The 288,358-nt window shown below is 41.4% G+C and overlaps 1 protein-coding gene and 1 long non-coding RNA gene across 2 annotated transcripts; one reads left to right on the top strand and one right to left on the bottom strand.

Annotated features, from left to right (window-relative positions):
• Positions 1–76,746: 76,746 nt before the first annotated feature.
• LOC125134324 (uncharacterized) lies at positions 76,747–90,732 on the bottom strand. Its single transcript, XR_007136606.1, has 3 exons — positions 90,641–90,732; positions 86,041–86,120; positions 76,747–77,645 (listed from the first exon to the last, which is right to left on the bottom strand). It is a non-coding gene; the product is annotated as an uncharacterized LOC125134324 (long non-coding RNA).
• Positions 90,733–94,717: 3,985 nt separating this feature from the next.
• ST6GALNAC5 (ST6 N-acetylgalactosaminide alpha-2,6-sialyltransferase 5) lies at positions 94,718–277,799 on the top strand. The gene is made up of 5 exons (XM_047794364.1): positions 94,718–94,992; positions 95,802–96,032; positions 253,882–254,291; positions 261,792–261,899; positions 275,055–277,799. Exons 1-5 carry the CDS (start codon positions 94,978–94,980, stop codon positions 275,284–275,286), a joined length of 996 nt encoding a protein of 331 aa, XP_047650320.1. The 5' UTR covers positions 94,718–94,977; the 3' UTR covers positions 275,287–277,799.
• Positions 277,800–288,358: the final 10,559 nt, after the last annotated feature.

Raw genomic sequence — 288,358 nt, 5'->3', positions numbered from 1 at the left:
CATTTGTTGTTGTTGTTTCCACTATATAAATCATTCTAGCAACAGTACAGAAGTCCCTGAGATGGGCATTTCTATTCAAATACACTTTATCATCATTGAAACTAAAGGTAAGACAGGTGTGCCCTTCAGTGCCTTTTGGAAAGGCATCCTCTACTTCAATATCCTTGTTCTTGGCTAAATATTGGTATCACCCGGGAAACAGTTAAGACTGATACCTAGATCCTCCCTCCCTAGAGGTTCTGATTTATAACTCATCTGGGGTACAGCATAGTGTGGGAATTTTTAAAAACTGTGTAGGTGTATATGGATAATTTAAGGTTCCAGATGATTTAGTAGAACAGGAGGGTCTACTGAATTGGCCTTTCCTGAGCCTCACCAGGAAGGTATTCCTCACCCATAGTCCCCCCGCTATTCACCAGGGCTCTGTGCCATCATGCCAACAAGCTCCTCTGGCAAAGTCCTTCTTTGCAAAGTCTCTCAGTAGAAATCTCAATCTTCTTCAGGAAAACTCTCGTCCATTCTGAGGGTGGTGAGAATCTGTTCCATGCCTCCCTCCCAGCATCTGACTCTGCTAACATTCGTCTCTACAAGCCAGCGTTCCTTAGCTTGTAGATGCATCATCCCCATCTCTGCCTTCATCTTCCCACAGCATCCTCCCTGTGTGCTGGTCTGTCTCTGTGTCTAAAGCTGCCCTTGTTATAAGAACCCAAGCAGATGGGGGTAGGGCCCACCCGAATCTTCTCGTCTTGGTAATTTACAGACTCTATTTCCAAATAAGGTTGAGTTCACAGGGACTAAGGGTTAGGACTTAAACATATTTGAGGAGGGGACACATAATTCAACCCATAACATAAATATACAACGAAATACATGATAATGAAATATGCTAAATTAAAGAAAGTGGTTATGTCAGGGGAAAAGGAGGACTATACGTACTCAGGAAGAAGTTAACAGGGACTTCAACTGCCAAGGGAATATTTTATTCCTTAAGCTGATTATGAATCCACAAAGCGTTCACACTATCCTTTATAATTTACAGATGTCTATGTTGTGATAACTGTAAAAAAAAGTATAAATCCGCAACAATTAAAATAGTTTTTTTTCTTGTTAATGTAAGTCTTCCAATTATCCTGGGAAATATATGAGGGCGGAACCTCTGTATTATAAGTCTAGCACAATGTTTGGCACATAGCGGGTATTTAATAAATCCCTGAATTAGTAAGTGAGGGACATAATTTCACTACTTGGAGATGAGGAATTTGAGTTACAGAAGAGGAAACGGAGGCTCTACTAGCAGTATTGTGTGAATGTTTGGCACAGTTAGGGCTTTCAGTCAGTATTCTCATCTTTTTTTTGGCCAAGCCTGTGGCATGTGGAAGTTCCTGGACCAGGGATCAACCTCAGCCACGGTAGGGACACTGAGTCCTTAACTGCAAGGCCACAGCAGACTCCCAGTATTCTAATCTCATCAATATCACTATCCCCCTTTCTTGGTGAATAAGGGAGAACCTGGGACCCCAAGGGAAATCCAGACAGTGATTGTTTCTATATTTCTGTCACTGGGTCCTCAACAGTCAATTGGGCCAAGACACGCAGATGCTAACAGGCCTCAGCATCTTTAATGAATTTAGAGACCAAGTTGTTAACATGTGGAGATCCATAGCCCGCCACTATCTGAATCTGGCCTGGATGTGGGTGGGTAGCCCTGAAGAATTACAATAATCATCTCTTCCTTCTGCCAAAAGCATATAATGAGCTGGAAGGCTCTAGAGAGAAAATGTGTAACATACAGCATGTCTCAGAGGATTATGAATAACTGGTAAGTCTGCCCATCATATTCCCAACTGTCTCCCTTTCTTTGGGAATTCTCTTCTGGTCCACAAAAGTGGATCTTCTCCTCACGTCCCCACCCCTCTCATCATGGCTGATTATAGACCAAGGATATAAGCACTAGACCAAAGCCCACCAGTCAGATGTGGATGTGGGATTGGACCTGAGAGGCAGTGGTCAGTCTCTGTAGCTGAAAGGAACAGTAACATCTGAATGTGAGTGCTGGTCCACATTCCACCTGCTGGAGCAGGAGTCTGGAAGAAGGATCTCCAGAGAAAGAGAGAGGGAGACAGACAGCGAGAGGGGCAGAGAGACAGCATGAGACACAGAGACAAGAGAGAAAAGAGAGAGAGCACCAAAGACTTTCCAGGCGCTCAATTCCAGATCCTTCCTGAGGTCCACTTATCCTTGGATTCTGTGTAAGATCCTATAGACTTAAAAGAGATGTCCACTTTATTTAAGTGAGGTTAACTGAGTTCCTGTGACTTGTAACCAAAGAGACCAGACTAATATAGCTTGGCAGATGGTGCGGACAAAGCACGAGAGAAAAAGGAATGAATTTCTCAGCCTAACAGGCGGCAGGAATGAGACACCCAGTCCTGTTCCCTTTGCCTCGCCCACCTGCTACCTTTCCATCCCACTCAGCAGGCAGATTTCCATTTATTTTTTTCAATCCAGAATGGGAAACAAATGAAAAGAAACAAAACCTTCTAAATTATCATCATAAGCCAAATGGAGCTGGACCGCCTCCAACTACCCACTCAGCCACCCTCAAGCAGCTGTCTCTAGGAGCTAAATGGAAACAATGGAGCCAATAAGAATTCAGCTTTGGGAGCACACAGGAGCCTATCCCAGAGCCGGGTGGTGGGACCCTGGGGCAGCCTTGGGAGTGGGAAGAGGTTCCAGGGCTGAGCGGTTGGAGGGACAAAGGTAAGAACTGGTAAAAAGAGAAGGTGGAGTAGGCAGAGCGACACCATACCTTCTTTAACTTCTTGAAGGGCCACATGAGTCACGATTGGATGAGTCAGGAATAGTTTGCAGCCAAAAGAAAAAAGAAAAAAACTGAACTCATGTATTGGAATGTTTCCATGTCTACCAGTTGCCCCTACACTGGCAAGAGGCATATATATTATGAACAGAGTCATCATTAAGGAGTTACACAGAACTCAGCTGTTTCCAAATGAAGAGCGCCAGAAACCACGTCCTAATCAACTCCGTGTCACCAAGAAGCAGACTGGTGCCTGATGTAGAGCTGGCACTCAAAACCTGGCTTGGGGAAACTGATTAAACTGAGTTGAATGTGCTGTCAGGAATATCAGTGTTGATACTGCAAGTTGGAAATATCCCCTTGATGATGGCAACCGGAGGTGAATGCCTAATACTAATATCTAGACCCCATGTTTCTGCCCCAAATGGAGAAAAATCAGAAAGTTGCTTTTCTCCCCAAAACGTTCAAAACAAGGTCTCCCTTTTAGCAACATGGATGGACCTAGAAATTATCATGCTAAGTGAAGTCAGCCATATAATGAGACACCAACATCAAATGCTTTCACTGACATGTGGAATCTGAAAAATGGACAGACTGAACTTCTTTGCAAGACAGACGCTGACTCACAGACATTGAAAAACTTATGGTCTCTGGAGGAGGAGATAGTTTGCAGGGTGGAGGTATGTGCTTGGGTTATGGGATGGAAATCCTGTGAAATTGGATTGTGATGATCATTATACAACTACAGATGTGATAAATTTAAAAAAAAAACAACAAACAAACAAACAAAACAAAACAAGGTCTCCTACAAGGTAGCATAACTGGGAAGACAAAACATAGAAAGAGGCCCTAAGATATCCAAGTTATAAAGACAGAGCTTTGGCCCTAAGCAAAGCAAGACAATGAAGTGCTCCCTGCACAGCTAGTGTGGGTTTCTCTACTGTGCAGCCCACCCACATCCCATCGCTCACTGTCAATATGCCCAGCAGCATCCAACAGTTTTATCATTGAATTATGGAGGCTTGTGAGTATCCCAGAAAGGTTGAAAATTGGAGGAATGTCCACTTGGGGTTGTTCAGATGGGGCCGAGTAAAGCCTCATTTCTTCTGGAGGACAACCCACGAAGGATAGGTATGCCGGAGGCCCTTATGGAAAGGGTCCCGCCAGGCTTCAGGGGCAACGTGAAGGTTAATGGGCATTCCTGACTCGATGGGCAGTCCCTCCCAGAATGCTGGTGGATGGCCTGGCGTCCTCAAGGCCCCATTGCATCAGGGCTCAGCAATCTTCTGTTGCTGACTCCTTGCCCTTCCCTGTGATCCCCTTGGGTGGGGCCCCTGCCCTTGCTCTTTCTCTAAGCCCATGCCCCCACTCTACTATCCACTTCCCTTCAGGTCTCAAACACGGAAAGCTTAGCATCTATTACTTTAGCATCTGTATAATTTCAAAGCCATGGAGGCAAGATCATCTGGATCTTCTTGTTTCCCTTTTGAGGATGATATTCTGGCATAATCTTTAGGTTTTGCCGGCTTGAGGGCAGTCTTTGTGATCCTCAAAGCCTCTCCTTTCTTAATGAATCTCTTCCAACTCAAAGGTTTCACCTTTCAAAACTCATTTCTGCTGGGGACTCCAATAGCCTATAATGAAAGTCGAAAAGCTTCCACTTGAGGCTTTTTCCCCTTTCATTTCTGCTGCACCAATTCTCATTCTTTTCAAGGCAGAGTGGAGGCCTCCAACAGTCTAAGGAACATATCAATCACCTTCAAAGAAGTTTTGAGGACCAATGTGCACATTTCTTGCCATTATTTTCATGTATCTTCTTAACAAGAATCAGGTGGCTAGCATTTTTGTCTTTGGGAGGAAGAGACAGCTTGGTAATATTATTTCTAAAGATTGTTCCTAAGAGGAGCTAAGATCAGGGCTCCAAAAGGAATTTTAAAAGCTGATAGTTCTTTCTAAAGTTTTATAGCAAAGAACTGAAGTCCCTGAATTCTGACCCCTCGCTAAGCTTCTCATGGTAGAGGCCTCAGAAAAATGCATACTCCTTGTTACTAGCTAGGCTTTTGCTCCACTTTTCTTTCAGGTCTTACCCTGGTGAACTGAGCTGGTTTGCGGGAGACCTGTAAGAAGGCTTTGACCCTTCAGGCTAAAGTCAAGGCTAGGGGTGACCTCCCTTCCACCTTCCCCTTGGGGCCCACCTTTGACTCCTCACATGATGATGAGGCTGATAATGCAGGGATCCACTAAGGTCAATGCTATATGAGATGGAAGGAAAAGAAAAAATGAGGGACAGAGAATCAAGAAAAAGAGGAAGAAGCTAAATGTTTATTTAACCCTCTTATCTCCTCCAATTCAGCTACATTGTCAGAGAAATCCCATTGTATGTAACTCAAAGATTCTATGTCACCATTTATCCAACCAGAGCTCCTTTTTCTGGGCTTGTACTGAGCAACATGGTAGTCACCAGCCACATGTGACTATTTCATTTTAAATTTTAACTCATTAAGATGACAAAAAAATTAAAAATCTAATCCCTCAGTCACACTATCCACATTTCAAAAGACCAAGAGCCATGTGTGACTAAAGGCTATTCTTTGGGTCGTACAGATATAGAATTTGTCCATCACTGCAGAAAATGGACAGCACTGTAAATCCAGACCATGGAGAGAAAGGGGCGGGGTTAGCATTCCTTAGGGCTTGTGATGTGACCCATAAAGGTGACATTGCCAAAGTAGGATCAGATAGTGGTGGTGGTGATAGTGGTGGTAGTATTAATAGCCCAGCATTTATCAAGCACCTACCCAGGTAGGTACAGGGATTATTTCCATTTCTCAGAAGGGAATAGGAAGATTATGTAATATGCTCAAGCTTACACAGCTCTGAGTGGGGGAGCCAACTTTGAATACAGACAGTTGGGTTTCAAGAGCTCATGCTCTCCATTGCTATGTAAGATATAGAAGGGGATTCCTAGGACCTGAAAGAAGACTTACCTATCCCAGGAAGATGGGGCCTAATATAGAGATGTTTGGAAAGTTAATAAGACTGTGTTTTTGTAGACACTGGCTATGGCTCTGCATCAGCTACTCAGAGAGAATAACTGGGATATCAGTATCAGAACTCAACTATGCATCCTTTGTGTGTATATCTGCTGATGTTGGTGTCATGTAAAATGATTATAATTCCACAATCTCTAGCAATCCTTTGGCTGTCATCCCAATCTTCCTAGATTATAAGCTCCATGGAGGCCAGGATCATTGTCTGTCTTTCATATGATTGCATCACCAATCTTTAACACAAAGATTTTAGTAGTCTCTCAATATATATTTTTCTCATGAAAATGAAAGAATAAATAAAAGTAATCTCATATGTAGATATGTGGACTGCTGGGAGTTACGTGACTATTAAAATCGGGACTTCATTCATATACACTGGTGGTACAGATGCTCAGTACACTTTTCAGAATGTCTTGCTTCTGTGATGGGCATTTATTGATTCTGCACTTGGCTTACATGCTCCCTTCCTACAGTGCAACACCCTGGTTTCAAACTGGGAAATGACTTCTTCCCCATCCCGTGCAGAGTTGGAGCACTGTCAGTCAAGGTTACTCTTTCTCTAACCTCATGGCAAGCCAAGGTGGACCCACCCAACTCCCCCAGACAGGGGCTGCAGAGATGAGCTGCACAGGCAGAGACAACCAGTTGGAAGGATTCACCCCAGCTACAATATGTGTAAGATTGTCCTTTGTTCCTGAACCTGAATCCTGGCAACTTTCCTGATTCTTTCCTGCTCTGAACCTATTTTTTTTTTTAATTTTATTGAAGTAGAGTTGACTTATAATGTATTAGTTTCAGGTCTACAGCAAAGTGAATCACACACACACACCAAAATGAAACACACACACACACACACACACACACACACACACACCTATTATCTTCTATCATATAGGTTATTACAGAATATTGAGCAGATTTCCCTGTGTTATACAGCAGGTCCTTATCTATTCTATACATAGTACTGTGTATATGCCAATTCTATTCCCCATCCTATTCCTCCCCATGGTTTCCCCTTTGGTAACCATAAGTTTGATTTCTGAAAACTGATTTGATTTTAACTTTTTTTGGCTGTTTACCTTTTCTAATGCCACTCCCATGGCATACAGAGGTTCCAGGCTAGGGGTCTAATTGGAGCTGTAGCCACCAGCCTACGCCAGAGCCACAACAACACCAGATCGAGCTGCATCTGTGACCTACACCACAGCTCACAGCAACGCTAGATCCTTAACCCACTGAGCAAGGCCAGGGATTGAACCCACAACCTCATGGTGCCTAGTCAGATTCGTTAATCACTGAGTCATGATGGGAACTCCCAGTTTTTAATTTTGTATTAGAGTATAATACAATGTTATGCCAATTTCTTCTGAATCTGTTTATTAACTTCTTCTGTGAGTATCCCACACCCTTCCCAAACAAAACAAACACAAAAATGTTTTTGATTAAGGCAGCCAATTTGGTTTTACTTTCTTTAAACCAAAGCATTCAACCAGTGCATCTGACGAGGCATCTCCCTATCTGCCTGTGCTCAGTATTTCATGACTATCATACCACCCAGTCCTGACCAGGTCATCTGTGAACCTCATGCAAAATGAAAATGTGGGGCTCTGTATGCAAAACAGCTGGAAGTGTCTTTAAAGGTACTAAAATATAAAGCTTTCCTTTCTTCTCTGGTCTGTCTCTCAACTCATCATGGAGTTTACTGTTTTAATATAATGTTCTAAGTAAAAAAGAAATTAAAGTTTGAAAATTATTATGATGAATTTTACTGCTTATATTTATATGGTGCCATGTCTGTTTTAAATGCAACTATCAGAGCATTTAACTGATGATGCAAAATCACCAAAGTTGTACAATTCATATTTTGTAGCTTATGTATGTCTTTAGTTCTTTCCAGAAAAGTGGGAACACTGCACAAAACTAGCCCAGCTGCTCTTAGGTCACTTCTCAGTACATGCAATTCCACCTTTGACTTACTGATGAGTGAGGAAGTACCTGAAGGAATAAAAATTACAGGAACCTTCCCTTTATTCATCATTTTCTGCATCTATTTCAGGGAAGCAACCTAAGTGAGAAAGGATCTGATCATCTTCCTTGGTCATTCATGTTTCTTAGAAATCACTGCCCTCTTCCTTCATGCTAAGCAAGTTTTGGTTAGAATGGAAAGCATGGCCTCTTGGGGCTGTTAGCACCGAGTCATAGACATACCGCAGTTACCTTACATGGCCATTGAGTCTCCGTGAGCTCTCACATCATGTATCCACCAGAATTCTGTGCTCATGGAGCATTAGAAAGGCTATATGCAAAGAGGGTGACGAAGCACAGCAGTGAACATGCACATTGCTTGTACCTCCTCCGCTCACACACCTGCTCCATTCTGCCATTGGATTTTACTTGAAAAATGTAAGTTAAAGGATAAAATGATTCAGAATTTCAGGACAGTAACAGAAGACACACCCCTTCGGGGCAAGAACCCCTGTATAATTGCATAGGGCAGACACCATGTAACTAGCTCTGAGACCATGTGAACTTACATCTGGAGCAAGAGTGGTCAAACAGCCTACCCTCCCATCAGCTTCAGCCCTGAAGTCTGCTCAGCCTGCAGATTCCGAATTACAAGGAAGTGTCTGTATAACACTCACCCCAGTGTCCTTTCTGTAGGCTTCAGGAAGAATAAGAGGAGGTGGAGCTTCAAATAAGGATTTTATGTTTTCCCTATTTAGGTGCATTTCAAAGAAGTCTCTGTAATTCTATGCAGTGAAAGGGCGGGGGGAAAAATCCCTGAATCTTCTACTGCCTCCCATAACTGCACATGAAAGGAGATTTCCATGGAGGGCAGTATCCCATAGGGACCCCTGCAAGAAAAGATGAGAGCACTGCAGGAAACATCCTCAAAGAGAACCCTGAAGTGTGACCTTCCTTGTTCCCAAAGCCTCAGCTCTGCCCTCCTATTGTTTCCATTCCCATCTGGAGCCATGGAATGATGACCGTTTTGAATTGGAAGGGACTTTTGAAATCATTACGCCCAACTCACATTACAGATGAGATTAAATGACTTTCCAAGGCCATAGCACTAGTGGCTATAGTACTAGGCAGGGGCCTTAATTTTTATCTCCAACTTAGGCCACAGTATTTTTTCTCCTACAGATAAAAATAAAGGACATACCATATGATTCTAGTTATACAATCTTCTTTCAATAACAAAATATAGAAATGGAGAGCAGGTTATTGATTGCCAGCGGTCAGAGAGATAGGAGAGGAGGAAGAGGGTGTGGCTATAACAAGAAAGTATGGGATCCTTATGGTGGGTTCCTGTCTTGACTGAATCAATATCAACATCCTGGTTATGATATTGTGCTAAGGTTTTTAAAGGTGCTCATTGGAGGAAACTGCGTAAAAGATACACAGGGTCTCCGTATTATTTCTTAAAATTGCATGTGAGTCATTATTATTATTATCATTATTATAATGATATAATTAAATCATTTAATTAAATCAACATTAATTTGATTAAAAAGTTCATTAAATGATTTAATTATTGATTAAAAATCAATAAAGGAATAAAATAACATCAATAAAGGAATAAAAATCAATTATAATTATGTGTCATTATTATTATCATTATTATGATTAAGTCATTTAATTAATTTAATAATTAAATGATTTAATTATTGATTAAAAATCAATAAAGGATATATTTGAAGTTTAACTTCAATCATTTAAGATAAATAATAAAGGAGCCAAACACCAAATTGATAATCATTTAAATATTGACATGAACCCTCTTTTTTTACCGAGCCCGGAGCAGGCCCTTGCCTTGTCCTGGATCCTGGCTATCTTCAGTATAATGCAGGTGGAAACCTGTTCTCCAGAAGAAAAATCATTTCTGGTCCATGGTAAAGAGCAAGGCTGTGCTGGCAGTCAGGTGTCAAGTTCCTAGCTGCGTTTTGCAGGCATTTTTTTTTTAAAAGCTTGCTATTAGTGTTTTTTGTTTCTTGCTGCTGTGATTTCCATTGAAAATGATTTTATTAATGTGAGGATTCAAAAGGACAACGTGAAAGGAAAATTAAGTAATTTTTCCTGATTACAAAAACCTTCGTGTGGGAACCGATGGCAAGAGCTCCAGCTTCTCTGGGGCCCAAAAGCCTAATTAACACTGGCTCGCAATCAAGGCTATTATTCTAGTGGCTACTTCCTCCGCGGGCCTGCCACCACGGCACTTCTGACCCTACTTCTTGTTTTCAAGTTCACACAATAGATCTTGTCTAAAATGTCCCTTTTTCCTTTAAGGAGAATGAAACTAGTGGTATTAGCTTTCTTCCCTGCTGCTTTTCTTTGTTGATTCCTCCTCTTTCTTTTTCTTTTTCTTTTCTTTTTTTTTTTATTCCTGGGGCTCTTTTTCTGTTTTGCAAAGCCTTCCTTTCACACTGGAAAAATTGGAGTTTGGTACTAGGTAAAGTGGAGGCCCTCTGACAGTAAAATGATTAGAAAGCACTTTGTTCCAAATTCTAATCCCCTGCCCCACTGTGAGCTCAGGATTACTCCCCAGAACACGTGGGCGAGGTCCTGCAGGGAAGTGGACGGACCCGGGCTACAGAGACAGCTGGATTGAATTTAAAACCCTAACTCCATAACTTTCTGACTGTGTGACGTTGGGCAAGTTAGTGGAAGCCTCCAAGCCTCAGTTTCCTCATCTGTAAACCAAAGACGGTAACATTGACTTTGCACAGTTGCTTTGAAGATTTGGTAAGAACAGACCACTGCCTCTGGCAAAAGTGTTTCTTTTTCCTCCTTTCTTTCTTGGGGGAGAAGAAGCAAGGTGTTGGAGCATCACAGAGAGAGTTAAAGGTGGACAGGAGAGTCTCTATAAAGAGCCAGGTCTGAGACTAGGCGACCTCGAGGAAAGCCGGCCAGTACGGGGAGCGCTCAGTGAGTTCTTGAATGTAGGGTTCAGGACGAAAACCACAGGTGAGATCAGACAGACCTGGGTTCAGTTCAGTCCTCACCACTTACAAGTTGTGTGGTTCTTTCCTTCTCCTGTGGTAGGGGGAATTAATACTTGTTTCCAGGAGTTCCCGTCGTGGCACAGTGGTTAATGAATCCGACTAGGAACCATGAGGTTGCGGGTTCGGTCCCTGCCCTTGCTCAGTGGGTTAACGATGCGGTGTTGCCGTGAGCTGTGGCGAAGTTTGCAGACGCGGCTCGGATCCCGCGTTGCTGTGGCTCTGGCCTAGGCCGGTGGCTACAGCTCCGATTGGACCCCTAGCCTGGGAACCTCCATATGCCGGGGGAGCGGCCCAAGAAATAGCAAAAAGACAAAAACAAATTAAAAAAAAAAACAAAAACTTGTTTCGAAAGATAATCACGAAGATGAAACTGGCTAATATTTGCAAAGTGCTTAGCCTGACAAGGTAAGTTCTCAATAAGTGATAACTGTTTTTATTCATCTTCATAGCCAGTAGTTGTTAGTTTTACTTGAAGAAAATTTCTATATCTTTCCTGGCCTTAATGGTCTCATCTGTAAAATAGGTGTAGTAGGAACCTCATGCGGCTATTGTGGTCCTACTGCATAGCACAGTACATCAATACTGATGTCGCATATCAACATTCTGTGATAAACCATCATGGAAAAGATATGAAAAAGTATATATACATGCATACATACATATTTATACACACACACACGTAACTGAGTTACTTTGCTGTACAGCAGAAATTAATTCAATATTGTAAACCAACTATACTCCAGTGATATTAAAAAAACAGATGGCAGCATCCCTGGCAGCTAGGGGGGGATCCTACGTGTTTCCTCCCTTGTCTGCTCTGGTGATTACAATGCTAGCTTGACTGCTCTCTCAACTTTCTGAAAATGCACCTCTGTGAATGAATATTCTGGTGCTTATACTTAAACCTCATAGCTTCTCTCTTAGGACTTCTCTCCAGCTCTTTGAAATCTTGGGCTTTTTCCTGTCCATTTCAGGACTGCCCTTGATGCAGGATCGTTGGTGGTTCCCTGGCAGATGTGTATGACGTTTCGCGGGAAGGCCCTCTTTCAAAAACACGTCTCTCCTATGGATCCCACATTTCTACTCTCAGCAACTTATTTTACCATGTTTTCCGAAAAACAGACCTTCAAGCTGACGCTTCAGCGGGAGTAAATGAAAACTTTCCTTCTTGACAGGAAAACTAAATATCCTAGAAAGGACTGGGTGGCAAAGTAAATGACACAGAAGGAAAAGCTTTAAGAAGACAGGTGGAGGAGAAGCCCCTCCAAGGACGCGATCTCCCTATTCCACCGCTTTGAGGAACCGACCCTGGCCTTTGTGAATTAGCTGCTGTGCTTTCTCGCTTCCTCCCTACTCCTCTCTCTCTGCCTCCTTCCTTCTACCCCCCCTGCTATTTCTTGCTTTTCTGATTCACAGTTATTTTGGTCCACTTCAACAACTGCCCCTGCTTTCTCTTTTTCTCCTTGGAGTGTTTTAAACTGTTTCCCATTTCCTTTTCTTCATTTCAGATACCATTTTTACTGCATTTGCACTCCATATGCTGACACAGCACCATTCCCCTCCCTCCCTTTTCCCATTTATATCAAATACTGTGCAGAAAAATTCATCCTGCTCAGTGTCAAATGCCAGATCCACTTTGGATATGCATTATTTTTGGTCAAGGTACATTTTATTCCCACTGTCTTTCCCATAACCCTCACGATACACACACTCACACACACTCTCTCTCTCTCTCTCTCTCTCTCACACACACACACACACACACACACACACACACACACACACACACACACACGCTCGCGCTCCCCATTATTACCTGATCAGTAAATCAAGAAACTGCTTACTCTTTATAGCCTTTAGAGATGTGTGGAAATATTAGCTGGTGGAAGATGGACCAATTCCAAGTGAATTAGTATCCCAAAGCTAGGAAGCATGGAAACTTATCTGATCAGATGTCTTCCCTTTTTTCCCTGAAACTTATCCCAGCTTGAATTTGTGAAAGTGGATGAATAATTTGGTGAGAAACAGATTTCTCAGAAGATTTGCATAGTCTCCAGGTTCTCTTTACGGATAGATTTCCCTAAGGATATTCTTTCTTTTTGGCAGTTAGAGACATTCAGATCCAGGGAAATAGACTGGACACACATGAGCTCCTAGAAATAGTAAGCGGATCTGGAGTCAGCGACATGCGAGTCTCACGTACGCCTAATACAGAGATCAGTATTTATCCTGGTACTAACTTTTGGTGGCTTGAAAATCTAACATATAACCTATGACCAAAACTGTTGGAGAAATGCACCTGAAACAATATCCCCACATTCAGACTCAAAACAAGCATTTTTTTTAGGGCTGCATCCATGGCATATGGAAGTTCCCAGGATAGGGATCTAATCAGAGCTGCAGCTGCTGGCCTACACCACAGCTCATGGCAACACCAGATCCTTAACCCACTGAGCAAGGCCAGGGATCAAACCCACATCTTCATGGATGCTAGTTGGGCTTGTTACCACTAAGCCACAATGGAAACAAGCAATTCTTTAGGAGTACCAATAGCAAAGTGCTTTGAGATATAATTGTGGTCCTGTGTCTGTTTATACACACTGTAGTCTCTCTGAAGGAAGTTTGTATGTGTCTAATGTTCCTGAACACTGACCCCCTAAAACAGTACACGTGGCATGCCCTCTGTAAAGATTTTCTGAGGCAAACTGAACTGAGTGGACGTTAGCTAAGCCATGCTTAGTAAACCAAGTGTGAGATGAATAAATTAATGTTTCAAGCTAAAACAAGCTTATCACATTCCACTGTGTCATCCTGACCAGATTCAACACAGACCTAGGCTCAATCTAAAGACAAAGAGTATGGCCAAAGAAAAATAGCCTTTTCTTGTCTTTTTTTTTTTCCTTTTGTAACAGTGCTATTCATGTTCCATTTATTTGGTTTGTTGCTTCACTGGATTGTGCATGCAATACAATATCACCAGACTGTGAGTTGAGACCATTGATTTATGTGCAACCACGGAGATCCTGGGAAGCAGTCATGTAGCACGGGAACAGTTTTGTCTTGACAAGGAGCCGTTAGCAGGGATGATGCTCCATCACTTCTGGGAAGATTTACATGTCTAAGACCACTACAGTCACTCGCTGGAGCATCATTTCTCATAGAGCCCTGGAGTGGGAATCAGCAATTCTGGTCTCCACTTCTGCCTCTTCCCACACTTGGCTTGGGGACCTTGGACAGGTCACCAGACTTCTCTGGACCCATCCAACTGCACTGAGTTTGTTTTTTACGTGTGCTGTCTCATTTTTATGTTAAAATGTTACTTTAGGTTAGATATTGCTACCCTTGTTCTACACGTTCCCTCAATAGCAAGCACTTGCTGAGCACTAAACCTGTGCCCTGCACTGTTCTAGGAGCTGGTGATGGTCACACTTAAGACTCAAAGAACTTTAGTAGTGAAGCCACAACCAAGAAATTTCTTCTAATGATGTCTATTAGGTACTTTTAATTACCCTCTATCATAAGACAAAACAAGAAGAGATAAGATATAAAAAGTGGGGGAGTTCCCGTCGTGGCTCAGTGGTTAATCAATCTGACTAGGAACCATGCAGTTGCGGGTTCAATCCCTGGCCTTGCTCAGTGGGTTAAGAATCCAGCATTGCCATGAGCTGTGGTGTAGGTCACAGAAACGGCTCAGATCCTGTGTTGCTCTAGCTCTAGAGTAGGCCGGCGGCTAACAGCTCCTATTAGACCCCTAGCCTGGGAACCTCCATATGCCACAGGTGTGGCCCTAGAAAAGACAAAAAAAAAAAAAAAAAAAGGCGTCTTCTCAAAAGAACTTAAGAACTAACAAGACCCCAAGAACGACCGGGCCACAATCTAAGAGAAGCTGAGGATCCAGAAAAGCAAGCCCAGCATCCGAAGCTGCTTTGACCTGGGCTCACTTGCCTACTTGGAAGAAACAGCTACAAAACCAAGTTGTGGTTCTGATGGCTTTGAAAGAAGAGGGAAAAATGCCTCCAGGACCTGCCGCATCTGGAAAGTCTGACAATCCCTGCAAATTAAAGCGGGACCCCAAAGGGGTACAGTCTCAAGAAAGAACCAGAAATAAAAAAAAACTCTTGCTGGACTTACAGCCCAGGTTTATAGAAACTAGCAGGTCCAGGGAACTTCAAACTTAAATTTTTTTTTTCTTCTTACGGCTGCACCTGTGGCAAATGTAAGTTCCCAGGCTAGGGGTTGAATTGGAGATGCAGCTGCAGGCCTACACCACAGCCACAGCAATGCCAGATCTGAGCCACATCTGTGACCTACAGACCTACATGGCAGCTTGCAGCAACACCGGATCCTTAACCCACAGAGCAAGGTCAAGGATCGAACCCACATCCTCAAGGACACTATGTTGTGTTCTTAACCTGTTGAGCCACGATGGGAACTCCTCAAGCTTAAACTTTGATTAATGTTTTCTGAGATTAGTATTACCTCAAGCCCCTGGTAGAGGCCAATTAAAATCCTCTTGGAGAAAAGTGTCATTATCCTAGGTCTCCAATTTTTTAAAATATAATATCATGTACAGAAATATAACTGGTCAACAAGGAGACAAGAGTCAACAAGAATATCCTCAAAGACGTATACTTGAATTATCAGACATTGACAATAAAACATTTTGCTTTCCATGTTTAAAGAAACAAAAAGCATGGTATAAATTACCTACAAAATGTGAAATATAAAAAGTTATACACCGGATTCAAAGAAGAACCAAGTACAACTTCTACAAATTACAATAACAAATGAAAAATGGATTTGTTGTATTTAAACTACATTAAATTCTGATAAGAGTGAATTGGTGAACTAGAAGACAGGTCAGAAGATATTGTACAGAATATAGTACAAAGAAACAAAATATGGAATATAGGAGCGAAAAAGTAAAATACATAGAAGATACTGTGAGAATGTCTAACACACCTTTAAACCAGATTCCCAGAAGGAGAGGAGAGAGAGAATGGGATTGGAGCAATACCTGAAGAGACATAATTTTCCAGAAATGGGGAATTAAATTTGAGGCTTATAACTCCAAACGGTATCCTCTTGCCTTGTGTTTGAAAGAATCTTGGATCCCTTTTATCCCAGCCTTCTTTATTATTGGATACTTACCCTTTTTCTTCATTTACTCTTATCATCTGGAAAAGTCTGTGATATCTCTGGTCCTTAGAAGAATGGCGATGATGCAGCTCCCCATTTCTCATGGAATAAAAGACCTAGTGAATGACTCACAAAGAGCTCATTAAAATGTCAAGGAATCAGTGCCAAAGTGATGTGTTTTTTAAAACAGTGCTGTAGGAAGCATAGAGCAGAAGCAACCAACTCAGCCACAAGGAGCTTGAAATGCCTTGACCAAGGAGATGACACTTTCACTGGGTCACAAAAGAGTCTTGACGGGTGAGTGGGAGTTTGTCAGCTAAGATGGAACATCCATTCAAGGCAGAAGGAAGGAAATGTGTTTATGCATCAAGACATTATTATTCATGGAGCATTTAAGAGAGAAATTGTTGATGTGACTGGCAGATAGAGGATATAAGAGAAGAGGAAAAGTCTGTTGAACAATTAAGATGGCACTAACATGGAATGAACACCCCACTTAATGTATTTGGTCTTGTCCTACAGGCCAGTATTTCTCAAACTGAAATTCATGGACCCCCGGGGTAGAGGAACTAAGGACATACTCTTGAGATGCAAAAGTTCTCCCAGAAAAACGTTCTTTTTTCCCATTTTGATGAGAATGTAAACAAAACAACAAAAGCCCTAAAATGAATGCAGATATAGTCTTGATCCTTTGCATTACCTCCATATTTGTTGCCCATGGTTACACTGTCAACTTGGATCCAATGTGGGAGTTGAAAAGTGAATAGATTCCATTGTGCAAATAAATGATCACACTGGCTATAAACAGTCAAGAGTAGTGGGGCCCATGGTATATTAGAGATTACATTCTTCATTTTCAGAAGTAGTCTAATTTGAGGTTAAAAAAAATGATTCTGTGCAGTTCAAACAAAACAGAACTACCAGTTTGCAACCCTGACCTAAAGTGACAGTTTTCAACTTTTAACAGGTTAATAAGTGCATTTGATTGTGTGGGGTTACATCAACACATCCTAATGGCAAAATGGCGATTGTCCTACACTGAATTCATCGTATTTATGTTGAATTATTTCATCAGTTATTATCAAAAGTGTTTTTTTCTCATTGACAATTGAAATAAGACACTTTTTTTTTGTTTCTTAAGTTAAACAATAAATCAAGACTCTGATGTGAGATCATGAAAACAACATTGCAAGGGGAATGATGGCCCCTTCAAGTGTTTCTGGTTTATAACAAATGATCAGAGACAGATTTATTAAGTAAATGTTTTGTTTAAGCCAAATAAAGGCCAAATAATGTCACTGGGCACCATGCAAAGGAGGATTCGTTTGGTTTGAATAGATCTTCTTCCAAATTTTAGACAACAATGACAAAAAACTTGATTTATGGTCAAGTCATTTCAAAACAGTCTGAATGAATCACTTCCAGTATTTACTGACATTTTTTCACTGGCTCTGTGCTACAGCCATGAATATTTCTTCAACAACTACAAGAACTAAAAAATAATTTTAAATGTTATTTTCCCATTCACAACTCTGGTAATAACTGGATTAGGTAATCATTTAATGAAAACTTATGTAATAACAATAACAACCTTATCTTCAAGTTACCAAGACAGCCTCATAGGGATCATGAGACAACTCACTACAATTGACACTTGATTATTTTTATTTTTACTTTTTTTTGTCTTTCTGCTATTTCTTGGGCCGCTCCCACGGCATATGTAAGTTCCCAGGCTAGGGGTTGAATCTGCCTATGCCAGAGCCACAGCAACGCGGGATCCAAGCCACATCTGCGACCTACACCACAGCTCACAGCAACGCCGGGTCGTCAACCCACTGAGCAAGGGCAGGGACCGAACCGCAACCTCATGGTTCCTAGTCAGATTTGTTAACCACTGCGCCACTACGGGAACTCTGACACTTGATTATTACTCCACAGAATAACCTAGGCAGAATTAGGATAAGTAGATTGTCTGAATATCTTAAAATAGTAAACAAAACTGTAATGTTACTTAATACCATTATGGACAACACTCTTAAGTAAACAGTATTGCCCTCCGTAGAATTTATAAACTTAAGATGCAGAAACAGATTAAAGACAGAACATAGACATATAGAAAGATTAAGCTTTATCTTTCTACTATGAATCTTTCACATTAAATTAATGTTGTTAATTAGAATTGCATTGGTTTTACAGTTTTGTTTATATTAATTGTATATTTATTGGGGATTTAAATTTGTACCAGAACTCTGAGGAAAAAAAAAAAAAGAGGTGTTATATGTAGATTTGTGTGTTTATAGATTTGGTTAATATTATAATAAGTAAAATTTAGGTCTGCACTGAGAGTCTGAAAGATTGTCTTACCTTTTAAAAAAACTGACCATTATAGGCTCTATGTTGCTGCAGAAAGATTTTAGTGAGGAAACAGGTAATCAGATTTTCATTTTAAATTTACCCTCAGATGGTGTGTGAAGGTTCAAATGAAAAGGGGCAACACCCAAGGCAGTGATCTACTTGAGAGGTAATGAAGGTTTTAGCAGAAGGTGGTGCCTCAGGAGGGAGAGAAACTGTGCTGTGCCAAGTGGGTCTATCGTGGCTTTTCTCTTGTTACGGACCAAGGCTTAGAATATACTTTACAAGGGCACATGGCAAGGGATTTAGGAATATGCCTTTGGTGGGGAAAGGATAACTTACAACCTGGATCAAAAGTCAAGAAAATGTGAGGGTCTCTAGAGCTTTGCATTATTACCGAAGGCATGCTAGGGCCTAGGCTCTGCTGGACATTCATTTGTGATCTATGTTCCAGAGGAAAGATTCCTCTCTACCCCCCACACACTTAGCCATAGGTCTGTCTCTTTGTAGGACGAACTTGAGAAAACAGCCAAGATACTGCCTGAACACACAGGCTGCCTAGTACAGGACTATCTGAATTGGAGGTGTCAGCAGTTTAGCTGACCAGGAATGCTAGCTCTTCAAGACCTAGAAAGTTTGGGTCCATGATATGATGAGACAGACCTTGCTGAAAGGAGGGAACTTGTTGACTCATGGGAAGTAGAGCTTGGTGCAGCCCTTCCCGCTGGGAGAAGTAAAATCTCTAGGTCCAGCTAGTTCATCGTTCAGGCAATGAGAGTGGGCTTCTAGGATCACTTCCGGATAATTCTGCTCATTACACCACAATATAAAAGTTACTTTATAGAGAGGATTAATCAGACTTAGTGATTAATTGGATGTGGGACATGTATAAGACAGGGAAAGAGGAGTCCAAAATTACTCTGAGGTTTACACCTTGGCTGAGCACATGATGAGTCCACTAACTGAGATAAAGGACACAGGAGAAGAAAAGGCTTTACAGGAAGAAGAAGAAGATGCATTCGCATGTGGATATATTGAGTTTGAAGTATCTCTGATACATTCCTTTGAAAGAAATGGAGGCTAGGAACATTGATTTGACAGTCAGATGCACTGGTTATTCTTGAAACTTGGAAAGTGAATGACAATGACAGTGTTCTATGTAGACTGGGACATAGAAGCCAAGGGAATTTTAACATTTAAAAAGCAGCTCACGATAGGAGATAATTGTTGAGTGGAGATGAAGCTGAGGGCAGGAAGAGAAAAAAAAACACACATATTTTAGAAGCCCAAGAGCTGTCAACATAATGAACCATTCAGAAAATGTGAGACTTTTAAGGAAAGTAGTGAAAGCACATTTTGTTGTTGTTTAAGAAATGGTTAAGTTTAGGAAGCAGATGACTTTTTTCCAAGAAGTTTGCTGATAAAGAGAAAAGAAAGAGGAGACATGGACTAGAAATCAAAAGGGAAACTATAGGAGAAGGCGCTATTATTTATTATACTATAATATCATGTTAAAGAAATACATATGAAGCTTTGGGATGATAATATATAAGATGTACAGGAAAAAGTTGGGTTGCCTTTGCCTACTTCAAGTTTGGGTTTGTTTTGGTTTGGTTTGGTTTTGGTTTTTTTTTTTTTTTTTTGGCCATGTCTACGGCATGCAGAAGTTCCAAGGCCAAGGAGCAAACCCATGTCACGGCAACAACCTGAGCCACAGCAATGACCATACAAGATCCTTAACCTACTGAACCACCAGGGAACTCCTCAAGTTTTTTTAATAGTTATTATTAGTATTTTTTTTTGTCTTTTTGCTATTTCTTTGGGCCGCTCCCGCAGCATATGGAGGTTCCCAGGCTAGGGGTCCAATCAGAGCTGTAGCCACTGGCCTACACCAGAGCCACAGCAATGCAGGATCCGAGCCCTGTCTGCAACCTACACCACAACTCATGGCAACGCCGGATCGTTAACCCATTGAGCAAGGCCAGGGATCGAACCCGCAACCTCATGGTTCCTAGTCAGATTTGTTAACCACTGCGCCACGATGGGAACTGCAATAGTTATTATTTTTTAAGGTATTTCCCAGAAAATACTTTTAAGTTTAAAGCCATTTGCAAAATAGTTTCTCTATTTCAATACTCTTCTATCACTCACTCTGCCTTCTTTTAGCCCTTCTGAATCAGCCCTTCCCCTAATTCATAAGACCGTGGGAATCTATTGAAAATAAAATTCCAGCCTTATCACTCATTTTCTCATGCCTTCCATAAGCTGGTCCTTGCCTCAATTTAAATACCCTCTTAGTTCATATTCATTACGTACTTCTATGTGCAGTCTGGGTCAGAAGACAGACAAGAAAATGAGCAATGATAATACGGCATGGTCCATTCTATAATAGGAGGGCCTGGCAAACCAGATCTAGAGGGTTCGCCAGCTTGGTGATGGTTCAGTTGAGTCCTGAGGGAAACTCAGGCACTCACTAAATCTCCCATAAATGCCCCCACTCTGCTCTGGCCTTTTTGTTTCGATTTCCATGCTTTGGTACATGCTGTTTCTTCCAGCTAAAATACCCACTTCCATGCCCATCAGCCTATGGAATTCCTATTCATCCTCACGACTCCACATACAGGTCATCTTTCCTTGAAGCTTTCTTCCTCTTCTTCTTTTCTTTTCTTTTCTTCTTCTTCTTCTTTTTTTTTTTTTGCCACACCCATGGCATATGGAAACTCCTGGGTCAGGGATTGAACCTGAGCCACAGCAACAATTCCAGCTGCTACAGTGACAAAGCCAGATCCTTAACCTGCTGCACCACAAGGTAAGTTCACCAAAGCCTTCTTTTGCACCCCTCAGCTGGGTTAGGAGCCTCAGTTCTCAGTCCCAGATGACATTACACTTTTTTCTGCAGAAACACCTGTCTTCACAGCTACCTATGTACCTGCTCTTCCAGGACAGGATGCGCCTGTCATCTCTAATACTTCCCTCCTGGTATAATGTCTGGCACATAGTAAGGGCTCAATAAATGTTTGTCACATGCCTGAATGAATAAAAGTTACACGACAAGTGAATTATCTAATTCCAGAACTTTTTCAGATTTAGGGCAATGGAGTTCCCGTCATGGTGCAGCGGAAATGAATCCGACTAGGAACCATGAGGCTGCGGGTTTGATCCCTGGTCTCGCTCAGTGGGTTAAGGATATGGAGTTACTGTGAGCTGCAGTGTAGGGCACAGACACAGTTCAGAACTGGAGTTGCTGTGGCTGTGGTGTAGGCCGGCGGCAACAGTTCTGATTGGACCCCTAGCCTGGGAACCTCCACATGCTGTGTGGGTGGGGCCCTAAAAAGACAAAAAGACAAAAAAAAAAAAGATTTAGGGCAAGAGGGTACTGCGACCTTTGAAAAACTCATTTAATCTCTCTGAACTTTTCCAGCTCTGTGTTTGACTATTGATAATTAAAGTCCTTTATCACAAAAAAATCCTGTAACTTTTTTTGTCCACCTCTTTTCATCTCTTGCAGGGGCAGTGGGCGTGGTTTGCTTTTATGTGGGAAGGCCATGTCCAGAGCCTGGTGAAGGAAAGCCTAAGTCCCTGGAGATGGGGTTGGAGAGGTAAGCAGAGGCCAGATCATGCTAAAGATTATAGGAGTATTTCTGTAATCACTGAGAAACCACTGAAGAGTTTTGATTAAGAAAACTATATAATCATTTTTATTTTAAAAGATCACTTGTCTGTGGTGTAGAAAATAGATTTGAAGGGGTAAGAAGAAATGTGAGAGCCCAATTAAAAGACCTTTCATTTAGAAACTTGGATTTCATTGTTTTGTAACAGAAAACCCCTGGGGAACAATGACCTACAGGCTAGGATCTGACTCTCCTCTGATGTAAGAGGAAGAGCAACCCAGGGCTGGGGGAGAGGCTTCTATGATTATCTGGGCTTTTCCCTCAGGGGGTGTTCACACCATGGCCACTCAAGCATCTGCCAGCATATCCACACTTGAGGGAGAAAGAAAAAAGAAGATCTAAGTCAAAAAAAATGGGACACTTCAGCATCTGTCCTCACCCCTTTGAAAAGCTTTCCCAGAATCCACTCAATAGAATTTACTCACATTTCACTACACAGAACGGTGTCACATAGCCAACCCTATCTGCAAGAGAGCGGAGAATGTTGACTTTTTAAAAAATGGGTCTGTTCCCAGCTCAGAACACATCAGACTTAGAAAAGAAGAAGAGAGAAATGGGTATTTGATGGAAAAAAGCTGCTTCTGCCCCTATCCACCCCTTTTCAACTCTTGAAGGGAGAGTGGCTATGGTTAGCTTTTATGCAGGAGGGCTGTGCTATATTGCTATCTTAGGCTGAAGCATGCTGCTCTTTATTAAGTTTAATGAGGAGAAGGGAATTGCGCTTGAATGTAAAAGGACAGAAGAGGAAGATAAGGTAAGTCAGCTCACCCAAAACCCATCCAGCCCTCTTCTAACTTGCTTTCCTAAACTAGATTCCCAGACTCCTTTGCAGCTAGAAAGGTTCTATGTCTTCTAATACACACATCCTACAAAGGCTTCCAAATTTAGGATGCAGAAGTGAATGTGTGGTCGTGTATCAATATTTGTGGAGATAGCAGCTTTTCTGGCAAGCAGTTGACACAGATGTCTGCTGTTCTGGTGCTGCCAGAGTTCTGGGGTCTTGTCTTGTCTTTTTTTTTTTTTTGTCTTTTTAGGGCCGCACCCGTGGCATATGGAGGTTCCCAGGCTAAGGGTCGAATTGGAGCTATAGCAGCCAGCTTACACCAGTCATAGCAATGCTGGATCCGAGCCATATCTGTAACCTACACCATAGCTCACAGCAATGCCAGATCCTTAACCCACTGAGCTGGACCAGAAATGGAACCCACATCCTCACAGATACTAGTCTCATTCATTTCCACTAAGCCATGGCAGGAACTCCCACGACACTTTTTTTAAAAGTTGACTGGATACCAAATATTCACTTAACTCTCATTTTGGAGATCTCAAAGATATCCTAGACTCAACATGTCCAGATAAAGAACTCCTGATATTTGCTATTCAACCTCGTTCTTCCAGCTTTGGGTTATGTGGTATAGAAAATTAGTAGGCTTGATCAATCACTCCCCTCAGTGCCTACATTCATTCCATAACCAAGTTCTATTCTGCCTCCTAAATGTCTCTGGATTTTATCCACTTTTATATATTTCTACTATCACCATCCTGGTTGAGGCTGTGTGATCTCTCTCCTGAACTACTGAATTAGTCTCTTAACTCATTTAATTGCATACTATCTCTGATTCCCCCAATTTAGTTTTGACAATTTTGCCACAATTTTCAACATGAAATATTGTGGGTTAAGACAAACTCATTAACTCATCCCAAATCCCTGCCCAGTCTGATCTCTGTAGGTGCACCTGTCTGTCTTGCTCTCTATCTGTCTCACTGGCTTGCTTCACTCCCCAGCCGTTGCACATGCTAATTCTTCTTCCAGAACACTCTTCTTTCCTCTTCTCTCCCTGGGGAACTCTTAGACATCCTTTAGATCTCATCTTAAGCACTACTTTCTGCTTGAGTAGGATCAGGAAACTATCCTTTATAGCATTAATCACAGTGGCAATTTTTAATTTACCTGTTATGTTAGATTAATGCTTATCTAAAGCTACTAGACTGTCAGTTTCATGCAAAGAGGAACAATGTCTTATTTGGTTTCCTATATATGGCATATTATTTTAATTATATTTCTCTGATGACCGAGGTTGAATAAGCACAGTATCTTTTGAACTACCAATAAAAGAATGAACAAACCATATACTTGCATATGTAATGAATAACTTTTGTAACAAAACCACAAAGCAGGAAAGATTTCCAAATCTGTAGACAGTTCCACAAGCAGTAAGTAGCAGAGGCTGAACTTATGTCCAGGCCTGTCTGAATCCAAAGCCTGAATTCTTTCCCTTTCACCATGATGACTTCTTTTAAATGAGAGCATTTGTAAAAAGTATTACTGGGGGTTGGGTGTTTTTATCATTATCATCTAGGCTGGGAGAATGAACAAAAGGCAGTATTGCTGCCCATCCTTGATATGAGATACTGAATGATGAAGAGAAATATCTAGCACACCCTGCCTGCACAGCAGCACCACACTGTCAGCATCCTTGCATTGTGGCTTGGTTGGCAGTCTCAGTAATTTAGCGTTTTGTTAGGTGTCTTGTGATAGCCACCACTAAAAACACAATTCATCTTGATTATTAATGTTGCCTGCATATGCCTGTAATAAATATAACATTCTGATTGGAACCAGATAAAAATAAGACTTGATGTTCAACTCTCCCCATCTTAGAAACCCATAAGTTATCAAGAATTCAATGTTAGAGACAAAGAACAAAGGAGTGGGAAGATGAGAACAGACGAAACCAACTCATCATTGTCTTAGCTCTGAGGGATGTGCCCTCCCTGTATTTCTGACCAACTCCAGCCAATTACTTTGATTTGCAGCTGAAGCTGGTAGCCTCCAGGTAAAAAGCCTTGTCTACTCTTCCCACTCAGAAGAGGAGCAGGAAGAAAGGTACATAGTTCCTTAGAATCTCAAGAGGACCCCAGCCCTGAGGGCAATAACAAAAGCAGACTGGGACTAGGGGACCATTGCAAGAGCAGAAGGAGCAAAACCTCTGAGGACTATAAATGTCATGGCTTATTGATGGTCAGATACTCCAGTTCCTCTTCTCAGATGAGGACAGGAAGCAAACAAAAGCTGGACAGTTTTTCCAAGATATTCAACATGACCAAAATAAATTGTAAGTGGTGATAAATAGTATGAATAATTCTCTGGTATACTGCTTTTAAAAAAATAAGCTTTATGAATTTGCTATTGAGGATTTGAAAGAAAGGAGAAGGTAAGAAGGAGAAAGACATCAATGAAAAATCAGTCAATAATGATGCCACCGAGAAATAACCTCTGTTAGTTTTTGATCAGACATATTTACTTTCAGGATTTTATATTAATATTTTCATGCAGCCATTAACATCTAAATATATAATTTTGCATTATTTTTTATAAGATAGGATAGTGTCATTTTACCAAGTCATTAAAAATTCTTCATACATGTAATTTTAATAGCCATCATAGTCCTTCATTATAAAGATATACATATTTTAATTAAGCACAGTCCTTACTGAAGATTTTTTTCCTTTTATTATATAACACTCTAATGAATACTTTCATCACTAATTTTTTCTCTGTATGTGTCATTATTTCCATAGACTAGATTCTGGAGGGGAGTTTTATATTAGAGGGTATGAAGAATAAGGTTTTCAGTAATATTTCCAAATTGCTTTTCACTGCCAGCATGTGTTTGTTTCACCATTCATCAGCCTTAGAAATTTTAAAAATCCTTAATATTCCAATAAGTAATAATAGTCTTATTTTTATTTATATTTCTTGACTGCTAGTGAGAATCAATTAGAATGTTTTGTTATTTATCTTTCCTCTTTTATAAGATATGTCTCTATACTCATTTTCCTATTGAGTAGTGCTCATTTTCTTAAAGATTTATGTGAGTCCCTTATATAATAAGGGTGCCTACAGCTTCGTGAGACTAAGGTAAATGAATAGATTTTTTTCCTGGAATCAATAGCATTTGGCAATTCAACTGGCTTCCAATTCATGTAAGTTACTACTAACATTTTAGAAGAAAGCTAAAGAGATCACAAAGATGGAGAAGACTAACAAACAAGTTTAAAATGTTGATCTACAATCAGTGATCTTTATAGTAGGAGGAATCTAGTAAGGCAGGTATTTTTTGGAGCAGAGTCTCCCAAATTCTAATGACCTCAAGGGAATTGCAGTATATGCCTTCAATATAAGAATATTCTTTGACTTCTTATCAAGCTGATGACTGATTATGGGTGTTAAAGCCCAAACTGATCTGAAGGTATTCAATTAAGATGATAAGAGTTACAGAATGCCTTCTATGTTGCTATCTATTACTGAGATGATAGATTCCTAGATAAGATAATATACATAATCCAGGAGTTGAGCAATAGAAAAATATTACAGATGTGGAGAGAAAAATAAAAATCAAACATTAATAATGACCTGGAAGATGGAAAGTGAAGTGTTCTTTATTTCCATCCCTATGCTTTTTTGGTATTTTTTTTTTTTTAGTACATATGTACTACCTATAGTCAGATAAAATGACAAAACTATCCAGAAAATGGTCTGAACTCTTGGAAAGCTCAAAAATTTAACAAAATTAAAGTAAGGGTAAAATAAAGACATAAAATGCATCCAAATTGGAAGGAAAGAAGTAAAACTGTCACTATTGCAGATGACATGATACTTTATATAGAAAGCCCTAAAGTCACCCAAAAAACTATTAAAATTAATAAATGAATTCAGTAGAGGGATATAAGACTAATGCACAGAAATCTCTTGCTCTTCTAAACACTAACAGTGAACTATCAGAAAGATAACTCAATAAAATAATCCCATTAATAATTTCATCAAAAGAATAAAATACCAAGGAATAAATTTAACCAAGGAGGTTAAATTTTTAATATTTATTCTGAAAATTATAAGACATTGATGAAGGAAACTTAATACAAAACAAATAAATGAAAAGGTATCTCATGTTTAGGGACTGCAAGAACTAATACTGTTAAAAACTCCATACTACCCAGAGCAATGTACAGACTTAATGTAACCCCTACCAATTTTCACAGAACTAAAACAGATAATCCTGAAATTTATATGGAATCACACACACACACACACACACACACACACACACATGACAAAGAGCTAGAGAAATATTGAGAATAGAGAACAAAACTGAAGATATCATATGCCCTGGCTTCAGATTATACTACAAAGATAAAGTAATCAAAGCGGTATGGTACTGGTACAAAAACATACACAAAGATCAATCAGAATAAAGAGCCCACTAATAAACCCATGCATTTACAGTCAATTAATCTATGATAATGGAGGCAAGAATGTACATGGAGAAAAGACTTTCTTCAATAAGAAGTAATGGGAAAACTTGGCAAGTATTTCTCAAAGTGAAATTAGAACATTTACTCACACCATATACAAAAATAAACTCAAAATACATTAAAGACCTAAATGTAAGACTGGAAAACAGGGAGTTCCTGTCATGGCTCAGAGGTTAACAAACCCGACTAGCATCCATGAGGGCATGGGTTCAATCCCTGGCCTAGCTCAGTGGGTTAAGGATCCAGGCTTGCCATGAGCTATGGTATAGGCTACAGACACAGCTCAGATCCTGTGTTGCTGTGGCTGTGGCATAGGCCAGAAGCTGTAGCTCCAATTCGACCCCTAGCCTGGGAACCTCCATATGCCGTGGGTGTAGCCCTAAAAAGACAAAAGACAAAAAAAAAAAAAAGACTGGAAACCATAAAACTCCTAGAAGAAAAGCATAGGCAGAACATGCTTTGACATAATTGTAGCAATATTTTTTGGATCTGTCTCCTTAGACAAAGGAAATAAAAGCAAAAATAAACAAATGAGACCTAATTAAACTTAAAAGCTTTTACACAGCAAAGAAGACCACTGACAAAATCAAATGACAACCTATTGAATGGGAGAAAATATTTACAAATAATATAATCAATAAGGGGTTAATACCCAAAATATGTAAACAGTTCATATGACTTAATATCAAAAAACAACCAGATTTTAAAATGGATAGAAGACTTGAATAGAAATTTTTCCCAAAAAGACAGACAGATGGCTAGCAGGCACATGAAAAGATGCTCAATACTGCAAATGATAAGAGAAATGCAAATAAAAGCTACAATGAGATATCACCTCACACTGGTCAGAATGGCTCTCATTTAAAAGTCTACAAATAATAAATTCTGGAGAGGGTAAGGAGAAATGAGATTTCTCCTACACTGTTGGTGGGAATGTAAATTGGTGCAGCCACTATGGAACACAGTATTGACATTCCTCGAAAAAATATAATTGCCATATGATCCAACAAGTCCACTCCTGGGTAGATATACAAAGAAATTTAAAATTTGAAAAGATGCACGGACCCCAATGTTTATGGCAATATTATTGATAATAAATAGCCAAGATATGGAATCATCTTAAATGTCCATCAACAGATGAATGGATAAAGATGTTATATATATATAACATATATATATAATGGAATATTTCTCAACCATAAGAAAGAATGAAATTCTGCCATTTGCAATAACACAGATAGATCTGGAGGATATTATGCTTAGTAAAATAAGCAAGGCAGAAAGACAAACACTGTATATTATCATTTATAAGTGGAATCTAAAAAAAACAATAAATATAACAAAATAGAAGTAGACATAGGCATAGAAAACAAACAGGTGGTTACCAGTGGGGGGGGGGAGGGAAGGGGAAGTGGCAAGATAGAGGTAGGGGTCAAAGAGGGATAAACTACCATGCGTAAAATAAATAAGCTATGAGGATAAGTTGAGCAGCACAAGGAATATATCCAATATTTTATAATAGCTTTAAGTAGAGTATAATGTGTAAAAATGTTGAATCACCATGTTATATACCTGAAGATAATATAATATCGTAAATCAAACATACTATAAATAAATACTGTAAATCATTCCCAAAAAATGTGGAAAAGGGGATGAATAATACCACTGGAGTTGTAATAAGTATATGAGACTGTTTATGGAGTGAAAATTTAGAAGCAGCATCCCTACTAACGCCAGAGAAGAGAGACATGTATTAAGTGAGGAGATAAATTCTCTCCCAGTTGTCAAAGGACCAGCTAAGAGTTTGCCATTTGGAGTAACACAGACCTAGACCTGGACCACTTTCAGATGAGTGCTCTTATAAAAGTCCCTTAACCTCTAAGCCTCATCCTCCTCATCTGTAAAACATAAACTAATAATATCTATTTGCAGGACAACTGAAAATCTGTGATAAGATATACAATGCACTGAGCACAGGTTGGCACATATTAGGTACTCAGTAAGTGGATAAACTTTTTAAAAAATTTCATAGTTGATTTACAATGTTCTATCAATTTCTGTGGTAGAGCAAAGTGACCCAGTTATATATATATATATATATATATATATATATATATATATATATATATACAGTTATACAGATATATATATATATACAGATATATATATATATATATCTGTATATATATATATATATATATATATATATATATACAGATTCTCTTGCATGTATTATCTTCTATCATGTTCTATCACAGGAGATTGGATATACTTCCCTGTGCTATACAGCAGGACCTCATTGCTTATCCATTCTAAATGTAATAGATTGTATCTATAAACCTCAAACTCCTAGTCCATCCCACTCCTTCGCCCTCCCCCTTGGCAACCACAAGTCTGCTCTCCTTGTCTGTGTGTCTGTTTCTGTTCTGTAGATAGGTACATCTGTGCCATATTTTAGATTCCATATATAGGTGATATCATATGGTATTTGATTTCTCTTTCTGACTTACTTCATGTGGTATGAGAATCTCTAGTTCCATCCATATTGCTACAGATTTGTTCTCTTTTATGTCTGAGTAGTATTCCATTGTGTATATGTACCACATCTTCTTAATTCAGTCATCTGCCAATGGACATTTAAGTTGTTTCCATGCTTTGGCTATTCTGTGTAGTGCTGCAGTGAATATAGGGGTGCATGTATCTTTTTGAATGTTGGACAACCTTCTAAAGACATACAACCCACCAAAACTGAATCAAGAAGAAATAGATAATTTTAACAGACTAATCACTAGAAATGAAATTGAATACATAATAAAACCACTCCCTACAGACAAAATTGCAGGACCAGATGGCTTCACAGGAGAATTCTACCAAACATAAAAAGAAGAACTTATACCCTTCCTTCTTAAACTTTTCCAAAAGAGTGAAAAAGGAACACTCCCAATGCCACCATCACCCTAATACCAAAACCAGACAAAGATACTACCAAAAAAGAAAATTACAGGCCAATATCTTTAATGGATATAGACACAAAAATTCTCAACAAAATTTTTGCCAACTGAATCCAACAATACATAAAAACGATCATACACTACAATCAAGTGGGATTCATCCCAAGTCCACAAGGATGGTTCAACATACACAAATCACTCAACATCACACACCACATTAACAAAAGAAAACTCAAAAACCACGTGATCATCTCAATAGATGCAGAAAAAGCATTTGACAAAATTCAACATCCATTCATGATAAAAACTCTTACCAGAGTGAGTGTGAAGAGAACATACCTTAACATAACAAAAGCCATTTATGAAAAACCCACAGCCAATATAATACTCAACAGAGAAAAGCTAAACCCCTTCCCACTAAAATCTGGAATAAGACAGGGATGACCACTCTCACCACTGTTGTTCAACATAGTATTGGAAGTCCCAGCCATAGCAATCAGACAAATGAAAGAAATAAAAGGTATCCAAATTGGAATAGAAGAGGTAAAACTGTCACCCTATACAGATGACATGATACTATATACAGAAAACCCTAAGACCTCCACACAAAAACTACTTGAATTGATCAACAAAAACTACATTGAATTGATCAGCAATGTAGCAGGAGACAAGATTAACATTCAGAAATTGGTTGCATTTCTGTATACTAACAAAGAAATATTAGAAAAGGAATATTAAAAAAATTTTTTAAATAACTCCAAAAAATTAAATACCTAGGAATAAATATGACCAAGGAGGTGAAAGACTTATATGCTGAGAACTATAACATTAATCAAGGGAATTAAAGAGGATTCAAAGAAATGGAAAGATATCCCATGCTCCTGGATTGGAAGAATTAATATTATTAAAATGGCCATACTACCCAACACAATCTACAGATTTAAAGCAATCCCTATCAAATTACCCATGACATTTTTCACAGAACTAGAACAAACAATTCAAAAATTTATATCAAACTATAAAAGACCCAGAATGGTCAAAGCAATCCTGAGGAACAAAAACCAAGCAGGAGACATAACTCCCCCAGACTTCAGACAACATTCCAAAGCTACAGTAATCAAGACAATGTGGTACTGGTACAAAAACAAACATAATGACCAATGGAACATAATAGAGAGCTCAGAAATAAACCCAGACACCTATGCAATTAATTGACACCTTATCAATTAATCCTCAACAAAGGAGGCAAGAATATAAAATGGGAAAAAGGCAAGTCTCTTCAGCAAGTGATGCTGGGAAAAATGGACAGCTACATGTAAATCAATGAAACTAGAACACACCCTCACACCAAGCACAGAAATAAACTCAAAATGGCCTAAAGACTTAAACATAAAACACCATAAAACTCCTAGAAGAAAACATAGACAAAACATTCTCTGACATCAACCATACAAATGTCTTCGTTGGTTAGTCTTCCAAGGCAATAGAAATAAAAACAAAAATAAACCAACGGGACCTAATCAAACAAACAAGGATTTGCATAGCAAAGGAAACCATAAAAACAGAGACGACCTCGGAATAGGACAAAATAGTTGAACATGAAGCAACCTACAAGGGCTTAATCTCCAAAATATGCAAACAAATCATACAGCAGCAAAAAAACCAAAAAACCCAGTTGAAAAATGGGCAAAAGACCTAAATAGACATTTCTCAAAGGAAGACATATGGATGGCCAACAGGCACATGAAAAAATGCTCAACATCACTAATTATTAGAGAAGTGCAAATCAAAACTACAATGAAGTACCACCTCACATCGGTCAGAATGGCCATCATTAATAAGCTTACAAATAACAAGTGCTAGAGAGGGAACCCTCCTACACTGTCGGTGGGCATGTAAATTGGTACAACTACTATGGAAAACAATACAGAGGTTCCTCAGAAAACTAAATATAGAATTACCATGTGATCTGAAATCCCATTACTGGGCACGTATCCAGCCTAGTGTCATTTTTATTACTACCATTGTAGCATAAAAAATGATTTTTTATTCCCCCTTTCTAGATAAAGGCCCTGGTGATCAGTGAGTTTAAATAATGTTCTCAAGAGTTGGAGAGGGATTGGACCAATGTATGTTTGACCTCATAGATGTGCTCAGCACCACTAAGGTGTTCAATATATGACATTTGAATGAATTAATAAACACTGACTCTAATAGAAGATCCCAAAAGCCTGTGATGCATTCAAAAAATGTTTAGTTTTGTTTTTTTTTCCTCCTTTGGAGAGTTTAAAGATCTCGCTAGGAAATAGGAAGACTTGGAGGGTTCACACGGCATTTTTATTCCTTTTCCCAATAAAAATTTCTCTCTGTAAGAGAAAAGGGCACACCAAGCATTCCACAAGGTTCTACAGTGATAAGCGAGCGGGATTTAGCTGTTCGATGCAACTTCTGGCCATAAACGAAACACATATCACAAAAACTGGGAAGAATTTGTTTGAAAGAAGCATCAGTAACCCGACCAAGAGTGTTTGTTTTAAACTGGGATGTGGATAAGAGAAAAGGAAAGAAATAAAACCCCCAAGCCACCTTCTACAGAGGACAGTAAGGGTGGCATAGGAAGATGCCATCATGAGGGTACCACTGATAGTTCTCAAGGAGAGTGTGAGAAAGTGAGTCAGTCACAATCCTCCTGGCACTAGGCATGCTGTGCTCCTGGGGAGGTGATGCTGTGTTCCAGGAAAAACCTCCACACACCGAATGGAGGTAGGTGAGCTCATGACACAGTAAGAGAGTAAGTGATTCAGTGTGCTGCAAGGCAGGATGCATGAGTTATGGGAGGGAGAAGCAAGATCCAGGATAGGAATTTTTAATATCCCATACCAGAAAACGAGTTTGTTGAGTTTGGTTTGGGGGTTTTTTTTGGGGGGGGGTTGGCCACACCCATGGCATGGGGAAGGTCTTAAGCCATGGATCGAACCCATGCCACAGTTGCTGGCCTGCATCACAGCTGCAGCAACACTGTATTCTTCACAGACTGCACTGCAAAAGAACTTGCCAGAAAATGAGTTTTAGATTGAAGGAGAAGAGGAGCCTCAGTCAGACTCTAAAAAAGAGTCTAAAAATGGCCGCAACCCTGACACATGAAAGATCCTAGACCAGGGATTGAATCTGAGCCATAGTTGTGACCAATGTTGGATCCTTTAGCCCACTTGTGATGGGCCAGGGATCAAACCTGTGCCTCCACAGCCACCGGAGCCGCTGCAGTTGGATTCTCAACCTGCTGCCCCACAGTGGGAACTCCCTCGGTCAGATTTTCAGAAAGAAAATGACATGATTAAATTTTTATTTTTTACGGAAGCTGGAATGGAGAGAGATCAGGACAATGGCATGGCAGGAGTAATCAGGGGAAGAAAGCTCAATGTCCTAAATGCAAGAGTATGCAGTAGAACCTGAAGGGAGGAGGCCGGCTTATGAACTGGGTGGCAAATAAAAGACATAGATCCAGAAGTGAGGGATACGGGAGAGAGAAGCATTGCAAATGACTCATCACATTTCAAAGATCTGCACTTGCTTCTTTTCTCTTTCCCACGTCTCCGTTAAAATGTCATTTCTTCAAAGAAGTAGTCCCTGACCATCTTAATGAATATAAAGCCCTTTCCCAGTTTCTGTTCATCCCGCTAATGTTTTTTTCATGATAGCAATCTTAATTGGGAATTATTTTACCTGTTTGTTTACTAGCTTTTGTCTGTCCCATTACATCATAAACTTCACAAAGATAAAGACCTTGTTTGTCTTATTCATCAGCACAGGGCCAGACATACACACGGGGCATAATAAATGTTGAGTTCATGTTTCTAAACCTGGGCAATTGAGAGAAGGTGGTGCCAAGGACAAAGATAGAAGATACAGAAGAAATAACAGATTTTTGTGGGGATGGAGGAGGAAGAGAAGGCTTTTTGCTTTGAAAGTCTTTAAGTTTCAAGTATTCGTTTTTAGTTTTTGGGGAAATTGCAAATGTGAATATCCTGTGGCTCATTGATTAAACGCATATGAAGCTCAAGGCACTGATGTGGGCTGGAAATAGTGACTTAAGAGCCAGCTGTTTTTGACAGCAGCACTTAGAGGCATTTGTATGATAAGGTGCCATGCACACTGGTTCTGATCCAGGGGGTCAACTGAAATCCAGCCTGAGTCCATGCTCAGGCTTTGAGTCCTGGAGCAGAACTGAAATCTCTGGGAACAAAAGATGCATTTTTCACCCAAAGGTGCTATTTGTTGGGCAAGTCATGTGCCCACAGAACTGTCACACCCACCAAAGCTAGAGGAGAAACTCCTTCTAATTTGCACCAAGGTGTAATAGAGACAAATAGCATGCCTGAGTTTGAATGATGGGCACCCAGGAGAGAGGGTAGAATGTCTCATTCAACTGGGCTACATTTTGATGCATGGACGCCTTTCACTGAAAATACAAAGGAGTCTGGATGTTTCTAGGTGTGAGGGATTAAGTTCAAATTCCAGTTCATTTGCTTATTAGCTGTCACCCCAGAAAAGTCACTTAACCTCTCCGGGCTGCAGTTTTCTCATTTATAAACTAGGGTCAATAGTGGCATTTATTCCATAGGATTCTTGATAAGACGGGATGAGATAATGAAATACACATAGTACAGTGCTCGACATAGACCAAGCCCTGGGAAATGCTGAGTGTCATTATTAGGACCATAGTTTGACACTGATGCACCACCACCCAGATACTTCTTCAGGGAGAAAGGAGCCTCTTCCCCCAGTGGAGGGTGCTGCCAATAGAACGCTCTTAGCTGTCAACTTCAGCAGGGATAGCCTTGGGTTCAGACGGCCATCTTGCCCCAGTCACAAACCCTTCCTGGTGCAGCAAGCATCCAATGACTGGTCCATATGGGTTAAAAAGCCCCAGCCCCTTCACCCCAAGTCAGGACAATTTTAAAAGCTTATCCCAGCTTGAGAAATCCCCCCTATTGGCAGTTCAGCCTCCCTGGAGATTGTATCCCAGTTCAACTTCTCTCTCTGCCAAACTGAGTGTCCTTCTACAGTTGAAAATACTCCCCAATAAACATTGTGCCCATTAATCTCCACTCCAGAGTCTGCTTCCCTTGAACCAAACCTGAAACAGTTGTGCCAGGAGTGACTTGACGAATTACACGCCTGGGTGGGATCTCAGAGCTGAATTACCTGCTGGCAGCAAGAAGTTAACCAAATTCACCGGTGGCAGATAGAGCACACAGAATTCCTGACATACCGTGCAACTGTTAAAAATTTCACCGGCAATAAAAGGAGGAGATGCACCAGTGGAAGGTGGGCAAGCTTTTGAGGTATATGGGGAAAACAATACCTCTAAGTACCTGGGGTTGAGTGGCTATTCTTCAGTCCAACTGACCTCTGGAAAAAGATAATGAAAACTTAGGAATGCTTGACCATCAATTAAAAGCAAAGTGTGGAGTTCTTGACGTGGCTCAGCGGAAACCAATCTGACTAGTATCCATGAGGACACAGGTTTGATCCCTAGCCTCGCTCAGCGGGTTAAGGATCCGGAGTTGCCTTGAGCTGTGGTGTAGGTCAGAGATGTAGCCCAGATCCTGCATGGCTGTGGTTGTGGTACACAACAGCAGCTACAGCTCCGATTTGACCCCTAGTCTGGGAAACTCCATATGCCACAAGTGCAGCCCTAAAAATACAATCAATTAATCAATCAATCAATCAGTCAGTCAAAAGCTAAGAGTGAAAGCCAGAGGACTTCTTTGGAAATACATACAGATGCTCTAACCTCCTGTAGTAGGAAGGCAGGGAAAGCTCAGGACTCAGCCCAGGGCTTCATTGAAAGGGTATGAGAGCTCCAAAGAAAGTTAAACTTCAAACTAAGGAAGGTCTTCCTCTGTCAAGCTCAGGGGACTGGTTGATAAAGCATGTGACGCTGATACGTGGGATAGGGGCATGTGAGTTGATGCATCTGAAAATATTAAATTCCAGATTCTCCTGAATATGCCAAATCTACAGAGGCAACCTAGTCTGCTAAGAACTAGATCCCTCTCCTTTGCTTGAGGATGATGTGGAGGCCTCTCCCTGATGGGACAAACGTGTTCCCCTCCAGCTATGTCCCCACATCCCTTCCTGCTCACTAGGTGGAAAAAACTAGGGAAAGGTTACAATATAACTCAGCTACAGAGACATGCTGGTCTTGACAAAGAGGAAAGCGCATGCTCCAAAGGAGGTATTAGCATATGATGGCAGAGCTAGGAGGACACACATGGTACTGGATTAGGAGGACACCTGATTAAGGTGCCCGAACATAATGTTTGCTAAGGAAAAGCTTATGAATTTGAAACCACCTAACAGGATACAAGGCAAGAACTTTAGAAGATAATGTGAACATGCTACCCAGATAACACCAAAAAAAAAAAAAAAAGGGTGGTAGAAGTCCTTCTGTAGCGTAACAGGATGGATGGCATCTCTGCAGCACCAGGACACAAGTTTGATCCCCAGCCTGGCACAGTGGTTTAAAGGATCCAGCATTGCCTTAGCTGTGGCATAGGTTGCAACTGTGGCTCAGATATGATCCCTGGCCTGGGAACTCCATATGCTGCAGGGTGGCCAAAATAGAAAAAAAAAAAGCATACTAAAAATGATCTATACATGAAAGATGGTTAAAAGTTGAGGGGGGTAGATAGAAAACTCAGAGAAGGAAGTCATTTATCATACTATGGATATACTATGCAAGCTTGAAAAACCAAATAGAGGACCAGGTTCCATCAGAAAGCCCAATAAAACACCAATTACCAAAGTAATAAAGGATGCACTGGTGATCTGGGTGCCAGTATCACTAAGAAGTTCAATAGCACCTCTCTTCTGCAGGCCTGGTGATTCCATCATAGTACTGGTCTCACAAGTAGCAGGGGGAAGATAAGACTTGAAACATAAGGCCAGATGCCAGAAGCCTAATGGACTCAACCATGGTGAAAGACAGTCGGAAGTGCAGGTTGATGAAGTAAGTCAGAAAGAGAAAGACAAATACCATATGATGTCACTTATACCTGGAATCTAATATATGGCACAAATGAACCTATCTACAGAAAAGAAACAAACTTATGGACACTGAGAACAGACTTGTGCTTGCCAAGAGGAAGGGGGAGGGAGCGGGATGGACTGGGAGTTTGGGGTTAGTAAATGCAAACTATTGCATTTGGAGTGGATAAGCAATGAGATTCTGCTGTACAGCATAGGGAACTATATCTAATCACTTGTGATGGAACATGATGGAGGATAATGTGAGAAAAAGAAAAATATATATATGTGTGTGTATGTATGTATGTATAACTGAGTCACATTGCTGTACAGAAGAAATCAACAGAACACTGTAAAGCAACTATAATAGGAAGAAAAGTTCATGATAATATTTCTGAGATACCTGTAGCTTTTTACACATTTTCACTAGTAATTTGATGACAGTCTGTCCCTATTAAAAATTAAACTCCAAAAAATAAAATAAAATAAAATAAAGAAAATACAGTTACCATCGTGGCTCAGTGCAAACAAATCTGACTAGCATCATGAGAATGCAGATTTGATCCCTGGCCTCGCTCAGCAGGTTAAGGATCAGGCACTGCTGTGAGCTGTGGTATAGGCCAGTAGCCACAGCTCTGATTTGACCCCAAGTCTGGGAACTTCCATATGCCACGGGTGCAGCCCTAAAAAAGACAAAAACTAATTAATTAATTAATTAATTAAAAAAGAGGTGCAAGCGGGGGCCTGATCTACAGAGGATTATAATGATGGTTAATTATATTTGGACTCCCTGAATGGGGAGGTGGAGAATAAATAGGCAGCCAACAAAGGCATTAGTCAATAGACATAATCCAGCGATATCAAGAATAGATGAAGGAATATGTTGCAAAGATAAAATCAAGGAAGAGGGAAGTTACCCCAATTTAAGGTCACAATTCCTTGCATCCTGGCAGGCCTGAGCCAGGTTTCAGACGCAGAATCCATTGACTGAAAGAGAGGGCAGACCCAGGGAAGAAGGGCCTTCTGACCCCATGCAAGTGTTTGTGATAATGATTTCCCCAATATCTATTCCCCCATGACCTAGAGCCAGTTACTGGAACAGCTGGACTCTGAAGGAAGAAGGCTACCCAAACATCAAGAGGACTTTTGGACACAGAGCAGGAGCTGACATTGACACCTAGAGGAGACACCATGGTCACCCATTACTAAGAGGATACAGAAGGGCCAGGAAATAAATGTAGCTCTGACCAGGTTCAGGTCACAGTGGGTCTTACTGAATCCTTGGGCCCACCCAGTATTCATTTCCCAAGTCCCCGAATGCACAGTGAGTCTGAACACAATTAGCAGCTGACTCAATTGACACAGAGAGTGCTCGGCCTGTGTGGCCAGTGCTGTCATAGTGCAGAAGGCCAAGAGGAAGCCCCTGACATGGGCCCCCACTCTAAGATGGGAAATCAAAAGTAATGTCACATCTCAGAGAGAATGGCAGGGATTCGTGCTATGATTACACCTAAAAGACGTAGGGATGGTGGGTCTCATCATGACAGTAACTAATTCATAAGTGTGGCCCCTCTAAGGAAACAGATGGATCCTGGAGGATGACAAGATGCTACTGCAAGCTCGAAAAGTAGGATCCTCAATTGCAGCTGCTATGTCAGATATATTATATATGCCGGAGCAGATTAACACAATATCAGATACATGCTATGCAGCTATCGATCTGGCAAATGAATGATTTTCCATCTCTATCAGAATAGAGGACCAGAAATAGTTGCACTCACTTGAACAGACAGCCATATATATGTGCAGTCTTGCCCCAGGGCTTTGGGAAAAAGAGAGATCACGGGGCATCAAAGGACCATAGCAACCAGAACTGTCCATCATGTCCTGAGTTTTGTCAGCCTCTCCAAGTCATAAACTTGGATGAGCCCAGCAGCAATCCATCTTAAATTGGAAGCAGTACAGACAGGATGGAGCCCAAGCAGTTCTGGAGTGCTCACACAAGTTCCAGGAAGAGTGAGGACAGATCGCCAAGACATCGACCACTGTTTTTTCACTAGCAACTCTCTGTCGCCTGCACATCCACATGTAGGGGCCCCTGGGAGATTCTCACGATCCACTAGTGGGTGAGGAAAAGACCCCCAAGCTTGATTCATCGGGAGGTCAGTTTGGTACTGGAGTGAAAGCTAAAAGGGAACAGTGGCAGTAATACAACCTCACACAGGGGTGTCCTAGAAGGACACTCAGGAGAAGAAATCCTATCAATGGGCAGAGCTTTGGGCCTTTTGCCAGGTCATCCAATTTGTGGAGAAAGAGATGTGGCCCAAGGTACAAATGGACTCGTGGACAGTGGCAAACAACTTGGCTGGTTAGCCAACGGCCTGAGAGGAGAGGTACAGGAATCCCAGCACAGCAGCAAAGCGTTCCAGAGAAGATGGGTTGGGTAGCAGGCACAAAGCATTTATAACCCACCAAGATAGTGTGCAGCTCACTCCATCCCTGCCCAGTCCTGCTTCCTGCCCTTCCCTCCCCCTTGTGTTGAACCCAGAAATACAATCTAATAAACCTCCACCCCAGAGTCTGCTCCCCAGTAAAATGAGCCTGGAAACATTACTTAGAACACTGAAATCATTCCTTTTTTTCCTGCTCTATCCCCAGTGCTAGTTCTGCCTGACACAAATGAGCTTCTTAATAAATACTTGTTGACTAAATCACCAAACCCCAGCGATGCTGATTTGATCAGGCCCACAAGAGAACTGTTTCTGAGCTCTGTACCCTCATCTATATTCTGGCCTTCTCAGCTCTGAGGCAGGTTTTAGCAGCCTGAGGAGGACACAAAATGGTGAGGGTAAGAGGATCAGCCCTTCTATGTTTTGTCTGTCCCAAATTGTTATGGTGGCAAAACACACATACACACACACACACACACACACCCTAACTCAAACAGACACACCAAAACACACAATTTTCATCTGCATATCAGATGGCCAGATTGCATATTCATAATTTGCAACATCATCAATGACACAGTAACAACATTCTCATTGAGCAGGTATCGAACTCCTATCTTCAGTAAATCATCTTATAGACAAATTGTATTTTGTAAGAGAATTAGCATTTTACACACACACACACACACACACACACACACACACAAAATAGGTCACTTGTTATTCAGTATTCCTGCTTGAAATTTTCATGGGTGCTCAAATGCAACACAAGAGTAAAGTTAAAAATGTGATTCATATTGTAAGAATAATTTCTTTTCATATGTTCAAAAAAACAGAAATATAAATAAATTTTATATACGGGGTGTTAGCTGCAAGGTCACACACCAAAGGAAAAACTGGAAGAGAGCTTGAAAAAAGTTCTTGGTGAGACTGGACATCCTGCATGATAGCATCCTTCCTAAAATGTAAGGAATTTACCTACTTTTTGTCAAACTCTCTTTCTGATTTGCTCTCGGGTTCTACTTTATTAAAAAGAGAAATTTCTTTAAAAAAAAAGAAAGAAAGAAATTTCCGCTAGCCCCTTTGTGGAATCATGAAAATTTTATTTTTTATCACAATACTTTCCCAGGTAGTTGGGCCAAAACAAGTGGATCAAATATGAAGCTCGGGTTTTCACACAACTTAATAGAACTGTGTTGACCCAGTCTGGGTATAGGGTGCTAGTGACTTCCAACGTGTCCAAAACCTGAGGGGGCAGTAGCAGCAGCAGCAGCAGCCTAACTTGGCATCCTAATGTCCAACTTAGTTTCTGGGACATTGAGGTGACCGCATTTTAAGTCGATTGTAGATGATAGGTAGTAATTTACATATCCCAGTATTTTCTGGTACAAGCCACTGCTAACACTTCAAGCTAATCTCTATCACTGGTTCATCTTTCATGCATTTTTTTAATTGTTAAAGTATTATATGTACCAGGTTAAAAAAATGAATACTTATGTATGGTAAAAAAAAAAAAATTGCTAAAGCTAAAGTTATACTCCTCCCCTTCCCTGCCCATTTCAATCCATATGTCATCTTTATGAACAGGTCATGTGTATATGTGGGTAGAGATGTATACATTTTTTATATGCATTAATTTTTATATAAATGGAATCATAAAATCATCTGAGTTTTCATGCTTTTCGAGTCTTTACTAGATGGTCTAGATTTGGGGTATACATTGTTTCACAAATTTTCGTTTCTCCTCTGCTTCTAGCTCTTCTGATGTTACATTTGTTACTATATAAAATGTATATATATATCCCTGTTTCTTGGTTTAACAATGTTGTCTTGAATCTTGAGACTCCTATTATAAAGTTGAAGTTTTTTGGTTTTTTTTTTTTTTGGTCTTTTCTAGGGCATATGGATATGGAGGTTCCCAGACTAGGGGTCTAATCAGAGCTGTAGCCACTGGCCTACGCCAGAGCCACAGCAACACAGGATCCGAGCTGCGTCTGTGACCTACACCACAGCTCATGGCAACGCCGGATCCTTAACCCACCGAGCGAGGCCAGGGATCGAACCCGCAACCTCATGGTTCCTAGTCAGATTCGTTGACCACTGCGCCACGATGGGAACTCCAAAGTTGAAGATATCAATGTCTGTACCTCTCTCCTCATTTCTCACCAAACCCTCACTACCTCACATCTTGGGTTTTGCCAGCTGTGTTATTACTTTTACCTGGCCACATATATCAATGTTTACATTTTGGTCTGTGACCTTGATTCTCATAGTCTCTTCTTTCTTATTATGACTTTCTAATGTCAGAGCTCTTTATTTAATTCTCATCAACTACAGTGCAAATGTTTGAAAATACATTTCCCCCTGTCTTTATACAGCTTGGCATGATACAAATCCTTGGGTTACCCTTTATTCTTTCTTCTCAGACCACTATCGGTACTGCTCCAGTGTCTCCAAACTTTGAGGCCAATCTGACTTTTCCTTCCTGAATGGCATTTGCTTCTTTTACCTAGTTATCAATAGTGCTCTCATTATCCTTGAGTTTGGTTGCTTCAGCATACGAGGACTTAGGATTACTTATTTTTTATAACTTGGTTGTTTCTGGAACAAACTTATATGAAGAAACAATACACTCTCCTGGAGATCAGAAAACCTGGGTTTTAGAACTTGATAGGAATGGATGACTGGATCAGTCACTGAATCTCTCTGAAACTTAATCTCCTCACAGTAATATAAAGTTTACATCATTTCCAACAAATCTTCTTCCTCCCACAGTCAAAGATATCCATTCAGATGCATGGATTTATACAATATATTTTATCATATTAAGCCCCTGCAATCCTTGATAAACTGTGAATATGATTAGAAACATGATGATTATAATAAAGAAAAGAGAACAGATGTGAATATCTCTTTAGCTCTTCCTCCTTGATGCATATTCAGTGGGTTTTTTTAACATAAATAAATGTACATATATGTCATGTTATGAGGACATGGGAGAATTATTAGGAGGAAACGAGTAGTCAAAGCCTCAGGCTTCATTCTCAAGGTCCGGGTTCACCCTTGTTTGGAGGGATTATAGGGAGTTGGAAGAGCACTGGGCTATGAGTCAGAAAACCCAGGTTATGGTCTTATTAACATAATTGATTCACTGGTATGAGTTTGGCCAATCAATGCAGATAATACTCAGATCTGAATGCAAGCCTTGCCATTTTCTAGCTGTGTGATATTGGGCAAATTACAACACCTCTCTGAGCCCCTGTTTCCTTGGATGTAAAATGAAAATAATTAGTTCAACTTATGTCATAGGCCTGAAATGAAGCAACTTTATTTAAATAGATGTTTAGGTCTCTACCTCCCAACCACTTTCTCTCTGAGTTCTCTTCTTATGTTAACATTCTATGAGTCTAATTAAAATTGGGATAATATGATATATCATTCATTTCCTCCTATTTCTCCATGATATTTCTGTAAGGTATTTGCCATATACCTTATATGCCATATACCTTATAGTTTGGGTGTAATATTTTTCTATGACTTGGAAATTGCCTTCTTAATGAAATATTTGCTGAAGACCCATCTCTAGTCCCTAATCAGGCATGACAGATGGGTATCCCTGAGACCACCATTTAGTAACTGCAAAATAGATATCATAAAAATACCTAAAGAGGAAGAAAACTGCCTGAGAGCAGCCAGATTCTCCTCATTCCTCCGCCTAGTAGTTTCATTGGATTTGAGGAATTCTCTAAGGTCAAAAAGAAATGAGATGTGTGAACAAGAAATCTGACATTTTATTTCTAAACAATCCATCTGCAGAATCTGAATCTGGCATGAACTCTTCTTGCTCAATTAAAGAAAAGAACACGTTAAATATAGTAGTTTGCAAATAGCAAACAGGTGTTGGTGTATGTACTGTATTCTCATTCTGTTAAAAATGCAAAAGAGAAATAAAATATATGCTTAACTGCTTTAACTCTTTTAATTTTGTTTCCTGAAGCCATACATTATCTGTCTAGGTGATTGATGATATCATTTAAATTCAATTCCTCCCCCCCAAAATAGTCCATTGGGTTGCAAATAAAATCGTCATATTTTCCACTTACAAAAAGAAAAGGTAGGAGATGAATAAATTAGTAGTCTAACATCCCCCCTCAGGGAATGTTGTATTAATCTTTTTAAAGTAATGAGCAGTGTGATGGAATCAACATGGGAATCGGCACTATTTACTAGCAGCGTGATCTTGGGCAAATTGCTCAACCTCCTCCAGCCTCATTCTCTTCATCTACAAAGTAGAGGTAAAAAGAGCAACAACAATAACAACTCAAAGGGTTTTTTTAAAAAACCACGTTAAGACAGCCACCTTGAAATGGCATTGTAAACCAAACGACCTCACCAATAATAGTTAATAATTAAAAGTAAATCCTGGCATTCTTTTTGTTTTGTTTTTCATGCCATCTCCTCATAACCGCAAATGTCGAATATTTTTATTTCTCTTCTTTCTCTCAATGTAGGGGAAAGTATGAGTTTTGAGAAACGTGCATGTTCCTCTAAATTTTACCTCTAAATATAAATCATTAGTAAGTATCCATCTAATCAAATCAACACATCTTTGTGGAGCTTCTTAGGTGTGCAGTGCATTAGGTACTATAAGGAGAGTGGAAAGGCAGAGGCATGCTCATTAATGGAACTTTATGAAATAGAATCACATGAAACAAACCTGCTTGCAATATAGATGCTGCTGAACATTAGAGGCAGCCTCTTAAAAGGATAGAACCTTCTCTTTTTCTCCACGCAGCTGTGTTGGACTCTTCATTTTGCTTCTACAGATCCCTCTCCCTGCTTCGCCATCGTGTTCTCTGCCCCCTGGAGTGGGATCTGTCTGGTTCTATCACTGACTTCCTGGTGGAGTTCAGTGCACTTGCAGGAGGATAGAGATGGGAAGGAGGGTGAAGCTGGAGTATTGCCCCAGCCCCTCCTGTGGACTGGCTGTGTGTGTCAGCAGGAGGTCAAGCTTCTCTGTTTCTATTCTGGGGATTACTCCTTTTTCCACCCTTGCCAACCTAGGATGGTGTCTTGTGTCATGGTGTCTGGACGCTGTCGTTCCCTTTAAGGTTTTCCTGGACCCTGAGTAACCATAGACATTCCCTCTGCAGTAAATTCTCCTTAAATCACTCAATTTGAATGCCTTTCTATTTGCCGCCAAGACCCTGATGGATACACCCAACCTGCCACCCACCTCTACCTACCCTCCCTTCCACTTCTAGGTACTGTTAGGCTTGATGTCTCTATGCTACTGTTTCTCAGACTTAGGAACTTGCTGACCTCTGAAAATACATTTATGGACTCCAGGAGTCCTCAGCTAAGAGTGTGAAAGGCATTAGTTTATCCAGCATTCCAGTCCCACTCTCCAAACTAAGAATCCAACAGGCTAAATCTTTTGCTATTTAAAGGAATCTGATCTTGTTAGAAAAAGTCAAAATCATAATTATATATATATATAAAATTATGTATATGTATATATGTATTTTGTCCTTTTAGGGCCAAAGCTGCAGCATATGGAGGTTCCCAGGCTAGAAGTCTAATCAGAGCTACAGCTGCTGGCCTATGCCACAGCCACAGCAACACCAGATCTGAGCCGAGTCTGCGACCTACACCACAGCTCACAGCAATGCTGGATCCTTAACCCAGTGAGCAAGGGCAGGGATTGAACCTGCAACCTCATGGTCAGATTCATTTCCACTGTGCCATGACGGGAGCACCGGTTATTTATTTTTATAATTTTGCTAGATATCACAAAATCCCAATGGTCTACGAAACCTAAGTTATTAGGACTGAAAAAAATGTCATAGAGTTTAATCTCACACTTTAATTTTATAAATGAATGAACCCAGATTTAGAAAAGTTACATCAGGTACTCAAGGCCATACAGTATCCATTGGCCAAACCTGCAATTCGCTTCCTGAGTCCTAATCCAATGTTATTTTCTTCCCGAAAACTTACCCAACTTACACTATCTTATGGAGAAAATAATGAGAGATAAAATGTTGTACACCTGAACAGGAAGACTTTTCGAAGAATCTGTCCCTCAAAGCAGGCTGAAAATATAGACTTTTGAGATAGTAAGCCTTGAAGTTACATTCAGCCTCTCCCACATTCACAGGCAGGCAATCTGAGCCCCAGGGAATATCAATATCTTATGTCGCCCCTATTTCCTGAAGTATTTCCATAGCGTTTTCCCCATCACTTTCAGGTTCTCTAAGGAAATTTTGAATAATTTCACATCCAGAGTATCTCCATAAATCTATCATTTTTCCTGATGGCAAGATTTTAAGATTCAAAGAGGTAGTAAGACAGACAATACTGAAAAATGAATTATGCCATCTGATGGAGAAGATCTCGAGAGCTAACCGGTAAATTGCAATATGAGTTAGCAGTTTCCTTTATACTAGTTTGATGGCAACTAACAAAGGCTCTCTGAAAGGGGTCCCTCTTGACCAGTGAACCCGCAAAGTCAAGGTACCTGTGGTGATGCATCATTCCATCAGCGTGTGCTCTGGCGCTAACATCTGCCCTGGACGTAGTTACCAGTGCCAGCCTTCCAGGATGAAGTTTTCAATCTCTGTCTGAGGAAGGAGAGACTGCCATTCAATCCACTGGAGCACTTTCTCAGCGTCAAAGGATGCCATTAACTCTGAGCTGGCATCATTTTTCATCTTAAAGAGGATATTAAAGAAGCACAATAAATTCACACAGGTGAGCCAACATTGTACTAGCCATAAAACAGCACACTGTTCAGGTTGAATTCTTTTATTAAGGCTTATTCTGGGAGTCAATTGGCCAATAACTTTGCCAAATTGTTAATATCTATATTGAGGAAGGCCCCCACTAGGATAAAATCAGCTCCAATTTTCTGATTCTGCCATTATCACAGTACACTGGAACTTGGACAGAGACCCTTGAGTTTTGTCCCCCTATGTCGCTTTCGGACAGCTCAGGGCTACTCATCCCCCAGGGTCTGGTCATCACCCTTTGCTCTCTTCTAAAATAGCAGAACTTCTTTGAACACAGGCATTTTGTTCCATCAGGCTAGAATTTCTCCCTAATAATACAAGAGATGGGGGGGGGGGGGCTAGGCTCCTATTGAGGAAATTCATAGATTAGAGAGATGATTGGACTGGATGATGCCCAAAGTCCTTTTGAACTTTCTGATCCTCTGGTTTAGGACCATAACAAATGCCCCTGCCATGGTCTGCAGATTGATTACAGCTGAATGTGATCCACAGGGGTTTCCTGAAGAATAGTTTAGACTTCTGAGTCTCACTGCCAGACATTTCTGGCCGTTCTCCCTCCTTCCACCCTCCATTGCAAATGGCAGTGCTGTGACTTTCTGAGACGTAGCTGTCCAAGAGAGGGTCTTCTTGTGGGTCTTGAAGTGGCAACGGACTTCTCAGGCTTGTCCTTCTGTTTGAAGCCCCCCAAATTGGCTACACAGCTAGAGAGACCTGAAATACAGCCCATGGAGCCAGCTGGAGTATTTTTACCCAATTTAGTACAGAGTGAGGGCCTTGAATTCACAGTTCTGGGTCTGAATCTCAGGACTAGGTTAGCCCAGTTGACTAACCTCTCTGAGTGTCAGTGCTCATACCTAGAAAACTGTGTGCAGACATTTATCCCTTGGGAGGATAAAGGGTGAAAAGAGATAAGTTCTGAGGCTTGCAATGAAGTTTCGGCTTCATCCCTGGGGCTTAGCCAAAAATGTGTATCCATAGCTTGGACTTTGGTCCTGATCTTTGGCAGGTATTAATAGACAATTTACCTACTTCCTCATCACTTCTGGCACCCCCACCCCTACCTTGAGAATCACCAAAAATTGTGTGGTCTCATCAGTTACATGAGATCAATAGGACACACAGTAAGGCTGACAATAAGTGCAAGGGTTTCTGTACAGTCTCAGCATTAACGCATGAATATTCACGTTCTGGTAGAGGTAAGTTATCCCCAACCTGCTTTATTTCTCCTTCTGACTGGATAATACAACATTTATTTGTTTGTTATATATTGTATGTCTCCTTAACTAGTATGTAAGCTACACCAGAGCAGGAATTTCTTTAGTTTTGTTCATCGCAGCATCCCAAATATCTAAAACAGTGCCAGCCATTTCATAGGCACTAAATAAATTATTGTTGAATGAATGAATGAACATGCAACAGATCCTAATCTCTATCCTCATACTCAAGTCCACAAGAATAATCTTTTTTTTTTTTAAATTTTTCCGTAACTAAACTTAGCTGGTCTTCACCAGATTAACTCCATGTGGGGTTCAGCTCCATGTTTCTATGTCAGGGGCACCCATGCACTGAAGTTCTGGGGCCTTGTATAGTAACAAGAGGTTGGCGGGTGGGCAACACATTCTCAATCATCTTTCCAAGTTGATATTCGCAGAATCTTCCCCCCTGATTGCCTGCACCTCCTCCTCCCCCATATTTCTCTGGGTTCAGTGGTACTTGCTCTCTCTCTCTTTCTGCTATTTCTGGGCCACTCCAGGGCACACAGCCATCATTCTGCAGCTCCCAGGCCTTACTGGAATTCAGAGGAATTCTGAGTGTCTAACAGCATATCCATTCTGCCCAGACACAACACAGACATTTCTCTTCCTCAACCTTGTCACTTACCCAGGACTCCCCCTAGGACAGGGCTAGGAGATCCTCCTCTGCTTTCAGATCCTACAAATCCACCTGGATTTTCCAGTAGCATCCCACAGCCTGGCCTGGGGCTAGGTGCAGAGAGCAGGGCACACGGTACTTCTTTCTTAGGAGCTGATCCATACTTCTTGTCTGACTATCTTCTCTCTCCAGTGACCGATTTTGTTTCCAGTCTTAGTTGGGTAATCTGAGAACCTTCTCAGAATCTGTGCTTTTGAAACTCAAAAGCCAGGGGAAATTTTCCCTTCCTCTGCTCCATGTAGCCATTTTCTTTTTCTGAGCCAGTGAAAGCTGATGAGTTTAGCTGGTCAAAACAAAATGTAGGAGGAGCGTCAAGACATAAAAAGAAATATGAGGAGAAAACAGTTATTGGCATTTCCAAAGCATCATCACAAACACACACACAAAACACACACACATACACAGTGAGAAAATTTAAAAATAGCAGTCCAGTTTTTTTAAACCTCTCAATGAAAATCTCCAGCCCTCTCTTATTTGGGAAATGGCAGATCAATTTATATAAGAGCTCTCAAACCCTCCTTCTAATGAGTTTGTGTAGGTAATGCCTGTCTATAAATAGACACCATTCCAAACTCCTAATGTCTGGGTTCTGTATCAGGTGGCAGGCCCCCTGCTCACTCTCCCCAACCTGCCTAAGGAGCACCTCTTCTCAGAAGCCTTTCCTGGTCCAGTCCCCAACCTTTACCCTGATAAAAAGTCACCAGTCCCTTCTTAGTGGCTCTCACTGTATTCTATTGCATTAATTCAACTAAGTTAGGCTGGAATTGCAAAAGAACAGTGGCTGAAACAAAAGCATTTACTCTTCTCTCACGAAATTTGAAAGTAAGAAGCCCAAAGCTAGAGGCTGGCCTCATGATCACCAAGCATCTAGGTTCAGGGGTAAATCTGCTTTGCTGCTGCACCATCCTCTCCCTGCAAGACTTCCCTGTCAAGTCCAAGATGGCTTCTGAGGCTCCAGCTACCACCTTCCAGGTAGCAGACAAAGAAAGGCGGACAGTGAAGGAATATCCCTTAGCCTTAAGATGCACCCTAGATAATGCAGACAGAATTCCTGCTTGTCTCCTATTGGCTGTTACTTAGTTGGGAGTACATAACTAATGCATTTTGTAAAATAGTATTTTAACTTAAGGGCAATGTTCTCAACAAAATTTGGGGTTCTTATTTGTAAGAAAGAACAGATTGGGAGTGCTGGGCATAGCTCAGTGGGTTAAGAACCCAACTAGAATCCATGAGGATGTGGTTCAATCTCTGGCCTTGATCAGTGGGTTAAGGATCCAGCATTGCCATGAGCTGTGGTGTAGGGGTGTAGGCTGCAGACATGGCTGGGATCCCACATTGCTATAGTTTTGCTGTAGGCCAGCAGCTACAGCTCCCAATTCTATCCCTAGCCTGGGAACTTCCATACGCGGCAGGTGTAGCCCTAAACGCCAAAAAAAAAGACAGACGAAAACAAGACGGAAGGAAGGAAGGGAAGGCCGACAGATAGATTCGATAGAAAGAAAGAAAGCAAGAAGAAAAAAAAAAAAGCAAGGAGGAAGGAAAAAACAAACCCCGCCAGGAAATGTCAGGAGGAATAAGGCAAAATAACAACAAAAAGACAATGACTTAGGCAAGAGAAGGAAGGAGAAGGATCAGGTGATTTCTTTTGAGGAAGGAAAAGGCGCAATGGAAGGAAGGATCTGCACCATTTTAAAATAAAAAACAGAAGAAATGAATAAATACAAAAAAACACAGAAGGAAGCGAACGAATTGGAAAACAACCTATGAAAAAAAAATAGATTAGTGGCAAGGAGGCGAGTGAAGGAAATTACCTTTAGGGATTTAGCAACAGGAAAAGGAATGGGAAGGATAATCACCGCTTAATAAATCAAAAAAGAAGGAAGGAAGTGAACAGAGGAAAGGAGGCAAAAGGAAGGGAAGAGGAAGAGGACTGAAGGAGGACATCAGGAAGGATCAAGGCTGAAAGGTGCGAAGGAACGGAGATAGTTTAAGAAAAGGAAGAAGGGACAGGATTAGATGGCTAGCGATAGCGGAACCAATGGAAGGGAGGAGGAAGGTACCGGAAGGAAGGATATTTGGTTTAGAGGAGGAATCAGGAAGGACATAGGAAAGAGGGAGGAAAGTTAAGAAGGAAGGACCGACCTGTCCAGCAGGAAGGATCCATAAAAAAAAAAGCTAAAAAAAAAAACAAAAGAAAGGAAGAAGGATAGGAGAAAAACAAAAAAAAAAAAAGAAGAAGGAAAAGAGGACAGGAAGGATCTCTTCCTTTAAACAAAATGAAGGAAATGGAAGGATACAGGACAAGGAAGGAAGTAGAAATGGAAAGGATAGTCATAGGATAGGAACAAGGAAGGGGAAGGAAAGAAAGATGAGGAGAGAGAAAGAAAGAAGAAGAAAGAAAGAAAGAAAGAAAGGAGAAGAACAAAGAAGCGAAAGAAACAGAAGAAAAGGAATCATGAAAGAATAGAAAGAAAGAAAGCAAAGGAAAGAAAGAAGTAGATAAGAAAGAAAGTAAAGAAGACTTCTAAGAGAATAAGATAGAAAGAAGAAAAAGAAGTATGAGAAAGAAAGAAAAGAAAAGATTACAAAGAAGAACAAGAATTAAAGAAAGACAAATGAAAGCAAAGAGAAGACAGAATCTTTACAGAAGAAGATAAGAAAAGTAAAGAAAAGATCAAGAGAAAAAGAAAAAGAAAAGAGAAAAGAAGAAAAACACGAAACGCAAAGGAAAGCGCAAAGAAGAAGGAAGAGAAAGAAAGAAAGAAATTAAAGAAAGAAAAGAAAGAAAGAAAGAAGAAAGAAGAAAGAAAGAAAAGAGAAGAAGAAGAAGAAAGAAAGAAAGACAAGAAAGAAAGAAAAGAAGAAAAGAAAGAGAGAAAGAAAGAAGAAAGAGAAAGAAAGAAAGAAAAAAGAAGAACGGACAGGTACTAGAAAGCAACTAGCAGTTTCTTCCAACCCTTCTTGTGAAATGGTTACACATTGGTTTTTCCGTCTTCTCAAACACATGGTAAGTTCCTTGAAGAAAAAACCAAAAGTTCCTCATTCCTCTTTCTTCCCAGTTTCTAGCACAGGGCCTGACAGTTACATTCAATGCTTATTAGTAAAGGAGAATTTGAAGCCGCTGTGGTGGAAGGCACTTGATAGATGTAATCTCTAATTCTTAACGAAAATACAAAACAAAACCTGCTATTAGCATGTTGAAGGAGGACCTGTTTCCATCCCATTTTGTGAAAAATAGGAAACAAGCTCAGACATATTGAGTCACTTACACAAGATCTCGGGTCCTGTGAGTGGCAGAGGTTGGACTTAAAGAAAGCATTGCCAGGAGTTTCCTTTGTGGTGCACTGGAAATGAATCCAACTAGGAACCATGAGGTTGCGGGTTCGATCCCCGGCCTTGCTCAGTGGGTTGAGGATCTGGAGTTGCTGTGAGCTGTGGTGTAGGGCGCAGATGAAGCTCGGAACTGGCGTTGCTGTGGCTGTGGCATAGGCCGGCAACCACAGCTCCAATTCAACCCCTAGCCTGGGAACCTCCATATGCTGCGGGTGTGGCCCTAAAAAGGAGAAAGAAAGAAAGAAAGAGAAAAGAAAGAAAGAAAAAGAAAGGAAAGACAAAAGAAAAAAACGAAAGAAAAAAGAAAAAGAAAGAAGAAAGAAGAAAAGAAAAGAAAGAAAGAAAGAAAGAAAAGAAAGAAAGAAAGAAGAAAAAAGAAGAAAGAAAAGAAAGAAGAAAGAAGGAAGGAAGGAAGGAAGGAAGGAAGGAAGGAAGGAGGAAGGAAGGAAGGAAGGAAGGAAGGAAGATAGGAAGGAAGGAAGGAAGGAAGGAAGGAAAGAAAAGCAAGCATTGCCTGACTCTAAGGCCACATTCTTTGCATTATGTGGGGTCCCCTAGTTGCTACTTCTACGGTTTCCTTCCCTGCTACTCGCTAATGGGCTTATGAACCTTGGCTTGTTAACCTGGATCACGGTCACTTCTGGTGGACAAGATGGCTAGCACTTATGATGAAAACCCTTCCCCATTTGATCTCGCATTATACCATCTACTCCAATCATTCCTTCACTCCAAGCTCTATTTCAAAAGCCCACTTGGAAGACCACGTTCTGCTCTGCCTTGATGATGGCTTCCTTCCTTTGCATGGACTTTTGCTTAGCCTCGTTTCTCGAGATGAGCAGGGACACAGTGCCTGGACCACAAAGACAGATGCTTATAGAGTCCCTTCTTAGCCAAGATCTCAGCCCCACGTCATGAGATTCTTATGGCTGTCCTTGGCGCTCACCGTTGTTATGGTCACAAAGACAGAGATTCAGCCTCCTCCTCTCCATCTTAATAGTGCCTCAAAATACTTCGCTATCTAAAAAATCTATTCCTGCAAATCCACTGATTTAGTGCATTCTATTCATATAACACAAATTATTTCCAAGCATATGTAACCACATAATTATTTCTTTATAAACCCTCTAACCAAATACATTTTATATGCTTATTAATTACACTAATAAAATCCCAATAAAATTTCATACTGATCTTATTACACATCACATCACACTATTCTGCCTCTCTAACAGAGACTGTACAACTACCATTAGTCATAGATCAAGATTAGAATGTAAGCTCTTTAGAGGCGTGGACAGTCTTAAAAATCTTAAATGTCTTTACTCTTCAGCCCTCATCTGGCCATGCATCATATTAGCTCTCACTTACTTCTCAGATTGATCCATATAGAGTAATAAAGTCTAGATCCAGTGAATTAGGCTTCAGCTCTAAATGTCATTGGATTATATTCAGCAGAAGATTATATTCTTCAGTGAAAACAATATTATAGTCTTAAGATCAATAATACTGAGTTCAGAGTTCCTGCTGTGGTGTAGTGGGTTAAGGATCCGGCATTGCCGTAGTTGTGGTGCAGGTCACAGCTGTGGTTAGAATTTGATCCCAGGTATGGGAACTTCCAATGCCCTGGGTGTGGCCCCCCCCCCAAAAAAAAGCTGAGTTCTTTGTCTTCTTTTCAAAATAGACCTTTTCAAGAAACATATTTGACTTCAGAAAAGAGAGGGTTTTATTCATGTTTGGGTCCTACATGTTCTGACCCAGTCAGGTGGTGATGAATAGCATTTTTTTTTTTTACCAGATTAACAAACTGCCCAACCAAGGCACATTTTCCTCAGGATGTGCTTAGAGAGCCCTGCCATCACCTCACCAAACCTTGGAGTACAGCCAGCGAGGGACAAGCGCCGGCACCACTGGTAACCCCTGGGCAAAGCATGGAGGCACAGATCTCAGGGACCAGAACCTAGAGTAGCTCTGCAAATCCTTCATTTTAAAAGGAGAATCTTAAACCATAAACCAATTCTATTTTAACTAAAATCAACAAATATGATTGAATGCCTACTCCACACCAGGAACCATATCAGGCAGCAGAGACGCACAAGGGAGAAGACACTTCACTCTCAACAGGTTTACAGACGAAGGAGGGAGACAGAACTAGACATAACTGGTGCAGGCATGTCACACTGTGCCATGCGTTCCAGTAAAGCCCAAGGAATAAGAAGAAGAACAAAAACAAGAATATAAATATAAGCACAAATATGACTATAAGAATGACCAATATTTGCTGATGCCCACCGTGAGCTCCAAATACATTATCTCGTGTATTCCCCACAGCAACTTATAAGGTCTATGTCAGGACTCCCCATTTTGCAAACAAGGAAATGCTATTGGGATGAGCAGAGGGGAGTAAGAAATTCTGCCTTCAGGCATTGGGAAAGGCTTCACGGAGAAAGTAACATTTGTTGGAATCATCAACTCCAGTTTCTCGTATAGCCCCCAGCAGGCAGCAATGGAATTTCATAATAAAGTCACTAATAGAAATTACATACTGGGGGATTTCCAGTGCAAGCGCTAATGGGGAAAGTGCCTACACTAGATGACTAAATATGTTGTTCTGGGTCATTAAAATTGTATTATGCATATGCTGAGGTTGGGATTGGTTAAAACATTTATAGAGAGCTGCTAATCTGATCACTAGACCATGTTCGGTAAATTTGCTCAGGGATGAGCCAAAGTTAAAAGTATAAATCCAGCTGTAAATAAGGAAATAATTGGACTGCCTGCATCAGTGGATGAAAATCTGTGGCCAGCTGGAAACTTTTTAAAATTTTATTTTTCATGAAATATTTCTTACATTCAACAAATTATGCCTAGTGAATTGCTGAAGTACAAAGAATGATTGCGTGAACAGCCATGTGCCCAAGCCAGCTTAAGAAACAGAAAATTACTAATTCTGGCAAAGCCCCTGATATTCTTCCCCATTCGTGTTTCTTATTTCCCTCCCTCCTCACCAAGGATTATGGCTTTTTAAAATAGTGGTATTATATGTGCATGCAACCCAGAAATATATGATATTCATTTTTGTACATTTGAACTTTTAGGCGGACTCATGCTCTGTGTATCCTTTTGTGATCTTGCTTTCTACTCTCTGTATTATGCTTTTGATTTCCATCCATATCAGCTGTATTCTGTCATCTTCACTACTGTGTAGTATGCAGTGGACATGTTAGCAGACATCCATGTAAACACAGGATGAATATTCTTAGACACCATGCATGGAAGCAAGAATATCTCTACAGTGTATTAGGTTGGGGTTACGGTTAGGGTTAGGGTTAGGGTTAGGGTTAGTGTTAGAAGGAGAGAAGTTGCTAGGTAAGAGGATATGTTTTCTTCAAGTCAAAAAAATAAAGGCAAATAATTTTCCAAAGTGGCTGCACTGATTCGTACCCTCACAAGGTCTACATGTCTCACATTCTCATCACGCCTGGTATTGACCAGTCCTATGGGTATAAGACATTAATTCTTTGTAGTTTTAATTTGGATTTCTCTGGCTACTAATGAAGTCAAATATTGTCTTCTTGTATTTGCTAGTATCAGGGCTTTTGTTCCATGAAATGTGCTTTTCATGTCTTGTGCTCCTTTTCTTTTATGTTTTCTTTTTATTTATCTGTCTTCTGATAAACATAAAAAGTTATGTTAATATAATCAAATTTATTTCCTTTCCCTTTATGGTTTATATTTTCTGGGAAGTGCTTAAAAAAATGCTACTTCCCTACCTGAGGTGAAGATTTTATCCTATACTTTCTTTTAGAAGCTTTAAAGATTTCTTTCTGCTATTAAAATTTAGGTCACCTGGAGTTCCCTTTGTAGCGCAGCGGAAATGAATCTGTCTAGTATCCAAGAGGATGTGGATTTGATCCCTGGCCTCACTCAGTGGACTGGGGATCTGGCGTTGCCGTGAGCTATGGTGTAGGTTGCAGACAAGGCTCAGATCCCGTGTTGCTGTGGCTGTGGTGTAGGTTGGCTGCTGTAGCTCTGATTCGACCACTAGCCTGGGAACCTCCAAAAGCTGTGGGTGCGGCCCTAAAAAACAAAAAACAAAACAAAACAAAATTTAAGTCACTTAAACTCGTTTTGTTTAGGATATGAGGCAGGCATCCAATTGTACTTGTTCCCACAAAGAGAGCCAGTGGTCCCAACACTATCGATTGCACAGCCCCTTCTTCCCATTTGGTCTGCAAAATCAGTTCTGTATATGACAGGCTTCTATGTATGGGGGCGGGGGGGGGTGTCTCTGTTTCTTTGAACTCTGTTCTGTTAAGTGATCTCTTTATATACTCATACATCAAGCTAATATAAAACATTGTAATAAATCTTCCTAGCCCTAGGTCAAGTTTCCCTACATTTGTTCTTTCTTCAAGCTGTTCTTGCCTGTTTGTTTGCCCTTTCTCCCTTGATATACACGTTGAATGCTAGCCACCAAGTTTTATCAGCAATTCAATTGCTATTTTAACAGGTCAATCATGAGAGACTTGATCATCTGATCATCGTATGTAGCAACATGTCACATCTCCATTTATTTAGGTCTTCTCTTTCTACATAATATTCCTCAATATTTTGTTACAGTTTTTTTTTTTCTCTTTTGTCCACCCCTTGGCATATGGAGTTTCTGGGCCAGGGATCGGATTCCAGCCACAGTTGTGACCCATGCCACAGCTGCGGCAATGCAGATCCTTTAATCCACTGTGGCAGCCTAGGATCCAGCTGCTACAGAGACTTTGCTGATCCTGTTGTGCCACAGTAGGTACTCCTTTTGTTATGATTTCTAAACATTTTATGTAAAATCAACTCTTTATATCTATTGGTTGCTATTGTTTGGCTACGCCACTCACTTTTAAACATTGATCTTATATCTAGCAATCTTCCTAATGTGGGGTGGGTGTGCATGTATATGCATTAGGTCTTCTACTTGGACAATTTTCATGTCATCTCTGAATAATAAGTTTCATTCCTTTCTTTCCACTCATAGTAACTTTATTTCTTTTTCCTGCCCTACTCCAATGGCCAATGCCTCCAGAACAACATTGAATTATAAGTTGTAACGCGTGGCTTCCAAAAATTGGAATAAATCAATAACCTCTTGAACAGGAGTCACGCTAATGGTGTGGAACTCGTTCCATTGTTGGTACATGTGCTGCCAATTGAGACACAGCTAAACTCTGCTCTCCTGGGAGCAGCTGGCCCCTCCCAGGTAAACACGAAGGGATCTGAGATGACTCCCCAGGTGGACTCTGCTTTCTGAAGAGTGAGAGACTGTTTCCAGGGCAACAAGTTCCAGCCTTGGGACTAGAATCATCCCTTTGAGAACAGGTCCCTCTAGCTCATCTCCTTGAATAAAATCTCATAAGAAGCCATGGTATCTGTCTGTTTTCTCCTCAACTACCTTGAAAAGCGAGGCAACGCTTCTGCCACAAGGTGAGCAGTAGGAGATCCCAGGCAAAGCAAATCATCAATCCTCCAGAGGACCAAATTTGCATTAGGTACTAATACACTTGATTATCTTGCCAGCCCCAGATGTGTCATCTTTATTACCTCAGTAACCAAGTGAATGTGCTTAGGCTTTTCAGCATGCAATCTCTTGCCTTTCCTTCTAAATCCCTATTAGACAAATTGGAATTTTAGAAGCCAGTGACAGATTTTGGTCCACATTACTTTTTTCTCTGGCTTATGAAAATGAAATTGAGCATTCATTCTAAACTCTGGTGTACATTTAATCTAGAGCGTAAACTGGGACATTGAGAGTGAAGAGGGGTACTAAATAAATAAGATATCTGAGCACAGGTATCAACTGGAACTCTCCTGAAAAACCCAGTGTATATAGCCACTCCAGCTAAACTACTTTCATTAATGCCATTTCTTTCTCAAACATCCTCTCCACTGTGATATTTCTTCCTGTTATGTCTCATCCCTAATTCAAATGTTTCTCAGTTCTATTTTGTGAGGCAGTCTTCCAACCACCCTCCAGCCTACAGTCCACTGGAAACTGAGAAACTGCAAATGAGATGTAGTTGAAGTACCTCACGTGAAAAATGATCTGAAAGAAACTCTGATTGACCTCAAATGCTGTGTTTCACATCTTCTGTGGTGTTACAGATAAGACTCTAATCATCTCACCTGTCCTTTTCTTTCCAAATTACATTATCCAAATTTCCTGTTACAGTGGATGGCATGCATTATTTAACACATACATACGCACATAAAATATAACATAAATGATGTATTTGTCCTTGATCAGGGAAATTTGCTGTAAACAGCATCATATCAAGATGCTCTTTGGTATGATTTTTGTGCTTTACTGGGGACACTCAGAGGAAAGCATTTCCGTTGTTTTCAAAGTACATTTAAATGGGTTTCTACCTTTTCCTGCCAACCTGACAGCCCTCCTGGGCAGCTCCTCTCTGAATGCCTCTGCCACAAGCCAACCTTCTTCTGCACCAGAATCATCATTTATTAATTGCATTGTAATTAGTTCCAAGTATTGCCAGCTAACAAGAGGAGATTACCATCAAGTGTGGTTAGATATTAACTCGAAAGAGAATGGAGTAGAAACTACTCCAACTGAAAAACTGACTTATCTGACATAGATAAGTTCCACAAAACACATTTCTTAATACTCCAAACAGTCTCCTAAATGTTCTCCAGCTTATCTGCATAAGAAATGAAAAATGTGTGTCTATCAAGAAAGACGAATCTGAAGAGCTACCTTCCAGACCAGTACTGTGTCGAGTCTGACAGGTACTTGGAGAATGAGAAGCTGAAAAAATGGCAAATGATGATAATAATTAACTTTTGTTGAATTCCTGCTGTGTACCTAGTTCTTATCACATCAAGAGCTTAACAGGTATTATCTCATTTAATGTTCATGGCCTTGTGAGGTAGGTATTATTGTCATTTACCGATGAGAAAACTGAGTAACTTGTTTGAGGTCGTATACAGGGTCGACAAGATAGGATCTGGTGCTAGAGCAGTGCCCTTGAATACCCCAGGATACAATACAGCTTGTTATGTGTATGCATTTAGTGCCAAACCTCTGAGGCTTACCTGCAGAATCTCTCACCATTGGATTCTGCAAGACGCACCCTGCATGCCTAAGGGGTGCTTTACCCATGCCTCATGCAAATAGTAAGACACAAACTTATTTATCATCCTCACATGGACTCACTCACTAAAAATTCATCCTCACATGGACCACTCACCAAAAATTCATCCCCTCATCGATGCATTCACTAAAATTTATACTGCTCCATCTATACAAAGAAGAGAGTCTTGCTTTCAGACTGTGATAATAAGGGAGATTTCACAGGTGAGGCTACAGTTGACCTATTCTAAAAGGGAGAATGGGAATCTTTCCAACTTAGAAGAAATAGAAGACAAGATGCAGACTTTGGAAGGCAGAAGACAAGACAAGTCTGACAAGATGCAGACTTTGGAAGGCAGAAGGAGTGGTAGTAAACATGGTAGTTCAAGGTGGACACAGCATAATACATGAAGATAGGAAATTCATTTGGAAAGGTAGGCTGGGCCAGATCACAGAAGTTATCAGATTAATTCAGACAGCCACACATCCCAGAAAGACGGATGGCTCCTTAGGGTCAGAGACTGTGACATTCATCTTGGTGACCCTCTCTCCCACACGGGGCCTTGCAAGCTGTCTTGCTCATGCTAACACTTATCAATATGTTAAACATATGAGGACATAAAGTGCCAGTCTTCCCAAGGCAATCTGTTTTTTTCAAAAAACATGGATCAAAACCTTAAGTGAGAGGACGTACTTTCAAGCAGTGTAGCAGGGCTCCCTTAAGAAGATAGAAAAGAGTTTAAGGAGGTAGCAGCATCTCACTAGAATTCCTAAAACTGCATGAACTAATAATAACTAACACTTTCTGTGCTTGTGCTGTGTGCCAGCCAGAGTCCTTGGTGTCACATTTAGCATCTGATTTAATCTCCACAAACCCTGTTTTAGGGCTGCACTCGCGGCATATGGAGGTTCCCAGGCTAGGGGTCGAATCAGAGCTGTAGCCGCCAGTCTACGCCACAGCCACAGCAACATGGAATCCAAGCAATGCCTTTGACCTGCACCACAGCTCATGGCAACACGGGATCCTTAACCCACTGAGCAAGATCAGGGATCAAACCCGCATCCTAATGGATCCTAGCCGGGTTAGTTAACCACTGAGCCACGAAGGGAACTCCTAGAATCCTTCTTAACTCAGCAGTCCAGAGAGCATGTGGGCGGAGGAGTCAAACCCCATTTGCAATCTCTATTCTCTACCTATCCTCTAAACTTTGATTGGAAAAGAATCTATGATGTAATTACTGCTTATAAGTTATTGTCTTGGCTGGCACGCACAGAGCTGTCCATCACCGACAGCATCATGTTTAGGCATCATGCTAAGGGCTTTACAGCTTGTCTCATTTTGTCCTCACAATAACCATCTGAGGCAAGGTCAGCGGATCCTCACTCTGCGATAATTCTATAGTCTCAGAGGTGAATCATATTTCCAAGCTATTGAGTTGGTAGTTCTCCGATCCTAACGATTAATGGCATCTTAGTCTTTGGAGGAATCCCTAGAATATTGCTCCAGAAAAACTTCAAATAAGGAATATCTAAGTGATCCTGAAAATATGTGAATGCCAGTGCAACGAACAAAGTATATTCATGAAAGATAAGAAGGCTGTATAGCAGAAGGTTTTCAAGGAGAACAAGGTTAGAGCTGAAATTAAGCCTCTAGATAAAGCATAAAGAATATTCTGCGAGAGTATGCATTGTGTCAGGGAATGTGACAGCTATTTTCATCCTGCTTCATCTTCACAACTATCTGGGAGGTGAGTATTACTAGCCGGTTCTACAAAAGAGAAAAACAATATTCAGTGAGATCAAGTTACCTTTCAAAGTCTCACCTCCAGGAGCAGGGATGCAAACCACGTCGTCTGAATGCAAAGCCTGGAGCCCCCTTGATGATGTGACCTGAGAAACAAATCAGTGTCAGCCTTAAATGATGTTTGAGCTCAGAAAGCATTGATAATGAAATTCGAAGCCACTGGATCCCAGGTTTGGGGACTCACTGAGGACTGTGACAGACTCAAGAACCAGATCTAAGCAAGCTTTAGGGTCAGGTACTGAGGAGGAAAACAGAGTTATTCACACATTTGAACACTGTCTTTTCCAATAGCTTTTCATTTTAATCAAGTATTTCTTCTCTCCACTAGGGCAAACTTTTTCCCTTTCTCACCCAATGTGTAAGTCCCAAAGGCCATCATAACTCATTTTCCTCCATTGCAGTGTCATCAGACAAAGAACACTGTTGATTATTTCTCTTCACTTGCCAGAGAAAATGCATCAGGAAATGCCAACCTTCCATTTCTCATCTTAAAGACGACCGCATTAAACAAGAACTGAAATTCACACAGGTGAACCCATCTGTGCTAAGCATAAACGCCCACAGTCCTTAGGATGAATTATTTCAGCATTTAAGTCTTCGGCATCACATGCCAACTTTGCCGTATTCTCAGTGTGTTGGGTGTTTTTATTTTCTCTCAAGGAAAAAAAAAAAAGACAATTCAGAAGGACATTCTCATTCACGCCCCTTTAGAATCTTAAATTTATATCTCTGGTCTCAGTGCTCAGATTTTCCTGATATTCTGAAGGAAGTCAGGAGTCGGAAACTTTGCGTCCCTTTTCCTTCTTGTGCCTCATTAAGAACATGTGTCTCCTATTCATCCACCAACCACTGGACAGATCCTAAATCAAATATGCATCCCCGTTGTTCCCCATGCCCCTGGAATAACAACAGTGATCAAACTTCATGGACATCTTGCTGAGTTGATGTTACAGATATTGCAGAGAAGTGGAAGATGAGGGTCAGGATTAGGAAATTTACTTCTCCTATGGCTCGGTTTGCTTTCATCTGAAAAAAAAATGAGGGCCATATTCTTCCCTGCATAAAATATTTCTTTACGGAGTATGATTTATACACTAGCAAAAGTTTGTCAGTTCTCCTAGCAAGCAAATTAAAATTACTTTTATATGTATTTAAATTATTTTATATGGATCTTGCTCAATTTTTATTTTAGTATTATAGTCAATAATTAATACCGGTCTTTTCAGAATGATTTGTCATCTTCCATTTTATATCATGTATAATAAAGCTCAAAATTAGGAGCTTAGACATAAAAATGAGACTTAAACATAATTACCCAGCTTCTTATCCCCTAAATAAATATGGTCTTTAACTGTTTTTCTGATCACAAGAGTATTACTTGGAAAAGTTTCTCTAAAAACAAAATTAAATTTTAACCCACAGCCCACCTTCCCCAGTTAAGCTCTGCTAATATTTTAATGTGGATGTCCTTGACTTTCATCTCTCCCTGTGAATTAACATATAGATTATGTGTTTATTGTATGTGGGCAAAGGAAATTGGAGAGATTAATGCAAAGGGGTGGGGTTGCAATGAGCATCATAGGGTGCCTCCCTGAATTCACAAGAAGGAATGCAGCCAGGTCGTAGACCCAGACTGAAACACGGCAGGGAATTGGAAAAATCTGCTCTCTTCATCCTTCACTCTGTTTCCTCGTCCTATAGCCGAAAAGGACTTGTACCGACATCTTGTGGTTTTACATTTCCTCTATTCGAGCAGCCAGAGAGACACTGGACATTCTTAGCCACAATCCCAGCATTCCCTGGGAAGGGAATCAGGACTCTTTAAAAGCCCATCCTGATCCGAAGGGCATGTTTATGTTCTAGCAACATGGCTGCTTCCATTGCCACCACAGAGTTGGGTTGAAAAAGGGCAGTCACCAGAAGGGAGGAGTCATGGTGAGCCACAGATATCCACTAGCAAGAGTTTCATATTTTCATTTTGCAAAAGTGAAAATTAACAACACATATAGTGTTTTATAACGTGCCCCCTCTCTTACTGCATGTTGGCCAATGTGCAAATAGGTTTCCTTTATTCCCTCTTGATTTCTGTTATTGAAGAAAATGTCTTTGCATATTCATTTCCCTAAAATAGTGCTTCCCAAGCTTTCTTATAACATACACACACAGAAAACAATACATTTGTTGCACATTCAGGAAATGAGAGGAAATGTGGAAACACATATATAGGGCTTGATGCAAAACATATTTTATTTACATTATGAAATTAAAACTCTCCTATAAGGAGTTCCCATCGTGCCTCAGCGGTTAATGAATCTGACTAGCATCCATGAGGACACAGGTTCAAACCCTGGCCTTGCTCAGTGTGTTAAGGATCCGGTGTTGCCATGAGCTGTGGTATAGATCACAGATGTGGCTCAGATCTGGCATTTCTGAGGCTGTGGCGTGGGCGGGCAGCTGTAGCTCTGATTCAGCTCCTAGCCTGGGAACCCCCATATGCCTCGGGTGTAGACCCAAAAAAACAAAATAAACACATAAATAAAATAAAATAAAATAAAATCTGAAATTGTGTAAAGCTTCCAAATAAAATATTCTCAGAGTATTTAATAAAAACTAACTTGCTTCCATGCTCTTGTTTATATTAGATTTATGCTTAAAATACCTACACAAAATTCCTGAGGAAGAATTTTTCATGATGTTATTTTCAAATTCTCTTTAGGGACTATCAGTGGAAAACTTTGCACAGGTTGGTGACAAAAAAAAAAATTAAAGCACTTTTAGAATCATTCAAAAAATGTGCACATTTAGATAATATTTAAAGAAAACTAAGAGCTCTCTCTTTCCTTTTACCTGTTAGAGTAATATTGAAACTTCTCATGATAATGTGAATAATTTTGAATCCATTGAAAATTTGCATATGAAATACTTCAAAATAAGGTCAATGCTCTAATTTTCAGAAGGAGCATATTTTCTTGGAGAGGCCATCCTGAAACAGGTCAAGTTGCCACTCAAGAGGCCTCCTGCCACTACTGAGAAGTTTACGGATATACCTGAAAGCAGGCGATTGCTCCCACCCTACTGGGATGTGCCCACACTGGACCAGCCTCACCTGGAGCTGGTGTGACATTCCCCTGCCGCAACAGCTGGTTACTTGGCTGCTGACCAGGTATAGGAGGTCCAAGTATCTCCTCACCTGTGCTCTGCACTACGTGACAGAGCAGAGGGCAAATGAGGAAAGACAGAGCCAGCCTGGGGGGATCAGGCGGCACCATCTGACCACCTTCCCCTTCAAGAAGCCCTGAATGAGGCAGCTCCAGGTGAAAGGCGATGGGACTCCAGCAGCCCCAAGCCTGCGCAGGTATATGGACTCAGAGAGCACTATCTCCGGGCTTTCCTGTATTCTTGTTCACCACACCTTAACAAACGTTGTGATCTAACGACACGGGAGATTTATTCATTACCGTGATTTTCAGATTTTGTTCTGTAAGCTCCAGGATTTTGTTCCAAGGCCTGAGAGCCCTTGTGCAGGCAAAGGGGGAGCCGAGGGGTTAGAGTTTGGGGTTTGCTGCTCTGTGTCAACCAGAGCAAGCATCACTGGGATCTCCTTTATTACTTTATAGCTTGTTTTTTGGTTCTGGGGGTGTTTTGGCCCTGCCCACAGTACATGGAAATTCCTGAACAGGGATCCAACCTGCGACACAGCTGCAACTTGAGCTGACGCAGGGACAACGCCAGATCCTTAACCTGCTGCTCCATAAGAGGACTCCACTGAGACGTCTTTAATATTTAGGTATGTGGGGAGAGGGAAAGACGTCAACTGCTAAAAACAAATGGTTGGAACCTACCATATTGGTGTTCATCTTTAAAATTTGAAAAACATATGAAAACATATATTTCTATCGACATCAAACATGAAACAGTAATCTTCTTCCTCTAAAAGGCAAAATTTTACACCCCCTGTCCCCACCCCTTCACCAGTCAGTGTTTGTTGAAATGATCTAGGACTTTCAATCTCAATCTTTTTAATACATTTTGACATTACATATCTTCTCCTTCCCTTTATTTCTGACATTTGCAGGAAGTTTCCTAACTACATTAGCAATAGTAATCTAAATTTAATGCTATTTCACTGGTTCCGTCTTTACATTTTCTTTTATAAATCTTCCTGATTCCTAAATTCTTTCTTATGATTAATTTCTTGGTTCATTGGAGCACTGATTCAATAATTTTTGGGAAGCAAGGTACACTAACAGGATGTGTTTTGAAGCTTTGCACATTGGAGATTGTTTTCCTTCTACCTCCCCGTATGAAGGCTAACGTGTCTGGGGCTAGAATTCTGAGAACACAGTATTTGCTCCTGGAAATTGCATCAAAAAAAAAAAAAAAAAAAGAGAGAACGGAAATCTACACTCAAAGCTGAAACTTTTCACAGCAGTCGTTACATGGACAATGTTCCAATGTTTTCTTCCAATATTCATTTAAAGAAGAAATCTGAGGTCAATTGGATTATTTGCTTTTTAAAAAGATTTTCGTTAGAGCATAGTTGATTAACAGTGTTGTGCCAATTTCTGCTGTACTGCATACACATATATGTATATGTATGTACACATATGTATATATTCTTTTTCTCATACTCTCTTCCATCACATTCTATCCCAAGAGAGTGGATATAGTTCCCTGTGCTTTTGCATCATAAATGCAATGTGCTCTTACTGAAAACACGCATAAGAGGTTATCTGAGTCTTTTCCTTCTCTCCATGACTCCAGGGACAACCTCTGCCCTGATGCTTTAGCACGCCTACGGTCTTTTGAGCCACTGTTGCTTTTGATCACATATCCATTGAGTGTACTCTGTTTGCCCAATCTGCAGGGGGACGGCTATGTTGGCTCAGCACTGTTTGACATATTCTGCCTCAGGGAATCTGGGAATATGGGCCCCTGATCAAATATTTCTGACTACAGAAAAAAGACTTAGATTTACGTAGTTTTACCTTGTGAATTTTTGAAGTCTGCTCCCCACCCCACCACCCGGGGAAATCGAGGAGGGAGCTATAGCTCCAGGTCAGTCACTTCAAGGAACCTCATCTCTGGGCCAGTGGTTCCTTTCCACAGGTGTCCTGGCAGCCAGAAAGTTAGCTGGGGCTCTTGCTTCCCTCCTCTGACACAAGTACCTTTATTAGGAGCCTATACAACTTAACTCATCATCTGCACCATTTGCAAACTCTTAGTAAGAACCATAAGGGTGCTGATTTCCTCACATGTAAGGGGGTGCTAGGACTTACCCCATGGTGGTGTTGTGAGGATTGATGAAGACCACAACACATACACACACACACTGCTGCCACATCTCCCCAGGCTTTTCCTTTCCACACAGAGATTTCATTCTTTTTCTGTGTGTGTGTGCACTTTCTAGGGCCACATCCACAGCATATGGAAGTTCCCAAGCTGGTTTCCCAAGCTAGGGGTTGAATCAGAGTTTCAGCTGCCAGCCTACACCACGGCCACAGCAACCCGGGATGCAAGCTGGGTCTGTGACCTACACCACAGCTCATGGCAATACTGGATCCTTAACCCACTGAGAGAGGCCAGGGATCAAACTCACGTCCTCATGGATACTAGTCAGGTTTATAACCTGCTGAGCCACAATGGGAATTCCCACACACAGAGATTTCAAAGCTGGAAAGCATTTCCCTCAGCCCAGACTCACCATCTTTTCCATGTACAATAATTCATTTTCAGTGGGAATTTGGAGGAGGGAGTAAGTTCTTTCATTCCAACAGTATCTGGCACAAAGTCAGTTCTTAATTTAGATCTGTTGAATGGAAGACGATTCATAGCATCAACTCCCCTCTCAATTCTAAAACTTTCCTGTTTATAAGTATGAGAAAGTGACCTAATGTCACCTCCAGAATGTCAAGGCTTACTGAAAACAGTTTTATCACAGTTGGCAGCAGCTGACACCAATCAAAGTCCAATTAGTCGATGAGAATGTCAGAGAAATGATTTTAGAGTCCTTTAGGGCTGGGAGTTGGAAAGGCAATCGGTCAGCGGTGCTAGACAAGAGGCTTGGAAATTTACTGAAGAGTTTTTAAAGGAGTTGGAACACCTAAATGAACATATCCTAATCAAAGATAGACCGAGCAGCTGAAATCTGTTCAAAGGCTTTCAGAGCTTCAGCACTGAGCTAATTTTAATCACCGTCTTTAGATAAGAGAGAAATAAGCAGGTCACTTTGGAACATTCAGAAATTCTATGTGGGGTTTGAGATTGGGAACAAGACGGTGGACTACAGAGTCTAAACACCTCCCTCACACCAAGACAGCAGAGGCCCAAACAGCTCCCTACGTCATCAGACCAACATTCCTTTGCAGTTTCTGGAATAAGTTCCAAAAAATATTGGATTCGGAAAATAGAACGGAATTCATTTTGGAGCAACCAAATTAATCCTTCTTTAATGGTGAAGAACATGGTATATCAAGTTCAAAACAAACCTCAAAGTGGCAGGAGTCAAACTATATAAAAAAGCTAAGAGGTTTTGTAGTACAAGAAAATAAAAATAAGAAGTCAGACCTCCATGAGGCTCCCTCCCAGGGGATTTGGCCATACGTGGTACAAAGAGACTTTGGTCAGATAAGCCCAAAGCAATGGTTGTTCATGACAATCTGCCTAGTAATGCCTAAAAGCAGACTGCATCCTAAAGAAAATGGAGCTCTCCTCACTGTACCCGAAAGGAGAGTATTAAATTATTTTATGTTAAGCCACTAAGATTTGGGGATTTCTTTATTTCTGCCGTACAGTCTAGTTGTAATGTTAGTTATCACTAAAATATGCTCTGAAAACAACCAGAAAATACCGGTAGCTTAGAACACTGTTAGATGTTCTCACATTAGATGCGGTTGTGGATTGGCTGTGTGTCTGCTTTATGTGTCTTTATCTTGGCATTTGAGGTGAAGAAGTAGCCCTAACTGTCAGAGGCAAGAAAGCAAGAGGAACCACATGACTGCTTAAAACTCCTGCTCAAAAACGGCACACAACACTTCATTGCTCACAGCAAGTCACATGGCAAAGCCTCACAACAATGGAGCAGAGAACTATAAAGCCTCCACAGAAATGAGCAGTAAATGATTGGGAACAATAATGCAACCCACCAATGTACCTTATCCTGGCTAATACATACACTGAGAAATAAATGGTCACAGAATAATAAAGCAAAAACAAACCCCCAAAACTTCAACATGTGGCTTTGGTCTAGCAGTGAGCTATTGAGAAAACTGCTCTCTGAAGCTGGAGATACAGAGATCCATGTAGCATATTTGGTAAAACTATCTCCTGAGGTAAAGTGGGAGGTAGATCATATGCCTACTGAGCAGATATCTTTAGAGGAAAGGGTAGGAAAACTGAAATTTAATTTTATATGTTGTTATTGCTATCTTTGGCAGTATCATAAGACAAATAATACCTGGGGGGATGGCCATTTCAACCAGAAATGAAGTAAGTAGAGAGTCTAGAAATGTGGGGTCTTGCAAGACCAGAAAAACTGACTGCTTCCAGATGCTGAAGAGTAAGCTGCAAGATGTGAAAACAACCTTAAGAGAAAAACAAACTAAAAAGGGAACTTTGGATCAGAACTCACCCTGATCCATCTATCCATCTAACTCTGGACTGATACTTGAAAGATATCCTTCTGTCTTATTTGACCTAGTGTGTTTTGAGGTCTCTTTGTTATAGTATCTTATACCCTAATACATAACTGTAAAGTCTCCGAGTATCACTCCTTCCAAGATTCTATTGTATCGTCCATCTCTTGGAGATCATAACAATTGTCCAGGCTTGTCTGACATCTAACCTAAATTTGGATAACTTCTTGTTCATTTAGCTTTTAAAACTGCCAAAAGAGGGAGTTCCTATTGTGGCTTAGCAGGTTAAGGACCTGTTGTCTCTGTGAGGATTGGGTTCAAATCCAGTGTTGCTGTGGCTATGGTGTAGGCAAGTAGCTGCAACTCTGATTCAACCCCTAGCCTGGGAACTTCCATATGCTGCAGGTCTGGCAGTAAAAAAAATAAATAAATAAAAATAAAATAAAATAACCAAAAGAAAGAATCTCATATAATGCATTTCCCACCTCATATGAAATGTCACTCTTAGGGAACTATAAAAGAACTATAAAAGCACTGCAGACAATTATAATCTGGTATAGTCTTTATATTGAATTTAAAGTCCAGTGAAGATGCAAAGTCAAATCTAGGTATTGACATTCTCCCCAGTTCAGTTCAGTCATTCAGACATTTATTGCAAACCAGGGAGATTGAGGTATAGGCAATTTTTGCCCTCAAGAAGGTTACCATTGATCAAGGGAAATGTATCAGAATGCATAAACTTGTGCTACAGAGCAGCAGATGCTATTGCAGAAGAAAGGAGGCGTGGAGTGCTATAGGAACAGAGATGCACAACACCTATCTCAGTTGGAGGCAAGGGCTTAGGGCAGGGTTTGCAGAGAAGATGCCTTAGCAGAGTCTTAAGGGAAAAAGTGAAACATTTTCTTTGCAAAGATGAAGGGAATAAGTATTATAGGCAGAAAGAGCCATAGGAACTAAGTCAAGTATGTGAAGGGGACATATTAAGCCCTATTGCAGAGTCTCCAGCTGAGGGTTTTATGCAGGTCTGCCACGTTTTGTGAGCACATGGCCACTGGGACTCTGGAAGCTACCCCTTGTGCTTGCCTTTCTTTTAGGTGGGAATCATTTCAGATGGCCAGCCTCAGGGAATGTCCTTAAATACAACAAGTCATGTGTATAACGTTGCTAAAGTCTCTCCCATGTTGGTTGACAATTCTCCATAGGGTTTCTTGTATCAGCTTTTGTTCCACGTTCTCTTTTCAAGGTTGTTTGTATAACAGACAACCTTGGGTGATAGAGAGGGTATCTCTCTCCAGGACAGAAAGTACATTAGTTTCATGACCCAGGATAATAAAGATCATGTCTCCCTCCAGACATGATCCCAAGGCTGGGCAAGTTTACCAGCATCACTCTTTCAAAAACAGGGGTTTCCTCAACTGTGATGCAAACCCACTTTGGGCACGACTTCACTTAGGTTCCCTGCAGACTTGGGGGAAAGGAGGACCAATGTGAACATGAAGCTCATGCAGCCTGCTAAGCCATCAGTGATATAGTCCTTTGTCTCTGACCCAGGAGACTCGGGTCTCCTACCAGCATATGTGAAATTGTGGCAGGATAGCTTGTTAACTTGCAAGTAAATAAAATCTCAGACTCCTCAGAGTTCTTGGCATTTCAGGTATATTTTCATTTTTAATCAGAAAACGTTCCCTTAAACCAAGGGGGAGGGATTTCTAAGGAAGAATTTCAGGTATCAACCAACAGATAAAGAAATATTTTTAAAGCAATGAACTCTCCCTTTGTCACCATCTTACCCAGCTGTGTGTTAGGACAGCCCTGTCTGAGTGCTTTGACTGGCTCACCCTCTGAAATGAAGTGGAACAGTCAAGGTCAGCGGAACCTTTAGAAGGAGATTACTAATGCTTTTCAATGTACCTCAAAAAAAAAAATTCTTTGAAAGCCTGGCAATGATTCATGTGTATGCTAATAGCTTTTGTTATATTTCATTTCATTGTTGAAGGTATTGCATCATGTTCTAGAGTGTGAACCTGTAGTTAAATCAACTTTATGGGAAACCCTATATGTCCAACTCCCTGCCTTCTGAATTATAGGGGCTTTGTAAACTCCTAGGAAGTGTCCTGGTCATATAATCAAAGTCACCTCAGCAGCACAGTGTCCATTTTCAGTCTGGGATGAATTAGAAAGAGAGCATGTGGAATACCAGCAAATTTCTTTAGGGAAAATGGCATGGAAGTTGCATACTTCCCTTCTACTCATTCTACTTGGAGAGATCTTATTCACATGGCCATATCGAGCTGAGAGGAGCTGGGAGATGTTGCCATTGGCTAAGTTGCCTCTAGCTATGTTCCCTGATAAAAATCTGGCCTCGTTGAATGGGAACTCTATGACTGTAGAAAGGAGGCAAGCTGGTAGCTGGTAGCTGTCTTTTTCACAGACTGAAAATATGGTAATCCACTAACCTGTATATCCTTCACTTATGAAAGGTAATCTGGATGAGCCAGTTCCTTAAAAAGCCTGACGAAAACATGTCCAGGGCCTCAACAATGCTTCTTACTTAGCCTGGTGGGGTAAAGGAGTGCTTTCTCTTTACAGATGCAGAGTGACTACAACAGCACTTGTGAGTGCCCATGGCAGGTCCAGGATGAGGTCCAGAGCTGATGCTCACATAGAAATGAAAATCCCTTGTGTACCTGGCCAGCTGGAGTTACTCAGTGCATTGAAATTGATATTATTCATACTGAGGAATAGTAGACACTTCTCTGTTGCCATATTCCTATAAATTAAAAGCTCCTGGTGGTGGAGGTGATGGCAAAGATGGAGTTAATCCCTCTTTCCATCGGTTTAGGCTTGTTGGGGAAAGACACAGTGAAAACAGGAAAGAGAGGGGAAATCTACCTTGCCCGGACACAGGTTGTTTTAGAATAAGAGAAGCAATGTCCAGTTAGGGCCAGTCTATTTTCTTAGTGGATTATTTAAATAATTCAGCAACATATTTTGCTTGATGTAGAGGATGCAGTTAAAAAGGTGCCAACCAGCACTTTTTTGGATATTTATAAGAATTTGGAAATGAAGGACTAAATTGGCTCGGGCCCCAAGAGTGATTCAAAAACAAGTTGAAAAAAAAAAAGAAAGAAACAATCAACAAGCTCTCCATTAGTACTTACGTGTGTTAAGTGAAAACACACTCAACTAAATGAAAACTAAGCTGGGAGCCTAGTGTGATCAGCACAATCTCTGATTAGCAGCTCACAGCCTGAGGGAGACACCTCTAACGGCTTCACCCATCCACTGGCATCACTCTTGCTACTAGAATCTGAAACAAGCCACGTTCACAGTGTATTTTTACTCCTTTAGGTGGCTGACTGTCTTTGCTCTGGGCTGTTGATTCTAAAATGATTTTCTACCTTTCGCTCTCCTCTGTCACATGTTCTCTGCCTGTGTTTCTCTTTCCTCTGGATCTTCCATATTGTGGCTGGAGTAATCCTTCTAAAACATAAATCTCATGTCACCCTCCTACTTTATTTTCCCCAGTGACTTCTCATGGCCAAGGATAGTGGCTTTCAGTGGCTCTCCCACTACAACACACAGGACAAATATCATTTAGATGTAAGAACCCACCCCTTCCTGACCAGACCTCCAAGTCTCCACTTTTGTAGAGAAGCAAAGCCAATCCTATCACAATTCTTGGTCAGGGGAACCAGAGGTGCATGTAGCCAATGAAACATCTCATTCCATGTGGAAAAAATAGCCAAATACTGATGGTCTTTATTCTAAGGGGAGTTTTCACTTTTTCCACCAGAACGCTAAGGTTCTTCCTACTTCAGGGCCTTAGCAACCTCCCAGCTATTCACACTATTTGCTCTCACTTCTTCCAGGTTCTTCTCTGTGGCCACTTCCTTAGGGAGGCCTTCTCTGATGGTCCCCATTCAATGTTACCTATTTCCTTATGCTCTATGTTGCATTTTCTTAATTTATTCTTCATTGCATTTATCACTCTCTGAGATTTTATAATGTATTTAGTCATTTTTAACTTATTTTCTCTCTCCACTGGGAAACTAAAAGCTCTCCTTTCTTGTTTACTGCTATATTTCTGGTAACTACAAGAACAGTGCATAAACATATTTGTTGAAAGAATGAATAAACATTGATGTACTGCTCATTATTCTTAAGCTAGCAATTCTTAAGCTAGAATTATTTTTATATTCAAACTTTTTTTTAAATTTTAAAAATGTTTCTTGGCTGCACCCACAGCATGCGTAAGTTCCTGGTCCAGGGATTAAACCCAAGTCACAGCAGTGACAATACCAGGTCCTTAACTGCTAGGTCACCAGGGAGCTTCAGACTTCTTATTAAAGTATAATATACATTCAGAAGAGTATACTTAACATATCCACCAGGGAACTCCTATATTCAAATTTCTTACTAAAGTATTATACACATTCAGAAGAGTATACTTAAATGCACACAACATGTTAAGTTTCATGGATGGGACATGTTTGTATAACCAGCAACCAGATGAAAAATCACAACATGACCAACCACTCCAAAATCCCCTCATCCTCCCCAAGCATTCACTCTCTCCGCAGATAATTATTATCTTGACTTTTACAGCATAAATTAGTTTAATCTTTTTTCGAACTTCATCTAAATGAAATCATGATTTTATCATCTTTTGTGCCCAACTTCTTTTATACAACATGATGTTTGTAACAATCACAGAGTTTATGTGTAGTTGCAATTTTTTAAATTCTCATTGCTTTACAGCTTTTCACTATAGGAATATGCCATAATTAATTTCTCATTACAATGTACCATTGGCCATGTGAGAAGTTTCTAGTTCAGAGCTATTACCAATAGTGCCGCTTTGGGTATTCCAGGATATGTTTGTTTGTTTTTGTTTTTGGCTGCACCTGAAACATACAGAAATTCCTAGGCCAGGGATCGAACCCGTGCTACAGCAGTAGCCGGAGCAGCAGCATTGACAAAGGCGCATCCTTAACCCACTGGGAACTCCTCCAAGAGGTGTTTTTGGCGCACACATGCAAGCATTCCTGCTGGATGTGGACTTAGAAGTGGAACAGCCAGGTCATAGCATTGGCTATAGTTTCACTTTTAATAAACACAACCCCTTTTCCCAAGTATTTGTACCAATTACATTCCCATCAGTGGTTGTGAGAGTTCTGGATGCATTTGGGCTATTCATAATTATATATTTTTCCTAAACATTTCTGACAGTTTTTTATAGTCTCCTGGTCTTTGCATTTAAAATTTCATTTCTATTTCACACAGGTTTGTTATAGTCTGTATCAGATAATCCAAATACCTGAAGTTTATTGAGCCCAAATTGTTGATTAGTTGTTTCTGCTGCTTTTCAAACACTTGTTTTCTCATGTGTTTGAGGTTTGGGTTTTTTTCCTTAATCATGAGCTCCTATTTGCCTGAACTTAATTTTGGAAAATTTAAGTGGCCTAGGTTTAAAATGGTCTTCTCTAGAAAAGACTCACAAATGCTTGACTAAAGAGCCAGTTTAATTTAATCTCTTAGTTTGATATTTGCCTGGCCACAGAGGTGGTCTAAATTTAAACTCCAGATAACACACAAGAATAGGTCTAAGGTTGCAGATTCTCAGGAGATACTTCCATTTTTCCCCTTGGAAGAATTAGGCCAGTTTCAATGTCAATGTCTAGCCCACCTTTCAGTGAAGGTGTAGCTCCTTCTGGTGCCCACTCAGGCTTAGTATTTCCTATCCCTGTATGAGGCATCAATCCTCAAAGTTCTATTTTACTGGAAACTACATTTTTCTGCCCTTTCCTACTCAGGACAGCCCAGTTTTCTATGTTTACTTACCACTCGTTTCAGCTCTTAATCATTATAATTTTAAATTTATTTTAATGTATTATGTTGTTAGGGGTTACTGGCCTTTGAAAAGTTATTTACTTTCTTGCACATTTACTAATGCACTTAAAACTGGTGTTTGCCCTTTGATTTTTAATTTATCCATTGCTTAGGGGTTTGTCAGGGAGAGAGTTTTTAAAAATATTTAATCTGCCATGGTCCCCAAACCCTAAGTCTATGCTTGACTTCTTAATTTAAAAAAGGAGGATTTCTTCTTCATTTTCACTTTCCTCCCCTTCCCTTCCCTCTCTCTTAGAGAAGTAGCATGGCGGAGACTAAGAAAGGGAAGGGCTGAAGGGCAGCAGAGCCAAAAAAGTAGCTGTAAGGTAGTGGAGCCAGGGAGGCAGTGTATGAAGGAGATTGTGGGACTGAAAAGACAGCAACAAAGCCAAGAGGATTGCAAAAAGGTTGAGGATCAAAAATAATTGCCGACTCAATCTAGCAATTAGTGACTTGCAGTGAGAGTAAAGAAATAACTAAATCTATTCAAAAGAATGAGAGATAAGTTTCTTATTATCAGAAGAAGGATTAAAGGTATAGGAAAGGGAAAGTCTAAAAACAGCTCCAGGTTTTCAGCTGGAATTGGGGATATCAGTGTGAACTCATGGTTTTTGAATAGATATACAAATAAATATTAATGTCTGGGTATATAAATATATGCATATGTACGCATCTTAGCTCTGTCCACTGACCCAGTATAAACAAGCACATCATACCAAAATCTTGGTTTCTAAATTCCCTCCTACATTAGACAGAAACAGAACTCCCTGGGGAAATAACGAATGCCAAGGGCGAGACAGGGAAAATATGAGACAGACCTAGAATATCTCACTGGACCATAATTGAAGGGATGCTTGAAGAATGACAATGATACATCCAAGGGACAGAGGAGTCCACTTGACGCATCAAAATAAATACTGATAGTAATAGATTAAATCTATCATTGAGTCAAATAAATATGCATCGGTCCACACTGATATGAGTGAATGGAGGGGAAAGAAGGAAAAGCTTTTCTTTGCAATAGAAAGCCAACTAATAAATATAGAAAGAATGACGAAAATGGAAAATGCCATCTGGCAGTCAATAGATGGTCGCTGATTTAGACAGACGTTTTCCTGGAAGTAAAGGCTGGTGGATGATGGTTTGAAGAGGAACAGGATAAATACGTACCAATTACAAAAGGAAAAAAAATGGTGACTTTGTGGTATGGAAACCGGGACAGCCTTGTCATGATCCAGTGACCAAGATTAACATCAGCAGGGACGAGTCAGGTGAACACCTTGTGCCTCTGGATGTGACAAACCACAAAGAGCACAGCTGCATTTCTACAGAAATATACATGCCTCAGTCTGCTCATGCGCAAACAACAAGAGGATGCAGCAAAAAAAAAAAAATTTAAAAGGGAGGGGGTTCCCTTTGTGGCTCGGTGGTTAATAAACCTGGCTAGGAAACATGAGGATGCGGGTTTGATCCCTGGCCTCGCTCAGCGGGTTAGGGATCTGGCATTGCCTGAGCTGTGGTGTAGGTTTCAGACACAGCTCAGATCTGGTGTTGCAGTGGTTGTGGCTGGCAGCTGTAGCTCTGATTCAACCCTTAGCCTGGGAACTTCCATATGCTGCAGATGTGGTCCTAAATAGCAGAAGAAAAAAAAGAAAAAAAAAAAAAGATGAAGGCTGTAGGACACAGAAGCAGTACACTGTTCAGTATGCTAGCCACTAGCTGCACGCGGCTTTCAAGCACTTGAGATGTGCTATATTTACACCGGATTTCAAAATTTTTATATGAAAAAAAGTACGTAGACAGTTTTGTACTGACAAAATTTTTAAATGCTAACATTTTGAAAACAATGGGTTAAATAAGTAGATTATTGCTCTTAATTTCACCTGATTCTTTTTCCTTTTCCTAGCCAGGAAAAAAAATTCCTTTTTGCTTTTCCACTAGAAAATTTAAAAATATATACTTAATTCATGTATTAAGCAATGCGGTCTTATAGAATGAAAAGCCTGCACTGTTTAAAATGATCATGGATGTGAAAGACAAAGACTGAAGACCTATTCCAGATTGACGGAGACGAAGGAGACAGGATAATTAAATGCACGGTTTGGGTCCACCCAGTTTCCTCATGACTAGACTCAGACACACATTCTGTGCAAGAGTATCACAGAGATGAATGATTGCTTAATACATACATATACACAGATGTGCATCTCTCCTGCTATATACATATAAGAGATGAGAGGAGACAGAGTGAATGCAGTAACAGGCTAACAATTAGGAAATCACTGTGAAGGAAATATAGGAATTTTTTCGATGGTTCTGTTAACTTTTGTGTGGCTCAGATTTATTCAAAATAAAGAACAGAGGCACCCGTGGGTAAAATGAAAGATAAAAAAGAAGTAATGATGGAACTGCAACTGTCAAACACAAAGGTACATTTCTTTATAATCATCAGTGTCACACCAGTACCAGAGGCTCCCCGAGCTCCAAGATGGAGACAGAAAAGACAATGACTTGGGTACAATTCTTGGAGCAGCACTTAAAATCCCACTCCATTTTCTCCAATTTGAGAAAACAAATCAGAATGTGAATAGACAAGAAGAATTTACAGAAAGAACAGACTTGAGTCTGCTCTAATTTAAAACAGAAGCAATGCACCAATAACTGTTGACACATCAACTAATATTAACATAACTCCACAGTAGAGAACTGCTGGCTCAGGCCAGTTGTTCACTACCTTTTCAATGGTAAGACTTTGTGCATTTCAAATGTTTCCACGGAATATCACGTGACAGTAATTCCACAGATTTTCATTCAATCTACAGATGGGCTTCTTCTAGACTTTGTTTTTTCAGACTGTATAATACCCTGGAGATCCATAGCCCACATATTGAGAATCACCAGGCAAGGATAAAAACCCCCTTCAGGATTTATTTTGTATGACTTTCTGTCCTGACCTACTTGAGGTTATCCAGACTCCTCATGCTAAGACTGCCACCACTTGGCTCATGACTTCCGTAGGGCAGGCGTATCTATCTTTTCCCTTCCTGGCTGCTTTCAGAGCTTTTCTATGCTGACCTAGTTAAGGCTATCGGATACCAGTCTAATCTTGGAATCCGATGTAATCTCTGATAAAAACAAGACAAAATAAATTTGTTGGAGGACATGGGATGGTTCACAAGACAGAGGAATATTAGAAGAATTGGGCTCAGAAGAGGCAAGAATCATGACAGCTCCAGAGGTTCTCGAGGAAGGAGAAGTCCTGGGCGCTGTTATTGTGGAGATGAGTCCATTCAAACTGATTTCGTTTCCTTCTTTGCATCACTCTGCTCGAGCTCTTAATTCCTGGGAGAGAAAGTTCAATTAGCCTAGGATATATACGTGGGGTCATGAAATCACTCATTGGTTGGAGGAGGGCAGGGCACCTTGATGGATAGCTCCATCTAAATGACACGAATGGGGAGAAGGGATTTCCCAAAAGAAAGCAGCGGAGAATGGATTCTGGGAAGCATGAAAATTAACAAAACTTACCCCTATCATCTTTTTTATTTTATTTTATTTTATTTATTTTTGGCCTTTTCTAGGGCTGCTCCCGTGGCATATGGAGGTCCCCAGGCTGTAGCCACTGGCCTATGCCAGAGCCACAGCAACGCAGGATCCAAGCCGAATCTGCAACCTACACCACAGCTCACGGCAACGCTGGATCCTTAACCCACTGAGCAAGGCCAGGGATCGAACCTACAACCTCATGGTTCCTAGTCGGATTCGTTCAACCACTGCGCCACGATGGGAACTCCACCCCTATCATCTTTAAAACTCAATTCAAGCAACACATGTATCAGGTAAAAGAAGGAAACCAGATCAAAACAAAAACGTACTTTCCCTTTCCATCACAAAAGGAAGGCTCTGCCAAGGCAATGTGATGTGATTTGATTGACTGCTGTCCTCCACACAGCTCCTATTCCTAAACTGGGCTGAACGAAAGTTCTTATCTTCTTAAAAGGGGTTAGGAAAAAGGGTAAGTTTGAGAGTGACTGCCTTATAATCATTTGGGACTTTCCTAGTTTTGAATATAAAACGTATTCTGTTTGTAAGTTGGTCTATTTTCTGCATAACTAATCATTGCAAACATTTCCTTTTCTTTTACAAGGTGACTGAAAGACCAACTGTAAATATTGTTTTTTAAGAACATTATAAAAAACACTAATTTTGTATTAGTGTGGGCTCCAATTTTCATATTATGATGAGGTATTTACTATGTGTGTATGTATTTACATGTGTAGGTATCCATTCATCAAGTCAGCCAGCCAACCAACCAACCAACTTTCCATCCATCCATCTATCTGTCTGTCTGTCTGTCTGTCTATCTTTCTATCTATCTATCTATCTATCTATCTATCTATCTATCTATCTATCTATCTATCTATCTATCTATCTACCTACCTACCGTCTCTTTAGAATAGCCATGAAGGAAATACAGCAAGACTACATATTCTGGGTTTCTCTGCTTTTAATCATCAGTTCATTTGTTGGAGTTCTTTGCTCAGTTCACTCACACAGTCTTTCATTCTTGAGGGATTTGAGTCCTTGGAATACCTGCCACTGTGTGGTTGTGACAGTCTTCCATTAGGATTCCATGAAACATCTACTGTTTCTATCCTTGCTTCTCCCTATTTTCACTGTATATAGAGGTACAACCCTATTTCACTATTCAGGGTCAGCAAGCCCAAATGAAATACAGTCTCTTTGGGGGGGGGGCAGTTTCTTAGTGGCATTTAGAATCTGAAAGAACATGGCAGCATTGGTACCTTCCAATTCATGGGAATGAGTATTGTATCTCCTGGTAGAAATAGAACCCAGATGTATAAGAACAGGAGGCACAAGTGTTGCTGGCAGGCACTAGATGTAATCACACAGGCCACTACTCCCCTTAGCTTGTGGTTCTCCAGTGTCTGTATCTTGGTCTTAGAGAATAGGAGGAGGAAAATAGGCTGATACTGATCTCTGACTTATAATAACCTATAAGATAGCACACTAGCTTCCACCAAGAACAACAGTTTCAATACTCTATTCTTCCACTTTAGAAAAGGAGCCACTCTTGGGGACTGAGGAACATGATAGTGCCAGTGATTTCCTAAAGCATCAGCCCGTTGCCCTTGATTCTGCCATGATGTACATTCTTTGGTCCAACATTGCATAGACCATCATAATACTGCCCAAGGCACTAGTCTGCACAGAGATAATACTGGCAGAGGCAGGTATTCCTGGCAATACCCATGAATAGATAGTCTTTTTATTTCCATTTTACGTTTGCAGAAACTGAGACAAAAGTGAAGTAGCTTGTCCAAGGTCATGCACACAGTAAGTGGCAGAGACAGGAGCCACGCCAACTGACCAGCTCCAGTGGATGACCTTAATCATTGAGCCTCTCTTTGGAGAAGTTAGGTGACTCTACCAATGGAATACCCGAGACCCTGTCTTTTCACCCTGTACTCTGCTGTACTGCTCGGAGGGTGCTGGAAAGAGAACAGCAAGGATTTACAATCTGCAGAAGAAAGAGTAAATATTCTTTACATAACCATTGAATATACTACACATATCATGTTGTTTATCTTACAAAGATGAACTGTGAAACCTCATTAATTTTTAAGTAGCATAGATATAGGAGCATAGGTTTTCACCAAACAGAAAGAAACTGAATTCATTGTCATCCTCCTCTATAAAACCTTTCAGTTATTTCTCACTACCTTTCAAATAAAGTCCAAATTCCTTAGCCAGGCAAACTACCTGCATTGGCTCCTGCCCACAACCCCCACCCCCACCTCCCACAAGCCCTACTGCTCAGATTTTGTCCTAACTCCCAACTCCAAACATTAAAATATAAATAGGTTCTTCCATGTCCCTGGGAATTTGCATAAACTGAACCCTCTGCCCAGAAAGCTCTTTTTCTCTCAGTTTCTGGCTGCCCCAGCCGCATGGTTGTATTAACAATATTCTTCATTTTGTCTATTTTGATGCCTTGCTATTTGGAGCTTTGCTGATTCTGGAAAGACTGCTCCTCCAAGGGTTAATTAATTCCTACCTATAGACAGTAAACAACTAGCCCAGGAGTATACCTTTCACATACAAACTAAGCAATGCAGAGCCCATGCCCCCAGCTGCCTCCTTTACCAGCTCTCATCAACAGCCCTGATCACCCAGGACCAAACACCAGAAATTTAGGGCCAGCCCCTATGCCTCTGAATCCACTGAAGTTATTTAACTAGCCAGTCCTAAACATGCTTACCTTGCCTTGCTCAACCCCAGCAAAGGCTCTTTCACACATGCCTTCCTCCCCCTACCTTTTGACCAACACTGGAGCTTTCTCATGTGGCCCCCTGTGGGATAGCATGCCCCTCCTCTTGGGATCTCCAAGTATTACAAACTATTTTTTCAATGGCAATCATCTCCTGATCTGTTGGCCTCATCATATCAGATTTTAAAACTTAGCGAATTGATTGCTTCTGCTTTTTGCTACCACCATACCCTGGACACACTACTATTACTGTACTTGCTGCATACCACGCTGCAATCCTTTATGGAAATGTCCCTACTGATGGCCTATGAGCTTTCTGAGAAACTCTTTCACCTCTGTATTAACAGCACCCAGCATGCTACACCTTACAGTCCAGGTTCTCAATAAATGCTAGATCGGTGAAGCAATTAATTAGTCTTAGAAGACAGTGCACGCCAAGTTACTTAGATTTGAATCTCATCACTTTTCAATTAGCCTCCCCACCTATGATACATATAAATGCAGGCACCAAATTTATACATGGAACATTACAACTCAACTCCTTGGTACATATGAATAGTTAATGTAAGCATGAAACAATGCCAACCACCATAACAAGTGTCCAAGTTGAAAAGAAGTTTTATGGCAGCAAACTATTATTATTAGGTCCAAAAATGTGCGAAAGAAGTTCCGAGCCAATGTATAGAATGGAGCTTTATTGCCTCAATTTTATACCATTCATTGCAAGGCCATGTATCTGAGGGTGCATAAATTCTATTTGATGCTAACTTAGAAAAGGAAGAAATTTCCTCCATATTTTTAAGCCCTTGATGTATAACAATGCATAAATTGTAAATGATCTCACAATATGTAGTTTCAGCAACTGTGTTCTTAAAGAAGAGGGGAAATCACATGTAACTGAGGCCCTACTATGTGCCAGGGCCTGTGCCAGGTGTGGAATGCATTATCAGGATCACACTTCAACGATCATCTTGCAAGCTAGGGGCTGTGGCAGCCCTGCCCCTTCAGAGACATCATGCTGAAGAAAATCCCAGTCTTCCATCTGACTTGAAAAGGGAAATCAATTCACATGACACGTTAGCCCTGGATGGAAGGGAATGAAGGGAGGTTCTGAAAATAGAGAAGGAAATGATGCATGTCTCTGTGGGAAATGAAGACAGAATGAATACATAAGAACTCATGGGAAAAGATGCAAGTGTCTGGATTGAGATGCTGTAACAAAGAAATGGCCATCCAGACTACACAGCAGGGAGTAGGCAGCGAGTGGGCAGGGAATGGGCAGGGAGTGGGCAGGTGCCAGGTGAGGTGTAAGCATAGGTAGCTGGGTTTCTACTTCTGTATCTTGATCCCAACTAGCATACTGGAACCATGCATGATACGTATTTTGTTCTCTATGGCTATTTGCTGAATGAATGAATATTTCTCAAACAGTTTCAGTAATTAAGTCTAAGTTTTCATGCAAAATTATCTGATGGTGCCACCGACCTACCCTTGTTTGGATTGTATAAAAAACAGGTCCCCCCAAAACCTGTTGTCATCAGTCCTGCCTTGTCTGTCACATCAGGAGATGCGGCTGTTTATCTGGAACAACAGGACAGGTTACCTCTGAGGTATCCCAGGGGACATGGAAGGCATTCCGAACAGAGCATGTGTGGGGACGCAGCAGTCTGTTTTCCCTTTTTTTTCCTTTTCTGGTTGTTGTGTAAGTCCTTTTTTATTTTCTTTATTTTATTTCTTTTTTCTTTTTATAATTTTTTTTTCCACTGTACAGTAAGGGGACCAAATCACTCTTACATGTAAACATTTTTTTCCCGCCCTTTGTTCTGTTGCAATGTAAGTATCTAGACATAGTTCTCAATGCTACTCAGCAGGATCTCCTTGTAAATCCATTCCAAGTTGCATCCAATAACCCCAAGCTCCCGATCCCTCCCGCTCCCTCCCTCTCCTCCCGGGTGGCCACAAGTCTATTCTCCAAGTCCATGATTTATTTTATTTTTTTAAATTTTTTATTATAGTTGATTTATAATGTTGTACCAATTTCTGCTCTACAGCAAAGTGACCCAATTATATATATATATATATATATATATATATATATATATATATATACACATGCATATATATATGCATTCACTATCTTCTATCAGGTTCTATTACAAGTGATTGGATATAGTTCCCTGTGCTGTACAGTGGGGCCGCATTGCTTATCCATTCTACATGTAATAGTTTGCATCTACTAGACCCAAACTCTTCATCCATTCCACTCCCTCTTGCCTCCCCCTTGGCAACCAACAGTCTGTTCTCTCTATGTCTCGGAGTCTGTTTCTGAGTCACTATATGATCTTGAGCAAGAAACTTTGCTTCTCTATGCCTCAGTCTCCTTCTCTGGAAAAGGACACTTCTAACAGTAGCTGAGAGGGCTGTTGTGAGGACCAAGTACATAAAAATGCCATATACCTATTGGAAACTTTCATCCTTATCTCATTTCATCCTTAAAAGGGCCCCTCTGAGGAGGACCGTATTACCATTGCCCTTGCCTGGATGAGACATCTGGGCCTTAGAGAGACTTGGTGTCTTGCTCAAGGACACAGTCTATGAAAGGGTAGAGCTTAGGTTCAAACATAGATCTCATGGGCAGTGGTGCCCATACACTTAACTTTACGCAGAAGGGAAGTCTAGGTTCCACGGATAAAAAGAAATCCCAAAGTTACAAATTTAATGAGGAGGCGAGGTTCAAGTTGACTTCTTTAAAAGGTTGACTCTTTAAAAGTGTGACATTTCTATGCTGCCTAAATAAAATCAGCTGTTTTAAACGGCACATGCAATATTCCAAACAAAAGGAAGAAGTTATAAGCGGGATGTCAATTAGCATGAGAAGAGAAGCAGAAAGGTGTTTATAGATCAATCATGCCTTTTACATTAGCATTAATATTGCGAGGACACTCAATGCACTTTTAAACTCATTTTGAAAACTCTTTAACTGGCTTCCCTCCTTGCGGCTGCTACACCTTAGGTTGCAGGTTGCATGAAAGGAATAAAAAGGTCATGATGCAGGGCCCAGCAACATCCCTGATTTCCTGGGTTACGCAGGAGCACAGAGAACTTTACAGCTCCTGTGCTCATTCAGCTTTCAGGTTGTTGCATTGGGTCCTGCAGGGGATAGTCCTTTGTCGTTCACTTTTGGAAGAAAACTGTGTTTCATTTTATGGCATCTCCGTGTTTGACCCTATGGGTTTTTCCCCATTCTACTTTGAGATATTATAAATAATAAAAGGAAAATCAATCTCTAATGGGAAACACTCCCTCTCCTGAAGTTTCCAGGTCTTCCTTCCAAGTTGTTGGCCTGCCTTCAAATACTCCAAACCTCACAGGTCTGTGGGATTTACAAATCCCCAAGAAAGACTTGCCATGCCAACTTTCACTGAGCTGGGTTGTGGAAGCAAGATTTCTGGAGGAGCTGAGTTCCAATCCCATCTCTTTTCACTGTCGTGTGGTTTGGGGTACATTGCTTTAGCCGTCTCAGTCCCAATTTGAACCAAGTTAAAATGGCAATGATAATAATCAGTCATCCACCCACTCAATTACATTTACTAAGCACCTACTGTTTGGCAGGCTCTGAGAAAACAAGAGTGAATAATACAAAATCTCTCAATTCAACTGCTCACAATCTATATCTGGAGACAGACATCCCAATAAGTCAGCAAAAAGGAAAGGGACCTTGACAAGAGATGTTTGGAATAGCGGCTGTGAAGGCTGGAGAAACTGACCATGAATAGGAGCTGACCAGCCTCAGCTGGAAACCACGTTTTCCCATCTCACAAAGTTATTAGGAGGTTCGGAGTTCCCACTGTGGCTCAGTTGTAACAAACCCGACTAGTATCCATGAGGACAGGGGTTCGATCCCTGGCTTCGCTCAGTGGGTTAAGGATCTGGTGTGGCTGTGGCTGTGGAGCTGTAGCTCCGGTTCAACCCCTAGCCTGGGAACTTACATATGCTGCAAGAGCGGCCTTAAAAAGACAAAAGAAAAGTTGTTGGGAAGTTCATATGATCTAAGGAACTGGAATACTTTGAAAACTCTATGGAGCGATTTCCATGTGTGGCAGGTGTGGTAGGTCCTCTGCCTGTATCCCCTGCCTCTGCCACTTCAGTGCCACTGGGAACTTGAATTTCCAGCACCTGCCAGTCTCTGCCACAGGGATTGTTCCAGCCTCTGGAGCCTGCCTGCTTTGCCACCTGTGAGGCAGGCAGCACAGGCCAAAGAATCAGTGGCTACCGCCCCATGCCCAAAGCAGCCCTTGACCAAACACATACCACCTCCCCCTCAGCCTTCGGCGGAATAACCGAGGCCTGATTTCTACACTGGCTGCAGGAATTTCTCCAGCAGGACTGAGCCCCAGTTGTCCACAGTAGTAACTTACTTAATAATGCACCATTTTGGCTGCCTTCCCTCCCTATATTGCTTCCCTACTCCCCACCAAGGGTTTTCTTCATCTGCCAAAGAGATGTTTGCACGTGGATCTTTATCCCAGAGTGTGCTTCCAAGAGAATCCAAACTAAGACATCATGTAAGCCACTTTTTTATTATTATTCTATATCATTTTGAAATGTGGCCAGACTTATACACACTATTTTGCTGGGAAAAAGCACTGCTTTGTATTTATAAATCCCCTTCTGCATAGTTAGGAGCTGATCCACTTAAACCATTATGACATAATACCTGCCTAACAATATCTTGTGTCCATCCCAACCACTGCTGTCCTGGCTGAAGCCTTTTTCTCTCACCCAGATTTCTACAATTGGCTCCTGGCTGTTTTTTTCTGGCTCCAGTCTTTCCCCTTACAAAGCCATCCTTCTCCCTGTCTCCGGAGACATCCACCTACAAAGTAATTCTGAACACACCACTCTCAGCCCAAACAGCACTAGTGTACACATTTTAAAAGGCTTCTAGTACTCACGACACTTTACTTCTATCTAATGAAAAATTGTTATAATATTCTGATATGTGTAAAGCAAGATACTTCACAGCCATTTTTAAGGAAGTTGACAAAATAAATATACAAATATACAAATCTGCAGCATCTGTGATGGTGATCCCCACTTAGTTGTGTCCTTGCACACTATACAACCTACACAGCAGTACAGACCTGCCCTGGTTCTGATCACCCCCTGCCTAATCCACAAATGCCTTCTCTGTTTCCAGCACCTACCATGAGGTTCCATGCTTCCAGTGATTAGCTGTGTTCATGCTGCCTTGTCTCTGCCAAGCGACATTAGACTTCTCCTGACCTGTTCCCAGTGATCTTTTAAAACCCACTGAACATTTTTCTTTTGCCAGAAATCACATCCAAAACACCCTTCCAGAGCCATATGTCCCGTCTTCTGGGACCCCTCTCATTCTTCACTTATAACTCAAATTTTACGACTAACATATTAGGGTAGAATTACCTGCTCAGGAGTTTGTCTTCTACAGTGAGGGTTGAGTCTTCCTCCTCTTTGCATCTCCAGCATCTAGGGGGGAGCTGGCCCTAGAGTCAGAGCATTTAGAAAAAACAGCGGAATCAGAAAAAAAGGATATAAATGAACTTATTTGCAGAACAGAAACAGACTCACAGCCTTTGAAAAAACGTATGGCTACCAAAGGGGACAGGTGGCAGGGGTGGTGGCGGGGAGGGATGGGCTAGGGGTTTGGGACTGGTAAATGCACAGTGAGGTATATGGAATAACTGGCTAATGGGGACTTACCGTATCCCATAGAGAACTCTACCTCATGTTTTGTGATCATCTATATGGGAAAAGAATCTGAAAGACAATGGATGTGTGAACCAGTCTGTTGTACAGTAAGAATGTTCGCGACCTTGTAAATCAACTCTACTTCAATACAACTTTAAAAAGTGAAGAAAGAAAAGAGAAAACAGTGCAGTGTGCAACATGAAGACTGTGAGGGAAGACTCTGCAGTCAGACAGACCTGGTCAAATCTTGGTTCTGTCCCTTTCTAGCCAGGGGACCTTAAAGAAATGGCCTCAGGTCTCTACATTTCTGTTTCCTTGTTGGCAAAACAGAAAGGACATCACCCCCGATTTATTTAGTTTTTTTTAGGTCCCATGTGTTTATTTTTTTTTAATAGTTATTTCCCCAATACAATTTTTTTCTACTGTATCACTCCCAATTTAAAAAGCCACTGGCTACAATTAGCACAACACCTGACAGCAGGCACACAATACTTATTAACTATTATCTTTTTTTTTTTTGTCTTTTGTTGTTGTTGTTGTTGTTGTTGTTGCTATTTCTTGGGCCGCTCCCGCAGGCATATGGAGGTTCCCAGGCTAGGGGTTGAATCGGAGCTGTAGCCACCGGCCTACGCCAGAGCCACAGCAACGCAGGATCCGAGCCGTGTCTGCAACCTACACCACAGCTCACGGCAACACCGGATCCTTAACCCACTGAGCAAGGGCAGGGACCGAACCCGCAACCTCATGCTTCCTAGTCGGATTCGTTAACCACTGCGCCACGAGGGGAACTCTATATTAACTATTATCTTTATTATAAGCTCAATAAACATTGGCGGATGGATGTTCCTCCTTTTATACCAAACAGGCAGCTTCTTAAGAAAACATACTTTTTGTTTGATCCCTCTGTATAATCAGAATGCTGATGAACCTTTTACAGATGTTAGCCTTTTCCCTCTATACAAGCACTCTGCTCAGAAAAGTTTGACTAGCTGCCTGTTACAAATGAGGAAACCAAGAAGGGCAATCAGTGGCTTGTTCTCGGTCACTGCCAGCATTAGTGTCAAAGGTTGGGCCAAACTTGGCCTGTGTGATTCCAAGCCTGTGCTTTTAACTGAGCTGGGGAAGTGTTAAGGGGAGGCCTCACTGTCAGAGGGCAGGTTCAGAATGTGGGGTATGCTGGTGGACAGGGCGCAGGCTGAGATGTGAAGGAACAGGACAGAGAGAGGATTGTTGAAAGATTCAGCTGACTGACCATAAATACAGTAAGTTCAAAGAACAGTTTTTAATGGCTAATTCAAAGGGTTCCTGTGTAGAGAATCAGGAGAGGAGATTCAAAGGGAATGGTGGATGCCTAGTTAGGAAGGACCCAGGATGCCAAGCAGAGATGTCTAACTTTATCTGGAAAATTGTACAAAAGCACAAAGACATTGAAGAGCGGACCACACCATGTGCTGCCAGGATGCCAAACAACTGAAACTCTCATTTGTGGCTGGTGGGAATTAAAAAAATGGCCCAACCACTTTGGAAAACAGTTTCTTTGCAAGTGACACAGACACCGATCACATGCCCCAACCGTTCCACTCTAAGGTATTCGAGTAAGAAAAATGAAGCCATAGAAACAACCCAAATGTTCATTAACTGGAGAATGGATGAAAACAATTGTGCTGTTTCCACGCAATAGAATAGTATGTAGCAATAAAAAGGAAAAGACTCTTAGAACACCCAACAACATGAATAAACCTCAGAACAGGATGCTAAGTGACAGTAGTCAGACTAAAAGGCATAGACTACATGTTTTCATCTATATGAAGTTCTAGAATAGGCAAAGCTACTCTAACGTGATAAAAATCAGAGCAGTGTTTGCCTGTTTGCTTACTGGAAGAGGGAAGTCTAGAAGGAAGCCTAAAGGAAATCTTGGGGATGATGAAAATGATCTTCGGAGTTGCCATGGTGAACAGGGGTATCATTTTGTCAAAATTCATCAAACCGTATACCTAATTTATCATGTTTTACTGTATTTAAAATATATCTTGAAAAAAACAAACATAGCAAAAAGCTACAAGACAAAGAACTGTCTTTGGTTATATTATCTAACAACTGGGTATAGGCATTCCCATTGTGGTTCAGTGGAAACGAATCTGACTAGTATCCAGGAAGACGCAGGTTTGATCCCTGGCCTCACTCAGTGGGTTAGGGACTCAGCATTGCCGTGAACTGTGGTGGAGGCCAGTGGCTGTAGCTCCAATTCGACCTCTAGCCTGGGAAATTCCATATGCCACAGGTACAGCCCTACAAAAGACCAAAAAAAAAAAAAAAAAGAAAAAAAAGAAAAAGAAAAGAAAAGAAAAGGATTGGGTATAAACTATTTTCTTATAAATCAGACCAATTTAGAGTTCAGTAGAAGAACTTGGTTATGGGAACTCTCATGCAGCTTCTATTCATTTATTCTTTAATTTTTTTAATATTTATTTAGCCTAATGCTACCACATACCAGAGTCTGGGGGACTTTGGACAAATGACTCAGTGTCTCAGTTCACTTATTTGTGAAATGAAGATAATAATGGTACCTACATCCTGGGGTTGCTGAGGGGACGAAACTCTTAGATTAGCGCTAGCGCATAGTAAGGAGCTAGATAAATGTTAATGATTAATGCTATTATCCTCACTTACGTCAAAGGCTTGTAGGATATAAACAGTAATTGGACATAGCTCCAGTTCTGGAAAATTTATGATCCAGAAGGATGGTTGAACAATAAATACATAAATGAATCTACTTGGTACAATAACAGAATTCAAAGAGTGCTTTGAGGACAGAAATGACTAAGCGTCTTGGAACGGAAAACCCATTCAAAATGAAAATAATCAGCCACCTAAATCAAATCAAGTTCAGATAGTCATTTATTGTTTCTCAGTGTCATCCTTACTATAATGGTGCCTCTTGTTCTTGGCATCGGGAATGTGGAGCTCCCAAGGCTCAGACCAATGACTTCTTTTATTCTGTGACCCAGCTCATTTCTAGGTGACCTCAGACTTTCCTGAACTGTGATGCCCTGCCTATGTCTCCAACCCAACCCTATGCCTGCATTCCAGCTGTGACATGTCATATTGAGAACATCTAAGTCTAGATTCTCCATTCAGGCTCCTAACCCTGCTTTTCCCACAGCATTCCCCACCTTGGAAGTAGCAGCTTCGTTCTCCCAGCTGTCCAGTCCTAAAACCTTGCATTTGCTTGCTTCCTTGCCTTTTTTTTTTTTTTTTTTTCTTTTTTGGCCGCCCTGTGGCATATGGGCATGTGGAGTTCCCAGGCCAGGGTTCAGATCCGAGATGCTGCTGCAGCAACTTGGATCCTTAACCCACTGTGCTGGGTGGGGAATTGAACCTGCCTGCCAGGGCTCCCAAGACGTTCCCCTTGTGCCACAGCAAGGTCACCCTCCTTTCTTTTTCTTTCTTTTTTCTTTTTCTTTTTTTTTTTAAGTCTTAAGGGCCACACCCATGGCATATGGAAGTTCCCAGGCTAGGGTTGAATTGGAGCTGCAGCTGCCGGCCTACAGCACAGACACAGCAATGCCGGATCCAAGCTGCATCTGCAAACTACACCACAGCTTACAGCAATGCTGGATCCTTTAACTCACTGAGCGAGGCCAGGGATCAAACCCAAGTCCTCGTGAATACTAGCCGGATTCGTTACTGCTGAGCCACAGGGAGAACTCCTCCCCTCCTTTCTTTTTCTCATGTCTCATCCCCAATATCAGCAAATTCAGAAAGCAGTCACTTCTAAAATCGCCATGACCTTTTTCACTTCGACCTCTGCAAGGGCTTCCCCAGTGGTCTCTCTCCTTCCTTCCTTGTTCCCCAAAAGCTGTTCTTGGCACAGCAGCCAGGTGATCTTTCATCACATTAAGGACCCACAGCCTTCCTCTGCTCTAAGTCTGCCAATGAGTTTCCTTTACACTGTCCTTTTCATGGTCTTTGAGGCCCTAGACAATCTGGCCCTGCGATTGAACCCTCATGGACACTGTCAAGTTCTTAACCTGCTGAGCCACAAAGAGAACTCTGTGGGCTTAATATTTTAGAAGTCCTCTGCTCAAGGTCAAGCAAGTCTCGGCCACACAGGTTAAACCCTGGTCTTTCACCTTCAAACGCAGGTTATTAATCATAATCACAAGATATATTCGTAATGGTTAACACTGTGAGTTTTCCTCTTGAGCTGCACTCGTAGGATCTCATTTAACCTTCACAGCATGACTTTGGGGTAGGTGCTCTCATAGCTGCTATGTTACCGATCTGGAAATTAAGGTACAGCTAAGTAACTTACCCAAGGTCACAGAGCTAGGAAGTTGAAAAATCAGAAGGTGGGGTCCTGGCAGCCTGACTTCATGGACTTGTTCTCCAACCGGACCCACTAGACAGAGCCTGTGAAGTAGAATTAAGTAAATAGGAACACAAGTCACAGAATAACAGCTTTGTTCCAGGACTGTCTGCTATTATGAAGCTTTTGGCTTTTCTAGCATTTAACAGAACTTTTTTTTTTTTTTTTTTAAGGTCATAAGGTGAGAATCAGTTGCTTTGCAAATGCAATTTACATTATGTGATTTTGTGCTTTTCATCCATCTTTAGAAGGTTTGAAACATTTGTTTCTGATTTGAGAGGTCATTTAGGAGCCATGGCAGGGCTGCCTGGTTTCCAGTTATCTGTGTGTTGGCCCCCTGGCAGCTCTGTGGCGCCTCTGGGGCCCTGGGCACAGGCTGGCACTCCCTCCCAGCTCCAGACCCACCAGTGCCCTCAGTGCCCCATGACATGCCTTGTTTCATAAATCCTCGCCTTCGGTTTATCACATAACCTACATTGCGGAACACTCAATTTCTTTTCCTTTTTTTTTTTTTTTCAAAAGTAGGACTCTATTTGATTGGATATGATGGCACCAGAGGCAGATATGTGGCAGAATTTTAAATGGTGAGAAATCCATCTCAGCTGCGTGGATTTTGAGAAGCAAATTGTCATTCCCCGACTTACTTTCTATTGAACTGGACAAGTTAGATGAACTAAAAAAGCTTTATTGACTTATCTACTTGCCTCCAAGTCAATCAAGTGTCTGTGAATGCTCCTGATTTTCTACTTTTTTTCCTGGCTCTTCAAATTATTAACTTAAAAGTGTGCAAAAAATTCTGTAAACAGAGATGGAGATCCTTAAAATATCAGACCTTTCGGGTCTTAAATAAGCAGGCAGTCAGAAGGTGAAAAACAATTCAAATGTTTTGATTGTTTCCTAATTGTTCCTAGTATAAAGGTTCATAGTGAAACCAACAGTACTAACCGCCTGAACGTAGCCAAAACACAGATTGTGACTTGAAGCCACGTCCTGGCCTAAACCCAGATTGGAACTCGAACCCACGTTTTAAATTAGCACTCACCAGATATCTGGACTTACTGAGGTTCAGGTTCTTTATGCCTCTGTGCAGAAGGAATTCAGCGAGAGACAAAGTGATAGGCAAGAAATAGATTTATTAGGGAGTTCCCATCGTGGCTCAGGGGTTGGCAAATCCAACTAGGAGCCATGGGATTCAATCCCTGGCCTCTCTCAGTGGGTTGAGGATCCGGTGTTGCTGTGAGCTGTGGTTTAGGTCTCAGACACGGCTCAGATCTGGTGTTGCTGTGGCTACAGCTCCAATTGGACCCTTAGCCTGGGAACCTCCACATGCCGCAGATGTGGCCCTAGAAAAGGCAGAAAGACCAAAAAACAAACAAACAAAAAAGAAGATATAGATTTATCAGGATAGGACACTTGTGAGAGATGCAAGCAGGCTGGCAGACAAGGAAGCAGCCCTGCTCCTAGGATCCGGAGGGCTACAGTTTTACCCTCCAAGGGGAAGGGAGGCCTGAAAAGACCCCCTCTTCCTTTCTGGGAGTACTTTTGTAAGGTGTGTATTCACATCAGTAGAAGGACGGTCTGCAAACTCCTGCCCTTGGTCTGAATCTGAATGCAGGCCTCATCCCATTCCCCACCCAACGACCTGAGGCAATTCTCGCACCTCTACTGTCAAGCAAGCCTGCCTTGTTCTGATGGCTTTTTTGAGGAATTTATTAACTTAACAGTGATCGCCCAAAGTCCCCTGGATTTCCCTCTCTATAATCCTTTATTGGGACTTCTCCAACTACCTGTGCCTACTCCATCTCTATCATTAGCACTAACTGGGGAAGAGTAGATCGTAAATCACTTTAGGGCAGCATGTGATCTGTTTACCCAGGTATTCCAATGTCTGACACAGAGTAGGTGTGCACCAAAGGAGGGGCTTAACGTGGCAGGCACTTGACAAATAGATGTTGAATCTCTAGTACTCTGTCTTTTATTGCCAACTTGCAGACTTACCAAACACACACACATGCACGCACACACAATTTTGAGCTCTTTGACAAGAGGATCTGTGTCTTATTCCTCCCTGTATTCCTGAGCATAGAACCATCAGCTAGTAGGTGATCATTAACCTATCACTGTACTTAACAGCACAAGGATTTTAACTTCTCTTACTTCTCTCATCTGCCCTTCCCCTACTCCACTCGTTCTTTTGGCTCTGGGGCCAGAGTGCCTAAAACCACTGCATCAATCGAATCAAATATTTGAAAGCCAGAGACTGTGCAATGATTCAAATCATCTTCAGAATTACAGTCTTTAAATTCACCCTGGCCATTTCATAAGTAGATCTAGCAACTCGCTAACTGCTATCTCAGGAGAGAAAAAAAAAAAGGCATAAGCTTAATGAATTTGGTCAAACATACTGTGTAACAGATGTCCAACGTGCTGCCATGAGTTTAAATCATAAATATGATGGCTCTGTTTGGCATGGTAAAATATATTAGGAGTGTTTTATTGGTCACTGGGCAACTTACTAGATGGAAGGGGAATGACTCTGAAACATGCAGAAGCTACCTCTGGTAGCATCTCAAAAGGAGCCCTGGAGAAACACAGATAATCTGCTTGCAATGATTCATCAAGTTGGTCCTTTGTTTCCCTAATTTGAGTGTCAAGAGCAACCATGCAATAAAGAATTGCCAAGACCCGATAAGATTCTTCTCTGGCTGCTGCTTTTCCTGCCCTAACAACTGGTACTATTCATGCCTAAAGCACAAATTGAATAAACAGCTTCAAGGCTGGCAATGTTGGACAGTGTTTTGAATTTTCTGTTTTCCCTTGAAAGGCTAAATCCCATGTTCCTCACTCTCCCCCAAACACACTGCATTGATAGTCGTTGCAGCACCGATTAATTTTAACTTCCTTAATACTGAGCATAGAAGGATGCCTCCTAAGTTAAAAATAGTTCCTGTTGTATCATCAATCCAGCAATGGATTAGTGAAGATTAAAAAAGGATTGTAATGCCTTTTTTGGCCTTGAGAAAGCTCTTATTGTGCCTATGGTTCAGTTGGCCCGCTGATCATTTCCATCTTAATGTAATCTTTAACATTACACTGCTACAGGTGAGGTGTTAAGTAATACATTAAGGCAACTATTCTCACTGAGCAATTTCACAAGAAATATGTTTCCAACTAAATTAGACATTTAATAAATGTTGTTTATAATTCAATGAAGGGCTGGAGGTAGGGAGTGTATCCTTAAAACAAGCTATTGATGTGAATTCCCCTCCCCCCAATAATTATTTTTTAATTTTAATCGAAGTTCTGCATGTGAAATTATGTACTGTCAGTGCAGTAGACCAATACAAGGAGGGCACCAAAGGCATTAGATTTCTTTAAAAATAAGCAGTAAGCAGTTTTATCTCTAGCAGACAGAAATCTTTCATTTAAATTAAGAAGAATCTACAGGTCTAGTTAATCCTGGACCTGATGTGCTAACGACTTTGAACAGTTTTTAACCGTTTAGATGACCACCAGGAACTTCAAAATTTTGATCGAAAAATAAATTATAATATTTAAAACAAGTAATGAATGAAATAACTTAGATGAAAATTATGACATAAGATTGCATGAGAATAATCGGATTTTAAAAAGTAAAATTAAGGGGGAAGAGAATATCAGAAACCTTACAACTGGAAAACTGAAGTAATTTATTTGAAAAATTATTTCACGACCGACTCTTCATGCTATAAACATAAACGAAAATGCTATAAATGGGGCTATTGACATTTGGGCTGTTGGTTTGTTTTTATCAAAATCATCAAACTGAAATTCTCATTTGCAAATTTTCAAGTGGCTATCATATTCACAATCCAGTTGGGTTTTCCTTCCTTTTTACTTGATGACTTCATAAAAGATAAATAAGCCCTCGGACCAAGAGGTGGGTATACTTGCAGGGTTAACTCTCTCGTCCCAGAAATTCTACTCGGCTGAAAAGATTATTATTTGGGGGCGAGAAGGGGCGGGGGGAATACAGAGGTCTTTAGGACCCAGCAGGCGGCGGCAGGCGGCAGTTGTGTAGATCGCTGAGACACTACGAGGGTCCGGTTCAGTTTTAATTCTGTCTCTAATCTGCAACAGCAGTGCTTCCTGGGTCCCGCGGCTCCCCTGCCTACTCAGCCGCCGCTGGCCACCGGGCGAAAATCAGAGCCGCCTCCGCCCCATCAGCCACCATGGAAACCTTCCAAGAAAAAGTGACCCCGGACGCGTCTGCCTGAGGATTCCGCACAAAAGAGGTGCCCAAAATGAAGACCCTGGTGGTGAGTCATTTGTTGCAACTCCTCTGGGCAGCGGCGGGACCCCGGTGCGTGGCGTCCCTCGGGCGCACCAGAGAGCTCCAGGGTGCCTAACCCTGCGCTGCGAGGTCGCCGGTTACAAAGAAACAACTTTCTACCTGCTCCGAGTCCCCTCCCGATTCCGATTCCTTGGTTCTGCCTGGCTTGGAATCCCAGAGCCGGAATGGGAACTCGGGTTGCTGGGCTGCTGGAGCTCCCGCGGGCCAGCGGAGAGCTAGAGAAGCCGTGGAGTGGTGGGCGCTTCGCTTGGGGATGGGAATGCCCTAAAGCAACAGCCTGGCAAAAACTAAGAGGGGCGGGGAGGAGGAACCTTTGTAGACTTTCTTGGTTTCCTTGTTGGATTTCAAACTTGCAAGGATAGCCGAGGTACAGCCCCACGAGTCCAGAAAGGAGACGGTGCAAAGGCTAGACATTCTAGCATTGGAGCTGGGGCAGAGAGCCCCCTCCCCAAAGTGCGAGCCCACCCCTGCCCCCGCCGCTGGCGCGCTCTCCCTCGCTTAGCCGGGCGCAGCGCACCACCTGTCCTCTGCCGAGAGATGTGGGAGGCGGCGGCGGCCGAGAGCAGCCACGCGTGGGGAGCATCCCCTGCCGTACGCATGGGGACCTTACCTCCTCTGCCCGGGTTGCGCGCGGCCGGTGTAGGACTTGGGTCATCCCCTCCGCCCCCGGATCTCCCCCGCCCGTCTGATCATCTCGCTGGTGTCCCCGCTGGGCGCGCTCCTCCCGGGTGGGCGCTCAGCGTCTCTCCTCTGCTCTCCCCCGCCCACCCGCAGCGCCATGGTCTGGCAGTGTGTTTAGCGCTCACCACCATGTGCACCAGCTTGTTGCTCGTATACAGCAGCCTCGGCGGCCAGAAGGAGCGGCCCCCGCAGCAGCAGCAGCAGCAGCAGGCAGCGGCGACTGGCAGCGCGCAGCGGTCGGCGGAGAGCAGCCCCCCGCCGCGCCCCAAAACCCCCGCGGGACCGCGGCCGCTGGAGGGATACCTTGGCGTGGCGGACCACAAGGTGACAGCTCGCTCGCCAGCCTGCCCGCCACCCAGCCTGGGGATCCCGCACACCTGAGCTTGCCTCCTTCCCCGGGTCTGGGAGGCGCCGTGAGTAGGTGGCATTCGGAGGCTGGAAGGGGGATTGGACCCGCTGGGTGGGGTGGGATAGTTCTTACTTGGTGCGAATATATATTTGGAAAAGGAGGCAAAGTTTTTCAGGGAATAAGGATGAGATGAATGGACCCAAAGCCTAAATTCCTAACAGGAACCGTTCCTGGAAGTAGAACCGCCTCATCTCTAGAATTGCAGCTATCGCTGGGTACTGGGTTCCTGAAGTCTCGGGTTTGGCCATCAAGTCGCGCCCTAGTGGGAAGAGACCTGGGAATGGCGCGGGTACCAGTCGGATCGTACCTCCGACCGGGAACCAGAGGCTGAGTAGCAGCCAGTCGGCGGCCGCTGCTCGGGCTCGCGGATTCCTGTCTGATCTCTGCTTGGGATGCTCTGGGCTAAATTACCACAGCCCCGGGGAGCGGTGCCCAGGCAGGCGCAGAAGGCTTGAGGCACAAACTCAGCTTCCTTTGGCCTGAAACTCATCGCTGAGGACCTATTTTCCTTTGCCTTCCGGGAAGCCGCTGCATGGCTTGGCTAATAATTAATAAGATGAATTTTTAAGAAATCGAGCCTCCTTTCCCTGGAATAATAAATCTCTGGTTTCAGTGTGTGAAGCCTTTGGGAGAATCCTAATCAAGTTTCCTGATTCTCAAAAGATATTTTAATACAGTTTAAATGTATTGCCCATTATTTGAAGCTGCTAATATATTTTTACTAAAACACAGTTCCACTCTGTATATGCTTTATAAAGCTAGAATTTCTTGAAACCACCCAGCTAGCTTTTTGGTATTACTAGGTTTTATGGTTGTGAACCAAAGTAATATTTAGCAAGTGCTCCTTTTATGTGAAAAGATGGCTCTTACCGTGCATGAAAAAGTCGAACTTTTTAAAGTGGCAATCAAAATACTTTTACTCACAATATATGTAATGCTAAGGATTTTGGAGGGTACAAAAGAATTTAAGGCAGGACCCAGGCTTTAGGAACTTTGAATGCCTGTGGGTGGGTGGGGGACCAACATACTGTGAAATGTGGTTGGATGAATGAATAGATGATAGAGAGATGATAGATATAAATGTATAGGAAATGCTGGGTATAAACAGTATGGTTGGAGTACACAGATGAGAAAGATCTCTGCCTGTAGGATCAAGGAAAGTTTCTTTGAAAGAGTGGAACTTTCACTGGGAAGAATTCAGGGAAGCAGAACAAAGAGAGTGATTTTCCAGGGCAGGGGCTGGTGGTATCAACTTTTTTTTTTTTTTTTTGAAGTATAGTTGATTTGCACTGTTATGTTAGTTTAAGGCGTACAGCTCAGTGATTCAGTATATCTACAAATTATATTCTTTTCAGATTATTTTCCTTTATAGACTATTACAAAATATAGAGTTCCCTGTGCTATACAATAGGTCCTTGTTGGCTACCTATTTTATATATAATAGTGTCTGTGTTAATATGAAACGTCTTTTTTTTTTTTTTTTGGTCTTTTTGTCCTTTTTAGGGCCGCACCCGCGGCATATGGAGGTTCCCAGGCTAGGGGTTTAATCGGAGCTGTTGCTGCCAGCCTACACCATAGCCACAGCAATGCTAGATCTGAGCAGCGTCTGCAACCTACACCACAGCTCAAGGCAACACCAGATCCTTAACCCACTGAGCAAGGCCAGGGATCGAACCTGTAACCTCATGGTTCCTAGTCAGATTCGGTTCAGCTGCGCCATGAGGGGAACTCCTGAAACTTCCAATTCCCCGCCCCCCATTCCTCTTTGGTAACTGTAAATTTGTTTTCTATGCCTATGGGTCTGTTTCCATTTTGTAGGTTCACTTGTATCCTTTTTTTTTCTTTCTTTTTTTTTTTGGCAGAGCTGGCCATCAGTTTAACAGTTCCAGTTTAGATATTCTCTTTAAGTTGTTAATTGACTGCATACTTTGTATGTGTAAGCAACACATAAGGGCTGAAGTTCTAGAAAAGTTTAGACATGGACTTATGACTGTGGCTGGATGTGATATTTATGTGCAACTGGTATGTGATGAATATACTGCACATGATGGATATTCATGGCTATTGTTTAGTGGAAATGATTATCTAGCACTTGCAAAGCTTTAATTAATAGGAATGTCAAAAGGTAAATTTTCTAAAAGCTTTGATCTGTCTTTGGGAAGATATTGCTCATACTTCCTTTTCTGTGGTGTCCTGCTGGACAGACACCAAATAAGAATATTGATAGCCTAAGGCAAAATATGATGCCCTCGTGTTCTTTTCCAAAACAGTGTTTATTCACACAAATATACAGGATTCCATTTTCAATAGTTCCGAGCTTTATTTCATTAAAATGAAGCACAGGCCTTTGGGGGAAGGAAGGTGGAAATTATATGAGAAATTGAGATAACCTGTAGTATAGGTTTCATAAACTGTGAAGTGTTATGTGGTTAAAAATATGCATGGAAGACCTTGGAACTCTTTTTTATAACATAAATTAACACTTTTTAAATTGTGGTTTTTATTGAAGTATAGTTGATTTACAATGTTGTATTAGTTTCAGGTGTAGACCTTGGCCTTTTTAGCAGAGAATGAGAAATGTAACCAGGAAGGTCTTTGCAGATAACAAATAGCAATAAAATTCTTTCATAGAAAACGAGCCTCTTACAAAAATCCAAACCTAAGGGGTTCAACAAAGTTTACTCTACCCAAAGCAAAGGAACAAATGCAAATCTTAAAACCTATGCCCTCTTTCTAGGCATTATTCCAGTTGTCCCACTGGACGAAATCTAAATTTCTGCTCAGAATGTGGTTGATCTGGTTACTTTACTGCTACCCTTTAGCTGGCTGGCAATTGAGAGAGTTTCATTTCCGATGGCAATCTGCAGGTGCTTGTGTACAGTATTTATTCCTTTCCCAAAGTTGCTGTTCAAGGTAGGTTTTCTTAGCATGTCTTCCTCTAGTTTTGTTTAAGCAGAGGTAGAAATCACTTGTTAGAGCTTTGCTAGGAAATTTGTTTCCAATTAACACAGGGGAGGATAAGAAATGAAAGCCTTTCTATTCTCTATTATGTTGCCAGATGATACGCTGATTGTTTTTTTTTTTTTTTTCCCCACTCTCACATCAGGCTTTAGAAAAATTATAGGATGTGGGGACTGTGATGACCACCAAGCCATATGCTGTTGCATATTGAATCAGATTTCCAACAGACTTTCTATTTGCCATTGACTTACTGAATTTGGACAGAGTTACAGATACCATTTAGGAAAACGTTCACATCCCAGGGCTGGAGGTCCCAAAGTCTGATAAATATGCAGTGTTTATGTTAGGTTATATGATAATATTAACATAATAACTCTAAGATAAAATTCAACAGGTGGTCCTAATCCCCAGCACCTGAATTTCACAAATTACCGCCTGTCTACAATGATATAGTCTTGTCTCCTACGTGGCAGACTGAATTACTCTTTGAGATTAAATCACTATGCGTTTTGTTGAGAGACGTGCTGCAAGTCAAGCCAGTGATGAGCAATATGTGTTGAAGCTTAAAATATCACTTTCCATGGTCATATTCCCTACTTCCTCTTTCGCAGAGGATGTGAGCGGAAACTGTAATTCCAGGATGACTAAGTAAGTGAAGGCTACTGGGAGTTTCTTGTGATAATGAAGCTGTTTCATTTTCCTCTTAGATAGATTCTTTCTCTTCCTTCCCAACCCTTCCCCGACCTCTTCCCACAAATGTATCACCAACTCATTTCCATCTTGTTACATGTCTGTCACTGCAGTTACTACATCTGCATCCTGCCATTTTCTGGTCGCCGTTTTTGGAAGCCATTGATTTCTAATCAGATCTGCCAGACTAGGCAAAAAAAAAAAAAAAAAAGCCAATATTCATAGCTTGGGGAAACTTCTATCTTTAGAGTTGCAGCATAATGTATAAACAAACTAAAACACACACACACACACACTCACACACACACGGAGAATAAATCAAGCAACCCTCCAAGTCTCCCAGCAGAGTGCAGGGGGGCATGAAGCACATTCTGTCCCCAGCCTGGATTGGCTCCAGGTGGATAGAGTTGTTTGCCATCTGGTGGACCCTATGAAATGAAACCGAACTAATTCCCATTTCCAGTAGACAAGAGCCCTTATCGTAGAAGGCCCACTTGTCACCTGGGCTGCCCTTTGCTGAGATGGCTTATAAAGGAGCTGTCCATGGGGTCTGAAGCTGAGCAGCTACCTCTTCGCTCCAGGAGTAGCCCACAGGAATGGATTTTACATATACCAGTAACTTGCTTGCCCTTGGTTCTTTCCTTCCTTGAGCACTTATTTATTGAAACAAAACCAAACTGCTTAGAAGTAATAGTAGCATCACTATTAATTGGTAGATGTCTAATTGGAGTGATGAGACAAGTTAATACAAAAGTTGAAAAATAATTCAAAACCAGAAAAAAAATGCATATGCCACATAACTTCCTTTGAAATTATGACATTAAGTATTCTTCCTTTAGGAGTGCCCATCGTGGCTCAGGGATAATGAACCCAAGAGGATGCAAGTTCTATCCCTGGCCTTGCTCGAGGGGTTAAGGAACCAGTGTTGCCATGAAATGTGGTGTTAACCACAGACATGGCTTGCCTCTGGCATTGCTGTGGCTGTGGCATAGGCTGGCAGATGCAGCACCGATTCAACCTCTAGCCTGGGAACTTCCATATGCCGTTGTTACGGCCCTAAAAAGACAAAAAGAAAGTATATCATTCCCTTAGGAAGGCATATACATTCTCAAATACAAGTTTATACCATTTATTAGATCCTGTTTTATAATACATGGGGCATCCAATGAATGTTGAGTAATTTGAATCTCAAAGAAATTTAAAGTGAGCTCACTTTCAGTGCTCAAGTATTATGTAATCTACCAATGATTACGAGACGCTGTTATCACAAAGCATCCAGCAACCAAAAGGAGTCATGAAATAAACTGTATTTATCGCTCAAGTGTTCTAATAATGTGGGTTGTTTAACCGAAGAAGTGTTCTTATAACATTTATTTAAATAGTTAACCTTCCTTAATTCTGAAAGCCAGGAGTATCTCTTCAGCTTCCCACAGGAGTGATCCCAAGACTTTATGCCAACTCCAGATCGTACCTGATGGATGAGTCTGACCTCTCAAGCTCCTGGCATTCTGGCCTCCTTGCTGACCCTTGAATACTCATTATGCCCCAGGACCTTTACACTTGCTGTTTCAACTCCCTGGAAAGCTCTTGCCCAAGGTCTTTTGCATGCTGATTCCTTCTTGTCATTCACTGCACAGAGTGAACCGAACTGTATCTATCTTCTTCTGGACCACACTCTTTAAAATTTTTAAATAGCCCCTTTCTCAACAGTCATTCTTTATCATAACAGCATGTTTTATTTTCTTTGTAATACTTAACAATTTCTGAAATAATTTTAAAGCTTACTTGTCTGTTATAGCCCGCCCCCCAAGTAGAATTTAAGTGTCACGTTGGCAAAGTGTTTTTACATCCTGATGACCGGTTTAACTCCAGGCTCTAGTCTCCGACTTTGGTGGGCACACAAAAAAGTATTTATTGAAGGAAAGAAGAAACCAGGGTGCATTGGGGTTGGGATGTCCCTGGACAAGGACAGAGCAACCTCATATTATGTCAAGTCCTTTCTTTACAAGAAATACCAGTGCAGTCCCAGGATGTGGTATGTCTCATCTTCTAAGTCTGGTTGACCACTACTCCTAGTAATAATAATGAGAAGGAAGATGAAGAGAGAAATGCTTTAAACCATAAGACTCTTTGGGAATGAGATTTAGGAATGCACCATTTTAATGGGCTTCACTTATGATTCTTGTGCATGTTAAAGTTTGACAATCATTAATTGCAACATCTTAAATCATCACAATGTATAGTTCTGTAGTCAGTTTGTTCCTGGGTTTTTGAACTACTCATAGCCCTTAGTAAATATTCATTGAAGGCCCAATAGTTGCAAAATTGGGTATTCTGGAAGAAGAACATAATCCCTATCCTCAAAGAACCTTTGATCTAATTAGAAAGAAAAGACAAAGAAGCAAGAAAGGTTAAATAATAAAGCAAGTGCTGAATAATAATATGAAACCAGCAAACAGTAAATCAAGGCACTGACACTAAAAAGGAGGCAATTTCTGTGATCTTTCTCATCTATAAAACAGTGGAAATACTATTGTTACCTAACAAGTTATAAAACTTTCAAACTAAAATTCCATTATTCATTAGCCCTTTTTAATATATGTGTTGTGTTTCTATATATTATATATATGGCAGTCAGTGAATAATTAGTAAACAGCTTTGTGTATCAAAGCAACTTTAAAGTGAGTCGATTTTAAATTCAAAATATTCCATCTCTTTATAATTCTCCTTCGGCATGCCTTAGGGTCTGCTGGACTCTTGAAGGGAGTTACCTCCTGTTACCCTGTCCACCAGTCTCTGTAACAGGGTGACTATATTTTCCAAACCAAATCTCATACCTCATAGAATGATGAATTTAAACATAAATGTGTTGGCCACAAGACAGAATATGTGCCGTCAGATCTGTTCTGGAAACATGACATCTGTAATAAAGGGGATTTTTCATAACTTCTAGCGTCAAATGGCAGCTCAGTATAATTTCTGTCCTGGGAATACTGGGATAATGGGAGATTGAAGATGAGAAAAGACTGAAACATTAAAACCTATCATCCATCAGCAAATTGTTCTGAAAACCTGCTGTACACTTACTAAAGAGCCTTTGAGCAGCTGTGTAGGATTTTAGGTATAGAAAGATAAGGAATGATTTTTTTTCTTAAATAATACTATTATTGCCCATACTTTGTGATTCAAGAAAAGAATCCTCTTGGAGTTCCCATTGTGGCTCAGTGGTAATGAACCTGATTAGTATCCTTGAGGATGTGGGTTCAATCCCTGGCCTCGCTCAGTGGGTTAAGGATCTGGCAGCTCTGATTCAGCCCCTAGCCTGGGAACTAATTATGCCGCAGGCATGGCCCTAAAAAGACAAAAAGAAAAAAGGAAAGAAAAGAATCATCTTGTGATTTATGATCAAATGACCAATAAAATCTTAGGGATGGGAACATTTATGAGACATACTCAGATTCTTCTTCACAAGCTCTTTTGGTTTTAAACTCTTAGTCTGGCCTAGGACAAATAAATATTTTCTTACATTTCTATTCAACGTAGTTTCCCAAATTAAAGTCATAGGCGTGGATAGTCTCAGTTTAGACAGCGTATTGTCAGGGAAGCCTTAGCGGACCAGCAGCTCAGGTTAGATCTGAGCTGTGTTTTATCTTCATAGCCAGGATCTATGATAACACTCACTATTCTTGTTATTGTTATTTCTTGTCTAAAATTGTCTGCCTCCTCTGCTTGACAATCAGCTCCAGGAGGTTGGGAATTTTTTTCTCTTTCTGTGTCATTGAATTCTCAGCCTGGCATATAATGGGTCTTCAATAAATATTTGTTGAATAAATGATTATATCTATATGAAGATCTTAGATTTCTCCTAAAATAAGCCTACCTTGAGAGTTTCTGACCATTTGGAGTTACTGAAGAGGAATAGCTACACATCATAAATCCCAATTCTCCTGCCACCATTTGTAGTTCTGTAACTATTGCATTTCTACATTCTTGTACTAATCAGGTTTCTTAAAACATACTCAACATCTTAGAGCTTGAAGGAAAACTTCAAAATTATCAAAAGGAATTCATGAGTGGCCATGTGATTTGCCCAAAATCTAAGGTTAGTGGCAGAGCCAGGGCTAAAAATGTGGGTCTCTGACGTGAACATCATTACCATAAGGGAAATTCAGTTCCAATGTATTCTAAGCCATGACTCAACGTTATTTGAACAGAATTTATTAAAATGAAGAGCCTAGGCCTATGCGGTTATTGGAAAGAAATAAATATTTAAACATCTTATTATTCTGAAATGAATATGAGACTGTGCCTCTGGATAGTTAAAAAGAGCTCCCACCAACCACTGACTTAGCAACGCGTACTCTCAAGGCTGCATAAAATGCATGGCACCGATGTAATTGGAACAATTTGCAAATCAGAGTGGATTTTGCCTTTAAAAAGTAAACCAAGCCAAAAGGAGTGTCGTGTTTAATTATTTGCAGAAAATGTAATGACTAGACCACTCATTTAGCTGAATTACCTTCTCCACAGCGGGGCCAAAAACATCGAGAGACTCAGCTAACCAGGTGTCTGAACTACAGTTTGGCAGGTAGCCGTTGACCCCTCCTCAATTCTGAGCTGCGATTCTTACTCTAAGATAGAATTACTTGAGGCAACTAAGAACCCATTTTACCTGTGCCAGGGAAATTAACGTTGATGGTATGCTGTAGCTCAGAAGGAAAAGGAAACTTTTGAAATTGCATTCTCTTTTAATAGCTAAGAAGGTGTCAGTAGTGTTCCTGGGAACCTCACAGAGTCTGAGGACACCCTGACAGACTGAAATGCAGAGTTAAACCATTTTTTAATAAGAAGGCATATTCTGGAAATTAATTGCACATGTGGGACCTCTCCACTGACTGAGCTGCATTATTGCATTTCTCATTGACAGATCTGCTGATGTCCCTTGCATGCCTCCAATGGCTTCCCGGGGCCAGGAGGATCAAGTGCAGACTCCGCAGGAAGGCTCACAGGGCCCGAAAGAGTCTTGCATGGCCTCCTTCTCCAACCCCACCTCCCACAGCAACCTTCCACCCAGACTCCACACACACCCGGGGGACACGGCTTGCTGTTTCACACTTAACTGTGTTCTCTCCATCAAGGAATGCCCTTTCTCCTCTTATCCAGCAGGTAGGGAAAGAATCTTTCATTCAAATCCAACACAGAGCTCCCCTGATGGCTCAGCAGGTTAAGAACCTGACTAGTATCCATGAGGATGTGGTTCAATGCCTGGCCTTGCTCAGTGGGTTAAGGATCCAGCGTTGCTACAAGTTGTGGTGTAGGTCACAGATGCGGCCTGGATCCCACGTTGTTGACTGTTGTGTAGGCTGGTAGCTGCAGCTCTGACAGGCACATATTGTGCCTACTGTGTGTTAGACATAGAGAGGAAATGAAAGACAGGACTTAACTATTACCCACAGGACAATCACTGTGCAGGAAATACATTTACCATGACTGTACCTTGATAAGTGCTAAAATATTCTATCTTGTGCATGCTTTCAATCACTAAATATTGCATTATTTGTCTCCATGCTTGTCTCCCCAACGAGGCTGTACCTTCTTGAGGCCAAGGAGTTATCCATCCTAGCATCTCCAGAACTTAAAATTGTACCTCATAAGTGTCAAAATTCAACAGATTTTGTTGAATGTCAGATAAACAGAATCATGTTGTAATTATGTATAGTAGGAAGAGATTTGAACAAGTCTGGATGAGAGAATAAGAAGAATGACAGAAATGTTAAGTAGAGTCAGAAGGACTTCATGTCTTTAATTTCTTGTTCCCCTTTAAATGCAAAGCAACATTTGCTGATCTTTCATTTTGTTTTTTTGTTTTTGTTTTTGTTTTTTGTTTTTTTTTGGTCTTTTTGCCATTTCTTGAGCCGCTCCGCGGCATATGGAGGTTCCCAGGCTAGAGGTCTAATCGGAGCTGCAGTCACTGGCCTATGCCAGAGCCACAGCAACGCGGGATCCAAGCCACGTCTGCGACCTACACCACAGCTCATGACAACGCTGGATCCTTAACCCACTGAGCAAGGGCAGGGATCGAACCCGCAACCTCATGGTTCCCAGTCGGATTTGTTAACCACTGCACCACGATGGGAACTCCGACATTTGCTGATCTTTCTGGAGTGATGGAGCAAGTGCTGAGATTCAGAAATGCCTATGTTTGATAACAGTATGGTATCCTGGAAGGCGAGAGGACAGGTCCAAGCTCTTTGCTTGTTCTGAGCTCTTTGGAAAGTCATGTAACTTGTAGGCCTGAGCCAGTCTGTAGAAGAGGCAGTTAAGCTAGAATTATTCATTCTCTCATTTATCAAATAATATTGTGGGCTTACCACCGGCACTTAGTAGGCCCACACTATTATTTGATAAATAATCAAATAGTTATCACCTTTGTATCCAGGACCCAGGAGGTGACGGTGGATAAGGTGTGATCCCTGATTCCACAAAGCTTACATCTATGAAAGAAGGGGATGTGAGGAGTTCCCGTCGTGGCACAGTGGTTAACGAATCCGACTAGGAACCATGAGGTTGCGGGTTCGGTCCCTGCCCTTGCTCAGCGGCTTAACAATCCAGCGTTGCCGTGAGCTGTGGTGTAGGTTGCAGACGCGGCTCGGATCCCGCGTTGCTGTGGCTCTGGCGTAGGCCGGTGGCTACGGCTCCAATTCAACCCCTAGCCTGGGAACCTCCATATGCCGCAGGAGCGGCCCAAAGAAATAGCAAAAAAAAAAAAAAAAAAAAAGAAGGGGATGTGAAATTACAGCACAGATTTGGAAAACTTTACATGGTATGGAGATTAGATTTTCTCCTGAAAGCTTTGAGGAAATCTTTAGGGAATACATTAGAGGGGTGACCTCATCAGATGTGTGTTTCAGAGGATCACCATGGCTTTGGCCTGCCGCAGGTCAGAGAAGTCCCAGGCTATAGGAAAGGGACCTGTTGGGGGATTGTGGGTGTGATCTGAGTGAGTGATGCCGGTGGTCAGAGGAAGAGACTTAAGGCTTCTGCCTGTCCTGATCTTCTGTGATCGCCCACCGCACTGTGTCAGCATAGGCAGTCTGAGCACAGCTTTCTGAACAGCAGAAGGTCTGTGGTTGAAGATTGTCTCACAATAGTTAGTGAAGTGAGTCTGAAGATGATCCCAGATGGCACCCAGCTCTGTCTAATTTTGAACCTTGCTGTGCGTCTTCATACCACATACTGACTTGAGCAAAACAACGATGCAACAGTTAAGGCTGAAGCAAGCTGTTCATGGAGCCGCCATCACGCACACCGGCAACGACAGGAATTAAACCCTCCACCTGCAGCAGAGCCAGTGGGGTGCAGAATAAATGTGCCCGAAGGAGAGATTTATTATGTCATAGTTTTACTGGGAGAGACTTGATTCTAGAATAGTCTTGTCAAGGAAGACTTTGATGCCTAGGAAATCTCACCAGGTACAGATCTGTTGGAAGTAAGGGGAGGAGGGTGGCTTCCTTCCTTTCGTTCCCATGTAGTTAGCAATTAGCAATGATCATTCTTTTACATCACTGAAGTTTGTTAACGTCTAAGAAAAGTTTCTATTTCCCATGCATCTGAAGGAAGATTTTGTCAGGGGCCGGGAGAGGAGGGGGTCTGGTTCCTCATTCATTCAAAGGCATTTGGTTGGGAGCAAAAATATATATACATCTGAAGGAACTCTGGTTTTATGGGCTAGTGCTTGGAGTTACTTGGCAATGTCGCACCTGCCAGGCTGCCATCAGGGATTTCCAAGTTGTCTCCTGTTACCCAAGGAGTATGTGCTTCCACTCTTTAGGGCAATGCGTAAAGCTGGATCATTTCATTTTTATTCCTCTTGTTGCAAGTTTTGAACAGAATGCTGGAAGTGATGACATTCTGCTTGTTTTCCTGAACATGGAGAAGGGAAAGGGGATTATAGGAATTTGTGTGTGTTCATCACTACCAATGAAGAAGAAGCTTTACCTTGTTGCAGGAGCCAACATGAATCCCATGAAGAATTATGCCCATTACTCTTAGTACCAAACCTGTGTTTGGTTTTTGGCTCCATGTGAAACGTGATGGGGTTTTAATTCAAAAGTTCAGAAATAAAAGTCAGAGAAAGCTGTCATAAGAGAACAGGGTATCCTGCCTGAATGAGCCTGCAGTAGTGAAGTGTAAAGATGAAATATCTGGACCCAGGACCAAGAGTAAGGACCAGAGTGAAAAATAAGTCCACAAGCTTCTTCCCTATCATCAGAGGAGTTTTCTTTCGGGCCATAAATCATTAAATCGGATCTTTGTTTTGGTGCCTGAACTTTCTCCTTTATCCTCTGAATTGAAGCATCCACTGAGTCCTTATGATTCACTTTTGTTGCTGTTATTGTTTACAAGAAATCCACTTCATTTTTTTATTGAAGCATAGTTGCTATACAATATTATCTAAGTTATAGGTGTAGAATATAGTGATTCACAATTGTCAAATGTTATACTCCATTTATAGTTATTGTAAAATATCAATATACTGTGATGTACAGTATATCCTTGTAGCTTATTTTGTATCCAATAGTTTGTACCTCTGACTTCCTTACCCCTTTATTGCCCCTCTGCCCTCTTCCTTTTCCCCACGGATAAGCACAAGTTTGTCCTCTATATCTGTCTGATCCACTTTTTCAAATGTTTGTATTGGGGTGACACGTATATAACATAAAAACTCGACATTTGAGTCAGTGGCATTTTACTTAATTCACAGTGACGTCAGTCATCACCATTACTTCTAAAATTTTTCATTTCCCCAAACAGGGACACAGTAGCCATTAAGTAATAACTCCCCATTCTCTCCTCCCTCTAGCTCCTATAATCTCCATTCTGCCTTCATTCAGTCCCTATGAATTTGCCTATTCCAGATATTTCAGTAGTTCAGTATTTGTCATTTTACATCAGACATTTCACTTAGCATAACCTTTTCATCCATGTTATAGCATGTATCAGAACTTTGTTCCTTTTCATGACTGAGTAATATCCCATTTTGTGGATAAGCCACATTTTGTTTATCCACTCATCTTTTGATGAACATTTGGGCTATTTTCATCCTTTGGCCACTGGGAATGATGCTACAATGAACAGTGGCACTCTTACTGATTTTTTGACATACCTCCTTCCTTTTCTCTCCTTTCCCATCCCCATGACAGCACCTGAGTCTCCAGCTCCTATCACCTCACACCTGTGACGGCCATTCTACCCCTAGCTGTTCCCACTTTCATGCAAGAAAATACAAATAGGAGTTCCCACTGTGTCTCAGCAGGTTAAGAACCCAACATAGTGTCCACGAGGATGCACGTTCAATCCCTGGCCTCACTCAGTGGGTTAAGGACTCAGCATTGCTGCAAATTGCCATACAGGTTGCAGATGTGACTGGGATTCAACATTGCTGTGGCTGTGGGAGTGTGGGAGTAGGCCAGCAGCTGTGGCTCCAATTCAACCACTAGCCTGGAAACTTCCAGACATGGTCCTAAAGATTTAAAAAAGAAAAAGAAAAAGAAGTTTAAAAAAATAAAGAGAAGGAGAAGCCATTAATTGCACTGATTATATTTGTCTAAAAATAATGTGAACATTTTGAAAAATAAAGAGGGGAAATAGTCTCATAATTCTACCACTTTGGTTAAGTAATGATATAATTTTGTTTTATTTCTGCCAGTTTTCTTGCATTGCATTATTTTTTAAAACCTAAATGTGAACATGTTACGTGTGGTTTTTTTATAAAGTGCTTATGATTTAAAGTCTGTTTTGTTTCCATTTTCCTGATAGCCATAAAGATTTCCTTTGATTGGCATTTGCCTTTTATATCTTTTTATATCCTAAAACTTTTCATCTTTTTGTATACTTAATGTTTTATGTATGTCCAGACCTGTCCCTAATATTTGCAAGCCTGAGGCAAGAGTACAAATGGAGGCCCATATACATCCTAGTTGCTTTAATCAGTAATTGTATCTTCATTTAGGAAAGATTTTCAAATTTCAAAGATTTCATCTGACCTATCACACTATGGATTTCATCAGAATCATTCTCTTGCACATTTTATTGTTTGATCAATAATTAAATCTTAAGTTAAAAATGGATAACATCATACTTGAGAATTTTATGTGGGTAATGCTTGACAAAAGCCTGCCCACATGCATTATCTACAATGTTAAAAAATGTAAACAGACTGCTTGTTTGAAGATTTTCTATTTATTTTTTATCCCCCCCTGAGGCCCTATGAAGTTGCCTATTCCAGATATTTTATAAAGTTCATATGTTTATTTTAGAACAATCTAAAATTCTTCTCTTTCTACCTCCTTTCCCCACCCGTACACACTCTGAAGCAGTGACAGCTTCCATTTTAGCAGCAGTACAACCCACAAATCTTCATGGCATTTGCATACAGTGGGCTTTTGTTTCAAGGATAGAGAATAAGAAATATGGAAAGCACTTTTTCTGGAGCCTGAATGATGTTAGTTATAAGAGTGGATGTTTGTGCGTATGGATAATGCCGTGACAATGGAGAGGTGCCCCTGTCGTCTTTGCTATAATTTGTGCATTGTTTGTGATGTGCTGTGCCCATTAAGCAGTGCTTCTCACACGTTAATGTGCAGACGAATCACCTGAGGACCTTATTAAAATGTAGATTTCAATCTTTAGGTCTAGTTTGGGACCTGAGAATCTGCATTTCTAACAGGGACTCCATGCAGCTCTTGGTCTAAGAACCACATTTGGAGTAGCAAGACTGAAACCAAGGGCCCTGGCGTTTATATCTTGTATAAAGAGCATATAGCGAGAATTAATTTTTAATCTAAATTTATAATCATTGTCTTTAAGAGTTTAGTTCATTTACATTTAATGTGATTTTTGCTATATATTACTGATATATTGGAGGGTTTTTTTGTTTCTGTTTTTGTTTGGCCGTGCCTGTGGCATGTGCAAGTTCCCAGGCCAGGAATCGAACCCCACCACAGCAGCCACCCAAGCCACTTCAGCGACAATGCCAGATCCTTAACCCACTGCACCACAAGAGAACTCCGGACTGGAGAGTTTTTAAAATCTCTTTGAAACATTGGCTTTGTATTTGCCTCTTTTTCTGTGCCTTTTTTTCTCTTTTCTTTTTCTCCCTTCCTCTGGACCAGTGGAGTTTTGGGTGGGGGAGTAGAGAAGGGGTTGTCTTACTCTATTTTTTAACCTATGCTGGCTTCGAAGTTATACTCTTGATTTCTATTCTTTTAATGTTATTTTTGAAATTTTAGCATGAATACTTGCCAAAGTCATAAGTTAATTAGTATCTTTATCCTCCTTCCAGATAATTCAAGGACCTGAGAACACTAACTCTGATCAGCCCAAACACTAATTTTGCATGCTATTGTATTGAAGTATTTTATTTCTCTTTTATCAAGCCTAACAAATTGAATATTAGCATTGTTATTGTCATTGTTTCATATAATCAGTATTTATTTAGATTTACCTACATATCACCAATTTTTTGGTTTATTATTTCTTCTTGCAACTTAGATTTCCATTATCTTTCTTCCTGAAATAAATTTTGTAGAAGTTCCATTAGTCGTAAACACAATTTTAGTTTTTCTGGAAATATCTTTGTTCACATTCTGGAACGTGAATACAATTCAAAATTGCCAGTTATTTTCTCTCTCACTATTTTGAAGGCCTTATTCCTAGGCTTTTTCCCCTCTTGTTGAATATTGAGCTATTTGCTATCAGGCTAATTGCCATTACTTTTTTGGTAATCTAAACCATTATCTCTCTAAATATAGTGTCACTCCTTCATTCTCTTTGTAATGTTTTGTTTATTTGTCTATGCTGCATTCTGGGTAATTTTTTCTGATTGTTTTAGTTTGCTAATTTTCTATTCAGCTATGTATAATCTCTTATTTAACTCATCCACCAAATGTCTTTTCACCAAGTATTTCATTTTATTGTCTTTTCGTGTTTTTTTTTGTTTGTTTGTTTGTTTGTTTGTTTGTTTAAGGGCCACACCTGCAGCATATGGAGGTTCCCAGGCTAGGGGTCTAATCGGAGCTGTAGCTTCCAGCCTACACCACAGCCACAGCAATGCCAGATCTTTAACCCACTGAGTGAGGCCAGGGATTGAACCTACAACCTCATGGTTCCTAGTCTGATTCTTTTCCACTGTGCCATGATAGGAACTCCGTCAAGTATTTCATTTTAATAATTTTATTCATCGTTTCTAGATTTACCCCCCAAATCGTCCTGGTCTTTTTTCATAGTGTCTTCTTCCTCATGTACCTTTTATTTCCATATGTGATAACTCCAATATCTTAAATCTTTGCAAGTCTAGGAATTTTTTTTTACTGATTTTATTCAAGGAAACATCTCTTTATGTGTTTTGTTTGTGTTTGTGTGGATGTGTATTTTTATTGTGATTCCAGGTACATCTGGATTATGTCTTTGGAAATTCTTGGTTGAAAGTGCATTCCTCCAAAGATAGCTTTCTTTTGCTTCTGCCATGCTCCTGAGGTCCACACGAACAGAGAAATACCACATTTAAATGAGCCTGACCTTCTGCACACATGCCAGTAGTGTGAATGCAAACTTCAAATCTACCTGCTCTTTTGAATTCTCAAGGAAGATTGTCTACTCCCTTCACCCAGAGCCAAGGACACAATAGATAGGTTTTCTTATACTTTTCCTGCATTGGGTAGATTTTCTAGTTCACTCTTTTCTTGAAGGTTATAGCTTTAAAAGGTTCCCCGTGCTTACTCAAGCTCAAGGCTGTGCCTCGTGTCCCTCCACATGGCTGCTGAAATCCAAGGCTCCAGATGAAAGGATCAGCACTTACCCTTAGAGCAGCAGCTGTCTGCATTGCCCACTCCTTGTGCTAGATTTGTACTCTGGCTTCATTTTCCAACCCTGTGCATTTCCCTTACTTTTTTGTTAACTTTCTCAAGAGTTTTAAACATTTTATTCAGCTTTTTTAGGAAGGTGGCTCCCTGAGTGCTTGTATCAGTGGCAGATTTTTCAATATTATTTTTTAAAATAAATATATGGTTATCGTGGTTAATTTAGAAATATAGAAAAGCAGAAGAATAAAGTTAAAATCCCCAGGAAATATTTTAAACTAGAGATGGCATAACCATTGTAAAAACTTTGGAATATTTTCTTCATGTCTTTTTTTCTACATACATTATTTTTGCATAGATGAGTTCACACCATATGTATCAATTTAAGCATAATTAAAAGATATTCACAAGTGGGAAAGTGGAGGATTATATAGAGAGGTTGGCAGCAAATAATATCAAACCTTTCCAATAAAACTCTCTATTATGCAGACTTCTATTTGTAGAAGGTGAAAATATTTTTTATTTAGTAATTCTTTTAGCACAGTATCCCAACCATACAAAAAAAATTTAATAGTGTTGGAATAGAACAGTATCGGTAATTGATTTAGATGGTCATCAAATGTGGCAAAAGATTTCATCTAAGGCATAGACTTGTAAAAAAAAAATAAGAAGAGATCTAGTCCTATGAATAGAATAAAAATCTTAAGAGGAACAACTGAGGAAGGACTTTAAGGGTAACCTTACCCCCAAACCAAAGAACCCAGAAGAAAATGTAGTCCATGCTGGATTTCTCATTTTGGATTTAAATTAGATAAGGGAAGACTCCTGTGTCATTTTTGCCTCCACTTTCTTATTGCTTTAATTTATCTGTTTGGCTGGAATATACATATAAATCACTTTTCCAATAGAAATAAATAGGTGGATGGACTTCGATTCCTTGCCTAGCTGATATTCTTAGATGCTTTCAATTCAGCTGTTAAAAAATTCTTGGATAACAAAATTTTTTTACTTCTCATCTCTCAGCTAGATGCACTGGGGGATACAATAGAACTCTAACCTGGGGCTGCCAGTACGTTTAGGAAAAAAACAGACAATAAAGCAGTTGTTCAATAAATGTTTCTCCATCTGATTTGTTTTTTAATAACAGCTTTATTCATATATAATTCACCCTTTAGAAGTGTACAACTCATTGGTTTTTAGCATATTCACAGACTTGTGCAATCATCACCATAGTCTAATTTTAAAACATTTTCATGTCCCCTAAAAGAAACCCTATACTCATTAGCAATTCCTTCTCATTTTCCTCTTTCCCTATTCCCTGGCTACCGCTCATCTCCTTTCTATTGCTGTGGATACCTGTTCTGGACATTTCATAGAAAAGAAAGCGTTCAACATTTGGCTTCTTTCACTTAGCATAATTTTTAAAGCTTCATTCAGGAGTTCCCATTGTGGCTCAATGGGTTAAGGACCTGATGTTGTCTCTGTAAGGATGCAGATTCAATCCCTGACACCCTCAGTGGGTGGGTTCAGGATCCGGCATTGCCACAAGCTGTAGCATAGGTCACAGATGTGGCTCAGATCCAGTGTTGCATGGCTGTGGTATAGGCCTGCAGCTGCCGCTCTGATTCAGCCCCTAGCCTGGAAACTTCCATATGCCACAGGTGTGGCCATAAAAACAAACAAAACCAAACAAAAACAAAGAAACTTCATTCGTGTGTCAGACCTTCTTTCTTCCTTATCGCTGAATGAAATTCCCTTGTTAGGATATAATACATTTTATTTATCCATTCATCGGTTGAATGACATTTGGATTTTTCCATTTCCACCTTTTGACTATTAAATATAATGAATATGAACATTCAAATATAAGTTTTTGTGTGAACACATGCTTTCATTTTTCCTGGGTATAAACCTAGGAGTGGAACTGCTGGATCAATATGGCAATCCAGGATTTAACTTTTTGAGGAACTGTCAATGCTTTTCCAGAGACTGCTCCATTTTACCCCCCCCCAGCAATGTATAAGGGTTCTAGATTTGTCTACATTCTTGCCAACACTTTTTATCATCTGTCTTTTTTTATTCTAGCCATCCTAATAGGTGTGAAGTAGTCTCTCATTGTGGTTTTAATTTGCATTAACCTAATAAAACATAGTTTTTAATTTTGATGATGCTAACTTATCCATTGTTTTCTTCTATCACTTGTGCTTTTGGTGTCATGTTTTTAAAAAGCATCGCCTAATCCAAGATCATGAAATTTTTCCTATGTTTTATTCTAAGTGTGTGATCCAGTTTGAATTAATTGTGTATATGATGGGACATTGGGGTCCAACTTCATTTTACATCTTGCATGTGGGTATACAGTTGCCCCAACTCTACTTGTTGAAAAGAATTATTCTTTCTCCATTCATTTGCCAAGGGATCCTTGTCCAAAATAAGTCATTCATAAATATAAGGGTTTATCTGTGAATTCTCAATTCTATTTCATCAATTATTTTATATAAATAGTCACTAGCCATACCAGGTATCACATGTTCTTACATGCTTAACACTGGCAAGGATAATGATTATCAATGGTCATAGAAAATAATCATGGTCTATTATTTCCATGGGAAGGTCCTGGGAAGATGCTTGGGCAGCCGAGTTTGTTTGGTCTATATAGACTTAGCATAGGTCTACTTTGTACACTACTGAGTAAGTAGTTAAGAGATTGTAAAATTTCTCAGGTCTCTCAGAGCTCACATTTGCAGGAAGTTTGACTTCACAACTCATACATAATAGTCTCAAATAAAAGTATTCCCATGAGAGTGTTACTAGGGACAGAGGAAAAAGACTCTGCCTCTTTTATTGCTGCCATTATTATTTAGGGCTTCTTTGCTCTTTTGCTGTTGTTTCAAAAGATTGCATTTTTCCAATAAGCAAAACCATAGGTGGATCTTAAATAGGGAGAGCTGTGTTTAGGATTTTTGTTTTCTTTAATCACAGTGATTTTCCATTTACCCTGGAAGACAGTCATGATTACTTGTAAGCAGTGAAGATAAATGGGATTTCTAAAACATCTTTATGAATATCTATTTGTTTATGAACAGAGTAAAAGCAGTATCCCAAACTTTTCCTTCAATTCTAGCAACATCTGAACATCTTTTAAATATTCCACCCAAACTAATCCTGTTTCTAAAAAATAAGGTTATTGTTGCATGTCTAAGGTGGAAAAACAGAAAACCCCTAAGCAACACCACACAATCATATATTTTTAAAGAAAGAACGTCACTTGTAGCTGATAACAGAGGAACTAAGGGGGGAAAATCAAGGTTCTTGTATCTGAAGTACTTTGAGCAAGAAACGAGTGAACAAAAAATACACATGATTAAGCCTCTCATTTTAAGTTTTTGCACCTCAGTCCACTCGGTTGTGGAAAAAAAAAGGGGGGAGGAAGATGATTAAATATACAGTGGAGTAATGGCTGCCTCTAGCTGCTTTGTAGGCTGTTCCTCAGGATGAATCAACATGTCTTAGTCATCCATCATAACTTGTTTATTCTTACCAGCACTTGCTGCAATGCCCATATTCTTTGCTGTAGCCCCAAGCATGAGAGATTACAAGAGAGCACAATTTTGTTGTAAATATAATTCATATATTTACTCTTTTTAAAATTTATCTCATTAAAATATAGTTGATTTACAATGTTGTATTAATTTAAGCTGTGCAGCAAAGTGATTCAGTTATACTTATATATTATTTTTCATATTCCATTCCATTATGGTTTATACAGGATATTGAATATAGTTCCCTGGGCAGAACAGACTTTATTGTTTTTCCATCCTATATATAATAGTTTGCATCTGCTAGCCCCAAACTCCTAAAACATCACTTCCCACCCCACCTTGCCCATTGACAAGCACAAGTCTGTTCCCTATGTCCATGAGTCTGTTTCTGTTTTGTAGATGAGTTCATTTGTGTCATATTTTAGATTCCATATATAAGTGATGTTATGTGGTATTTGTCCTTCTCTTTCTGACTTACTTCCCTTAGTGTGATAATCGCTAAGTCCATCCATGTTGCTGCCAATGCCACTATTTCACTCCTTTTTATGACTGAGTAGTATTCCATTGTGTATATGTACCACATCTTCTGTATCCATTCCTCTGTCAGTGAACATTTAGGTTGTTTCCATGTCTTGGCTACTGTGAATAGTCCTGATATGAACATAGGGGTGCATGTATATTTTTCAATAAAAGTTTTGTCCCCATCTATGCCCAGGAGTGGGATTGCTGGATCATATGGTAGCTCTATATTTAGTTTTTCTCAGGTACCTCCATACTGTTTTCCACAGAGGTTGTACCAATTTATATTCCCACCAACAGTGCAAGAAGGTTCCCTTTGCTCCATACCCTCTCTAGCATTTGTTATTCGTAGATTGATTAATGATGGCCATACTGACCAGCGTAGGTGGTACCTCATTGTAATTTTGATTTGCATTTCTGTAATCATATATTCTCTCTTTAATTACACCTCTAGTCTTGGAAAGCATAGGAAATATTACACTAGAAAAAATGAATCGTGGGAGATTTGGAGACCCAGAACTCAGGAAATAGCTTTATCAAAACTTTGTTAATAGGGAAGGAAAGAAGGAGGAAAGGAAGGAAGGAGGAAGGGATGGATGGACAGACTTGTATTCCATCCCTCATCCCAGAAAAAGATGAAATCACATTATGGCATTATTCAGACGTATTATGGTGTAACAGGTGAGTGAAAGGAAGGCAGAGGCACCAGAAAAGGAGAATTGTAGTATGATGCTTGAGAACATGGCCTTTGGAGACAGAGACCAGATTTCAGTCCTAGATCTGCCATTCATTGACTGTGATTTGGGGCAGTTCACTTTATTTTTGAACCTCAGTTCCCTCAGTAATACATAAGGAGTAGCAATATCTGCCTCACTGGATTATTGGGAGCATTTAATAAGATAATAATAAGATAATAAATGTTATTCCTTTAGTATGAGACCCAACACATAGGAAGCACTCAGGAAATACTGGTCATTAATAGAAGATGCTAATTATACTTGAGTTTTCTTTACATAGCCCATCAAATGTAAACATTTTCAAATCAGTCATGAGTGGTAGGCTTTTAGATTTTTTTCCCTTACATTTGAAATAAGTTCACTACAATGCTGTCATGGAAAGCCTCTGAATAAGAAACTATCATTTTTTTCTACCATTTGCCTTTCTAAAATCTGTCAAATCTCTAAAGTTTCCCCCTTGACCTTACTGGAAGCTGAAACAAAAACTGAATTATCATAAAACTTTTTGAGGTTTGCTTTGAATCTTCTTTGGATGTACATGAATGAGGTCTCCTGGTCACTGACCTGTCAACCTGAATGGGCCCCTCACAGGGCAGAGAATGTGCACCCCCCTCCTGGCCACCCCCCCTGTGGCAGCAGTGTCTCAGATCTTAAGGCGTTTCATGTGCAGAGTTGTCAGCTAAGTGCAGTTAATAATATTAGGTGACATGACACTTTGGAGCACAGAAGAGGCAGGGGGGGAACTTGAGGTAAAGAAACTTTGTATCTAGCTGTGCCCAATAGACTTTTCCTATGGATTTTATGGGTACCCTGTTGTCACTTGTCATTTGGTGATGGAGACCATACTCAAAAGGAAAACAATCCTTACCTTTCAAAATGTTGTCTCTCAGCAGTGTAACTTCATGAGTGAAGATGGTAATATTCCAATAGTTAATGAAAACTGTTTAAAATGGAACTAATCAACAAACTCAGTAAAGTTGTGAGATATGAAATCAGCATACAGAAAGCAGTTGTATTTCTATACAACAAAATATCTGGAAAAGAAATAAAACAATTTTATTCAAAATGGCATCAAAAACAATAAAATACTTAAAAAAAATCTATTAACCAAGGAAAGATCTGTGCAATGAAAACTATAAGACTTTGGCAAAATAAACTGAAGAGGACACAAGCAAATAGAAAAATATCCTGTGTTTGCAGATCAGAAGAATTAATAGTTAAAATGCATATATTATCCAAAGCCATTTATGGAATCAATGGACTCGCTATCAAAATTCCAATGGAATTTTTCATAAAAATAGAAAAGCACTAAAATGTGTATGGAACCATAAAGCCCACAATAGTCATAGTAATCTGAGAAAGAACAAAACATGGCATGACCTTCCTGATTTAAAACTATCCTTCAAAGTTATATTAATCAAAACAGTATGGCACTGGTATCAAACTAGAGACCTAGACCAATGGAACCAAATATAGCACAGAAATAAACCCCCACTTAAACAGTCAATTAATAACCTGACAAGGCTCCAAGAATACTCAATGCGGAAAGAATAATCTCTTCAATAAATGGTGCTGGGAAAACTGGATGACCACTTATTGAAAAATGAGGTTAGATTCCTATCTTATAGCACTCACAAAAGAGAACTCAAAATGGATTAAAGATATGGCTTGAAGCCATAAAATTCCTAGAAGAAAACATAGGGGGAAAAGCTCCTAGATGTTGATCTTGGCAAGAAATTTTTGGACATGACACCAAAAGCACAAACAACAAAGTAAAAAATCAACAAGTGGGATTACATCACACTAAAAGAAAAATCAACAAAATGAAAAGGCCACCTACAGAATGGGAGAAATATTTTCAAACCATATTCTATAAAGAGCAAATATCCAAAATATATAAACTCAGACAACTCAACATTAAAAAAAGAAAAAAGATCGGAGTTCCCATCATGGCGCAGTGGTTAACGAATCCGACTAGGAACCATGAGGTTGCGGGTTCGGTCCCTGCCCTTGCTCAGTGGGTTAACGGTCCGGCGTTGCCGTGAGCTGTGGTGTAGGTTGCAGACACGGCTCGGATCCCGAGTTGCTGTGGCTCTGGCGTAGGCCGGTGGCTACAGCTCCGATTCAACCCCTAGCCTGGGAACCTCCATATGCCGCGGGAGCGGCCCAAGAAATAGCAACAACAACAACAACAACAACAACAAAAAGACAAAAGACAAAAAAAAAAGAAAAAAAAAAGAAAAAAAAAAGATCAATTTAGGAGTTCCCATTGTGGCACAGCGGAAATCAATCATTTTAAAAAGGGGGCGGAAGACCTGAATAGACATTTTTCCAAAGAAGACATCCAAATAGCCAACCACATACATGAAAAAGATGTTCAACATCGCTAATCATCAGGAATATTCAAATCAAAATGCCTACCACCAGTTAGAATGGCTATTATCAAAAAGGCTAATATCCATGAGGATGAGGGTTTGATCCCTGGCTTTGCTCAGTGGGTTAAGGATCAATGAGATCCTGCTGTGTAGCATTGAGAACTATGTCCAGTCACTTATGATGGCACATGATAATGGGAGAAAAAAGAATGTATACATGTATGTGTAACTGCGTCACCATGCTGTACAGAAGAAAAAAAAATTGTATTGGGGAAATAATAAATAAAATAAAATATAGTGACTTAAAATTGAAAAAAAAAAAGGATCCAGCATTGCTGTGAGCTGTGGTGTACATTGCAGATGGGGCTCAGAGTTGCTGTGGCTATGACATAGGCTGGCAGCTACAGCTCCAATTCGACCCCTAGCCTGGGAACTTCCATATGCCTCGGGTGTGACCCTAAAAAAGCTAAAAAAAAAAAAAAAAATTGTAAGGCACATTATAGTAGAAATAATCATTTCTCAAAAAAACATTTATCATTAGGCCAGAGTTAGGATATATTTTTGCAAAGAAATTGTTTATCAAATCTGCCATAAGGAGGAGCCAATTATTTGTGGATTTTTTCCCTAGGATTTTAATACATCCCCTTGATATCTGGTCAAAGAAGTTGAACATACTAACAACAAACAAAATGAAAGCAAGAAAGTTGTCAGTCTAATTTCAACAGTGAACAAACTAATAAAAATAATTTCAAGTATTTCATATATGCACTTTGTAAATGGGAACAACTTTTCTTAAATATATGTTTCTTATTTCCGCCATGATTAAAAAATCACATTTACATACATTTATTGCTAATGAATATTTTCCATAATTTAATAGCACTGGTTTGTTTAGAATTATCTGAATATATAATTAATTCAGATAATGAATCGGGAACAGACTTAATGGATTATTATTAGCTCAGAATATCAGTGTTTTAGTAAACAGCATGATGCTTACAGTCAGCACTCTATTAGTCTCATTTGATGTCAGTATGATTCTCAAATAAATAAATATATATATATATATATTTTTTTGTCTTTTTGCCTTTTCTTGAGCCGCTCTCGAGGCATATGGAGGTTCCCAGGCTAGGGGTCACATTGCAACTGTAGCTGCCAGCCTCCGCCAGAGCCACAGCAACATGGGATCCGAGCGGCCTCTGCCACCTACACCACAGCTCACGGCAATGCCGGATTCTTAACCCACTGAGGGAGGCCAGGGATCGAACCCGCAACCTCATGGTTCCTAGTCGGATTCGTTAACCACTGTGCCACAACGAGAACTCCCTCAAATAAATATTTTATAAAGTTTCTCAATAGTCTCAAATGAGAAAATGTTTTGCTTTAGATCATAGAGGTTGAGAAATGGAATAGTTGCAATAAGTGTTTGTAGTACATTGATTCCAACATCCTCTTTTGATGAAAATAAATAATTGGTGTATTTATACACATCAACAACAAGGCCACAAAATACTTCAGGAGCATTAGGAACTGTGTATTCACGGGATGCATCTTACTTTTGTTAGTCCTCAAGATCTTTTTGGTGGAATAATAGGTCTTACTCTGTGTCGCAGCATACTTGGTAAGCCTTTCAGGACCTTTCCCACATTAGGTTGAAAGGAACCTGGTTGCTCCAATACCTCCTAGGGTTTCTCTCCATATTGCCACAAGGGGGCAGCACTGAGAGCGCCCAGCCCTCGAATGGGTTTATCTCTTTTTATAGCAGGACAGTGTTCTTCGTTATGAATCTGGTTAAAACCTATGTTTTTACGTGGAACAATTCGGGCCAGGCTGTGGTGATATATAGCCTCCTGGTCTACTATGGTACCAGTTTATCGCCTTTATTACAAGTCATCAAACACTGTATCTGGGAAACATGAGGATAAATTATAGTACATTCAGAAACTGCTAAGAAATAACAAGAAACAAGAGAACAGGGCACTTTGGGAATATAAGACCTATTTAATGAGAAATGTTTTGTGCTGGCTATGAATGGATTTGCTACTTGCAGAGAAACTCCATCACACTGGTCTTCTAACTGGATAACATTTTCCTCATCTTTTGCCTAGCATGGCAAATAAAATATCATGTTATGTATTATTTTGCAGCACTTCCAGAGTATCTTTATCAATTTGAATTTTGCCTTTTTCACCGTATTATAAAGCTGATTTTAGTTCTCTTCAGTATGTTTACTAGGTGGCCATATAGAATGAAATAACCTATTTCTAGTTGCAAAATGTTGCATATAATTTTTCCAACCTAATTGTAAAGTCCACTGAGAAAACAGAATGCATTTTTTCTCCCCTGAATTCCTTTGCAGAATATCCCTTAGGGATTAGGACTCAATATGGAGTCAGATTTGTTCTTCCTTATTACAGCATCTTAAAATGAAATGAAGGAAATAAGATGTTATCATCTCATCTCCAGAAAATTATTAGAAAATGATACATCGAAATGAACAGCTTCCCCCTTTGTTATAATGATGTTTTTCTAAGAATTTTTTAGAGGACTTACTTGTATAAAGGAAGTACTAAGGAATATGCTAAAAACTGTTAGAACTAATAAACAAGTTCAGCAAAGTTGCAGGATATAAGATCAATATACAAAAATCAGTTGTATTTCTATAGAGTTGCAAAGAACAGCTGTTATCAAGGGCAGACTCTTCCTGCTTGCTGCATGGCAGGCCAATAAATTGAGAGATGAGTTGTTGGGGGCAGAGAACAGCAACTTCATTTGGAAAGCTAGCAGACAGAGTAGATGGTGGACTAGTGTCCCAAAGAACCATCTTGCCTGAGTTAGAATCCAGGCTTCTTTTATACGAAAAGGGGAGCAAGTTAAGTGAGACATTTCAGCCTCTGGAAAGGATATGTTAATTTCTTCCTTCCTTCAGTCATTCACAGGTAAGCCTGGTCAAGATGTTTCCTATGCGCTAAACAAAGGTATTTTAACTTAATGCTCATTACCTTGGAGGCAGGGTCCCCAGAGATGGGCCATTATGTATAATTTAAGCTTGTAGGCAACATCCCTTTAGTGATTAACTTGTAGCAAAAGTAGTAGAATAAAAAGGTCAAAGTAAAAGAAAGAGCTCAATATGGAGTCAGATTTGGTCTTCCTTATTACAGCATCTTAAAATGAAATGAAGGAAATAATTCCATTTACCATTGCATCAAAAAGAACTAAATATTTAGTAATAAATTTAACAAAAGAAATGCAGACTGATTCTCCGAAACCTACAAAACATTGCTGAAAGAAATTAAAGAAGGGAGTTCCCATCGTGGCTCAGTGGCTAACAAATCTGACTAGGAACCATGAGGCTGCAGGTTCAATCCCTGACCTTGCTCAGTGGGTTAAGGATCCAGCGTTGCCATGAGCTGTGGTGTAGGTTGCAGATGTGGCTCAGATCCCGCATTGCTGTGGCTCTGGCTCTGGCCAGCAGCTATATCTCTGATTGGACCCCAAGCCTGGGAAACCTCCATATGCCACAGGTGCAGCCCTAGAAAAGGCAAAAAGACAAAAAAAAAATTAAAGAAGATCTAAATAAATGGAAAATATCCCATATTCATAGGTCATATGTCTTAATAGTGTGACTTTGACAGTACTCCCCAAGCTGATGTTCAGATTCACTGAATCCCTCCTGGAATCCCAGCTGGCATCTTTGTACAAAGTGATGAACTGATTTTAAAATGAATGTGGAATTGGGCCCTTTCCTCGTACCTGTTAAAAAATTAACTCAGGAGTTCCCATTGTGGCGCAGTGGTTAACGAATCCAACTAGGAACCATGAGGTTGCGGGTTCCGTCCCTGCCCTTGCTCAGTGGGTTAAGGATCCGGCGTTGCCGTGAGCTGTGGTGTAGGTTGCAGACGCGGCTCGGATCCCGCATTGCTGTGGCTCTGGCGTAGGCCGGTGGCTCCATCTCCGATTCGACCCCTAGCCTGGGAACCTCCATATGCCGTGGGAGCGGCCCAAGAAATAGCTAAAAAGACACACACACAAAAAAATTAACTCAAAATAGATCAAAGACCTAAAAGTAAGATATATGTAAATGTTAATCTACAAAAACTCCTAGAAGAAGATTAGAAATAAATCTGCATGACCTTAGATTTAGCAATGGAGTCATAGGTCTGACACCAAAAGCATGAACAAAAAAAGAAAAAATGAAGTCTTCATCAAACTTAAAATTTCTATGCATCAAAGACAACTCTCAAGAGAGTGAAAAAAACACCCACATAATTAAAAATTTGCAACTCCCGTATCAGATTAGAGACTTGTAGCCAGAATATATAAAGAGCTCTCACAACTCAATAATAAAAAGACAAATACTCAATGTTTAAATGGGAAAAGGATCTGAATAGACACATTAGCAAAGACATTAAAATAGTCAATAAAGACACTAAAAGATTCCCAACAATATTAGTCAGATAAAACTGCAAATAAAAACCACAAGATACCCCCTAGAATGTATCTCATACCCCCCTAGGATGGCTGTTTTTAAAAAGACAGATGAGAAAGTTATGGCAAGGATGTGAAGAAATCATCATATGCTGCCAACAGGAATGGAAAATGATGCTACTACTTTGGAAATCAGTCTGGCAGTTTCTCAAATGGTTACACATAGAATCACCACATGTCCCAGCAATTCCATTCCCAGGTGTATATCAATATAAATGAAAATATTCAGCTACAAAAATATTCACCATAAATGTTTATAGCAGTATTATTTATGACAGCCAAAATGTAAAAACAACCTAAGTGCCTGTCAGCTGATCAATCAGTAAACCTGTGGGGAGATCCCGTTGTGGCTCAGCGGAAACGAATCGAACAAGGATCCATGAGGATGCAGGTTCAATCTCTGGCTTCACTCAGTAAGTCAGGGATCCAGTGTTGCCATGAGCTGTGGTGTGGGTCGCAGACATGGCTCAGATCCCGTGTTGCTGTGGCTGTGGTGAGGGCTGGCATCTCCAGCTCGGATTCGACGCCTCTCCTGGGAGCTTCCATATGCTGCGGGTGTGACACTAAACATGTGGCATATCTGTACAACTGAATATTATTCAGCCATAGAAAGAATGAAGGACTGATCCCTCCTACAATACGAATGAACTGGGAAACCATCATGCCAAATTAAAGAAGCCAGTCACAAAACCCCCACATGTTATATGATCCGATTTCTTTGAAATATTCAGTTAGGCAAATCTATAGAAACAGAAAGTTGGTCAGTGATTTCTTAGGACTTGGTGGGGTGAGGCATTGGTGGAGAGGAGGATGATAGGCAAAGGGTGTGGTGTTTCTTTTTGAGGTGTTGGAAAAGGTCAAAAATTGACTGTGGTGGTGGTTTCACATGGACAAACCTCAGAGATACTTTGGGTCCGGTTCCAGACCACCATAAAAAAGTAAATATTGAAATAAAGAGAGTCACACAAAGTTTTGGTTTCTCAATGCATATAAAAGTTATGTTTGGGAGTTCCCATTGTGGTGCTGCAGGAAACAAATCAAACTAGTAACCGTGAGGATGCGGGTTCAATCCCTGGCCTCGCTCAGTGGGCTAAGGATCCAGCATTGCTGTGAGCTGTGGTGTAGGCTGGCAGCTGCAGTTCCTATTCAGCCCCTAGCCTGGGAACCTCCATATGCCTCAGATGCAGCCCTAAAAACCAAAAAAGAAACAAACAAACAAACAAACAAAAAAACCCAGTTATGTTAACACTATGCTGTCCAATAGCATTGCGTTTAAAAAAAAAAAAAAAAACCTACCTCAATTTTAAAAATACTGTATTGCTAAAAAAAAAGGGCTAACCATCGCCTGAATCTTCAGCAAGTCATAATCGTTTTGCTGGTGGAGGGTGTGAAATACTGCAAGAATTACCAAAATTTGACCCAGAGACACAAAGTGAACACATGCCCTTGGCAAGTAGTGCGGACAGACTTACTCCACACAGGGTTGCCACAACCTTCAATCTGTAAAAACATGAAAACAAAGCAGTGTCTGTGAAGCACAGTAAAATGAGGTATGCCTTGCTGAAAGCCACTGAAGGGTGCTCTTTAGGCAGGTGAATTGAATGGTGTGTGAGTTATATCTCGATAAAGCTGTTATACAAATGAAAACAGGAACAGAATGCTTTCATTGGCTTAGTCCACATGCTTCTTGCCTATTGTGGGGAGGAACTCCAGCTGAATACATGGGTTGTAAATAGGCAAATGGTAATTTTCCTGGAAGAAGAGTGAATACATGCCAGATGGTAAAAAGAGAAAAAGTTCATTCCATGTGTCCTTGACATCTTTAAGAGAGCTGGTGTTTACAAAGTAAGGGTTATGTTAGAGTCTCAGGTGGGAAGAGGAGAGGGAGGGGATTCCAGTTCTCAGTTGTGGGGTCCTGTGACAGCCACCAGCGCATTCAGTGAGTGACGCATGCAGGAATGCTCATAGCAGTGCTGCTTCTAATCCAGTAGCCTTCAGTATTTGGACAGATAAATTGGAACATGTTCAAAATGGAATGCCATGAGGCAGTAAGAATGGATAAACTACAGCAGCACACAGTATGGCTAAATCTCACAAACATACCCTTGAATCAAAAGAGCCATTTATAGGGAGTTCCCGTCGTGGCTCAGTGGTTAACGAATCCGACGAGGAACCATGAGATTGTGGGTTCGATCCCTGGCCTTGCTCAGTGGGTTGGGGATCCGGCGTTGCCGTGAGCTGTGGTGTAGGTCACAGACGTGGCTCGGATCCCTCCTTGCTGTGGCTCTGGTGTAGGCTTGGCAGCTACAGCTCTGATTCGACCCCTAGCCTGGGAACCTCCATATGCCGCAGGAGCGGCCCTAGAAAAAGGCAAAAAAAAAAAAGCCATTTATAAAGATATAAACTGGGATTCCACTTAAATAAAATTTAAGAGTAGGCTAAATCAATCTCTGTCTATTCATAGGAAGACAGATTAATGTTGCTCCTTGTGGGGCTGTGAGTGGAGGCAGAGGACAGGCTTCGGGGGACAGATAATGCATGTTCCGTTTCTTGATCTGGGTGCCGTTTACAAGAATGTGTTCACCTTGTGAAAATCCGTTGAGCCATATGCTTCTTATTCACGTTTCTTTCTCGATAGATGTTAAACGTTGTTAAAAGTGAATTAAAGAGTGTTGGAGTTCCCGTCGTGGCGCAGTGGTAAACGAATCCGACTAGGAACCATGAGGTTGTTGGTTCGATCCCTGGCCTTGCTCAGTGGGTTAAGGATCTTGCATTGCCGTGAACTGTGGTGTAGGTTGCAGACACGGCTCAGATCCTGAGTCGCTGTGGCTCTGGCATAGGCTGGCAGCTACAGCTCCGATTCGACCCCTAGCCTGGGAACCTCCATATGCCATGGGAGCGGCCCAAAGAAATAGCAAAAAGACCAAAAAAAAAAAGGGGGGGGATTAAAGAGTGTTGTTTCCTTTTTGTGGAGTTGGCAGCCAATCCTGTTGATCTCTCATGCAGCCAGCCGTAGAGATCCCGCCAAAGCTGCAGTGGAGGGAGAGTCACTTAGGAATCTTATGGGGGCATTTCCCAAGCCTAGAAAGACTGGATCCCTCCCAGCCTGGCTATTGCATTGTTGTTGTCTTGGAACCAAATTGTCCAGTGGTTCCTTCTCACATCAGTAAGCAGTGGTGGTGGGCATCTCCTGCCATATCGGTCAGGCTGCTTGGACATTTTCTCTACCAGGTTTACCTAGAAAGAGAGATGGCACAGAGGGAATGCAAAAGGAGTCAGAAACAGTATATTTCTCCACGGTGTGCTTATGTCCAAATCAGAAGCCTTGCTCATTCTTTCATTAAGAAATGGAATGTCTAGCTCGCAGGGTCCTGTTCCTCACACTGTGATTGGAGGAAGGGATCTTTCTTTCGAGTTCCATGAAAGACTAAAAGTTCTGTGCTTTGATCATGAATAAAAATAATTTTTCCAGGAGTTCCTGTCGTGGCACAGTGGTTAATGAATCTGACTAGGAACCATGAGGTTGAAGGTTCGATCCCTGGCCTTGCTCAGTGGGTTAAGGATCCAGAGTTGCCATGAGCTGTGGTGTAGGTCACAGACACGGCTCGGATCCTGAGTTGCTATAGCTCTGGTGTAGGCTGGTGGTTACAGCTCTGATTCGACCCCTAGCCTGGGAACCTCCATATGCCGCAGGAGCGGCCCAAGAAATGGCAAAAAGACAATAATAATAATAATAATAATAATAATAATAATAATAATAATTCTTCCAATTATAAAGACAGCATTTCTATTCTTTTATTGAAAAGTTATTTTCATGGAGTAAAACCCCAGTTTCTTCAGTCAGCCTTTTGCCAATCAATTTTCTTTAATGGATTATCAAGAAAATCTTCCTAGAAAATGCGCTGGAGTGTGTTTCGGTTTGTGGGATGTATACAGGAAGCTTTGGAAGAGGTGAGTGATAATGTTCATCTCTTTGATTCGCTGCACTCTTTTCTTGGAGAAGAGCGATTTTTAGCTGGTGTTAAGATCAAGAGAAAGGCCTTCTGTAGTATTGTTGCAAAACTACTTTATTCTCCTAAGCATACAGAAAGTTAGCAATACTTCCATGCCTCAAAGGAAGCAAAACGCTCGTCTTAAATGCCTTCATTGTTGGACGAAGGAAAAGGCGTAATGAGTCCTTCCTTTCTTTGATTCTTAACAGAACAGCAGCAAATGATCTTAAGCTATCATCTGGCCACAAAAAAAATTCCATGCTAATGTAAAAAAAAATTGCCTGCCAAAATTCCTCCGTGCTGGGCAGTAATATAACCACGTTAAAAGCCCCTTTGAGATGGAAAATATGACAAGAAGAGTGACACACCCCTTAACCAAAGTGGGCTTTCCAAGAGCTTCTAGAATAAAGCCACTCTCATTAAGGTTTCTCACACTGGTTTCTGTTGGCAGCACTTCTCAGGAATCATTTCCTCCACGAAGGAAATAAAGTGGTAGAATCATTCCTGACTGTTGCAGAAGGTGAAGTAAGAATTTAAATTGAGAAAGGCAGTTAAAATAATATCTGAACTTTTGAACTTCCTGATCAGATAATTATTCTTGAAAGTCTGCACAAGATGGGAAAAGAGAATTAATGTCACTTAAAGTTTTGAATTTTAGAGGAATACTATCAATTAAATATGGTACTTCTCCTATAATTTTTTGATTGTTGAGTGCAGGAATGACAAGAATTTTATGAAGACACTTCTGATTGAAAAGACGGAGTATAAACAGAAAGTTCTCTTAAGTAGTAAAGCGTATGTGTTTGGAACTTGAACTTGTCTCTTTGCTTAGAAGTGAGTGTGATTAATGCAAGACGTCTGCCTGTGTCTCCACCCCAGGTCTCTCTCCTAAACTGCACATTTACATAGCCAATTACCTACCACACCCATTCCCTTGAATGCCCCGCAGGTACCCTAATTCAGCATGTTCCAAAGAAAACTCATCCTCTCAGCCTTCTCCTGCCCCCCACCCCATAATCGATCCTTTACAAGTGTTTCCTGTTTCTATTTTCTATTAATCATTGTTAAACCAGTTTCCAAAGTCGTATGTCTAGGTATCATCCTCGGGTTCTGCCATCTCAAATGCCACACACACTAATCAGTTGCCTCTCATGCGCCTCCTGAAGCCACCCAGTTTCTGCATCCCCTCTCTTCTCCATCTAGAAGAGACCACCACCATTCCTCCACGGACTCTCTCTGTGTTATTCTAACTAGACTTCCAGGGTCCATCCATTCTTTTGCCCCCTTTAATCTATTACCCCTAGAGCAAACTCCTGAAAACTCAACTCTCAGATCATTTCTCTACCCACTAGTTGAGTTTCTGCTTCTCATGTAAAATCTTTGGAATGGCTTCTAGGATTCAGTTATGGTCTTGACCCTGCTTGCTATTCTAGCCTCCATGAGTTCCTATCATTTCTGAGCATGCCCAACTATCTTTGGTGACAGCAAGGGACAGAAAGAGCGACTGAGGCAACAGGCTTTCAGATCTGCCAATAGCCCAAGCCAACTCAACAGCCACTAAGTCCAAGATAAGTTCCTTCTGAGGGGTGATGGTGACAAGATATTTCATAGCTTTTCACTAGATGCAGCCACCCTGGTGACAGAAAGCCCTTCTCTGCAATTTCTTAGAGGACCAGGCTCTGGGCAGCCTTCCCACTGGCCACCCCAGTGCTTCCCCACGTGATCTCACTCTTTGTCCTGGACTCAAACTCTTCCAAGTCTCCCTGAGGTTTCACTCCACGTTACTGCAGCCTTGGTTGCTATGTGCTTCATTTATGTGAAATTTGCTCTTACTAAACCTGCAGAGAGAGAGCGATCTCATATTTGGGACCATCAGAATAGATGCTTAAACTTAGCTTTGACCACTCCATGTAGTGGATTCCAGTTAAGTCAAGATCTTTAATTCACTTTAGTTTTAGTCCCAAGATCATCCTGGTCCTCTCCTTTATACTTGTTATTTTCATATATCTTATTAACTAGGAACATTAAAAACATTACTTTAGTGCATTGCTTTTCTATAATGGCAACATGTGAGCTCTTTGCAGCATGCAAGACCACCTGCAGAGCCTTGGAAGGATTGATTTCCCTATGTGTGATTAGCCTAAAACCCATTTTTTTTTTTGCTATTTTTAGGGCCACACCTGCCACATATTGAAGTTCCCAGGCTAGGGGTCAAATTGGAGCTACAGTTACCGGCCTACACCACAGGCAAGTAATGCCAGATCCAACCCACATCTTCAACCTACACCACAGCTCATGGCAACACCAGATCCTTAACCCACCGAGCGGGGCCAAGGATGGAACCTGAATCCTCATGGATACTAGTTGGGTTCATTACTGCTGAGCCGCAAGGGGAACTCATAAAGCCCAATTTTAATGCAATAGGTTTCCTTTCTGATGATACTACCTGTTCCTCACCTTTCACCATTTTCCCTTCCCACCACAGCCCCAAGCAGACTAAATAGCTCCTAGGTTCTGGTTTGTGCCATGCTTGCTTTCTTCTCAATACTTTTATGCAACAAATTGCCTCTGGACCACTGGGATCATACCTCTCCTCTTTGCTTGGCTACTTGTTAATCTCTGCTTGGACCAACCTCCCTCCAGAACATCTAGCTTAGAGCTTTTTCTGTGGGCCTCATAGCCCCTTCCCCTTTCTCTCTCTCTCTTTTTTCTTTCTTTCATTTTTGGCCACCCCAGAGTATTAAAGTTCCTGCTGGTGTAGTAATTCTAGATCCTTTAACCCACTGGGCCAAGCCTGGGATCAAACCTGCATCCTGGAGCTGGAGAGACACTGCAGCTCCCATTGTGCCACAGCGGGAAGTCCCAGTTCCCTTTCTCTTAGTCACTCTGAGCACAAGCTGTTGGATGTTTTGAATGTCTAGAAGCTCCCTCTTTCTTTTCATCCTCACATCCTCAAAGCCTGTTACTGCATCTGGCCCAGAGGAACTCCTTAAGGATCATTTCTTAATGATTGAATAAATAGAACACTCCTTTAATCATTGAATCCATGAATCAATGAATTGACAATTCTGTGCAAGTCTCTGATGCTCTAAGAAGGCGAAATGTCATTTCCCGATTTTACGTATTAGCTTCATTTCCTAAAGACTCTTGATTTGTCCTCACTTTACGTCATCCCTACTGTGTTTATTAAAACCATGCTACTGTAAGGCAAAATGCATGTGGCATCTAAGAATGTTTTAAGAAACCCATTTCAGGCCTCCCTCTGAGCACTTTCCATTTTATATGAAATTTATTGGTATTTGTGTCTCTCTAGCCAGTAAGACATAAAGTGCCTCAAAGGGCAGTGACCATGTCCGATTCATCTTTGTATCCTCATAACCTCTTATCTATGCAATGTCAGCAGTCAGTTAAGTGTGTAAATGCTTAAGGTAGGCCAGAAATCAAATCACAGCGTGGCTGCTCTCTATCTCTGACACCTATCTCTGTCCTTTAGCTCTCAAAGCCTCAGTGTCTTTATGCGTTAAGGGGGAAGTTAAGGGGGAATCGGGTGGGTATAAAAGATCACCTGCAGGGTTGTTGTGATATATCACGTAAAATATACTGGGAATATGCACATGGACCATATGGAAATGATGAAGACGCTAGGTTGAAGGAAAAATCTAAGCTTCTTTGTGAGGAATTCTGGTATAGCAGCATGTTATTTGTTCACTGTCATCGTCCGGCAAGACACGTTTTCAGATCTAGTGAAGTCTTTACAAAAAGAGCCAAAGAGGCAAGCTTCCCAATTTGTATATTAAGGATACTTGCCTGAAATTGAAAACAAAGCGAGAAATTGGGATGCAAATAAAATACACTACAGGACAACTTATAGAGGGTTCAGATGTATCAGCTGCATAATTTGTCTTATGAATATACCTTTCAAAAAGGAAAACGAATCAGACAAACAATATTCTCAGACTGTAAATCCTTGTAAATGAGATGTACACAGCTGATAGAAAAAAGGACAAGAAAATCATAGCAGAATTTCCTCTTCCTGAACTAAAATCCCGTAACTTTGTCTATAGTGTGTTCTGTTTTACCACTTTAGTCTTTACTCTTTCTCTTTTCTTGAATTAACAAGAGATTATCAAGGGAAAAGATTCTCTAGTCATAATGTGTTTAGGAAAGTCAAAATGCTAAACATTCACATTATAGTACTGGGAACCAAATTTAAAGTAGAAAGAACTTTACCCTTAAACCTGAAGCGTCAAATCTCTCAGCACCAACATGCTTCTGTTTGCAAAGACTGAGGTGTTTTGCTGGTTTGCATGCTCTTATATTGTTTTATTCATCTTCTAACTATTTCTTTCTTTGTATTGGTTTGTCTGATGATTTACATATCATTTACTGTTATTTTAGCTAGAATTTGTGATTTTTTTCAATTGGTGCCTCTGTAATTATTGTAATTGCATCTTATTATATAATTTGTGTAAATATATGCAATCATGGAATTAGAACATGCGGGTGGTGATATGCAATGTCACAATTTCAATGGTTAAAGATGGATAATTTTTTTAATCTTTGGGGGGGAAAAAAGCTAAGTAAATATGGTAATTTCAGGGGAGAACATTTTAGCTTTCTAAATTGGTTGCCCAAAGATGTCAACCAAACATTTTCATTTAATCGTAAAGAAGAGGTTTTGGTTTTGCCTGTACTTACAGTGAGATGTGGACATCTTAGTTTTAAATAATTTGGTGCCTGGTGAAGCACTTACAAAAAGGTTTCAGTATTAACTTTAAAACGTAAGACACTGAGGAGTAGATCTTTCTAAAGATAGCTCTCCTGTAGGTTATCTCTGTGAATTTGAAGATGCATGTATGAAACACCCTGAATCGAATGTGCATTATCAACACTGTCATCTCTAGCTATAAAATGAAAGTTGTTTGTGTGGCTGTAGGTAAAAATGCAGATAGTGGTGATTTATATGCCTTTCAGCACCCCTGTGACTCTAAAATTTGTTCCTCTGATTACTCACTAGGTAAATAGCATATTTAAATGAGTAGTCAAGGTGAAAATAAATAAATAAAAGCATAATTCAAATTCAGCACTCACTGGACTCCTAGATGATTAAAACCAGGTTTTAATAAAGCTCCCCACATTAGCTCGGGGATTGCCTGCCCACCGAGAGACCACAGTCTATTGAGCCACGTTCATCTTTAATTAAAGAACTGTGCGTGCTATTAGATGGTGAGAGACAAGGAGGTAAACACATCTATTCACTCAGGGAAGACTTGGGGCGAGTATAGATCTTTGTTAAGATTTTAACATGTTTCTAAAAATTCCTTGGTGGTAATGATAATCATTTTGTGCATTTGAGAATTGCGAATGTGCAGAGAAAACATGTTTTCTACCAAAATAAAGACAAGATTGATCTAGTTATCTGTGTCCAAAAAAAAAAAAAAAGTAATTCTCCGAAGCATTCGTGTAGAACCTCTCTCTCATTGATTGGCCGCATTCAGTTTTAGGAGGAAAGTATCTTTTGCGTTTGGAAGAGAAGAAGAGAATCCAAATTTTGGTTGAAAACAAACTTTTCTATATTTGTGTTCCAAGTGTTTCTGAGACGCGGGTGGCAGGTGGGAAGCTGGGACAGATGATATACCAAGAAGAGAATGCAGCTGCCCCGCATTATCCCCACAGCCCATCCCTTGTTCAGCACCTGAAGAAGAGTCGTGCATTGCCAGAGAGGCTCTCGATCTTAGTTTTCCTTTTGTTCCTTTCAAAAGGGAAAAAACCAAACTCTTTATGCCCTATTCAAGTGTTATATATTTAGACTGGAACTAAAAACTTGATGATCCAGAAATTTTCTCTTCCAATTTGATCTTGGTCTGAATTTTATTTTTCAGTGAATGGAAAAATTAAAGTTTTTTTTAAACATCAAATTTTTGGTATCCACTAGAAGACAAAGGAAATTACTAAAGGATGGAATATGGAAGCAATCGTCACTGCTCCATAAGAGGAACCACAAGGTGTGAATAAACTTTACCATATTTCTCTTTCAGCGTTCCAGTGAAAATCTGGATGGTAGGTCATTGGCTTTGTAAAAGAATAGAATGATGTCAATACAGAATTCGAGGTCTTTTCTCAGAATTCTCACTGTGGCTCAACAGGTTAAGGACACAATGTTGTCTCTGTAAGGAGGCAGGTTCGATCCCTGGCCTCACTCAGTGGGCTAAGGATCTGCATTGCCCCAAGTCTCGGTGTAGTTTGCAGATGTGGCTCTGATCCAGTGCTGCTGTGGCTGTGGGTAGGCCTTGCAGCTGCAGCTCCAGCTCCAATTCAACCCCTGGCCCAATAAGCTGCAAGAACAGCCATTAAAAAAAAAAAAATTGAGGTCTTTTCTCACCTTTTAGGTAGTCTTTCAATAAGATATACCTTAATGTTGAGTTGGCTATGGCTTCATGATCCAAACAGTGAGTTTTCCTTTATGTTCAGTTATTAAACAAACTTGTTGAGATAGTTTCCCTGTAAATTAAGCTTTGTGTGTTAAATGCCACACAAACAAAATTAATATAGATATTAACAAAGTATACAGATAAATAATGATAATTAACTAAAAAAAGAAAATATCCTAAGTAGAATTGCTGCTCTTCCCCAGAATTACTTCCTCTGAGATTAATTGTGGATTCTCCCCTGGAGCCCCTCAAGGATGAGTAGACAGTCATATGGGCATGGCTCTGAGCCCTACTTCCTTCAAACATACACATTTTGATTTGGAAAAGGAAGTTCTGAATTCATTATATGACCTTGCCTTGCTCTTGGCACATGTATACATAAAAACAAGGAGGTTTATATCTCTACAATTTATAATGAACATTAATGATATAGATAAACAATGCAAAATAAAGCCAAAAGGACTAGAAAAGCATCAAGTAAAATTTGTGATAGAAACTGACTTGCTCCTAACAAGGAACATTGATAAAAATCAGGCTAGGAAAAATTAGGCTAAATATTGACAGCAGGATCAAAATGTCCTGTATTTGTTTATAATTTATTATTGAGCTAGGATCACTAACAGATATGTACAATGCAATTCAATTTGTTGGAAAAATTAAACTGCCAACCCTACCCCTCCCGCCCCCGCATCCTCCCACCCCCAAAGACACATACATATGCCCGCATACATTCCTATTGCCTCTGGTTAATAGAGTTATAAATAATTTGAATCTTTGGTTTCTTATTTTTAATAGATAATCTTTGATCCAAGTTACATATTCAAAGTTATTTCTTAAAAAGAAATTCAAGGAGTTTCCGTGGTAACTCAGCGGTAACAAAGCCAACTAGGTTCAGTCCCTGGACCCGCTCAGTGAATTAAGGATCCAGCATTGCCATAAGCTGTGGTGTAGGTTGCAGACACAGCTCTGGTCTGGCATTGGTGTGGCTGTGGCTGTGGCTGACAACTGTAGCTCCAATTCCACCCCTAGCCTGGGAACTTCCATATGCTGCAGAGTGTAGCCTTCAAAAGACAAAAAAAAAAAAAAGAGAGAGAAAAGAATCAAGGAGTTGAATAGAAATTATCTTCTTTGGAAAAGACAGAGGCAAGAGTCAAGTTGTTGATGTTGCCTAGAATCTTTCCTGGCTTCTAACACAATTTGATAGTGAGGAAAAGATGAGCGCTCAGTAAAACATTTCTAAATAAGGGGGCCGCTTTCACCAGAGCATGAATGTTGGTGAGGCAAGTGAGAATGAAGCCCCAGACCAAACACGAGACCTTCCTTGTCGTTCTCACAGCTTTAGAGTTTGTGAAATTCTGATACTTTGGACCCTACTGAACACTCCTTTAGCTGGGCAGCAGCACAAATCACCCTATTACACACACATGCATACGCGGATTTCAAAGGAGGTTTGCTGATGTGAAGTGGCCTCTATACCTGAAGAATCATGAAGATGCTATTCTGCCCACTTGTTGATTTCTTCTCCGTGTCTGTATTCATCAGTTAGGGTTACCAGGTTGCCATTAGGATATTGTGACATAGCATTAGTAGGCTAACTTTTTACTTCCTCAGGTAAGCCCCTCTCTTTACCAATGCCTTGTTTCTCAGACCATTGTGTTTCTCTTCAAGTGTGTGTGTGTGTGTATGTGTGTGTGTGAGTTGGCAGTTTAATTTTTTTCTCTCTGAGCTGGGTTGCCTGCCTCTAGGTTTAGCCCTTCAAATTCATCTTCCATGCATCAGACTGAGTGATTGTTCTGAAAAATAAGTGTGACCATGGCACTCCCAATTTAAGTGGTTTCTGAGCTTCCTGGGTGCCCTGCGGATGGAGTAAAAACCCTGCTCTCCTCTAGGTTCCTGTACTCCCAGCTAGTCATGTATTCTCTAGCACGAAACAGTGTGATCTTCCATGAGCAGCAATTATTCACACTATTTAATCCCACTCCTACCTTGCCACGCTGCCCACTTTCACAGATCCCTGGCTTCTTCCCTTAGTGAGTTTCTATGCATTGTTCAAGGCATGGCTTAGCCATCTTCGTATCTGAGACGTTGTCTCTAAGAACCTCTCCCTCTAAAGGACAAGGCGCCTTTCCTCTGTTGTTCAGAAGAAATTTACCAGTGATCACACTGGGCAGAGATGATCCAACTCTCTCATGTGCAAATCTGTAAAGTCTTTGATTTTAGAACCTGTAATAATTCATCTTAACACCTCAGTGCCTGACAGTGCTGAGTAAATGTGGAGTGAACTAAGCTATATTCCCAAAAATGAAGCCAAGGGCTTTTAGTCACTAAAATAAATAAATAAATAAATAAATAAATAAATAAATAAATAAACTTCTGGAGTTCTCTTTTGGCTTAGCAGGTTAAGGATCTGGCATTGTCACTGCATCTGCCCAGGTCACTGCTGTGGCGTGGGTTCAGCCCCTGGTCTGGGAACTTCCACATGCTGTGGGTGTTGTCAAAAAAAAAAAAAGAAAATTCTCACCTTTATTCATTATAATCTTGGCAAACTCAGAATACCTTTACTCTAGAATATCTTTGTAATCAGGGAGTTGAAGCTAGAGTGAGAATGAGAACTGTAGTGTTACAGAATGAATTTTTTTAGCATTGTGCAAGAAATAACAGAAAAGAGCTATAACCAGTTTCACTGAGGACTGCTAATAAAAATCAGAGAAAACACCATAAATATGGCATTAAATAAGGTGGAAAGCTGTGCTGAAGCTTGAAGATGGAAATATTTGTGGAAAAATAAGGCGGTGAGAAATAATGTCCTGTATCATGTTTTGACATGCTATATTCATCTTTCTGGTGATGACTATATTTCACATGTAAATTAGGGGAAAAAAGGAAAATATATGCATGTCATGTCCAGGAAAGGAGAGTCAAGTATTTTAGAATGGCTTCTTTAATCGGCTTTCTATATCTGGCCTTTTGAAGTACAGGTGAATTTTTCCTACAAGGAAATAACAAAACTTAGAAATTTAAAAACCTAGCTGCTATAAATTCAGTAACTTTCTATGAATCAGTTTCATTATTCTTTGACATCTCAAAGGAAAACAGCCATTTGACAATCCTTGGTGAATTTCAGATTCATGTGACATAGAAACTGTGAAGAAACTGAAACTAAAAGCACAGATATTTAGACTTGGGAAAAAAAAAAAACAAACCCTGCTAGTTCAGATATAGTGACTATCATAGGATAGTCTACTTAGCTTCTTTACTAAAAATGCCAAACCCACAAACTCACACCCTAAGTTTACCCAATATGGAATTTCAAGTTGCGGTTTACTCTTGCGTGCTTCATAGACCCTCCTTACCCTCAGCTTCCTTTTGACAGGTTTCTCATATATAGGTTTCAGGCTTTGTACCCACACTGTCTTGCTGTGCTGGTCACAGATGATTGGACCAGAGAACAATAGTCCACCCAGAGTCAGCCTATGGGTTAATCGTACAAAATAAATGTGGCCAATCAGGAAGTTTGTACTGGAGTGTGCCAGACCAACCAATCTGATAGTCTCTTGAAGAGTGTGGATACAGAAACCAAAATAATAGAGTGATGCCAAAGCCCACAGATAAGCAGATGACAAGCAGACAATAAGCAGAAGCCATACCAAATCAAAAGTCAGACTTGGCAGTAGAAACTGTTATTTAGCAAGAGGTTACTGTCAGGAGAAGTGGAAGCCAACAAGCAGAATCAGAAGTAAACTGAGATATGGTGAGGTTGAAGTCACAACAATGGAGAGGGGACCAGAATGAGTGGGAAACAAAGTGCTAGAGGCAGAGAATGTGACCTACCAGCTTGAGAAATTTGATGGTGAAGAGAAGAAATAGCTTAGTGGGAACTGTGCCTGAGAGACTTTATTTAGGGTGGAATAGAGGTAGGAATAAACTTATGGGCTAAGAAGAAGCTGGAAGAGGAAAGAGAAAGCAAAGTGACTGAATGTGGTGTGACCCCAAGAAGAAAACTGAGACAAACTGGGGAGATGGAGCTTAACTTATGAAAGGAGAAAGGAGCTTTCCTCTGACACAAAAGGGCTGAATAAGGGGGGGTGGGGCATGGGGAAGCACCAAGAACTAGAAAGAAATTGAGAGAGAAAAAGAACTCTTCTTTCCCTGTCTTGGAGATAAGATCTTCAGTGTAAAGAAGAGTGAGGAGAAATTGAAAATAAGAAAACAATGAAACAAAAAGAAAATCAATGACACAAAAAGCTAGTTCTTCAAAAAAAAATCAATACAATTGATAAACCTCTAGCAAGACTGAAAGAGATACAAAGAGAGAAGACACGAAAATCACCCATATCAGGAATAACACAAGGATGGCACTACAAATCTGCATCCATTAAAATGACGATAATAGAATAGTATGAGTAATTGTACATTGATGCATTTGACAACTTAGAAGAAATAGACCAATCCTTTGAAAACTAAAATCTACCTGCGCCTCAACCTGAATAGTCCTAAAACCATTAGTGGAATTAGATTTGTCATTTAAAAGTTTCAGAAAAGGAAATCTCCAGGTATGTAAAATTAATTCATCTCTTGAAAATCAATCAAAATGCTAAAGGAAGCAAACATACAATCATCAATTGATACCAAAAAAAAGCATTTGACAGAATCCTACAGCCATTCATGATCAATACTCTCTGCAAACTGAGAACAGAGGGGAACTTAGCTTAATAAAGAATATCTACAAAAAAACACATGGGTAATATACTTAACAGAAAGAGACAATGCTTTCCCTCTAGGATGGGGAACAAGGAAAGGATGTTTGGTATCACTCTTATTAAGCATAGCATTAGAAGGCCCAGCTGCCAAAATAAGGAAAGAAAAAGAAAATTTTAAAGCACATGTATTGGAAAAGAAGAAATAAAATTATCTCTGTTTGCAGATGGCATGGTTTTCTACATAGGAAGTTCCAAAGGATCTAAAAAAAAAAAAAGAAAAAGCAATCTACTAGAACTAATGAGTCCAGCTTGATCACAGGATAAATGATCAATATGCAGAAATCCATTGGATTTCAATATACTCACAATGAATGCATGGAAATCAAAATTAAAAACTCAAAACGATGTACAATCTCTCCAAGTAAATGGACTACTTAGTATAGACCTAACAGAAACATGTATAAGATCCATATGTGGACAACCACAAAATACCATGGAAAGAAATCAAAGATGACTTAAATCAATGGAGGGGCATTGGGTTCATGGATTGGAAGACTCAACATAGTTTAAACTTTGCAGTTCCTGCTAAAACCCAAGCAAAGTGGTAGCCATAGACAAGCTTAACCTAAAATTTATATGGAAAGACATAGGCCTTAGGATAGCTCAAAATATCTTTTTTAAAAAAAAAAGGAATAAAGTGAGAGTAATCACTCTACATTACAGTGAAGCCAAATATACAGCTGCAATAATCAAGACAGTGTGGTGTTGCTGGAAGCATAGGCATATAGTTGACTTCAGTAGTTTAGAGAACACAGAAAGATTCCCACACAAATATGCCCAACTGAATTTCAATAAAGGTGCAAAAGCTATTCAATGAAGAAATGATAGCTTTTTTCAACAAATGGTGTTGGAACAATCAGACATCCATAGACAAAAAAAGTCAACTTTGACTTAGACCTCACACCTTATGAGTCAATAACTCAAAATGCATTATCGATTTAAAGTAAAACATAAAAATATAAAACTTCCCGAAAAGAACATGAGCAAATCTTCAGGATCTGACCCTAGGCAGACTTCTTTGTCTTCACAACAACAGCAGGATCCATAAAAAGAAAAATTAATAAATTTTATTAATTTTAAATTATTTAGTTTGTTATTTTTATTAATTTAAATAATACACCTAATCAAAATGTAAAACAAAGATCCTGTTAAGAGAAAGAAAAAAAATAAGATACAATTTGGAAGAAAATATCTGCTAACCACATACCGAACAAAGGATTAGTATCTAAAATATATAAAGAACTATCAAAATTAAGCAGTAAAAAATAAAACTATCCAGTTAGGAAATGTACAAAGATAAGAACAGACATCTCACTAAAGAATATATATGTATATATATATTTGCCATGTATATATGACAAATAAGCACATGAAAAAATGTTCAACTTTATTATCCATCAGTTTAATGCAAATGGAAACCACAATCACTACCTACCTACCAGAATAGCACAATAAAGATTAGTGATAATACCTGATACTTTGCCAAGAAGTGAATCACTCCCACATTGCTGGTAAGGATGTAAAATGATACAGCTACTGTGCTGTGCTTGACATAGAAGCAGTTTAGTATTTTGTCATAAAACTTGATATATCATCTAGCCATAAAATCTGATAATTTATCCCAGAGAAATGAAAACTTATGTTGTTCACACAGAAACCGGTACAAAAATGTTCATAGCAGATTCATTCATAATAGCTAACAATTGGAAATAAGCCAGATGTCCTTTAATAGGTGAATGGATAAACAAAGGAACAAACTGTGGCATATCCATGCCCTGGGCTACCGCTCCGCAATAAAGGGAGCAAATGATGGTTACAACTTATATAAATCCGCAGGGAATTATGCTGAGTGAGAAAAGTCAATCTTTTTATTTTTTTAATATATTTTGGCCACACCAGCATGTGAAAGTTCCCAGGCTAGGAATCCAGTCTTAGAATCCTACTGGATGGTTCCATTTATATAATATTCTTTCAACGACAAAATTAAAGAACTGTTGAATGGATTAGTGACTTCCAGGAGGCTAGGGGGAAGAAATGGGGAGGAGGCGAGGGGGTCAAGGTGGGGTTAAAAGAGCAATACGAGGGATCCTTGTGGTGACAAAAACGTTTTGACCATTGACAGCATTGTCAGTACCCTGGTTGTAATATTGCATGTTAATTTTGCAAGGTGTTGCCATTCAGAAGATACTGCATGATGTTAGAATTTGGAAGATAATGACAAAAGCCCTATAAGGTCTCTATTATTTTATATAACTACCTATGAATCTACGAATATTTCAAAACAGAAAGTTTATTTTAAATAAACTTTAAATTGCCTAATGAACAATATTGCCTAATGAAAAAAGAGTGAGTGGAGGATCAGGAACAGAGATTGGACACTTGCAGCCATTGGACAGCTTCTGTGGAAGGCACTGGTTTATCAACTAGAGATGAATAAAAGGTTTACTGAGTTTCACTACTAGCTGCACTGAGGTTAGATTTTCATGGATTTGCAGCAGAACAACTGACATAATTAAGTGTGTTTGGAAAAGCATGATCCCAAGATATGGCTGCCCCCACCACATCTAGGAAATACCATACAGATATTCACAGAAACAATGCATCAGCTCAACACTTCAGAAATTCCAATTCCAATACATTTGCATTCCTGGGCCTTTGGAAATGCATCAAATGAAAGTCCTGTTGAAAGCATGGTCAAGTAAACAGCATGATGGTACTAAAATGAGCATTAGAGCCGGTAGGGGAATAATCAGCACCACTGTGATACCAAAGAATGGGAGAGACAGATTTCTCCTGGGTTGTCTTGGTTTTTGTGTGTGTGCATGCATGTGTGTTAGTGTGGATTAGTATTGTATGTGTGTGTGAGTATATAGTGTAGATAAGTTGAACATGAATTGAAGACTTTTCCTTCCAGATAAAAGAAATATTATTTATATCTTCAAAGCCCCCAAACCAGAGATTGTTCAGTGGCATTGATTTTGCACTCCATGATGCCCTTCCACTCCAGTGCCAACCATGAGAAGTGAAATGAAGAACATTGAAGGGATGCCCCACTATCTAAGTATCTAGAGATGATGCTTCTCTTTGGGACGTTTCATTCAAATCACATTTCATGATGGCAGGTCCATCCCGTGCATCTCTATATCGCAACCACAGTTACCTTTACACAGGGCACAAATATCTGCTGTGGTTGAATATATCCATATGTGTTATTAAGATTAAACTTCGGATCTACAAGTTTACTGGGATTTATGAAGAATACCAGAGTATTTAATACACTGTCCTTTTCCTAAAATATTTATAACCAGAATTTTTGCATGTCTTCTTTTCTCTGCAATATCAAGTTCACTGATAGGCTAGTTCAAATGTGTTTCTTTAACTTTCTCACCTATTGTCACCTACATACCAAAAATTACCACTCTACTCTACCCCTAAACTGAAACATCAGCAGTCCCATTAGCTTAAACATCCAGCGTTTCAGACAAAGGGAAATTCAACCAAGAGGTTCAAAAAGACCTTGAAGAGTTAAGAACTATATAGTCTTTGGGGTTAAAACATTTCTGACCAGTACCAGACCCGTGAGCAGTAATTAGATTTGTTTTCACTTTTTAAAAACTAGGAAAGAGTAAGTAATTGTGGCTGGCCTGATTTCCTTAAAGACTCCAGCAATCTATTTGAATTTGCCAACTCCAAGCCAAAGACATTTATCTTTGCTATCAGAGTAACTAATACTTGAGGATCATAGGGGGCAGACAGAGCAGAGGTGGTTTTTTGGTTATTTTTTGTTTTGGGGTTTTTTTTTTTTTTTTTTTGTCTTTTTAGGGCCGCACCCGCAGCATATGGAAGTTCCCAGACTAGGAGTCAGAGCTGTAGCCACTGGCCTACAGCCACAGCCACAGCAATGCCAGATCCAGGCCGAGTCTGCAAACCTACACCACAACTCATGGCAACACCAGATCTTTAACCCACTGAACAGGGCCAGGGATCAAACTTGCGTTCTCATGGATGCTAGTCAGATTGTTTCTGCTGAGCCACAACAGGAACTCCAGAGTCCTTTTTTTTTTTTTTTTTTTTAAACTCTTCAGTCAATATTGTACTCAAATTAATTCATAGTAAGAGCAATCTGTCCTTTCTTTGAAATTTCAAATGATAAAGCATTTCATGCAAATACATTCAGGAGTTTGAAAGCCTCTATCATTAGGGGGTCATCTAAGCCAAACATTTGATACCCAAAGAAGAAAGGCAGTAAAGAATCTGTGTGTCCTACATGATACGCTTCCATAATTAGTTAGATGTTTGAAAACAAATATAAAGGTAAAACCTAGATTCTAATTTTTTTTCAAAAGTTACATTGATAAATGTAAACATTCTTTCCATTCCTGGAGACTGGGGGAGATACAAATTGCCATTTCACAAACTCTGCATGTTTTGCTCTTGCCAACTTTAGAGAGACAATATTTAAAAAGATAACTAGTGACAAATTGTCTAGAAGAAATAGCTAGGACCTAGACTGACATAGTTTGATCCGTAAGCCAGCAGCACTGAACCCGGGACATTAACCCACAAGCAGCTTGAGCAGCTTTTACCAGCATCCTAGTTACTGAAATCCCTCCTGTGAGCCGAACTCTGCAGTACTATGCCCCCTACTCTAGCAGACACATTTGGGGGAAACTGAGCAAAATCTTCTGCCTGATTAGATGAGGGGAATAGGCATCAGCAGGTGATTCCAGGGCTCTTCTCTTTCTTTCTTTGTATTTATTATTTTTCCTGTGGAAATGAAGCAAAGTAATCGTAAAAAATTTAGAAATTATTGAAAGCTTTAAAAGAGGAAAAAAATCATGTAATCCTGCTATCACGTGATAATCATTTTTATCTTTGCTTATGAATATTTTCCTAAAATTAAGTAGCATGCTTATTTAAAACATTCAAGCATTCTAGAAACAAAGTCTCAGTATCCCATCACCCAGGGGCAATTATTGTTAATATATCTATCCAGTCAACTCTTTATTTATATTTATATATTTAGCTATCACTGTAATTTAGGTAAGCGTTCATTCTCTGTATCATGCCCTGCCTCTGGCTTTTTTTTAATCCCAGTGAAATTTAGGGAGATCTTTCCATATCACGAAATATAGAAAAACATTCTTTTTAGTGCATGCAGATAATTCTCTTAAGCAAATAGAAGAATGTTTTAGAAATTATGCAGCCGATCCCTTATTTATGAATATTTAGGTCGTTTCTAGTTTTCTAGTCTCTGAAATTATGCTTCAGTGAAACTCTTTGTACATAGCTCCTTGTACTTAATAGTTCTTTGAGATGCATTTCTAGAAGAGGGATTACTGGGTCAGTTTTGATATGTTTTTCAGAACTAACAAAATTAAAAAAAAAGGTTGGGAAGATGTATATTTTCATTAGTAATGTATGAGAAAGGTGGATTCTTCATATTCTCATCAGTATTACCAGTATTATCCCAGTTTACTAGGAGAAAATGAAATATCCCATTCATTAGGTGCAAATGATAGGTCACTTTTACTAATAGTTTTTCTTAATAGTGAAGCCAAACATCTTTCCATATATTTATTGACCATTTAATTTCTTTTGTGAACTACCCATTTTCTTTTTTTCTTTCTTCTTCTTCTTTTTTTTTTTAGGGCCTCACCTACGGCATATGGAAGCTTCCAGGCTAGTGGTCGAATTAGAGCTGCAGCTGCCAGCTTACACCACAACCACAGCAACACTAGATCCAAGCTGTGTCTGTGACCTATACCACAGCTCACAGCAATGCCAGATCCTTAACCCACTGAGCGAGGCCAGGCATCACACGACATCCTCATGGATACTAGTCGGGTTTGTTACTGCTGAGCCACAATGGGAACTCCCTACCCATTTTCAAATTGGGATTTTTGTCTTGTTTACAACTGCTTTGTAAATATTTATTTTATGTTATAAATAAATAGCTCATTTTTATTGCATGTTGCAAGTGTTTTCCCAATTTGTCTTTTGTTTATGATGTATTAAAATTATCTGGCTTTTTAACATTATATTGTTTTTTACCTTCCCTTTATTATTAAAATTTCTAGTGAAATATTTTAATGAATGTATTAAAATACATTTTAGGAATGTGCCATTGTTTATCTGTTTCCTTGCTATTAGCAGTATTTATATTGTTCCTGTTTCTCACCACTACAAATCACGTTATATTTGAGGGTAGTGAGGTGATAAGTATATGGAAAAAATAAAGTAGCTGTGATCTTCAGAATTTTCATAACAGGAGAGACTGAAAGTGAAATGAGACTATTTTCTCTGTGTCAGTATTAGGAAAGGGTCAGGGATTTATTTAGCAAAAGCCCAGTCATGATACCTTAAAAAAAGATGAGCTGTGGGAAAGAAAAATACACAGAGGACAGTAGTACATTAAATTTGTGTGTTTTAAGAGACATGATTTTAATTGAGACTCCAAGTTTATTCTTTGCACTTGTCCCATATGTTTTAATGGGGCATGAAATTGTCCCCCCCCCCCTTTCACTGGAGAGTCCTCATGATCTCCATCCCTTCTTGACAATAATAAAATGTATCCATTCTCTTTAAGCTTGTCTAATAGGTGGCATTATTGTGTTATTCAAGCATTTAAATTTGATGGATGAGCTTATCCATAAGAGTTGTTTGTAAATCTGTTAAAGTCATTTATTTGTGATTCCCATATAATTGCATATGCCAGTATTAATGCTGCTCTCTGGGAGATTAACTATATACTGTAGCGCCTAATTTGGGGTTCAGAGTAGAAAGTGGTGATCTTTTCAAGGTATGATTTATTGGAGGAAAAGGAAGCTTACTGGAGACAATCTGGGAGCAAATACACAGTTGGGAAGAGCCCCTAGATAGACCTTGTATTATTTTGCTGTTATTCAATAAAATAAAAGTGAAGAAAAGTTAATTTATATTATGGGACTTCTAGCCCATAAGGGTGAAATATAGTCTCACATTTTATTAGCAACTCTGTTGTTTCTCTTTTTTCTTCACTAAGACCAGGGAATAGAACATAAAGGTTGACAGCTTTAGCCTAATCTGAATTGTTTTGAATACTCTACTTGTATTTTCATCCTTCATTGATTTTTAACGTGATGTGATGTATTATAGCTATATTCATTATAGTGTGCTGCACCAAAATTATGCTTTGGAAGTATGACTTTTAATAAAAGGAAATGCTTGTGATTATTTGTGCTATATCAACTGTGTCACATCAAGTCCTTAATATACTATAATTCAGTAGGAGCGTTTTTTCCAGTTTCTTAGCAATAAATGCAGCACATTGGTTCCCTTGCCGTACTTACATTTTAGAGTGGTTTTGAACCACTGAGGGGTTTGCATGCAGTTTTCATGGCATTCCACCTAAATCAGAAAAGCGAGTCGACCCCAACTAGTAGTAGTTGAATAGACTAGTAGTCGAGTAGACTAGTAGTCAAGTGTACCACTGGAAAGCTAGAAGTGCAAAGGTGACTTATTTTGGATAAATTTTATTTACTCTTGCTTAACTTCAGTAGTTTTCATCTTTGTTCTTCAGGATGTAGCTTCTTGTCATCCCCACTCTGTCCAGGTCAGTTAGTCACTCCCAAGGCTGTTCAGGTTCTGTTCCCTGGCTACACTCACACTATATTGTTAGAGCATCTGCCTCCCTTGCATGCACCCTGACAAAATTAGGGCCTGTCATCTGCACATACTCAGGGCTTGGTGCCAACCATGGGCTCTAGCACAAGGGGAGACCTGATTAGTTCAACTGAGTGGCCCCAGTCTTGCCATCTTAATGTATTAAGGGATTAATACAGGTAACTGATGATTAAAATACAAATCCATCTTCCTTCAAGTCTTCCTTTCACAAATAGCTGTTGAGTGACTTGCTTAGAATTGTGAGCTGTGGTGTAGGTCACAGACTCTGCTCAGATCTGGCATTGCTGTGGCTGTAGAGTAGGCTGGCAGCTGCAGCTCTGATTAGACCCCTAGCCTGAGAACTTCCATATGCTGCAGATACAGCCCTAATATATGTGTGTATATACATATATATATATATATATATATTTTTTTTTTTTTTAGCTGCATCTTACTTTGCTACATCATAGCAAGGATGCTGTGCAAGCCAGTAGAATAGCCACTTCACCGCATGGGGCTGCTAATACTTGTGATGTGCTACTCTGAATTGATGTGTACTGCGACAGTAAAATATGCACCAGATTTTACTGATGTATGGAGAAAAAGAATATAAAATATCTCATTAATAATTTGTGTATTGATGATGTGCTGAAATAATAGTTTTTTATTTATTTAAAGTTTAATACAATGTTACTAAAATTAACTCAGTTCTTTAAAAAATTTGGGGATCACTGGATAATTTAAAATTACAGATGTAGGAGTTCCCGTCATGGCTCAGTGGTTAACGCATCCGACTAGGAACCAGGAGGTTGCGGGTTTGATCCCTGGCCTTGCTCAGTGGGTTAAAGATCTGGCGTTGCCGTGAGCTGTGGTGTAGGTTGCCGACGCGGCTCTGATCCCGCTTTGCTGTCGCTCTGGCGTAGGCCAGTGGCTACGGCTCCAATTGGACCCCTAGCCTGGGAACCTCCATGTGCCGTGGGAGCAGCCCCAGAAAAGGCAAAAAAAAGACAATAAATAAATAAATAAAATTACAGATATAGTTTGCATTTGTGCCTTGCGTTGCATTATATTGCTTATTGAATACTGTGAAGACGGAGAGTAGTACAGCATAGTCGAGAGGCAGAAAGTGTCTCTTCAAATCCCAATCTGGCTCCTTCCTACTGGCTTTGTGGCCTTAAGCAACTTAATTGAGCTGTCTTTAATTCTTTTTCCTCATCGTCTTGTAAAATCAGGATAGCAAGAGTACCTAACTCATATGATTGTTATGAGAATAGATGCATAAATCTTTTAGAACAGCATCAGGCAAATAGAAAACACTTTTAAAATGTTTGTTAAATAGGTAAATAAATGCACTGGTTGCTACCAGCACTTTCACCCCAGTGGGTAGAATTATCAAAGGGTAATGTTATTTTTAAGCAGCAGTTTTGTAAATAACTTGTACTTTTCTAGGGGCAGTAATAGCAATTGTAGACAGGCATAGGGAACATTTTTGATGGTTTATTAGTTCAATTCCCTTCTCCTCACTCTCTTTCCTCAGAACAGATGGCGGGAAAAGAGTAAAGCTCAAATGAATTAATTACTTTTCACTCTAGCAGGCTATTTGGGAGAAGGATGTTGAAATAAATGGCAAATCTACAAACTTTTCTCTTACATTATTGCAATTCTCTGTTACTTTGTGTGTTTTCCTATAAAGAAATCTAAAATTTGAATATCCAAGATTTTAAGTTTGAGAATGGATTTTTGATCCATTAAAAAACACTGTTGGCAATCTCTATGGATTTATTTTTATTTTTATTTATTTTTATTTTTTTTGTCTTTTTAGGGCCACGCCCATGGCATATGGAGGTTCCCAGGCTAGGGGTCAAATCAGAGATATAGCTGTTGGCCCATGCCACAGCCACAGCAACATCAGATCCAAGCTGCATCTGTGACCTACACCGCAGCTCACAGCAACGCCAGATCCTTAACCCACTGACCGGGGCAAGGGATCAAACCTGCATCTCATGGATGCCAGTCAGATTGTTTCCACTAAGCCACAGCAGGAATTCCTCTATGTATTTTTGTCTAACTGGAGGGGAGACACTTTGGGGTAAAGTCAAAAATTAAGATATTTATGACACCTGGAGTTCCTGTTGTGGCTCAGCAGGTTTAAGAATCCAACATAGTATCCATAAAGATGCAGGTTTGATCCCTGGCCTCACTCAGTGGGTTTAGAATCCAGGTTTGCTGCAAATTGTAGCATAGGTCACAGATGCGGCTTGGATCCCATGTTGCTGTGGCTGTGGTATGGGCTGGCAGCTGCAGCTCCAATTTGACCCCTACCCTTGGAACTTCCATATGCTGCAGATGCAGCTGTAAAAAGAAAAAAACAATATTTATGACACCTGTATATAAAGGAGAAGATACATATTGATTGAGGCAGAGAAACTGGTAAGATGCCAACAACCAGAATGAGCTGAGATGTGGATCTTACCCCAGACAAAGCTCTGATCAAACCACATCCCCTGCCAACACCTTGCTTTCACGCTTGTGAGACCGTCGAGGGCCCAGCAAAGTCATGCCTAGACTCCTGACCCACAGAAACTGAGACAATAAGTAGGTGTTATTTTAAGCCTCTAATTCATAGTAATACTGTTATTCAGCAATAGATAACTAATAAACTGATATTTTTTATCCCAATTTTTATCTCTAAGAATATTTTATGGGTAGAGCAAGATATACATTCATTGAAATTATTAGAACTCATTCCTTTTCTCTGCTTTAGTAGTTTTTGCCATCTTAGCATGCCTGGCTGAGGGATTTAGGTGTGGGGGTTTTTAAAATTTTATTATTATTTATTATTATTATTGCTATTTTTATAATATTAAAATAAGTTAGGTTTATAATATTTTATAGCCTTTAAAAGTTTACCTGTAGTAGACTTTTGGTTGGTAGATGATGATTCAATTTCCCCCAGGTTGGTTTGACATGAGTCTGTGGTTCAGAATGTATCAGATACATATATCCAGGGTTCCAAAGAGAAATATAGATGAGAGAGAGATTTTTTCCAAATCATTAGCATCTTCCAGATGGTAATTGGAACTACTGAAATGGATTAAATCACTTGATCATCTGTAGAAGGTAAAGAAGACGAAATACAAGGCCCAGGAAAGAAACAGCATTTATGAGACATAAAGAAAAAGAATCAGGGGAGTTCCCAACATGGCTCAGTGGAAACAAACTGACTAGTAACCATGAGGATGAGAGTTCAATCCCTGATCTCGCTCAGTGGGTTAAAGATCTGGCGTTGCCATGAGCTGTGGTGTAGGTTGCAGACTTGGCTTGGATCCTGCATTTCTGTGGCTGTGGCATAGGGCAGCCCCCACAGCTTCAATTTGACCCCTAGCCTGGGAACTTCCATATGTCTCGGGGGGGTGGCCCTAAAAAGGCAAAGGAAAAAGAAAATGAATCAGCAAAAGGGAAATCAAGTCAGGAAGGTAAGCAGAGACTTAGGAGAAAATGTCAGGGATGCCAAGAGTTTCAAGATAAAGAATGTTCCAAAAAAAAAAAACAAAAACCAGTAACATGAAATTTGAGCTAATTAGATTGAGGAATTAGGAAGTGTTTTTTGGGTGTTTTTTTGTTTTTTTGTTTTTTTTTTACCATAGTGAGGCAGGATAGATGTTGGATTTTAATAACTCATTACATAATGGTAATGAGGAAATAGAGATAAATATTCACTTAAGTGATAACTAGAGCGGAATAATGAGTCAAGTAAAAAGATTGCCTTAAACAATGAAAGAGACTTTTATATTTGTTGGCCATGTAGAGGTATTAGAAGAGAGGTTGTCAGTGTGGAAAAGGAAGAGGATTATTATTAAAGCAAGGTCTGGGATTTGGGACAAGGCATGGATTGGGTGGAGAGCATGAAGCATTAGCCATAGATGGGAGGGAACACCTTTCTCTCAGACTAGAGAGAAAGAAACTAGTCTCCATGTGGATGTAAATACATGCTAGGCATAGGGCTGAGAAGTCAGGACATGTACATGCACTTAGTTCTCCCACCTGCTAAGAGTAAGTGGGGGACTGGTGAGTAGGCGCTTTAGGGAAATGGGTGCCATTGCTGACGGCAGTTAGGGGGCAAGTTCACTGAACACAAGAGAGTCTTGCTGAGTCACCTCAGCTTCGAAGAGGTGTTGAGAATCTAACCAAACCTGACGTGGTACCATTATGAAATCACCCTTGGAGCTGAAAGGGAAAGGATTTTGGTTTGTCTCCATTAACGTGGGAAATGCTGTTGCACCCCGGCTGCTGCCAAGGTCATCCTGCTCTTGAACTCATATGAACTGTTCTCATGCCTCTTGACAAACTATGCGTTTGTTTTTAATAGTCTCTCTCTCACACACACACACACAATTTATGTCTTCAGGGTGGAAGAAGGAGCTCCATTTGTAGGACACCCTTCTTAGATGAGGTGACATCTGCTCACCATCCTCACTAGAAGAGGTGCTACTACTTGACTTTCTCCTTCTCATTGGAACACTTTTCAGTCCCCATCTGTTTTTTCTTCTGATTTAAGTAAAATGAGGTCAGAGTTTTACTTAAAAACTCACTTTCCTTTACGACTGGTTCTTCTGGAAATTGTGCATGCATTACAGCTCTTTAGAGGTAACTTGTTTTTTCTTCAGAAGACTCTCAGGCCATAAAGCTAGAATTGCGTTCCATTTCATTTCTTAAATGTCTCTTAAAATTTTGCTCCTTGAGAAATGGTCTGTAAAGAAAGCAACTTCCTGATCTACATCATCTACGTATAGAGGTGGTGCTCTGGCAATGGCTATTGCCAGAGCCAGCATTCAGATCTTTTGAAATTATTATAGCAGTTAATTCTTTCATTTAATGTAATGATTAAGTACCAGTGATGTGTGCAATGCTGTTCTAGGCTTTTTGTTTTTTTGTTTTTTTTGTTTTGTTTTGGTTTTTTTTTTTTGGTCTTTTTGCCTTTTCTAGGGCCGCTTCCACGGCATATGGAGGTTCCCAGGCTAGGGGTCGAATCGGAGCTGTAGCTGCCAGCCTTCGCCAGAGCCACGGCAACGCGAGATCCAAGCTGCGTCTGCGACCTACACCACAGCTCACGGCAACGTCAGATCCTTAACCCACTGAGCGAGGCCAGGGATCGAACCTGCAACCTCATGGTTCCTAGTCGGAGTCGTTAACCACTGCGCCACGATGGGAACTCCTGTTCTAGGCTTTGAATAAGGAACAGAGCTTTCACGGAGGTAGCATTCTTATGTGTATGTCATGGGGAAGGGGAGGGAGAATGAAGTCAAACACACACAATCAAAAAAATGTTTACAAAAAGGTATATCAGATAATAAATGATGGGTATGAACAAAATAGAGAGATAGGATGGATAATGACTGGGAAAAGGCTGGCTTTAGATATCTCAAATCCTATACAGAATTCAGAAAATTATCAGATTGCAGCCAAGCAGCTAAAAGTCTGCAGTTGCTTTGGCAAGCACGCAAATGGCATAAGACCTGCTGTGTCCATATTTTTGGAAAGCTGAATCTAAATCAGGAGAAATAAATAGAAAAAAAGTCAGGAGCTTTTCTCAATCAGGGGGAATAATCTTCTGTGAACTCAGAAGCCCAGAAACACATCCTTGACATCAGCTGAGGTTAGTACAGTCAGTTCATGCTCATGCTTTCTGCAGTTTAAACAAACAAACAAACCAACCAACCTGAGAACAAGAAAAAAAGAGGCCAGGAAGCTTTTCAGATGAGGAAAAATTATTTGTTTGAGAAACTCAGTGTCTTGTCAGTCACCAGTCATTCCTCTTAGTATATTGGCATTCAGCCTCCCTCCTGCAGTTACTACTCCTTTGTCTTACATTTTTAATCAATTGACTCTATAACGCTAAGAATAAAGATGTTGCCACCCTCTCTTTTTCTGATCTTCACATGGATGGCCTCAAACCTCCTTCTTCCTTTTCTTTTGTTTAGGCCTTGGGTTCTGAACTTCCTTTAACTATATTCAGACTCTGAAAAATGGAGGTTTCTGGGGTTACATTTGAAAGATCTGTGAGTGACAGGCTCCCTTTGGCCAAGCAGAATTTCAAGAGTGGCATAAAAAAAAAAAAAAAAAAAGCGTGGCTTTAGTTCAAACTCTAGCAGCTTCTTTCACCTCAGAAATGGAATCTGGCTGTGGCGAGCCCCAGGGAGTGTAAACAGAACCTTACCTGTAATTAACCCAGGGCTTCTCTTGTTCTCAATGCAAATGGAGTTATAATTGTATTTCCTTTGGTAGAATAGAAAGCCTGCATTTTGGAGGGGAGCTGGCAGTTGAATAGAGGACAAACTGTCTAACTGTGACAGCTCCCTCCTATCTCCTTCTGGAAACCTGAATGATAATAAAACTGGAGTTGCATTTGATGTAAGACATATGGTAATTACTATAACAATATTATTGCCTGGGTTCTGCAATGGTTTTGTCAGTGAGGTACAGTTTCGCATATTGTCTGAGATAAAATCCCCAGGTTTTTTTTTTTTTTTTTTCTGGTTATTGATAGCAATGCCTTTCTAAAATGGTATAGGTGTTTTGTGACAGCTGCAAAGTTCCTGCTTCATATCCAGGTAATTGGGTTGAGAGCAAGGCCTGCATGCTAAAACCTCACGATGTGAGGAGTGGTGAAAACCTAGGGAATACTGTGAATATTTTGGTAGTTATTAACAGGCTAAAAGGCAAGCCTTTGCTTGGCAGATCTTCTGAAAGCAATCTTGAAGGAAAAAAAAATGAAAGAAAAAACAGGCAGCACCCTTTCAGAAAGCCTCTGTGGGGTCCTGAGGCATGAGTTTGAAACTTGGAGCTAATCAATTATATTATGAATCTGTAGGTAATATTTTAAAGCTGTATACCTTATTTCCGAATTAGACTGTAATTATTTTCATTTCATTCTGCTCTGGGTTGTTTCCTAAGTCAGATTTCACTTTGCCTAATTTCTGATTTAATAGAAATTACTTCAGCAGAATAAGTATGTGGGCAGCTGATAGACACTTTTATTTATTTGTCACAGGAAAATTGGTTCCATAGTCTGTTATCCTGAGCCAGCTGTGTATACTCAATTTTACAGCTGCTTCCAGGGAATCAAATATTGAAGACATAACAACATGTTAAAATGGACTACTCTGAAATCTTTTTTGGAAATAGGTGGGAAGTGAGGAATAAATAAAAATAGTATGTCAAAGTGCTTCTATTGCTGAAATTAATGAAAGGAAACCCATACAATGTCTAAATAGGGGGAAAATCAAATTATAGGTTTTTCCTTTTTAATATCATCTTTTATGCAGAATTCATTTTTAAAAAATCCCACTATAGACCCATAAAATAGTGAGCCCTATTCAGGAATTATTATTTAGGCACAAATCATCACTGGTGGTGATACTGTGAGTATGGCATTGCTTACTCATGTCGAATGGAATAAATATGTATATGTAAAGGTGTAGATTGGCAATTTAATTCTGCTGTGAAGTGCTCAATAACCAGAAGTAATATTAATAATTTAGGGATAAAATTGGTTTTGTATTAGTTATTTTGATTTAAATTCCTTAGTTTCTTTCTTATGTTTCGAAAAGGAAAAATTGTCCAGATGTTGAAAAATTGCATGGTAAAGTTAGCACAAAAACTGAACACCTTTGGCTCTAGCATGTGTAGCAAAACATTTTGGATTTGTAAAAAAAGAAAAAAAAGATCTATTGCAAGGTGGTAATTCAAATCATGTCGAGGCAATATAATTCAAGAATTATTATTATTATTACTATTATTATTAAATGCCTGAAAAATCCAGGCACTTTCTCGCAGTAAATAGAATTGTCTTACTCTCAGGAGCTTGCATTTACTAGGTATGCATCCTATGCCAGACCCTGTGTATAACATCTCAGGTACAACTGAGGATAACACTTTGAGGTATTTTATACTAATCTCATTAAAGCTGAGACTCTGAGCAGTCATTTTTTAATATGGGAAAGAACCAGGAATTATTCCTAACTCCTCAAGCACTCAGAACTTCCCTCTAGTGTAACAGAAAGGTTATTTCCTGCAGAGGTAAAAATATTCTAAATTTTTTCAGGAGTTCCCGTCGTGGCGCAGTTGTTAACGAATCCGACTAGGAACCATGAGGTTGCGGGTTTGATCCCTGCCCTTGCTCAGTGGGTTAAGGATCCGGCGTTGCCATGAGCTGTGGTGAAGGTTGCAGACGCGGCTAGGATCCTGCGTTGCTGTGGCTCTGGCGTAGGCCAGTGGCTACAGCTCTGATTGGACCCCTAGCCTGGGAACCTCCATATGCCGCGGGAGCGGCCCAAGAGATAGCAAAAAGACAAAAAAAAAAATTCTAAATTTTTTCAAAAGAAAAATAACACTCAATAAAAACACCTCTAGGTGGCTTGAAAATTTTGCACATGTTTATTTCACTGTTCATTATATAATTGCTCACTATACAATGTCCTTTTGTAACTTGTTCTTTGTTTTCCAGGAGTCTTGGTGTTTTTACATTCAGTTGAAGCTCATTATGTAATTAAGCATTTATGCCTCTGTATTATGTACTATAAATACTGTCCCTGTCTATCACTCTATATGGTTTCTACCCAGCTCTATAAAGCAAACATCTGATTCATTGCCTTTTATCTGAAGCAACAGATCTATCTTCAAATTGAAGTAAGATCCAAACTTGCAGTTTATTTGATTGTTCATACTCTAAAACATGTTAAGGGAAACATACACACCAAACATAAGGGTCTATTTCTTCTTGTGAATGAGCCTTTCCGCTTGGAGAAAAGTTTACCAGCAAGTTTCACTGAAGGATGTTCTTTCTTTGAGATGTTATGTGCCTGTGCTATTGGAGTCTGAGGGAGAAGGAATCCTTTCGCTGGAGTAGTTCCCCTTGTGGGATCAACCCTTAATTTAGAGAGTACTATTATAAGGTCATTAAATAGGATTTGTGAGGTTGCCCAGATGGAGTAAATCTGGGAAATTTATTCTTAGCTTTATAATGTCTTATATTTTGAAATTACATTCATTGTTGAACTACTAATAATGAATCTTAAATACTATAGATCTTTCTAAGGCGCACAGCAGAGGTTACATTGATGTAGTGGAAGGAACATTGGACTTTGTATTGGAAGATGTGGAGTTTTGCATACAAATGAAGACAGGAACCAGATGGTTCCAGGGCCCTTTTAGGAGTGGACAATAGCAGGACCATTGGAAAAGTCTTATCTTTTTTTTTTTTTAATCTCTCTTTACTGGTTTATTTTTAGCCATTAAGGGGTAGGGATAATTGCAGGATGGTGTCATTCGGTATAGAATTTTGTGGTAGGGTTTTTGTTTGGTTTTTTGCCATGTTATATTCTTTTTTTAATTTAATTTTTTTATTTTAAATGATTTTTATATTTTCCATTATAGTTGGTTTACAGATCTCTTTTTTATTTGGAGTTATTTTTCTTTTTAAAAATTATTCCTCTTTTTTTTTCCTCCTCTCTAGACTTAGAGAAGGTTGAGAATGCCATTGTACATTTTGAGTTTTAGATATCTGAGTTGGCTTTTGGCTATATGGATTTGAAGTCCAAATGAAAAACTGAAACTGAAGATGCACATTTGGAATTTGTTATTAGGCAAATATTATTTGAATCTACGGAAATAGACAACATAAAAACACATGATATTAGAAGAATTCAAGCTGGAACCCTGAAAAATCCAATATAATAGTTCTATAGAAGAGGAACTGCAAAGGTGACAGGGAATCATATCCAAGAATTGAAGATGCCAGCTGGCTGTCCTATGGGATGCAGGATTATGACATCATGGTCCATGTCAAGAAATTAACACAGATAAGTTTTTTTGTCCTTTTGTGGCCACACATGCAGCATATGAAACTTCTGGGCTAGGGGTTGAATCAGAGCTGTAGCTGCTGGCCCACACCACAGCCACAGCAGGAATTACCAGATAATAAATTTAAGAAAAAACAAACCTAAGAACTGTAGTCAAAAATTATGCAATAATCAGGGTATCAGAAGAGCCATGTAATATACCTTATTGATAAAATTATTGTTTGAATTCCTATGTAATTTAGGATTTAGAAGAAAGAGACTTCATATCTAGTTTTAAAAGGGGATGGGGGCAAGGTTGGGGGGGGCAGGAAAGTCTTCATGAAGGAGGAAATAACTAATCTGGGCCTAAAAGAATGATAGAAGAAGCCAAAGTGAAGACATTCCATTTAGAGGGGAAAACTGAGCCAAAGCAGGAAAAGGGCAGAAATGGAATATGTTCTGAAAAGAAGCACAGAGCTCAGCGGGGTGGGCTGAAGGTGGCTGGGTAAGTAGGTCCCTTTTCTGAAGGGATTTAAATGCCAGGTGAATATTCCCATACCCCACCGTCAGTTCCCTGGCACCTCCAAGAAGCAGGAGATTCCCCCCAGTTCAGTCCAGTGTTTATCCCCCCAGCAGGAGAATAAATACCCTTTGATTTAATACCAGCTAGCTCCTCCTGTCTCTCTGTCGATATAGATTTTAAGACAGAATCTGAAATCAAAGTGATGCAGGGAAAATGGGCAGGGAGTTTCCAGGCTCCTACAGCACCAGTGTCTGTGTTCCAATCTTCATTCAACAAGTATCTCCCAGCCACCATCTAAGTGCCAGATGCTCAGAAAACCAGCCTCATTCACTGTTGGCAGACATCAGATGGAACGAAATTTGCTGATTTTCCAGATATTATCTGATTTTTCTTCTTCTTCCTCAATTTACCTGAACACTAAGCACTTGTCCACATGACTCACTCCCTTCAGAAAGGCCCATGAAGAGGTAAGGCTGATTCTGACCAGAGTGGGAAGTTGGGAACAGCATCAATTCCCGTTACAGTCTGTCTCTCAGTTTGTTTGAAACTTTGGTGTGTTAAAATATATCGGTGCAAAGAGGGATGGAGTCAGAAAAACAGTTGGTGGACCTCTTCAGGCAAAAGATGAGGTCATCAATGGGGGAACTGACAGCAGAATTAGGTGCAGAATGGTCAAATGTAAAAGCTATTTCCAAGTGAGAATTGATAGGACTTTGTGACCCCCTGACGGCATAAGATGGAAGAGAGTAGAGACTCAAAACTGACTCTGAAAGTCACAGCCCAGCTCAGAACAGGAAGATAAGCTGGGCCTGTGTGTGTGCTTGTGTGTGTGTGTGTTGAGAGGGTAGGAAGGGAAGCCATAAGGGACTCATTCTGGACACATTCCGTGGAGATGCCACATTGAGATGTTTTTTAGATAGGTATCACCTCCAGCTCCAAGAGAATGGCCTGGGCTGGAAAATTAGGTCTGGGGATCAGCAATACAGTGGTTAATAGAAACCAGAAAAAACAAACGACAAGGTCAATTCAGGAGAAGATGTAGAGCAAAAATCCTAAATTAGCCCTACAGGTGGTTTGGGGGTTTTGCTTGTTTGCTTGTGGTTTCCTTTTGATGCTTTGACAATAAAAGATTGTCTTTTTTTAGTTTTAATGTTTATGGAAGTAGAGTTGATTTATAACGTGTTAATTTCTGGTGTACATTCTTTTCAAAAAATGTTCTTTTCCACTATGGATTGTCATAGGATATTGAGTATCTCCCTGTTCTACACAGTAGGACCTTGTTGTTTATCCAGTCTATATATAATAGCTTACATCTGCTGGCCCCAATCTCCCACTCTATTCCTCCCCCAGTACCCTCCCCATTGGCAACCAAAAGTCTGCTCTCTATGTCCATGAATCTGTTTCTGTTTTGTAGATAGTTTCCTTTGTGTCATATTTTAGTTTCCGCATATAAATGATATCATCTGATATTTGTCTTTCTCTTTCTGACTTACTCAACTTAGTATGAGAATCTCTAGTTGCATCCGTGTTGTTGAAAATGGCAAGACTTTGTCTTTTTTATGGCTGAATATTAGTTCATTATGTATATACATATACCACAATTTCATTATCCATGTATCTGTCTATGGACATTTAAGTTGCTTCCATGTCTTTGCTGTTGTGAATAGTGCTACTATTGATCATTGAGGTGTATGCATTTTTTTGAATTACAGTTTTTTTCTGGATATGTGCCCAGGAATGGGATTGTTGGATCATATGGTAATTCTGGTTTTAGGTTTTTGCAGAACCTCCATACTGTTTTCCGTAGTGGCTGCACCAATTTACATTCCCTCCAAAGTGTACGAGGGTTTTCTTTTTTCCACACCCTCTTCAGCATTTGCTATTTGTAGATTTTTTAATAATAGCCATTATGGTGGGTGTGAGGTGGTACCTTATTTTTTTTTGTCTTTTTTTTTTTCTTAGGGCTGTACCCACAGCATATGGGAGTTCCCAGGTTAGGGGCTGAATCGGAGCTGTAGCCTCTGGCCTACCCCACAGCCACAGCAAGGCCAGATCCAAGCCTCACCTGTGACCTTACACCATTGTTCCCTGTGGATCCTTAACCCACTGAGTGAGGCCAAGGATCAAACCTGCATCTTCATGGCTACTAATCAGGTTCATTACTGCTGAGCCACAGTGGGAATGCCAAGGTGGCACCTTATTGTAGCTTTGATTTGCAGTTGTCTAGTACTTAGCAAAGTTGAGCATCTTTTCATGTGTAATATCTATTTAGTTCTTCTTCTCATTTTTCGACTGAGTTGTTTGTTTTTTTCTGGTTGAGTTAAAAAGATTTTCTGAAAGATCAAAGTTTTGTGAAATCACACACTTCATGGGAGAAGTAGCGATGAGGAAGATTATTACTCAAAACCCTTAAGTTTATAACCAGACCACTAATAGAAATTAGAATAATCTTACTATCAGCACAGTTAAAAACCATGTTAAATTTTCAATTTTTTGTAAGAACATTTAAGTTTTACTATTAGCAAATTTCATTTGTTTAATACAGTGTTATTAATTCTAGTTACTATGTTTTATGCTCAAATTTTATTGATTTTATAGCTGTAGTAAATTGTATACTTTTTTTTTTTTGGTCTTTTTGTCTTTTTAGGGCCACACCCTCAGCATATGGATATTCCCAGGCTAGGGGTCTAATTGGAGCTGTAGCCAATGGCTGATGCCACAGCCACAGCAATGCCAGGTCCGAGTCATGTCTGCGACCTACACCACAGCTCATGGCAACGCCAGATCCTCGGCCCACTGAACAAGGCCAGGGATTGAACCCACAACCTCCTAGTCGGATTCGTTTCTGCTGCGCCACAACAGGAACTCAAAGTTGTATACTTTTATCAACCTTTTCCTACTTCCCCACCATCCCTCCAGCTCACGGCAACCACTTTTCTACTTTCATTTCTAAAGGTTTGACTTTTTTTTTAAAGATTTCACATACAAGTGGTATTATTCAGTCCTAATTTTTCTCTGTCTTATTTCACGTAGCAAAATGCTCTACAGTTCCATCCATGTTATCACAAATGGCAGGATTTCCATCTTTCTTATGGCTAAATATATTCCATTGTGTATATATGTACCACATCTTTTTTATCCATTCATTTGTTGATGGACACTTAGATTGTTTCCATATCTTGGTGATTGTGAATAATGCTGAAATGAACATAGGAGTGCAGTTATCCCTTTTATATTCTGTTATTTCCTTTAGCTATATACCCAGGAGGAGGACTGCTAGATCATATGGTAGTTTTATCTATTTTTTGTTTCTTTCTACAGCCTCACATGCAGCATATGGAAGTGCTCAGACTAGGGGTGGAATCCAAGCTGCAACTGTTGACCTAAACCACAGCCACAGCAACACCCGATCCAAGCCACGTCTGTGACATACACCACAGCTCATGGCAACGCTGGATTCTTAACCCCATGAGCGAGGTTAGGGACCAAACCGGCATCCTCATGGACACTGTGTTGGGTTCTTAACCCTCTGAGCCATAACAGGAACTCCTTATTTAATTTTTTTAGGGAATTTTCATACTGTTTCCCATAGTGGCATGTGCACCAGCTTACATTCCCACCAACTGGGTGCAAGTGTTTCCCCTTTCTCTGCAATCTCACCAACACTTGTTATTTCTTATCTTTTTGATGGCAGTCATTCTGACAAGTGTGAAGTAACAGCTTGTGGTTCTCACTTGCCTTTTCATGCTGATGTCGAGCATCATTGCTCAGAGGGTTGATATTTGGAGGTCTTCTTTGGAAAAATGTCTGTTCAGTTCCTCTGCCCATGTTTTAAATTGGATGTTTGTTTGTTTGTTTGTTTTTTGCTATTCAGTTGAGTTCCCCATATATTTTGCATGTTAACCTCTCATCAGCTATGGGATTTGCAAATATTTTCTTCCATTCACAGTCTAAAACTATGTGAAATTCTTAATACATTTTTTTAAAAAGAAGATAGCCCAATGAAAGGTGGTGTAAGGAAGAGTTGAGGCTGTTGAGTTATAGAAGAAAGAGCAAATGTACCAATTAAAGCTTTTCCAAGACAGGATACATGCAGAGTTAAATGAAGAACAGGGAATGCATGTGTTCAGCTGGTATACTTTGTGTTGAGGAGCTGTTACTTCTTGGTGTGAGAGGATGAGAAAAACCCATGTAAAACCAACACAAGGAAGTTCCCATTGTGGCCTAGCAGTAATGAACCTGACTAGTATCCATGAGGATGTGGGTTCAATCCCTGGCCTCGATCAGTGGGTTAAGGATCCGACGTTGCCATGAGCTGTGGTGTAGGTCACAGACACAGCTCTGATCCTGTGTTGCTGTGGCTGTGGTGCAGGCCAGCAGCTGCAGCTCTGATTCGACCCCTAGCCTGGAACTTCTATATACTAATGGGCATGGCCCTAAAAAGACAAAAAACAACAAACCAAAAAAACCCCCACTAACCTATTCCTGATACTCTTATCAGAAGCACATAACAGAAACATGCACCCCCATGAGTGCATGTTTACCAGAGAAGCACATAAAAGAAACATGTAGGAGTTCCCATTGGGGTTCAGCAGGTTAAGAACCCAACTAGTATCCATGAGGGTGTGGGTTTGATCCCTGGCCTCCCTTAGTTGGTTAAGGATCCAGCATTGCTGTGAGCCGCGGCGTAGGTCACAGATGCAGCTCAGGTTCAACTCCTAGCCTGGGAACATCCATATGCCTCAGGTATGGCCATAAAAAGAAAAAAAAAAAAGAAGAAGAAGAAGAAGAAGAGGAAGAAACATGCCTTTTTCCCCTCTGTCCTACCCAACCAGTAATATTTATGCTTGCAAGTCTTTGCTCTTAGTAAGGGTCCTGAGAAGATCAAAATGGCTATGTTCCAATTTGAATGCCCTTAAGCCTAAGGTATCCAATTATCTATTTGGCATAGGCCACACCACTGCTTATTGTCTTACACCTCCTTCTGTCCCATCCATTGCTTGCACTTGTTTTTCCTGCTCTGTCCCCGTTGCATTTTCACTTGCAGGCCCTTGTGTAGAGAAGAAAAGAATTTTACATTTGTGGGCAGGCCAGGACCTAGAAACCAATCACTGGAGAAGTGGGTGGAATATCAAGAGAAAATGTTAGAGCTGGAACCAAAGGAGGAGAGATTTAAGAAAAATTGTCAAAATTATAAGATGCAGTGGAGAGATCCTAAGAGGGCATTCCTTTTATGGGGAGTACAGCATTGAAACCTTGGCTAGCAGCAGTTAGTGCATGGTGTGGTGAGGGCAGGGTCATGCTGCCTCACCAGGAAAACTGGGGGGGGGGGCGATGCAGAGAGTAAAGGAGGGAACGTGCTGCACTCTTTGGAGAAGTTTGATAAGGAAAGAAAGGAAAGAGAGGGGAGGTTTTTACAGGGAGACACATTGAGTGAATTTTCTTTGTTCCTGCACTTGAGCATAGTATTTTTAGACTGAAGAGAAGTAGCTACTGGGGAGGAAAAGGGAAATGATTGAAGATGAGAGAGCAAGAGCAGAGACTAAATGGAACCGCTCTCCAGGGAGCTTATTTCCATTACATAATTCACTAAACAAATGTGGATTCATCTTTGTTTCAGTTCTAGCGCCTTCTGACTGGAAGTGTGATTTCTGGCTATACAGTTGCCATGTCTTCCCTGCCCCCCCTTGACACACACCCCAGCAACTGCTCTAGGGAGTGCCTTTGCAAAGATACCTCTTCCCTGGCAGCGGGGACCAGAAGACATGTGCGGGCAATGCTTTTTGCCCAGTTGGAATAAAGGGCAGCATCCCCAGGACAGCTAGGAACTGAGGCGGACCAGCTCTGCTGTGACACAGCCCTGAAGGCAGCTAGCGCATCTTCAGGATGAGGGGCCCCCCTTTATCCCTGATATATCGCCTGTCTCATTATGCTTAACATCTCAAACGTTATTAATTTTTAATTATTTACATTTAATCATCTGCCTTACTTAAGCATCCAAATTCCACAGCTAATGTTCTCTATGAAATATTTACTAAACAATCAATCCTCTTGGATTCCCTAGAACTGAGTGTTTTCAATTTGCAGCAAACCTCTCCTCCAGGAGGCTGTCTTCACATACTCGTGTGCTGGAGGGACATGGCTGTGCCCCGGGCGCTTGTGGCTTCAGCCGTGGCATCCGCTTTGTCTCAGGGATGTTCTGTCAACTATAACGGGATGGATGGCCCTGCTTAGCATTAGTGTTAGCGGGTTGAGTGCCAAGGGACACTCACACCAGCTCCCTTCTCATTTCTCTTCTGTTAGGGCTGGAAATGCATTAACAAGGAGCCAGTTGTGTGGATAGGAAAGCAAAACAACCCTTATTTGTGGTCAAAAGGCAGAGGCATGGTGAAAACTAATCATAGCTCCCATAAGAGAGAGTCACTCACACAACTGATCAACCAGCTGGCTTTTCCTTGCAAAACCAGGAGCCACTGTCAATGGGAAAGCCGTTGCTAGAGCTGAGGCCAAGGGAAGTAGGCTTATCAACCCTGCGCTCCCTGCCACAGACACCTGACACAAACAGCTCCCTCATCCTTTGTGCAGAGGGAGGGGGCCCAGAGTCAACAAAATGTGAACTGGTTTCACTTAGTTTCCCAGCCGAGGAGCTAGGAGGAACTGTGTTAGGTTACCTATGCTCACCAGGGCCGTGTCCCTTGCCACCTCCTATAAGATCACTGGGTGGGTTGATTGTGTGATGCATCCAGCAGAGTGGTTGAGAGTAAGAGATATACATTAGGCCTTCCTTCATTCATTCCACAAGTATTTACTGGTCTCGTGCCATGTGCCAGGCACTAGAGAGGCAGAAGCGAACAAGACAGACATGGCAGCTACCTTCATGGAATTTCCATTCCAGTGAATGTAAGGCTCTGGGATTTGAGTCATGGTCTCCAACTACTAGCTGAATGACTCTGGATAAGTTAATTAACCTCTCTTATCTAAAAATGGGAATAATCAGAGTACTTCCCTTGTAGAGTCGCTGTGATGACTACTTAATTATTTCCATGCAAATGCATGTGAAACTCAGAAATCAGAAGACTGGCACATTCGGCTGCCTTCACTGAGTTGTTGTAGCTTAGTTACACATGTATAGTTTCACTAAAGCTTGTATTTGTGGCAGTTTACAGAATCAGCATTTTAATTAAGAACATTATTAAAATTATTACTGCTTGGCGCAGCTCTAATTTAAGGAGCAGTTGTAGACCAGATACAGATGATGTGACTGTTGTGACCAGATGTTACACAGGAAGGACTTCTGTGTTCAGGTAAAGTCACTAGTATAATACCTAGTATGGAGGAGTTCCTGCTGTGGCACAGTGAGTTAAGAATCTGACTGCAGGGAGTTCCTTTCCCGTTGTGGTTCAGCGGAAATGAATCTGACTAGTATCCATGAGGATGCAGGTTTGATCCCTGGCCTCGCTCAGTGGGTCAGGGATCTGGCATTGCTGTGAGATGCGGCTTGGATCTGGCATTCACTGTGGCTATGGCATAGGCAGGCAGCTGCAGCTCGAATTTGACCCCTAGCCTGAGAACTATATGCTGTGAGCACAGCCCTAAAAAAAAAAAAAAAAAGAGAGAGAAATACAAGAATCTGACTGCAGAGGCTCAGGTTGCTGCAGAGGTGCAAGTCCAATCCCCAGCTCGGTGCAGGGGGTTAAAGGATCCGGCATTGCTGCAGCTCAGATGCAGCCCCTGGCCCAGGAATTTCCTTATGCCCTGGGTTCGGCCATAAAATGGGCAAAAAATATTAGCATGAAATAATTGTTCAATAAATACCAGTTGCTGTTAGTGTTACTATGATTATTAGGCCCTGAAGTCTTCATAAATACGACTGACATCGTGGAGCACAAGTGTGGTGCTTGTACGAAGCAAATAATTAATAAATGTTAGTTCACACGCATTAATGTGCTTTTTTATAACAGGCTATTTCAAGCGTGTATTAAATGGAAGGGACCTTAGAAATGATGTCATCTGGCTCCCTCAGGGTGATGAAACTTGAGATCGGCAGAAGTAAAGGAACTTGCTCAAGACACATAGTGAGTGGTAAATGGGCAACTAGCATCTGGTCTTTTGCCTCAGCTGGCAAAGCTCTGCTGTACCTCACCTGCCTCTCTTCTAACTACCTCATCTCACATCTGATGACACTGATGCTAAGTAACACCCGCACCCCAGGGGCAGGCTGCAAACACCTTTCCCTTTCATGCCAGGCTTAGTCAGGAGCTTTGACTACACCCATTTTGCTCTCTCTGGCTCCTCCTCACCTTTTTGCCACCTGACTTTTTTGGGTTCATAATGAAAATAACAACCCAAACATAAAAATCATAGGTCTGACGATCACAGCCCGTTTCACTGGATGACTACAGCTTAGTTATTCTGGTAGAGGTTCACTGAACACTTTCATTTGGAGCCTCAAAAAAATAGCCCTTTTTGTGTATTCAATAAGAATTGTCATTTCTGGGCACAGCTTTAGTTAGGTAGCCGCTGGGGACAAGATACAGAAGATGTGGCTGTGGCCACCAAAATCAGGATGGCCAACTATGTAAGCTTGAGGGATGGGTCAGACATCATGTAATTTCTGGTATCACTCAGGTCCCTTAATATCATCTCTATTCCTTCACTTTGGGGGAGTGGGATGGATGTTTGTGTCACGTGGAAGTTCCTCGGGGCAGGGATCAAACCTGTGCCACAACAGCAACCAGATCCACCACAGTGACAATGCCCGACCCTCAACCCACTGAGCCACAAGAGAACTTCTCTGTTCCTTCTTAAATACCCAGTGTTGTGCTCAGTGGTTTACACTGAACGTGTGACAGCAGTGTTCAGAGGAGTTAACTGGCAGCTCCTTCTAAAAGAGACCTGAGTTTATCTTTGTATCATGTAATTTCCCATGCCGAAGTGTTCACGTGATTGGTAACATAATAAGCACTGTCATCATGACTTTTTTTCCTCCCGGTTTCATTCAGATATAATTGACACACAGCACTGTATACATTTAAGGTGTATGGCATAATGATTTGACTTACACAGATCATGAAATGATTACCACAATAAGTTTAGTGAGCATCCATCATCTCATAGAGATACAGAAGAAGAGAAAAAGAAAAAATATTCTGGTGATGAGAACTCATCGGGTTTACACTCTTAACAGCTTTGCAGGTGTAACAGAGCAGTGTTAATTACATCAGTTATGTTGCGCATTTCATCCCCAGGACTTATTTACCATATAACGTGAAGTTTGTGCCTTTTGACCACTTTCATCCAGTTTGTTGGCTTTTCACGTGAGGTAATGTGCAGAGTTGTGCTTGAACTCTGCCTCCCCTCACCACACACACACACACACACACACTGAATTAAGAAAAGTGTTTGCTGCCCGCACTTGCTCCATTGGGTTGAACAGTGAATCCCTCAAAAATAAGTGCACTTCTCAACCCCTGGAGCCTGTGAGTGTGACCTTCTTAGAGGGAGTCATTGCAGATGTAATCAAGTTAAGGGTCTTGAGGAGAGATTGTCCTGGATGAGCCCCAAAGCCAATGACAAGTGTCCTTATAAGGGACAGAGGAGGGGGAGGCACAGGCAGAGAACAGGAGACCATATGAAGAGGGAAAGGGAGATGAGAGTGAGGTCGCTACAAGCCTAAAATGCCTGGAGCCACTGGGAGCTGGAAGAAGTCAAGAATGACTCCCCATAGAACCCTGATGACAGCTTGATTTCAGGGTTTTAGCCTCCCAAACTGTGAGGGAATAAATTTCTCTTATTTTACCAAGTTGGTGGTAATTTGTTCTAGCAGCTCTAGGAAACAAGTACACCTGTCAGCTGCAAGGCCAGGGCTCCCTGAATGAGAGGTGTTGGGCAGAGCAGGGTGGCCCAGAGTCATTTGGGAAGGACCCTAAGTCTAACAGATGAAGAGATGGGCGAGCCTATGAGGTAGGAGTGACAGGTCCTTCAGGAATAGCAGGGAAGTGCCGAGAGGGCTGCCTGCAATTCTTTTTTTTAATTAATTAATTTATGTATTTAGTTTTTTATTACTCAAATGAATTTATCACATCTGTAGTTATATAATGATCAAAACAATCCAATTTCACAGGATTTCTGCCTGCAATTCTGAAGGACCTTGTCCACGTGTTCTTCTGCACAGATGCGTTACTTCTAAAAGGATTGCTCATTTGCCTGTTTTCTCACACAGACTTGCAGTTCTCCCTTCCTCCTGTGTGTGTGGGGGGAGAGAATGCCCCCAATTTGCCTTTTTCTTCTAATCTATAGTATATGAACATTTTGGACTTCAGAACCAGCCACTTTAGCACGCTGTATTTCTTACACTGGGACTATTTCTATTATTTACTTAACTTTGCATCCGCTGGTCCTTGACTACTCATTCTCCTGCATCTGTCACATGACAGGCCAATGTCCTCTTAGGATTGGGGAGTTCACCCATGGCAGATAAACTAGTCAAGCTGGACCCATCAGATTACTCTCCAGAGTAACTGGAGAAGACTGTACTCCCACCATCAGTGGTTGAGAGTATCTGGAGAAATACCTCCCACATGCACACACTTGTGCCTTCCTTCTTTGGATCTGTGGAGACACCTGTTAGCACTGTAAGAGCCAGGCACAGTGCTGGGCACAGAGCACTCGGGTGCACAGAACAGATGTGCTGCTGCCTTCCTGCAGCTCTCAGCACAGCAGCACCTCTGGACCTTGGCAGCCTCTGGACTTGGTGTTGTCTGAGATCCCTTCAGGATCTAACTTCAATAATTTCTCTCGGACCTCTCTCTTTCCCAGCCCGAATCAAAGCAACCTGGACTCCCAAAGAGATCTGAAATGGATGAGAGCATCCAAGGGCTTCTGGGAATGTGGGGAGGTGAGTTAGCCAGAGGTTCCCCCTCACCCTCCACCTCCACAAGCACCTCTTCCCAACCCATGTCAAGACTGAACATGATTCAGAATCCACAAGCTGGTTGCACTGGGTTTGTCACGGGCACATAGCAGTCTGAAGAGTATACCCTTCTAAATGGCTAATTTAAGCCATCATAAGTTCCATAAAGAACAAAGCTCTTGAGAGTTCCCTGGTGACCCAGCAGTTAAGGATCCGGTGTTGTCACTGCTGTGGCTCGGGTTCAGTCCCTGGTGAGGGAACTTCCAGATGCACCAAGAGTGGCTAAAAAAGAAAAAAGCTCTTATGTCTACCAAAAGTGATAACAACATCAAGAGTGGAAATATTCACTTCCGGAGAGCTTGACCAGCCTTTTCCACTAGCTTGTTGTTCTCACAAACAGCCTCTGCTTTCCTCCATGACTTAGGTTCACTGAGGTCTTGATCTACCCTGCACAACTCTAAGCATATGAGCTCATATGATGTTTTGTTTTGTTTCAGGGCCACACTCGAAGCATATGGAAGTTTCCAGGCTAGGGATCAAATCAGAGCTGCAGCTGCCAGCCTACACCACGGCCCCAGCAACATGGGATCCAAGCCGTGTCTGTGACCTACACCACAGCTCATGGCAATGCCAGATCCTTAACACACTGAGCAAGGCCAAGGACTGAACCCACATCCTCATAACCATCTGAGATGGTATTCTTGTTCCTGTTTTATAGTTGAAGAAACTGAAATCAAAGGAGGTTAAGTTACTTGTCCAAAAAGCAGAAGGGGAATTCAAATTCCGGTAGTTTGGCTCCAGAGCCCACAGTCTGAAGCCAAAGCTAGACCACCATCCCAGAGCACAGTGGATCCGTCTTTGACTGAAGGCTGCTTAGCTAATCAGAAGCCAGACTGCGTAGAACCCAAGTTCCTTTTTTTCCTTCTTTTTAGGGCTGCACCTGTGGCATATGGAAGCTCCCAGGCTAGTGGTTGAATCAGAGCTGCAGCTGCCAGTCTACACCACAGCCACAGCAACTCAGGATCCAACTCAGCATCTGTGACCTATACCACAGCTCATGGCAACGCCAGATCCTTAACCCATTGAGCGAGGCCAGGGATCGAACCTGCATCCTCATGATGCTAGTCGGATTTGTTATCACCGCACCACAGTGGAAACACCGAACCCAGGTTCTTTTGACTGCAGATTCTCTCTGCTCTGGGCTGCATAAAAAATAATGTTAGCAAAGAGAGATTAAAAATTAAGTGCTGAGGGAATGCACAAAACCTCATTTTCCCCTGAGTTAAAAGGGGTTCCTTCTCTGAGCCTTCCTTCCATGCCCCGTAGTGTGAGATCCAGCTGCAATGACATCTGCCACACAGCATGTGATCCTAGAGCACCTCCAAAGCCAAGTGCCCCTGGCACCAGCTCTTGAGAGCAGGCTGGGGAGAGGGCTATCAAATTCCATCCACGGGAAATCAGAGACACACTGTCTCTGTATATAATTTATGCTCTTCATTCAGCATTGTGATAAGATATTACATCTAGTTCCTGGAAACCACTTTTTGTTTTGTTTTGTTTTAGGGCCACACTCGAAACATATGGAAGTTTCCAGGCTAGGGGTCAAATCAGAGCTGCAGCTGCTGGCCTACACCATGGCCCCAGCAACATGGGATCCAAGCCGTATCTGTGACCTACACCACAGCTCATGGCAAAGCCAGATCCTTAACCCACCGAGCAAGGCCAGGGATTGAACCCACATCCTCGTGGATACTTGTAGGATTTGCTTCTGCTGGGGAACTCCCAAACCACTTCTAAAATAAGACAGATGAGTCGCCAAGATCCGGGTCATACACATTTCCAGTGGTGTGGAATTTCTCTGGAGTGCAACAATAGCTGAACATTGCATAATTCAACAAAAGTAGGGTGTGAGTTTGCACACAGAGGGTGCAGCAGGAGGGCTGTGGGTGCCCAGCAGGTAATTTATTTAGTGGTTGTGTGCTGAGGAGCACAAGGGTTTGAAAGTAGATGGATCAAAAGAGAGGAGGGCTATGTGTTCCTGGTGCTGCCTCTCTTACCCTAAGGCTGCCCAAGGCAATAGTTTTCATCCTGGTCAGACGCCGAAGCGCTTCCCCTGATATACGGGACTGGAAATCTAGAAGTAAACGTGTCCCGTCTCTGTCTCAGAACACTGGCAACAATTCCTTTGGAATTGCTTTCATTTTTTTTAAAGACGGAAGGAGTTGGCTTTTGTGTCACTTCCACAGCGAATAGTTTATAGGTCAAGATGATCTTTAGCTAAGAAATTCATTACAAAAAGAGACAGCTTTGTTGAGCAAAGAATTGTTTTGTAATCCCAAACTCCAGGAGGCTGAGTATAAAAAGCATTTAAGGTACCAAGAAGAAATGGGATTGTCTCCCTCTCTCTTCCTTTCTGATCCCCCTGATTTTTTATTCTGCACCTCCACACCCATCTCTGAGGAGGTGAGCCACATGGAGAGAGGGATTTTTGTCCATTTGCTCACCCAGTGTATGCCCCGTGCCTTGATGCAATATATATTCATCAATAAGCAAATAAATAGATGAGTGAATTGTGATCTGTAAAACTATTCTTCGAAGCGAAGTCATTGGTTGAACTAAGCTAGCACATTGCCTGGAAAGCAGCTTCCTTGATTAAGGGCACGCTTTAAGGTTCACAGGAGACAGAGTTTGCTTTTTGAGCATGAGCCTAATGACTCTGCTTTGCCCTGGAAACTGCTTTCTGCTGCTTCTTCACCATTTGTTTTGGATCTGTAGTTACAGCTTTTTCTCCCCAGAATTCACCTTAGGGAAAATGGTGTTTTCCTTACATTTGAAGTTTAGCAAATTGAGTAAAACCAACTAAGGCGAACATCTGACCATCTTTTGAAAACAAAAAAGTCCAGGAAGCTCAAGACAAACAGTGCCTCTGCTGCCTGGGGGATGCCTGGCAGCTTGGGCCCAGCTCCGAGTGGTTCTCCTGGGACACTAGGACTGGCTGAATCCTCTTCTGGCTCAGCAGACATGCCAGGACCAGGCCAGTCACAGGGTAAATTGGCTATGGGGTGCCTCTCCATGACAGGGGTCTGTAAAACCCTTCTTCCCGGCCAGGGCCCCATCTGACATGCTAGATTCTAGGACTCACCTAAACCTGATAAAAGATGGACAGAGGGCCCAGGGTTCACGCTGAGTTGTTCTTTAAGTATAAGATTATGGTTTCCAATAAAATGGATTTGTGATGCCTGAGGTGCTTTTGATGGGGGCGGGGAGGGGGAAGGAAGATTAAAAAGGCTGTGTCAAAATACTGTTTTGATTAGACCGAAAGCATAATTTTAGAAAATGGAAAGTGGTAGGCATGCAGGAGAAAATGTGCTTGGGGCCTGCCCTCCTGGGAGGAACCGAGGTCATAAATCATCCCCCGCTAGTCCCAATTTTTCACGTGTGATGTTTTCTGCATGTTGTAGACTTAAATTTTCAACGTGGTGAAAAAGTAACACATGCACAGCCTCCATATGTTTTAAGCTTATATGATTGCATTTGCCATCCTTTTTAATTTGGGGGAGGTATTTCATTGACCCTTTTCAGAAATACATACATAGATGATCCTGTGCTTTATTTTCTCATGAAGGAGCAAGGGTAAAACAATAGGCTTCTTGGTTGAGGAGAAAACTAATTAGTAAATTGTCCTCCAGTTCTCCAAGCTTGTAGCAACTCCTTCCTTCCTAGCGACTGAACTTTGCATCCCAACCTCCATTAGTCTTAATAGAAGCCAAGCATTCTCTCCCCCTCACTGTGCTCTAAGAATCATTTTTCCTCTGAGTGGAATAATGGTGGTGAAGTCATTTAGGTATTCACAGAAAAAATAGCCTTTTACTGTTGTTTTTTATTGATTCCAGGAATGAAGCTAAGAGAAAGGTGGCTCCATTTTACCGTAAATACTATTAATCCAGAGATGACTTCTTAGTGCACCGAAATGATTGATTTGAATTTAAATGAGTTGATATTCAGGGTTTCCATCCAGCCTCAGATAAAACAGCAAAATTATCCAGTGACTGTGGCTAAATTTTAGAGTTGCTACTTAGATTGCCTCAGCAGTCTTGTACTTTTCAGTACACTAGATGTGAAAAAAAAAAAGAGAATAGAAGTTCCCGTTGTGGCTTAGCAGGTAAAGGACCTGGAGTTGTCTCTGTGAAGATGAGGGTTTGATCCCTGGCCTCGCTCAGGGGGTTGAGAGTCCCATATTGCCACAAGCTGCGGCATAGGTCACAGATATGGCTCAGAACTGGTGTTGCACTGGCTATGGTGTAGGCTGGCAACTGCAGCTCCAATTCAGCCCCTAGCCCAAGAGCTTTTATAAGCTGCAGGTGTGGCTGTAAAAGGAAAAAGAGGAAAAAAGAGAATAAGAGCTACGTTCCACAATTCTGATATATATCGGATCCTGGAAGTATTACTTCACCTCCCTCCTCTATTACTGACTTATTCATTCCTGACCTCATTTCCAAGGGAACTCACCCATTTTCTGCACCGGGTCCAGGACCAATATCTTAAGTAAGAAATTTTCCCTCAAAAATAGGTTGACTTTTGAATTTGACAAAGTAGAGATTAGAGTTATGGTGCTGTTTTAAGAGAAGGATTGGGGAGTACTGATTCCCAATCTACATAATAATTCAACAGAATTTAAGGCTGTCTTTAGCACTTTGCATTAGCAGCAAGTAATTACCTCCAACTAGAATGAAATGAGGGTCAAGAATGGTTTCAAGCAATCAAATGGAAGTGTTACTTGCTTTATTGAACATGCTAATACAAAGCTGCATTTGGAAGAGTTAAAGAAGAAAAATGCCTCCAACCCAAATTGCCTTGTGTGCTTTTTTGCAAGAGTGGGCCTGAATGGTTTGTGGTTGATAAAAAGTTTAAGTTTAGTTCTAATACTTTAAATGACTTTACCTAAAAAAATTTAAGCAATTTTTTACTTTTGTTTTTGTGTCTAAATTTAATGATGCATCTTGTGTACATAAGGACAAGTACACATACATTTTTTATACATGTAACTTAACTATTTTCAAATGGATGTGCCTGTCCCTGTGTAGATAGGTTGGCATCCTACCAAATTACAAAATGAAAGAGAGATGAATTCCTATGAGGAAGTGTTAACAGACCAAACTTGGTTCCACCTGCCCACCCTCCACCCAGTAAAGCTGATCAACTGACACAGAGTTGTGGTGAAGTAGTGTACAGCATCTATTTACAGGGCACCAAGCAAGGAGAATGGGTAGCTCATGCTCAAAAGACCCAAAGTCTTCCATGGCTTTCAGGGAAGGATTTTTAAAGGCAGCATTTGGGGTGAGGGTTGCAAGGTGCATGACTCTTTGTTATGATTGGTTGGTGGTGAGGTAACAGGGTGGTATTTGGGGATTCTCAATCATCAGCTTTCTGGTTCCAACCAGCCAGGGGTCAACACCATCCTCCACCTGGTCAAGGGGTCTTAGTTTCTGCATAACACCTCAGGGATGTGCTCATATTGTTATGTACAATGCTTGAGGAGGAACTAAGTCTGTTTTACCATTGAACTGTTGTTCAATCTATCTTGCTTAATTACTTTTCCTTTGTTTCTGCATTCCATCACTTCTTTAAATAGTAACTATTTGAGTCTGCTCTTTGGAACTCAGGGAAGGCCTTGGAAACTAAAGTCTTTTCCTACAAACAAGAGTGGCAGGGATGGGGGTGTGAAGGGCTTTTGTACCTGGGAAGCCCCCAAAGAGTCCTGATTGGTTTCTATCCCCCCTTCTCTTTGATATTCCCCTATCCTGAGGGGATTAGGGGTTGGGCAAGAAAGGGAATGAAGTTTTGGATAAAGTGGTTAATCATGTGGTGCTTGGCAAGGGAACTTGGTTTTAGTGGGATCTGGTTTCAGAAGTACTAGTAAAGTCCACTTTCCTCCTGTGAATTACTCAGCTTATGAAACTTACTTATCCAAACTTGAACGCATTTTTAGTTATCCATGATTCTAATCTGCATGAGCTACAATCAAATTCATAACAACAATTTATTAGCAACAGATGAACTTTGAGAACAAAAAAATGCCACCAGGTTCAGAATTTATGAATTTGCTTTTTTTGTATTCATTAGACATTAACCAAAGTTCAGGATGAATAATATTTTATACATCTAAGCTGATGTAATATAAATAATTCTAGCTTAAAAACTATCTTGTAGATTAAAAACCATTTTCTTCTCTATCATATAGCAGGAAATAAGTAGAAATTAAGCTCTGCTAAAATAATAAGGAAGACAGTTCGGGTGATACAAACAAACTTTATTTGACCTTTGATGAAGGTGGCAGTCTCCATTCCCAAGGGAAGAGACCTTCAAAATGGACTGGAAGGCAGGAAGCATTTATAGGAGAAAGAATAGGAAATAAGAAATTTAAATGAATAAGGAAAAGAAATACATGGAGAGCCCAGAGTTGGTGTTTGGGATTGGTTGACTGAATATGCTGTGTTTCTGTTCAAGTGGAGCATTTACAGGGATTTGAAAATTACCTCTGTTTCAGTTTGCTGACATCACAACCCAGGCAGGAGCCACTCCATCTTCGACCTAGAATTTTATTTCAACAGCTCTTTAAACTAAATTAGTGACTTTAAATGAGGGAATTGTTAAAGTTTAAATATCAGGATTATTTAAAAGTTATAAAACTATTGAAAGTTTACAGTTCAAAATCATCTGAAGTATTTAATTCACCTCCAAAGTTTATCTTTCATCTTCAAAGGGTGCTTTTTTTTTTTTGGTACATATTAAAACAAAAAAGGAAAACTAGGACTTAGGAAACATGCCAAAGCAGAAGAGAAAATTTGGACACGTATAAATTTTCCTCAAAGCCAGAGTTCCCTTTGTGGCTCAGTGGGTTAAGAACCCAACATAGTGTCTTTGAGGATGCAGGTTCAATTCTTGGCCTGGCTCAGTTGGTTAAGGATCCAGCATTGTGGCAAGCTGCAGTGAGGGTCACAGAGGTGGCTTAGATCTGGCATTGCTGTGGCTGTGGCATAGGCCGGCAGCTGCATCTCTGATTCAGCCCCTAGCCTGGGAATGTCCATATGCTGCAGGTATGGCCCTAAAAAGGCAAAAATAAAATAAAATAAATAAATTTGCCTCAAACCTCTCTCTTCTATGCTGACACATTCATATTTCTCAGCGGGACAGCAGGAGAGAGTCTCTGGACAAATGCAAAATATTAAATCCTGCAGAAGTCTCCTGACCTGCTTTCTGCTCCCCTCCCCACTTGTCACCCTCGGATTAAATGGGCTTGATAAATTAGAATACAAGTCACGATAGGGTAGGCTAAGCTTCAGTAACAAGTAAACCTCAACGAGGCAATTGTTTACCACACCGAGGGTGTATCCTATACGCACTTCTAGTTCAAAGTAAGTCAGATGGCTCTCTTCTATCTTGCAACCTGCATGGATACTGGGTCAAGAAAAGAGAGAGCCCAGACTTTGCTCCAATGTCTGTAGGGGCCGGGAGCCTTGTGAAACATCCTCCCACATTTCATGGAAGGTAACTCAGCCATATTATCCCAACTTCGTGCAAGGCAGGTTGGGCAATGTGAGGCCAGCAAGAGAACATGAGATGGGACATACACTGTGTCAGCCAAGGGAGATTTTTCTGACTTCCTCAAGCTTATCCCACACGAACAGTCTGCTCCCTGATTTCTCTCCTCAGAACCAGCATCCCATCAAAGAAAGGCCAGTGAGAAAGAGAGAGAGATTGAACGAGGGTACCAGCTTTCACGCCAAGCCTCAGAGCACAGAATTCCAGAATGCTGTCATACTCCAGTGTTAGAGATGCCAGGTGGTCCTGATTAGCATTTCTTTAATGAGAGAAAAAAAAGAGAGCAAGATAGAGAAACCTATCAAAATAAGAATACAGACCTACACTATTGAAATAAGACTATATAATTAAGAATATACTTCCTGGAGTTCCCATCGTGGCTCAGTGGTTAACGAATCTGACTAGGAACCATGAGGTTGCGGGTTCAATCCCTGGCCTTGCTCAGTGGATTAAGGATCCGGCATTGCTGTGAGTTTTGGTGTAGGTCACAGACGTGGCTTGGATCCCGCGTTGCTGTGGCTCTGGGGTAGGCCATTGGCTACAGCTCCAATTTGACCCCTAGCCTGGGAACCTCCATATGCCACGGGAGCGGCCCTAGAAAAGGAAAAAAGACAAAAAAAAAAGAATATATTTCCCACTCTACCTCCCTTCCCCCCATATAGCTACTCTCACCGTAGTGACTATGATAAAGCATACGTCTGATTTCCTTACTCCAAAAACACATCCAGAACCATAGGCTTCCTTAAGCTTAAGCCATTCATTTTCAACCTTATCTTCATTTCTTAGAGGGCAGCTATTACTGAGCCATTTCATAGTCTGCCAAATATTCTGTGACGTTGTGGTCACTGGCATGAGTGACACTTTCTGGACTCACCCAACCAACATTCTGAGTGTCCTCCAGGGGCCAGGCCTGGTCCAAAGTCAGTGCTTAGACTGTGTGCTCCTCTGGAAGTCATGGTCTAGCAGCTGCCATCTGCATCGGGACAGCTACATTCTGGGAAATATTCCACTGTTTCCTGAGCCTCACCCTGAGGTGTGTGGCTGGGTCTGTACTCAGCTAGAAAAGGAAAAGGGCCTGGGAGGCACCAGTTGCTCACTGCCCTTGAATAGTCACATCTAGGATGGGCCGGTATGTATATGAAAGACAAAAAAAAAAACAACAACAAACCCTTGCTGTTCTCATGCGAGTTAAGAATTGGGATTCATTTTACCCAAAGCCAACTTCAACTCTCTCCAGCGGTCTGTCAGATTTTCTTTGAGAACTGGGGAGGAAGGCAGGGGACAGTGTCCCTTTTTGTCTGTTTGAGGCCCATTTTTGCCATCAGAGATGCTCCTGGCTGGCCATGAATCAGGTCCGTGGTGGGTAGGACTGGAGAAGCAGAAGCTGTGAGCTGGAGGGTATGTTTCCCAGACCCAGCTCCTCCATTAACCAGCTCTGCGACCGCTCTGAGCTCGTTTCCTTATGTGTAAAATTGAACGTTTGGGCCAGATGGGCCTCTCCCAGCTGTGACACCTGTCATTCTGGGCCTCTGTCATTGAGGTCCCCAGCCCTGTGTCACACAGTGTCTGCCGCGAAGCTGCATTGCTGCCCTCTTCGTCAGGGTGGTTGACTTGAAAGCCAAACCCCCAACAGTGACTTGCCAAGAGAAAAACCATGAGCCAAACCCTCAACAGTGACTTGCCAAGAGAAAAACCATGGCATTGGTTTTTTTTCCTACAACTTCCAAATCTCACTATGGTCATGAACTGGAGAAGGAACTAAGCCTTTGCTAGCCAGGACAGTCAATAAGTAGAATGGCTGGGGAGTCTTTGCAACCAGGAAGACATCACTGAGAAGCCAAGGACACTGAGCTCACTGCTGAGAGAGAGGAAGCAATCAAAGGCAGGGTGCTGTCTGTCCCTGGGAGCCCAGCTCACCCAAGGGGACTTGCCACAGAGCAAGCTCAGCCCCTCCCCTCATTCACACTCACATTTTGCAGATGAGGGAACTGAAGCCCAGAGCGGTTGACCAGCCCAAGATCCTAAGCAATGGGCAGAACTGAGATGAAAACTTAAACATCTTCCAATGCTTGACTTAGAGGCCCAAGCTTTTACATGACCCTGTGCTAGAGAGAATGCACAGACACCCTCACTGACACCCAAACCTGGGATCAAAACTAGTAATGTGGTAATGATAGTGTCAGCAACAGTAATTACATATACCACATATTTATGGTATTTGTCTGGTCTGTGTATCCTATGTATTATGCACACACACACACACACACACACACCATTTACTGAGCAGCCACTATTAGCCAGACACTATGCTAGTCATTTGGTATACCTTAGCTCAATTTTTTACAATAACTATGTGATATAATCTCTTTATTATCATTCTTTTTTTTAATTTATTTTTTTCCACTGTACAGCATGGGGACCAAGTTACACTTACGTGTATACATTTTTTTTTCCACTCTTTGTTCTGTTGCGATATAAGTATCTAGACATAGTTCTCAATGCTACTCAGCAGGATCTCCTTGTCAATCCATTCCAAGTTGCATCCGATAACCCCAAGCTCCTGATCCCTCCCACTCCCTCCCTCTCCCCCTAGGCAGCCACAAGTCTATGATATCACTTATAACTGGAAGCTAATATACAACACAAATGAGCGTTTCCACAGGAAAGAAAATCATGGACTTGGAGAAGAGTCTTTTTTTTAATTGCCTTTTTTTTTTTTTTTTTTTTTTTTTTTTAGAGCTGCACCCATAGCATATGGAAGTTCCCAGGCTAGGGGTTGAAATGGAGCTATAGGTGCAGGCCTACACCACAGCCACAGCAATGTGGGATCTGAACCACATCTATAACCTACACCACAGCTCATAGCAATGCCAGATCTGTTGCCCACTGAGCAAGGCCAGGAATTGAACCTGCATCCTCATGGATCCTAGTCAGGCTCATTACCACTGAGCCACAAGGGGAACTTCCATCTTTATTATCATTTCTAATGTACAGGTAAGAAAACTGAGGCTTAGGAAGATACATTACTCATTTGGTGATAGAAAGCCCACTTATTCCACTGAACCAATTTTTTTCAAAAGTCCTTAACTATGTATAGGCACTAAATTAGTCCCTGTGGTAGAATTTAGAAATAGATTAAGAAAGAGCTCTGTCCTTAAGGAACTAATAGTAACCTCTGACATAAGCCACAGACATATGTGTGAGCAGCCTAAGGGAGGAGATGTCAGAAGAAAGATTCGGTTGTTTTCTTGGGGAATTTGGGGAAAGGGGTGTATTGTTTTCCATGCTGGATGGATTAGGGAAGAAAAGACAAGGCAGGAGGTAGCTGACCTGAACCTCGGTAGAAGGGTGTGTGCTGGGCACTGGAATCACAGGGAAAGGCCTTCTAGAATCAACAGAAGCACAGAGCCCCAAAGTCTCTAACTACACATGGAACCAAACTGCAGATGGGTTAGGAAGTGTGATCTCTGGCCAGTGCAAGGAGACGGTGAGTGTAAAACATGTGGTAGATAGAGACCCAAGGTGACCAATCCCATGAACTAGCTGCTATAAAGAAATCTTGCTGGAGTTCCCGCTGTGGCACAGTGGGTTAAGAACCTGACTGATGTGCTGTGGGTTCTGTTCCCTGCCTGGTGCAGTGGGATAAAGGATCTGGTGGCTTAGGTGTAGGTGGTAGTGACATTCAGATTCAGTCCTAGGTCCAGGAATTTCCATATGCCAATGGGTGTGGCCTTGAAAAAAAAATTCAAATAAAATTAAAAAAAAAAAGAAAGAAATCTTGCTTTCAGATTTTGTTATACCAAAAGAAATGGAAAAACCACTAGAAAACTAGTAAATTTGGTATCTGAACTGAAAGCAAAGCCAAACTGGCCCAGCCCACTCTCAGCATCATTTCATGGGAGAAACGGGTGAGGGGGTTCCTATAGGGTCAACAGGGTTCACAGTTGTATGAGGTCCTTGATGCCAGACACAGATCTGAACACACAGGGGGTCAAATAATTTTCCCAGAAACAGCATCTGCAAACAGCCTGATGTGACAAAATTAACCTACATCACCACTCTAAAGGAGAATGGTAATTTGTCTCCTCACAAATCAGAACAAAGAGAGCGGATTGGGCCTAAACCAGTGTTGTGCCAGTAAATGTTTAAACACTAGCTCTCTTTAAAAATGTGTATAAGGGAGCTCCCGTCGTGGCTCAGTGGTAAAGAACCCAGCTAGTATCCATGAGGATGCGGTTTTGATCCCTGGCCTCACTCAGTGGGTTAAGGTTTCAGTGTTGCTATAAGCCATGGTATAGGTCCCAGACATGGTTTGGATCCAGCATGGCTCGATGTAGCTGCAGCTGTGGTGTAGGCTGGCAGCTGCAGCTCCAATTCCACCGCTAGCCTGGAAACTTCCATATGCCACAGGTGCAGCCCTAAAAAGACAAAAATAAACAAATAAATAAATAAAAAGGTGCATATATTCATGCCAAAGTTTATTATGAATTTTATTAATATAAAGGCAGCACACAATTTGCAAATAATGATAAAATATGCAGTACTCTTTGTTGTAAATTCCATATAACCAATTGGTACTCAAAGAAAGCTTTCATTGATTTTGACAAAATTCTGGTCTATAGCCAACCTATGGTTGCAGTTGGTGAATGAACCTAGTCCCAACATGAATGTAGTTGATATTTGTGGTACCTCAATGAATAAGATGAAAGTGAAACAAAACAGACCTATGTTGGAACTTTACTCACTCCTCAGTAACTTGAGCAATCTCTTTAATGAATCAAACAAGAGTTTTCAAATAATAAAAAACACGTTTTTTTGGTATGATGCTATGATGTAATGGTTACAGACATGACACACTTTGAAGTTTCATCTACAACATTATCATTTGCTTCATTATTTTCTTAGCGATCAATTGTACCATAAACCAAGTTCTGATGTGTAGTGTCTACTTATTTCTGTGATATAAATACTGTCAGATGAAAATAAATAAATCAATACTCTCATATGTCTTGTTTCCGGCTACCAAAGAGGTATCACTGAATGCAGAGGGATCCTACCAATAGCAGAACTTGCACAATATTTCTACTGTTATGAACTGAAAGTGGGCATCCCCCTAAAATTCACGTGTTGAAGCTTTACCTCCCATGTGATAGTATTTGAAGGTGGGGCCCTTGGGAGATAATTAAGCTTAGATGAGTTCCTAAGGGTTGAGTTCTCATGATATGATCAGGGTCCCTATTAGAAGAGGAACAGAGATAAGAACTTACTTGTTCTCTGCCATTAAGAACACAGCCTCAGCTAGAAGGCTGTCATCTGCAAGCCAGATAAAGAGGTCTTACCAGGAACCAAATCTGCCCAGCACCTTGATCTTGGACTTTCCAGCCTCCAGAACCATGAGAAATGTCTGTTGTTGAAGCCACTGAGTCTAGATTCTAGGAGCCTGAGCTGACTAATGTATGCAGCATATGGTGAATGTAAATAGCCTCAAGGCATAGTTAATACTAACATATAGTGAAACAATTAGAAAGTGATGTTTCAAGCATCAATTTATTCTGCACTTGTTTTGTTTACTTTTGATTTTGAAATACTTATGGACACATAAATAGTAGAGTCCCACATATCCATCATCCACCTTCCCCCAAAGCTGATGTCTATGTAGCAGTGCTACAGTATCACAAACAGGACATTGAGACTGATATGACACTACTGATAAAACATAATCCGTTATCACCTTTTTAATATGGGTTCCTTTGGTATGTGGTTGTGTGTGTGTGAGCATGTGTTTGGTATGTGTACAGTTTTATCCCATGTATAGCTCAGTGTAACCACCTGCACACTCAGGATGCATACATGTCCCATCAATCACAAAGGAATTCCCTTGTGTTTTCTCTATATACTGTCACCACTCCCTTCTTGTCCCCTGATAACCATTAATATCTTCTCCATATCTATTGTTTTATTCCAGAATGTTATAAATACAAAACCATACAGTATGTAAACTTTTGAAAACCTTTTCACTAGATATTATTCCCTGGATGTTGTTTCATGTGTCATTCCTTTTTATTGCTAAGTTGTGTTCCATTGTGTGGATATACAGTTTGTTTAACCATTCACCCACTGATGGATATTTGAGTGCTCGTTTTTTGCTATGGTGGATAGAGCTCCCATAAACATTCACACGGGTTTTTGTGTGAATGTGATTTTTCATTTTCCTGGGATAAGTGTTCATGAATGTGATTGCTGAGTTATAAGATAAGCACAAGAAATTTTTTCCAAGTTATTTTGGAAATTATTTTCTAAAGTGACTGTATCATTTTGCTTTCCCACCAGTATGCATGAGAGATCAAGCTTCTCTGCATCCTTGCCAGCATTTTGTGTTATTACTATTTTTCATTTTTGCTATTTTAATAATTGAGTATTAGGAAGTTCCCGTCGTGGCGCAGTGGTTAACGAATCCGACTAGGAACCATGAGGTTGCAGATTCGATCCCTGCCTTGCTCAGTGGGTTAACGATCCGGCGTTGCCGTGAACTGTGGTGTAGGTTGCAGACTTGGCTCGGATCCTGCATTGCTGTGGCTCTGGCGTAGGCTGGCAGCTACAGCTCCAATTAGACCCCTAGCCTGGGAACCTCCATATGCCGAGGGAGCGGCCCAAGAAATAGCAAAAAGACAAAAAAAAAAATTTGAGTATTAAATATCACACATCTTACTGTGATTTTAATTTGCATTACTTAATGGCTAATGATGTTAAGCATCATTTCATGTGCTTATTTGTCACCCATATAACCTCTTTAGCGAACTGTCTTTTTAGATCTTCTGCCCATTTTCTAGTTGATTTTTTGTTTCCTTACTGTCAAGTTTTGAGAGCTCTTTATATCATCTAGCTATAAGAACTTTGTTAAATATATGGTTTGCAAGTTTCTTCTTCTAGTTCGTAACTTGTCTTTCAATGCTTTTAAAAGGGTCTTTTGTGACAAAAATTTTAAATTTTGATGAAGCCCTCTGTATCAAAGCTTTCTTTTATGGATCATGCCTTTACTGTCATGTCTAAGGACTCCTCACATAGGTTTAGATCCTGGAGATTTTTCTCCTTTGTTTTCTTATAAATGTTTTAAAAATTTTACATTTTAAATTTAAATCGGTGCTCCATTTTGAATTAATTTTTTATGTGGTACGAGGTTTTAAGTCAAGGTTATTTTTTTGCCCACAGATGTCCAAGTGTACCAGCACCATTTGTTTAAAAGATTATTCTTTCTCCCCTGAAACTTCGTTTGTTTTCCATATAATTTATTTTCTTGTAAGTTTAATTTTTAATCAGCGCTGTGGGTTGACATCCCATTCAGCTCACCAACTCCCTGAAAATTTAACAAAAGATTCTGGGAGTTAGTGCAGGCTGGCTGCAACACACCATTGATTTAAACTCTGTTGTATGGTTTTGATTAGGGGGGAAAGGGAGCCATTGGGATGATTGGGGATGGTGAACATGTGTAAACATTGAAATATATAACATAAAACACTATAAAAGCACCAAGGCCCAGAGGTGGCATTAGTACTATCTTGCAGAAAAGTAAAACTCAGATTTGAAGTTCACACTTTATTAGATTTGGGGAGAGGGAAAAGGAATTGAATGTAATTCATGCTATTTATTTCAAATTGCTTAATTAATAGGATCCCTTTAAACTAATTGGGTGGCCAGGAAGCTTGGTAGGACAGTCATGGCCTCTGTGGTCAATTGAAGCTGGGTCTGATTCTCGGCACTGACATTTATTAGCTTCGAGGAACACCTCAGTGACCTTTGGTTTCCAGTGGTATTAAAATTGGGAGAAGAATCCAAAGCTGTGTTCATTAATTGAACAAATACTTGATGAGCTACAGGCTATGTAGAAGGGATTAGGGATACTGCAGAAAGCAAAGTTGTCATGATTTTTGCCCTCAAAGAATTTTTTTTTTTTTTTTTGTCTTTTTGCTATTTCTTTAGGCCGCTCCCGAGGCATATGGAGGTTCCCAGGCTAGGGGTCTAATCGGCGCTGCAGCCACCTGCCTACGCCAGAGGCACAGCAACGCAGGATCCAAGCCAAGTCTGCAACCTACACCACAACTCATGGCAACGCTGGATCGTTAACCCACTGAGCAAGGGCAGGGACCGAACCCTCAACCTCATGGTTCCTAGTCGGATTCGTTAACCACTGCGCCACGACGGGAACTCCTGTCCTCAAAGAACTTAAGATCCAGAGGGAAAGTGGACAATAAACCAACCAAACAAACAAAAAAAAACCCACCCATATTTGTAGAACTTGGTGTCAAATTTGTGATAAGTGGCATAAAGACAAAAAAGCGCTATTATGAATCAAACAAAAACCCAGCACAGTTCCTAGCACACAGAGGTTGCTAAGTGATAGCTAGTTTTAATTAAAGATTTGGGTAATGCAAGGGTGGCACAGACAGAGACCTCATCCAAGGGCCTGATCACCCATCACTTATGTTGTGTATACTAATGTCCACAGTGCATAGAGAGCTGAATTGGATATTTTTTTTTTGTCTTTTTGTCTTGTTGTTGTTGTTGTTGTTGTTGTTGCTATTTCTTGGGCCGCTCCCTCGGCATATGGAGGTTCCCAGGCTAGGGGTCGAATCGGAGCTGGAGCCACCGGCCCACGCCAGAGCCACAGCAACGCGGGATCCGAGCCGCGTCTGCGACCTACACCACAGCTCACGGCAACGCCGGATCATTAACCCACTGAGCAAGGGCAGGGACCAAACCCGCAACCTCATGGTTCCTAGTCGGATTCGTTAACCACTGCGCCACGACGGGAACTCCGGATGTTCTTTTTTTTTTTTTTTTTTTTTTGTCTTTTTAGGGCCACACCTGAGGCGTATGGAGGTCCTAGGCTAGGGGTTGAATCAGGAGCTGTAGTCACTGGCCTATGCCACATCCACTGCAACACCAGATCTGAGCCACATCTAGAACCTATACCACAGCTCACAGCAACACCAGATCCTTTAACCCACTGAGCGAGGCCAGGAATCGAACCTGCATCCTCATGGATAGTAGTCAGATTAGTTTCCTCTGAGCCACGATCAGAACCCCCTGAACTGGATATTCTTTAAGGGCCTTCTTAAGAGTCTTAAGTGTCCAAGAATCTGTGACCATCATGTGTGTCAAGCATGGATTTAATTTGTTTACAGAGAGACATACATAAATTCAGCAATCGATAATATAGCAGTCATTAGGTCAGAGGCTACATGCATTTATATTTTTAAAAACATTTTTCTGCTGTACTGCCTAGTCATTGTGCCCTTTTAAAAACAGACTAGGAGTTCTCTGGTGACCTAGTGATTAAGGACTAGGCATTGTCATTGCTGTGGCCTGGGTTACTGCTGTGGCTCAGGTTGGATGATCCATGGCCCAGGAACTTTTGCATGCTGTAGGCATGGCAAAAAAAAAAAAAAAAATACTGAATTGTGAAAAAGTACTTGGAAACCTAAAATTCTGAAGCCTGGGACAATGAGATGACTGCTGAAGTGTTTATCAATTTTATTTTCAACTATATACACATCGGGTTTTGTTAGAAAGTAAGTTATTGCTAATCGATGTTTTTTTGTAATGAAGTCCATAAATCCACATTAAACAAACATCCAAACTTGTTAATGTCCTTTTGCTTTCCTGCTTGAGTTTGTGTTTTTTCATCAGAATAATTTACTAAAATCAATCCGAGTCCTTCCTCTTTTTTCTTTTTTTTTTTTTTAACAATTTTTACTGATTTTCCACTAAGTCTCTCCTGACCTACTGAGCCACCAGCCCCACAGTAGGGGCTGTGGGGCATCTGAGCACTTCTGCTTCTTAACTGATGTTTTTATTCTTTAAAACAACAGGAGTCATATTTTCTTCCCACCACTATCTCCACCACCTCCATTTTTTCACTAGGAAGATGAGGAATAAGAGGGACATGGGATGAGTAGTTCTTTAATTTTTTCTGATTATCAAATTTGTACTACCTTATTGTAAAAACAAAACAAAACAAACAAACCTGGAAAATGACAAAAACTTCAAAGGAGAAAATAAAATTTTATCAGTGGTTGTATCATTAGCAAATTCTTCACCTGGTACCTTAAAACATGGAGTGTGAGAATTCCAAATTTCAGAGTTTAATCTTGTCAAATTCATTGCTTTGCACCCACCATGTTTTAAGACTAATGGGTAAAGCCATGGACCTAATCCAAGCCCAAGATCCAAGGAAAACGTACAGCTAAAACATGCATGATGCTGTGTTGCAGAAACTATTCGAAGTACTTTGCAGATTCATTGTTAACATCCACCCTATAAGAATGGTTATTATCTCTAGTTTTCTAAAGTCACAGAGGCAGAGTAAGAGACAACCTGAATCCAGACCCCAGAAGACCAGGTCCAAGTCCACAGACTAAATAACTTTCTTAGACTAGAGAGAGCCTAGTGACCAAGTCCAACCACCCTCCTCCCCTGATGCACCCCTTTCTGTGTGGAAACAACACCTTCTTTGTTTCTCCATCCCAAACCTGACCTGATAGGGACTTCGCTCTTATTTTGACTCCTGTCTGTCACTCCTGTGAGCAGAGGATCTATTTTGTCCCTTTATCCTCTTTCCAGACCCTTCCCTCCCCTCCCGTGGAAAGCCGACTGCGCTTCCATGACACAGCAGTGTAATTCCCAACTACCTCCTTGGTTCCAAACATCTGGCAGTTCCACCAAAGTCACACAAGATCCTGAGCATACATTGGGAAGGAAGGAGGGAGATGATTAAGCACACTTTTTAACATGTAGATCAGAGGTTTTCTGAGATTATTGTGGGGCAGAACTCCTTACAATCATTGGAGAGAGAAATCTGGTTGATTGTCATATTTCCTTGATTTTTTTCTATGCACAAATTAAAAGTTTTTTTAATTTTGTTTATTTTTATTTTTTTTCCCAATTTTTTATTTGAGCTATTTCAGACCTAGGGGAAAACCCCAGTTAATTTCACTAAACACGTTTTACTTCCATCTGCCATATTGATTTCTTAGGACTGCTGTAACCAACTACCATACATTGGGTGACTCAAACAACAGACACTTACTCTCTCACAGTTCTGGAAGCTGAAAGTCTGAAATCAAGATGTCAGCAGGCTTTAGGGAAGAATTCTTTGTCTCTTCCTAACTTCTGGTGATCACTGGCAGTCCTAGGTTTTTGTCAGCACAGTTCCTGCCTCTGTCGTTGTGGCCTTCTTCCTTGTGTGTCTCTGTGTCTCCTCTCCTCTTATAACAAAGCAGTCATATTAGATTTAGGGCCCCCCCCCCAATCCAGTAAGGCCTCATCTTAATTTAACTAATTACATCCTCAAAGACCCTGTCATCAAACAAGGTCAGGTTCTGAGCTTCTAGATAGACATGAATTTGGGGGGACTATTTAGCCCAGCACACCTACATGTATTAGTTACTTGTGTTTTGGGGGGGCTGCACTCAGAAGTTCCCAGGCCAGGGATCGAACCCACGCCACAGCAATGACAATGCTGGGTCCTTAACCACTAGGCCACCAGGGAACTCCTGGTTACTAACTTTTGACACATCTCTTTTTTGTTTGACTATCCGTCTATGTATGCATGCATGCATCTGTCCACATGCAGATTTTGTTGACCCATTTGAAAGTTCATGTTAAACATGATAACAGAACACTGAACTCTGAATACTTCAGCCAGCTGATTGTCTGCTAAGAAAAAAACAGAACAAACAAAAAAACCAAAAAAAAAAAAACATTGCTCTGTATAGTCACAATAGTTACCACAATATAATAATTTTTTTTTTGGAGTTCCCATCATGGCTCAGTGGTTAACGAATCCGACTAAGAACCATGAGGTTCCATGTTCCATCCCTGGCCTCACTCAGTGGGTTAAGGATCTGGTGTTGCCGTGAGCTGTGGTGTAGGTCACAGACGTGGCTCGGATCCCAAGTTGCTGTGGCTCTGGCGTAGGCCGGTGGCTACAGCTCCAATTAGACCCCTAGGAACCTCCATGTGCCGTGGATGTGGCCCTAGAAAAGACAAAAAATTAAAATAAAATAAAGATATTTATTTTATTTTATTTTTTAAGTTTTATTGAAGCATAGTTAATTTATAAGGTTGTGATAATTTCTGCTCTACAACGAAGTGACCCAGTCATACATATACACGTATCCATTCTCTCCCAGATTCTTTTCCTGTGTAGATTAGCACAGAATACTGGGTAGAGTTCTCTGTGCCATATAGCAGGTCCCTGTTGGCTAATCTTTCCATATACCTCAGTCTGAATAGTATAATAAATTTAACATTTGCTGCCATAAATTATAAAGATAGTGATATTTAAATTTCCCCATTTATTCCAAAAATATTCTCTATAGCCGATGTTTTGGGGTTTTTTTTCCCCAAATCAGGATCGAATAGAGGATCAGTACGGCATTTATTTATTATGTCCCTTTAAGTCTCCTTTTACAAGAAGAATACCTTTCCCCCTTTTTTTTCATGTCACTGACATTTTTAAAGAGTCCAAGCCAGCCTGTCTTTGAGAATGTCCCATATTCTAGATTTGTCTGATTATTTCTTCATGATTAGATTCAGGCTAAATATTTTTGGAAAGAATACTGCATAGGTGACACTGTGACCCCCTAGTCCAGCACACCAGGAGGCTCAGAAGGTCTGTTTGCACCATGATTGGTGATGCTAAATACAGTGGCTTGGCTGAGGTTCTGGGAGTTCTTCTCTCCATGGTGATGGGTTCCCGAGATTCCCCATGCAGCTGACAAACTAACAAACAAACAAAAACACCCTTACCACTGTCTGCTCTGAATCACCTGTTATTGCTGATCCAGGAAATACAAGACCAAAGATAAAGCAGCATATATACCATGGTATATTTGCATATCTTTAATCTTTAGTGGTACCATAATTATATCTATGTATCATATTATATATATTTCTCTTTTGTGTGTGTGATTGTTTTACCTTTAACCCTTGGCTCCTTCTGGAAGTATGCCTTGCTTTTTGGCTTGCTTCTCTAGGCCTTCTGTTCTGGCCTCTGGACACAGCAGAACATAAGGAATCGGGGCCTAGTTTGCCTAGAAATGAACAGATGCTTAGAGAGGTAAACGGCAAGTGAGGGCCTTGTCCAAATGTGGTTGCTGCTTTTTGAAGCACAAAATGGACAGGGGCAGAGGACGGCTTGATGGTAAGTAAATTCTTACAAAAGTAGTGTGCCAGCCTCTTGGCACTTGAGGCTCTCATTTCAGCTGAGGACCAACTGTCTCCTTTAAAGCTGGCTGCTCATCAGATTCTTCAGAAGAGCTTTAGGCATTGTCACACCCTCAGTCACTTGCTTTTGGGCCAAATTCATCACTAAGATTTTATCTTCGGAGTTCCCGCTGTGGCACAAATCAATCAGCAGCATCCCTGCAGCACCAGGAAGCAGGCTCAATCCCCAGCCCGGCACAGCAGGTTAATGGACCGAGCCACCCTGCAGCTACAGCCTAGGTCAGGGATCTGATTCCTGGCCCAAGAACCCTGTATACTGCAGGGTGGCCAAAAAAGGGGGTGGGGATTTTTATCTTCTCACAAGCAGCTCTTCCCTCCTTCTCTTCTAGGACCCCCTGCGGAACCTTGCCCAGAGTAGGTTCTCAGGGACTATTCTATCACCTTTGAAAACCTCTACCTTGAGATTTCAAGAGGTGTTACATCAAAAGCAGCTTATTTTTCTTTGGAGACAGATGAAGTTAAAAAAAAAAGCACCTGAGCAGAAAGGAGGATAGGGGGTGTACCTATATCTGGCAGCCTCACTAGGCTGACTCTGTAACATGCTCAGCCCTATTCAGTTTGCTTAAGAAGTAGTTAAACACACACATGACTATTAATACATTAATACATTAATCCTTCTGAAGTATGTTATGTGAGTACCTCAAAATAGCTACCCAAGGCACTGCCTGGTCATTGCCCATAAAGTACTTTTGGAGGCACTAGATCATGGGTTAAATTAAAAATCTCTCTCGGAGCTCCCATCGTGGCTCAGTGGAAATGAACTCGGCTAGTATCCATGAGAACTCCGGTTCAATCCCTTGCCTCACTCAGTGGGTTGGGGATCTGGCATTGTTGTGAGCTGTGGTATAGGTCGAAGACACTGCAGATGTGGCTCGAATCCCAGGTTGCCATGGCTGTGGTGTAGGCTGGCTGCTGCGGCTCTGATTTGACCCCTAGCGCAGGAACTTCCATATGCTGTAAACATTAAGTGTGGCCCTGAAAAGCAAAAAAAAAAAAAAAAAAAGGAATCTCCTATTGCACATTCCAAAGATCTGATTTTATTTGAAGTCTTCTGCATTATCCTGTGTACAGTTACCAGTCATAGCACGCTCAGGTCCCTGGGATGGACATAAATAAGGCAGAGGACATGGAAATTTGAATGATGTCACTCTCCCTTGGATAAGCCCTTCAGTAGTTTTCCTCGTCTCAGGCTAAGGAACAACTTTTTTTACAGGATCTGGAGGCTCCTCTCTTATCTGCCCTGTAACCTGTTTCTCTGCCATCATCTGCCACCCCAGCTCACTTGCCCTCTAGGCACCCACCACATTGGCCTCATTCCAGTTTCTCGAACATTCCAGGTTTCTTGCCACCAGAGGATGTTTGCATATGCTGCTCCCACTCTCTGACTGTTTCTAACCCCGTAAGTATATATTTATCCTGTCTCTTTCCTTAGTCAGTGCATATATAGGTCAAATATCACTTTTTTCAGAGCTGTCTTCTTTGAATGTCCCTGTCACACCATTCTTGTAGTCACTGATACTTCTAGGGTATTTCTTACAGTTGTAATTGTACTTTTCCACAGGGTCATTTTACAACAACATTCTCCTCCTTCAGACTATCACCTTTTCACCTTTATGAATATAGGAACAGAGTTTATTTTTGCCAACCATTGAATCTCATGTACCTAGAACAAAGACTAGGTCCACAGAAATAGCTGAATAATTTTTTTGTTGGATGCATGAATAAATTGACTCAGGTAAAGCAACTGGTGAGGACTAACTATCCAAAATGGAACAAATACTCAACAACTACTTAGTCAGGTAGAAGACAGTCGGCTGATTAAAAAAGCCATCATTGTATGGTTAATCTTGGGAAAATATGCTGAAACAACTGAACACCCATGTAGCCTGAGAGACAGATGGAATAACTAAGAGGAAAAGTTGAGGAAGAAAGTTGAAGAAAATATGATAAAAAATTCAGAGCTACTCGCAAGCTGTCTGAATACACAGTGTTCATTTCTAGTCACATCACTGCAGCAAGGAGTTTAAAGACATGGCGAAGAGAAGAGTCTGGGAAGGGCAGGCGGGGTGATCCCAGATCAAATGTCAAGCAGCTCACAGAAAGTTTGCAGACATCCAGTGGAAAGTCAAGAGGACACAAAGGAGATGCGATTATAGATCCAAAGCACAGTTTCTCTATGTGATAATGTCGCCTACTTTCATTTTAGCAGGGACCTGTTCATACATTGCAGACCCTAGAGGGGAGATTTGGAAAACACAAAGCAAATTTATGAGGTGCTTTCATTATCAATAGCAACTAAAGGATCTAAAGGCATAGGACAGAGGATTGAAATTGATATCTGAGGATAAAGCACTGTTAAAGCTGTAAATGAACCCTCTCCCTGTTGTGCACGCACACACATATGTGCTTGTTCTAAGGAGAGTATAAAAAATACAGAGTATAGCAAAGAGGCGGTGTTAATTTGATCTTTTTTTTTTTTTTGTCTGTCTTTTTTAGGATCTCACCCCAGGCATATGGAGGTTCCCAGGCTAGGGGTCCAATCAGAGCTGTAGCCGCCAGCCTAGGCCAGGGCTACAGCGACACAAGATCTGAGCCGTGACACCACAGCTCAGGGCAACACGGGATCCTTAACCCACTGAAGGGAGGGTCAGGGATTGAACCTGCATCCTCATAGATGCCAGTCAGGTTCGTTAACCACTGAGCCATGATGGGAACTCCCAATTTGATCTTTTAAACTAAAATACTGCATATTCATCTTGCATTTCAATCAGCTGTGTTTTTTTTTTAGTTAGAAAGGAACAGAAATATGGCTGTTGTTTTACACTCATTAGTGTATTCTTTTGGTTCCAAAAGTGAAGGGAGATATTTAATCCCTTACTGTTTTCCAAGGATTTTGAAGAGAATAGCTGAACATTGACCTTTTTTTTAAGAGTTGTTTATGTTATACTTCATACCAGTATGGAAACGGAATTGGCTTCTTGAGATACAGTTCTTAAAATACATCTCTTGCATCTTGTGGAAATTTGTGATTGTTAGGGACATTTGTAGAAGATCTGGTGAGACTAGAGAAGAAAGGAATTGGTAGAGAACAGATGGAGCTAAAGAGAGAGTAAGAACAGTGGAGAGATATTGCCACTAGCTTGAACCTGTCTAGTTATATATCCCATTAAAGGATATGGTACATAGCCATATATTTTTGGTAGATCAAAAAATAAATCAAATTTAATATGACCAGCCAATGTTTTGATAAGAGGCTAAACTCACAGAGCAAGTGCTCTCACTAATCAGATTGCTGTGCATTTATGGTCATTACTACTAGACCAGATACAGTTCTGGCTGCAAAACTACCATGGAGTTGTGCATAACCAGACTTGATCCGAATGTCTTTGATTTTGAGAAGAGATAAAAAGTAGGATTAAGCCAGATGGGGACTAAGAAACACAGTGAGGGCAGGCCTGAATCAAAGGGTGAGATGTCTGAATTATAGGATGGCCTGGTTTAGAGGATCCTCTGACAGAGAGTGGGTTGAGGATTTAATTCAGTAGGTAGGTGGAGGCTACCAGAGGCAGCTAGACTGCTTCTCAAAGTCAGGTGAATACTTTGAGTATGTCCTTACACACACTCTGAGTATATCCATTTGCATGTCTACCTCTGTAATAGGTGGAATAAAAGCCCACATTGAGGACCCAAGCAGGACACTGATGTCCTAATAGGTCTTAGTAGATATTCTAATCCCCAGAACCTGTCAGGATGTTCCTTGCCTCACCTTACCAAAAGGGGTTTCCTAGATGTGATGAAGGTTAGGGTCTTAGAGATGAGGGGGGGGATTCTCGTGATCCTGTATTCTCCAGGGGAATGCAACCTAATCATATGAGTCCTTAAAATGGGAGAACCTTCCCCAGCTAAAGTCAGAGTCAAAGAGATGTGACTGCAAAAGGAAAGGGAGAGAGATGCAACACTCCTAATTTTGAAAGCGAAGTCAGCCATGCAATGAGACACCAACATCAAATGCTTCCACTGACATGTGGAATCTGCAAAAAGGACAGACTGAACTTCTTTGCAGAACAGATACTGACTTACAGACTTTGAAAAACTTATGGTCTCCAAAGGAGAGAGTTTCGGGGGTGGGAGGATGTGCTTGGGTTGTGGGATGGAAATCGTATAAAATTGGATTGTGATGATCATTGTACAACTATAAATGTAATAAATTCACTGAGTAATAAAAAAAGAAAACGAAAAAGAAAATAGAGGGTGGGAGCCTTGAGCCAAGGGATGTATGTAGTCTCCAAAAACTGGAAAAGAGAAAGAAATGGATTCTTTTTAGAGCATCCAGGAGGGAACATCTGAGCTACTGTAGTCACCTCCTTTCCTAACTGGTTTCCCTGCTTCCAATTCAGTCCTTCCACAATGCACAATCCGTTCAGAGTGGTCCTCTTGAAAAAAATGCCAGACAAATAGTATTTTCTGGCTCCAGGCTGTTTAATGAACCCATTGCCCTCAGAACAAACCCCAGAGTTCTTGATGGCCCTTTAACCTCACACCACACTGATTTCCCTCCCATGGACCGAGATACACCTGCTCAGAAGTAACTTTTCTGACTTCCACAATAGTCACGTCCTACCTTTTCTTCATAATTTAATCACCAATGTATATGTCACTAAATTATATAATTCAGTTTCGTCAGTTTCTTGAGCATTGAATAAATGGAATCATAAGTATGCCTTTCACTCAACACGTTGAGAATCGTACATTGCATGTAACCGGAGTTGACTCATTTTCATTTTAATAATTCACCTCTGAATTCTTTTAATTTGCTATGTAAACAATCACACCATTTATAAAGAAGGAAAATGTCATTACTTCCAAAACTACTTTTATTTCTTATTCTTTACAGCACCGTTAGGACTTCCAGCATAATGTTGAATTAAAATGGTAATAGCAACCATGCCTTGTCTCATTCTCAATCAGAAAGGTTTCAGAAAGTCATTAATAGGTATGAGGTTTGTTTAAAAACTGTTTTTCTTTTCTTTTTTTTTAATGTAAATAGCATTTATCAGATAAAGTTTTCTCCTATATCTAATTTGTTAAATGTTTTGGGCATGGATGAATGTTGATCTGCTGAGATGATCATATCAATGATTTTTCTTTTTCATACTGAAAATAAGACCAATTACATTGGGAGTTCCTGTTGTGGCTCAGTGGATTATGCACCCAATTAGTATCCATGAGAATGTGGATTTGATCCCTGGCCTCATTCAGTGGGTTAAGGATCCGGCATTGCCTCAAGCTATGGTGTAGGTCACAGATGTAGCTCAGATCTGGCATTTCCATGGCTGTGGGGCTGTGTTGTAGGCCAGCAGCTGCAGCTTCAATTCAGCCCCTAGCCTGGGAACTTCCTTAGCCTCAGGTGCAGCCCTAAGAAGCAAAAAAATAAAATAATAATAATTTCTAAAAAGACAACTTGCATTACTTAATTATTAAAATGTTAAACTTGTTTTCCTGAAATAAACTCCCCTTGATCATGTGGGGTGTGTGTGTGTGTGTGTGTGTGTGTTGCTACATTCCATTGCTAATATTTAATTCAGGATTTTTACAGCAATGGTCATGAGTGAGACTGGTAATTTTCTCTAGTACTTTATGGTCTGATTGGATTGATTCAGTTACCTTATTACACACCAGAAACAGACTGCTTTAATTACCGAAGCTTTATAGAATATTTTAATTTCTGAAAAAGCTAGTTCTCTCCATCTTGTTTTCTTGATGATTCTAGTTTATAAAATTAAAAATCAGCTTATTTGCTACTGGAAAAAACGTGCTGGAATTTTTACTAGATCTGAATTAAAAATATAAATTAGGGGAGGTTGACATCTTTATGATTTTGAATCTTCCTATCAAAACATGTAGTATGCTTTTTCATTTGTTGAAGTTTTCTGTTACATTTTTTTATGCCTTTTTTTAAAAGGATTTTCTCTGCTAATAGAATCCCAGATTTTTTTTGGTAAATTTATTCATAGGTATTTTATTATTTGTGTTGTTGTTGTAAATGGAGTCTTATATGAAGGCTATTGATTTCTGTATCTTCTTTTTATATGCTGACTGATATATTATTGCATTTCTTTATTGCTAGCTTGGGTTTTAGATATAAAATCTTATCATTCCTTCTCCTTTCCAAGTTTTATACCATTCATTTTTCTTCTCATAATGTTACGAGATTTTAAGTCTGGTACATTGTTAAATAATAACATTAATACTTGGTATCCTTTGCTTGTGAGGCTATTTCTGGTATTTCTCTACTAAGAATGATACTTTGAGGTGGAGGTAGATACCTAGCAACTAACCAATGATTAATGTTTTATCCAAGCGTGGATTTAGTTCTTTCATGTAGTTTTCTCTATCTGTGGAGATAACCATGTTATTTTCCCTTTTGATCCACACAAATGATAAATTATATCCAGGTATTTCCTAATATTGAACCATCTTTGCATTCCTGGGATGATATTCCCCTTGAACATAATGATTTTTTGTTCTGCAGAGTAAGAATGTTTAGAGCAACATTATAACATTCAAATATTGGAACTAATCTACAAGTTCACCAACAAAATAATAGACAAGTTGGGGAATTTTTATGCATGAAATGTTATATATATATATTAGCGGCAATTAATAGATTACAAACATGGGTACCAAAGTGAATAAATCTTACAAACATAACTGTAATTTTCCCACAAAACAAGAAAGAAAAGAATATATACTGCATGATTTCATTTACATAAAGTTCAAAGGTGGTCAAAACTAAACTAGAGTGCTTAGAGATGCATACTTAGGTGATAAACGTAAAAGCAAGTAAGAAAATAATTATCTTAAAAGTTCATATAGTAGTCATCTTTAAAGGAGGGAAAAGAATGATTGAGCAGAGTTACCTGAAAGTCTTCCAGAGCACTAATGACATTTGAATTCTTGACGCGGGATGGTATTTGGATAGGTCTGTGCTTTATAATAATATGGATCATTACATTTATATTTAAAGTAGTTTTTCCATATGTATATATCGTATTATGAAAAGGCTTTTTACGTTACTTGTTAATTATTTAGGATTTTTGTATCACTATTAAGAAGTGAGATGTCTGTAGTTTTCTCTTGCATTTATTCCGCTTTGAGGTTTGGTGTTCTGGTTTCAGAAAAGGAACTTGAAGATTTTCCTTTTTGTATAGGTTCTGAAGTATCAAAATCATTGTACAACTATCTGTTCTTTAAATATTTAAATGTAAGACCTTAAAACTGTAAAACTACTGGAAGTAAGCATTGGAGGAAAATCTTGATATTAGACTGGACAATGATTTTTTTGGATATGACCCCAAAAGCACAAGCAACAAAAGCCAAAACAGACAAAATTAACTGGATCAAACTGAAAATGCTTCTGTACAGCTAAGGAAACCATCAACAGAGTGAAGAAACAACACAGAATGGGAGAAAATATTTGAAAACCATGATCTGATAAGGGGTTAATATTCAAAATATAAAAAGAGCTCAAACAGCTCAATAGCAAAAAAAAAAAAAAAACAAATAACTCAATATAAAAATGGGCAAAGAACCTGAATAGACATCTCTTTTGAGAAATACAGATATACAAATGGCTAACGTGTGTATGAAAAGAGATTCGGTAGCATTAATCATCAAAGAAATGCAAATCAAAACCACAATTAGGTATCACCTCACACTTGTTAGAATAGCTGCTGTGAAGAAAACCATAGATAACATGTGTTGGAGAGGATGTGAAGAAAAGGGAACCTTGTGCACTATTGGTGAGAATGTAAATTGGTACAGAACTTCCATTTGATCAAGCAGTCCTACTTCTATGTACATATCCAAAGGGAATGAATTCAGTTTCTCAAAGAGATGTGGCCACACTCCCGTGTTTATTGCAGCATTTTTTTACAACAGCCAAAATATGGCATCAACCTGTGTCCATTGATGGACAAAATGGATAAGGAAAATGTGATGTATACACACACACACACCCCACATACACACACACACACCACATACACACACACCATGGAATATGACTCAGCCTCAAAAAAAGAAGGAAATCCTGCCATTGCAACAGCATAGAAGAAACTGAAAGGCATTATGCTAAGTTATCTAAGCCAAGATAGGAAAAAACAAACACTGCATGATCCCACTTACATGTAGAATCAAAAAAAAAAAAAAAAAAAACCGGAAACTCATGGAAGCAGAGAGTAGAATAGTGGTTACCAGGGGCTAAAATTTAGGGAAAATCAGAAGATATTTGTTAAAGGGTACAAACGTGGTTATATACAAAGATCACATCTAGAAAGCGAATGTCCAACATGATGACTAAGGTTAATAATACTGTGTTGAATACTCCATATATGCTAAAGAGTAGATTTCTGGTGCTCTCATGACACACACAAAAAAATGGCAACTATGTGAGTAGATGAATAGGTTAAGCTTGACTGTAGTAATAATTTCACTATGTGTATCAAATCATGTTGCTGTACACCTTGCATATACACAATTTTTATCTAAAAAGATAATTTGTTTGGAGCTCCCACTGTGGCACAGTGGGTTAAGAATCTGACTGCAGGAGTTTGTGTCGTGGCGCAGTGGTTAACAAATCCGACTAGGAACCATGAGTTTGCAGTTTCCATCCCTGGCCTTACTCAGCGGGTTAAGGATCTGGCATTGCCCTGAGCTGGGGTGTAGGTCGCAGACACAGCTGGGATCCTGAGTTGCTGTAGTTCTGGCGTAGACCGGCCGCTACAGCTCGGATGAGACCCCTAGCCTGGGAACCTCCAGATGCCGTGAGAGTGGCCCTAGAAAAGGCAAAAAAGACGTTAAGACAGACCAAAAAAAAAAAAAAGAACCTGACTGCAGTGGCTTGGGTCACAGCTGAGGCTTGAATTCAGTCCCTAGCCAGGAAACTTCCATATGCTGTGGGTGTAGCCATTAAAAAAGAAAGAAAGAAAAGGAAGGAAGGAAGGAAGGAAGGAAGGAAGGAAGGAAGGAAGGAAGGAAGGAAGGAAGGAAGGAAGGAGAGAGAGAAAGAGAAAGAAAAAAAGAAAAAGAAAAAAGATCATTTTTTAAAAAAAAGGAAAGAAAAAGCTAGTGTAGATTTCTATGACTGTGCTAATGGGTGTAGTTTCTTATGGGGTAATGAAATTCTAAAATTGAATGTAGTGATGGAGACACAGCCCTGTGAATATACTGAAAGCCTTTGAGCTGTACACTTTTTTAAAATTTTTTTATTTTTAGGGCTGCACCCACAGCGTATGGAAGCTCCCAGGCTAAGGGTCGAATCAGAACAGCAGCTGCTGGTCTACACTGCAACCACAGCAACTCGGGATCTGAGCTGCATCTGTGACCTATGCCGCAGCTTGTGGCAACCCAATGAGCAAGGCCAGGGATCGAACCCACATCCTCATGGATACGAACCGCTGAGGGATCCTTAACCTGCTGAGCCACAACAGGAACTCCAAGTTGTACACTTTAAATGGGTGAAATGTGTGGTATGTGAATTATACCTCAATATACTGTTAAAAAAAAAAAAAAAAAACACCTTAGGTCCCCTCTACTACAGTTTCTCCTTATAAATATCTTTTTGATTTTACTGTCAGTCTTGACACTACTTTTTTTTTGATGCATATCCCGTTTGTAACTGTTAAATATTCTGCAATATTCTGCATTGTGAATTGCATCCTTTAACATTCTTTTTTCTCACCTAATGCTTTTTTACCTAGATAAGCAGGAAATCTTGTCACTGAGACCACAAATTCTGGATGGTTAGGTTTAAATTCAGACTTTCACACTTACTAAGCTTTGTGTCTTTGTGCCCCAGTTTCTTCATCCAAAAAAAAAAAAATAGTAACTATCTCACTGAGGTTGAAGAGGACTGCATAAGTTAATATATATTCAGCACTTAAGATACTATCTGGCTTAGGAGAGTAAGTGCTGTGTGAATGTTAGGTTAAAAATCATCTGCTATTAAGCATTATTAAGATCAGGACTGCTGCTTTTTGTTTGTATTTGCTGATATACTTCTGTCCATTCTTTGATTTTCTTTTTTATCTCTAAATCCCTTTATTTTATTTATATAACATTGTTTTTGGCCACATCCCATGGCATGTGGACATTCCCCCAGCCAGGGATCGAACCCACACCACAGCAGCGACCCAAGCTGCTGTACTGACAATGCAGGATCCTTAACCAGCTGTGCCACAAAAGAACTCCTAAATCCCTTTATTTTAATTGCATCTCTTGTACACGAAATATCTCATCCGAAGTTCATTTTCATTTGATAGATAATTTTGGCCCAGTTAGACATATTTTGTATTAGCCTTACCACTTTATCTTATATTTTGTATTCTTACTAATTTTTTTTTTTTTGGCTTTTTAGGGCCACACCTGCAGCATATGCAGGTTCCCAGACTAGGGGTCTAATTGGAGCTGTGGCCACCAGCCTATGCCAGAGCCACAGCAACACCAGATCCGAGCCGTGTCTGCGACATACACCACAGCTTACAGCAACGCCAGATCCTTAACCCACTGAGCGAGGCCAGGGATGGAACCCAAAACCACATGGTTCCTAGTCGGATTCGTTAACCACTGTGCCACGATGGGAACTCCCTAATCTTACTAATTTTTAAAAAATTGTTTATTATGATCAATTTTCTTCACTTTGTTTTCTTTGTGAAGTCCTTTTGTGTCCTTAATGGACATTTTATGGAGTTTTTCTATAGTTATTTTTTATTGTAAATTAACATGACAAAGAGTAGTCATGTTTAGTTAACAGTCCTTCCTTATTAGTTACAACTGTCAGCAGTTAAACATTTGGTGTATTTCCCCCTCCTTCCTCCTCCCATCTCTCTTCTGCATATTGATTTCAGTCAGGATTGTCTTCCTTGGTATTTTCCTTGATATGGATACGTATATTTAGGTGTTTTTTATTTGACTTAACAAACATTTAAATTAAATTCTTTGATGTCCAGCTCCTGCATAAGACAGTAAGCACACTTATTCTTTCTTCCAAATTCTTTCCCTCTTCTCCCATTTTTTAAGCTATACTCTATCTGCCACTCTAACCAACATATTTTTCTAGTTTTGTTGATATAGTATTGTTAAATATACTCACTCTCTTCCTATCTTTTTCCAAATTCTTGATTGACTGAGTGTTGTTCTTTATTATTTTCCACAAAATCAGATCAGCAAAATAATATTCCTACAGTTTTTGCATCTTTAAAATTGTCATTTATGGTCTTTACGCTTGAAGGAGAGTTTTCATGTATACACAACACTTACTTGAAATTTTCTTTCCTTAAGAAAAACTTTCTTTTTCTTTCCTTTCTTTCCTTGACTTCTTTGCTCCTTATAAAAGTAACTCGATCTTTTCACTTGTCTGCCCATGATTCTTTCTTTGTCTTTTAAGTGCATAAACTTTACTGAAATATATTTTATTGATCATCCCAGGTCTTTATTTCTAGTTCATTGCATTAGCATTCTCATTTCTATCCTCTATGAATCCACTAAGTTTTCTATATTATCTGTTCACTCTTGGGCTCTATTTTGCTTTCATTTCTTTAATTCTGTGATTTCTTTCTTGTATACCTTTCCTAAGGTCTACCAGTTCATAACTTATCTCCTATCACTTTGCTGTAATTTTACTTGATTTCTTCCATGTCTGCATTATTATCTTCTTTCACCCACTTGATCACTTTTAGATTTTTTACCCTCCAAATTCATGGCAAAATATGTTCATAACTTTCATCTGCTCTATGATAGTATTTTATAGAAGGATGTGCTTTGTTATAAATTTTGCTCCTTTTCATCTTTTGTCTTAGGGTATCTTGTATAGATGTGATCGTTTCTTCTTTATTATTCAACAATGAATGATTTTTGTTTTCCTAGACCAGGTCTTTATAAGAGCTTTCTTGAGGAGGGCCAGTTAGCATTCCTGTTCAACATTCCTTTCACAATGCAAAGGTCTCTTCTCAGAGCTTCCACAAAAGTAAAATGCCTCCTGAAAATGTGCCTTTTCTGCCTGAATCTGTCCTCTTTTTGGCTGAGCTTGTTATGCTTCTGTTAGGGTGGAAAGTAACTTTCTGTGTCTGTGTCTGCCAGCAAAAGGGTACAGCTTCCGTCCTTCAGAGTATACCTCTCACTTTCAGGAAGTGAATTTTTTGTGCTGTATCCTGAGCTCTGTCAAGCCTGGGCTTCTACTACTGGGATCATAAAACTTCTCCTCAGCCTTTCTCTTCCTCCTGGCAGAACTCAGTTACTTTTAGAAAACGTTAAAAATATGGAGTTCCCGTCATGGCACAGGGGAAACAAATCCAACTGGGAAACAAATCCAACTAGTAAACATGAGGTTGTGGATTTGATCCTTGGCCTCGCTCAGTGGGTTAGGGATCCAATGATACCGTGAGCTGTGGTCTAGACTGGAAGCAACAGTTCCAATTAGACCCCTAACCTGGGAACCTCCATATGCCGCAGGTACAGCCCTAAAAAGGACAAAAAAGACCAAAAAAAAAAGAAGAAAAATTTTAAAATATGTTTGAATCTCTCTTGATGTTTTATTCAAAACTGAGGGGTTTTTTTTTGAATTTTATTGAACTATAGTTGATTTATAATGTTGTGTTAATTTCTACTGTACAGCACAGTAACTCAGTTTTGTTTGTTTTTTTTTTCTTGTTTTTTTTTTGTTGTTGTTGTTGTTTGTTTTGTTTTGTTTTGTTTTTGTCTTTTTGCCATCTCGGGCAGCTCCCGTGACATGTGGAGGTTCCCAGGCTAGGGGTCTAATCAGACCCCTATATATATTCTCTTTCACATTCTTTTCCATTATGTTTTATCACAGGATATTGAATATAATTCCCTGTGCCATATAGTTGAACCTTGTTTATCCATCCTATACATACTAGTTTGTGTTTGCTAATCCCAAACTCCCAATCCTTCCCTTGCTCTTCCCCCTCCCCCAAACAACCAGAGTCTGTCTCTATATCTGTGAACCTTTTTATTTTGTAGATATGTTGATTTCATTGTACTTTAGATTCCAGATATAAGTGCTATCATATGGTGTTTGTCTTTCTCTTTCTATCCTACTTTGTTTAGTATGATAATCTCTAGGTCCGTCCATGTTGCTGTAAATGGCATTATTTCATTCTTTTTAACTACTGACTAGCATTCCATTGTGTATATATACCACATCTTTTTTATCCTTTCATTTAGGTTGTGAATAGTGCTGCTATGAGCATACAGGTGTATGTGTCTTTTTGAATTATAATTTTGTCTGCGTGCATACAAATCCAGTGGGATTGCTGGATCATAAGGCATGTGTTTTTGGTTTTACTTTTCCATTCTTCATGGATGATTTCCACATGGAAGAGGTGTAAGGCTGCCTTATACAGCCATGCACATAGGCCAGGAGTTTCTGCCCTACCCTCAACCTCCATCAAAAGGATAGTCTTTTTTTTTTTGTTACTATTTTTTTTTTACATTTTTTTTATTACTCAAATGAATTTATCACATCTGTAGCTGTATAATGATCATAACAATCTGATTTCACAGGATTTCCATCCCATAGCCCAGGCACATCCCCCCACCCCACAAACTGTCTCCTCCAGAGACTATAAGTTTTTCAAAGTCTGTGAGTCAGCATCTGTTCTGCAAAGGAGTTCAGTCTGTCCTTTTTTCAGATTCCACATGTCAGTGAAAGCATTGGATGTTGGTGTCTCATTGTATGGCTGACTTCACTTAGCGTGATAGTTTCTAGATCCAAAAAGGATATTCTTTTATACTTTTGAAGATGCTTTCTCTTGCCACCTTAGTTTCTTCATGCAGTGGCCAAAAATAGTCCAAGAACATCTTCTGTGCAACTCCAGGCATTGCTTGGCAAATGGCAACCTGATTTATGGGACTTCTCTACCATAGAATTGATGGTTCTGAACATGATCTCAAACGGCAGTTACTTGAAAATACAGACACATGAGATTTCATCCTCCAGCCTATCAGTTCTGTCAGGGTGAAATGTGGACCTTCTCAGCCTTCTGCTGTCTCTGTTGCTCGTTTCTAAGTGGTTGAGAACTGCCCCAGAGGAGTAATTTTGATGCTGGCTTCATTGCTCTGTGCAAACAGCCAGCGTCTACAAGAAGGGAGCTTATGCCTCCCCAGATTCTTTCCTGCTCCCTCTCCCACCTAACCGTCTCACATACATGCTCCATCTTTTTGCTAGGGGCCAATGAAAAAGTAAATTGCTGACAACTGACAAATTCTTTTATGAACCTAACCCTTCCTGGCAGCAAAGCAGAGCGCACACTCAAATTGGATGATTTGAGAATTTAATAGAGACAATTAATTAATCTTGCGAGACTTAATCTTCTGTCATGATTTGGGGGAAGCAGTCAAGGGCTAATGCATTATCTCGGGGTTTATAAATGGCAGGGAGCCTTTACCATCTCTAAGCCTGAAGGGACCAAGAGTGGAAGTGGTGCAGGATCCCAGGCAGGGTAAGGAGAAGGCTTCCTGGAGGAGCTGTGGTCTAGAGGAGAGGGACATAGACCTCATAAGGAGAGAGGCGGGGGAAATCCCACCCTCCTTTCACTCTCCCAGCTCCTGCAATTCCTCTCACTGGCCAAACTCAGTTGAAGACCAGATGGCAAACAGAGCCCATTGATCGATCAATACAGAAAGATCAGCCTCACAGGGCGGAGGGGAGAAGAGTGGAGAGTGGATCTGGAGAGGCCGACAGAAAATAAACAGCCCTTTATGGATCCACCAATCAACTAAAACTTGAAAGGGACTTGATTCTGTAGCAAACAGGTTGCAAAGATCGTTGGCTGACCAAAAGCAAATATAAGATTATTCTAGGGAGTTCCCTTCGTGGCTCACTGGTTAACAAACCTGACTAGGAACCATGAGGTTGCAGGTTCGATCCCTGGCCTCACTGAGTGAGTTAAGGTCTGGCGTTGCACTGAGCTGTGGTGTAGGTCACAGACGTGCCTCGGATCTGGCGTTGCTGTTCCTGTGGTGTTGGCTGGCAGCAGCTCCGATTAGACTTCTAGCCTGGGAACCTCCATATGCCTCGGGTGTGGCCCTCAAAAAAAAAAAAGTTTATTCTAAAGAAAACATAAATCTGAGGCCATATAACAATTAAAAGATGAATTTCAGGGCTCAACACAGTTATGCATCCTTATGTATAAATGAACAAATACCTAGATTCGAAAGCTAAGGCATAGAATTATTTAAACACTCCCATTGAGCATTATCTGAAAATCATCAAGATTTTATTACCATTTTATCCTAAACCCCACTGGTCACTTCTCATTCAGTTTCCATAAACCATTCTCCTCTTCCCATCATTTTAACCCCTGGGTTTCCTACTTCAGTCTTTTCTGCTAGTTCTGCTCTTTCTCCTGGGCAGAGTTTTTTCAGTTCTTTGGCATCAGTTTCCACATCTTCCCTGGTGAGAGTTCTGTTTCTCTAGCTCAGCTCTGTTTCATGAGTTTCCAGTCCATATAGCTAGCTGCTTCCTGGACATTTTCACCTGGATGCTTTACCGGCACCTTAAATTGACAGAGTGAAAACGTAACTCATTAAGTCCTCTCGACCCCTCTGCCCACAGCACACACACTCGTGCTTGTTTCTGAATTCTCACACTTCTTTAACATTGTATGGCTTCCTTGATTTTGGTTTTCTAACAAAAGCAGATCAATGCATGGAGGAATTTTCTGTTTGGGCGGAGAAATAGTTAAACATGAAAACATTTTCGTCAGTGCATTTTATGATGAAGAGGATATCAGCAATATCTACAGTCTATAGAGGGGTCAGCTTCCCCCAAGCACCTCCCGGAGGTGACAGTCAACACCTCCTTCACTTGCCACACCCAGCTGGCATTAAGTCTATGTAAAGAAATAGAGTTCATGTCTTCCCAGCTTCATGTTGTGTCCCCCATGCCTGATGTTGAATCCATATTTCTTGAATGAATGTATGAATAAATGACTCTACATCTTGCGATTCTACCTTCTAACTCTCTGTATCTCCATCTCTGCTGCTACCACCTTGACACAGAACCTCATCATCTTTTTCCCTAGAACCTTCTCTAGGTCTTCTTGCCTCCAAATATTCCCCTTTGCCAATCCTTTCTCTTCACTGCAGCCAATTACCTTTTTAAAGGGCATTTCTGGTCTCACTACTCTTTATTTTAAATTAAAAAATAGGAGTTCTTGTTGTGGCGCACCAGAAAAGAACCCAACTAGTATCCATGACAATGTGGGTTCCATCCCTGGCCTTGCTCAGTGGATTAAGGATCAGGCATTGCCGTGAGCTGTGGTGTAGGTTGCAAACTCAGCTTGGATCCCGCATTGCTGTGGCTGTGGTATGGACTGGTAGCTGCAGCTCTGATTTGACCCCCTAGTCTGGGAACTTCCATATGCAGCACCTACAGCCCTAAAATAATCAACTAAAATAAAGTAAAATAAAATATTAAAATAAAATAAAATAAAGCCTGCCACTAACTTCCTTGTTTGCTGGGCCCACAGATGGTTCTTGTGTTATTGCCCAACAGTGTACCTTACATTGGAATTTGCATGCTTTGAGGGCAGCATGCCATCTCTAGTACCCACTGGCCTCTGAGCTGCCTTCCAATTTGGGCTGGAGACCCATCTCCCTAGCATGGAAATCAACTTGCCTTTCTAGCCTCATAGCCCTCCTTATCCATCCAATCCCTTAGAACTTGCACACCTCAACCTTTCGCAGTTCCCTAAAATACTCTCTGTGTGCCATGCACCTTTCTCCCCCACTGGCTGCTACTGACCCATGCTTCAAGAAACACTGCCAATATCACCCTCACCAAGATCCTTTGTGAACTCTCTAGCATTAGCTGATCCTCCCCCTGTGATTGTGTAGTATTTTGTCAACCTTCTTGCTGCACCTTAATGTTACATCTTTACGTTACTGTCTGCCCAGTGACTTCACCAGCCTCAAAGACCTGGACTGGACTGTAGGGTTTTTTTGTTTATTTAGTTTTTTGACTAAAATTGAATGATTTTTTTATAAAGGTTTTAAAATTGATGTTCAATTTCAAAAGTACTTTGATGCAAAACTAGAATCGAGTCTTGTCTCTATTAAAAGGACAAAGTTTTTTTGGACTATTGGTGTGCGCTCTTTTTTTTTAGGCTTTTATTTTTTATTTGTTTAATTTTTTACATTGAAGTAAAGTTGATTTATAACGTTGTGATGATTTCTGCTATACAAAAAAGTGATTCAGTTGTACATGTACACGCATCCATTCTCTTTCAGATTCTTTTCCCACATAGATTATCACAGAACATTGGGTAGAGTTCTCTGAACTATACAGCAGGTCCCTGTTGGCCAGTCATTCCATATACCTCAGTGTGCAGACGCCAAACCCAAATCCCCAATCCATCCCTCCCCACCTGTCCCTTTTGATGGCAATACGTTTTTCAAAGTCTGGGAATCTGTTTCTGTTCTGCAGGTAAGTTCATTTGCATTGTAGTTTTTCTTTGTCATCCCACCCCTCAGTGCAAAATTTGGAAAACAGTGAGGGCTAAAACAATGCCTATTAAATTAGTGAATACTATATTAACCTACATTTATTGAGCATTCTTAATACCCATCAAACAGTACCTTCTTGGAGTTCCTATCATGGCCCTCTGGTAACAAATCCTACTAGTATCCATGAGGACATCAGTTTGATCCATGGCCTCACTCAGTGGGTTAAGGGTCCGGTGTTGCCATGAGCTGTGGTGTAGGTCACAGATATAGCTCGGATCTGGTGTTGCTGTGGCTGTGATGCAGGCTGGCAGCTGTAGTTCTGATTCAACCCCTAGCCTGGGAACTTCCATATGCTGCAGGCGCGGCCCTAAAATAAAACAAAATACAACAAAAAACCAGTACCTCTTTATGTTGTTTCACTGAAGCTTTCTCCAAGAAATTTTGTGAGATATATGGAATAATGCTGCACTATTCTCTGATCACATGGGAGTTTAATTCCTGTTTATACTTTTCTTGGACAAGCATTATCTTGGAAATAAATATTTCAGGTTTGGTTCCAGGCCACTGCAAAAAAGCAAATGTCACACTAAAGAAAATCACACGGAATTTTTGCCTCACCAGTGAATATAAAAGTCATGTCTGCACTATACTGTGGTCCATTAAGTGTGTAATAAAAAAAAAACAACGTACATACCTTAATTTTAAAAAATCATTTATTGCTGAAAATGCCAACCCATCATCTGAGTCTTCACCAAGTCACAGTAGGAACATCAAAGACCACCGATTCCAGATCACCATATCAAATATAATAATAATGAAAAAGTTTGAAATATTATAAGAATTCCCAAAATGTGACACAGAAACACAAAGTGAGCAAATGCTGTTGGGAAAATTGCACCAATAGGTTCGCTCAATGCAATGTTGCTGCAAACCTTCAATTTGTAAAACAAAACAAAGCAATATCTGTAAAGCGCAGTAAAGCAAAGTGCAATAAAACAAAGTGTGCCTGTGTTACTAGAAATAATTACAATAACTACAGTGGTGAATCCCAGATTTTTGTTAAAGGAAATTTTTATTGTTGGAGAAATTTGCAAGGCTGACTCCACCGGGCTCAACTCCTTGTACCTAAGCAGTTAATTCTCTACTGTGTTATGTTTAGCTTTCAGCCTTTGAAAATGCTCATTTTTCACCTCCTTAGTGCAGGTTTATCCAACTCTTCCCTCTTTCTTTCATTAAGCTCTCCCCATAAAGCCATATTCCTTCTGTTTTCAATTGTGAATTTCCCTCCACTGGAGCTTCCTGACATAGAATCTATGTGAGGACGCTTTGGTTGAAAAGAGAAAGAAAGAAAAAGACTTTCTTTTAAATGTTCCCCCTTTCACCCAGTATCAGATGAAATTTTTCTAAGATTAAACAAACTTGTTATAAAATACCATATACCGTGAAATATAAATGCAACCACAAGGTCATTATAAATCTATTTTTCCTATCAGAGAAGGCAACAGGCAGATCAGCCACTCCTACAAGGTCATATTTCACAGAAACAGCTGAACTCACCCACTGTCGAATTGTGTTATAAAGCCAGGGATTTAGCATTGTCATCTATTTTGATTGACATCAAAAGCCTTCCAGGACAGTAAATGTAAAGACATTAGGAAAAAATCACTTACAAAATGGCTCGATGGCTTTAATGAGTTTTAAAATGCGATATAACAACTTAATCAAATCAGACAGCTCCATAAAAGAATTAATTTGGTCATTGGCTCCTTTTCCAAAATGACTTTTACTCAGTAAGGTGAGAATTTTTCTGTGGCTAAAATATTCCCAACTAAATTCAGAGTGACTTGACCTGGGGTAAGTAATGCATTTCCCAAAGTTTCTCAGTAGCTATTTGTATTGTGGCCTCCTGATGAATGAGATGGACACCTTTTCTAAAGTTTCGTTTTAGTGAAAGAGAAAAAGAGTCTGAATGAAATATATTTAAAACCATGAGACACACTTAGCACCTCCTTTTTGGGTAACTTCTGCATTAAATTTTAGAAACTGGCATGACACTGAAATACTATTTTTTGGTCCCCCATAGGAGGGGATTTGGGAATATCCCCCCACTGCCATGGACCACAGCCCCCATTACCTGCAATGTCAAGAGAAAAACATATTCAGAACAACAACCAGCTACAGACAGGAAGTACCTGCTTCAGTTTTTGCTAGACTTTTGGCCCATACTCCAAAAGAGATTATGAGCAAGATGATTTTGGCCCCTACAGAAACATGAGCTTATGTCCAGACTAGAGGCCTAAAAAGACTCATTTCCTGTCTACCCAAGCATAAACCCCCAATTTTTTTTAGTGTAGCCCAAGATTGGGGTTAGCTCTGAAGAGAGGTTTCGGGAAGAAATTACATAGGGTCAGAATCACCCACCAATTGCAAATCATGGAGTGCACTGTCTCTTGGGTTGAGCACCAGATTAAGTGGTCAGCTTACATTTAGTTCTCTGTTATGTAAAATGTTCAATACTAAGAATGCCCTTGAGAGGCAGGGGGAACTGAGACAGAGCAATCCTTAAAGGACCCATAGATCTTCCTCAAAATTATGTGGGTCACATTCTTATTGAGAGTCAAGCTACCTGCACTTTTCAAAGTACTGTTTCTTCTTCCTTTTCTCTCCCTCTTCTTTTCTTGACTTTCTTTCTTAGAGTTAAATACCTGTGTGTAGTGCTTGCCACCATCGTATTTGATATTTATGAGTGTGTCTAATAAATATATGTTGGGTTAGGGTTAGGGTTGGGTCATCTGTGAGCCTTTTGGTTCACCATTATAGTCTCAGCAACCAGCATAGCCCAGGAGAAGCAGAACAAGGATGTCTTCAATGTATGGACAAGGAAAATCGAGAGACCGTCACTAGACAGCACTGTCTTTGAAGTTCTACTCTTAAACACAAGACGGGGGGGGGGGGGGGTTGGGATGGAAATATTCTAAAATTAGGGTGTGATAAATGTTGTATAACTACAAATATAATAGAATTCATTTATTATTAAAATAAATAAGTAAACCCCAAAAAAGAATGTATATTTGTATGTCTGAGTCACTTAGCTGTACAGCAGAAATTGACACAACACTGTAAGTCAACTATAATTTTTTAAAAAGGAAAAGAGGAGTTCCTGTCCTGGCTCAGTGGTTAACGTACCTAACTCACATCCATGAGGATGCAGGTTCAGTCCCTGGCCTCGCTCAGTGGGTTGGGGATCTGGTGTTGCTGTGAGCTGTGGTGTAGGTCAAAGATGCTGCTTGGAACCTGCGTTGCGATGGCTGTGGCGTAGGCAGGCAGCTATAGCTCCGATTCGACCCCTAGCTTGGGCACCTCCATAGGTCATGGGTGCGGCCCTAAAAAGACAAAAATAAACACATTAAATAAATAAATAAGGCAAAGAAGAAAGAAAGGTCTGCTGTTAGTAAAAGTGGCTCAACCGTGTCGCGGGGCTATAGGTGTCTTTTTCACTGACAAAGCACCTTCACACACATGGTCTTATTGTACAGGTGACAGGCATGATGGCTCATCCCATTTGCAAAAGAGACTGAGACCAGGGGAGTTTACACGACTTGCACCAAATTGCACAGCTACCTTGTGGGAGAAGCAGGCTTTGAACCTGACTTACAAGCCTGAGCCAGTCCAGTTGGGGTTTCCTCATGCCACATGGCCTCTCCAACGTGTACAGACCCTCCTCCGTATCAGAGGGTGTGTGGCGGGGGTTGGGTAGTGGCCACGTCTCACCCCTCACTCAACAGCGTAGTTTTAAGTGCCTGTTCTGCCCAGAGCTTTCAGATGACAGATGCGAAGGAGGTGTGCTCCTTGCCTTCAGAAACACAATCTCCTGCCAGCACAGTGTTTGCAACACATAACTTCCCACATTACATTGTTGAACTGTTTTGTGGTTGAAATCCTACCCTGCCCACAGCTACAATAACGCACGGGTTAAATGGCAGGAAAAGCCAGGCTCCGTGGCTGGCACATGCAGGAAGGGCAGTGCTAGGTTACAGAAGACCCTGCCATGGGAACTGAAAGCTTTTCTAGGACTTATATTAGTTGATCCCTCTTAAACAGGATCCAGGCAGCTACATAACCACTCATGGAATACTCTAGAGAGTTTGAAACAAGATTTTACTCGTTCTGCACATGTGTTAGGGATCCATATTTGTGCGTGTTTAAGCCATTTCAGAGGCTTAAATTTATGGGATTCTTTCAGCATGTTCAGTTTGGAAAGAGGGTGGTGTCAGGGAATTGCTCTGAAAATACAGGCAGCGAGTCCAATGTATCTTTTCCCCTCCGTTCCAGGGTTAGTGTCTCCATAGAATTCCGAGTGAGAAAAAAACCTGCAAAGGTGTGAGGTGGAAATTCTCTCACAACATTCAAGCAGGTGAGACCAGCAGCGATGACAGGGGAGAAAAACTGGCACGTTAATGCCTGAGAGTAATCTTCCAGGGTTTGTAGCAGGATGTGTTTGATTTGAACAAGAAGGTTTCCCAGAAGGGTCAGTTTCAGCAGTGTCACCTGAGCCCCTGGAGAGGAACAGGTGGCTCATGGGCAGCCACACAGGCACGTTGAATATGCTGAGTCCTGTGAAGTGCAAATTACAAACCTGAGTTCTTTTGTTTGTTTCACAGCCAATGACTTTGAAACAAAAGGAGATAACTAACTCTATAAATAGGTAGAAATTTGGGAAGTCAAACTAAGGGATGAAGGATCGGTTCTCACAGGTAGGAGATACACAGAGTTATGTGTATGGTTTCCTGGAGTCAATAACTCCTCTTTTCAAGAAGAATAGACTACTCAGGAAGGAGGTAATTCTGGGCAATGAAGGAACATGACAAGGTTGGGAGGGATCTATGGGGAGTAGTTTTACATGAAATGCGGAGTGAGGCAGGAACAGAGGAGACTAGCTTTGGCTCAAAATGATCTAAAAATCTTCTATAGTAAACTTCCACCTGGTCAGTGCTATGTTACAGAAGACCCTGCCATGGGGACTGAAGTTTTTCTAGGACTTACATTAGTTGATCCCTCTTAAATGGGATCCAGGCAACTACATAACCACTCATTGAATACTCTAGTGGGTATCTATCAAGATTCAATCTTTTCTCTCATTTTGTACTAAAGAAATAAAATTAGATTATCTCTAGTGAAGCCTAGATTTGAAATGAACAATTTTATGTTGTACCTAGCACAGAAACACTCTGTAAATGACATTTTCAAGAAAAAAAAAATGTTTAGGACAGTTATATTGTGTAATTGAACAAAGCGTATTCTGATTCCAGGTTCAATGACGATCTGTAAGGACTATTGACAAGATGAATTATGCTCTGTGCTGAGCAGAATTTAGAGCATTATTCACCAGAAAAGAAAATCTAGTTTCCTTTACATACCATTTGCATATTGGGGCTTTTTTCTCATTAACAGAACTTAAATTTTTAAAGTTTAGACTTTTTAAATTCCCCGGAGATTTTGTGCCATCATTGAGTAATCCATCAAAAATCCAGAGGCATTAAAAGTTCTGTAACTAATATGTGTGAAATGTTTGAAGATGAAACTCTTTTTTGTAATTATACACTGCAGAATATGGACTAGTTTCTACCATGTGAATTACCTACCCGAGGATGCTATTTGAAAGTTCTGTCTTGCGTAAAGAACAGTCAGCCTTTTATAGAAGAGAAGCAGTGTTTTCATACCTGGAATGGAAATTATTTTAGAGTCATTTACATGCAACATTTTTTCTTTATTACCCCTATCTAGTAACTATGAAAAGGAAGTAAACTCGCACAGCTGGCTCTTTTCCGTGAGTCAGTTTATTCTTGTTCCAGTATTGCAGGAGAATAAACAGGTTAGAATTACCTTTTGGATTCAGTGTGGTATTTCCCCTTGATGCCTAAACAAATGGAAGACAGGCAGCTTTGCCAGCTTTGGACTCTAGGATAGTAAGGGATTCCCTTGTAGTTTGTTTTATATGAAAGTTGGTGCTTCTCTATAAAGGGGGATTTAGATCCTAAACTTAATCCTTCGAATGTAGCCCATGTCTTGTGACTTTTCCAGTTAGTGCTTTGGTTTATAAGGAGAAAGAGACTTACTTTAATTCTGGTCTAGTGTGCAAGTATGTTATTTGGAATTATACACTAAAACCTACCCTGAGCGCACCCAGTCTTGTCTGAACTATACACAGAAACAATTTGGGAAATGGGGTGGCCTAGTACACACCTGCCCCATCCTGGAGATGGTGCCTTAGGGGATGTGAGGTGCGGTTTAGGAATGGCCAGGGTTGGGCTTTTCCTTTATCATGGTAAAATTTACATCCCATAACATTCATCATTTTAACCATTTCTGAGTGTGCAATTAAATGGTATGATGTACGTTCACATTGTGCAACCAGCATGACTTTATCATCAGATAAAACTCTATACCCATTAAGCAATAATTCCTCATCTCCCTTTCCTTCAGCCCCTGGTAATCACAACTCTACTTTCACCCTCGAAGAATTCGATTATTCTATTTAACATATAAGTGAAATCATATAATCTTACAATATTTGTCTTGTGTACATAGATTGTTTCACTTAGCATGTTTTCAAGGCTCATTGACTTGGTAATATATATCAAAATTTCATTCCTTTTTACAGCTGAATGTAGTCTCTGGTATGTATATACCACACTTTATCCATTCATCCATCAATGGGCATTCAGGTTATTTCCACCTTTTGGCTTTTGAGAATAATGCTGCTCTTGAAATGGGGCTGCATATATCTGTTCAAGTCTGTACTTTCCGTTCTTTTAGGCATATATTGAGGTGTAGAATTGCTGGATCATATGGTAATTCTATGTTTAATTTCGGGAGGAATTGCCATACTATAGGAATGTGTAGTTTTTAACCAGCATTCCAAGTGGTGCTATGATCAGGTAATCTGGGAAACTTTCAACCCGTTAGATATTGTTGCAAAACAAACAGCCCCCACAACATTCATTTATCCAGCTCACAGTAGTAAGTAGTTCTTCTGAGCTGGAATGGGCTTATTCGATCTCTATTAATCCAGCCCATGCTTTTGTGGTCACTTGGCTGGTTAGCTGGGTGCCGGCTGGTCTTAGTTGACCTCAGTCATATGTCTGGTGGTTGTTCAGCTATTGACTGAGGCAATGAAGTGACAGGGTCTAGAAGCTCTCATTGTCTAGCAGGCTTGTTCTCACGGTGGCAAGGCTCCAAGAGCAGCAAGAAGCCAAGCCCCAGGGCACAAGCACTTTTCAAGTCTTTGGTTACATTCCATTTGCTTGTCCCATTGGCTAAAGCTAGTCGTCTGGCCAAGCTCTGAGGCCCCTACCAAAGGTTGCAGAGACACAGAGCCAGAAAAGGGGCTGGGTCCGTTCTGCTGTCACTCCACTACAGCCTACCTGCTCAGCTCAATTTCTGATGAACTCTGGGATGTCTGACAACTTCCTCCTGCCATCCTAAATCAGGAAATGAAACATAACAGTCTCCAAAGTTGTGTGCAGGCCTCAGAAGTACATGCCCCAGCTGCTCTAAAATGCTCTCCATTTTGTGTGTTCATTCATTCATTTAATAAATATTGTGCATTTTCTTGTGTCTGGAATTCCTTTGGATGCAAAGCCATCCACAAAATAGTCCAAGTCTTTATTCTGTCAAGAGTTACCTTCTACTCTGGGTGGAAAAGTTTGGGGAGTGAGGATGAACATGTTTGGATCCCTCATATAAATCCAGGAATTTAAAATTTTTTAAAATCTGGAGAATGTTCTTCATTTCTTACTCTCCACTCCTTTGTACCTGTATGAATGGCTGCATATGGGAAAAGAGTTTGGTTAGTTAAAAGTTTCACATATTTGGAAGGCCAGAAAGTGGATGCGAAGCTCCATAAGGACATGAGTTTTGACTTTTAACATATGATCTTTCCATGAGAGTGATGGCTTTGTTTCTTGAGTCCTTCATGCTTTCTGCAGCATTTCGTGGCCAGCACATTTGGCCCCACAGCCGCCTGAGGGAGGGTGGCTGATCTTTTCAGGGCAAAAGGCACTTAAGAGTCACAGACAGCTGAATAGTGATGGATGTCTGGGAAGGACATTTTCTTTGCACACTACTTTCTTCTTCTTTTTTATTATTGTATGTATTTAGTCCTGTGGGAATAGAGTGTAATTCTGTATTTTTAAAGTAGCACAGCTTTGTTGGAGAGGTTGATTTTTATAAACTAAAAGTACCTGTTGGCACCTAGACATGGGGATCAGCTTCATGCCCAGCCAGTGTTTTACTGGTGCCTGGACACTCAGCACTGAGAACTTTGCCAAAACTAAAACTCACTACAGGCACAAGAGCTTACTTTGAATGAGCAGCTGAGCTTCGTGTTTCTGCGTAATCAAGACGTCGCAGGGGGGGGACATTTAGGAGATCGCCTGTGGGAAGGTTCAAAGCCTCCACTTTGGAGTCAGACAGATGCATCATGATTAGCATTGACCTTGAGCATATGACTTAACCTCTTGGAGGCTCAATTTATCTATCCATAAAATGGAATAATGATACTATCTATCATATGAAATTTGGAGCTAAAACTTGTAAGATTGTCATAGCATTTGATCTTTTTAATAAATGCTATGACAGTCTTACAAGTTTTATCCTCCTAAAGAGGTGCCTTTTGGCCTGGCTCTCAGTGTCAGAAATTAAACTTCAGGGAAGGTACTCTATGAACCGTCCTAGCACCAGTTCAAGCCGAGACAAAGACATTTATGAAACTAAATTTTGCTGTTTACTCATAGCCAGTCAGGAATTCATTCCTATTTGGACCATTACCCACTAGTTGAACAGTTTTTCTGTGACTGGGGGTGGCCAGAGAAGCAGCCCCAAATCAATCCTCTCCCAAGACACCAGCTAGAACCAGCATTTCAGATACCAGCACCCTGCCCAAATGATTTTAAGTTTGTTAAAAAGAAACCCCCAGAATATCTCCTGGGTAGTTTTCCACTAGCCTTTCCAGAAGAGCCCACTACCAAAGGTAAATTTATTCAGTCTCGTGTTTTCCGGTTTGGACTGAGCTGAAAGTAGCAGCTGGACCCAGTGGGAGTTTGGTTGAGGGTTGACTTTGATGGATGGGAACAGGAGTTTTATGAGGTAAGAGGAGACAGGAGAAGGGATTTTGGATCATGGGCACGGGAACCATGCAACCCACATTTTCCAGAGCAATCGAATTTCACTCTCAACCTGAGACATGAGGGAGAGGGTTCAGTTCTACTTCTGGGAAGCGGGGGACCTGCAAGGCTTTGGTACTGGGGAGAGAAGGAGAGGTAGAGAAATGAGGGGTGGGAGAGGGATCCGATGGGGAAACAAATGATGATGAAAAGGCAGTTTTCAGGCAAGTTATACGGGCAACATTAACTGTTGGGCAGCGTGGACAAAATACCATCTTCCTGTCCTCCTCCATGTGACAGGAAGCCGATGTGTCAGCCTGGATTTGTTTCCCTCTGGGGCTGTATTTCTCTCCTCACTTTCTGTCTCCCCTCCTACTTTGTTATAGGTGATCTTTTTCCCCCTCAGGGAATCATAATTCTATCACTGTGAAAATGGAGATGTCTTCAAGTTTCTTACGAGTCCCAGACTATTTTCCTAAGATATATTGCCAGTTTCTCCTTTTATAGAAAATCCTAAAAATATTTTGTTTTAATATCTTGACCTTGCTCCCATCCCTAGTTTCTTGCCTAGAAAGTGGAAGGGACTGTCAGCCTAGGGGCAATAGCCACACTGAGAGAGCAGTAACACGTTTGCTCTGGAAGTTCTTGAGCATTTTCACCAGTGACCATGCATGAAGTGACAGCGCTAAAGACACTGAGTGGTATTGTGTCGGTCTTACCCAGGCACATGTGACCTACTCCACAGCTTATGGCAACACCGGATCCTTAACCCACTGAGCACGGCCAGGGATCAAACCCGAAACTTCACGTGGTTCCTAGTCATATTCATTTCTGCTGCACCACAGTGGGAACTCCAAGAGCAAATAAGCTTTTACCCTGGGAAGCAATAACTCCTCTCACAGAATTAAGAGACACAGAAATATTTTTATTTTATGTGTCTTGGTCTCTCTGGCCTGTACAAATTCACCCACACATTCAAACAGCACTAGAGACTTAGGAACACAAAGTGTTATAACTGGAGGCTGCACTTTGTTAACCCCTGGAGTGACACAGATTTGTGCTGTCAGGGGACAAAAAAGGCCATTAGAGATACTCTCTGGAGATATAGCCCAGTTATTTTTGTTTTATAACAAATACTCTGTGGAGTTCCTGTCGTGGCTCAGCAGTAATGAACCCAACTGGTATCCATGAGGATGTGGGTTCCATCCCTAGCCTCGCTCAGTGGGTTAAGGATCCAATCCGGCATTGCCATGAGCTGTGGTGTAAGTTGCAGATGCAGCTTGGATCCCGAGTTGCTGTGACTGTGGTGGAGGCTGGCGGCTACAGCTCCAATTTAACCCCCAAGCCTGGGAACTTCCATATGTCATGGGTATAGCCCTAAAAACTTACACACACACACACACACACACACACACACACACACACACACACACACACAAAACCCCCAAATATCCCAATATACAAGGTTTATCCTTAAGAGCTAGCCCTCCTTGATTGTTTGTACAGTTGTATTTCAGACTAATTTAACTAGTTTTGGGTTTTTTTTTTTTTGGCTTGGTTTGGTTTTTGCCTGTGGCATGCAGCAGCTTGATGTGGGATCTCAGTTCCCAGACCAGGGATGGAACCCACTGCAGCAGTGAAAGTGCTTAATCCTAACCACTAGACCACAAGGGAACTCCTAAACTTGTTTTATTTTTATTTCATTGGTAATAATAATAATTAGTTTTGTTTTGTACATAAAATAATTTTATTTTTATATTTTGTATATGTAGTATATAATACTATATAATTATTTTGTATATGGTGCCTTTAGACTGTGTTTTTATTGTGTAGCACTGTGTGTAGCACAGTGATGACGATAACATATTAACTGTGTATATAAAGACTGCTTATCATATATGTTGTTCCCATTGCTTTATGTATATTATCACCATTAACCCTCACATTTCCTTTCAGAAAGAGATAGTATTAGCACCATTTTACAGAGGAGAAAAGAGAGACACAAAGTTAAGTGATTTGCCCAAGATCCCATAGTCGGCAAGCAGTAGAGCTGGAATTTACCACAGACCTAGTGATTCTGCTGCCCCCGACTTTTAACTACCAGTTGCCCTGATCAGAGTGGCCAGAAGCTTTTGGAGATTGGATTGGCGAAAACTTCATCCCAAGGCTGTAGAGAGTTGTAAAAGTCAACGTGAAGGGAAAGAATGACGTCTTCTCCGCAGATGTTTAGGAGTTTTTTGAGCCTTAGATAAACTTAGACCATCTATTTGTGGCCCAGAGCATACTTAGTTGATCAATGTCCAAGCCTATAGAAATAAAGATATTGCAGAGCCCCAGCAACCAGTTGTCAAGATGGGTCTGGACGGCAAAAGGACTCCAGGTCAGTACTTGCTCTCGAAAAGAGAAAGCTAAAACATCAGTATGAAGCAGCTCTTGGTCTTCACCCAGCCTGGCAAAGGTCTTGCTTCTGGGTGGCAGTTAAAACTAGGAACAGTAGAAGAAGGGGAAGCAAATGTGATAAAAGGAATTTAAATTTCTGATGAACAGCCTCGATAGGTTTTCTGTTTATGGAAATCCTTCTGGACTGAGAGGAAGACTAGAAGGATAACTTCTAATTGAACTGAACAGAATTTCTGTTGGTAGCAGGCCCTTGGCCATTGTGAGCCAGCAGAAGAGCTTTTATAAGAATCTGGAACTTATAGCTAAAGTTCCAGAATATTATGAGTCAATTGGGAGAGTTTTCTAATGCATCTTAGGATTCATTTATTCATTTGTAAACGTTTATTGAGCGCTTTTGGTGAACCACCTGTACTCTAGGGGAGACAGAAAGGGGTGAGGTGAAAAGGGATACAGAAATAAGGAAAAAATAGTCTCTTTCCTCAAGAATCTCATGGATGAATGGTGGAGACAGACAAGAAAATCAGCGCCAGCTTCATGAGGTATTTCCATAGACATGTTTGAGAGTTGCTATGGTATCTCTGAGGCAAGGTACTTAAAGTTTCTTAGGGAGCAGGAAGGTCAAGTGCAAGAAAGCCCCTTAAATGAGTCCTTTCACTGGGTCATGAAAGATTTACGGTTGTCCAGGCTGCAGTGGAGGGCATCCCAGGCAGAGGGGGCAGTGTGTACACCTAAGAATATAAGGCAAGGGTGACCCCTCAATCATGCAGGTGCTTTGTGGACAACCAGAACTAGCCAGCTGGTCACCGAGCGCTTCTGTACTCTTGATGGAGGGCTCAAACCCAGTTCTGGATCTTTAAGAACCCCAAGTCAGGGTCTATGTCTCAGTAGGAAGTCAGACTCCCTGTTTCTAGAGCTTCCGCCAGGATTCTGTGTGCAATTTTATATTAAAGCCCCTGGACAATGGATGATACTAAAGCCATTCAGATCTATCAAATTACTCATGACATTTTTCACAGAACTGGAACAAATCATCCTAAAAATTATAGGGAACTGTAAAAGACACAGAATGGCCGAAGCAATCCAGAGGAAAAAGAACAAAGCAGGAGGTATAATCCTTCTAGACTTCAGACAATACTACAAAGCTGCAGTAATCAAAACAGCATGGTATTGGCACAAAAACAGACATATGAATCAATGGAATGGAATGGAGAGCCCAGAAATAAACCACAGTCACCTACATACTTACCGTCAATTAATCTTTGACAAAGGAAGCAAGAATATGCAATGGAGAAAAGAGAGTCCCTGGCCCAGGAACTTTCACATGTTGCAGGTGCAGCCAGATACATACATACAGGTGTGTGTGTGTGTGTGTGTGTGTGTGTGTGTGTGTGTGTGTGTGTGAGAGAGAGAGAGACACAAGTGAACTTAAACAGATTCAGAGACATAGAAAATAAACTCATGGTTAACCATGGGGGAAGCGGATGAGGGAAGGATAAATTAAGAGTTTGGGATTAGAAGTTCCCGTCATGGCGCAGTGGTTAACGAATCCGACTTGGAACCATGAGATTGCAAGTTCGGTCCCTGGCCTTGCTCAGTGGGTTAAGGATCTGGCATTGCCGTGAGCTGTGGGTAGGTTGCAGACGCAGCTCAGATCTGGCGTTGCTGTGGCTCTGGGGTAGGCCAGTGGCTACAGCTCCAATTCAACCCCTAGACTGGGAACCTCCATATGCTGCGGGAGCAGCCCTAGATGAGGCAAAAAGGCAAAAAAAAAAGAGAGAGAGAGTTTGGGATTAGCAGACAATAAACTACTCTATATAAAATAGGTAAATAATCCTACAGGGGGCTATATTCAATATCCTGTAATATACCCTAACGGAAAGGAATCTGAAAAAGATTATATAACTTATATATACATACAACTTATATGAATAACATGTGAATAACACATACATACAAATAACAAACACATGTATAACTGAATCACTTTGCTCTACACCAGAATCTAACACAATACTATAAATCAACTACACATCAATTTTAAAAATATTTGTGTGGGTATGTGTATATATATATATATATATATATATATATATGAATAAACCATTCAGTTCCTTTTGTGAAATTAGAATTGCCAAGGAGGAAAGGAAAGGAGCTAATATTTCTGGAACAGTCACTATGCTCCAGGCAAGACTTTTTGGTTTGGGGGGTGATTTGTGTTGTCACTTGTTTTCTACATAACCGTCTTTACCAGCAACATGCTCACCAAGCTGTCCCATGCTCGCCTTTATCAGTAACAGAGAAGCATCCTCTTTTAACCAGAGATGCGTTGTGCCTTCCTGTCTCCTGGGTTCTGTGTGCAGTGGGATGAATCTCCTTCCTCTGTGAGAAGCCATCCCCGGAATCTGTGGTGTTTCTCTATGGGCCTTGCTTCACAGCCCCTCTCCAGCTGCTAGTCATCCCTTAGAGATGATCCTGGTTGTTTTCATCAATGGGGTGGCTTACCACCTCAAGTGAGAGGATAAATAATTAATGTCTCAGCCCATGGCAGCAGGCTGGCCCTTCTGGAATGCCGTTAGGACCTGACTTGGACAGGGCCGTGCAAAATGGCTGCTCCAGCTGAACTTGAACTAATTATTCAATCAACGGTTTGGCAGGTCGGTCAATGGGAAACCGTGTACGGTCCCCTGAAATTGATCACACTTCATTTCCCATCAACTGTCAAGCCAAATTGTGGATAAAGTCATAAGTAAAGGATCATTGGCCATCATTCATGGGACTGGATTTCCCCATCCCTTCTGCTTGCTTAGACTCTGGGCTGATCGAGAAAGGCAAATAGTTTGCTCTTGGAGAGGGAACTAGTATAAAGTGTTTACCACCTTCTGTGATGGCAAAGGGAGGGAGAGCGTTTTCTCTTTCATAACTGATGCAGCTGCAGCCATATAATCCTCTAACCTTGTCAGGTAGCTCAGATAGGGAGGCTGGATTTTAAATCCCATTTTCCATTATGCAGCACGTACTTCCACATCTATTACCGTTTCATCAGCCAAATGACAGGATTCCCCGGCAGGGCCTCTGAATGTGTGGGGCCCTTTCGCTTCGTGCCTGTGGATAGGCATGTGGAGCTTCACACATGGGTGATTTACAGGCAATTAGCAGGAGGCCATGGCAGATTTAGTGTAGCTTTTCTGCAAGTTATGAATAAAGGATGTGGAGAGGAAGATTTCCCCAACCTCGCCCCTACCCCAGAAGGCTCGGAATGATCCACGCAATGAATTTGGTGACCTTACTCACTGCCCTCTCGGAAGACGTTGTGAAGTGGGACACGTTCCTGGCTAAGTTGACTGGGAGCTTCTAAAACCCGTGCTGGCCCGGGTTGATGGAGAGGCCAGAGATACAGACTCCAACTTGCAAACAGGCTTCCTCACCCAAATGTGCCCCCAAACCAGCCAAACTCCTTCCTTCCTGCACATGGGGACCCGATGGTTCCTTATAAAGAGAAGGCCTCTGGGACCTGGACCTCAGCCACCAGGAAATCACCAGGAAGAAATTTTCTGAGAAACCTATCCATACGTAAAAATTATCACACTTTCCTCACAATGACTTGTGAAACAGAAAGGATGGAGTTTTTTAATCTATATTTTGTAGCATAGGAACAAAAATCAAGGTTTAGAAACTTGTGACCTCTCTAATGTCAGGAGGTAACTTAATGACAAAATTGGAATTAAACTTCAGAACTCTAGGGCAAGATACTTTTTTCTCTAAATCATATTTCCTCCATCAGTAGACTTCTATTTACCAGTTTCATATATCTATATATTATATATACATATATATCCTTTATTCTCTTGTTCACTCAAAAAACATTTACTGAGAAAGTTCCCCATCATGCCTCAGTGGTAACTAACCTGACTAGTATCCATGAGGATTTGGGTTCCATCCCCAGCCTCACTCAGTGAGTTAAGAATCCGGCGTTGCTATGAGCTGTGGTATAGGTCACAGACACGGATCGGATCTTGCATTGCTATGGCTGTGGTGTAGGGCGGCGGCTACCGCTCTGATTCGACCCCTAGCCTGGGAACTTTCATGTGCCAAGGGTATGGCCCTAAAAAGACACGCAATTTATTGAGAAGTCCCAATGTGCTGTTGGCTGACTGTGTCCCCTCCAGGAGCTCTCAGGCCAGGAAGAGGGACAGACCAGCAAGTGAGCAGAGTGATAATAGCGTGGACAGCACTCACGTGGTGGGAAAGAGCATGGGTGCTTCGGGGGAACAGAGGCGGGCTGCTTTCTTCAGTCTTGGGGGTGGTCTAGCCAAGTCTTTTCTGAGAAAATGGCATAAGGCCTCAAGGAGTGAGCCAGGTGGAAAAGCCTTTCCAGACAGAGGGAACAGCATATGCAAAGCCCCAGAGGCAAGACTAGAGTTTAACACGCAGCCGATGGGAGCTTAGAAGAGGAGGTGGAGAGGTGGGCTGGCAGACTGCCCTGGCCTGTCCATGGAGGAACTTGTAAGTGGCTCTCTCCACAGAGCCCAGTCCCCTACCCCAGCAGTATCCTCTTCTTCCTCGTCTTCCTTTTCCTCTCCCCGCCCCCCTCCTCTTCCCCCTCCTCTTTCTTCTTTTCCAAGAGAAAGAAAGATTGACTTTTGGGCACCATCAAGCAGTTCTTAGAGTGGCTACAGCAGAAGTAAAGAAGTAATAATTCTGCCTCAAAGTGAGCAATGGTGATTGCTCACTCAAAGATTTTTTTTTTTCTTTCTCTAAAAAAAAAAAAGGGTCAGTGGGAGGGAGTGGGTCAGGCTCTGTAGATGAAGTGATTTGATCCAGGTCAACTTGCTGCCAGTCAGAGAAGGAGGCTGAGACCTGAAGCCAGCCTTCCTGTCCCATCTGCTTTCATAGTGGTGTTTAAAAACACAGCTTGTGGCCTCTTTGTGTGTCAGTGTTTTTACTCAAGAAACTCCCTGAGAGGCACACGCTTATAAATTATATTATTTCATTTTCCAGACTATTTCATACTGGGGACAATAATAGCATTCTTAAGCCTTTACACTGCCCTACATCCACAAAAGGGGGTGGGGTATTGCACTAAAATTAGAATCGTCAACAACTTCTTAAATGCTTTCTTTTTAATTGAGTGAAAGTAATACACTCTTAATTGTTTCCAATACCATGCGGTAAGCCTCATTATTAAGACCTCTTATTTCTGATTGGCATGAACAATTCCACAGGAAGGAGAATGAGCAATGAAAATTAGCACATGGGACATTATGTGCTGCAAGTCTGGGTAGAGGCATTCAACAAAGAAAGGGAGGGAGACGGAGACTGAGCCTTCTTGTAATATTTCAGAATTGGTAAGCGCGGAGGGAGCATACTGGTCCAAGCTGTCTGTTACAGATTTTCTAAGGAGGAAAATGTAAAAAGAAAAAGGAAACCAGTCCCTCTCTTCTCCCCTCCAACAGTAAACATGGGAGCACCTGCAGTGAGAACTTTTAAGTACCTGATGTCAATTTCTATTTATTTCAACATCAGAATGTCAAGGAAGTAGAAAAGAGAAAGACAGAGTCTTATTCTCTGTTAACTGGAGAACAGAGCTGGCAGCTGGCCTATTGGTGTGGTTTTGGGTGGTACAAATACAGATGCCTTCAGGTGCCAGGAAGGAAGTATAAATGTGTGAGACCCGCCTGGCGAGTGCTCAGGGCATGAAGCAAATGCCATCCCTAAGTGCAGGGCTGCTGCTCAACCCAGCGCCCAGTGACTGGAATCGCAAGGAAATAGGGGATCCAGTGCCCTGGATCTTCTAAGTTTTCAAGGGAAGCTGAAATTCTAGCCTTTGCATTTTTCTTTTGTATTTTTAAATTAGAAAGTTTCTGATTTTAAATGTTGTAACCCCTGGTTTATATCCTTATTTCGTAGGAGGAAAGGTTATAGTTTACTGTGTGTTTTTTCAAGTCCCCACCTGGGGAGCTCCCACTGTGGCTTATTGAGTTAAGAACTCATGTAGTCTCCATGAGGACGCAGGTTCGATCCCTGGCTTCGCTCAGTGGGTTGGGGATCCGGCGTTGCCATGAGCTGCAGTGTAGGTCACAGAGGTGGCCCAGATCCAACGTTGCTATGGCTGTGGCGTAGGCTGGCAACAGCCGCTCTGATTCAACCCCTAGCCTGGGAATCTCCATATGCCACAGGTGAGGCCGTGAAAAGAACAAAAAAAAAAAAAAGATAAGCCCCTGCCTGGGATTTTGTACATCTCCATAGTTAGGGAAAGAGATGAGTATGAGATAAGGATTTGCTATTAAATACTAAAAAGTCCTCTTCAAAATATGGAAGGCATTATGCAGAAATATTGTATAAAGAAAAGTGCTGTGTGGGAGTAGAAAGAACACTGGGTGTGGGATAAGAATTCCCAAGTCTGGGTGTGTCCACGGTCAAGGGCTTAGGTAGTTCCTTCATCTGCAGAACCAAAGGTTTGAATCAAATTGTACCTGAGCTCACCTCCAACTCTAACCCTTGGCTCCAATGAAATCCATGCAGCACCTCATCAGGAATGCCCCATCAGCACCCAGCAGTTTTTGTTTCATTCTGAGTTACAGGGTTCTCTTCCATGATGTAATAATTGAATAAGAGCAAGAAGAGTCTAGGAGTTCCCATCATGGCACAGCGGAAATGAATCCAACTGGGAACCATGAGGTTGCGTGTTCAATCTCTGGCCTCACTCAGTGGGTGAAGGATCCAGCATTGCAGTGAGCTGTGGTGTAGGTCGCAGACACGGCTCAAATCTGGCGTTGCTGTGGCTGTAGCGTAGGCCGGTGGCTACAGTTCTGATTCTACCCCTACCCTGGGAACCTCCATATGCCACAGGGTGAGGCCCTAAAAAAAATAAAATAAAAGAAAAACAAAAAAAGAGAAGATTCTATTGGGGTGGAAAGAATATAGAAAGAAGAAGGGAATTTGGTGAGTTCCAGAAAGAGACACCCCTTGGAAAAATCTGGTGCACACTCATCCTCTTGCCATCCAGATTTTATCTATTCTCTCCTGCCCCTTTATAGATTGTAATCAAACCTCTTATCAGCAAGAAAGCCTCGTAACAACAGGTATGAATTCAGAATCCTCACAGCAGCAGCCAACTACAAAAATCCTCACCACCCATAGGGCACCACCCCAGGTACAAACCTTCATTTCTCCCCACAACAGCCTGAGCGGTGGGTCTCTAAGAAACTGTTGGCTGTGTGTGATGCAGAGATGGGAGAATGGGGGCTGGAGAGGAAAAGCCATGTGCCCAAAACACACAGCTAGGACTCTGGCTCCAAATCCCTGGATCTTACGCCCAAGAGGCCACATTATGTGCCATATTTTGGGGACTCTGAAAGTCGGGCCTCTGTTCAGATCTGGCATTTGCCACTCACTGACCATCCTTGGGAAGGTAAGTTAACCTCTGCCCAGCGTTCTGATCTGTAATTGGAAAGAACTGAAGTACCTGCCACAGGTTTTGAGGATTCGGGGAGTTGGAAAAGGCGTATCAGGTGCCTGTAAGCATTCAGGAAATGGCATGATTATTGTTATTAGTCCGTTATGATGCTCCACTGTCTTCTTTCTCATTGAACGGCCACAAGAAGGAGGCTGCAAACCATCCCATCAAGCAGGGAAGCAAGAAGCCACATCACAGATAAACGTTTCCCCAGAGAGCCATAGCGGGCAGCTGCAAAGGACTTGGAGGGGCGTCCGCAGAGCCCCTGCTGACCCTGCTGACCGGACAGTTCAATTCCTTCAAGTGTCCCCAGGAAGACATGAAACCACGGAAATTCCCTCAACCTTCTGGGAAGGAAATATGCCATCTCTGCTAAACTTGTAAAGAAATCATATCCTCTGCATGACAGGGCGGGAAGGAAACAGCTGGATCTTCCCAGTGTCACTGGTACAGTCAGAAGGATTAGGTGGTCCCCAGAGCCCCGGGGGGTTGGAAGGTTAAAATACGCCTGTGAAAGGACAGGGAGGCCGTTGCCAGCTGAGTGAACAGTAAGAACAGCTTACGTCATTGTCACCATGGAAGTGCCTCGGAGCTGGGGGACCCCTGGTCAGGAGAAAGCCCTCTAGTGCAGTGTGGACCGGCCCAGCCAGCCTGGCTTTTGCTGCTGTGTCCTCATCACGTTGAGCACAGCATGCTCAAGCCCTGGTCTCGCCAAGGGAGCCTGCATCTTTGTAGCCACAGGGAGTAGATTGCTGCAAGCTGTTCTTACAGGGAATTCAAGCAGAAAGTTCCCCACAGTGCCCAGAGCACCAGCTCCCTTCTCCGCTTCAGGGTAATTCCAAAAGCCTGGCCTGGAGGAACTTCTGCATACTTCGTAATTAGCCTGGTTGCATGGAAAAGTCACATCCGTGTCCTTTGTTCACAGTAATCTGAGTAGCAGAAGTGTTGCAGAAAGTTCTTGCCCAGCTGCAGTTATAGTGTTTAGGAGGTTAGTTCCTTTTGCTAGAAAGCCCACCTTGGAGGTGCCTGCAGCCCTGGCGCATGCTTTAAAAAGAATGTGCATGGAGTTCCCATCATGGCTCAGCAGTTAACAAATCTGACTAGTATCCATGAGAACACAGGTTCGATCCCCAGCCTTGCTCAGTGGGTTAAGGATCCGGCGTTGCTGTGAGCTGTGGTGTGGGTCGCAGACACAGCTCAGATCTGGTGTTGCTGTGGCTGTGGTGTAGACTGGCAGCTGTAGCTCTGGTTGGACCCCTAGCCTGGGAACTTCCATATGCTAAGAGTACAGCCCTAAAAAGCACACACACACACACACAAAAATGTACTTGTCACTTTTAAAATTGCCACTTTGCTCATAGTTAGGGAAGAGAGGAGGGTCTCACCTTTCATTGGGAATTCCTGTCTCAGACTTTAATTGGCCTGAAAACTAAATGATTTGGGGATCAGACCACAGACCCCAGGCTGGTTGCCGACAAGAGTTTAGTAGAAAGACCCAGACCATAATCTACATGAAAACCCCTCCGATTGCATATATACTGTCAAAACCATGCAAAGAATTGAGCCAAGTATATGTATTGTTTCGATGATGAAGAAACGTTTAATTGTGGTTATAGCATTGAGCAAAGGCTTTAGCAATAGCTCTGAACTTAGACTGGGGAAGCTTTTTGAAAAAAAAAATAAATGAAGTATAGTGGATTTACAATATTGTGTTAGTTTCAGGTGTACAGCAGAGTGATTTGGTTATACATATATTTATTCAGATTATTTTCCATTATAGGTTATTACCAAATATTGAATATAGTTCCCTGTGCTATAGAGTAAATCCTTGTTGCTTATCTATTTTATATAGAGTAGTCTATATATCTGTTAATCCCATTCTCCTAATTTATCTTCCCCTCTCCCTTTCCCCTTTGATAACCATAAGTTTGTTTTCTGTGTCTATGCATCTGTTTCTTTTTTTTAAACTGGAGTCTCCTCATGATCCATGTCATGATGACAGGTGTGCTTTAGAAAGAATTCTTACATTTAATTTGTATTTTTTAAGTGCCTAGAATATATTTCTAAAAGATATTTGAGGCTGTAGCATTGCACTTCTGAGGCCATTCCAAAGTATTTTCAACTTCCTTTTCATCCTAATTCTATTGTTTGGGAGAGAGGGGCCAATGTGTTTATGCCATGTCTGTTGCTAAATGTATTAGTGTAAAAAAAAAAAAAACTACCCTAAACTTAGTGTAAAACCAAAAGAATCATCATTATTATTATTTCTCTCTTCTGAGGGTGGACTAGATCCAGCTAGGCAAATATCCATCAAGATCTCTCTCATGGGATTTCCCATTGTGGCTCAGCAGTGACAATTCCAGCTTGTATCCATGAGCTGTTGTGTAGGTCACAGATGCAGCTGGATCCCATGTTGCTGTGGTTGTGGCACAGGCTGGCAGCTGCAACTTATTGAACTCCTAGCCTGCAAACCTCCATATGCCACCATGGGTGTGGCCCCAAGAAGAAAAAAAAAATCTCTTTTATGATTCATATGATTGCAGTCAGATGGAGTCTGGAGCTGGAATCATTAAAAGCTCCTTCATGCTCTTCATTATGGCTTTGGGCTGGGACCTCAATAAGACCTGTTGGCCAGAGCACCAACAAATGACCTTTTCATGTTACTTGGGCTTCCTCACAGCATGGCAGCTGGGTTTCAAGGTCAGCATCCCAAGACAGAGAGCCGGGCATGAGCCATACCACCATTTCCTAGTGCATTCCATTCATTGGAGGTAAGTCACCAAGGTCAGCCCACAGCCAGGGCAAGTGGAATTAGACCACACCTCTTGATAAAAGGAATGTCAAAAAATTCCAGGAAGTGGACAACCTCAAATCAGCCCTTTTTTTTTTTTTTTTTTTTAATGGCTACAGATCCCTTAACACCACTCTACCAGGCCAGGGGCCAAGCCTGAGCCTCCGCAGCTACCTCGGCTGCCACAGTCACATTCGTAACCCACTGTGCAACAGTGAAAACTCCCATATCAGTCTTTCTACACCCAAGGTATATGGAAGTTCCCAGGCCAGGGATCTCAGCCAAATCTGTGACCTATGCCACAACTGTGGTAACGCCAGATCCTTAACCCACCGTGCGGACCAAGGATCGAACTGGCAACGCCACAGAGACCAGCTGGACCGTTAACCCACTGCGCCACAGCGGGAACTCCCAGCCTTGTTTTGAAAAGGTGGTCAAACTTTTCCTCCACCCCTTCCTTATCCACTCATGTGCTGAAGAATAACAACTTGAACCAGTCTACCAGAATCCAACAAACTGAATTGGTTGGGGCTGGGGGATGTTGCTTTGATCATTTCCAAGATGAAGTTATCTGTGAAACCAGGTTCTCCTTTAGAAGCCTCTGAAATTAGTAACTGATTCTCAAGTAGTATAGGTCAGGCTCTTGAGAAGTAATGACTTCATTACATTTTGGCACTGCCAGAGTCAGGCTGCTGAATGTGATCTTGACTCTCCTCGCATTTCCTTTAAGTGAAGCGCCAGGCGAGACCCATTGTTTGCACATCACATTGTTCACAGGAGCCTTTGTCCAGGATAACAGCTCCTGTTCATCAATATGATACATGGCACTCTGATTTTCCACTTCTGTCTTTCTTTCTGGATATTCCTTTCTCCTCTCTGATTGCTTTTTCTTCTTAGACCATTACTCTCGTTGATGGTGCCAGGTTATCATTGGATCCCATCTCCCTCTCCAATAAGCCTGTGATTGATACTAATCTTCCTCGTGGGACACATTTTATAGGATGAACAGTGGAAAACACTCTCTAAATCTTAGCTTTATATGTGCTGACAATTTACAAGGTTGCACCTCACGCTCATCTCAGGAGGCTTAAGGGGAAATTTGAGAACAGTATAATCACATCTCCTAATAAGAACAGAAATGCCTTTCATACATAGATGCTGTCATGTCACTCAGCAGTCTGTGCTACGCCCCTGTTTGTCTTTTTTTTTTTTTTTTCCCAGCCAACAAAATGCACATCTAGGTAAGTGCTATTTGGGATATGGCCAGATCCTAGCAGCCCAGCATGTAGGGTTCTTCCAAGGAGAGTGGGGTATTTTAATTTCTCTAGTGAAAGCATTCACTTGCATTATTGCATAACAGAAAATTAAGGTGGTAACAAACACCTCACTGAAGCAAGAGGTTTACTTCATAATATAGCTTCGCTTTTCCTAGGAAAGCCAAGCTCTTGAGAGATGTGTAAACACAGCATGCTTCATCTGACAGCTGCTGGGGTTGAAATTTTTCTTTTCCAGATCCAAGAACTTGTTTTGATTCCTCCTGTAAAGTTCATCCCCCTAAAATATGCAGACCAAGGAAGCCAATGCAAGGCAGTATTTGGCTGCAAGAGCATTAGATTCAGAGTGTTCTTCAAATAAATACCTGCATTTGGGAAATAGAGGTACTTGTCTAATTTGGGACTTTCAAGCAACATAAACTGAATTCATGATTTCTTAATTAGACTGCATGAAATGGAATAAGGAGGCTTTTGTCTCTTCTATCTGTATGGTCACATTGTGGACCAGCAAAACTAACAGTTATGAAAATTGGAACTTAAAAATTCAGATTCAGTTATATCTATTGGGGGAAAAAATATAAAAACTTTGTTCTTTTTTTTTTTTTTGTCTTTTTGCTATTTCTTTGGGCCACTCCCGCGGCATATGGAGGTTCCCAGGCTAGGGGTCGAATCGGAGATGGAGCCACCGGCCTACGCCAGAGCCACAGCAACACGGGATCTGAGCCGCGTCTGCAACCTACACCACAGCTCACGGCTATGCCGGATCGTTAACCCACTGAGCAAGGGCAGGGACCGAACCCGCAACCTCATGGTTCCTAGTCGGATTCGTTAACCACTGCGCCACGACGGGAACTCCTTTTTTTTTTTTTTTAACTTTGTTCTTTAGAGTAGATTTCACTCTCATTCTTGTTCCAAAAGTCAGACAGTCTCTGGATCTGCCCTTTGAAAAGGGACAGCTCAGAACCCTTCTATCTTTCTTCCTTTAACATGTGTGTTCTCTCTGGTTAAGTATTTCTGGTCAAATTGGGGTTTATGGGCTAAACAGCATCCTCCCCCAAAACTTGAATGTTGAGATATTAACCCCCCAGACCTCAGAATGTAGCTATATTTGAAGCTAGGGCCTTTAAAGAGGGAATAAGGTTAAAATGAGATCTTTAGGGTGGGCTCTAATCCACTATGTCCGGTGTCCTTATAAGAAGCAGAGTTTAGGATATAGAAGACACAGAGTGAGAGGCAACCAGGCAAAGAAACAGTCAGAAGGTGGCTGCCTGCAAGCCAAGGAGAGAGGCCTCAGGAGAAAACAAGCTTGCCAATGTCTTGATCAGGACTCCTGGCCTTCAGTTCTGTGTACATTTCTGTTGTTTAAGCCACCCAGTTGGATACTTTGTTATGGCAGCCTTAGCACTGGGGGCCTTTTCCTGCAGAAAACGGAAACTCATTTTTCCAGGTAAGTAACTAAAAGTACCTTGTGCATTTCCATGTACAGCTCTGGGCAAAGTCACAGTGTCCCCATCTCACTTTCAGGGTATAATCAGCTGAACACTACTTAGGGAGATAAGGATGGATTTTAATCAGTAATATACTGTTTCATTAAATGGGGAAAAAATAAGGAAAAGCATCCAGTGTGAACTGGACCCAACTTGGATTTACACAGAGCAGCCTCCTAGGATTTCAGTGGGACAGTGAGGGAGAAGGAAGCGAATTAGGGGGGCTCAGCAGAGTCAGGGAAATGGGAGAGTTGGTCCCTGTGCAACCCACCTGGGTTTCCTCCCTGGTGCTGATGCAGTTGGGCTCTTGTCCTCCCACAGAGGCTGGAAGACGGGACCCCTGTCTTTAGGTGTACGCTGACACAAGCCATAAATTCTTTGGGCAGCCCTGAGTTGTCTCAGGCAGGCAACTTTAAGGGAGGCCAGGATCATCATCATTGGGCCATTAGAAACGGTGTCAATGTTTGTTCGAGTCCTTACAGGCCTAGGTTGACAGGTCTAGTTGAGGAGAAGGCTCAGAGGAGCCCGGCTGGAGTTTGATCAAGAAGAGCATCTTTGTCAAGGGCCCCCAGAGTCAGCAGAGCCTATGTGCTGACAAATGCCACGTAAGCCCTTACAGCACAGGCTTCCACTGAGAGGCATGGAAAGTAAGCTGAGCTGTGTGCAAACATAGTCGTTTCCAGGAACAGAATCCAGAACCATTCTGAACTGTGGGATGACACAGGTCTGGGAGGAAATTCCATCAAAGCAGACCTCAAATCTGGGGCAGGCTCAGAAATAATAGCAGGGGACAAGGCAAGGAAGGAGCCTTCAAAGTTAGAATTTAGGGTTGGCTTTTTTTTTTTTTTTTTTTTTTTTTGGTCCCTGTAACACCTTCTTAGGCTGTGTTTACACAGCACAGGCAGAGAAGCAAGAAGCTAAAAATGCATAAGGGAATTGAAGCTGTGCAGAAACAGAAGAGCATGAGCTACCAAGCAGGTGGAGCTGTTTTAAAGGGGGCAGTCACAGTGACGCTTCGGAGAAAACTCAGGAAACCAGCTGCAGCCCAGACCCAGGGCAGCGGAGGAATGGATGGCATGGCCTTGAAAGCTTGGGGCCTTCTCAGAAGCCAAGACCACAACAGGATTCTGACACCCAACACCGGATTGGATCAGTTCCCGCCAGAAATATTCTCATAATAGGCTATGCTTTTCCTTCCTTGCATTTATTAGTTTGTAATCATGTACTTATGCAATTACTTGACTAGCTAAACCATATGTTTCCTCACTAAACCATATGTTTCCTGAAGGCAGAAACCGTAGCTACCTCACTTGCCATGGGCTTCCCTGTTTCAAACGTGGTCCCTGGCAAGAGCGGACCCTCAGAAAATACTTGTGGAAGGAATTAGTGTGTCGATTCATGTCAATTCCTCCAAGGAATCAGAGCCTCGCTTCGGGTACAGAACCTTGTGGGACGCATGGAAGGTCAAGGGCAGGAGAGGACATCCTCAGGGGTGAGAAGCCTGTGCCCTTTCCCCGGCCTCAGGACTCAGGTGGAAGGTGCATCACTGTGAACTGGGAGAGCATGTCGCCTCTCAAAGGCCAGGGAAGATGTCAGTGACTGAGTCTGTTTTGGGGGGATTTCAGAAGGGACTTTGACATAGAGACCAGAACCTCTGCAGAGACACAAAAGGGCAGAGGAGGAGTTCCCGTCATGGCGCAGTGGTTAACAAATCCGACTAGGAACCATGAGGTTGCGGGTTCGAACCCTGGCCTTGCTCAGTGGGTTGAGGATCCGGCATTGCCGTGAGCTGTGGTGTAGGTTGCAGATGTGGCTCGGATCCCACATTGCTGTGGCTGTGGTGTAGGCTGGTGGCCACAGCTCCGATTAGACCCCTAGCCTGGGAACCTCCATATGCCAAGGGAGCAGCCCTAGAAAAGGCAAAAAAAAAAAAAAAAAAGGACAGGGGACCTGCCTGTGAAGACCAACTGGGCCAGGATATGATCTTTATCGGTTAAGTCCATAGTCCTTGCAGGCAGGGAGGCACTACACAGCTGTTTAGTAGCCTCCAGGCCTTGCCTCATGGAACAGAGACCCTGATGGAGCAGAGACCATAAGAGTCCACGGAGCACTGAATCCCCAGCTGCCCAGTGCAGAGACTTACAGAAGATTCCTGTCCTCCAACTCCACCTGCTGTGACCTGCCTTTCTGTGTCACCTGAACACTGGTCAGGTCAGCTCTCAGACCCTCCACCCCTTCTAACTTCCTCTGTCTCCTACCCAGGTCCCCAGCTCTCCTGCTATGGACTCCCTTGGTCTTAAGGCATAAGCATCAGAGTCATTAAAAGGTGCTAGGTGGTGTCTGAAACCTCTCTCATCCACACACATCCACCCCTGTCCCACTCCAAGGACACTTAAATGCCGGATATTTCACCACAGTGACTCCTTTGGCTTAAGGAACTGAAGACAGTGCAATTAAACTGGAATTTTTCTTTCTTTCTTTTTTTTTGTCTTTTTGTCTTTTCGTCTTTTCTAGGGCTGCACCCGCGGCCTATGGAGGTTCCCAGGCTAGGGGTCCAATCGGAGCTGTAGCCGTCAGCCTACGCCAGAGCCACAGCAATGCAGGATCCGAGCCGCACCTACAACCTACACCACAGCTCATGGCAATGCCGGATCCTCAACCCACTGAGCAAGGCCAGGGATGGAACCCGCCACCTCATGGTTCTTAGTCAGATTCGTTAACCACTGAGCCATGATGGGAACTCCAATTTCTTTCATTATTATACTTGAACACAACTTTCTTGGGGAAAAATCAGCTTTCGCTGCCTACCTGAAATAGTCTTGGAAAAAAAAAATGGATCATAGACTAGATGGATTTTGATCAGGAAATATGATTAAGAACGGCCTGGAATATGAGGTGCTTCTGTAGACACACTGAGATCCTTGGGTGCCTCTACTCACTGTGTCAGATCACCCCAGGCCTCCCTCCCCCATAGGCAGTCTCCTTTCTGACTGCAGTGCCCATGCCTGCAGAGGGTTTAATGCCGCCCCCCAGCAGAAGAGAAAACAGTCAGCATGTAAATAAGGGCAGATCAGCTCAGTCTTTTCTCCTGATGCTCATTCATTTCCATAGGGAGGCTGACACTTGTCCAAGGTACTTTCAGGAAGGAGTATTACTCCCTGAGACTTTCTGTTAAGAGGCAGCATTGCAACTAGGCTCAAAGGCATAACCCAGGTTCTAGCCTCAGCGTTGGCACTGACCGACGGTGTGACCTTGGGAACGTGCCTTCACCTCCTGAGGATGCTCCTTCTTTTTTGTAAATGTCTCATCGCCTGTGACTTGCTTGCTGCCATATTTGTGGGAGATAAAAGCACCCTGGGAGAGACTTCTGGTCTCTTAGCCTGTGGAGGGGACCTTGGTGCTCAGACCCTGTGAGCGCTTTGGATCAGCCTGAGCTCCTCTCGAGTTAATTTCCTCCTCCCGCTTGCTAATCCTGCTGTCTCTGCATAAGGGCACAGCATGGCCGATTGCATTTTAAATTACTTTCTAGAAAGTCCACACATGCCTCCTGGCTGGGCTGCCTTTGTGTGGAGCTGGGACTGATTCATCTCAGAAGCCTAATTCCAGCCTTGACGCTGGCTGGTGGAGGTGTCATTGAGAGGGGTTCTGAGAGCTAAGCTTAGTGGCTCTCCAGGGCAGGGAGAGATATAGCCCTGACTCCATGTGCCAAGGAGGAGCAGATATAATCCCAGGGTTTCCACAGTCAGCAGGTGTCAGAGGTGTCAACTACCATGCATGTCTTACTTACTCACCAGCTTACTATCTGTGTCCCCAGTCGCAGGTAGTCTCCATCCTGGCGGAGGTTCTGTCTTGAGTCTTCAGCGTGTGGATTTGTACCTGGAAGAGAGTAAACTACTAAGAAATGGATTTTATTTTATTTTACTTTATTTTTGTCTTTTTTACCTTTTCTAGGGCCGCTCCCATGGCATATGGAGGTTCCCAGGCTAGGGGTCGAATCAGAGCTGTATATTCTGGCCAACACCAGAGCCACAGCAATGCGGGATCCAAGCTGCGCCTGCAACCTACACCACAGCTCACGGCAACGCTGGATCCTTAACCCACTGAGCGAGGCCAGGGATTAAACCTGCAACCTCAGAAATGGATTTTAAATGAATGAAAATAAATGTGTTTGGTCCAGGTGCTCTGGCCCTTGCCCCACAAGTCACCCCTAAAGTCAAGATCCAGAGCAAGGCAGGGAGAGGTCCCAAACAGGGACACAATGGATTAGGTCATCAGCTGCCCAAGAACCTTTAGCTCCAGTGTGAATGTTCTCCAAGATGACAAGGGAGTTTGGGAGGAGTGGTGCTAACAAAAATTCCTTCATCTCCACTCCAAAGACAGAAAATAGTAATTGTTAATGACATAGAGGAGAGCAAAAAGTGCCAGCTTCTGCTGCACAGTGCGTATGTGTCCTTGCAAGGTTCTGTCATGCACTGAATCCCAAAAGATATATTCCCTGCCCTCCAATCACTTACAGCAAAAATAAATGCTGCCCGCTATACAGAGGATGGATAGATGTGCATTCAGTTTCCTTTACCCTTGGATGTAGGCCTCATGACCCAGTCTCAGGGGACCTGCCCTTGGATGAAGGTCTCTGTCAGTTTCCCTGTTGGCCTCTTCACGTGGCTGGAAGCATGAACTTGAGCTCATTGACCATTTATGGAGCGTCCACTCTGGGTAGACTCTGGGCTAAGCTCTGTGGATAAGACAGCCTCCTTAAGGCATTTGTAGTGTAGCCAGGGCCCCTGGCTGTTGCACTACTGTTGTCATGGAGTTGCCGTCATTTAGGAAAGAAATGATGGAGGCTTGAACTGAGGTGTTTACAGTAAGAAACTGTAAACAGAAGAAGAGAAGGGAGCAAAGCTGAGCCACGTCGAGGATGAAGGATAACAAGACTCAGGATTGTCTGGTTGAGGCGGAGATGGAAAAGCAGAGGTTAAGCAGGACTCCCGGCATGGTGGCTGGGTGGCACTGGGGCTGGCACTTTCCGCATATGACAGCAAGACTGGCAGCTCTGGGGACACTGAAGATGACTTCAGCTCCGGATGTTGAGAGTGAGGCTCCTACATGCCTCCAGCCAAAACGTCCATTCGGAAGTGGAACAGTTTAATGCTGGATATAATTGAAAGAGTGGGGGAATTTCATTGTTTTCCTGTCTTCAAACCCCTATAATGTTCTAGAGAGACATGTCCTCCTGCATTGGAAGTCGGACGTACAGTCCTGGCATCCCTCTAAGTAAGTGTGATTTCTGAAACAAAATCCACACTAGCCCTGAGTGTAACTGAGCACGAGTTGGGCCCGACCAGCAGGCAACTCGCTCTGTCAGGCTCTGTGTTTACTCTTGCCTTCCTTCACCAACCCCTGCCCTGGCCCCTTGGGCTGTCAGCTGTAAAGGATATTTAGGCCTTCCAGCCTCAAATTATTTAACCCTCCTGTAGCCTCTGAAGATAAGCATTGGGTATCTCAGACTCTCAGGCATGTTCAGGAATTAGCACAGAAGACAAACGTGTTCACCTGTGCTCATCGAAGCAAACTTCCTGGTAAAATAGATCCCTGTGCTAATTCACATCCTGCTGAGTAGCATGAGAACTACGTCTAGATACTTATATCGCAACAGAACAAAGGGAGGAAAAAAAATGTATACATGTAAGTGTAACTTGGTTCCCATGCTATACAGCAGAAAAAATAAATAAATAAATAATAAATAAACTACTGAACTGTGAGACAGCAAAAACAAAAAAACATGCACCCCTATGCAGCACTATGCACAATAGCCAAGGCATGGAAACAACCTAAATGGCCCTTGACAGATGAATGGATTAAGAGGATGTGGTACATACACACAATGGAATATTAGCCATAAAACAGAACAAAATAACATCATTTGCAGCAACATGGATGGAACCAGAGATGATCATACTAAATGAAGTAAGTCAGAAAGAGAAAGACAGATACCATATGATATCACTTGTATCTAAAATATGGCACAATGAACCTATCTACAGAAAAGAATCAGACTCACAGACATGGAGAGCAGACTTGTGGTTGCCAAGGGGAAGGGAGAAGGAGTGGGATGGACCAAGAGTTTGAGGTTAGTAGATACAAACTATTACATTTAAGATGGATAAGCAGTGGGATCCTAGTGTATAGCACAGGGGACTATATCCAAAAGTGAAGGAATAATTTGCATTATGATGTGTGGTTTTACTAAGCATTCGTGAATCTACTGAAGAGCAGACTGAGGCCCTCTGTGGATTAATGAATTTTTACAGCCCTACAAGGAAGGTCCTGTCATTACCATTATTTTATTGATAAGGAAACTCAACAGGAAAGCTGAGAAATTTGCCCAAGACCAATAATTGGTAAGCGGTGGGATTTTAACTCAAGCAGTCGGAATTAAGAACAACTTAGAGATCCAATGGTCTTTACAAAGGACCTTGAATGGTAGGTTGGTTTTCAGTGACTGGAGTTGGGGGTGGGGGTGGGAGTGCATTCCAGAGGCCACTCTGTGGGCAAAGTCAAGGACATGGCACATTTGGATAAATGAGTGGTGGTCTAGTTGGGGGGAATTAAGGGCTCTTGAATTGGATACGTAAAAAAAAAAAAAAAAACTATGAAGGATCCCGTTAAGAAATGCAGACTTCCCTCTGTAAGTAACAGTGACTCATAGACATGGAAGATCTTTGAGCAGAAGGGATGTAATCAGAACTGTAGGAAGACAGCCTGATTCCTACACTTAAGAGGACCAAAAAATTAAGTTTCCTAGATGGCTGGTATAATAATTAAAACTATAATGCCTGCTTCATAAACAGACCCAAAAAATGTGTTATGGCTCAAAATGGCAGGTTTCATTGTTTTGTTTTGTTTTTTCTTCACATAGACCAAAAAGTAAATGTTCCTACTATCTCTCATCCAAACAGTAATTCGTAGACTCAGTCTCTTTTCCATCTTTGGCTCTGCCATCTTTGCCACAGGGCTTCCAAGTTTCCGGCTGATATGCTGTGCAGTGTATATCAAGGCAGCAGAAGGGAAAAGTGGAGAAAGCACCTGCTTCTTAAATTCTCCAATGACCTCTGCTCCATTGATTCCATTGGGAGGCACATGGCTCCCTCTAGAGGCATGGGGACAAGGAACATCGTCCCTGACTGGGCTGCCACTTCCCTTGATGACAACACTGAGGAAGGGAAGCATGAATTTGGGTGGAAAGTCTATCACACCTTCATGAGGAAAGAAAAGCTTATTTATCCTTCCACAGTAACTTTTCAAAGTAGTCTAGCACCTTGTTTTGAAGCGTGGTGGAGGAAAGAATTTTATGAGCAAATGAGGATTAAAATAACATAAACACAGTCCCTTTTAACATCAAGTCATATTTGTCTCCATTATTTTTGAAGATTCCAAATTGATTTTATACTTTCCTACCTAAGTGAACAAAGCTTAACTTAATTTAAGCTTTTCCTAATGACTTCAGATCCCCATTATGAATGTCCCTTATTATAATGCAGTGGTTTGTATGCTGATGGCTTTTGAATGGCATGGAAATGTTTGTTCCTGCACTGAATACCTCCAGAATTCTAGGCTGTTCTGCTAAATTTCCTCTTTACGCTTTCTAGTCTCCTAAGAATGTGTTACAGCCCCTGTGTCATCTAATGTCTCCAATTTCTGTTTTCCAATGCTTTCTGATTTCCCTGTCATTTTTTGTTACCTAACTAGTTCCTTCCCTCTGCAAGCTTCTTTCTTTCTTCTCTTAAGACCCTTTGATCATATTCTCTTTGCAGCCCTTCTGTTCAATGCTGTTTGCCTGTCCTGGTGGACAGAGCATGTACCCTTGGGAGTGGGGTTGACCTTGGCACCAACACAGGCTCTGCCTCTGAAACTATGACCTTGAGCAATATAACCTCAAACCTTTTTCCTTAAATATAAACCAAAGTAGTCATCTATATGTTGCTGGCTTACTCTAGGGTTAACTGATATAATCATCATAACATAAAAAATTTCTCTGTAAAAATTGGTAGAAATTGTTACTGCTCTTTTTGGCACCGTATGGGACCTGGTTTTAACTGGTACCCTCAATAGTAATAAAAGTAACCCACATGATTCCAGGGAGTTGGGATTCAGGTATGGATGGAGGAAGAGTCAGAATATGGGAGGGATTTCCATGGAGTGGATGGATTCACTAACATGCTTGCATGTAATCTAAAGGAAAATCTAATATAAATTGATGAAGCCAAGAGAAGTGAATCAAAAAAAAAAAAAAAAGCCTGGGTAAAAATCTTTATTATTTCTTATTTCTTTAAAAAAAAAGCATACCTCCCCCGCCACACACACAAAAAAAAGCTTTCTTGACCCTGAAGCCTCTCTGCCTTCGCCAACCCCTCAGATTTCTTGAAGGCGCTGGGATACCTCTGACTCTACTTGCTGGGAATCAGCCTCCTTGTACTTTAAGACTCCTCTCTGAGTCTGAGAGTAACACCAGAGGAGCAAAGACAGTGGCGTGCTAAGCAGCCTGCCCAAGGGGTCCCACTGCACAAACAGTAGGTGCTTAAAAACTGCTTGTTAAGAAAATGAAATGGGAAAAGAAGAAAGGGTTATTTTTTTCACTAACATCAAGTGTCGTTCCACATCGCAGAGGATGCACCATATTTAGCAAGTTAAAGCAAGGGGCAAAGTGCCTCCCCAGGGCGTACATCATGGTGAATGTCCATCCGTGGTCAGCAAGAGAGTAGACTGTTTCCGCATTGGTCATCCTGTTCCTAGCCTTGTGCTTTATTTATTTAACTAATGGCTGCTTTGCTGGTAGCTCATCACGACAGTGTTTACGGAGCTTGGCAAAGAGAAAAATTATGATTGTGTTTACTTATGTGTTCCCAGCTGGGGTGCTGAATTATCCAGGCTGCTGATGGCCATTCTTTCATTCTCAGAGCCCCTAAAGTAGGCAGCTCAATAAACAAACCATCAGCTCAAGAACCAGAGTGTCAACACTGACCAGTCTGGTTGTTTGCAACCTGGCACTAGTCAGTATGCAGAACCCCAAATAGTGACTCATTATGGAAACTGCCTTATGCCTAGGTAATCAAGAGAATAGAAGGAAGTTTTCTGTGTCCTCGCTTTAGTTTGTGCAACTCAGTCTTCTATGAGAAGAATGAGTATTGGCACTAAATTAAATAATGTATTTTGGATGAGTTTCTTTCTACCCTTGGACTTATCAGGTGGAAATGGAAACCCAAATGGACAGCCTGGGAGAGGCTAGGGTTCTGGAACGGTCTTCTCATCTGCATGAACTAGTTGGGTTATCCGTTCAGTAACTATTTAGTAAGAACCTCCTATATATTAGGTTCTGTGGATGTCTCGATGACCTAAACAACACAGACATAGACTCAGTTTTGGTTTTTTTTTTGTTTTGCGTTTTTTTTTTGTCTTTTTGCCATTTCTTGGGCCACTCCCACGGCATATGGAGTTTCCCAGGCTAGGGGTCTAATTGGAGCTGTAGCTGCCAGCCTACGCCAGAGCCACAGCAACGTGGGATCCGAGCTGTGTCTGCGACCTACACCACAGCTCACGGCAACGCCGGATCGTTAACCCACTGAGCAAGGCCAGGGATCGAACCTGCAACCTCATGGTTCCTAGTCGGATTCGTTAACCACTGTGCCACGACGGGAACTCCTAGACTCAGTTCTTAAGAACCTTGCCCCATTTTGTGGGGCAGATATGATGAGAATTATAAAGGAAGAAACAAGATCCTAAGCTGATCTTGGAGTTTAGGGAAGGTTCTCAAGAAGTGGTACTTTTTTAAAAGTTTTATTGAAGTATAGTTGATTTACAATGTTGTGATAAGTTCTGCTATACAACAGAGTGATTCAGTTATACATACACACATCCACTCTTTTTTAGATTCTTTTCCTGTATAGATCATCACAGAATATTGGGTAGAATTCCCTGTGCTATGCAGCAGGTCCCCGTTGGCCAAGCATCTCGTATACCACAGTGGGAGTGGTACTTTGAACGAGTGATAAAGGAGTTACAAAAGTCATAGCTGGGAGAGAAGGCGGAGGAAGGCACTTTGAGTTATATTATCTCACAGAATAACTCTGCCAGGTAAGTTCATTATTCTGGTTTACAACTGAGGAAATGCAGGTTCCAGGGAAGGCATGTGCAAAGGCCCTGGGGCCAAGTCTTATCCATTGGGCCAGTTGGAGCTATGAGGAGCTACAAATCAAAGTCAATGTGACTAGAGTGTAAAGAGTCATGAGAAGGTCGGGGACACAGTAGGATTTGGCAAGGGATCAGGTCAGCTGCTGGGAGGATCTCTCCCTCAAAGCAGCAGGAGGTCATATAGGGATACTAAGCAAAGGCAGGCCCTCATTAGATGTGCACTCTGATTGGTGTGGAGAATAGACAGGAGGGGATGTGGAGGGACTGGCTAAGAGGCATGGCAGTGGCTGGGTAAAGATGGTGGGCTGAACCAGGGTGGATCAAGGGAAGCAACATTCAGGTAGATACGAACCCATGTCCAACTCAAGACATGCGCGTTCTACGTTCATGCTCTTTCTACTTTCATGCTCTAAATTTAATGTTTTGCTCACTTTGATTTTTTTTCTCATTTGGTCAACTGAAACTTTAGTTTTTTCTCTCCTGTTTAATTCAGTTATGTGTGAAACTCCCATATTCTCATAATTCTCCCACCTTTGACCATCAATTATGAGTGTTCTTCCCAGATTCAGGCCATGCTGTGTTTATCTTAGGACCCTTTCGAAGGTAGCAGAGGCCAAAGAAGCCAATTCTGTGGATCAGGCTTGTCTGGCAGCATTAAATATCACCTTCCTCTAATGAAAAGGGAGCTTTTTGTTTTGTTTGTTTTAATGAGCGCAGGGGGCCTTTATGTCCAATCTTCTCCTAGAGGAAGTAATTGCATATGAGCGACCTTTGAAGGCAATCACATCAGGGAGTTACTTGAAAGGCTGTGAGGTGAGTCAGGGTGTAACATCAACCACTGTAACAGCATTTCAGAGAAGAAGCCCGCTTGTCTCACTGACAATTCATCCACACCCCTCTGGACAGAGAAAAAGCATCTCCCGATTGCTGGAAAAGTAAGGTAGCAAAGCATTATATTTCTTTCTCTCTTGAGCACCTACTGTATGCCATGCATACATACAGCATGACCTCTGCCCTGTGGCACTAAGGTTTCAGTGGCGGGGACAGACAATAAGGAAATTAAAAATGTAAATCATTAGCGATGGTGCAGGGTGCGGTGAAGGAAATAAGCCGGCTCATGACAGGTGATTCATTGTGTGCAACTTGCTCATCTGAGAAAATAAGAACAATAGTGGAACCTGCCTCTTGAGGTCGTTTTCAGGATTAAGTTGGATGGCGCATGTGTTGTACCTATGACAGTGCCTGACACATTAGTTGAACATTTTGTCAGTGGTATTAGTAGTTACTGTCTTTGTAATATAAGAAGTAAGGGAGGCCACCTTCAATTAGGGCAGTCAAGGAGGGCCTCCTGGAGGAGGTGGCTTTTAATCTGACACCTGAGAGATGAGATGGCACCAAGCATGTGAATAACTGCGAGGGCAAAGGCCAGAGATAAAAGAAGGAATGTCTGACCTCCCCCAGAAGCAGAAAGAATATCCGTGGTCAGTGGGGCTGGAGAGAAAGGAACAAGTTGAGGGCCATAGAGTAGGCAAAATTCCAGCCAGGTAAAGGATTTGGATTTTATTTTTCTAGCGAGGCAGCAGAGTGGGCACTTGATGCTTTAAAGTCTCCCTCTGGCAGCTGTGCAGAGAGTGAAGTGTAAAGAGGACCAGGAAGGAGCCGTGCTGACTGGGAGGCCCTGGGGCAGAGAGCAGAGACCTTGTGGGGGGCAGTGTACTCGTTCCCCAGCAATGCCGAAACAAATTCCCATACACTGTGTGTCTCAAACAACAGAATATTTTTCTTTTTAGGGCCGCACCCATAGCATATGGAAGTTCCCAGGCTAGGTAGGGGTGGAATGGGAGTTGCAGCCGCTGGCCTACACCACAGCCATAGCAACGCCAGATCCAAGCCACATCTGCGACCTAGACCACAGCTCACAGCAACACCGGATCCTTGGACCACTGAGCGAGACCAGGGATGGAACCTGCATCCTCATGAACATTAGATTTGTTTCCACTGAGCCATGATGGGAAATTCCTCAAATAACAGAAATGTATTCTCTCATAGTTCTGGATGTTAGAAGTCTGAAAGCAAGCATTTGACTAGGTCCTGTTCCCTCTCAAAGCTCTGAGAATCCTTCCTGATTCTCAGCACCTTCCAACTTCTGGTGCTGGCCGGCAATCAGTGTTCTTGGCTGGTAGATGCATCACACCAATCTCTGCTTTGTCATCACATGTCATTTTCTCTGCATGTCTCTGTGTCTTTGCTCTCTTATTCTTTTTATCGAAGCATAGTTGACTTACATTGTTATGTTACTTTCCAGTGTACATCGAAGTGATTCAGTTTTGTGTGTGTGTGTGTGTGTGTGTGTGTGTACATGTATTCTTTTTCAAATATTCTTTTCCATTATGGTTTATCACAGGTACATGGACTTACAGACTGACTTTACATGGTTCCCTGTGCTATACAGTAGGATTTTGTTGTTTAGCCATTCTACATATAATAGTTTGCATCTATTATCCCCAAGCTCCCAATTCTTCCCTCACCAACTCCCAGGCAACCACAAGTTTGTTCTCTATATCTATGAGTATGTTTTTGTTTCATAGATATGGCAATTGGTTTTGTAGTTTTGATTCCACATATAAGTGATATCATATGATATTTGTCTTTCTCTTTCTGATTTACTTCGCTTAGTGTGATAATCTCTAGCTGCATCCATGTTGCTGCAAATGGCATCATCTTATCCTTTGTATGGCTGAGTAGTATTCCATTGTATATATGAACCACATCTTCATTATCCATTCTTCTGTGGACGGACATTCAGTTCATTTCCATGTCTTGGCTATAGTACATAGTGCTATGAACATAAGGGTGCCTGTATCTTTTCAAATTATAGTTTTGACTGGATATATGCCCAGGAGTGGGATTGTTGGATCATATGGCAACTCAATTTTTAGTTTTTTGAGGAATCTCCACACTGTTCTCCATAGTGGCTGCCCCAATGTACATTTCCACCAGCAGTGTAGGAGGGTTCCCTTTTCCCCACACCCTCTCCAGCATTTGCTATTTGTGGACATTTTAATGCTTACCATTCTGACTGGTGTCAGTAGTTCCTCATTATAGTTTTGATTTGCATTTCTCTATTAATTAGAAATGTTGAGCATCTTTTCATGTACCTGTTAACCATCTGCATGTCTGATCTCTTCTTGTAAGGACACCAGTGATTGGCTCTAGGACCCACCCTAATCCAGTATGACCTCATCTTGATTTATTATCTTAATTGCATCAACAAAAATCCTTTCACCAAATAAGGTCAAATTCCCAGGTACTGGAGTTCAAGACTTTAGCATATGTTTTCTGGGGTTCACAATTCAACCCACAACAGACAGAAGGGTTCTGGCTGGCCCCACCTCTGAGAGGCTGGGCTGGAGAAAGCCCCAGTGGCCCAACTTGTATGGCAAGAGCAGCCCCCAGCCATACACAGGTATCAGCATCTTGCCTGTAATAGGTTTGGATGCTCTCCAGCTTCTTGGTTGCTCCTTCCAAATAAGCAGGAGGTGGTACAGAGGCAGTCAGCCCTGCTGAGGGCAGCATCAAATAAGGGCTGTTCCTTCTCATTCCTCTGTCTCCCCTTCCATTTATAATTTCCATCTTAATTAAACTATTAATTCATTATTCCTTTTCAGTGAGTCCCCCAGTGACTCTGAATAGTCTATGGACAGAGGTGGATTTTCTTAGATTTAGGGAGTGAGGAGACCTGGGGTTCATCTCAAGTGCTGCCCTGATTGTGTGAGCTTGAGCAATTCACATAACCTCCTGAGTTTCACCCTCTTCCTCTATAACATGAAGGTACTGTCCTGGCTCAGCAGTTCTCAGCCTTGAGGAGGCATCAGAATTGACGGTTAAGGTAAAGCATAGATTGCTGGGCCCCACCTCAGACTGATCCAGTAAGTCTGGGGTGGGGGCCTGAGAATTTGCTTTTCAAGAAAGTTTCTAGACTTTGTTGTCTCCTGCTGGTCAAGGAACCGTACCCTGAGAAGTACTAGTTTAGATAATCTCTGAGGTTTCTGACAGTGATTCTCTTCTCTAATTCTGTGAAACTCATTTCAATATAATATGACTAACCAAAGTAAAGTTTCTAACTTTAATTATCAAAATCTGGCTTTCTTTTCTTTCCAAGATTTATTGAGGTATAATGGACCAATAAAATTGTATATATTTAAAGTATATAATGTGATGATTTGATATACATTGTAAAGTGATTACTGCATCAAATTAATTAACACATTTATCACTTCACCTTACCTTTTTGTGTGTGGCTGATGGGAACACTTAAGATCCACTTTCTTAGCAAATTTCAAGTATGCAATGGCATATTATTAAATATAGTCACCATTCTGTACAGTATATCCCAAGAACATTCATCTTATAAATTAAAGTTTGTACTCTTTGACCAATATCTCCCCCATTTACCCAATCCCAGCCCTTGGCAACCACCATTATACTCTCTCTTTCTATGGGTTCAACCTTTTTTTAATATTCCAAATATAAGTGAGATCACCTATTATTTGTTTTCTCTGTCTGGCTTAATCTACTTAGCATAATGTCCTCCAGGTTCATCCATGTTGCTGTAAATGGCAGAATTCCCTTTTTATGACTGAATACTATTCCATTGTGTGTGGAATAGCATTCTTTATTTATAATTTTCTTTATCCACTCATCCACTGATAGACACTCATAATGTTTCTATATCCTGGCTAGTATGGATAACATGGCAATGAACAGTAAAGTGTAGCTCTCTCTCCAAAATACTGATTTTGTTTCCTTCAGACATATATTCAGAAGTGGGACTGCTGTATCAAAAGGTAGTTCTATTTTTACAAAATCTTATATGTCCCAGCCACTGCTCATCTTATTTTTCACTTTGGATTTACCTATCTTGACTTAAAGGTGCCCTCTTTCTGTTCTCTAGTCATGTAAACCATGCATCCTCCTCTGGCTTGTGGGTCCTGCACATACAAGACTCCTGCAGAAGTCAACAGAATGTTGACTTAGAATTCAATAGAATTGCCTACCCTTCCTGAAACTTATTTGGGGTGGAGATGAGGTGCAATGGATGGCATTAGAAACCTGAAATCTCATGGCATAAATCAGACCATGACCATGAAAATATGTTCAACATCATTAGCCATTAGGAAAATCCAAATCAAAACCATAATGACCATTCCAATGTCATTTTACACAGAAACAGGAAAAACAATTCTGAGATTTGTATGGAACCACAAGAAGCTCCAAATAACCAAAGCAACCTTAAGACAGAAGAACAAAGTGGAGGTATCACACTCCCTGATTTCAAACTGTTTTATAAAGCCATAGCAATTAAACAGTATGATGGTGGCATAAAAACAGACACATAGATCAACGAAATAGAGAGCCTAGAAATGAACCAGCATATTTATGGCTAATTAATGTACAACTAGTTAAGAATATGCAACAAGGGAAGGACAGTCTCTACAATAAATCGTGTTATCGGATTCATACAAATGAGTGAACCTGGACAACTATTTTCACCATAGACAGAAATTAACTCAAAATGGATTAAAGACTTGGACATAAAACTTGAAACCATAAAATTCCTAGAGAAAACACAGATGGTTAGCTTCTTGACATAGGTCTTGGTGATGATTTTTTTTTAATCTGACACACAAAGCAACAAAAGTAAAACTAAACAAATGGGACTCCATCAAACTAAAAAGCTTCTACACAGCTAAGGAAACCATGAACAGAATGAAAAGATAACCTACCGAATGGGAGAAAATATTTGCAAATCGTATATCTGATAAGGGGTTAGTATCCAAAATATATAAAGAAATACAGCTCAAAAAGAAACAATTAAAAAAAGAAAAGAAATACAGCTCAATAGCAAAAAAAATCCAGTTTAAAAATGGGCAGAGGGAGTTCCTGTTACAGCTCAGCAGGTTGTGAATCCATCAAATATTCATGAGGATATGGGTTCGATCCCTGGCCTTGTTCAGTGGGTTGGGGATCCCACATTGCTGCGGCTATGGCGTAGGCTGGCAGGTGCAGCTCTGATTCAACCCTTAGCCTGGGAACTTCCATATGCCACTGGTGTGACCCTAAGAAGCAATATATATATATTTATTTGTATTTACATAATTTTAGATAATGATCCATGGGTTTAAAAGTAAGCCTGGATAATGGAAAGAGTGACAGAAAATGGTAAAGGAGGGCAGTGGAAATAGAGGGGTCCAAGAAGATCTCCCTGGGAAGGTGGTTTGAGGTAACACCTGAAGAATGTGAAGGCACCGTCATGCAAAGATCAGGAGAAGAAGGGATGGAGGAATAGCTACTAGAAATCACATCCAACAGCAGGACATGGAGAAATGGCAGGGTAATTAGCAGAGAGTACACGATGATGCTGGAGGGGCGGACAAAGAGAGAAACTGCAGATCTTGAGGACCATGGAAAAGCTTTGATTTAGAGTCTGAGTTCTTCCTCCTGGTATAGTAGGAAGCCACAGGAGGATGTAAGCAGGTGAGTGACATGATCTGATTTACATAGCAAAGGTCACCCCCAAGAGCTTTGTGGAGATAGGAACCTAGAGGAGGGCGAGAATGAGGGAAGTGAGTTCAGAGTGTGCAGCTGGAGCTAAAGAGAAATGAGGTGGCTTTCAGGAAGGGAGTGGCAGCAGAGACGGTGAGACGTGCCGGGATCAGAGACATCTGTAGGAGGAGAGATCCAACAGGATTAGATGTGTGTAGGAGGTAAGAAAGAGGTGGCAAGAATGATCCTTGAAATCTGTCTTGAGCAGCGAGGTGGAAAGCCATTAACTGAAAAGGCAAACCTGCCCTTACAGACTGAGTTACCTATATTCAGACGACAGATAAAGAAACCCGGGCGCCGAGCAGCTAAGCCACTTTGTGCACCCCCCCCCCCCCCCCCGCCGCCCACATTATCCACCTAAAGAGTGGCAGAAGCAGGTTTGAAACCAGTGACTCCAAAGGTTGCATTTTCAACCCCGCTCAGTACAACCTGCTTCCCAAATTCCTACCTCCTTAGCCAGTCAGTCGATGGAAATCACAGAAAGTGGCATTAGGAGGGGAGAGCAGGACTTCTTGGCTGTGAAGGCTGATGACTGGGCTTGTCATTAAATCAAAGGGAGAGGAGCCGCTTGGAAGAGTAACATTTTTCCAGTGAATCATATTAAATAACCAGAATGGCTTATACCCTGTGTCAGGCTGAACTGAGATTGACAGCTAATAAAGGCCCAGTAATTACAGGAAAACATCAGATTGGAAAGTGCAGAGATTCTTGAAACACCTGAAGCCGTTTAATATATCTTATGTTTGCTCCAGACCAACAGCCAGCTCCCAGAGCAAGACTGGTCTCATTACCAAGCTAATGGACATTATGTTCTGAGGAACGTTTCCCTCTGCCAAATAAATCAGAATTTTAAAAAGTGAAGCCCGAGACTGCCCTGCTGCCAGTGTTTGCAAGGACATCACTGAGCGTTTTAGGTGTCAAGTTTAATTTGACTTGGCCCGGTCTGTCCTTTTGAGAAAGGCTCAGGAGGCATCAGCTGGGTCACAGGGAGAATTCCTTCTGCACTTGCTCTTTGGGCTGTGACAGAAATCAAACCTTGATTCCCAGAGCGTGCTTTCTCAAGCAGGAATTGCTCCTTTCACCGAGGCCCAGAGGAGTGAGTTGTGATGAAAGTTGTCATTCTCCCCTATTCCTTGATTTTTTTTTTCCAGGAGTGGGGGATAGAGAGAATGGAGAGACTCATTCACACCTTCTAAAATATTCTAGAACATTCATGAGCCCCCAGTAAGTTGCAGCCACTGTCCCGGGAACTAGGATGAGGACAAATCCTTCCCTGGGATCAAAAAGCAAAAGTGACAGCAAAAATAAAAGGGTACGTGTTGTGTGTGCCAGCTCTGTATGTGCCCCCCACTCCGTCTGCTCAGCCAGCCTGCCTCCTCCCACAGGCTCCTGTAAACCGCGCCCCTGGGACCTGTGCTGCTGCTCTGAGCATCAGTGGCCTGGAGAAGGGGCAACTCCTCCGTGCCTTGTAGATTTTCCTCGGCATTTTTCACCGCCCAACAGCTCTAATGACCTTGGCATCAAGCTCTTACTGGGGATTAATAACTGGCTGGGTTTAATGGCCCTTACTGTGTCCTGGGCCATTTTCCCAGTCAGCCATTAATTCCAAGCAGTGCCCTGGGCTCTGGCCATTACGGCTCCCTGGGCCAAGTGGCTGCCCTGAGGCAAATGGCCACAGCCTCCTTCTCTGCAGACAGAAGCTTCCACAGGGCCCTCCCCTGCATCTCTCCATGGCGTTAGTACATAAAGCCGCAGGCAAATTGGTGGTTAGGGCACCACATTGCGTCTTCTCTTTATGTATGTAAGTTTTCTCAGAGGACAGAGAAGCTTGGAGGTTGAGTTTCATTCACTCACCTATCAACCCATCTATCTATTTCATATGAAGTGAGTGCTTTTTATTGGGTCAGGTGGCAAGAGAGATCACCAAGGTGGGAGTGACCTAAATTTGGGTACCCATGTTTCCTAGCAAAGGGCAGAACACCCTACCCAGTGGGGCTCTTAAGGAAAATGGCTCCAGAATCAGAGAGGCAGAAGGCTGTGCAGAAGTTAGAGAGAAGGTTGAGGAGGTAGGCAGGGAGTTCCCTGGAAGCCACCTCCCCTCTTGTGTCCTCGAGGGGGTGGTTTTATCTCCCAGGCCCAACAGCACAGCCTTCAGTTCACCTTCCCACGCTCTGCTGAGTGATTCATCAGCCCAGCATCTGAGCACTTCAGGGAAGAACGTGTAAATAGAGCATCAGGAATCCTAACTCACCAAGGCATGACTATTACCACCCATATCATTAAGACCCTCCGGATGATAATGGTACTACGATGCGGGGGCGCATGGCTGTCTCAGAGCCCTCAACGCCCCAAGAACCGGGGTCTCCCAGTTTGTAAAATTTTCAGACATTCTGCCTCCCAAGATACGATGAGTCCCTTGAATGCAGGAAACAGACTTCATTTCCACCTCTGGATGTGATTCAGCCTTTCAGACTTCATTTCCGCCTCTGGATGGGCAAGAAGGTATAGGCTCTTCTCAACCGCGGGAAGTGTAACATTACGTTTAGAACAGCTATTGTCATTTTATTGGCACCACCAACCAGAAAGCACTCAAGGCATAATTCAGACTTCGATCTCTTTTGCATTGTTTGGTGCATCTGCACATCGCAGAGAGTGTTGGTGCCCGAGGTGACCAATAGCTCAGAACTCAGGCAGGTGGGCAGGAATCATGAGCAGGGCTTACTGGGCTCGGGTGGACCCCGGCATGTTCTGACGGTGCCCAGTAATGACAGAAGTCAGAATGGCACAGTCAGGAACCTTGGAGGTTACTGAAAGGGTCTTCACCCGGCCTCGCATGGGCATAGGTGAAAAAGAGAGAAAGAGAGAAGGCCTTGGGATTTCCAGAAGCTTTACCAGTTTCATCTACCAAGCAGCCTGTGCTCTGAGACTCACAGCAGAGTAATTCATTATGGGGGAGAGAGATACTAGAAACTTTCTTCAGAATGTTTTCCCCAGGAAAAAATGAGCACAGGGTCTTCAAATTAGACATCAAGCTAGAACATTTGGGATGATATTTCTAGGTGAGTCTGATGAGAAAAAGCAGGTTCCAATGGCCAAAGAAATTTGGTGCAGTGGAATGAAATCATACAAAGTGACCTTATTAAGCAAATGTACTGAGTTATACAGTACCTCAGGGGGGTATTAAGTGCTCAATAAATGTCTTTTAAATGAATGAACGAATGAATGTCAACTGGTCATAGACATCTAGTTGACCCTCCCTTTGTTCTAGGGGTGAGAAAGTTAAGTATCTGACATGTGATAAAGTCTGCTTTAGATGCTGGGGCTTCTGACCCTAATCATCCTATAGCAATATGCTATTTGCAGAGACCTCTGTCATCTTTGTAGGAATTTTTTTTTTCTTGGTCTTTTTGCCTTTTCTTGAGCTGCTCCCGCGGCATATGGAGGTTCCCAGGCTGGGGGTCGAATCGGAGCTCTAGCCGCTGGCCTACACCAGAGCCACAGCAAGGCAGGATCCGAGCCGCGTCTGCGATCTGCACCACAGCTCTCAGCAACAGTGAATCTTCAACCCACTGAGCAAGGCCAGGGATTGAACCCGCAACCTCATGGTTCCTAGTTGGATTCATTAACCACTGCGCCACAATGGGAACTCCTATAGGAATGTTTTAAGTGGTTCTCTACATGAGTGGAGGTCTCCCAGGACACAGGACTTTCAATGCTAAAACCCAAACAACCCCCTATAAACTGGGTTGCTTTTCTACCCCCTCAATATTCTCATCAGTAAAATGTCAGGGATAATGTAGTATCTTTATTATAGGGTTATTTGAAGAATCAGTGCAATTATCCATAAAGTTCAGAACAGTGCCTGCCACACAGAGAACATCCAGAAGTATTAACTAAGAGGACGGCTCTTTCCTTTGTGCCTCCAGCCTTGCTGTGCTCTCAACAGCACCCCCACCTTACTAATATTGTGGCACAGCCCTTCCATCGTGTTACATTGTACTGCACATCTTTACTGACTTGCTGCCCCCCTCCAGAGTATAAACTTTAAGGGGTTCTGTTTTTCCAATCCACTCACATTCTCACTGCCCAGCACCGCGTCTGTCACCCAAGAGTAACTGGATGTCAAGTGCATGATAAGAATTTGCAGGGTAGAATTGCCATTTCATAAGCCCATGGGTCAGTTATCAACCTGGAGTGATCAGTACATGCTGACTTAGTGTGTACCTACACCGAGCTCTGCTTGGCCTGATCATCCCAGCAGCAGCCATCGCTTACTAAATGACACTGTGCCAGGTCCCGTGGTAAGGACTGGGTTCAATCCTGTGCAGTTTCTACTTTTGCTGGTCAAATATTGGCAATTTCAAATGGCTCCACCTGATACTGGGTGTATTTCCATTCTACCAAAGATGGAGCACTAATTATGCTCAGTTAAATATGAGAAGCCTGAGACCCGTGGAGGTTAATGACTTGCCAAGGCCCCATGGTCAACAGTGAGAGAGACAAGGCTGGACCCAGCAGGTGAGGTTTCAGGATGGGTGCCCTTGGCCACTCTGCAGTGATGGAAAGTGGCCACCCTCCAGGGCTCTCTGTCTGGTTCTGAAGACAGAGCGATGGCTCAGGAAACTCCCAGAGTAAACACCAGACCGCATACATGCAGCACCAAGTTGGATCCCGTTTCCTGGGATTGTGCCGGGATGCAGTGTGTCCTGTTCAAGTTAATAGGGAAGAAGAGCAGGGGCTCTGGGGAAAATCTAAGAGGGCAACTTTCCTTCAGGACCTTCTCGATTGTCATTTTCTTGTGCACTTGCTGGCCTTGGCCTCAGGCCCTAATTACATTATCTTCAAACAGCTACTGAGAGATATTTCTCATGAAACATGAACAGGGAAATGCTTAATTTGTAAGAATGTAGGTATTCAGAAGGCAGCTCACAAGCTCAAGGAGTTGAAACGAGCATTGGCATTGGCACTATCCCTGGTGGGCACTGCACGGCCATGACTTCCACAGAGCCTGTGGGCACTGGATGTGCTCGAGGCTTTCTTTACATTTCTGAAGGTGGACCAACTCAATTCCTCTCCCTCTCCCCTTAAAAGGGAAGAAATTATCCTAATTGGCATCACAAAATTATGGCATCTGAGGGGCTACAACTTGCATGCCTTTTGTCATGTGATGCTTAGACAATGTCTGTTTAAGATAAACACATTGGTACAGCATCCAAAAATACTGATATATGCTTAACTTCCAGTAAGGTGAGTTAAGAGTGTCAAAACTGGTGCCACAGCCAATTGCAGTATAGCCTTTTCTTCAACTTAGTGGTAACTTTGAATTCAGAAAGACCTGGGTTTGAAAGCGTGACTTCATTACTTGCTAGCTATGCCCCTTTAGGCAATTTTTTTTTTTTTTTTATCATCTCTGAGCCTGAGTAGCCTCATCTGTAAAAGGATGGTAAGAGCAAGCTTGCTGGGTTGATACAAAGATTTGATCTTTTAACATCAGTAAAGCTCAGAGCTCAGTGTTTGACAGGTCAGTGCCAGCTCTCTTCCCCTCTGCATTTTGGAAGAGAAGGTAAGGGTTTTTGAGATTATAGCAGAAGGAAGGCATTCTGGCATGGGAAGGGGAGAGAGAAAATGGGCAGCCCTCTGAGGCGGGAAGTGACTCGCTGGTGCCAAGAGAGTGTTGACGCTGATGGAGTCCTTCTCCCCTTTCTTCCAGCCCCTGAAAATGCACTGCAGGGACTGTGCCCTGGTGACGAGCTCAGGGCATCTGCTGCGCAGCCACCAAGGCCCCCAGATCGACAAGACGGAGTGTGTCATCCGCATGAACGATGCCCCAACGCGGGGCTACGGGCGTGACGTGGGCAACCGCACGAGCCTGAGGGTCATCGCGCATTCCAGCATCCAGCGCATCCTGCGCAACCGCCACGACCTGCTCAACGTCAGCCAGGGCACCGTGTTCATCTTCTGGGGCCCCAGCAGCTACATGCGGCGCGACGGCAAGGGCCAGGTCTACAACAACCTGCAGCTCCTGAGCCAGGTGCTGCCCCGGCTGAAGGCCTTCATGATCACGCGCCACAAGATGCTGCAGTTTGATGAGCTCTTCAAGCGTGAGACCGGCAAAGACAGGTACCGGGGCTCGGGAGCAGGCGGCGGGGCTGGGGAGCAGGTGGCAGGGGTACGGAAGAGGGAGGGGCAATGTCCTTGCTTATCTCCTGAAGTTTCTTTAGCTTTTAATTTTGCAACCCTTTTTCTTATTGAAGTATATAGTTAATTTACAATGTTGTGTTAGTATCAGGTGTACAGTATAATGATTCAGTTATATATATACCTATATGTGGATATACATCTATATATGGCATCTATATATTATCTTAAAGATTCTTTTCCATTATAGGTAATTACAAGACACTGACTATGGTTCCCCGTGCGATATAGTAGTTCCTTGTTGTTTACCTATTTTATATAAAATAGCATGGACCTGTTAATCTCAAACTCCTAATTTATCCCTCTGCCTCCTTTCCCTTTGGGAACCACAAGTCTGTTTTCTATGTCTGTGAGTCTGTTTCTGTTTTGTAAGTTCATTTATGTCATTTTTCTACATTCCACATATAAGTGATATCATATGATATTTTCCTTTAATTTAGGATGATAATCTCTAGGGCCATCCGTGTTGCTGCAACTGCATTATTTCATTCTTTTTTTTTTTTTTTAAAGCTTTTGCTCAGGGCTTTTTACTGTGGCCCTACTGCTCATGCCATGGATGGAGGTCATCAGTAGGGTCCTCCTGGAGACTGGGCTACTCAAGCTGAATTTAGAGGGCAAAGTGAAAGGAAGCACTAAGACATTTATGTGGATAAATCAGGGCCACATCCCTATTTTGGAGGAAGAGGTGACACCATTGCCGGCTTACACTGGTAGTAATTGCAAGATACTGATGATACTGGTTTATTGTATTTCTTTGTACTTGTGCGAACACTAACCAAAAACAGGTGTATGGGTTATTTTTTTCTTTCAAAGGGAAATATTTATTCAGTCAACAGATACCTACTACCTCACTGCACAGGGCACTGGGGATACTATCAAAAATAAGGCAGATCTAGACCCTGCTCCCCCAGGATACAGTCTTACAAGGAGGGCAGCCGTTCAGCACTTAGTGGCCAGGGTGCTAGGTCATGTGAGGGGAAGAAAATGGTGCTCTGACCTGTAGGACAGGGAGACCTGCCGTAGTCTAGGGCAAGGCTTACAAGCTGATAGTTACAACTCAGTAATAGGACATTGGGTGAATGTAGTGAGTCATTGCAAGGTTTTTTTTTTTTTTTTAATGTAATGGAAAGAATGGAATAGAATGGAATAAAACAAGACAGTATCAGCACTCATTCCAAATAGTAAGGCAAAGTATTATTTAATGGAATAAAATTAGTTTTGATTTGAAACATATAAATGTACATATACAGGGGCTTCTTTATTTAGGGCCGCACCTACAGCATATGGAGGTTCCCAGGCTAGGGGTTGAATTGGAGATGTAGTTCCTGGCCGAAACCACAGCCACAGCAATGCAGGATCCGAGCCACATCTGCAACCTGCACCACAGCCAATGGAAACACCAGATCCTTAACCCACTGGACAAGGCTAGGGATTGAACCTGTATCCTCATGGATAGTAGTCAGATTCATTGACCACTGAGCCATGTCAGGAACTCCTAAGGGACTTCCTTTTGAGGTGATAATACTGTTTTGGAACTAGATAGGGATGGCAGTGGTACAACCCTGTAAATATACTAAAAACCACTGACTCGCACATTTTAAAAAGAATAAAATGAAATGAAAGCCATATATAATACCCATGAGCATATATGATCAATCATGATGTAAAATATATTTCTCACTCTAGATCAAAGTATTTTGATAAGGGGAGTTCCAGTCATGGCTCAGCAGTCACAAACCCGACTAGTATCCATGAGGACGTGGGTTCAGTCCCTGATCTTGCTCAGAAAGTTGAGGGTCCGGCATTGCTGTGAGCTGGGGTATAGGCTGGCAGCTGCAGTTCCAATTCAACCCCTAGCCTGGGAACTTCCATATGCTGCAGGTGTGACCCTAAAAAAAAAAAAATGCAAAAAAAATTTTTTGAAAAACACTGGTCTAGGACATGAGGGCATGATGGAAAAGCTTTCCAAAAAAGGTGTGTTTAAGCTGAGGCCCCAGTATTTATCCAGGTAGAGAAGAACCTGAAAAGGGAAGGGAGAACTATCCTTATGGGTACAAGGACTCAGAGGTGGAAGAACAGGCAGGGATTTGGAGAAAAGTCCTTGTGGCTGCAGTCAGGGCTGGCAGGGAGTGGTCTGAGATGGCACAGAGATAGAGTCAGGAGTCAGCCCAATCCAGGTGAAGAAAAGACCAGCCAGGTATTGAAAGGAGCAGTACAGTGCAGTCTGAATACATAGCTTTGGGTTGGGGTTCTGACTCTATCCCTCACTAGTTGTGTGACCTTGGACAAGATATCTAGCCTTTCGGTGACCTCACATGTGGAAAGGACATAGTGACCAGGCCTGATAGGACTGGCCTAATAATTAAATTTCCTCATTTCCTTACTTCTAAGACAGATACTTTTATAATCAGTACACATTAAATGATGTAATTCCTCCCCTACATTACAAAAACTATTGCTGAGTCGATTTCTTATCTTAAAAGTAAAGAGATTTTATGAATGAAATAAAGAATACGAAGTACTAAATCCTTTTGGTTTGCTTAGAAGCTCATTGTGGAGAAGAGAGTCTTAAAGGAAGACTCATCCCCAGATTCTTTGCAGGGAAGAGCTTTCTTCTGAAATCCTGGAAACCTTGTGACCAGGTGAGGGCTGGCCCAGGCAAGGGTGGGCATGGCATCTGGTGGCTGCTGACACTGTGGCCTCCTTACCTGGAGGCCCAGGTGACTCCACAGTTAGCCCAGCCAGTAGGTCACCTGGAAGATCCTGGTAGTCATCACAAGCTGTCATGAAATCCGGTTATTTATTGCCCTTTAAACCCCACAAGGAAGAGAGACTGTTGCTCATTTGAAGGAGTTATTTAGCCAAGAAAACATTTTTTTAAGGGAAGGAGAAACAGTTTCATATTTTCTGCTTGGGAAATTCAAAATAAGGAGAAACACTCTTTGGTAAAAAACACTTCTCTCTTTTAATTTAATGGTTGTTTGCTTTTTAGTTTAATTCTTTTTAGTTTGCTAAATTCAAGTATTCCTGAAACACTGTGCAGCGTTAGCCATTGGGGATAATTACACATTGCTCTGCATCTTCTTAAGGGAGTACGTTGATTACCTGGAGACTAGTCATCCCACCTTTAAATCTTTAGGAAGCATTCTCACATCAAGACATAGCTCACTCACTAAATGCATGAAATTCTGACCAGCGAAAATGTTCTGCTTACCGGACCTGTGTCTTTAGTGAGTTCAGATGGCAGCAAGAGAGACAAAATTTTAAGGATCAGCTACCAGCTCTCCCTTCCACCTACCAGGATCTACACAGTCCTTATTCAGAGAATCACACTGATGGATTTGTAGGACACCAAAGTACATTGTTACTTCTAGACTCTGCGTCTTTTACTTTTAGAAAACTGTCTTAAAGAAGGTAATATTGCCTCAATAGTCTCATGTGTCTATATATGTATATTGTCTTTTTAGTGCCGCACCCACAGCATATGGAGGTTCCCAGACTAGGGGCTGAATCGGAGCTGTAGCCGCTGGCCTAAGCCACAGCCACAGCAACTCCAGATCTTTAACCCACTGAGCAAAGCCAGGGATCAAACCTGCATCCTCATGAATACAAGACAGATTCATTTCCACTGAGCCACGACAGGAACTCCTCATACATACATATTCTTTTTTTGGGGGGGTGCGGGGGGGTCACCACACCCAAGACATATGGAGGTTCCCAGGCTAGGAGTCTGATCAGAGCTACAGCTGCCAGCCACAGCCACAGCCATAGCAGCACCAGATCCAAGCTGCGTCTGCCGACTTACACCACAGCTCACAGCAATGCCAGATCCTTGAACCACTGAGAGAGGCCAGGGATCAAACCCACAGCCTCATGGTTCCCAATTGGATTCATTTCCACTGTGCCATGAAGGGAACTTCCATATTCTTAATCTGTAGTCTATTCTAAGCTAGAAGAACAAAGTCAGAAATATCCCTTCAGAACTATTTCTGCAAACTAAAACACAAAATGTTTAAGGTCTAATAGTCTTTCCTCTGTGTATGCTTTTCTTGAAACCTAACAAAACAGTAGCATGCATTAAAGATACACAAAGTATGGAATATCTAATTTTGCACATCTCATGATCAGGCATTCATTTCAGGCTAATATTTTGAGTAAATGGAATAATTCAATAGATTTTGATTTATGGAAGTTTCACCCTACTTAAAAGTGGAGAAAAAAAGTGGCTCAGGAACAATGTGCAATTAAGAAGCATGACAAATGACAGAGATGGCCAAGTGGTATTCTTTGATATTAGAAAGTAACTGTACTTGAAAATAACTTTATAATTGAATAAGGGTACATTAGGAAAATATGATTCAGAACCAATATTATAGTAATTAGATAAAAGAAGCATAAATGAAATAACTGCAGGAAGGATATTTCCATAGAGATTATAAATGAGATTCTGGTGGAGCAGAAAGGCCTTTAATTGTAATTTAGTGTGCACTATAGAATTATCAGCTCAGTGTGTTACTTCATCATATAAAAGAATATCTGATAATTTTCCCTAATAAGCACATGACAGCTCTTCATATTCCTTCATTACAGTTGATTAAGTGTAAAAACAGTAGCTATTCCTTTGTTGGAAAAAGAGTTCAGATCTTTTTAGAAAGACAGCACAAAGCGGTTGCATTGCTATGGCACGTGATCCCAAAAGGCTATGATTTCACAAGCCTGGGGAATTTTAAGTGGCACTTTAAAGAAAGCTTCACCTTGGTTTCTTTAGTCCTCCACTTTGCATTCTCCCCATTTTTACCCATAAAACCTTTTCCTGTAGAGGCACATCCTCCAGAGACCAGGCTGTGGCTTCTGATTTCTTCTGCATCCCATAAAAGGAAGCTGCTGGGAAAAGCCCTCATGGTGTTTCCTACAACTCCCAAGCGTGGGAATGCGGGTGTGATTCCTGGATTAGGAACCTGGGGGTGTAAATGCATGAGCTGCCCATTCTCCTTCCAGGCTTCATATCTTCCTACTTATTGCCTCACCCAGTTTAAGTCTAGAACAACTGGCCATCTCAAGGTCACAGCCACTGCCTTCCCTTCCCCTTCCCCTCTCCCATGCAGTCAGATCCGCTCTGTCCCACCTCCTTCAGTCCCAAAGTTCTTGTGAATATATAGCCCTCGTGAGAAAGAAAGAAGGTTCTTAATAGCTCTATAGACTGGAGGCTCCAGAATTTTCCAGTTACTGCCCTGACTACTGATGATGGCTCCTACACGAGAGCCAGTAGAAGAATGCTGGAAAGATATCAAATGCTTTGTGTTAAAAAGCACTAAGAGGGAAGGCTGAATTATTTAATTCATTTGCTCCAATCGAGCAACCCAAAGAGGAAGAAGGGAGCTTGATATATCAACACACCAGACCAGACACTTTTTCTTTTCTTTTTAGGGCCACACCCAAGACATATGGAAGTTCCCAGGCTAGGGGTCACATTGGAGCTGTAGCTGCCAGCCTACACCACAGCTCTGGCAACGGTGGATCCGAGCCACATCTGTGATCTACACTGCAGCTTGCGGCAATGCCAGAGCCTTAACCCGTGGATCAAACCTACATCCTCATAGAGACTAGTCAGGTTCTTAACCCACTGAGCCACAACGGGACCTCCAGACTAAATACTTTTTCTGATGTCCTCTCCTTTAGTCCTCACAATAGCCCAGGAAGATAGAGCTTCCCAGGCGTGCTTTCTAGATAAGAAATCAAGGCTCAAAGAACAGCAGTAACCTGCCTTAGGTCCTTCAGTGGTGATGTAGAACCTGGCAGGACACAAGTCCATGTTATGTCCATCTTTAGAATCTTTCAGTGTACTTCCTACTTCCTGGGATATTACTGGGTCAGGATGCAATGGAACAGAAGATAAAAAGGAGTTAAAGGGATTAAGAACTAGAAAGTTGAAGCCAGGAACTCAGGAATGACTAGATTACCCATTCCTGTCAGCTATGCGACAAAACAAAAGACTCCTTAAAAGGATGCCTTTTTTTGCTGTTATTATTCCTTATATGAAATGGCAATAATGCAAACTGCTTAACCCAAACTCCGCCTTCTCAAAAAGGGTGCTACACAGGGTGAGGAGAAAAGCTTTTCTCCACCTCTGTTATTCACATCACATATGGTGCTATGGCCAGACAAAGTCAGACAGTCTGACCTTGGGGATAAGGTGTTTGAAACTGGCTAATGAGCCATGCCACAAGCACTGGGAAAAAAAAAAAAAAAAAAAAGGAAAAGCAGCAACCCCTGAAGAATTGAAATTAATATCCACAGCAGCAGGCCGCAATAGTCCGAGTCATCCTCAAAAAGTCAAATTAGACCTTGATGTTGCGTCTCTACAATTACCCTTAGACTTGGCATGAGGTTAGAGCTCAATATGGATGTTTGAATGGGCGAATGAATGAATATTGTAACTCACAGATTCATTCCTTCAATTCGGCCAATTTTGGGTCTTCTAATGAAAACTTTTCCGAGGGCTCTCTGACTGCTGTGAGGTAAAATTGAGCAGACTCTTCGTGAAACATGAGCATTCCTGTGACCCTTTTTCTCTGGCCCGTACGTAGCCCCTTCCCAAATGAATGTACTTCTAAGGAAAGACATTCAGTCAAGATGTTGGTGCCAATTAGTCTAGTTGAAGGCAAGCTTCTATCATTTGCTTAATCAGTTGATCAACTGATAGATAAACACAACTGTCTTTCTTCATATTTAATAAGCTCTTCATTATCTACCCTGCTTGGAGAAAAAAAAAAGAATATAACTCATCATGTGTTCTAGTTAATAAAGAGTTGACACACGGGGATTGTCATCTTTCAAGAAATTGAGGAGTTCTCATCATGGCGCAGTGGTTAACGAATCCGACTGGGAACCATGAGGTTGAGGGTTCGGTCCCTGGCCTTGCTCAGTGGGTTAAGGATCCGGCGTTGCCGTGAGCTGTGGTGTAGGTTGCAGACGCGGCTTGGATCCCACGTTGCTGTGGCCCTGGAGTAGGCCGGTGGCTACAGCTCCGATTAGACCCCTAGCCTGGGAAACTCCATATGCCATGGGAGCGGCCCAAGAAATGGCAAAAAGACAGAAGAAGAAAAAAAAAGAAATTGAGTGGTGATATTATGGCACTTAAACACTGAAACATTGATCATCTTTGACTGTGAAGAAGTACCTTGAGTATCCATCACGATGGAGCATCATCATTTGTCATCATATCGTGGAAGATGATGGTGTTGGGAACAGAGGTCTATCTGGTAAAGTTCCAGCCATTTACAAAGTGGAGAGAGAAAGCGTGTGTGTGTGTGTGTGTGTGTGTGTGTGTGTGTGTGTGTGTAGTCAGCCTTGTTCCAGAAACATAAAGTGGGTCTGATGAGTATTTTGCCAGCTTGCAGACTTCCTTGTTCTTCCTTCCAGGAAGATCTCCAACACTTGGCTCAGCACTGGCTGGTTCACCATGACAATTGCCCTGGAGCTCTGTGACAGGATCAATGTGTATGGCATGGTGCCCCCAGACTTCTGCAGGTAGGATTTATTCTGCTAGTGTAATCCATCACCAGTGCTGGGCAGGGTTTATAAATATCTGATTCCAAATACCAACCACAAGACATGCCTTTCTGTCTTCTTGAAGCAATTAATTAACGTGTCCCTGGTCCTGATTCGAGAAACAACAAACAGCATTTAATTATGCGATATAAAATATTGAAAGTTTTTGTTTGTACGGCTGGAGAATTAATCCATCTTGCGGGCTTCATTTGTCCTCTGAATATTTATCAACCAAAAGTAATGCAATAATTGGCATAATATTAACAATGAACGAGCATTAAGAAATATGCGTTTTATTCTCATTTGAAAGGAGTGTGGTAATTTTTAATGAATTAAACAGGGCAATTTCTTTGACGGTAAGGCCTGTTTTCTAAAATTAAAATAATTCCTCTGAGTCTCCTTCCCTTTCCACATCAGTAGCCTTGGTTTGTGCTTCTAAGACCAAAAGCACAGGCATATAATTATTTTGATGTATCACTTTAAAGGGAACAGGAGTACATCTCTGTTGCTACCTGAAGTTTCCCAGTGGCGTGTTCCCAGGCAGACTTTGGTGTGGACTCACAGATGCAGCTGAAAAATATTCAGGGGCTGATTTGTGGAAGCCCGATTGATAATTCGCCTGCAATTTAATGCTGTGATACCAACACACTCAGAAAGCTGCCTAGTTTTCAGGCGTGACCTGCACACGGCCTGTCCTGGATCCTCAAACAGTAAAACTTGGGTGGGAGCACTTTTTAAACTTGATCATTCAAATGTGTGCTTGCTTATACCTTCATGTGTTTTAAACCCAATAGCTTCTTGCAGGTCATGGGCCTTTAGGCAAAACCTACAATTTGGAGGTTTGATGCAAGGATGGTTAAACATACTTAATCATGCTGTTACTACTTTGCCACTTTCTCTCACCCTTGGGGGAGCGGTTGGGTTTTTTTGGTTGTTTTTTGACTTTTTTTTTTTTAGCTGCACCCATGGCATATGGAAGTGCCCAGGCTGGGAGTCAAATCGGAGCTACAGCTGCCAGCCTACACCAGAGCCACAGCAATGCAGGACCCGAGCCGTGTCTGCAACCTACACCACCGCTCACGGCAATGCCTGTTCCTTATCCCACTGAGTGAGGCCAGGGATTGAACCCGCCACCTCATGGTTCCTAGTCAGATTCATTTCCGCTGCGCCACGATGGGAACTCCCCTCTCCCACCCTTTTTAATCCAGAGGCAACACAGCGGGACTACTTGTTTAGACATAAGAATCAGGTCACAGGGGAGAAGGAAAGGTGTGGGCAATCCAGGCCTTTGAAATCCACCTGGACTCATGCATTCCCCAGAGACAGTGTCGTAAGGAAGGGTGTGAGTTCTGGAGCCAGATTGCCCAGGTTCGAAGCCCGGCCGGGTCACTTACCAACCTAGTGCAACTTGGCACAGGTCATTCAGTCTCTCTGTCTCAGTTTCCTCACCGCTAGAAGTGGATGTGGTGATAATAATAGACTCTACCCCATAAGGTTGTAGGTGGATTAAATAAGGGAATACATGCAAAGTGCTGGAACAGCCCCCAGCACATGGCCAGTCTGAGCTTAGAGTCTCACCCACTTCCTCATCCCTTAATGTACTCACTTTGTTTCCCTCTCTAACCTACATGCCAAAAAGTAAGGAGAATCATATTAAAAAGCTCACTGCCTCCTCAAACCAACAGGCGGAGTGGCAGCAGCACCTATGGGCAGGCCAAGGGCCATCAAAGCTGACGGTTAGATGGCAGATATAATTATGCAGTATTGCTCTTAGGACGTCTGAGAGGAAGAGTGAATAAAATTGAAATGTTCATGACTTAAAGTATGCAAGGAAATATTGCATTTATTATGGAAAACAAATGAAAGGCAAGTTAACCTGTCATTTCTCTTACTCAGAGTTAGTTCATCACCACTTTGTGCTCATAGGCTGGGGACAATTTACAGAATGACACTGGTAAGGAAGTCAAGCTACTGTCCACGCATCGTGGGTTGCCACCCGCTCTGAGGTTCTTTAGTTGTTCTCACAAGATGCTTTTGGCAGGAATTCAAAGATCCCACCCTGAGGTGCCATCAGGGAAAGTGGAGAAGTGTGCTGGGTATTGTCTGGAGCAGAGGCTGGGCTAAAAACAGCATCCTCTGCAGCCCTGGTGCCTGTCTAAGAATGATAAGAGTGGGGGAGAGCAGGAGCAGCTCAGACTGATTCCCAAGTTCCTTTCATCTTCATGTCCAGGACATGTGGGCTGAGCCAGCAGGCACCCAGTTCCCAACTGGTGACCTTGAGCCTTGCTGTCCTCATCTACAAAATGGGCCTAAGAAAATACTGATAGAAGCAAACAGGTCATGGTGAGGATTAAATGAAACTATGAATGCAAAATGTTTGACACAGTGCCCAGCACACAGTTAGTGCTCAGGAAAGATGATTAAAATCATGAATATTACTAATACATTGGGAGTTCCCACTGTGGCTCAGCGGTAATGAACCCAAGTAGTATCCATGAGGATGCGGGTTCGATCTCTGGCCTTGCTCAGTGGGTTAAGGATCCGGTGTTGCTGTGAGCTATGGAATAGGTCACAAACACAGCTCAGATCTGGGGTGGCTGTGGCTGTGGTGTAGGCTGGCAGCTGCAGCTCCAACTAGACCCTTAGCCTGGGAACTTCCATATGCTGCAGGTATGGCCCTTAAATAAGAAAAAAAAGTATTATTAATACATTAATTACTAATACATTACTGCAAGGTACATAAAATAATGAATATCATCCTAAGGACTTGAGGGTCGCCCTGAAAGATACCAAGAATTTGGGGCAGTTCACAGCTCTTATCTTTTAGAGGTTCATGGTAAGCCTGATCCACACAGAAATCTGACGAACACAGCAAAGCCACTTGGAGCCAAATGACTTGTAAACAGTATCTGCCACCAGAGAATGAAAAAGCGACTTAGAATTTAATCCTGGAGTTCCCATTGTGGCTCAGCAGGTTAAGAACCTAACTAGTATCCATGAGGATGTGGGTTTGATCCCTGGCCTCACTCACTGGGTTAAGGATCCAGCATTGCCATGAGCTGTGGTGTAGGTGGCAGACATGGCTTGGATCCCAAATGGCTGTGGCTGTGGTACAGGCCTGCAGCTGCAGCTCTGATTTGACCCCTAGCCTGGGAACCTATGCTGCAGGTGCGACCCTAAAAAGAAAAAAAAAAAAAAAGGAAACAAGAGAGTCTTTAATAATAAATTATTTGGCATCAATAAAAATATTTTTTTAAAAAAGAAGTTAATCCTGCTCCTAGTCTGACCATTCCCCCTTTTGCCTTGATTTTGAACAAAGCTAAGACCTCTAAGGCCATCAGGTACATGTATCAGGCACTCTAGGACTTGAAGAGGTAAGAGATCCCCAGGCCAAAAGTAGTAGAAAGACTTCGGGAGATGACAGACCTCAAGCTGGTTGAGTCCAGCATAAATTCTCAGAGGGCAGAGACTTTGGTGTGTTTAGCCCACAGCTGGGACCCTGGTGCGTAGGACAGCAGATGTGCCCTGACCTGGCCAATAGCGGATGCTCTGTACATAGAGAGTGAATGAATGGCCCTCTCCTCTGCTCTCCCTCCAACGCTATAGTAAAAGGATGTCTGTCTGGGTGAAAACAAGCCGTTTCTGCCTCTCAGAAGCTGTGTGGCCTTGAGAAAATTACTCAAACTCACTGAGCCTTCATTGCCTTGGGCAAGTTACTTAACAACTGTCTCGGAGGCTTTAGTTTCCATATCTGCAAGATGATGCTGACATTGGTACTTACCTCCAGGGTCTATATGATAATTCCATGAGGTAGTAGATGAGGAATGCTTGGCACAGTCTGGGTGTGTGTGGAGCAAGCACAAATGTACCAGATAAGGGGACCCACTAATCTGTAGGCATTAGCATGTGCAAGGAGCTGCCCAGAAGCCCTAACGAATGGTGCTCCGTTGGGGGAGAGGGCCTGACTGCTGGAAAGGGAAGGGCACTAAGGCCGCCTATGCGAATCAGGTCCCACCCATTTTCCTCACCATTGAGAACTGGCTTCACATGGCCTCCAGCTCCCTGCAGGACTCCACAGGCACAGGCTGCTCACAGGGCACCACCTGCTCTATCGCGTCTTTAAAGTGCTCACTGAAATGAAGAGTTAGGCAGATGGGGCCAGATTTCAGCCAAAGGCTCTTTGGGAGGTAAATTCACCTTTTCAGACTTTGAGATACAACTAAGACCCCCAAAAGGAGTCATTTACTGAGTAAATCACAGAGACCCTGATTCATTCAACTAAGTTGTGTGGGGCATTTGGGGATGTAATTGAAAATGAATGAGACAGGCTTTCTGCCTTCAGTATCTTCAGTGTCACTTGGCCACGATTCAGTCGCAAGGGGCAAAAGGTTCAAAAGGCGCCTGTGGGAAAAAAATAACTGCGCTCCACCTGTCAGTAGTTTCTGACCCACAGGGCTTTCTTGAAGCATCCAGCTCTGGCCTTCTAAGGACCCCATCCAGAAGAACAAGGGCAAAGGACCAAGACTGGTCCCTCAAAGCAGGTGGACTTCTCTCTGTCTTACATATGGGCTCTCCTTTAACAAAGGGCCCAGGGCAAATAAGAACCTAGGTGACCTTGACAACTGCTGGTCTAAGATATAGTCATGTTGCTGGTTTTTAATCTCAATCATACTCTCACATACTTTTAAGGACCATCTAATCATCACCTTGTTGTTGCCAAGGAAACTGAGGCACAGAAAGTCATTTCCATCAGCTTAGGGTAGCAGTGACCCAAAAAGGACTGTTGGCTGCCATATGCATGAGATGAGCATATGGAATAGGGAGAATAGGGAGGGGGGGACTACATTCTATCCTAGGGAGCAGACAGCTGAGAAATCCATGAGTGCCTGGTTTCCGAGAAATGGGGGTGGATTCACCCTGACAAGCCATTTCATTGAGCCTTTATGATATTCCCAGGCAATAAATGTTATTATTATTATTGCCATTTTACATACAAAGCTTGAGGACAAGAAACAGCTGGCCAAGATCATGGAGCAGGTAAGTGATGGAGCTAGGATTTGATTCAGGTCTCCAGGGCTCAAGAGCCCAAACACTGAACCCCTCACTCCACAGTTTCCAGTGCAGCAGCCCTCCTCCTCCAAGCTTTCCACGACCTCCTGTGTGAGTCAAACCCACCTGGGCCCCAGCTGGGCCCACTGCCACCTCCACCTCTGCCTCTCCTTCTTGAGGGACCTGTCCATCTCCTTCATCAGCCTATAGTCTCCTTAAAAGAAGGGTCCTGTCTCAAGCCCCATGTATATCTTTCTCAGGCTGTGGTGTTTGGCACATAGTATGTATTCAGTATTGATTAACCCAATGAATAAATAAAAACCTTCCTTTCCTTGGAGGTGTTTAGGAGACTGATTCGATATTTATTCCCAGATCAGAAGAAGTGCCAGGAGAGGAAAGAATATAATGAGCAAGTGGCCAGTTCAGGTTTCAAGGGGTCCTGAGAAGTCACTGGTGGCCACCGTTTCATTCCCAGCCAAGGCCAGTCAGTACTGGGTCCTCAGAGGGGCTCAGACACAAGGCATCATTTTCCAGCTTGTCTCTGTCACTGGACTCCAGCCTCATCAGTGTTCAGAAAGCTGGAAAAAATTCATGTCATGTTGCACCAGAGACAGCCTCGAAATATATTATTATGTGGATATAAACCCTTAAATCATGCCATATCCATAGAGGAAGTCAAATCCATTCTCTCTAGATAGACTATAAATTGCAATGAAAAAGATCTGTTATCATTGCTTTCCAAACTAAGTTATGGTGAGTATTTTTAATCTCATTTTCCATTGTAAATTATTTGCAATAATAATGGGCCAAGCATTTAAATGCTACCTAATAATCTTATTTCTGGTCCTACTTAACACATTACCAAGTTTACAACTCTCTGTTACCCATCATTTCTTGAGTATTAATTAGCAGAGTAATGACTCAGAGTGATCACTGTCATGGAACTAAATTAATATCTCATCCATAATGTGAAGGACATCTCAAAGGTATCATGAATATCAGAGAGTTGATTCTGCGAGAGTTATTAGCTAGTGCACATTAATAAAGCTGCCAGCATAACAGGGAAAAGTTCCACTGTGTGGAATCAGATGCTTACGGAGGACAGGTACGGAGTGGAGTGCAGGCACGTGGTTCACATTTTATGAAGTGAACTTACGATGCACTGTATTTTTTTCATAGACCCTTAACTTTGCTGTAATTTCTCCTTCTTCCTTTGCTAGAATTCAACCAACTCTTACCAGTCACTGGGTGTTTTCCTCTCTCCCATGGGTGCAATCAACCTGTTGAGAGATGTTATGCCCCCAGCCCTAGGGATGCCTGAGTTATGGGGAGATTCAGATGACTCATGGGCTTTTGGACCCATGAAGGGTGGACAGCTGCTGGCCCTTGGTGTTCCTTGTGCCCCAGAAATGCAGCTGTTAGTCCCCTGGCTTTCAAGGTGTGCAGCAGCTTTCCTTCCAAAAAAAGAGGCTGTAAAGACAAGAAATGGGGCATTCCCATTGTAGCTCAGTGGAAACAAACCCAACTAGTATCCATGAGGATGCGGGTTTGATCCCTGGCCTCGCTCAGTGGGTTAAGGATCAGGCATTGCCGGGAGCTGCGATGTAGGTCAAAGACTCAGCTCTGATCTGACATTGCTGTGGCTATGGCTTAGGCCAGCAGCTGTAACTCCAATTCGACCCATAGGCTGGGAACGTCCATATTTTGCAGGTACAGTCCTAAAAAAGCAAAAAGGCAAAGAAAATTTAAAAAAAAAGATAAGAAATGGAGGTGGCCAGATAAAGGTGGCTCTTGGGGCTCACGGGCCTACAGCACATGCGTAGGGAGGCCTGTGGGAGGAGCATTTTTTTCTGAATATTCCATAGTCTCCCTGAGGCCCCTAAGGCAAGCCAGCTTCCCAACAACCTGGACACTTAACAGCTGTTGATTCAGAGCTATTCCTCAAACATTCCCTGACCACCTGCTCTATGGTACTGCTTACCATGCCAAAAATAAAAGCGTGTTTGGAGAGATAAGTGAGTGCTCTAAGGAGAGGCAAAAGTACTCTTCTTTCCTCTGGACCTCTGTAGCCTTATAGATAGTCCAGCCCAGGCTCAGGGATCAGGGTCAACCTAGATCATACCCAGAAATGGAAATATCCACTGTTATTTATATATATATATATAAATATGTGTATGTATATATAATATAGTTTATATATTGTGTGTACATATAATATAGTTTATATATTATGTGTGTGTTTATACATATATATTTACATATGTGTGAGTGTGTGTGTATATACACACACACTTTTTAGGGCCACATGTGCGGCATATGGAAGTTCCCAGGCTAGGGGTCATACTGGAGCTTCAGCTACCAGCATACACCACAGCCACAGCAACGTGGGATCTGAGCTGTGTCTGCGACCTACACCACAGCTCACGGCAACACTGGATCCTTCACCACTGAGCGAGGCCAGGGATAGAACCTGCATCCTCATGGATCCTAGTTGGGTTTGTTAACTGCTGAGCCATGGAGGGAACTCCCCACCCTTACTTCTTAATGATAAAAGGTTTCTTTCCAATTGCACAGATTAGCTTGAGAAGATTAAAAAATGGCACATTACCAATGTCTGCTGCCATTCGTGTCAGTAGGCAGAACTGTACGTGAGCGTGAGTCCTCTGCTTCACACCCTGACTGGCTTCACGGTGTCCATCTAGCCCGGCACCTCTATGGATGGATGCTTGGGCAGATGCAGCAAGACTAAGTTGCTCTCAGCCGTGTGCTGCCAACCCCAATGGGAACCTGGGGACCATTAGCACAGATACCCACCTGGTGGGACAATGATTTTTTTTCAAGACACAAAGCCTCACTTTTAAGAGTACAGCTTTGGTTCAAATCTGGGTCCTGAAACTTCTTACATTTCTCTGTGCATGAGTTTTCTCATTTGTAAAACAGGGGTAGTCGTAACGGTACCATTTTCACTGGGGCAGGGTGAGGATTAAGTAAGTTAGTCCATGTGGAGCGCTGAGCGCTGTGTTTTGGGCTGAAAAGGTCATGTCTGCAGCTTGGGTGGCCCCTGAGAAGGGCCATGTGCTTAAACCAGGCACAGGGCTCTCCCTGGGTGCTGGATGCTCACCCAGCACACAGGACAGTGGTACTTACCTTAGACGCCTGATGGAGACTAAAGAAGATGATATCAGCCAAACCCTGAGATTTAGCAGGTACTTAACTAAATCAGCCATCTCAGACCTGGCTGCATATTAGAACCTCCTAAGGAACTTTTTTTGTTAACATTATTACCTTTTTAAAATGTTTGGTTTTTAAAAAGTTTTAGGGAGTTCCCGTCGTGGCGCAGTGGTTAACGAATCCGACTAGGAACCAGGAGGTTGTGGGTTCGGTCCCTGCCCTTGCTCAGTGGGTTAACGATCTGGCGTTGCCGTGAGCTGTGGTGTAGGTTGCAGACGCGGCTCGGATCCCGCGTTGCTGTGGCCCTGGCGTAGGCCAGCAGCTACAGCTCTGATTAGACCCCTAGCCTGGGAACCTCCATATGCCGCAGGAGCGGCCCAAGAAATAGCAAAAAGACAAAAAAAAAAAAGTTTTAGGCTACAGGAAAAATTAAAAAAAAAAAAAAAAAGGTACAGAGCATTCTTACCCTTCAGACCCAGCTTCCCCTCATGTTAACATTTTGTATCATTACAGTCCAGTTGTCAAAACTTAAGAAATTAGCACTGGTAAAATACTCTCAACTAAGGGATAGACTTTGCTCGGTGCCCACCCTTTTTCCTACTCATATTCTTTGTCTCCTCTAGGATCCAACCCAGAATCCCTTGGCATTTACTTATCATGTCTCCGTAGCCTCCTCCAGCCGGTGACAGTCCCTCTGTCTTTTGTTATCTCTTCTGACTCTGACACTTTTGAAGAATTCTGGCCATTACTGTGGGGTACCCATCACGCTGGGTTTGTGGGGTATTTTCTCCTTATTCTCAATATGCCTTACTGGGAAGGAGACAGAAGAAGCAGTAGCATCTCGAATCTAGAGGTGCATGACCTCAAAAGGTCTTATCACTGATGTATTAACCGTGGTCACTTGGTTACAATGGTGTCTGCTGGGCTGACGCATTTTAAGGCTACTGGTTTTCACTGTCATTAATAAATTCCTTGGAGGGGTACTTTATGCAAATAACCTATTTCCCTTTCATCTTTGCCCCACTGGTGTTCCCTTCACTCGTGCATCTTGCCTGCAACAATTACTGTGTTGTCTTAAGGAGGGTGAATTTCTCTTCCCTCTTTCTTTCCACATGTATTAATTGGAATTATTATGTAAAGAAGTGCTGTTTCTTCCCCCTCATTTATTTATTTACTCAGTAATTTCTTGAAATCATCATGGACTCGTGGATATTTATTTTATCTTATTTTATGGGACTGATAATCCAGTACTGCCATTCTTTATTTTGATACTCAAATCTGAGGCACTTTTTTAAATACCTATGCCTGGGACCCTCTCCAAATCAATTAAACCAGACTCTGTGGAGGTGGAACACAGGAAATCGTGTTTCTTGAAAGCTCCTCCTATGCACTAAATGTTAGTTCTTTCATTCTCCCTACCTGCTTTCTCTGTAAAGAAAAAAAAAAAAATCCTTCTTCCCAGTATTCTGCAGGATTTGTTCCCACCCTGGCCCTGCAGGGCTGATGACAGGCTGCAGCCACCTGGGGAACTGGCTCTGTGATTGTCACGCTCCACACCCTCACCCCTTCAACCCAGAGCCTCTCCTGGCCCAGAACAGCAACCTGAGTGCCAGAATACTCCCTTTGACAACAGTGGCCTCTTGATGTGGAAATTCTGCTGGTACTTCTTGTTGTTTTCACTTGGATCCTGTGGAGGAAGAAAAACACCATGGCAGCCTTTAGAAAGTCAGGCTTGAGAAAAGACTTAGGGAATTATAACCTTGAACTTTCCGAAGGAAGGGCTCCCTGAATGTCACGGTCGACGACAGCTGACAGCAGGCGGCAGGCTGACAACCAGGAAGGCAGTGACTGCAGTTGCTTTGGCTCGGCCTTCTTGAGTCTCACCAAACACTTTTCTGCCATTTGGGCAAAGTTTGAAAGTGTGAAAACAACCCCCACTTGTCTGAACATCTTTGAAACCGTAATAACCAAAGATGTCAATTTAATGCTCCCTTTATGAGATCAGTATGGAGCCAGCTACATTTTCATTCAAGGAGACGGCCTTCCTGAATAAGGAAATTGATCCTATAGCATCCTTTAGCTGGTTTCCTATTTCCCTCTATTCCTAGGTACCAAATCAATCTCATGCTATTTTTAGAAACCCTATTGTTTCCTTAGTCAGGTTGATGCCAATAATATGTCCAGAACTTAAAAGAATCGGATTTAAAACTGATTTGTACTGAAATAAAAGATTAACCCCGGGTCTACCATGGCAACATGTTTCGTATTGTTCCCCAAATTATGTCATATGAATCTGGGGAGATTTGTCTCAGGTATCTCTTTCCTTTTGTTTAATTTTTTCCTTCCTAGTGGTCAGTTCCAACTTGAATTTTTCCTACCATGCACTATCTATATCAAAAACACCTTCTGGAGTTCCCGTCGTGGCTCAGTGGTTAACGAATTCGACTAGGAACCATGAGGTTGCGGGTTCGATCCCTGGCCTCACTCAGTGGGTTAAGGATCTGGCATTGCCATGAGCTGTGGTGTAGGTCGAAGACGCAGCTCGGATCCGGCCTTACTGTGGCTGTGGTGTAGGCCAATGGCTACAGCTCTGATTCAACCCCTAGCCTGGGAACCTCCATATGCCGCAGGTGCAGCCCTAAAAAAAGACCAAAAAAAAAAAAAAAGAAAGAAAACACCTTCTATTAAAATTTTAAGGGGATTCCCATTTCTCGGGTAAATAAATAGGTGAACACTGCAATAACTAGACAGGACAGGATCTGCTGTCTCACTAGAGAACATAGAAGCACTTCCAAGAGAGGCGTAAGAGAGATGCGGAGTACTGCCTCAGCGCAGCATGTGACCCAGGGTGAAGAAGGTTTAAATGCTGCCTGACAAAAATAAATCTCTCTTCCTGGAAGGACTTTAACCTCAGAGGAGAGGAAGCTCAAAGGTTTATTGTTGTCAGAGCCGCAACCTCAACACCCCTTTTGATAAAAGACTTCGATCCCTGACCCCAGGAAAGTTGCTACTCTAAAAGCCATTTGTGTATTGATCTCCTCTGAAGAAAGCAAATAGGTATCTAGTGGGATGCGCGCCCCTGGGAAACCAAGTTACTGTACTTAGAGTAGAGCTTGGAGGGGGACCCCAGGGCATCAGGCGCGGTGAGGTGATGTGCAGGAAGCTGGGATGCCTTTTAGGAGATGTGCAAAGGAGAGACCAAGAAGAGCTTAGCCTCTGCAACAAGGCAAAGTGTGAGTGGAGGCGAGTGTGGCTCAAGGGAGGGAGGTGTGTCCACTGGGATATAGTGACATCTCTTATCACATAGACTTCAAGAGAGAAGAGGTGGCATGGCCAGAACAGAAACCAGTCTGAGACCAGGCTCTTGGGTGGTTAGCTATTGAATAACCCTACATCGGGGGACCCCCCCCCCTCCCCAACCCCCATGTGTTAACCTTGTTCATATTAACTTGAAGAAATGAGCCCGTGTGTCTCCTTTGAGATGGAGGCAGGCATGTAGAGACAGAAGAGGGATGGGACTGTCAGGCTACCCTGCAGGAGCTGAGGGTTTGGAATTTCTTGATATGGAGGCCCTAGATTTGAGAATGTGGTCAATCTAAAGAAACAAGAAGAGAACAGTGGCTTTGTACCTGCTACCTTTCTCCCAGGGCATCAGACTTGGATCATCAGCTTCCTGTTACTGGAGGAGAAATTGCCTTTAGAGGCCTGCCGTTTCGCTGCTGCCTCCATATACATGTCCTTCAACAACAGAAATTCCACAAAATATTTCTTGAGCACCTGCTAGGAACAAGACAAAGCTCTGCTCTTATGAACAGACAGTAAGCAAAGGAATATCCCCAGCAGTTTGAGAGAGCGCTGAAGGCCGTCAAGAAAATAAATCCAAGTGATGTGGGGTGAAGGGGCCAGTGTTCGGGTAAGACCATCCTGAAGAGGAGACATTTGAGTTGATGCCCAGCCGTGGGAAGCAGTGAGCTGGTGGGCGAGCAGTCCAGCTAGGTGACTGCCCTCAAGAGCTAAGGTTCCAGGGTCAGGACCAGCTCAGTCAAGTACATGATCACAGAGGCCAGGAAGGCGGGAGCATAGTGGACAAGGCTGGGTGGGTTAGGAGAAGGCTCTAGAGAGGAACCAGGTCACAGAACCCACCATGGCTTTAGAAGCCCCATTGTTTTGGAAGCAGCTGGAGGATTTGGGGTGGGCTTGGGTGGGGAAGGAGGATGATCTGTGTTTTTTTTAATTGTTTTTCTTTTTAGGGCTGCACCTGTGGCCTATGGAGGTTCCCAGGCTAGGGGTTGAATCGGGGCTGTGGCTGCCGGCCTACATCACAGCCACGGCAACGCGGGATCCGAGCCACACCCATGACCTATGCCACAGCTCACGGCCATGCCAGATTCTTAATCCAATGAGCAAGACCAGGGATCGAACCTGCATCTTCATGGATAAGAGTCAGGTTCTCAACCCGCTGAGCCACCACAGGAGCTCCTTTAATTTCTTTTATTAAGGTACAGTTGATTTACAATGTCGTGTCAATTTCTGCTGCATGGTTTTGTTTTGTAACTATCTTCATAGCTGTTTGGGCTGAACAGACTGTAGGGGGCAAGAGTGGACAGGAGGGCAACAGTCGGGTCTCCTTACTATATTGTTTCTAAATCCCCAAAGCCTGAATGTCCTGCAGCACACTTTTAACCTGGCTGTTTGATCACCAAGGTCACAGTTTATTTCACAACCCCAGAACCTCTCTCCACTTGCATCTGGCTTACACATCAGAAAAGCCATGTGTTGAATTCATTTAACTTGAAAGTATGGTTTCAAGTGCTTATCAGCTTTTTAAAGATAACATCTTACATCCATCAGTGAAAGGAACTTTTTTGTTTTGTTTTGTTTGCTTTAATTAGCTATCTGATTTTCCTCCTGCAGGGATCCCAATCACCCTTCGGTACCTTATCACTACTACGAACCTTTTGGACCCGATGAATGCACAATGTACCTCTCCCATGAGCGAGGCCGGAAGGGCAGTCATCACCGCTTCATCACAGAGAAACGCGTCTTTAAGAACTGGGCACGGACATTCAATATTCACTTTTTTCAACCAGACTGGAAACCAGACTCATTGGCTGTAAATCATCCTGAGAACAAACCCGTGTTCTGAGGAATGTGTGTGGTCAGGCTGAATTCCCAAGGACCACGGTATCAGATATCAGACATCCGGCCACTGAACCTCCTGAACCACCAGACACAAAAGAGGAACAGACCTGGTCGCAGGGATGGCTTCATACCCCAGGAGGTACCACAGACAGAGGCATGATTGCAGAACCGTGCCCTTGGCTTGTGAGGGAATATTCCAGAAATGGATCCATCCCGATGAGTGTTGTCCCTTTCAAAAGGGGTTACCTAAGGCGCTGAAGACTCATTTCCGTGATGCTGCCATGGCTAAAAACATTTTGGCTCTCTTTAAGTATTGCCTTTGAAACGGAAATGTGAGCAACTCAACCATATTACTTGTGCTCCTTTATAGAAATATCACATCAAAAGACATTTTTTTTTTCTATCAAACTGTATCCCCACCTGAGCTATAACCTTTGTCATCTGTTGGACTCTGTACGTGTGATTTGTAAAAAGCAGCCTGAGAGTATGGATGTGATTTCTGAAGAGTACATCTCCCTGACTTTCATAAAGCGAATGCCCAATATTTATTTATTGAGAGTTTTTTAGTGCGCTCTCTGCCAGTATTTTTATAGATTATGATTATGTGGTTATTTGTCCTTCCTCACTCTTTAATTCCAAGTGACGGCTGGAAAAGGCCTGGAACTGGGAGGTGGTTTGGGGCTTGGAAATATCGCATTGCAGTTTTTGAACCCTCGGGCTTCGAGAACAGCGATGACATTTTCCAATGTGCAAAAATATTCCAAACGACAAAATGAAAACCCATACCTGTGTCATTCAAACAAAAAAGATACCAACAAGAGAAACTTAAAAAGATAGTTTGCCTCAGTAATAATTGATGTAGGTCACTTTCCTTAAGCCCTAGTTTCCTCTTCTGCAAAATGATGTCGTCACTGTACCAGATGACCCCTTAAATGTCATTCCAAATCTGAAATTCTCTCAAAGAGCCTCTCATTGACCCATGCAAGGACTTTGCGCTTGGAATGGTGGGGCTCCCACAGTAGCAGGAGCCTTATATTTTAGGGGGCCTTTATTCCCCTACTACCTATCTCCCTCTTGTGGTTGAAAAAATACCTCCTCCCTGGTCCCCATTGGAATAATTCCATCCTCTGCTTCTCTGGTGCTTCTTGCACCAAAAAAAAAAAAAAAAAAAAAAGAGAGAGAGAAGGAGAGAGAGAAACATCCATGCAATTCCCTGGCTACAAGAGCAAGGAACTGCACTTCTGTGAGTCTGTGAGGAGAAAATACCAGGAGGTTCCCCATCATACGACTCGCTTATCTTATGAACTACTCAGATTGACTCACTGCAAACCTTACAGTATTTTCACTGCCGTTCCCTGGTCTGCAGGAGTATAAAGGACTTATTTTATTCAGAGCCAAGATAAGCTAGTATGAAAGATTTTCATTTACACAAGTAACATTGCTCAAAAGTAGCCTTTTGAAAATATACCGATGTTTTCTTTACACATAACTTAGGAGGCATTAATTTCCCTAATGTTGAATGTGAAGGCACCAGCAAATATTACGGATGGAGACTGACATTGTTTTACAAAACATGACCTGGTGTTTGATTAAAGGTGGTTTCTCATAGTTCCACCTCTTTTCCCTTTCCTTAATTAGCACTAAGTTTCCATTCCCCTGCACTAACTAGTACTATCCATTATATGGAGTACTGTTGTTGCAATGTAAACACAGCTCAGATATTTATATAGCAAAAAAAAAAAAAAAGTGTTGGTTTTATTGTGATGTGACTGGAGCTGTAAAAAGCCAATGCCACTGAAAGGTCTGTCCAATACATACTGGGATGTGTTCTTTAATTTTTCTCAGTTTTGAAAGAGAAAGAAGAATTAGATTCCAGCACAGTGTCTTCTACAGCATGGACTCTGAACAGACAGTACTTTATGAACTTATGAAAAGGCATAAGAATTTTACATAAATGATTCATAAGCCACCTTTCCCATCACTGGAAGAGATTATATTGCTCAGATGTAAGTAGCTCCTTTAACAAGTTTTGTATTTTTAGGGAAATTTGGAAAGGTGTTCTTGGGACCTGCAAAGATGTACCTAAGTTACCTAATCTAATAATAGCGCAAATGTCTGTATTATCCTCAAGTTTTAGGGTTTTGTTTTCTCTTTGAAGACAGTGTGATAGCTCCATCTTTTTTGTAACGTTTCCTTCTCCAATACTCAACAGAGTGTAAAGCAAAGGAATTCTGAAATTCCTGGCTTCCTTGGGAAGTATTTTAAATCTACATGTGGCTAGGATATGTATGTGAGTTTATATTTTTTAAAACATGGTGTAAATATGTAAGAAATGATCACTGGGGCAGTGGTGTGGATTATAGCATTTAAAGAAAATATTTAGAATTCTGATAGATTGTGCTGCTGGACCTGGTTGTGGGCAATTGAACCCTTATCTTGCCACTGTCATTTCATGACTATCAGTCTTAACACCATTCAACACCATTAAAATCAACTCTGATATAAAAGACTGCAAAACCATGTTCACAGACCTCAGTGATTTCAATATCCGACTGGGTTTGAAGCCTAAGTTATATTCGTTATGGTGTATACCTTTTTCCTCTCTCCCCAGCTGTGTCATCCGCTTCCTCGTAGCTTTTAAGACCACAGTAATACAAAGCCACGGCTGGCCCATCCGTGGCATCTGTTATTCCAACACAAGAACATTTGGCAGAGGCCATTACAATAGATAGCCATTATGGGCAAAGATACAGGAATGCACAAACAAAATCAATCACTTCAAATGGCCCATAAAAAGAGGAATCTTACATTTAATATTCTACAGTAAATATTCACCCAAGAAAGCATACATTAAAAGAACATTAGGAGGTAAATATTCAGTGTGCTGCGTGGGGCCTTCGCTGTGTGATTTCCATTACGGTTAATGGGTGTTTGGTAACTAAATCCCTGTGCTTCACTAACCCTGCTATGTGCTCCTGAGGGCTAGACATAAAACCAGCACAATGCATGAACTTCCAAGGTCCTAAGATTGCAGAGGTAGAGGTTTTCTCCAAAAAATCAGCGAAAGCAAAGTGCTGTACCTAAAAGAGACGTTTCTGTGAGATCCCTTGCATTCTTTAGTTACTACCAGATACGGGTATCAGATTCCCAACAAGACCATTACAGATTACCTTTGTTTTCTGAAGGTCTCTCCATTACCGATCTATTGGAATTATCTTAAAATGGGAGGCTGTAACCTCATTTTGAAATAAAAAACTTAGCTCAAAAATTTTAAATATTGGAGTTCCCATTGTGGCTCAGTGGGTTAAGGAGCCAACATAGTCTCTGAGGATGTGGGTTTGATCCCTGGCCTCACTCAGTGGGTGAAGGCTCTGGCATTGCCTCAAGCTGGGGCATAGATCACAGCTGCAGTTCAGAACTGGTGCTGCTGTGGCTGTGGCTTAGGTGCATAGCTGTAGCTCCGATTCGACCCTTAGCCTGGGAACTTCCATATGCCGTAGACACAGGTGTAAAAGTAAAATAAAAAATAAAAAGATTTTTTTAAAAATTCAAATTATTCATTTAGAAGAGAAAGATACAAGTGGAAAGAAAATGTTGAACTTCTCTTAGCATTAAGACAGTGTTGTTTAAATACATGTGTACCTATTTAATAGGCCCAAATATTTGCCCTTATGTAGGAGTGAAATATATCCTGGATTGTTTAGCAGACCAACTTTGAGAGATGGGTCCATGTTCCTACTCTCTCTGTAGTGTTGGGAGGTGAGGTTAATGCTCCTACATCTTTCACACTTGACCAAAGCATTCTTTCATCCTCACTGCTTCTCTCATAAACTTCATTCTGTCTGCTGTCACTCTCTCCTGATCATCTTCTTTTGTCTACAGTGTGCTCTTAAACCAGCAGTCTTTGGGGGCTGTTAAGATCTTCCTTATAGGTTCTTAAACTAGAGACCTGCCTGGGGAACGGATTTGGGGTAGGTCCCACCAGAGAAATGGCCATAGTAGGTGGGAAGACTCCATCTGGCTACAGGACAAAGGACTTCAGAAGTGTCATCCTGATTCCCCCGGGAAGAAGAGAGGAGTTCCAAGATAATGGACTTTCAGGGCTAAAGCCAGGACAGTCCCAGGAAAGCCAGGTCAGTGGGTCACCCTATCAAAAGGCCACCTCAACCAGAACTATAACACTAAGGCCTTCAGGGTAAAAGTGAACCAACTGCCTAGCTTCTAGCACAATGCCAGAAGACACTTTGGAATGCAAAGCTTTTACAAGCTTTAAAAAGGAATAGGAGTAACTCCCTTTTGCCAGCTCCCTCATCCCCACCTACTCAGGGTATTGAGCCACCATAGAAATGAAAAAAAAAGACTGCAATCTTGTTTGTTTTATTCAGTGCCCTAAATTATATGCTACCTTGGATTGTCCTTTGTCTTTTTATAGATGTGTCCTGTGAGTCTAATTAGATTGTAAGCTCTTTGAGAGCAGGCCGTTTCTGCTTTGTCTTTGTAGCCCAATGCCTAGCACAGTGCCTTGCACACAATAGGCGCTCAATAAATGTCTGTTGTTGATGATGACCTCTTAATGTTGGTCCATTGGATTGATATTTGGTATATATTCTTCCATTTAAGAAGTACAAGAGACAGAATGGGTGATGAAATAGTTAAATCTCAAGTGGGTATTTACAGGGTCCGTATTTAAACCTATAACATTTTTAATCAACAGAGCTGACCTAGTTTGGATAAGACGATATTGCTGAATTCATTAGGTTCACTAATGCTGGCTGTTCTGAACACGCAGACAAAATGAAATTCAGCAGGCTCTATGTTCTCACTGTTAGTGAGCAGCTCTTAGCACAAATTAAATTTAATATTGACAAATGCTATACCACACGAAAAAGGCAAAAGACATCTTGGGCTCTGATTTCTGTGGTTCAGCTACAGAAGGGAGGCTAAAGCGAAATGATTGGAGCCTGCCTTAAACTTGACAGCCCACTGAAGCTGCTGAGAACCCAGCTCGTGGTTACTGAGGTTCTATAAAACGTAAGCATATATTAATCTTAAAAATAAAATAACCCTTTCAAAAAAACACTTCTGTTGGGAGTTCCCTGGTGGCTTAGTGATTAGGATTCGGCACTTCCACCACTGTGGTCCGGGATTCAATCTCTAATCTGGGAACTGAGATACCACCTCAAGCTGCTGCATGCTAAGGCAAAAAAAATTTAAAAATTTAAAAAATAAAACAAAATAAAAAATAAAAAGCCTTTTGTTTGCATGAAGCATATCTAAAATGGTTTCATCTTCACCAGAATGTGAGGGGAAAGGAGAAGTCGTGAGGAAAATGTCCTCAGGAGAAACATCCCAGGCTCCTGAGCCACCACCTGACCAGCCCCTGGCATCCAGTTACCACCTGGTAACAGCAGAGGGCGAGAGGGCGCAAAGTCGGTAAAGGTGAGTCAGCGGCCAGCAGGCACCTCTACAGGAACAATTGCCATTATCTTCTTGAACTCGTGGACTCTCTGGAATTGCTTTCCTTTATTGCCTGCTCGTCCTTATATGCATGTAATTGTGTGATCCTGATTTCATTTCTTTAGAACATAGGTAAAGGCCTAGAAGACATGACATGAAACTAAAAAGAGCGCTTCTTTCTGAATGGTTAGGATTATACATTTTCCCACATTTTCGGACATACTATAGTGGTAAAATGTAATTTAATAAAGCATTAAAAAAGACATTATACCAGGATTTCAAACAGAATCCCAACAGGGATGGTAGTAAAAAAGCTGGTGTGTTGCCATGTCCAACTACATGTAGAAGAATGTCTTTTTTGTTGTTGTTGTTGTTGTTATTTGTTGTTGTTGTTATCTATTTTCTAGGGCCGCACCCATGGCATATGGAGGTTCCCAGGCTAGGGGTCTAAACGGAGCTATAGCCACTGGCCTATACCACAGCCACAGCAACGCCAGATCCTTAACCCACTGAGCGAGTCCAGGGATCGAACCTGCAATCTCATGGTTCCTAGTCGGATTCGTTAACCACTGAGCCACGACGGGAACTCCAAGAATGTCTTTATATAAATCATCTCAAGGATTATTAGAATCTTCAGTTCTCCACCATGTGACTTGTTTTTTAATTTCAAGATCAAATATAGGAAATCCATGACCCTGAGTCAAAAATCTTTACAATTGTATTTTACCTACTAATGAATGCTTTGCACAATGTCATTGTCTTTGTATTTATTCTTTTACAATAATCCTGTGAAAATAAGTAAACTTATTCTTTTACAATAATCCTGTGAAAATAAGTAAACTGAGACCAGGACAGGTTGCATACCCAGCCCCCAGTGACGAAGATGAGAGCAGACACTTGGGTTGCCATGTATCAGGCACTCTTATAAGTGCTTTACAGTCATAAAAGCATTTCGTTCCTCCCAATGACCCCAATAAACAAATAGGCTCTTTTATCATTGCCCTTTTACAGATGTGAAAATGGAGACCCAGGGACTTCAGTGACTTTCCCAAGGTCATGCAGCTCCTGAGTAGGAAAGTCAGGTTAGAAGCCATTGGGTCTGTCTCTGGAGCTTCTGCCTTCAGTTATCTCGTACTTCTTGGCAGAAATTTAACTGTATAGTAGCAATTTCCATCAGAATATTTATCCTGTTATATTACATCATATTCATAGCATACGTAATATTTGATAGGACAAATAATAAGTGACAAATCTAAACTATGAAGCAAACATAAGGAGACTATTACCATGACCCTTGAAGCTACCTGAGCATTCCTTCTACCATCTGGGATTTTCTAGTCACTATTGTCTTGCTTTCTAAATAGTTTTATTATTTATATCAACAGATAATCTGTTGTTTCGTTTTACATGTTACTAAACTCTATAAGACTGTTACAACATCGTGTATAATCTTCCAAACTTGCTTTTTGCCCAAGAGTCATCCATTTTCTTTGTGTATAGTCTAGCTTATTCTCAAGACTGTATAATGGCATTATGTAAATATTCCATAATTTATTTTTTATTCATTCTTTAAGAAGACATTTGGGTTTTCGGTTTATTGCCAATACGTACAATGCTTTTATGGCTATTCTGGAAAGTTCTTTTAGTTCATTGTGCAAGAAGGTTGTTGTTTTTTTTTTTTTTTGCTTTGTAGGGCTGCACCTGCGGCATATGGAAATTCCCAGGCCAGGGGTCAAATCGGAGCTAGAGCTGCCAGGCTATACCACAGCCACAGCAACGCAGGATCCAAGCCATGTCTGCAACCTACACCACTGCTCACGGCAAAAACGCCAAATCCTTAACCTACTGAGCGAGGCCAGGGGTCGCACCCTCCTCCTCGTGGATACTAGTCAGGTTCGCTACCACTAAGCCACAATGGGAACCCCCAAGAATTTTTATACATATATCAAGGAATAAACTTGCTGGGCTAAAATTGAGTAAAATTGTTCACATGTGCCTGATACTTCCAGGTTGTTTTCTGAAGTGGTTGGACACTAGATACTCCTAACGATGATGGTCTATCTCCTTGTTAACACTCGACTTGGTATTTTCAGACTGTAAATCTTCACCCATCTGGTACAAGTAAATTATATCTCATTGTCACCTAATTCCTCATGAGAATCAGCATTGTTTTTCCTCTCCGTTAGTATTACCTCATCTATGAAATGGCTATTCATCTTTATCCACTTTTCTGCTGAGTTACTTTACTTTTTCTTTTAAAGGATTCTTAATATATTCTAGATGCTCTATTTTTGTTGATTACATATGTTGCAAAAATCTTCCAATTTCAGGCTTGTCTTTTCTTTTTCTCTAAGGTGTGTTTCAGTGAACAGAAGTTTTAAATTTCAATGTAGTCATGTTTTCTATCTTATACAATTAGAGCATCTTATACCTAACAATAAATCTTCCATTGCTCCTGATCAATAATTATTTCCCCATATTTTATTCATACAAATGTCAAAGTTTTTAATTTTTCATGTGGCAGAGATTTTGTGTGTGTGTGAAGTGAGGTAGAAATTACTTTTTGTTTTACATAGATACCCACTACCCCAGCACCATTTACTGAAGAATTCTTTCTTATCCAGTGACCTGCAGACAAATTTCCGTATATGTGGTGATCTATTTCTGTTCTCCGTTTTCTGCTCCATTTTAACCAATAGACTACCCCTGACTGACATGACACAGTCTTAATTACTGTAGCTTTATAAAAGTCCTGATATCTTATAGGGAAGTTTCCCCCTCACTTTATTCTTCTGCCTAAAAGATACTTGCTTATTTTTTTAAAGTCAATAATTTTACGGAGATATTTTTATTCAATACAGTACACAAATTTTATGTGTACAGACCAACGAAATGTTATCTATATGTGCAACCATACAACCACTACCCAGATCCCAATTTAGCCCATTTCCAATGTCCCAGAAGGCTCACTCATGCTTGTTTCCAGTCCATCTCCCTCTCTATAAGTCATGTATGTTATTTTGCATATTTTTAAGTTTCATATAAGTATAATTACACAATATGTACTCTTTGTAAGGATTTTTTAGTGAAATGTAACGTTCGTAAGATTCATTTCCATTGATGCACGTAGCAGTAGTATTCTTTTCTTTGCGGTATAGTATCACTTTGCATTAGAATTACTAATTCTAGAGTTGGTGGTCTTTGGGGTTGTTTCCAACTTGGGGCTGCTATGAGTATAGCTATTCTGAACATTCTCGTACATGGAGTTTGATGGACATAGTGCTCTACCGTGTACATGGCAAAGAACTGATTTGCCGTGTCCCAGGAAACACCTGTACTTGACCTTAGTGGATACTTTCAAGTTTTCCAAATCGTTGCACCAGTTTACACTCCCGCCAGCAGTAACAGAGCTCTAGTTGCTTCATATACTTACCAGCGCTAGGTATTGTCCATCCTTATAAATTTAACCATTTTTCTGGCTATACAGTGGTAAAGCACTTTGTATTTCCACATACAGTTTTAGAATCAGAGTATCATTTTTCACATTTAATAAACCTTCTGGTGTTCCTATTGAAATTGCATTGATTCCATGAACAGTTTGGGGATAAATGACATTTTAATGCTATCAAATATTTCAGTTCTCAAACACAATCTAAAGTTTTCTGTATAAAAGTCATCCACATCTTTTCTTATATCTATTCCTATTGGTACTATTATAAATGATTTTGTTTTCAATTTAATTTTCTATTTATTTGTTATTAGCATATAGTATACAATTTATTTTTGTATGTTGATCTTATATCCAGCACTACAGCTAAATTAAATAAATGATTTTTTTTTTTGTCTTTTTGCCTTTTCTTGAGCCGCTCCCGCAGCATATGGAGGTTCCCAGGCTAGGGGTTGAATCGGAGCTGTAGCCACCGGCCCACGTCAGAGCCACAGCAACGCCAAATCCAAGTCATGCCTTCAACCACAGATCATGGCAATGCCAGATCCTTAACTCACTGAGCAAGGCCAGGGATCGAACTCGCAACCTCATGGTTCCTAGTCGGATTCGTTAACCACTGCGCCACGACGGGAACTCCCTAAATAAATGATTTTTAAAGTTTGTTTGTAGATTCTTTGGATTTTCTTCATGCACAACCATACCTCTGTGAATACTGACAGTTTTCTTTCTTTCCAATCTTAAATTTTGGTTTTTTTTTTAAATTATACTGAGTTAGAATTCTGGTCCAGCATTGATTAGAAGTGATGAGTGGTCATTTTTATTTTCTTTCCAACCTCAGAGAAAATCGTTAAATATTATTTAATATAAATGAATAATAATGATGTTCACTGTAGGCTTTTGGTTGATATATTTTATCAGATATAGGCAGTTCCTTTCTATTTCCAGTTTAAGATTTTTTATTTTAGAGTCTTTTGGATTGAAATAAATGCTTATTCTGCGTCTATTACGATGAGTGTAAGGAGTTCCTGTCGCAGCTCAGTGGAAATGAATCTGACTAGCATCCATGAGAATGCAGGTTCAATTCCTGGCCTTGCTCAGTGGCTCAGGGATCCGGCATTGCTGTGAGCTGTGGTGTAGGTCACAGACATGGCTCAGATCCGGCTTTTCTATGGATGTGTTGTAGGCCGGTGGCTACAGCTCTGATTTGACCCCTAGCCTGGGAACCTCCATATGCCGTGGGTGCAGCCCTTAAAAAAATAATGAGCATATAGGTTTTCTTTCTTATTTTGTAATTGTGCTAAAGCATATTGATTTTCATAGTTCATACAGACTTGAATTACTGAAATAAACCTCATGACATCATACGTTTATTGTATTTGAATGCTAGTATTTTTTCGAGAATTTTTACATTAGTGTTCATGAGATAGCTAGACATGTAATTTTTCTTTCTTGTGTTAACTTTGTCAAGTTTTGCCATAAAAGTTGGACCATATGCCACAGATGCGGCCCTAAAAAGCCAAAAAAAAAAAAAGAGAGAGAGAGAAATTAGGGAAACCATACCATTTACCATCACATCAAAAAGAATAAAACACCTAGATACAAATCTTACCTAATGAGACAAAAGACCCGTACTATGAAAACTATAAGATGCTGATGAAAGAAGTCAAAGATGACACAAATAGATGGAAAGATATACCATGCTCTTGAATTGGAAGAATCAGTAGAGTCAAAATGACAGTACTACCTAAGGCAATTTACAGATTCAATGCAATCCCTATCAAATTACAAATGACATTCTTTACAGAACTAGAAAAAATATTTTAAAATTTGTATGGAAACACAAAAGAGCTCAAATAGGAGTTCCCATCATGGCCCCAGGGTAAGGAACCCAACTAGTATCCATGAGGGTGAGGGTTTGTTCCCTGGCCTCACTTAGTGGGTTAAGGATCCGGAGTGGCTGTGAGCTGTGGTGTACGTAACAGACGTGGCTCAGATCCCATGTTGCTGTGGCTGTGGTGTAGGCCAGCTGCTGTAGTTCTAATCCAGTCCCTAGCCTAGGAACTTCCATGTGCTGCAGGTGTGGCCCTAAAAAGAATAAATAAAAATAAATAAATAAATAAATATTCTATTATTAATTAGTATCTGTAGATTTCCTCTCCCTGCCTGAATAATCAAGGGCCTTAGAACCCTCTGATTCTCAATCATAAAATTCTTTTTTTTTCATTTTTTTTAATTACTCAAATGAATTTATCACATCTGTAGTTGTATAATGATCATAACAATCTGATTTCACAGGATTTCCATCTCACAGCCCAAGCACATCCCCCCACCCCCCATCAATCATAAAATTCTTAATAGTTTATTTTTATTTGCCCCATTTTCACCTATTAGACATTATTTTTATTTTATACATAATATATCCAATTTAAATTTATTCAAAATCTAAAAATACATACTTGTTTAAATTTATACTTGTTTTACTTGTTTCTTTGCTCTATATTCCTTTTTGCATATCAGAAATTTTCTATGGGTTTCTTTCTATTTTTCTTAAATTACATACTTTAGAAGTTCCATTAGTGAAGATTTATTTATAGGGAAATAATACCAGATTTACATGCTTGAAAATGTCTTCATCTCACCCTTGCTTTTTCTGTATACATAATTCTGGTTTAAAAGTGATTTTCTCTTACCTCCTTAAAGATATTACTCAGTTGTCTCCTGATTTATGCTACTGCTGAAAAGTCTTCTGTTTTTCACTTTATTATTCTGTTGTTTGGTCTCTGGATGCTTATTCAGTCTTGCTTCCATCTTTGCGGTTTTGAAGTTTTATTATAATATGTCTAGATATGGATTTTCTTTATTTTGATAGGTATACAAGTAACTTCCTGCATGAATAGATTGACATCTACTGTCAATTCCAGAAAATGATTAGCCGTTTTCTCTTCACCTCTTGCTTCTCCTACATTCCTTCTATTCTTGTTTTGGACTCAGATTCAATACATAATAGATTTTCTATTTTATCCATCATGCTCATAATCATTCTTTCATGTTTTTCACCTCCTGTCTTTATGTGCCATATTCTAGGTAATTTCTTCAACTCTAGCCCCCAATTTGTTAATATTCTCTTATCCAATCTGTTACTTAATCCCACCCAACCCAAACCATCTGATCACTGCAGAATAAATACTTTTGCCCAAACTCATGTTTATGTTCATATACTTTTGGGGGGGACACATTCCTTTGTAAACTCCTTATCAAGATGTATCTAATGTATATAAAATCATAAAACACCCAAGGAGATATGCCAGCATATGGGAAATTCAACAGAAATAACAAAGGAGACTTTTTTGGGTTTTTTTTGTCTTTTTGTCTTTTCAGGGCTGCACCTGCAGCTTATGGAAGTTCCCAAGTTAGGGGTCAAATCGAGCTACAGTTGCTCGCCTATACCTCAGCCACGGCAACACCAGATCTGAGCCACGTCTGCGACCTACACCACAGCTCACAGCAACACCATATCCTTAACCCACTGAGCAAGACCAGGAATTGAACCCACAACCTCATGGTTCCCAGTCAGATTCGTTTCCACTGCACCACGATGGGAACTCCTAACAAATGAGATTTTGAATATTTGAATTGTCAATCAGAATAAAATATAAAATAGTTATATATGGAATTTTAAAAAATTTGTAATGGATCTTAAAATGGTCAAGTTTTCATAGGATCAAGTACAATTCTCAATAGCATCTTTCTACAGTCCTGTGTGCCAAATCGTTTCAACCTCAGAGGAAAAAACAATTAACCCAAATAAAGAACTTAACATTTATCTATGCTAAACTTAATCTTACTGGTGTCAGTCTGTCAAAACACTTTTAATCCTGTCATCTCTTACATATTTAATCTCTTATTGTCTATGTTAAGTGACAATTGGTACACATATTATTCAGGAGTCAGTTTTCCAGCCAAGGCTGCCCTGAAGGACAAGGGAAAGAAGCTCAATTTTTTTTCTAGTTTTTTGTTTTGTTTTGTTTAGGGCCACACCCACATCATATGGAGGTTCCCAGGCTTGGGGTCGAATTGGAGCTGTAGATGCTGGCCTACACCACAGCCACTGCAACTCAGGATCTGAGCCTTGTCTGCGACCTACACCACAGCTCATGTCAATGCCAGATTC

Source organism: Phacochoerus africanus, chromosome 8 (assembly GCF_016906955.1).
Source record: "Phacochoerus africanus isolate WHEZ1 chromosome 8, ROS_Pafr_v1, whole genome shotgun sequence".
In the NCBI taxonomy this organism is placed as follows: Eukaryota; Metazoa; Chordata; class Mammalia; order Artiodactyla; family Suidae; genus Phacochoerus; species Phacochoerus africanus.
Note: the sequence above shows the minus strand (reverse complement) of the source record. Positions and strands in the feature narration are given on the sequence as shown.

What these genes read in the sequence shown, in the direction of transcription:
- ST6GALNAC5 (XM_047794364.1), top strand. An exon ending in TTGGCGTGGCGGACCACAAG is followed by an intron (nt 96,033 to 253,881) that starts GTGACAGCTCGC and finishes CCTTTCTTCCAG; the next exon opens with CCCCTGAAAATGCACTGCAG. An exon ending in GTGCCCCCAGACTTCTGCAG is followed by an intron (nt 261,900 to 275,054) that starts GTAGGATTTATT and finishes TTCCTCCTGCAG; the next exon opens with GGATCCCAATCACCCTTCGG.